This window comes from Ischnura elegans, chromosome 8, assembly GCF_921293095.1.
Source record: "Ischnura elegans chromosome 8, ioIscEleg1.1, whole genome shotgun sequence".
NCBI classification, from domain to species: Eukaryota; Metazoa; Arthropoda; class Insecta; order Odonata; family Coenagrionidae; genus Ischnura; species Ischnura elegans.
Genome location: NC_060253.1, coordinates 75,926,455 through 76,151,246, shown reverse-complemented (window position 1 = coordinate 76,151,246; position 224,792 = coordinate 75,926,455). Strand labels below are relative to the sequence as shown.

Genomic DNA, 224,792 nt, shown 5'->3' with positions numbered 1-224,792 from the left:
TTAGCCTTTATCCCCATTACTTGCGGACATTTATAAGAACAATTTAGAAAAAGATCTTTTTTCATCTAAGAACCCATTATTAAAAAATGTGTGTGCTTGGTATCGCTATGTAGACGATAATTTGTGTATATGGTCAGGTTCTGATAGACAACTCGACACTTTCTTGCTCCTTTTGAACTCTTTAGACAATTGTATAAAATTCACAATGGAAAAAGAAACGAACGAAGACATCAATTTCCTCGACCTAACTATTAAAAAAAATCCGGAAAGTTGAATTTTTCCATTTTCAGGAGGGACTGCTACACGGACCAGGTCATCCGTGCCACATCCAGGCATCATTACTCGCAGAAACTGTCAGCCTTCAATGCAATGCTCCACCGTCTACTGAAAATTCCTATGTCGCCAGTGAATATTCAAAAAGAACTCAACGTCGTTAAACAAATAGCAATCAACAACGGTTATAAAACCGACATGATTGATAAGCTTTATCGGAAAAAATACAATAAATGGCCATGAAATCCATTTACGGAACCCCTACACTCCACTAAGTGACAGTGCAGATAAATAGAGGACATTTCTACACTTGGGAAATTTGCCCCTACGCACCACTAAATCCCTCCCAAAAAATCACATCAGACCTGCCTTCTGTAAGCGGAACATCTTGAGTTCGCAGAGACGTGAAACCTGATGGTAATGTTATTCTGATCCCCATGCATAGGCACTCATGAGAGTGCGTGGGAGTGATGCTGCCATCAGCACCTTCCCGGAAGCCGGAGGCCACGTGTGGAAAAGGCAGCGGGCAGTCGGCGGAAAGTACTCATGTGTAAAGGCCGCAGGCCATGTGTGCGACGCACGGTGTGTGATTGATAATAAATACCTTCACGAAATGAGTTGATTTCATAATTCCTCTGGAGTGCCAACCCAATAGAAACCATGCGCTTACACTTCTATAATAATTATAATCTAAGGAGTTTTTCTCAAAATCCAAAGTCGTCATCCCAGGTCTAGAAAAAAATGATGTTTACAAACTTAAATGCGAGTGTTCTGCAGTGTATATTGGACAAACTGGCCGGAAAATCAGAGAAAGACTAAAAGAGCACGTAGCTTGTTTTAATCATAACCATGCCAACTCCAACTTCGCTAAACATGTGTTAGACATAGGCCCCACCAGCGGTTTTTCCTTGGAAATCCTGCATTGTGAAAATATGTGTGAGATCCAATTGTGTTATTGTTAATGACCTTCTGTATGCTTCCCGTTCCCCGCTCCTCACCCTCTCCCTCTTTCATCAACCCCATACCGTCACACATTAGCGATTTCCCTTTCCCTTCTCCTTTTCCCTCAACCGTCACCCACTCCCACCCCCGCCTATGTTCACAAACATTTTGTACTCGGTTCGTGCCCTATTGTATTCTTCCCTCTCTCCCCTACCTCTCACTCCTTGCCCACCTTTAACTGCATTTAATCAGCTTAGGTGCATCGACCCTACCTACCTCCCCATCCTCTCACATCCCCTTGGCTTTTACAACCAAGGAAAGATCCAACCCTTCCCCCCCCTCCCTCCCAAACTCCCCCTCCTCCCTCCAAACCTCCCCCTACCTCTTGATTCACCCCACTATTTCTGGTTTATATGGTCAGGTATATAAGACGATATTTCATTGTACTCCTCGCCTGAGGATGACGTAGTGCGTCGAAACCGCGGTTGTGATTAAATAAATATATATGTGGAAAAAAGTTCAATTTTCATTCATCATGAGGAGGTCATCACACCCATGCCACGCCATGCTCCTCGTCAGTGGACTGTAAAAACACCAAGACTCTCAAACACCTCAACCTGCTGTCCTGGAATGCGGGCAGCATCAAACCAAAGAAAGGTGAATTCCTTCACATTCTCCATACTTATCAACCAGATGTCGCATTAATACAAGAAACTTGACTCCGACCGCAAGACACGTTCAGCGTACCAAATTATCCCATACGAAGACGCGATCGGAAAGAGGGAAATGGAGGCGGAGTGATGTTGCTGTTTAAAAAACACCTCATCGAAACCCCTTTGAAATCACCACCAACAGAAACGCTAAAACTCATTGGATCGACATTTACTACCGTAAACGGAGACACAAAAGTTTGGAGTGCATACCTGCCCCCAAAAGGACAGGGTATTAAGCAAAAAGACTTGGACGCCTTCCAAACCATCCTCACCTCTATCGGAGTACTGGGCGGAGACCTGAACTCCAAACATATAGCTTGGGGTTGCAAAACCACCAACCCAAAAGGAAGAGACTTGCACCACGCCGAACTTACCTTCCCATTCACAGTTCTACCACCATCCTCCCCTACTCACTACACAGCAAACCCTAATCATACAGCCGTTATCCTTGACCTAGTCCTCACCAAAAATCTTTTTCCATCCCTCCTACCATCGATATTGCCGCAAATAGCATCCGCCCATGTCCCAATAGTACTCAACCTCCCACTTTGTACACCCCCACACTATCCCACCTCCAACAGTCAACTTGAAATAAATCACAGAAGCAGCCAACAAGATCAGACTTCCGGACCCACGCTCCAGTACTACCACTGAAGACGTCGAAAAGCAAGTCTCACTACTCCACGCCAGCCTAAATCACTGCATAAAAGACTCATCATTCACTCCAAAGCCAACTCCGTCCATAGACACAGCACTCCCGCCGTCCATTCTCCCTCTAAGGCCCCTTTCAGACGGGACGGCGTAGCGGACGCTGAACTCCTCATTTCTCTTGTTACAGATAGACCCATTCTAGGGGACAAGAGTCTGGAAGGATATAAATCTACGGCAGAAAGTAGTGCAGCATGTAGAGAAGTATTCCTGGAGCTGAACCCTGGATTCAAGATCATGAATGCCGAAAAAAATGGACAAATATGGTAAGTATAAGTATCCCATTAATATCGAACGCCGCACACGGACCGGTCACCACGTGGGCAGAAGTCTACAAGCCATAAACGAACAACGCAGCCGAACGACTCACTGCTGCAACGCTCGGTTTGGAAACCCAAGCTTAATCCTTGGACTACCTGATACATCGGCATATTTTCGACCGCAACTTCTTTTAGACTTCTCTCTCGGATGACGACCACTGCGCCACTTGGACACACGAATTACGGAACACGGACCAACGCCAGCATTGGCGGCACCGACGGGGAGGCACGCGGGATTACTCCCGCCGAGAATTACCTCAATTCTCTTCCCAGGACAGGACAAGATGTGGTCAGGCACCGCGTCTTCCAGCATAACAGCCGCAGAGAGCCAAAATAGTCCTCCTAAGGACCGCCAACGCCATCTTTCAGCAGGAGACACGCAGTCTTCCTCCGGATGGACCACAGTCACCCCTGGGAGAGGTTTCCTTGCAGCGCAAGGTCCTACGAGCGTTCATAACGGACAAAATTGCCCTCTTCAGGGCCGTCAACTGCAGAATCCATCTGGCAGCAGCCAGGCGTCCTCTGGATGGACAACGGTTCCGGATAAGGACCACAGGTATCGGTCGTCGCCATTCCTTTCCATCAAGGACATGGCAAAGAGGAAGCAGGCGGTGCCGGTCGACACGAGGAATTCCTTTACTCCTCTTGCTGCTGCCACCGCTGACGCTGATGCTATGGAAACGGAGAACTCCGCACCGATTCCGCAGCCGCAAAGGACAGCCAAACGACCGCCTTCACTCCTGGTCTACGCTGTGACCGACCACGCAGCCCTGGTGCGGATGATAAGAGCCACGGTCACGGATCAGAAATTCACCGTGGTCCACACAGCGGACAGCAGCCGCATACAGGTCCGTAACGCGGATGACAATTCAGTGCTTAAACGGAAGCTGGAGGAGCAACAGGCGCAAATCTCCACCTGGAGCGCATCTGGGGACAAGACGCGGTTCTGCGCGATCCGCAAACTCCCAACCGGATACGACGTAGTGCAGCTCAAAGAGGACATGGATGTTCTCGGAATCGACGTAGTCCGGGTGCACCCAGCGATACGCGGCGCATTCTTCTTGGAAGTCATCCGGGAGACACCGGAGTGGACGATCAAGGAGATGAAGAAGCTGAAATGGCTCGGCAATAACAGCGTCAGAGTGGACAAGTACACACATAGAGACCCCCAGATGTGCTACCGGTGCAACCGGTTTGGGCACTCTTCAACGCACTGCACAGCAGCTCCCAGGTGCTTCAAATGCTCGGGGGACCATGAGGGCAGAGACTGTCCGGACAAGGAGAGGAAGCAGACTAAGTACTGCAACTGCGGAGGCAACCACCCTGCCTTCTTCCGGACCTGCCCGGAATACCAGAATGCAAAGGAGCTCAAGGAGAAAAGGAAACCGGCTCTCAAGAAGACGACAACAAAGCCGTCGTTTGAAGATGCACCGGTACTAGGCCGACAGAATGCGTGGGGAACGGGACGCCCTGCAGGACCAATTGCCGGACAGCCTCCGACAATGAGGCCTGCACTTGATGATACCTTTCCCAACTTGCCACCCAGCAGGCCAGTCCAACGGGAGACCGCGGAGGAACTCCGTACATCACTGCGGCAGAAAAAGGCTGCCGCCGCGACTTGGCAGGAGCCGGTCGAAGACGACCTAACTTCTCTTCCCGCAATACTGCAGGCAATATCGGACACTGCAGCCCTGCTGCAGACGCAACTTCAGGCCTTCACGGTTGCCATGAACCATTTCTTATCCCGTAATGGCAGGTAGAAATGGACGGAAGAAAGCGGTCGTCCTCGCCACATGGAACTTCTGTGGCGGCCTTAGGAGGAATGTGCCAGAGCTGACCACCTTCGCCAGGAACAAACATACGGACATTCTATGTCTGCAGGAAACGCACCTTCAACTGAACGCAGCTCTCAGCTTCCCGGGATGGACTATCTACCGCAATGACAGAGACACTAAAGGTGGAGGAACTGCCATCGCGATACTTCCCACAGTATCATCAAGACGCTGCCTGCTTCCAGACCTTGAATCTCTCGAGGCCACTGCGGTGGACGTGGATAACAGTCTCGGAACACTCCGGGAAGTGTCCACATACTTAGCGCCGGGCGCACGCTTTGTACCTTCGGACTTCGAGGCAGTCCTCACGTCAGAACATCCAGTACTGCTGATGGACGATCTCAATGCCGAAATACGAACACTGGCACTCTCGAGTGAGGAACAGCAAAGGGGAGGCACTCTACAACTGGGCCCGCAGAACGTCAGTAAAAACGGCTGGACCACATGCAGCCACTCGGATGAATTGGAATGGAGATGAAGACGTCCTGGACATTGCACTACACTGCAATCTGAAGTGCTCTAACCCTCCAAGCAGCGCCGGCGTTGGACAGCGATCACTACCCGGTTCTGGCATACCTTGGATGCCAGCCCACGACTCTGCCGCCGAAGGAAGGGACTGGAGGAAAGCAGACTGGGACGCCCACCGCCAGGAGCTGACGGATTTACTTCCCATAGAGGAACCACAACTTGACACCGAAGAGGCAGTGGAGGAAATGGCTGGATCCATCACAACTGCCATAGATTCAGCACTACAGAAAGCAGTCCCAACCAAGCAGAATCGGCCGTTCAACTTCCTACACCTGCCGGAGTACATAATCCGGAAAATACACCAGAGGAATAGATTGAGGCGCAAGTTCCAGCATTCCAGAAGTTCGGAAGATGGGCAGCGCTTTCGGCAGATGCGGGCACACGTCCGACAACTTATCCTGGAAAACCGCCTGACTGCTTGGGACAAAAAGGTGGCCAACCTGGACGCAGAGGATGGCACTCTGTGGAAGATGGCAGCTGCACTGCGGAACAGAGATGCAGTGGAAGACTCCCCCATAGAATCCCACTGGCTCCAGACGGTCCTGCCCAAACACCTGTGAACATGGATGTCGACCTTCCAGATGGAGAACTGCCGAGGTTGACACCGGAAGAGCTGAGGTCAGCGCTGAGACGGCTGAAGAAGAAAAAGGCTCCCGGAGAAGACGGCATCCCAAATGAGGCTTTGCTGCAGATGCTAACCTCCTTGGCCTCACCGCTCATCTTCCTCTTCACAGCCTGCATCACACAGAGATATTTTCCGCAGCGATGGAAGCCAGCCAGGATACTCATCATCCCGAAGCCCGGAAACCGAAGGAGGGACATCTCCAACTACCGCCCCATAGCCCTTCTGTCAACGCTGAGGAAACTCCTCGAAAGGATGATGCTGCCATTCATCCTGCGACTCATAGAAGACCGGAACCTGCTTCCACCAGAACAGTACGGCTTCAGAGAACTGCACTCCACCACCCACCAACTCGTCCGGATGGTGGATTTCATCACTTTCGGATTCAACCGGAAATGCTGCGCAGCCGCTGCCTTTTTTGACGTCCAGAAGGCCTTCGATCGCGTCTGACACCAAAGCCTGCCGCTAAAATTGAAGAGATTCGGCTTCCCGCTCTGGCACCGGAGACTTCTGGAATCCTACCTGCAGAAGAGAACCGTCTCGGTCATTTGGGGGAGAGCAGTTTCACCAAAGAGGACCATTGCCGCCGGAGTCCCGCAAGGATTCGTTCTTGGGCCGATCCTGTTCAACGTGTACACCGCTGACATCCCAAGAGACTTCGGGTGGAACACTATCATCACCCTGTTTGCAGACGATGCAGCGGTGGTGGCGAGGTCCTGGAAATCTCACACAGCGGCCTCTTACCTGCAGCGAACGGTGGACAGGCTGATTCCTTGGTACGAGCAGTGGCGGATAACAATCAACGCCAAGTAAACCCAGGCGGTTTTCTTCTCGGCCACTCAGAAGACTCCACTGCCGGGAGAAATCCTGGTGGACATCGAGGAGACGCCCTGGGAGACCACTGCGCTGTACCTTGGGGTTAAAATGGACCGGCACCTGACGTTCAAGCAGCACGCCCTCTACGCAGCCCAACGAGCACGCACCAAACATCTAACAAGGGGAATACACGACCTTTGCATCGCCGATCCAGTTCAATTTTGCGATTCGGTAGTTTATGGGTACAAATGTGATATGCCGAAGCGAGACGACGCACTTCTCGTAAAATTCCGAGAAAAAAGCTATTAAAAATCGTAAAAAATGAAGGTACGCTATATAAACTGTTTTGAACGCCTATGTGAAACAAACCATGCATGTTCAATAATTCATAACCAATTAAGTGTTCCGATTTTCCAAAACATGTTAAAATATGCATGGTTTGCTTCGAAGCTCGCTGGCACGAGACAATTTTTCGTAAATGTAAATGACGTGTGTTTTCCTTCAAAAATTATGGACAGTCGTTGCAGTTGTGGAAAAAACGCCTTTTCTTCTTGTTCGTGGTGCCGCAAATCACTTTGCTTTGCATGTCTTTATGATGAGTTCCATCCTGAAAATTGCAAATTAAGGATTAACTGGAGTGGTGAGGCAGTGTACTGGCCTTCCACATCCATATCTCGGTAAAGAATTAAGGGGCATTCCTAAATTCAATCCCTGCGTGTAATGTGGATTACACTAGTTGTGCAGTACACCGTCCGTCGGATGGGACGTTAAGCCGTGGTCCCCTTGGCGTCTTTCGTTAAGAGCAGGCTAATGCCGACGCCGGGTTTCTATCCACCCTTCATCCTCAGTTCCTAATCCCAAGCTGATCCATTCCTGATTTAAATATTAAAAAAACTCTTTTAAAAATATAATCCACAGTAGTAACGAAGATCTAAAACGAACTTCAAAAATTTAAACAGTAAAATTCTTAAAAATTAACACAAAAAAGTTCCCCAAGAGAGCATCGATGGAAGAGCATATCTTCACCTCCACTGTCGGACACCGTATCCACTGGGCTGCTGCCCACTTGTTTGATATAGGTGTTCAAAACTGTTTATAAAGCGGTTCTTCATTTTTTACTATTTTCAATTGCTTTTTTCTCGGAATTTTACGAGAAGTGCGTCGTCTCGCTTCGGCATATTACATTTGTACCCATAAACTACCGAATCGCAAAATTTGAGCTCGATCGGCGATGCGAAGGTCGTGTATTCCCCTTGTCAGTCTGGAGCCGCTGCTCCGTTCACAACATCTGACGCTGCATACAATGTTGCAGCTCTACAACTTGGCCATCCGGCCAATACTGACTTACGCTGCGCCAGCATGGAGTGGCCGTCTTACATGGGCCTCCGGCAAGCCGATCCGGGTCACCGAGACTGCGGCCCTACGGAACATTCATCAGCTGGGATGGATATACGCCAACGAGATCCTCTACGCCTTAACAGGCATTGAGCCGATACAAGATCATCTGAAGGAAGTCGCCATAGACTACTTCAGAAAGGCTGAGGCTTCATCAATTGCAAACATACAGAAGGCAGCAGAGAAGCCGTCCACCCACGATCGCTACAAAAGACCTTGCTCTTCCACTGGCAGGAAGGAGGATGTGCCACCTTGGAAGAGGATTTGGCGGAGGTGAAGGACCCTCAACGAAAACTGGACGGGAGAACCTCATCCGTTAACACAAAAGCTGAATAACATAACGTTGGGAAGCTGAACGGCCCAGGCAAGCAAGAATGCCTGGCCAAAACACCACCCTGTGCAGACTCACTGCTGCGGCAGCGATTTCGACGCCACTCTCCCGTCGCTAAGAGGGCACCCGGGGGGCCGCAGCTGGCTGGGCTCGTACCTACCACTCGAACCCGGCCACTGCGTTTCTCACCACCGGGTGATGCCTCTTCACTATAGCGGCATCCCAGGTTGTCCCGGCCGCTACCCCAGGCACTAGAGTCTAACTCATTACACGCCTGGGGGACCCGGCCGGGTCCCCTCGTTAGGGAGTTAGTCCCCTATAGCCCCCCTGTCCTCCCTCAACAATACAACAGGCCGCCTTGGAGCCCATGGCGGCCCTAAACAGCAACGAGTCACCAGCCGGTGAGGACTCCGCGGCTCTGCTGCGGGCAATCACCGATTTGAACGCCAGGCTGCCACCTGAAGCCCTTCAGGTCCTTAAGGGGACCTTACGAAACAACGAAGTAGCGGAAAAACAGAAATCCGCCTCATCAGCCATCCCCGTTCCAGCCGCGACACCGGCGGCGCCACCGCCAACCACTCTTACCCCACCAGCTAACCCTGCCAGCCAGAGACAAAAAGCGCAAGCCCCCTGTAAGAGTCTGGACACTAAATTTCAACCTACTTCCTCGCGCAAACGAGGAAAGAACATCACAGTCACCCCCATTTTTTCCAATAGATACGCCCTTCTGGCTCCACCCAAGGAGGACATCGGCCAAAACAAAGACTCCATCAGCAAAACGGCCCAAAAATGGACCAACCCTAATGTAGAACTAGCAAACACCCTAGAACCCAAGCCCCAAAAAGTGAAACCTACACCCAAGGCGCCAAGCCATGCCAATCATGTCCCGGCCCTTAAAAGGACCAATTCTGAGATTGTCAAAGATTGTCCAAGCAAAGAGAATAATGAAAATCTCACTCACGAGGCCCTTGGTCAAGTAGAAACAGAGATGTCCCTTAAAAGGGCCAAAATCACAAAAACACCAGAATCTGACTCTAAGTCAGTGGAAACTACTGACAACCTTACTTCCGACTCCCTAAGGCAAGCCATTCCTTCAAAGGCCCTTAAAAGGACCAATACAATTCCCCAAATCAGCAATCCTATAGAATCGCATACAAATATCTCGCACGCCGAACACTACCAACCCAACCTAACATCAACTATTGCAGATAACTGCACTGAAGCTAGTACATCACAACGAACTCATGACCCAACTAGAAAACGGTCCAACATTCCCCCAATCCACGTTGTCGACACCTCCAAATGGCCAACTCTTCACTCTCAACTACTCAGAAACTGCCACTTCCCTCCAGTTTCTCACGCAACCTCCAAACATGGAGCAATAATTAACTGCTCAACATCTGCCGACTTTTTAGCAAAACTAACAACACTCAAAAACCTCAACATCCCTTATAACACGTATTGCCTTCCTGAAAACAGGCGTAGAGAATTCGCATTGCGCGGAATTTTTGTCTCGGTATCAGACGAGCAAATCCTAGCAGACTTCTAACATCTAGGTTTCCCCGTTATCTCCTGCCACCGTATTTACTTCACCAGACCATCTCCCAGGCAGCGAGAACAAGGAACACTTTCAGTCCCTAAATACCCCACACAGTTCATGTAATAACCGAGAACACCATTGATGCCGCCAAATTTATGGCAACGAGACACCTTGCTGGAGTAAGCATTAAAATTGATATATTTTAAAAAAAACCTGCCATCCCGGTACAATGCCACAGGTGCCAAGCAATAGGGCACACTATAAATCACTGCGGACTCCCCCCCCCCCCCCCCAAGTGTGTCAAATGTGCTGAGGATTATGCATCAATTGATTCTGAGAAACGCCGTGACCTTCCAGCTAAATGCGCCCTTTGCGCAAATGAACACCCGGCCAGCTACCGCGGGTGTGAAAAACACCGAGCGGCGAAAGCTGCCATGGCAGCTCGCCGGCTAGCAAGCCCCAACCAGCAATCAGCTCCCAAACCTCCCCCGCTTACCCGCTCTTTTGCCTCTGCCAACAACGCAGAATTCCCTTCACTAAACCCTTCCGCCACTCCCCAAAACGAAGTCAGTGAACTTCTAACATGTTTCACGGATATAAGCTCTTACCTCCCCTCTCTCCACACAACAGTGGAAAGAAAAATGTTCTTACTCAACCAAATGCTGCTCCTCCAAGCCCAACACCAAATTAACGAACAACTTTAAGTCCAGACTCGGGGCAACTCAAAACACATTACTCACAGACATGGGATTACGATCCAAAAATCCCCATCACATACAAACTGCCTTAACAAATCACTCGTCTATGAGTCTACTTGTCCCCATCTCTACCCTTTCCTTTTTTCTGACTATTAAGTGTATTTGGTATAAATGTAGTTTATTTTTTGTATGCGTGCGAACAGCATTTTTTTAATACCGCGCCAAAGTAAGTGAATCACGACCCGACAGAGCGCGCGAGTGAAACCACTGCCCTTCCCTCCCTTCCCCTCTCACGAGGCGCTTGGAGATTGAGCCACCAGCATCGGAGAGAGACGGTCGAGCATAGAGCCACCCGGCATGCAGAGAGAAAGCACCGGCAGAATCACGAGACGACTACGACTCGCCTTGACTGGAGTGGGTCGAGCATTTGAGCCACTGGACATCGGAGAGAAAGAAAGCACCTTGGCAACTCTCCAGTCAACGGCTTGGAAAATGCAACGAGGAACCATCACGAGCTCATGAGAAGTCCAAGAGATTTCGTGTTCCCGAATAAGGTGCAGTAATAAACCGTGCCCTCACCACTTTCCCCGGTCGAAGCAGCGTCGAGAACGTTTTTCTCTTCTACCTCCCCCTTTTTTCCCCATTTCAAGAAAGCGCTGGAACAATTAGTGAATCTTGAATTTCAAATGGGCAGCAGTGGACTTTTAAACCCTGCGAAAGGATTTAAATGCAGTTCATTTCAAGTTTACTTTTATGTTATGATGTTGATTTTTGGTTTCTTCGTATTTTGTATTTGATCCTTGACAATCCGGTCCTACTAACATTATTTCAAGTGCTACTCCCCATATTTTTGTATGTTAAATTTAATTATTGCGATCTTTGTGAATAAATGCATTTCTTGTGTTCGCAACCCAGGAATACGTGTGGTCTCTTACCCTTAACCTCCCCTTCCAATTATCCCGTACGTTTTGCATTTCCAAAATTACTCGTTTTTTCACGTCGCCACCGCTCTGAGGTGTTTCCTGCTCTATTTTATAACGGACGCAAAATCCGTTCATCACAATATATATATATATATATTATTAGTAATTAATACATATATATATATATATATATGTATTAATTACTTATCCCCTAAATTTGTGTACTCTTAATTAATGAAAATGCTGATAATGAAAAGAAAAAATATATAAATAAAAAGAAAAACAAGGAAAAAAATATAAAAATAATGGAAAAGCAAAAAAAAAAAACAAAATACAAAAAAATATAATTAAAAGGAAAAAAATTATAAATTACCTTATTCAAAGAAATGAATAAAGACAAAAGAAAGAAAAAAGAGAAGAAATTCCATATCCAGCATTAAAATTATAATATAGCTGTTGAATTAATTAATTTGTCAATGTAAAGAAAACCTATGAATATATGGTCCAAAATGTATCAATCCAAATCCTATGTATTCAATCCAAAATAATCTATATGTAAAAATCCTCATTAGTTTTAAGTTTCTGCTCACACAAACAAAACACTACCCACACAACACAGACAATTGCGCACAAAATATAATCATCTGTAATCTGGCTGGTTAGGGTGAAATAATTCACCGGTACAGCGGGAAAGCACCTTCGGCGCATCAATTAATGACAGTGAACACCGCACAGATAATTACAAAGAAAACCCGAGGCTTGCCGATTGGACTGATGAATAAACTCTTGTTGTTAGACGATTGGTATGACATTCTGCAGCATGGAAGTGGAAGGAACTGTTTTTCTACCGAATCCAAGTCATGCAATTACGTGTGCGATATGCCCAACAGCTATCAACCTATCTAGAGCTAATCATTTATTTACATGGAGAAATAGAGAAAAAAAGACTAAAATATGTGTATTCTATTAAGTAAATAATAAGACTAACAATATACGCAAACATAGCCTATATGACTACATGTACATATCAATTGTAAATTACGCCGAGTCACGACATTCCATACCATCGGGGAGCTGCCGCGGACTGCGCGCGCGGCAAAGACATCGATTTTTATTTTGCTTGATTCAAATGGTCGTAGTTGATTTCTTTGGATGGACACTAAAGCGTTTGATGTAGTATAATGTAAATATCTTGAGGTAACACGGTGATCCTTTTCTTATAATCACAAATAAACACAAAATTTCGACGAAAAACACGTCCTCCAATTTGTTTCTTATCGACGATAAATATCACAAGACAGCGAAGAAGTTAGATTGCGTGATATGTAAATTAAACGTGGCACTAAATAAATTATATCTTATATATAATTCACTTGCTGAAAAATTCACTTTCCAACGTCCGTCGAGCACGGTATTCCCCGTGGCCAGCAGAAAGCTCCGAACTGTGCCGCACGTTCGAAAAATTGATCTTAATTTCGGCGTCGCGGGAGGTCACAATTCCCCTTTTGGTATAATTCTCTATAGGTTTTGTTGTATATGTGGTGTAAATATCTCAAGGTAACTCGGTGATCCTTTTTTATAATCCTGCATGAACATAAAAGTGGAGCCTGAGGATAGTCATTTAATCTTTTTTAAAGCAATTGCACCAAGCCTGCTTAACCCCAAGGAAGCGGAAACCGTTTACTTCCAAATCGAGGTGTAGAACATTCAGCAGAGGATACATCAGTCGCGAGCAGTTTCTTCTCCTCTAGCAGGACCAAGTCATTCTCCAGCATCGCTTAATTCTACGCCGTCAAACCAGTCAACTTATTCTGTGAGAGATGTGGTAGTGTTTTGGGATTTGGGATGCAGCGAAAGGTTTCAACATTATCAATATTTTTTGTATTTTGTAAAAATTCTTTGTATTTTGTAAAAATTCTTTGTATTTTGCTTTTCCTTCCTGTTAGATTTCTTGAAATATTTGAAAGTACTGGAAAGAAATTCTGATAAATAATGTTTTGAGAAGTAAACAAAAATTCTAAAGTCGGACTGAATGAAAAAATCATTATGATGTACTCCCCATTTCACATGAAAGTGTTGAGATCTATTACATTTTCTTTCTTTAGTATTGATATTTTATGTTTCCTATGTCTAAAAATAATTTTATGAAAAATAATGCTAGCATAAATACTTTTAAAAAGAAATTAAATAATAATAACCTATCAAATGAGTTACTCATTGGCTAGTTACAGATTTCATATTTGTATCGAGGTTGCCTAAACTAAAGTTAATATATCAGCAGCAAAGATAAACATTTTATAATAATTTAATTTATTAATTTAAAATTCGCACCCATCCAGATAACGACTCAAGAACTAGTGAATAAATGTCGCTGATGGTCGTGCCGATTGCTTGCCGTACTGTTCTATGTATTTTATGGTGCGCCGTGAACGGCGACCGGCGAAAAGTCGTCTCGTCTGAAAGCTGCCTGAATTTCACGGCGCGGTGCCGTGGACGGCGGCCGGCGAAAAGCCGTCTGAAAGACGCCTTATCCAACGCAAAAACAACGCACTCAAACTGTGGCGCCGTACTCAAAATCCGGTCACTCGGAACCTTTATAAAGCATTGAGAAACCGAGACAAGTCAGCCATACTTGCCTACCGTCAACAACTATGGGATGAGAAAATTGCATCTTCATCACACAAAGACCACTCCGTCTGGCAACTCGCAAGATCACTCCGTTGCGGCAAAACACCCCCCCTGTGGACTTTAACGGTACTGAGGCAACCACTGACAACCAAAAGGCCAACATGTTCTTCGAACAGCTGGCGGAGACTTTCCGCGACGCAGGAATCTCTGACGCCGCTGAAGACTGAAGAAACGAATTTAGCCATCACCCTCTGCCATTCCACCCCAATTCCATAATTCCCTTCAGTCTCACCAACAAAGCTTCAAGCCCTAATGCAAGAGATGCCAAAAAAGAAAGCCCCCGGACCAGACAACTTCACCAACCATCTTACAAAGCAGTTTCCTCCGAACTACCTGCTATTCCTACGGCATCTATTTAATACCTGTTTTAAACTGTCTAGCTTTCCAAGAGCATGGAAATCCGCCAAAGTTATCTATATCCCAAAGCCAGGGATATCGCAATTGGACCCAAATAACTACAGACCAATCAGTCTACTTTCAGTCTTCGGCAAACTCCAGGAAAAACAATCCTGAACCGACTACTTCCAGAACTGGAAAAACACCACCTAATCAGAAAAGAGCAGGCAGGGTTCCGACCCAGTCACTCCACAACCCATCAAATCACCAGGCTCGTCCAAACAATTCAGCTCAGCTTTAACATCAACAAATACATCGTAAGTGTCTTCCTGGATCAGTCCAAGGCCTGACCGTGTCTGGCACCAAGGACTCATCCATAAACTCCACTCCACACCTATTTCCGTTTGCTTCATTAAAATCCTTCAGTCCTACCTGTCCGATCGCACCTTCTATTCCTCCGTCAATCTGGCACGATCCCCGTTACACCCAATCACTTCCGGTGTCCCGCAAGGTTCCATCCTTCCCCATTCCTTTTTAACACCTATATCAATGACCTACCTTCTCACCCGAACACCGAAACCTTCCTGTATGCTGACGATCTCGCCAATATTTCAACATCATTCGACCCAGACACGACCGCGGACCGAATCCAGGAGCACCTCGACGATATCTAGGACTGGATGTCAACATGGAAACTTAAATTAAACACTGCCAAAAGCCAAGAAATGCAGTTTGCCAGAAAGACCAAAAAGTCACTTTCAACCCCAATTTACCACGGAAATACCCGAATAAGTCGCAGTAAAACCAGTAAGTTCCTGAGCGTCACACTGGACGAAAACCTCACATGGAGCGCCAATACGACAGCAGCGGTTCAAAAGGCAAAAAAGTGAATCTGCAGCCATTTCTTCCCTCTTAAAGTCCCCACCTGGGACTACATACATAAAAGATTCTACACACGTCCATGATACGGCCACTCCTCACGTATGGTTACCCTGCCTCGGGATCCATAGCAAATACTCACACAAACTCAGTTTTACAAAACAAAACACTAAGGACAATCATGGGCGCCCCCTGGTTCGTCCGCAACACGTACATTCACGAAAACCTAAAAATAAATACAATAACACAATGCCTTAACGATATTGCAAAATCATTCCAACATTCACTCAACAAAACCCAAAACACTACTGACACCGCTTTGGAGCTACACAGAAAACCCACACTTAAAATACTCAAGATCAATAACCGTAATTACACGCCCAAAATAGTAAAACAAAAATATAGCCACATAAAGCAATAAAGCCACACACAAAATAAAAACGCCAAAACGTCGATTACCAGCAACGGCTGAGCATCGAAAACATAACTGATGGCAGTTACCATATTTAGCGTAGCGCATCTAACCACCGCGTCGAGTGGTTGGACATTCACGCACATAACTTGATAGGAGAGGCGGAGTGGCAAATTGGGGCAGGATTTTTCAATTGATAACTGAAGTTGACACTTTATTTTATAATGTGGTGCTAAACACTTTGTGAAGCAAAGTGAAAAACAAAGTTTTTCTCGACATTATGATAGAATACGTGAAAAATAAGGCATTTTAATTGTTTAAATAAAAGTAATAAAAATTTTGCGCTAGACTAAAATTGTTCACTACAATGGATTCTAAAAATGTTCATTTTTATTATGTAATCAATTAAATTTAGGCATTTTAAAACGACGCAACAGTAGCAAAAAAACTTGTCATTTCTTCCAAAAAATGGGAAAAGTTTGAGATAATTTTTCATTAAATTGACCGACGCCTCCTGCTTTAAAAAATTGAGTTATAAGTTAAATTATTTCTGTAATGTGGTCATAGGTCATTCTATAATTTGGAAATATAATAATTTTTTTCCAAATCCAAAAGTGAAAAATTAATTTTTGACACCTTTTTTACGACCCTGTACCACGTACGACGCACCCTGCTTTAAGGGTGCGTCGACAGCTGAGGTCATTTTGCACCACACGATATCTTATGCTAACAAGATATTTTTTAAATTTCTAATCACCCCATGATTTGGAGAAAATTACATATTCATATTTGATTCAAAATGGAAATATAAAAGAGAAAATTTATACAAAGAAAACTAAAACTTTTTGTAGAAGGCCAGTTACTTTCAAACAATTTAGTAGCTACCTAATGGCCGGTTGCAAGAAACTTCCGCTATTGGTTCGATAGCTATGGGTCCCATAAAGTTATGGAACTCATAACCTATTTTGGGTTGCAAGAAACAATCGGTCTCATAACCTTGGCCCCAATAGTTATTTCTTCGAGCATGTAGCTGTTAACCAATCCGATAGATGGGTTACTATCGCAACGATAGCACCGTACACAAATTTGAAGAGCGGATTTTGAAATGTATTAAATATATACGCGGAGAAACCACAGGAACAAGACAGAAGAACATATTGGTGGTAGTGTTCCTAATCAAATCAACTGATTAATAATATGGCATAGCGTGGGAAGAACGTTAATGATTTCGAGAGAAATTTAGTAATTGAACTGGTGGGGGAAAAGAAAGGCATAGCATGGAAGAAGATAATAATTAAGTAAAATAAATAAGACCACAATTGAATATAAAAGGACAGACTTGTTTTTTCTAAAGGAAAAAATCGCTGCTTGGGAGAAAATAACAAGACAGTACAATGCCGTAAGCCAAACAGGATTAAGGACAAGCAGGCAGCTGCATGCCTTATATGATTTTTTGATGAATTTTCAATTGCCTTCGACTTGAAAATGTATGCTATTCTATGCAAAGTTATTCCTCATAACTAATGTTACTGTTCCTCAGAAGATTGAACTATATAAAACTGGAGGAGGAAGTTTTACAGGAAAACTTGATAGTGCTGCAGAGAAAATTATATCAATGTTAACACCCCAATTTAGACCATTGACAAATGCATACGATTCGAATGCAACTTTTTATGGAGAAGGTGATTTTAAAAATTTCCATTTATGATAAAATTGTTTTAGTATAAACATTTACACGATGTGAAATCTAACTTTCCAGATGCACACTGTGTACCAAATAATGCCACTAATTATTATAAACCATAGCACATAACCCACTATTAAAATTTAGAATATTTTCGAGGGTGCAGGGATTTCCCAAGAAACCAACCTTCCAGAGGCTAATGGATGCAACACTTTCGGGATTGAAAGGTCCAAGGTGTCAAGTATATTTAGATGATATCTGTGTTCTTGGTCACAACTTGCACAGCCATATTCAGAATTTAGAAGAAGTTTTTCAAAGATTGAAAAGTGCCGGATTAAAATTAAAACCTCGAAAATGCCATTTTTCCGCACCGAAAAAGAGTATTTGGGGCATATTATTTCAGCCGATGGAATTAGACCGGATCGAAAGAAAGTAAAGGCAATTCAGGATTTACCCTTCCCTAGTGAATTAAAAACTCTTCGTGGGTTTTTGGGTCTTGTGGGGTATTACCGGCGATTCATTGCTAACTTTTCCAAAATTGCTAAACCGTTGACCGAGATGACGCGTAAAGATACCCCTATCACATGGGGTGAGAAACAGAAGCCTTTACCGCATTAAAAGATGATTTGTGTAATTATCCTGTTCTTAGATTCCCCGACTTTAACAAGTCTTTTATTGTGTATACGGATACTTCAGGCGAAGGTTTAGGAGCTATACTGTCTCAAAAAGGTGACGATGGAGAGTATGTAGTAGCTTACGCCAGTCGGCAACTAAATAAAGCTGAGGGTAACTAATTACCCTCAGCTTTTTAAGAGTTTATTTATTAGAGTGCCACCGAAAGAGAATGTTTGGGTATCGTGTGGGCCGTCAAATACTTTAGATGTTATTTATATGGCACGAAATTTACCGTGGTCACTGACCACCAACCACTAAAATGGTTATTTTCCATTAAGGAACCTTCATCCCGCCAAACTCGATGTCACTATTGCTAAGTGAATATGACTTCGATATCATTCACCGGCATGGAAAAAGTCACCAAAATGTAGACTCTCTTTCCCGTGCAATTATGCCAATTATAAACAATGCATATGAACCTGTGTGGGATAGAGAACTTATTAGAGAGGAGCAAGCAAGAGATGACGACTGTCTACGAGCTAAAGATGACAAGGACGTGTGGTTAGATGACGATAATGTGATGTACAAAGTAAAGTCTCAAATCGTATCCCCTAAAGCGATGCGTGCTAGGATAATGTCTGAATTTCATTCTACGCCGTGGGCCGGTCATTTCGGAGTTCGTGGGACATTGTTTTCTCTTAAGCGCAGGTATTGGTGGCCTGGAATGAATTGGGATATTAAAAATCATTGCCAGCAATGTCAGTCTTGTCAGGAAAGAAAAATCCTAAAGACAACATTTGGGCGCCTCTTCAAAAATTTCAGGAGGTGAATGCTCCACTTCAAAGAACTTCAAAGGGCATATTAGGACCATTACCGACGACATACATTGGTTTAAGGTGAAAATGATTGTATTTGGTACAAGAATGGTCAACGGGTCAAACAATTTTATTAATTGTTTAATTAACATACATTTCTACATAGTGACTTATTTCAATGTGTGTTTTCAGATTTGATTATTGCGATGGGTTTAACAGGTTGCTCACACTTACTACCTTTGATTGATTCAATTTTATGTTCTGGGTTGAAGACATGATTCACGTTGTATTAATTTCATGATTTGTTTTTATTGTCTGTCACATTTAATGTTTTATTCCGTGCAATTGTTTGATGACTTATGTCGCTATTCAGTTTTGGGTTCACGGTTTTTATCAAGTTGTTTTGTTGTTTTCTTTAATGCTTTCGTTTTATTGTTTTTTGGGTTGTTAAATGTGTTGTCTCGTGGGAGACAGTACAATTTTGGTAGGAAGGGGAGTAATGTTGTGAACTCTAAGGGGTTGTGTTCTCAGAGTAAGGATGGGGGAGAGTGCGCTTTGGCTACTGCGCATGTAGTCAAGATCCCGCACTTACATCCCACACTTCCCGCACTTCTTCCCACAAGAAGAGTAAGGATTCCCGCACTTCGTCCCACGATCACGTGGTAACCATGTTGACCACAGAATCTGCTACTGCGCAGCCTGAAAGCGCCCTGTACCCCAATCTTTACTCTGAGGTTGTGTTCCCGAGATTGGATGGAGAAGGCTCGGCAGGCCCAGGGTTTGTTGGTGATGGCTTGTTGATGATGGCTGGTTGTAGGGGGGTTGTTGATTTGGTTGAGGGGATTGTTGTGTCGGACGCCATTGCGGAGAGAGTGGTGGAGAGTGGGCTGATTGTGAGATTTTGGAGAGGTGTAAGTGGAGTTTGAGAAATAAAACTGATTTTAAAAACCTTTGCAAGAGTGCATCTCTGGACTGACGAATTGGCAAGGACCCCAAGTTGTGCCCCCTACGTGAAACTCTTTCGTTCCACTTCGCGTGCGCACGACAATTTGGTTCAGCCCTGATGATGAGTGCCGAGACGGTACTTGAAACGTTGGCCGTAATAAAAACATTAACCCGGTGGGAATCCCGAAAAAAGTTTACCCACATCATTCGCCGGGAAAGCATAAAATCATATTTCACATTTCCCAAGAAATTCAAGAGGAAAGTGGCCAAGTTTTGAGCAATGAAAATAGTCAACAAGACCTCCCAGTACCATACACTCACGAGTCGATTCAAAATAAAATAATGCTGATTCACATTCGACTGCAATACCAAACCCTACAACTCAAAAGAAAGTAAAAAAGTAAGACAAATAAAGGAGCAAACACATCAGCCGCAAGCCTGAAATTAATAGGCAACACCATTAAAAAGAGAAAAATCACAAAATCTTCATTTCATAAGGCAGTACATGCCAAAAATGTAAAATTCTGGACACAGAACTGAGGATGAAAGATGAAATATCAAGAAGAACGTCAATAACAATGGAAGATGAGGAAAAATTAAAAGATTTGGAAATCGAAATAAATCGTGTTGAGCTGCAGTGCCACGAAGTTGAACTTGAAAAGAAAATTTTGGAATTGAATAGAATTAAAAGCCAGCATGAATTTTTCGAGCATGAAGTGTTAAGGATTTTGATATATGTAAATATGAATGTGACCCGCCGACTTATTTTTTCTCTTAGAGGAAGCGAGAAAAATTGCGAATTGCGACAGTGTTTTGTCCAAAGTTATTGCTCGTTTTCGATGAAAATGGCGCGTCCCGCGTTCAATCGGTGGAGATACCTCCTCGAATTGGAGGAATATTTTGTAGAAGTTCAACGCCTGAAGGTGCAGAGAAGAATGTTGCGAGATTCCATGAACCCTATTGTGACGGTCACTCCCGTCACGGTCTTGTTCCGGGGGTTGGGCGGCGGCCGCCCTGGGCTCGCGTAATCTTCAAAAGCTTGGTCTTTCTCCTTTCTTTTCCCCTTTCCCACCACCCTTAGCGTTCCAGCCCCCAGGCATGCGTGTGTGTGTGAATGGGTATTCTGGTGATCTTGGGTCGAATGACCAAGTGGTTATATAATGATGTAACGGCCACTTGACCCGGCCGAGTTGTTTTATATAAGTCTTTTTGTGCTATGTCATGTGACCCTCTCCACCCCGCAAGTGGTGAATATAAGGCGGGTGGAAGGGAGTGATAAGTTTCTTCCTTCCTGGGTTCCGCGTTAGCTGGTGGTGAGGTACTGCGGAGTCCGGTGATTGATTTGGTGAAAGTTACCTGATAAGTTGTCAGTTACTTTACGAAGTGTTAGCAATTTGTCTTACGAGTGAGACTTGGACAACCATCGCTGAGCATCGCTGAGCATCGCTGGGAAAGCTGGGCCAGGCAAAGGGCATATTGAGGTGCAAATTGGAGAGCACCAATCCTGCCCAACTTAAGCCTGCAGAGGAGGAGCGAGAAGTTACGAGCGACGAGGCAGTGGGTGTGTATCGGCCACACAAACTTGTGTCGCCCCGCCATATAAACCCCCCCCCCAGAAAACGCCGTATAATCGCCCTCCAAGTATCCCCAATGATTACTTCCCACTGTATAACTGAACAATAAGACAACTTCCCTTTTCTCACCACAATCGCTAAGTAATTCAAAGGACTCCATCGCCTTCAGCAATTCATAATCAATTCAGTGCTCTAATGAACTGTATTTGACTCACATCTGCTTAATATTCACTTACCTTAGAAGGGTAATTGATCCACGATTATTGTAAATTCATTGTTAAATCATTGTGCGTTGCTAAAATTTAATTCATTTATGTTTCACGTACATCATCCGTAATATTGATCACCCATCACATCCCTCACTAGGATTATTCTTGTATTTTTGTGCCAAGGGTTATTTTTTTGGAATTGTAAATTTAACCAGTGCAATATATATATGTGTGAAATTGAACTAAACTCGAGTACGTGTGGTTATTTGGGGCGTCAGCTGGGGAGCTGGGGCTGCGTTGTTCCTGATTACCTCCCCCTTGAATCGTTCCTAACCCACTTCCCGATCTCAAATCCTACGATAAATGAGAAAACGACCTACCAAAAAGGAGGAATTCTTCGGGGTTTGTCAATATAGGGGCGGGTTGTAGGTCGCCGTGGGGACGAAACGTCCCACCCTGTTGCCGAGGACCCTCCACAAGTGTTGTTGGTTCCCCCGCCTTCTCCGCGGCCACCACAGATAGCGGCGAGGTGGAATGGACCGTCACACTATGGAGCTAAGGAAGGTTTTCAGCGCCGGTGTTGCGCTAGTAGGGAAATTGCCCATTACCTCTGCAATGAACTTGCGCCCCACGTTAGAAGACGACGCTCACGGGACGTAACAGTTCACACTCAGGTATCTGCATTGCCATTCATACCCATAAAATATTTTACTGAAATTCAAAATGAAACTAACTTACTGCTTTTGTCTTCTGTTTTTCGCTACATTTTATTATGAGTGTTTGCTGAAATTTTTGTGTTCGAGATTCGTTGTGCATTGCAGTCAACATTGATGCGCCACGCAGGTAAATTTTCTTTCCCGTGTATTTATTTTAAGGTGCTTGTGGCTTTCCGCTTCTTTGCTGAAGGTGGCTATCAGTTGGGTGTTGGTCAGGATTTCTTTCTGTCTGTTAGTCAGAAATAGGGATCACGGTACATCTGGGTTGTGGTGCACCACTTACGCCAGAGGGGGCTTAAGTTCCCAGATAATAACAGAGACAGAGCCAAACTGGAGTTTACGTTTTCATGATTTTCATTAGTGCCCAGTTGAGAGTACTTTGCTAACGCTAGAATTTTAAGTACCAATCTAATTTCATTTAGGTCTCGGCCTGTTGTTGGCTTTCCTGGGGTATTGGGTGTAATTGACTGCACGCATGTGGCAATTGTAACCCCGAATGACCACGAAGAGTCATATAAAAACCACAAAGGGTTCCATTCCTTAAATTTCCAAATGGTAAATATTTTCTCCTATATAGAATGGATTTCAGTCTCATTATTTATATATGTTAATCCCATTCATATTAAAAGATTATTTGGCCATCAATGGAGGATTGCATCCACCAAACTGTGACTAATATCTAATGATTCATCCCACTTCTTCACTCGTTTCAGATTTGTGACAATGACATGCACATCATGGACGTGACAGCATATCCAGGCACGGTCCATGACCAGTTTATATGGTCCTTCAGCAATGCCGGAGCAGTTATGATGACTGCTCACGGCATGCAGAAGGGGGCTTTTTATTTGATTGGTAAATTAATTTAAGTTGTCTCTAGCGAAGTCAAAGTGATGTTGTTCCGTAAACAGAAGTATGTTTTAGTTGTCGAAACTGCCACCGGAGGGCGTAGTTTTATTCCTATATTCAAATTTTTGTGTGTGCGTGCGACAAGTCGTCGTCAATCTCGCAGTCAGTTGTGTGTCGAACTTATAGTGAGAATGCGTGGTGCCTCAGCCGCTCCGGCTGCCTCAGCCGCTCCGGCTACTCCAGCCCCTCCCCCGCCCCCCCCAAGTGTGCTCAAGCTTCGTCAGAACTGCAGACAAGGAGGCTTACTGACTGATAAGTGAAATTTCCCCCATTATTATACTGATAAGTGAAATTTCCCTCATTATTATACTGATAAGGGAAACTTTCCCGATTATTATTCATTATTGTCATGGTATTAATAAAGTTATGAATATATTTTTTTAATGTTTAAAGTGCATTGTCTATTTCTCTGGCCCTTCGGGTTATAGTTGTATGAACATCGTTCTTTTTCATTCCGCGACAGATGTCCAAAAAGATATAATATATTATTCACCTCTGCAGTTCCCTGAAAATTTTCTCTGAGAAACATTTCAAACATTTTTTAATCCTTCATCATTAGGTGATTCAGGCTATGCTTTAGAACCGTGGCAATTAATACCTGTGGTTGATGCCATGGAAGGAACCCCAGAGCATCGATACACCAGAACACAGTGACATGCGAGGAGCGTGACTGAAAGAACTTTTGGAGTGCTTAAGGCACGCTGAAGAAGCTTGAGGAGAGACCGTCGGCTGCAGTATCATCCAGCCCAGGCCTCGAGAATAGTAATGGCATGTGCTATTCTCCACAATATAATGGTTCAATTCAGGTCATAATATCAAAGCAAATGCATAATTGTATCAACTTTGAAATAAAATTAAACCACTGCTTTCTCAATGCCACGTATTTTTCCTCAATGGTATGGGTATGGTTACTTGTTTTTATGTATGCTAATTCCTGTTTTACATTATGTGCTTATTTGCAGAATGCCTGAGCCTGAAGTTGCGGATGATGTTGATGGTGAGGTGCTAAATCACGATGCAGCGGTGGAGGGCGCATGTGTTGTGTGTGCGCTCGCACACGTGTAACGTGTGTGCATGTGTGTTGCGGAAAGGTTGGACGCCATGCAGTATCTGTTAAATCGTCTTACATGTAATGCCATCATAAAATCCATTTAGTTGTTCACCGTTGGACCCCATTAAAATGAATAAATCGCAAGCACCTGAAAAAATTCTCAAAATAATTTTTTAATAATTACAAAAAGGGTGTGCCGTTTCATGCTGCTGAAGAAACGTGGGATAATATTGCAATTCTATTTCTTTGTGAGTGCTCTGGTGAGGATTGTCCAGTATTAGAAGAAGACGAGGATGACGCCGACGACGACGATGATTATATATGATGATGATGATAACAAATTTATTTTTATCTATGCTTGTATAACAGGGCTGGAAAGAAATAGGTCTGAAGCTGGACTCACCCTGCTACATAGGAAAGAAAGACCATAAATTTAAAATTAAAAAACAGAAAACAGACATTTTGAGAAAATCCTTCCTACATAGAGGAATAAAGGATTGGAATGACCTACCTGAAATTATTTTTAAGGTCTTCCCTGCAAATGCGAAAATTTTTAGGAAGAAGTGTGCATCACTCATTGATTAATTACATAGTGGTTTAAAAGGGAGAGTGTGAAATTGGGTCAATGTTCATTTTTTAGTTGTATTTTATTAGAATTAATGTATTTAATGGATTGTTTGTAATTGGTTTACTGGGATAATGTTAAATTCTTAGTTGTATGAGATTAGAATTAGTGTATTATTTTTACCATGGGTATCTATTGTTTCTAAACTTTGTATTAGGTAGAAACGTGGTATGTACACAATTGTTATTCATGTGCATCTAATGCTGCCACCAGGCAATAGCCTACTTGCAGCTATGTACAATAACAATAATATGGAAGAGAAGTAGGGAGTACAACGTTGAAATCGCAAGAAGTCCCTCAACAGTAGAACAGCAGCAGGACATTCCGAAGAATAAGTTTCATATTTGACTATGTATATAAATATTTAGTGTACTTTTGTGTAAATTAACACTTCAGTGTAATTTCAGTTTTTACCTATTCATACCTATGAAAGTAGTTAATAAGCACTGCAACATTATGTGCGGCGGTTTTTTAAGGGTTAAAAAGTTTGAAAATATAATTAGTACATGCCTTAAGCAACAGCATTCTTAAATTAAAAACTGCAACGAATAATCATTTTTTTAGGGTCCATAATTTTTCTAAGTTGACAGACACTCAACAAGGGTTAATTTAGGAGTGTTGATTTTTAAGGGTTGAAATATTCTAAAATTATGTTCCTGAGCATAAAACAATCATTATTCAACTAATCCAAGCTAAATTTTACCCATATAAAAATTTCAAATATAGTGTTTTAACTTTTGGCATTGAGGGGTACTTTCCATCCCGAATAAATAAAAATAGCCTATCGGCATAATTTTGATTTTGAAGTAGGGGGTAATTTAGTCTGATCCCAAATTTTTATGCTAATCGATTCAGTTTTCAAAACTTGCAAAGTTTTGCACATTTTTGAGCTTCACTTCCTGGACTATTAGACCGAATCAGAGATCGACAGAGTAAAATCGAGGTGGTGCGGTCCGCACCCCATGCCGTGCTGCTTTGAACTCATATTATATTCGGATCACGGCGGTCCAGCTTGTTTTGAATGCGCTGCAAGCGTCGCCACGCAAGAGGACCTACTGGATTAATGGTCTCGTGGTCAAAAACGCTCCACCCCCATCCAGCCCGTTCGTAGGGCAGCCCAAGAATACACAGAGGTCCGGAACGCTGTCAATGAATTTCATAATAGTGACACTATATCATTCCAATGTTCAGGAAAGAGAGACTGAAGGGAGACTGAAGAGAGAAAGTACAGGTAGATAGGGTCGCAGCACTTGCACCTATTCGGTATCTCGTTAGTTAGTTTGTTACAGTCCGACCGCCGAGAGTTGTCCGTTGACAGCTAGAAGGGGTAGAGGGCAATGTTGCCAGGTCAGAAAGGGAAACGCCCACCTCACATGTAAACAAAAGGGTTCCTTGAAGAAAGGAGCCGAAAGGGACGACGGGCGTGAAGGGCCAACGGAAGAGTCGCGGTCAGCATTACCTTTTTATCCTTTTCTTTCCTACTACTCAGCCCTCACTGAGAAAAATAGCGATCGCGCAAATATCACGAATTTCCCTCCAACGAACCGGTAATTGAAGTAATTAGAGAAAAATGCAGCTAATTTAAATGCCGGGGTGTAAATGATAACTCTAGGAAAAAAACAATCATAGAAAATACTCCAGTGAACCAAATGCAGTTTCTGATTTGACATTAAATAAAGCAAGTAATTTTCCTTCTATTCGTTTTATCCTATACTTTTAAAACGCAACATAATTGAGAGTAATCCCTTCCTTCGAGAAACAAAAACTTTCTTAGGAATTTTTCTTTGGTTTACTTACTGCGGCGCCAGCAACAGACACATCACACTTGAAGCCCTTCTCAAACCTAAAGACGGCTGCTGCAACGCAGGCAAAATTGTCGTCACGAAGATTAATCGACGCGTAGGACAACCCAGATACGTAGCTGCGCCTACTACTCATCACTCTAAAGGATATACGCCTTCGAGTTCTGTTGGTCTGGACTCGCGCGCATATCTGGAGTGGAAAGTCATTCATAAAGTGTTTATGTGGATGAAAAAAATATATGCGTAGAGAAATTTACTATTGAAATGAAAAATCTATACCTTTTCGTGGGGGAAGATATATCTAAGTCCTCTGAAGAGCGGGATTCATCAGACGTGTTCTCGGAGCTGCTGTCACTACCCCCGTTAAGACTGATGATCAGTTGCTCCACGTTGGTTTCCACAACACATTCGGTCGTGATCGCCTCTTCAATCACTCGAGAAATATTGAGGACCACTTTTTTCCACTTCGAGTCATTCACCTCAGAAATAGCCTCTTGAGTCAATGTCATCACATCTTGAATTTTAAAAGTTTTATTCCGTTTCGCAACGTAGCTTTTCACCTGAGCCCAAATTAACTCTATAGCATGGTAATGACAATGATAGGGGGGATTCTCAGCACTTTATGTCCGCTTTCTTTCGCTATTTCGTCAATTTCATATACAGGGAAACGAGGATGGTAATACTTGCATAATTGTAATAGTTCCATTTTATTCAGTCCTTCAACTACCTGGTTAGCACTTTGCTTTTGCAGCCACTCTATGATGTCCTTCTTTAGCCACTTCCCAGTGGGTGATTTATTTATCCTTATGCTGTGGTAAGGAGCGTTGTCCATCACAATGCAACTTCCCGGTTTTATGTTCGACAACAGCTGGTTGACGAACCAATTTCTGAAGATCTCGTTTGTCATCTCACTATGATAATCCCCAGAGTTTTTACTCGCCTTAAATAGATGAGTGGCGTTCGGCACACAACCTTCAGATGTCCCCGCGGGCAGAAGAATTAATCTGGAGCCCTTACCAACAGGAGCTGGCATCGCTCCCTTCGCGGTTTCATCCGTCCAAATCACAGTCTTCGAATGTCCTGCATTCATCCACGTCTCGTCCAGCCAAACTACGGAATTTAAATCCCCTTTGCTTATTTCTCTTAAAAACTTCCCCCTCCAAGCAACAATGTCTCCTTTTTCCATTAAAATTTTCCTATTGCCGGAAAACTTTTTCCACTTGAAGACAATTTTTCTCAGGACGGTTCGAAGGCTTGTCCGTCCACCATCAAATAGATCTGCTTCTTTCAAGGATATCAACAGTTTCCGAACAGTTGGATATTCCCTTCTCTCGTAGAAACCGTGGATATGTCTACGAACTGCTTCCTAGTCGAAATTGTCAATACTTGTCTTCTGACTTCGCCTGCGTCTTTTCTTTCCGGGTGTTCTTAAAACAGAAGGTTCTATGATTTCACTATTACGGTCACCATATTTTTCTTTCAGGATCCTCGAAACTGATTTGGAACTGATTCCGCATGCTTCAGCTGTTCTATCTATCACCCTTGCTAATGGAATTAGGGGACTGCCATGGAATTTTTCCTTTTCAAATTATTCATAAATACTCGCGATTAATTCCCGTTTGGGAATTCAGTGTCACACCATGACCAAGTTTCTTCCCGCTCATGATGACAGAAGTTGAAATCAATCAGAAATGCTATACTGAACAAAGAAACTCGAAGCCTTCTTTAACCACTTTAATGAAATACTTCCGTTGAAAGCGCTGAGACGTTTTCGTGAAAAGAGTTGGAAAAAGCACAAGTAACTATCCAGAACACCACCACACACAGCAACACCACCACAGCAACACCACCACAGCAACACCACCACAGCAACACCTACAGCACAGTGAACTAGGAACGCACGCAAGAGCAAAGAGACAATCTATGGAAAGTTTTTTTTTGGTGATTCAGGGTAGTAGTAGTAGTAGTAGTAGTAGTAGTATTTGGATTTAGGGTGCGTCGACGGCAAGGTCATTTTGCACCACTACTGTGCTATTTAATTACAAAAGTTATGTATAAAGTAATCTACTGCATCTGATGTCTTCGTTGAAAGTGTACATAATTAGACTTTATTAAAAATGTTTATTTCTCTGAGAAACCGAAATGTACAGATTAAGTTGGTAGGGTGGTCTTCTAAAAGGGTTTTTAGGTCTCCCCCTAGATTATTTCGTCTTCGCGCTTCGCGGTACTTAACACAATCTAGCATGATGTGTCTAATACTTAATGGACATTTACAATCCCCACATTGGGGAGGTTCCTTCTCTTCAGTAAAGAGATACGCATGGGTCAGGGGGCTGTGCCCTATCCTCAATCGTGTAAGTACTACTTCCTCTCTCCGATTACTACGAGCTGAGGAGGGCCACGCTGCTACCATGTCCTTGATGCCACGGAGCTTGTTATTATTTAGAATCCTCCATGACTCCCTCCATTTTCCAAATACCACGTTTCTTAGAGATGCTCGTAAGTCCTCGTGGGGAACCAGCGTTGAGAAAAGAACTTCGTTATTCAGAGCTTCCTTGGCCATAGCGTCTGCTATCTCATTCCCGGCTATCCCCTCATGTCCCGGTACCCACAGAAAATGGATATTCAAACCCTTTCTCTAAAGGGTCAGCAGGAGAGAGTGTATTTCTTGCACGATCGGGTGCACGGGTGAGAAGCCAGAGATGGCTTGTAGCGAGCTCCTGGAGTCAGTGCATATGACAAAGGAGCCGCCGTGGTCACCTAGGGCTTCTAGAGCTGTCCTTATGGCATAAAGCTCCGCCGTGTACACACTGCACATCGGGTGAAGCTTTGCTCTGATGTTCCCGTGGATAGGGGAGAACACTGCACATGCACAAGCAGAGTTATCTTTCGAACCGTCAGTGTAAACGGGGGTAAGGTTGGGGTGATTCCATCGGAACATGGCAAGCAAACGCTGGTACTCCGAGGGAGTTGTGGAAGACTTCGGTCGAGATCGTGAAAGAATATTCACCACCGGAGTGGGAGTGATCCAAGGGGGGTGTTCCGAGAATGAAACAGGATACACTTCGGGTAGCGTGAATTCGCATCCGCGAATAAAATCGTTAAAACGAACGCTTACTGGTCTGGTTGCTTTAGTCCTTCGGTTAAAAACTTTAATAAAACGGGGTTTAAAAAGTAAAATATAACATGGGTGACTCGTCATTGCTAAAATTTTGGAAACGTAGCTACAAAGAAGCCAGGTCCTTCGGTAGCATAGAGGAGGCTCGCCTGCGTCGGTATATATACTGGGAATCGGGCTGGTCCTAAACGCCCCAGTGCATAGTCGCAGACCTGCGTTGTGCACTGAATTAAGTGCTTTCAAATACGTCTCGCGAGCGGACGCATACACGAATGAGCCGTAGTCTAATTTCGACCGCACCAGTGTGCGGTAAAGTAAAATTAAGGTGGTGCGGTCTGCTCCCCAAGATGCGTGGCTTAAAAACTTTAAAATGTTCAAAGACTTCAAACAGTTTACCTTGACAGAATTAATGTGCTCCTTCCAGTTGAGTTTGTGGTCGAGGGTCATCCCCAGAAAACGGACTGATTCCACAAATGGGAGGTTTCTACCACCTAGGTGTAACGTGGGATTTACATGGACGCCCCGAGTGCGAGAAAGGTGAACGCACTTTGTTTTCTCCAAGGAGAAAAGGAAGCCGTTATTTTGGGTCCATTTGTGAAGTTTATTGATGGTGAGTTGCGCCATACGCGATGCATTCACGACCCTAGATGATCTGCAGAAAATCGCGAGATCATCCACAAACAGTGACCCTAACACTGGCTCCTTGATGCAGTGAGCTATGTCGTTGATCGCAATAGCGAACAACGTCACGCTCAGAACGGAGCCTTGGGGAACTCCGTTGTCAAGAGGGTAAAAATTTGACAACAACTGTCCCGTCCTTACTTTAAAAACACGGTTGGTTAAAAAATTTTGTATAAAAATGGGCAAACAGCCTCTAAAACCCCACTCGCGTAATACGCGTAGAATCTTACGTCGCCAGACCCGGTCGTAAGCCTTCTCTAAGTCGAAAAATACACCGACTACGTGTTGGCGGAGAAGGAAGGCTTCTTGGATGAAATTTTCAATTCTAACCAAGTGGTCCATTGTGGAACGGTTCTGTCTGAATCCGCATTGTATCATAGAGAGGAGTTTTCGACGCTCCAGCCACCAAATGAGACGTCGATTTACCATTCGCTCCATTAACTTGCACAGGCAGCTGGTGAGAGAAATCGGCCGGTAAGAATTCGGATCAGCTCGGTCTTTTCCATGTTTTGGGATGGGAACAATGACGGACTCCCGCCAGGACGGAGGAAAATCCCCATTGGCCCAGAGCTGATTAAAAGTTTCAAGGATTTCCAGCAACGCCGATTCCGATAGATTTCGGAGGAAGGCATTGTGGATCTCGTCGGGGCCTGGGGACGTGTCGTGGGAGTCTTGGATGGCAGATTTCAGCTCCCAAATGGTAAATGGCATATTGTAGTCTGCCGTTGTTTTAGGCTCCATAAAGGATATAGGGACGTTCTCGAGCCTTTTCTTGAGGATCGCAAAAGAAGGTTCATAGCATTCGTCGCTGCTCACTTTGGCGAGTAATTGGGCGAATACGTTCCCTATCGCAGCTGGAGAAGTGATAACCTTTCCTTCGACTTCTAGGAAAGATATACCTAGATGCTGGCTGCTACCCGATATGCTCCTCACCTTACGCCATACCTGTGCAAGTGGAGTCCTGTGGTTGACACCGGAGACAAAATTCATCCAAGAAATCCTCTTTGCGTCCTTTATTACCTGACGCGCTTTCGCTCTTAGTCGCCGAAAAGCGGAGAGATTATTTGCTGTAGGATACTTGTTGAAAATTCGGAGAGCTTTCTTACGTTTTTTAATGGCTTCTGCGCAGGTTTCATTCCACCATGGCACAGCATTTCTTGGAAGGATGCTTCGAGATCGTGGTATGCTAATTTCGGCGGCTTGAATGATGCTGGATGTCAAAAGATTTACGTTTGTTACACAGTCGTTGTTTTTATCCCACACGTAGTTAAAATTTGAGTTAAAAAGATGCCAATCAGCTTTCCGGACAATCCAACAGCCTGGTCTAATAAAATCGGGGTTTAAATTTTGCTCCCTTTTGATTAAAAGGGGAAAGTGATCGCTCCCACTAAGATCCTTATGCACAGAGAGTTTGAGTTTATTGACCAAACTAGTCGATACAATACCCAAGTCAATGGAGGAGGAATCGCCGCTATAAGAGTTAAAACGGGTTTTCTCGCCGTTATTGAGCAAAATTAGGTTAAAATCACTAATAAAACTTGATAAAATACGTCCCCTACGGTTGCACTGTTCCGGGTGCTTCCCCATAGACGATCGTGAGCATTGAAATCTCCGAGTAAAATAAAAGGCTGAGGTAGCTGATGAACAAGGGATTCTAGATTAATACGGGTGACAGGTGCACCCTCCGGCAGGTAAACGTTGCACACCGTTATCGCCTCGGGAGCGTGCACCGTCACCGCTACCGCTTGGAACGGTGTGTTAAGATTTATTCGGGAGGTGTAAAGAGCCTCCCGGACAAAAACCGAAACTCCACCATGGGCTCGTTGGCCGCTGGTATCGTCCAATCTAAAAGCGTTAAAATGTTTTAAAAATCCCTTGTCCGTGTCCTTAAAACGTGTTTCCTGCAGACATATACAGGACGGGTTAAAATCTCTGATTAAAATGTCTAGCTCCTCCTTATGCCGATAAAAACCGTTACAGTTCCACTGTATGATAAAAGCCATTAAAAATTGATAAAAATTAAATAAATAAATAGATAAATTAATTTAAAACTGCCAGAGCGAGAGTCAACGCTTAATGCGTCTTCTCTCCTTAGCCTTCGCCCGGATGATTTCTGACTCGGAAATATATTCGTCTTCTTCCATAGACTCTGGTTGGCTACGCGTAGGCGAACCAGATGGACCCGGGGACTGAGATTTTCCACGCCTGCTTTGCGTGGCCACGGTGGGTGTTGTGGTTGGGTTCTTCTTTGAAGAGCCCTGACTAGCATCGTTTTTTTCCGGCGGTGTGCCCTTCTTCGTTGCCGGCTTGGTAGCCTTATCCGGCTTGACTTGCTTTGCATTCTTAATAGTATGTTCTTCCTTATTTTTCTCTTGCGTATCTGTATTGTTATTTTTTTCACTATCTACTACGGCAGCATACGAACGGGAGAACGTAGGCGCGATGAGTGTTCTGTATTTCTTTCGTGCTTCTTGATATGGCAGCTTTTCCACGGTCTTTATCTTTATTATTTTTTTCTCTTCTCTCATCTTGGGGCAATCTCGAGAATAAACCGGATGTGATACCTCGCAATTCACACAGGTTGGTGCAGAGGTGCACGCGTCACCTTCGTGTTTATCTTTGCCACAGCGCGGGCAGGTGGCCTTGCCCTCACATCTGGTAGCGATGTGGCCGAAACGCTGGCATTGAAAACACCGCATGGGGCTAGGAATGAATGGCCTTACGGAAACAGATTCGTATCCCACATAGACCTTGTCAGGAAGTTTGTCACGACAGAAAGTGAGGATGACGGACGTGCTGTTGGTCAGCTCACCGTTTCTCTTTGTCTTTAGACGGCGGCAGTCTATTACACCCTGAGACGCCATCTCACTCTTTATCTCATCTTCAGAGACGTAGAGTAGGTCGTAATGCGAAATGACTCCCCGACATGTATTGAGTGTTTGGTGCACCTGGACCTTAACGGGTATTTCGTTAAATTTTGTCATTTTCAATAACTTTTCGCTTTGTGTTTCGTTGCTGGTTTTAATTAACAGTGATCCATCCCTTAATTTTTTGGCCGATTCTAAGTCACCGGGTATCGCTGCCGACAGAACTCGTCTTATTAGAAAGGGAGATACCTTTGTCAGGGTCTCACCATCATTAGCACATCTCATAACAAGGAATTTCCGACATGCGGTAGACTTACTTTCTCCCCCGCCCACTTCCGGACGGGATCTTTTCGTTGGAGGAAGAAAGTTGTTATCCATGGACTCAAAACAGAAATTCATCCCCTGGGCTCCCCACCCACCACGGAGCCACACATTCGGGACGCCACACCGAGATCCGGTGTGATCGCCAGGGCTACCCGAGGGATATAGGAACCTTTGATAGGGGATCTCTTTTGGGTTAGAACCTCCAGCGCGGGGGCCCTCCGAACCCACGCACCTTCGGCCGCCCTACGGAGACCCCCATATCTCCAGCACTAACCCGTCCTGGCGTACGCTCGGAAGGAACCGCCAAGCTCCCCAGCCGCCAGGAGCCGATTGACCGAGCTGGGCTCTTCTCGGCCGCCCGTTTTTCGGGGAATCCAGGGCCGAAGTGGGGTGTTGAACTCCGGCCCATACCGGGTTTCCCACGCCCAGCTGGGTGCCGGAGAACTCACCCACCAGGATCCCCTTCTCCCCCTTGTACGGGTCTCCACGCACGGCAAACACGTGGGTGAATCTGGACGCCAGATGTTTCGGCTACTCAGCACAGCAGAGTCACATGCTGTCTGGACGCTATCCTAGCGTACGAAGGGTTTTTTGACGAGGTTGTCTCCCCGGTGGGCTCGGGTCCGTGGGGGCGCGACTCCCCAAAGGAAGAGATTACTCTCTTCCCCCCGTGCGGGGTGGTGATTCAGGCTTGTTTCGGTGATTCATTAGCATGTGACAACGTTTCATGACTAGGCGAGGGTGTGAGGTGCGTTTGGGGGACAGCGATTGGCTGCAAACCGTTTTGGCGAAGGGTTCCCCGCCCCTTCTTCTGAGCTGTCAACGGGCAACTCTCGGCGGCCGGACTGTAGTTCGTTTGTTTTTTGGGATGCACCGACAGCACAGGTCATTTTTCAGAACAACCGTCCTTATGTAAAACAAATTTTGAGCGTTTAATGAAAGATTATTAAGGGTGTTAGCATTTAAAATAAAAAATATACTTGCATCTGTTGAAATTAATTTACATTTTGTAAAAAAAAAACGTTTATTTACTTTAAAAAGGAAATTACTCGTCAAAAAAGCTCCAAAGAATCACCGAGGGTGTGATTTAAGGTACCTCTCCCTTTGTGCTAGTGTTAAGGGAATGATATTTATCGCACTCCGTCATTATGTGTGTCACACTCAAATGTGAATCGCATTCTTCACACCAAGGTGGGTTCTTCTCTTCTGTAAAGAGGATGAGTGTGTGGAGGCAGTGTGTCCTATCCTCAGGCGTGTGATTACCACTTCTTCTCTCTGGTTACTCCTGATGGAAGAGGACCATGCTGATACTACCGCTTTTAAAGCCCGGAGCTTACTGTCATCAGTCTCATCCCACGAATATTGCCATTTGTTGGCTATGACCCTTCGAAACATTACCTTAAGGGGGTTGGTCGCGCCGCCTGAATACACCCCTGCAGAGGCTATCTGTTATTGTCTTCATCCAAACAGAAAAACAGACTATACCGCCGATTTTTGATAAAATATTTGAAAAAGGTGAACCTGTGCTTCTGTCTAACGAATATGTTGTACATGGCTTACAATTATATCAATTAAATGTTAAACTTGATCAATATTAGGGTTTTTTGAACAGATATCTTGGCATCCCATGAACCGATTAGGTTTTTTTGTTCGACAAATTCAATCTATTACCCTTTATATACCATAAGAAACTACCATCATGTACTCAGTTACTGACGAAAAGCTACAAATTCAATAATCATGAGGCCATGCACGGCATTTTTCGTTCTACGCTCGATAAGAATCTCGACTAGCCTTTCTCTCCCGTGTCTTTCCCCTCCACTCCCCATTCCACCTTATTCTCTCGCCTCCCAAGACAGAGCGCCCGAAGGCTGGGAGGTGGGGGAAAACCTCTCTCCCCAGGTATCAAGTATCGTCTGCGCCCACTGAACGTCAGCCTTTCACCAGCCTTCGCAAACATTATTAGCTTTGTATTTTGTTTCTCAAGCCAAGGGGGCCGTGTGCAACAGTCGGCGGAATCACTGGAACACTTTTTCAGAGGCGGGTCGCTTTTAGTTTTTCGATGAGAGCTATCGAGGAACAGTGTTCGTGCCCGTGATCTCCAGCGTGTGGGAAGGACGGTAATATGGAGGAATGTAAGAAGCATTACAGAAAAACAAGATATCGTAGAGGATACGTGAAAAAGAAAAGTCTACAATGCGCAGAATCTTACTCGGAGGAAAACATCGAAGCAAGGTACGTATCCAGTGTTATGTGTTCTTCTGATATGTACATTGCGTACGATGAAATGTCAAATCTCAACACGGATTCTAAGCGCGCTGTTTAAACGATTTAATCGGCGAGGCACATATATTTTATATTTTTACATTTGTTACAGAAGAGCTTGAAAAGGAGTTTCAAGCATCGAAAGCAGACTCAACGGGCAAAGAAAATACCGAAAAATAAAGGTAAGGTGAAATAATTTTCTACTTTCTCGTGCCTTGTTTGTGCCATCGCACAGTGGGCGGAAATCGGAAAAAGCCGGACAAAATTACAAAATGGCTTTTTTTGAGTTATAAACTTGAAACTTCGCAGGTATACTAAAAAATGATTGAAATTTATTGATATGTACTTCATTTGACATAGATCCTACCCGTTACTGAGATACAGAGGCTCAAACGTGAGCAAATTTCCATAAAAACGCCCGTCTTCAATTTTCTCTGAAAATCTTCCAAAGTAAGTGAATGGTGAAGTTATGGGTGGATTCTTGCCGAATAAAAAACCACATAATCTGTTAGCATGGTGTTTTTTCTTTAATTTTCCGTAATCTTAAAGAATACAGCCCATAAATTCTTACCGTGCAGTAACAAAATGGCGGATACTGTTTTTCGACGAAGTTTTACATTTAGGTAGAGTTTCAAATAGGTTTTCGGCAAGGTCGCGCAGAGTAACTTATATGAGAGCATTGTTTGAAGATTTCTTGAGGTCTTTATGCAGTTTTCTTTTAAATAAGTTTGCGTCGCCGGAAATAACATTGATTTTTCATTGACCTCAACATGGATGAGCTGTACACAGGTCAGCAGCATGGGGATGCGACGACAGGCAACGGAAAAACCCCGCAGTGAAGATCCAAGACAAAAGTAGCTTTAGAAAAACAGCGATAGATGAAACAGGAATTCTTTGGATACAAAACTGTCCGGAATCGTCCCACCATATGATTTACGGTAGGAACAGAGTTGCAATGAGGTGCGAAGAGAGTTTCCAAAACTCAATACGGGACTGAAGGAAGAGGAATGTGGAGATAATGAATATAACGGCTATGTGAATAAAAGAGTAGGACAATGAGTGCGAATCATGATAAAAAACGAAGGCTTGTATTGATAAAGTATTATAGGAAATGGATATAGTGATAGACATTTCAATAGACTTACTTACTAAAAAGCTACTTGTCATCCAGATGCATGAACACGCCAGGTAGTGGCAGTAGAGGAGAAGAAGTGGAGGAAATGTTCGATAAAATAGAAAGTTTATCAAAGAACAAAAGATATGGATGTGGCCATTTTGCTTTGAGCCATTGGAATAAGTGAGCAGAATTAGTTTTATGTGGCTTCCGAACGATGATAGATTTAGTGATTGTGTGTTATTATTTGAGGAATATGAGATGTGACTAAAGAGAATTAAGAGAGATAATATGGTGAAGATGAACTTTTAAGCTAAAGGTTTGACTATGTAGAAGTTGTAAATAAATGGAGACAGGCAATGAAAGATGTATTTACCGCATCAATGTGAACGGGCACTGGGAAAAAACCAAGGAAGACGCTAGGTATCGGAATGGAAGACGAGAGAAGCAACCGAAGCATGGATTTAGACATGATGGGTAAAATACAAGAAAGAAGGGAATGTAAAAAAATAAAAGAGAGGGAAAAAGATATATTTTAACTAAACAGTGAATTTTGAAGAGAAATTATAAGATCAGGAAATGATGGTATGAGGGAATGTAAAAAATTGAGCGATTATAACGTAGGAAAAGATGACTAACTATTCTATAAATAAAAAAAATAGCCGGAATGGTTACAAATCATCTGAGTATTGTTTAGCACATATAGATAAAAATTAAGAAGGAATTTGTGGGTTATGTGGGTGTGGAGCAGAAAGTTAAATTTCAGTTGGAAAGACGAGAGAGATATTAAGCGATACCACAGGAGTAAAATAGATGACTGATGAAGACAACCAAAACAAGGAAGTAAAGCTGGCTGGATCATGTGGATATCACTGAGATAGAAAACGGAAGAAAAGGACGGTTGATTTAGAATAGGAGACAAGAGTACGTGGGGATGAAGATAATGCACGAGACAGGATTATCAGGAGGGTATCCAATGAAACCTGACCTGCTAAACAGCTAACTATAATAGGTAACATTGTATAATCATCAATTATTGCCTATTTGAACAAATTCAGCAATTACTTAGCAGCATTTTCCGCCAAAAAATGTTACCGTCTCTAAGTTTTATTTTTGTTAAAGGGGAAATTGTGCAGGTAAAGAGGATGCAGGATAATACGGTGACTTACTTCCGTATTGCGATAGTCCTTCTCTTTTTCCTGTAACCCTTATCCTTTCGTTTCGCCATATCTTCAGCTCGCTTTCAGAGACACAACCACTGAAACAGCAGATTTCAACTGACAGACACGACTGCTCTCTTTTACAGGATCCTCACGATAGGTGGAGAAAAGCGAAGAAGCTGAGAAGTCACGGCAGTCGCACCTCAAACACAGGTGGGAGGGCGGGCTAGACAGCTGAGGGGAATGTTCCTCTCCGCTTCTCATGCCCTTACACCCCGCAACTCGGGGAAGGCCAAGCGAATTTCATTCGCTTTTCTTCGACCTCGCCCCCCCTCACCTTAAAACGATAGGTAACCAGATACTCGCTTCGTCTCGGCGCGTCGGCGATACGGGCGGGCGCGAGGTATCACTCCCCATTCCACTTTCTGCGACGTTGCCGTAGTTGGGAGGGCGGTGCGGGGTGAGGGGAAGTAAGAAATTCGAATTGGCCCGAATCACGTCCTTTGTCGCCGTTTTGGGCCTGCAGTACTCCAGGGTAGAGACATTTTAGGCCAAGCGAATTCACATAGAACTGTGGGTCTCAAGGTGGTTGTGGAAGAAAAGTGTAGCCACAGATAGACGGTTTAAAAATTCTTATGTTTTAGCTTGGAGGCAAGTTATAATTGACCAAAGTCCAACTTGATTTTCTCGATCACCTGAGGACATATTACTATTTATGTCCTTCCTTAATGTGTATACACGTCTTCTAAATACAATAAAGAAAACCGCAAGTCTCTATCTCTTCTAGTTGTTCCGCAATTGAGTGGTATGTGAACTCCGGCAGGGGGAAAAAACGATCGGCTTCGGTCGCCCAGAGCGGCTCCCAGCCGTCACTACCATAACGCCTTAAGGTACGTTTTCCAAGGAGCGACTATAGCGATGATCGCCGGGCGATGATCGCTGAGCGATGATCGCGACAGCCTGCATACGTTGTTCTACAATGTAACCATTTTCCAACACGCGACTATTGCGGGAGTCGCTTACTTTGATCGCTGGGCGATTATGGTATCCTGCCCAGAGAGGGGTAGGAATCGCAGTCGCCAGCGATTATTTGCCGGTGAATGAAGTGATATCATGGCGTGCAGCACCACAAAATTGAATTTTTCATCGGAAGAAGACGAAAAGTTGACTGAAAAGGTGAGAGACCATCCAGCACTGTATGATTTGCACCATCCACTATACCGGGACATACGTGTGAAAGACAATATTTGGAAAGAGATCGCAGAATATGTAAGAAGACCAGGTGAGTTCATCACAATCTAAAATTTCCTTGAGTTTGTATCTGCTATTTCTTGAACAGATCTAGTTCGTTAACCATTTTCAGATCATCTTTTCGATTTGTTAGATAATGACTATTCTTTCACCAGATTGCAGAATTTTTTAATTGTTATATTATGCCATTTAACATTTTTTGGATGCTATAATTACGATTGATTCCAGTTGATAATGACCACCAAGTGTAGTTATGAATGAGACTAATGAAGTTCCTTTGCTGCAACTCAGTAAACATATTTGATAACTATTAGCTTAATCCCGTCTCCTGGATGAGATTCTAAGAATTCCCATAGATATACTCCTAATAAGTTACGGACTCTTTTAGTCTATGACCTTGGATTCTTAGCTGCACGGCAAAAAGGGAAAATTTTCTTCGACTGTAGATGTGTAACTGCGCCGGGTTTCTTCTAGCACGAGTGTGGATATAAGCTGTCATTAAATACCTACTACGTAATTCCTAATCGGCAATTGGCTTCACTAATATAATACAATATTTAATTAATTGCTAACTTGGGACTGGTGGATAATAACGTCAGTGGTAAGGGCTTTGTTTCATATCAAGGCAAAGTTTCCAAAGGGTAATTTTGCATAATTTCAGCACCGCTTTCAGTAGGAATCCGATAGCTCCGTGGGCAACACTTTACTTGCATTTCGATGGCATATTATAAATGAGAAATTTGATGATTTGGTAATTCTTTATTCATAATAATACATTCATAATATTTTTTCTCTCCATATGAATAATAGACAATAAGCATTTTGAATTTTTACGAGCAATACATCCACAAATTACAAAATTTCTCTTGCGACCTCAAGTGATTTCATTTTACCTGTATCTAATGCCTTGGCTGACATATTTTAAATGAATCGAAGTAATTTCTCCGAGTGCTTTATGTATGCTTTAAATTTATCAATAATACTACTTAAATCATTTAAAAATAACATTAAAAAGTTGGAGGGAATTAATTTTTGTCCGTTCTGTTCACATGATGGTTTTGCCATCCTACACTGCCCTCTCCAATAAAGTAGTCTGCAGAAGAATCTCTCACAGAAAAACCTTCTTGATTTGCAAAACCTCCAGTGCCAGCCAAACTAATTAGATTTTGACAAGGCAAATCTTTTTCCGGTTCAAAATCACAGTTGGTTTTTCCATGTGATGAAATGAAGTCATCTCTTAGCAGGTTGTGTAAGCAGCAAGAAACGATGATGGCGTCATCAACTCGTGAAGGTAGTAAATGAATGGGAGTGTAAAAAATCCTGAAGGTTTGGGACAACAATCCAAAAGCGTTTTCGGAAACTCGACGAGCACGGCTAAGCCTGTAATTGAAAATAGCTTTTCGCTCGTTAGCTGCTGCATCAGTTCTTGGGTAGGGTCTCATCATATTTGTATGTAATCTGAAGGCTTCATCACCAACTAACACACATGGAAGTACCTTATCAGAATTAGGTAGTTTACGCGGCAAAGGAAGCAGGGACCCAGTAGCAATTTTTTTCCCAATGTCTGACCTATCAAAAATTCCGCTATCACCTTCCTTTCCGTAGGAGCCAACATCAATGTACATGAACTTATAGTTGGCGTCAACCAAAGCCAGCAGAACGATGGAAAAATAGCCCTTATAATTGAAGAAAAGGGAACCAGTCTTACTAGGACAGACAATCCGAATGTGCTTTCCATCTATAGCACCCGCACAATTTGGAAAATTCCATCTTTGGTAGAACTGATCTGTTTTACTTAATACTTCTTCAGGCGATAACGGTGGCAAATACAATGGCATTAGCTTTTCTCTCAGGACGCTCAATGTAGAAGCAACAATCTTGCTTATTTCACCGGCAGATATTCGGAATTTAAACCGTAGAGAATGATAAGACTCTCCAGTCGCCAAAAACCTGCGAAAAGTAGAGTATAATTATACTTTTGTTTTTCAACAATCTTTATTCAATACTTGATAAAATGTTTTCCTTCTTTCAGTGACAGATTGTAAAAAACGATGGAAAAACATTAAAGACACTTATGACAGGAGAAAAAGAGCAAGGTCACCGACAGGCTCAGCGGCTGCTCCCGATATGAAAAGAAAAAAGTGGCAGCTAAAAGAAAAGTTATCTTTCTTACAATCAACGGAGGCCCCCAGAAAGACCATATCCAATGAAAAGGATACGGCTGATGTAGAAATCACATCCGAGAGGGAAGTAAGTGAACCCCAACCTGAATGTGAGCAGATCGAAGGAATATGCGTAAGTGGGGAATCTGGTTCCTCGGTGAACTCGGCAGACAGAGTGAATGTTGGTGGAGCCAATAAAGTGAAAAAAAGTGCTAAGGATAACTTTTTAATGCACCTAAAAGAAAGGGACCATGAACGCAAAACTATCATAGAAAGTTTATTAGCGGAAGAAGAGGATGAAGTGGACTTATTTTTTTAAAGTATTGCTAAAACAGTTAGGAAACTTAGTCCAGATTTCATTACCCAAATAAAATTACAAACTTTAACGCTTGTTTCTAATTTTGAGACCGAAATGAGAAGGCAAGTGGAGCGTCAGCTTCCCAGTCCTTCCTTGTCCACTACCTTTTCCACTCCCTCACCAGCAACTAGTGGATTAACTCCACTTAGTGGGAATTCTCTACCAGCTTCACCAAGTGATTATGGTAGGCATGACATTTATGAAGGAGCAGGTGTGAATTCTTACAGTTTTTAAGGTAGTTGCACTGATTTTAATAACCACTTTATGTATCCAAATCATTTTAGAATAAAGAGATTTCTTGTCAACAACTCCAAAATGTAACATGAATTAATTTCCGACTTACCTCAAAGTGCAAGCTTTTCATCAGGTCTGATTGGATAGGGATGTCTGTTGCAATTTATCTTCCTTATGTCATCCTCTATTAAGCTTAAAATAAAATTAAACTGGGAGGGGTTCAGACGGAAAAATTCGCAAAACTTCTCACCGTCTCCTCGCAAATGGTTTTCGATCAGCATATGTGAGTATCCCTCTTCACTCCTTGTTTAATATATCTGATGCTCAGACTTTCTCTTGGAAATAATGATTTTCTCTGCAATGTCGTCGTCGTCTTCTTCCTCACTCAGTAAAAACGCTAGAATACGCCTCTTTTTATTACTCATGCTCTCACGCACTTGCACAGGTAAAGAGTTTGGAGACTACTGGGTTCTCGCTTCAGAAGAAAATCGCAGTCGCTTTTAAGAAAACGCCAAGGCGGCCGCTAACCAGCGATCATCGTCCAGCGATCATCGTCCAGCGATCATCGTCCAGCGATCATCGGTCAGCAATCATCGGTCAGCGATCATCGCTACAGTCGCTCCTTGGAAAACGTACCTTAAAGGTACGGTTAAAACTAACCTTAATGTCCTCCGCACTCACCATGTCCCATTTTCCCCCACTCCCGCGCCTGGATGTTACCCTCACACCACAGGACCTTCCCCACCCCAACTCCTTCCCATCGAACGCGTCACCACGTGTCCTAGCGGAGAGCCCTCATTGGACGGAGGGCGGGCAGGAAGGGTATATAACGAGGAGCCCGATACCAGGGAATGCACCCGTCTGCAAGTGGAATGGCAGAGCAGACCCCCCATTGACGTCACAGTCACTGACTTAGTGCCGCAAATGACAGAGAGATGGCGTTGGCGGTAGCGCTGTTTTGAAATGAATTTTCAATGTAAAATAATTCAAGGAAGATGTTTTATAAGCGATTAATTGTCATCAAATTAATCGGAAACCCCCTAAATTATTAATAAATCTGTAATTAATGCTAAGAAATGCGTTTAGAGAATATGTCATACCCGATAACGTGATTCATCATCATTTTAAGCTATAACGCAAGAGCTGCGGGAACCGTGCGTTACGAACTGTATTTTTAATCCAAAGTTTGTCGATAAATTTGCTGTGTCAAGCGACGTAACTGGTGTTTGGAGTATTGTGATGTTCGTTTGCTGTTAATACAATACGCTGTGAGTGATCTTTTTCTTTTATCGCCCTGATGAACTACTTTTAAGTTAGCGTACCTTTCGAGTGACCATGCCTGCAAATAAGAGTGTTCGGTCAGCCTCTGCAATAATAATAATTCAGTTGACCACCCAGGGGTACTTTTCCATAGATATCCGGCCAAGAGAGAAAGGTTTGTGTTCCGAAAATTATTTTTGGGTCTATGTTTTTAGTCTTAACGGCCCATCTGGATTCATTGATGAATGCATGAAATTTGGTTAGTGACAGAATTTCCTTCCCTATTAGTAAACTAGAATTTGATTTCATTTATATGTGACAGCGGACATATTTCTTGATACAAACGGCAAAATAATGACTACTGAATTGATATGATGTTTCGTCACCTCTTCTACACCCAGGTCTTCATCTTGGAGAACATTATGTGTAAATCCAGCTCTATCTGCCGTGCCTGTGGATGAACTTAGTCATCGTTGGCTCTTTGTTTGTTCCGCCCACTTCCACCATAATGACTACACCAATGCCCTTAGAAATAGATTAAATGGCAATGCTTTTCCCACCTTGTTACTGCCTCAGCAGGATCTGTAAACTAGCACTAGCAATGATGAAGGCACCTCTGCCCCTCTTGTTAGATCTACACCCACTACCACCTCTCTTCCATGAGACTCCCCTATGGGAAATGTTTCTAATCTATTATTGATTTCTAAACCCACAACTATACCCGATTCTATCCCACCCACTGTAGAACCTTCACTATCCATACCATTACGTTCTTTGACGCCAATCCCTTCTACCTCTAATGATAATTCTTCTCCTAGTCATTCAACTTCAACTGTGATATTAGAAACACCTGCTAGGTCATCATCCTTAAATCAATGTGATCCATCCTGTACCCCTCTGTCAGGTACTCGCAGGACCCCCATGACAAGTGGGTCTAGTTCGCACAAAGGTAAAAGATTTTCTCTTCTTGGGAGTCTAAATTTAACGTCAGTGGTCGATTTCACTCCTCGAAAGAAAACAATGGTTCATGTTATTAGGTTTCAAAGAAAATCAATTTCTAAATTTAAAAAATGCCAAAAGCAATAAGAAAGAAGTACCAAAATATTTTGAAATTCTGTGATGACAGTTTTGTGGAACATGCAGAAAAAAATTTACCTTCATCATTTACCCAGTTTCTTCGTACTCAACTTAGAATTGCTGGAAAGAAACCTAAAGGAAGAAGGTGGACCACTGACGAGAAATTAATGGCTCTTCCTTTGTTTAAGAAAAGCCCAAAGGCTTACACTTTGTTGAGATCTTTTGTTCCCCTACCCAGTAGAAGAACCCTCACTTCGTTATTGCAGCAGATACCATTTTCCACAGGAGTACATGCAGATTTGGTTAGTCATTTATCCATCCATGCATCAGAAATGGCTGAAGAGGATAAGTTTTGTACTTTACTCTTTGATGCAATGAGGTTAAAGCCAAATCTGTTCTTCGACAGCCATCAACATCGCATTGATGGATTTGAAGATTTAGCCACTGGAGAAAAGACCAATAAATTGGCAAAGTATGCTCTTGTTTTTATGGTTAGAGCCCTTTTTGGTAAGTGGAAGCAGCCAGTTGCCTATTACTTTAGCAATAATAGCACCTCTTCCTCCACCATCTGTGCAATAATTAAGGAGATTATTCCTTTACTTCTTTCTGCTGGACTTAAGGTTTTGGCAACTGTTTGCGACATGGGCACAAACAATGTGAAAGTCCCCCAAGTATTGGGTACTAGTTTCCAATCCCCATTCTTTTCCATTGGCAATACCAGAATTTTCACAATTTTCGACCCACCTCATTTGCTAAAATGTTTCAGAACTTTATTTATGAAATATGATGTAGAAATTGGTGTGGATATTGGGGGGAATAAAGTGAAGAAGGTGGCAAAATGGCAACATATATTGGCCACCTATGCTGACCAGGTTCCACCATTTCAAGACCTTAAGCGCCATACCAAGAGACATCTTGATCCCAAACATCGAGACAAGATGAGAGTATACTTGGCAGCACAGGTACTGAGCAATTCAGTAGCTTGTGCTGTCAACCACCGAGTTTCATCAGGTACGTGTTGAGAGTGAAATGTTAATGCGATGACTTTAAATATTCAAATTCTAAGTTCATAGAATTTAAAGGTATGGAGAGGGTCTTATAAATAATGTATTCATTAATACAGGTGTTCTGGGTTCTGATGGTCTGGCCACTGCTACCTCCCTCCTCCTCTGTGATGAACTATTTGACAGCCTGAATGGTACCCTGCATCGACGAGACCGGTGCAAGGTATTGAAAGGACCTGTCACATCATCTTCACCTCATTTCCAGTTCTGGGAGACTGCCATCAAATCTATAGATGGTCTTAAGTTTCTTAATTGTGACAAGAGACCAGCCTCTCAATATGGCTGGTTGGCAACCATTAGGGCTGTGAGAATGCTGTGGAATGTAGTGACCAAGGAGGGCTTTCATCATTTAGAAACGAGAAATCTTAACCAAGATCCATTAGAAAACTTTTTTGGTAAAATTAGGCAAAACTGTGGGCAGAACCACCACCCCAACGTCCCACAATTTGTCAGTGCATTGAAAACAGCCTTGATTGATGGTTTTTCTGCACCATCTACTCGACAGAATTGTGAGCTGGATGAAAGGGATTTTTTTCAGTAACCTTAGGTCCTTCTTAGAAAAAGGTCTTGGGTCTTCTGGCTCTGAAAGAGACAATCCTTCCGATATGTCCACCATTGCTTACTCGAAAGTACAAGACCGTTTCTTTCAGACATCTATGGGGGTTTGAGTTCAAAGCATTGCATATGTCAGCAGCAACATTTGTCAAAGGCTTTTAAAAGATTTAAAATGTAATGATTGTAAATTGACCCTAACATCAGACTGTCTCTCTTCCTGACATATTCTCACATCTTTCAATGTTCCTGCTGACGAGTCAGGTCAGTTCCCATTACCATCTGAGGAAATGGTATCTGCCATGGTTCAGTTAGTTAGTTATTATTGTTTTTAGGGTGCGTCGACATCTTAGGTCATTTTGCACCGCATCATTCCATTCGTAAAGATTCATTTTGGGAGGATCACGTTATAAACCTTAACCTGAAGGTATCTGGATATTTATTTCCTCGGAATATAAAATAACAGGTGAGAAAGGTGTGTGCGTGATTACAAATTGTGTAACGAGGTTAGATTTCATTCAGCAGACCAATAGTTTTCAGAAATTTTATTACCCGACTAAGACGTTCAGGGTCGTCACGAGGCATGTCGTTTAGTCCTCCAACAAGGTTCATCCTGTATCGCAATACCCGATATAGGTCACATTCCGTCAGGATATGTCTCACACTGATTATAGTCACATTCCTCACACTGAGGCGGGATTTTCTCTTCTGTGAATAGATAGGAGTGAGTCATGGCGCAGTGCCCTATCCTCAGTCGTGTGATGACTACCTCCCCTCTCCGAGTATTCCTGAGTTTGTTCCTCGCTTGGGAACACCAGCGTTCTTTCCACTGATTTAGAACGATTCTCTTCCACGCTACCTGGAGATCACCTGCAGGTACTGGCAGTGTATTGGGTTCTATATCGGATAGAGCCTCTTTCGCCGCTCTGTCTGCCTTTTCGTTTCCGCGTATTCCCATATGCCCTGGTATCCACATGAAACTGATTTTCGCACCCCTCATTTGGAGGGAGTGGAGGGCAACATGAATTTCGTTTGCAATGGGATGCGACGGAGAGAAACGGAGTATGGTCTGCAGAGAGCTCATTGAGTCAGTGCAGATGACATAAGGTGTGTCATTTTGATGGATTCCCTGAAGGGCCATCCACAGAGCAATCAATTCAGCCGTGAAAATACCGCACAGAGGGCTGAGCTTCCGCTTGATGACACCGTGGTGATTTTAGACCACGGCACATGCACACGCCGAATCAGTTTTCGACCCGTCCGTGTACACGGGAAATAACTCTGGGTTGAGGGCTAAGAATTCGTTAAAGAGCTGCTTGAACTCGGCGGCCGAGGTGGAACTCTTGAGACGTCTGTGGAGTTGCGCATCGCATAACGGTCTCGTCTTCTCCCATGGAGGTAGTCTAGAAGTAGTAAGCGGGGAATAGTACGGGAACGTTGAACGGACATTCGTCTAAGAAGTTTCTTAGCCGTACGCTTACCCTAGTACCCCAGCTAGGTTATCTCCGAGCTTATGATTCACCCGTGCAGTCCGATATCTTGCACAGTCCGTCAGGATATGTCGCACTGTTAGTGGACAATCGCAATTTAAGCATTGGGGCTGTATTCTCTCTTCGGTGAAGCGGTATGAATATGTTAATAAGCAGTGGCCAATTCTTAAGCGTGCTAAAACCACTTCCTCCCGGCGGACATTTCTGATAGAGGTCTGCCACGCAGTTATTACGGGCTTAATTTCCCGAAGTTTGTTATTTTGAATTTCAAGCCATTGGGTCTTCCAATTTTGTCTTATTATATCCCTCATGGCATTTCCTAAATCTTCCGCTGGCATTAATCGAAAATCGGTATCCGGAGACCTGAGTGCATCTTTGGCTGCAAAATATGCCTTCTCATTTATTCTCGTCTATTTCAATTAGTTCAGCTTTTTTGTCGTCTATTTCAATTAGTTTAGCTTTTTCGCCGTTTATTTCAATTAGGTTAGCTTTCTATCTTGTCTTTCAATTAGTTTAGATTTTTGTACCCAATCATGTCTGATAATTCCTCTGTGGCGCGCAAGAGATTGCCTCATCTGTCAACCTTTGAGAGGGAAGCTCTATTGGAGCTTACCATTAAGTATAGGTCTCTGGTGGAGAACAAGAAGACGGATGCTTGTTCTTCCAAGGAGAAAATGCTATGGTGGCAATTGATTGAAGGGGAGTTTAACTCCTTGCCTGACACCACGTTTAGGTCATGGCAAAATCTTAAAAAATAGTGGGAGAATGTAAAGCATTCTGCCATGAAGGCCAGCAGCCTCAACAAAAGTCACAACCTTGCCACTGGCGGAGGGGGTCCACGGAGAGAAGTCGGTAACGATTTCCTGGAAAAAGTGGACACACTAATGCCACATATAAATTTGAGGCTCGGCAGTGAGTTTGACTCAGATGGCTACGTATCAAAAGGAAAGGGGAATAGCGGTGCGTCGTTCGCCATTCAAGAAGATGCCGATTCAATTAAGTTAACATTTTCAATATACCTACCAGCCATTTATAAATGCATGATATGGAATCCATCTAAGCTTGTAGAATACATATGAACATAAATGAGTACATGAATGTAGCAAGAGAAATTATCCACCAAATCAATAATTGCATACTTAATTTCCATGATTGAATTTGGTTTTAAATAAGCTACCATTTATTAATGGCTGTCAATAGTTCCAATTTGTCATTCCTAAAATTTAGATATTTAAATTCCTGTCACTTGAACATAAATTTAGTAGAATTCGATGGAATAGAATGGAAGTAATAGATCTACGTAAAGAAAAAGTTTCAAATTTCTTAATATGGAACTCCTTCATTATAGGAAGAAATAAGATAAAACTCTTAGTGAATTCCAGGGATTCATTCATGGAACTTGCGAGTATTTCCCTATCTTTAATTCAAATTTCACTTCATTTCCAGCCTCCATTCCAAGTGCCAGCAAACGACGGAAGACAGAGACACCGAGGGAGGCAGTGAAAAAATATATTGGCATTCGGTGCGAGGAGGAGTTGGGCCAAGCTAAAGACCTACACCAATTGAAAATGTCTAATGAGAGGGAGTTCCATAGGAGGAGGATGGAACATATGGAAGAACTCCATGTCCTATCATTGGAGGAGAAGAAACTGCAAATAATGTTATTAAGAAAAAAAGTAGAAAAATAATTACAATAAATGTCATGATTTTTATACTGATTTTCTTTATTTAAATTCATCATAGTGAAGTAGGTACCTAATTAAAATGCCTGGCTATTAATGCACGCCTGGCAGCTGCACATAGAGCGTAGTCAGGTTCACGGTAATCCGGTACATCGTCAATGAAAAGCTGATCCGGATCATTCAAGTCCATGTACCTTGCAGCAATATTATGTAGAACTACAGTTGCAGTGATCATAGTTGTGACTGTTAGTTAGTTATTGTTGTTTTTAGGGTGCGTCGACATCTTAGGTCATTTTGCACCGCATCATTCCATTCGTAAAAATTCATTTTGGGAGGATCACGTCATAAACCTGAACCTAAAGGAATCTGGATATTTATTTCCTCGGAATATAAAATAATAGGTGAGAAAGGTGTGTGCGTGAATATAAATTGTGTAACGAGGTTAGATTTCATTCAGCAGACCAATAGTTTTCAGAAATTTTATTACCCGACTAAGACGTTCAGGGTCGTCACGAAGCATGTCGTTTAGTCCTCCAACAAGGTTCATCCTATATCGCAATACCCGATATATTTCACATTCCGTCAGGATATGTCTCACACTGATTATAGAGCCACATTCCTCACAATGAGGCGGGATTTTCTCTTCTGTGAATAGATAGGAATGAGTCATGGCGCAGTGCCCTATCCTCAGTCGTGTGATGACTACCTCCCCTCTCCGAGTATTCCTGACCAAAGAGGCCCACTCTGACACGTCAGGTTTCACGTTACGGAGTTTGTTCCTCGTTTGGGTACACCAGCGTTCTTTCCACTGATTTAAAACGATTCTCTTCCACGCTACCTGGAGATCACCTGCAGGTACTGTCAGTGTATTGCATTCTATATCGGATAGAGCCTCTTTCGCCGCTCTGTCTGCCTTTTTGTTCCCGCGTATTCCCATATGCCCTGGTATCAACATTAAACTGATTTTCGCACCCCTCATTTGGAGGGAGTGGAGGGCAACATGAATTTCGTTTGCATTGGGATGCGACGGAGAGAAACGGAGTATGGTCTGCAGAGAGCTCATTGAGTCAGTGCAGATGACATAAGGTGTGTCATTTTGATGGATACCCTGAAGGGCCATCCACAGAGCAATCAATTCAGCCGTGACAATACCGCACAGAAGGCTGAGCTTCCGCTTGATGACACCGTGGTGATTTGAGACCACGGCACATACACACGCCGAATCAGTTTTCGACCCGTCCGTGTACACGGGAAATAACTCTGGGTTGAGGGCTAAGAATTTGTTGAAGAGCTGCGTGAACTCGGCGGCCGAGGTGGAACTCTTGAGACGTCTGTGGAGTTGCGTATCGCGTAACGGTCTCGTCTTATCCCATGGAGGTAGTCTAGAAGTAACAGCGGGGAATATTACGGGAACGTTGAACGGACATTCGTCTAAAAAGTTTCTCAGCCGTACGCTTACTGGTGTGGTGGCTTTCCGTCGTCGGTTAAATATTTCTAAAAATCTTGGTTTGAAAATGACATTATGCGCTGGGTGATTTCTCGTCGCTAAAATTTTTGCAGCGTAGTTGCACATTAGAAACTTCCGTCGCGTTTCGAGAGGTGGTTCTCCAGCTTCAGCACACAAACTCAGAATGGGTGACGTCCTGAAGGCCCCAGGTGCCAAGCGCAGGCCAGCATGGTGTACGGTTGATAGTGGTTTCAGGTAGGAGTCACGTCCAGACGAATAGACTATGTACCCGTAATCTAATCTGGAGCGTACTAGTGCTCGATACAATAAAATTATTGAGGAGCGATCCGCTCCCCAAGTCGTTCCAGTTAAAAACCGTAAAATATTTAAAATCTTCAGACATCTCTCCCGTAAGTCTTTTGTGTGTTCACGCCAGTTTAGCCGTCGGTCAAATATCATCCCCAATAAGCGAAATGACTCAACGAAAGGGAACACAGCATTGCCCAGGCGAAGATTTGGTGGGAAATTATTCCCACGCAAACGGTGGAAATGCAGGCACTTAGTTTTCTCCGCAGAGAATCGAAATCCGTTTCGCTTGGACCACACGTTCAGTCTGTTGAAAGTAATTTGCAACTGCCGTCCTGCTGTTGCAACTCTAGACGAACGGCAAAATATCGCCAAGTCGTCTACAAATAGAGATCCCATCACTGGTTCCTGAATACAGTCGACTACGTCGTCAATAGCAATGGCGAAGAGAGTCACGCTTAATACTGAGCCCTGGGGTATGCCATTGTCAAGTGAATAAAATTGTGAGAGATGCCTTCCTGTTCGTACCTTAAAAACTCGGTCGGTTAAAAAGTTTTGAATAAAATTCGGTCAGTTCCCCCTAAAACCCCACGCATGAAGCCTGTCTAAAATTCTCCTCCGCCAGACTGTCATACGCCTTTTCTAGGTCGAAAAAGACTGCTACGACATGCTGTCGAAGGAGGAAGGCTTCCTGAATAATCTTTTCTGCACGGACGAGGTGATCTAATGTGGATCTACCTCGGCGGAAGCCACATTGAATGTTTGAGAGAAGATTTTGCCTTTCCAGCCACCACATGAGTCTCCGATTTATCATTTATGCAGCCATGACTTTACATAGGCAGCTTGTGAGGGAAATGGGTCTGTGATTATTCGGGTCAGCTTTTTCTTTTCCTTGTTTAGGGATAGGTACCACTATTGACTCCCGCCATGACGATAGAAAATCCCTATTAACCCTAAGTTGGTTTAAAGTGAGCAGAACTTCGTCCAATGCCTTTTCCGGAATATTACGGAGGAATGCATTGTGTACCTCGTCCAACCCTGGCGAGGTGTTCCTGGTGTCTTCGATGGCAGAAGTGAGTTCCCACAGGGTGAACGAGTCATTGTACGGAGCATCTGTATCTCCTTCTAAGAAAGAAAGGCGAGAGGCTTCATATTGACGTTTACGGTGGAGAAAGGAGCCGTGAAAGTTATCATCGCCGCTTGTGTTGGCTAAGACCTGCCCAAAAGCTTCCGAAATGGCGGGCCCTGTTGTCAATAAATTGCCGTCAATTTTCAAGTAGGACACGTTGTTAGGCTGTCCCGAAGCTAAAATTGATTTGACCTTGCACCATACCTGCGCATGTGGCGTTTTGTAGTTAACACTTGCAATAAATTCCATCCATGAGATCCTTTTTGCCTCTTTCACCACACGACGAGCTTTGGATCGCAGGCGGCGGAAAGAGGCCAAGTTTGTTGCTGTGCGGTATTTATTAAATATTCGAAGAGCCTTCTTACGAATACTAATAGCTCAGGCACATTCATCGTTCCACCATGGTACCCGTGGTCGTTTTGCCTTACCTCGAGATCGCGGTACACTAACATTTGCAGCTTCTATGATGGCCGATTATTATCGTGCAAGTATTTAAAACATTCTTTAAAATTGTCCCAGTCGGCTTTACGGGGAAGCCAAGTAACCCGTCGATTACAATTATCATTTACACCATGGTCTTTTGTAATTAAAAGCGGGAAGTGATCGCTCCCACATAGGTCGTCGTGCACGGCCATGCTAGTCTTCGTTATAAGACTGCTTGATAAGATACAAAGGTCTATGGAGGAGTACTCACCATTAAAACTGTTAAAACGTGTCTTTTCCTCGCTGTTCACTAAAATAAGGTTAGAATCTATAATAAAATTAGATAAAATTCTTCCTAGCCGGTTTTGCTGGGTCCTTGTGCTACCTCACAAGGCGTCATGCGCGTTAAAATCTCCAAGCAAGATAAAGGGCTTTAAGGTTCTCCAAATTGCATCGCGTGACCGACGCACCCTCCGGTAAGTAAACGTTGCATAACGTTATAGTCTCCGGAGCATGGATTGTCACCGCTACTGCTCGAAATGGAGTGGTCATTTGCAATTGGGAGGTGTAAAGGGTCTCCCGAATAGCAATTACCACTCCACCTTGGGCTCTTTGACCACTAGTGTCGTCGTGTCTAAAGACATTAAAACCCTTTAAAATTCCTTTATCTGTAGCTTTAAAATGCGTCTCTTGGAGACAAACACAACTAGGGTTAAAATCACGAATTAAAATGGTAAGCTCCTCCCTGTACCGGTAAAAACCATTACAGTTCCACTGTATGATAAAAGCCATTAAAATAGGAAATAAGTTAAATAAATGAACAAAAACTGGGTCACTAGGCTAGAGGGAGACTCAACGCTTAAAGCGTCTCTTCTCCTTAGTCTTCGCCCGGTTTATCTCTGACTCCGAGACATCGTCTTCATCCATGGATTCTGGTAGGCTATGTATAGCCTTTCCAGATGGACCGGGGGACTGGGACTTCCCACGCTTGTTTTGCGTGGTCCCGGTGGTGCCTGAGTTGGGGTTCCTCTTCGAAGAATCCAACACGGCGCCATTTTTTTCTGTCAGAATATTCTTTGTTACCGGTTTAGTAGCCTTATCCGGTTTGGCTTGGTTGTTGCTGTTGTCCGGTGCTTTGTTCTCTTTCACGTTCTTTTTGTTTCCTTGGCTTACATTGTTATTATTATTATTAACTGAGGTGTCTACTACTGCAGCGTACGATCTTGAAAATGTAGGTGCCATTAATGTTCTGAATTTTTTGCGGGCTTCAAAATAGGGCAACTTCTCCACAGTCTTGATTTCCATGATTTTCTTCTCTTCCATCATTTTGGGACAATCATGGGCGTACACTGGGTGTGTACCCTCGCAATTGACGCAGGATGGATCTGAGGTGCAGGAATCACCGTCATGTTTATCTTTGCCACAGCGTGAGCAGGTGGCCTTGCCCTGGCATCTTGTAGCGATGTGACCGAAATGCTGGCATTGAAAGCATCGCATAAGACTGGGGATGAATGGTCGGACTGACACAGATTCGTAGCCCACATATACCTTTTCGGGAAGTGTGTCGCGTGAGAATGATAGGATTACAGATGTGCTATTTATCAGCTCGCCGTTCCTTTTAATTTTTAATCGGCGACAGTCTATTACGCCTTGTGGGGCCATCTCCGTCTTAATTTCATCATCGGACACGTAGAGGAGGTCATAGTTGCTGATTACACCCCGGCAAGTGTTAAGGGTGCGGTGCACTTGAACCTTGGCAGGGATATTATTAAATTTCTCTAATGCGAGTAATTTTTCGCTTTTTTCTTCGTTTGTTGTCTGTATTAGAAGCGTTCCGTCTCTTAATTTGTTGGCGGATTTTAGGTCACCAGTCACCGTTGCTGAAAGGAGTCTGCGTATTAAGAAAAGAGACACCTTAGTAAGAGTCTCCCCTTCGTTTACACATTTCATCACAAGAAACCTGCGGCAAGCGGAAGTTATATTTACTCCCCCGCCCGTTTCCAGACGGGATCTTTTGGTCGGAGGAAGATTGATAGTCTCCATGAATGCGTAAAGAAAAATTCATCCCCTGGGCTCCCCACCCACCACGGAGCCACATATTCGGGACGCCACGCCGAGATCCGGTGTGGTCGCCAGGGCTACCCAAGGGATATAGGAACCTTCGATAGGGGTCTATTTTGGGTTAGAACCTCCAGCGCGGGGGACCTCCGAACCCACACGCCTTCGGCCGCCCTACGGAGACCCCCATATCTCCAGCACTAACCCGTCCTGGCGTACGCTCGGAAGGAGCCGCCAAGCTCCCCAGCCGCCAGGAGCCGATTGACCGAGCTGGGCTCTTCTCGGCCGCCCGTTTTGCGGGGAATCCAGGGCCGAAGTGGGGTATTGAACTCCGGCCCATACCGGGTTTCCGACGCCCAGTTGGGTGCCGGAGAACTCACCCACCAGGATCCCTTTCTCCCCCATGTACGGGTCTCCACGCACGGCAAACACGTGGGTGAATCTGGACGCCAGATGTTACGACTACTCAGAGAAGCAGAGTCACATGCTGTCTGGACACTATCCGAGCGAGCGACGGGGTTTTTTAACGAGGTTGTCTCCTCGGTGGGCTCGGGTCCGTGGGGTCGCGGCTTCCCATAGGAAGAGATCACCCTCTTCCCCCCGTGCGGGGTCTTAGCATTAATTGAAGTGAAAATGTAGTAGTCAATGGTGGATTTTCTCAGTAATGCACGACACGTTTCTCTTTGATGCAGAAAAATGGTCGGGATAGCAGAAGGAGAGAGGCGGATGTGGAGTGGGCCTCATTTAATTTAAATCGGAGGCTGAAAGTGGGCTCCAATGGTGATATTTCCCAGCCAGATAATGGTAGTTCCACGGAGGAGCTAAGAGAGAAGATTTTGAAGCTAGAGAGGGAATTGGCAGTGGAGAAGAGGCGTCGGATTTCCGCGGAAAGGCGCTTGAAGGAACAAGCCGCTTTGTCGGAGTAGTAGTAGTAGTGTTTATTTTATAGGGTGCGTCGGCGGCTAAGGCCATTTTGCACCACTCACTGACGCCATTGCGTCTTCCAATTTTGTCTAATCATACCCCTCATGGCATTGATAAAGGGGATTAGGCCCGTTCTGAAATTAACGTGTCAATAATTTACAAGAGTATCATTTATATTTTATTGAAAAGTCGAGTTGAGTGTAGGAATGCTATCAGTCGGGAAATGTTTTCGGGAGTGTCTCCTAGTACCTCAGCTAGGTTGACTCCGAGGTTGTGATTCACCCGTGCAGTACGATATCTTGCACAGTCCGTCAGGATATGTCGCACAGTTAGTGGACAATCGCAATTTAAGCATTGGGGCTGTATTCTCTCTTCGGTGAAGAGGTATGAATGGGTTAATAAGCAGTGACCAATTCTTAAGCGTGTTAAAACCACTTCCTCCCTGCGGACATTTCTTATAGAGGTCTGCCACGCAGTTATTACGGACTTTATTTCCCGAAGTTTGTTATTTTGGATTTCGAGCCATTGCGTCTTCCAATTTTGTCTAATCATACCCCTCATGGCATTCCCTAAATCTTCCGCTGGCATTAACTGAAAATCTGTATCCGGAGACCTGAGCGCATCTTTGGCTGCAGAGTCTGCTTTCTCATTCCCTGGTATGCCCACATGTCCAGGGACCCAAGCGAAGCTTATAGTGGTCCCTTTTTTACTCAGGGATAACAGAGTGCTTTGTATGTCCTGAACAATGGGGTGACAAGGAGAATAAAGAGATATGGATTGGAGAGCACTGTAAGAATCTGTACAGATCATAAATGACGCAACACTGTTTTTAATGGATCGGAGAGCAATCCTAATGGCAGTGAGCTCAGCCGTAAAAATGGAACAGTACGGATGCAATTTTGCCTTAAGGACTCCATGATATGGGGATACCACAGCGCACCCACAGGCGGTATCCGATTTCGAACCGTCAGTGTACACGAACGTAGATTCGGAGTTTTCGGCGCGGAATTCCTTGAAAAGTTGTTGGTATTCTCCCGGCATAGTAGTAGATTTAGAGCAGCGAGTAAGATCAAGTCTCAAAGCTGGCCGGGGAATTAACCACGGCGGCACGTTGCTGTACCCAGTGGGGTACGTGGCGGGCAAGGTAAAATTGCGTTCTGCGATTAGGTTTCTGAAGCGAACACTTAGAGGTTTAGTGGATCTTGTCTTTCGGTTAAAAAGGTCTAAAAGCAGTGGGTGAGAAATAATGTTAAAACAGGGGTGGTTCGGCGCGGATAAAATTTTTGTGGCATAATTGCACATCAACGTCTCTCTGCGATTGACTAGGGGAGGCTCTCCTGCATCGGCGTAAATGCTCAAGACAGGGGAGGTCCTGAAGGCACCGGTTGCTAAACGCAGTCCCGTATTATGAACCGTCGAGAGCGGTTTCATGTAGGTCTCACGGGCGGATGAGTACACAATCGATCCGTAGTCTAGCCTTGAACGTACTAATGCTCGATACAGCATAAGCATTGAGGTACGATCCGCGCCCCATGTCGAATGTGACAGAAACCGTAAAATGTTCAGAACTTTGAAGCATTTGTCTCTTAGAGCTCGGAAATGTTCGCGCCAATTCAGGCGCCGGTCCAATGTCATACCCAGAAATCGGGCGTTCTCAACGTAAGGAAGCTCATTACCATTGAGATATAGGGACGGTGGGGCTTGTACACCCCGTCCTCGGTAAAAGTGAATGCATTTCGTTTTCTCAGTAGAGAAACGGAATCCATTCCTCTGAGACCAAACGGAGAGCTTATTCAGAGTCAGCTGGATCAGCCTAGAGGCATTCGTTAATTTTGATGACCTGCAGAAAATAGCGAGGTCATCAACAAACAAGGAGCCCATAACTGGGGAGCGGATACACTCGCTCACATCGTTTATCGCAATGGCAAATAGGGTCACGCTCAGTACGGACCCCTGGGGTACTCCATTTTCTTGTGGATATAAGGTAGATAGATATTCACCTATTCTAACTTTAAAAACTCGGGCATACAGAAAATTTTTAATGAAAATAGGTAGATTTCCTTTAAACCCCCATTTATCAAGTGTCTTCAGAATTTTGTACCGCCAAACACGGTCATACGCTTTCTCTAAGTCGAAGAACACGCCAATTACGTTTTGCCGCAAGAGAAATGCTTCCTGAATGAAACTGTCAGTCCTGACGAGATGGTCGGAGGTTGACCTACCCCGTCGAAAGCCGCACTGGATATCCGAAAGAAGGTTCCGCCGCTCCAACCACCAAACGAGACGACGGTTGACCATTCTTTCCATCACCTTGCATACGCAGCTGGTGAGAGATATCGGTCTATAGTTGTTTGGGTCCGATCCATCTTTTCCTTGTTTAAGGATGGGTACGACTATTGACTCCCTCCAAGGGTCTGGAAAACTACCCTCTGACCAAATTTGGTTAAGGGATCGCAGCATATGGGGGAGTGCTTCTTTGGGAAGATTTCTTAGAAAAGCGTTATGCACCTTATCTATTCCTGGTGAGCCGTCACGGGATTCGAGGATGGCGGAGGTCAACTCCCACAGAGAAAAGGGGTCGTTGTAAACCTCGCCAGAGTCTCTCGGGTTAAAGGTAAGAGGTATCGTCTCATTCTGCTCTTTCAGTGTTCTAAATGGTTCGTCGTAGCTGCCGTTACGACTCGTCTCCGAGAGTCGACGTCCAAAGCACTCGCTTATTTCGGGAGGTGTCGTCAGAACTCGGTCAGTCTCCTTCAGGGATGAAATTGCAGGGTTGTGGTTAGAGCCAGAGATGCTTTTAATCTTCCTCCAGATGTTGGATATGGGAGTCCTGTGGTTTATAGAACACACAAACTCCTCCCATGAAGCTTTCTTGGCCTCCTTAACCACTTGCCGAGCTTTCGCTCTGAGGCGCCGGAAGGCGGTGAGATTTGTCGCCGTAGGATATTTGCTAAAGATTCGGAGTGCCCTCTTTCGCACCTGTATAGCTTTTGCGCACTCCTCGTTCCACCAAGGAACTGTGGGCCTGTGAGATTTGCATTTAGAACGGGGTACGGTGGAATTTGCGGCTTCTAGAATGTTATCTGTGAGTACTTTTATGTTCCCCACACCATTCACATTGTCGTCATGGTTAAAATAAAAATTTCTTTTAAAAAGAGACCAATTGGCCTTGCGGACAACCCAATTGCTTGGTTGAGTCGGACGGTGGATAAAACCGCCACCTTTAGTAATTAAAATAGGGTAGTGGTCGCTACCGCATAAATCTTTATGTACGGACCACTCAAGCCTACGCATTAGGCCACCTGTCGAAATACTTAAGTCGATACACGAGAAGGTACCGTTGAAGCTGTTGAATCGAGTTTTTTCACCGGTGTTTAGTAAAAACAAGTTAAGGTCATTGATAAAATTTGTGACTATGTGTCCCCTTTGATTGCACTGAGTTCTTGTGCTACCCCATAGGGTGTCGTGTGCGTTGAAGTCACCCATTAAAACATAGGGCCGAGGTAACTGACGAACGAGGGATTCTAAATTAACTCGACTCACAGGTGCACCTTCCGGCAGATATACGTTGCAGAGAGTAATTGCCTCGGGTGCGTGTACTGTCACTGCAATTGCCTGCAGCGGAGTGTCCAATTGCACTCGTGAGGTGTATAGGGCCTCCCGAATAGCAATTGCCACTCCACCCTGGGCTCGCTGACCACTGGTGTCGTCAAGTCTAAAAAATTTAAAACCTTTTAAAACGGTCTTGTCTGTCAGCTTAAAATGCGTCTCTTGCAGGCATATGCAGGCGGGGTTATAGTCTCTAATTAAAACAACCAGCTCCTCCTTGTGCCTATAAAAACCATTCATATTCCATTGTAGAATAAAATTCATGGTTTAAATTGTTAAAATAAATAAATAAATAGGTTAAAATCTGGAAATGTACGTATGTACACAGTGAGCGGAGGATCAACGTTTTAACCGCTGTTTCCTCTGCTTTATCCTGGCCTGGAACACTTCTGTGTCCGAGACACAGAGGTCTTCTTCCATGGCATCATATTGTGCATCTTTAGAGGATGTGGGTGGGGGTGTTTTATCCCGCTTATTCCCAGCATCCTCAGAAGTAGATTTTGGGTTTTTCTTAGGGGAAACCGCCTTAGAATGACTTTTCCTGTCTGTGACTTTATTAATTTGCTTTTCTGTTTTTTTTTGTTCTCGTATGGGCATCTTCGTGCTCTCAATGCGAAAATCATTATAAGTCTGAGTAGAGATGGTACATGTAGTTTTTTTAGTGGTGGTTGCGACTATTTGCGAATACGATTTTGAAAATGTTGGGGCCATCTGTGACCGGTATTTCATTCGTGCCTCGGAATAGGGGATTCTTTCCAGGGTCTTTATTTCCATTATCCTCCTTTCATCTTTCATGACGGGACAATCTCGGGAGTACGATGGATGCGTGCCCTCGCAGTTGACGCAGAAAGGCTCCGATGAACATTTCTCACCGTCATGCTTGTCCTTGCCACAGCGCGGGCAGGTGTTCTTGCCCTCACATCGCGGTGCGATGTGGCCGAATTTTTGGCATTGAAAGCAACGCATCGGGTTGGGAAAGAAAGGTCTCACAGGTACCGATTCATAGCCTAGGTAGACTTTGCTCGGGATTTTATCCAAACCGAACGTGAGGATTACCGAGGTAGTATTAATCACTTCACCGTTACGCTTTGTTGTAAGTCGTCGACAATCAATGACACCCTGGGAAGCCATCTCCTTCTTAATTTCGTCTGGTTCGACATATAGTAGGTCGTAGTGGCTGATCACACCCCTAGATGTATTTAGAGTACGGTGGATCTCGACATTGATTGGTATATCGTGCAACTTATCTACTTTTAACAATTTTTCGGCTTGTACGTTATTGGCTGTTTCGATTAGTAGGGAACCATCTCTTAGTTTCTTTACTGAGTTTGGCTCTCCTGGAATGATGGCTTGAAGTGCTTTTTTAATGAAGAAGGGAGAAACCTTTTTCAAATTTTCGCCGTCCTTGGAGCATTTCAATGACAGAAACCGTTTTGCTCTTTCGAATAACTGTTCTCCTCCGCCCGTGTCCGGGCGGGATCTCTTTGGTGGAGGAAGAATTTCAGACTCCATACTACGTTATATTTCATCCCCTGGGCTCCCCACCCACCACGGAGCCACACATTCGGGACGCCACACCGAGATTCGGTGTGGTCGCCAGGGCTACCCAAGGGACATAGGAACCTTCGAAAGGGGGTCTCTTTCGGGTTAGAACCTCCAGCGCGGGGGCCCTCCGAACCCACACGCCTTCAGCCGCCCTACGGAGACCCCCATATCTCCAGCACTAACCCGTCCTGGCGTACGCTCGGAAGGAGCCGCCAAGCTCCCCAGCCGCCAGGAGCCGATTGACCGAGCTGGGCTCTTCTCGGCCGCCCGTTTTGCGGGGAATCCAGGGCCGAAGTGGGGTGTTGAACTCCGGCCCATACCGGGTATCCGACGCCCAGCTGGGTGCCGGAGAACTCACCCACCAGGATCCCCTTCTCCCCCACGTACGGGTCTCCACGCACGGCAAACACGTGGGTGATTCTGGACGCCAGATCTTACGGCTACTCAGAGCAGCAGAGTCACATGCTGTCTGGACACTATCCGAGCGAGCGACGGGGTTTTTTTACGAGCTTGTCTCCTCGGTGGGCTCGGGTCCGTGTGGGCGCGACTCCCCAAAGGAAGAGATAACTCTCCTCCCCCCGTGCGGGGCCGCTTTGTCGGAGGTGACGAAGAGGTTGGAGTTAGTTAGTTAGTTAGTTAGTTAGTTAGTTAGTTGTTGTTTTTAGGGTGCGTCGACATCTTAGGTCATTTTGCACCGCATCATTCCATTCGTAAAAATTCATTTTGGGAGGATCACGTCATAAACCTGAACCTGAAGGAATCTGGATATTTATTTCCTCGGAATATAAAATAATAGGTGAGAAAGGTGTGTGCATGAATATAAATTGTGTAACGGGGTTAGATTTCATTCAGCAGACCAATAGTGTTCAGAAATTTTATTACCCGACTAAGACGTTCAGGGTCGTCACGAAGCATGTCGTTTAGTCCTCCAACAAGGTTCATCCTATGTCACCGAATTCCCACGTCCGTGTCCTCGAAGGTACCGGGGTGTTTCCTCAATACTTTCAGTTGTGATTGTATCAGTCGTGTAATTAAGATGCCATTTAGGTTACAATTCTTTGAGAACCTTAAAGACGTCCCCTTCACCCTATGCGATGCCACTTCCCCACACCCACTTCTGTTTCTGCTGCTCCACACGCTTACAGACAGAATATTTCAAAAATTCTCATTCAGCGTCAGTTTATTCGACAAGCAGGTACGACACGAGTTAGTCCTCAGCCGCTGAAATGGCCAAGCAGGATTATACCGCCGAGGAAATTGAACGTGAGGTACGAACGCTTTCATTTTATGCGTTCTTTTCATATGCACAATTCCTCTTAACTACGGAATAAGTAATTATTGACGCCTTATTTCAGATACGCGCCGTTCAACTGTACGATTGGGACTCGGATTTCTCCGACTCTGATTGTGTGTCCTCCGACGATTGGCGTTGCTCAACGCCTACTGAATCAGGAAGGGATTTTCCTGACGGCTTCTGGTCCCCTGCCTTACACGAGTCTGCAGACAGCTCTGCTGACACTATAATAGTCAACACGGGCGAAAGCTACAACGGGATAGTGGATATAAGTGCCGACAGTCAAGCAAGTCTCTTGATCTCGTAGCAGCTATTAATTCCCGTTTCCAGCGGCTATTGTACCTGCGAGCTGTGTACTAAGTGCTCTACTAAAATTATGTGCGAAACTTTGAAAAACATTTTCAATCCGAACGTGAAAGAGAGATGCACATACATTGATCTCCCGACCTCTGCATGTGATGAATGTGTTGTGTGTGATTATTGTGTCAACAACGTCTTCCAAAAGACAGTTTTAAATTACCGCGACATTATGCAGTGAGCAAGGATAATTGCTAAGTGACAGTTTTCAAGAATGGGTTTATTAAAATTGCTTTAGATTTTTTTTCTGCTTTAAGAAATGGTAACGGGCAAGAAGAACTTTTTATTTGCATCGCCTCACCGGCGACTGCTGGTTTTACTACCGTCTAGCAATTTGTAGATGAAAGGACTCATGAGTCTGTCTATCATTGTGTCCAGACTTTTTTTGTCAGTGAGATTCTTTATTTTTATCGTATGTATCACATTATGAATGGTGAGGTGTTTCAGACAAGTTAGTCATTATTTACACTTTGAAGAGTATTAATGGTATACCTATATTGTGATGTGTGCAAGCGAATTGATGCTTGTAATGTAACTCTTAAGTCTCCTAATCCCGTCGCAGCTATCAATTCCCGTTTCCAGCGGCTATTGTATCTGCAAGCTGTGTACTAAGTGCTCTAATAAAATTATGTTCGAAACTTTGAAAAAACATTTTCAATCCGAACGTGAAAGAGAGATGCACATACATTGATCTCCCGACCTCTGCATGTGATGAATGTGTTGTGTGTGATAATTGTGTCAACAACGTCTTCCGCGAGATAGTTTTAAATTACCGCGACATTATGTAGTGAGCAAGGATAATTGCTAAGTGACAGTTTTCAAGAATGGGTTTATTTACATTGCTTTAGATTTTTTCTGCTTTACGAAATGGCAACGTGCAAGAAGAACTTTTTATTGGCATCGCTTCACCGGCGACTGCTGGTTTCACTACCATCTAGCAATTTGTAATTGAAAGGACTCATGAGTCTGCAGTACAAAGTAAGCACTCTTTCCTAGTTCGTGAGTTTTCATTGGAGGAACACCTGAAAGATTCATTGTAATTACTTAAGCATACATTTGTGCCTTGTGTTTCCAGAATTTAGCAAATGACGACGTAGATTGGCTTGAGTTCAAAAGGTATCGAATCGTTCTTTCAATATCAACAATTTTAATTGAGGTTATAGCCCGGCGCTATCAGAATTCTTACTAATGCATAATATGTGACCTATCACAGATTCAATTAAATAAAGACTGAGACTTCAGCTAACTTTAAAAGCGTGATGAGGTTTTTCTTTCCTCCTTTTCAACGGAGATCTATATTACGAGACGTACTCTGTCTTTAATTCCACTATCCTCTCGAAAAACTAAACTTTCATTGCCTATTTATTATTGATGAACCTTTTGATATAAAACCTCTAATAGATTAATACCGGAGGAACCTCGATTCTGAAGCACCTGGTTTCTCATACCACAGTGTCCTCACCTACCTGTACCAAATGGTGTTTCCGGTTACCATCCGCGAGGCCCACGTTCGAGACATCTACGAGCCAAAATTTTTTAGCCTCTTAATTAATTCTAATAATGCATGCGGCAACATGGGAAGGCGGTGACGTCGCGGAGCATAAAGGGAAACTGGGCTGCGTGTGGCATTTACCTAATGAGCACCATCAGTGTGACGTAGGGGATGGCAAAGATGACGTAAGGACCGCCAAAAATAAGTGAAAGGATGTCCAAGTGAACTAGTGGACCCAACTGCCCCAATGCCATCGGTCATTCACCTGGGGAGGGGACCCAAACTGTCGGAAGGTCAATGACCCGAGGGAGGGGGAGAGAGGGGAGGGGAAATTGGACCCAACTGCCCCGACTAATAATTATGGGATTACCCAGTACAGTTTAAATACTTAAAAAGCTAAAGACTTCCAACAGAAATCTTACTTCGCTAATACCGAATTCTTTTTTATGTCATTTCTTTAACTCATTATTGTTGTTATTGTCATATATGTTTCTTGTGGTTGAAAAAAATGAAAATACTTTAAACAAAAAAACATATACATAAATTGTTCAAAACCAAAAAAATGATAAAATTGACAAAATATGTACAAAAATATAATAAAATTGAACAAAATGCAAAATTATGCACCAAAAAAATGATATAACTGTGAAAATCAAAGAAAAAATGTTTAAATTGGAATGTTATGTTTTGGGCCAATCAGGGCCACCGGCTTCCGACGCCGTTTAAATTTAGTCTTCTTAATTTTAGAGTGCTTTTGCACGCGCTAACTAGAAGCCTGTCTTTCTAATTCTCCTTCACTAACAATGGAAAGGTTACACTGGTCCCTTTACACTTGTATCGCCATTTTGCCCTGATTACGCACTCTGCGTAAATCATCGCCGCTGAAGAGGTGGTATATATACTCCACCGGCAGCTGGACCATCCGCGGGTATATAAGCCCGTCGATTTTGAGGTGGAGGAGGAGGAGGGAAAGCAGTGTGGAGGAGGAAGGAAGCTGATTGACACCCTCGTCGGTCTTTCTTCCTTTGAGGAGGAAGCCTAAGGGAGCGAAGCCGATTGACATCCTCGTAGGTCATTCTTCCCTGATGGTTTAGACGTTTCGTCCCCTGCCCAAGGGTGCCTTGGGAAAGAAGTCGATTGACATCCTCGTCGGTCATTCTTCCCTATGGGCTTAGACACCCCTACTTCGGTCGGATGCCCCGGACAACGCCGCAGCCGGAAGCCGCCCGCAGAACCAGACGATCGGAGCTGAGACGGAGCACGTGGCCGGTGACCACTGACACCGCCATCCTGCCTGCGGCTCGTGGACCCGCCGCTAACGCCGGAACCCCCGCCAGAGCTGTCGTGGATCCCCGGAGATCCCCAGAGAGTCCGTTCCGGACCGATCCAGGCCAAGCCCCGCGGAAGCAGTAGCCGTGCCGCGGACCTCGCCACCCCCCTTTGTACTCAATCTTGTAGGGGAAAGTACCCAATAAACGCACCCCCGGGTGTTTTAAACTTAACCTCGACTAGTCTTTCCTTCCACCATGATTAAGCGATCCCGTGGGCCGGGGTGGGTCTCCCTCCCACCTCCGGATGTCGCTGAAGCTGCGACATGTTTATTTTCATTCATTTTCAATTTTGGTAGGTAATTTACCAATAAATATAGAAGAATCTATTTCTATAAATACACATTTTCCATCAATCTCCTCCATTGGTACCCCTAGAAGACAACACTCAGCAAAACGGTGTTGTAAGTATCGTGGCAAACCTTCTGCTCTTCTTGGAGTGATACACCTTCATGAGAGCCACACCGCACAGTGGGCGGAAATCGAAATAAGCTAGCCAAAACCCCAATTTTTCACTATTTTTTTTCATCCAAAGTTGCGTAGTGTTGTTCTAGAATGTCTATGCACCCAAATACGTTAACTTTTTAAAATTTATTTATGCTCTTTATACGTGTAATATCCCTCGAAAAGTGATTAAAAAACGCAAAATCCAAATCTACGTTTTTTTTTCAAAAAGGCTCTGTTTGTTGCCCTGGTGTGTAAACAAAACATAAATATTGTTCTATTGTCGAATATAAAATAATAATATATATTTTTTAGATACTATTACGCTATTCATCGTAGAAAACAACACTTTCAGAATGACCATAGTATAATAATTAAAAATTACCTGTTTTTTGTTTAAATTTTAATTAAATCAGAGATAAACTTACTTATCTCCGCGGAGATATTTTCATTAACAGTTACAGTGATGTTTATACTATGTAACGGAATGATAAAATCCTGCGCATACTTGCAACTTTTCCACTTTTGTTGAAAAATGTAAAATAACGCACGGCGCGTAGCGGAGCGGCGTCGCAGCGCTCGGGACAGAGGGTGTTCTGATTGTCTAGTTCTAGGATTGCAATCACACTGGCCGTTTACTTCGCATTTTTCACATATTCCCTTTCATCCTTTTTGGGCTATTCCCAGCTGTGTTTTAATCCTTTCCTAGAAATCCGCAGTGTTCATACTTTGTCCGCGGTTCACCCAGACGGCAATAAATACCCTTATCACTGTCCCTTGCCATCTTTTGTCTACAGCGGCAACTGGTTCCTGCGTGCCAAAGCTTTTAGGGGCACGTGCAAGGAGTATTGGTCATAAAATGCCTTTTCCTAAAATTAATTCCTCAATATTGGTTACAAGTGGAGGAAGACCGTTGACGCCTTTTGAGAGAGCAAGTGACAGGTCCAAAAGAAGAAAAAATGAAGAATGTGAGAAGCAGCACTAAGAAAAAGGAATTATGTGTGGCAAATTCAATGCAGTTACGTGTCACAGAAGATGATGCTGCAGAAAAAACTGCTAAATTAGCAACAAAAATTGCACCAACTAGGGCCAAGAGCATACTTGACAAATGGAGAAGTAAAGAAATAGCCCCAACAGAATTATCGGGGGAAGAGGCTGTTTCCCTTATTGTAACGGGCCATCTGACAAAGACGCAGTATACATTAATTCGTGAAACGGCGAGAAAATATGGCCACAAAATATACCCAAGTTACGAGCAAATCAGTTTGGCAAAAAGTTCACCATATCCTAAGGGATATCTATTTCTGAGGAAAAATGTGAAGTTAACTAGCAGTCTCTATTAAGTCACACAGCCTCTAGGATAATATCTTCACTTATTTTTTTAAAGACTGCCCCAACAACCAATCCTAATATGTAAATGGGGTTTTAACAGAAGTTCTGGCCATTCCCAGTACAAGCAAACATGTGAGAATCCTAAAGTAAGATACGAAAGCTTGTTCGCGACCTCCCTTGTACCACTACACTTGTTAAACACTACATCAGGTAAGCACATTTAGAAATAGTAGTATTAGCACCACGCAACGTTCCCATTCTGAAACGTAAATAATAGTTTTTTGATACAGGTAAATCTTTATGGTCTAATCCTCGCCCATCATCGACCAGATTTTGTAGACCAATAAGAATTCAATGGACCCGAGTAACGAGAGAGGTTTCTGTGGAAGAAGAAAGGTATATAAATGAGCAGATTAAGAATCTTTGACCAATTCAGATCGTCAGTATTTTGGTGACTTTCAAATTATTGCTTCGTGATTGATGGAAAGATATGGCATACAAAGCAAATGATAATAACAAGTTTTTATCAATTATTTACTCTTCAACTCATACCTAAATTCTTTCATTGCTTGGTTTGTTAGGTATGCGATGCATTGGCAGAAACGAGCAGCATGAAACGCTATCTGTTAGCTGCAAATACATTAGGCTGTATTTACTAAATATTGTTGTTCCACGGCCAAAATTTATTTCAACATTTATTCGTGGTTCTATATGCCACCTACTGTGCATTAAGTTTTGATTCACGGTGCGGCAGTTATTAAGGACGCAATTATTCGTATTGGCCAGCTTTCCGAGGAGGCCTTAGAAGCAGATGAAGATATTCGACGATTAAGAGAGCATCACTCACGAAAAATATCCAGACTAGCGACTAATCACGACCTTTTTCGCGGAATACTTCTTACATGCGACCCATATATTTCATCTAATCCAAAATTTGGTAAAAATACAAATAATATTACTGGCCAAGTCAGAAAACTTCTTTTGACGAAGAAATTGATTCAGATGCTGAAGAGAAAGATTTTGGATCAGATCTGGATTTTGACTTTTCATGCGCTAACTTGCTGTTTTTATCGTTAATATTATATTTATTTCATACACAAAAATAAAAACTCAAATATGATAATGCGTTTAATAACTTTAAGCCTCCCCATTCTCTATAAATATAAAAAAGATCATCCTCGAATATTTAAGAGTTTACTAAATTGTTTTCATTAGAAAGTTATTTAACTGCTAATTCGTGTTGCAAATAGAAGACTTATGAAGAAAATATCAAAATATTACACTAATGGAAAAATATTAGGGGTAAATTTCCAAAAATTAGACCAACCCATCGGATGACGCAAAAACGGCCTCTCCGCCATTTTGATTTAGAGCATCTTCTTGTAGAGATAGTCCTAAAAACACTAAAATTTGATTCCTCGGATCAAAAACATCTAGAATCACCACAAATTAGCCAAAAATTCTTCCACAGAGGTTTTGGCCACAATTTTTCGACTTCCGCCCACTGTACGCCGGTTTCCCCATCATACAATATATTTCTTATCTTGGCTAGTCTGCCATTCCTTCAAGTAGAGAAGTGGCCACCAAAAACTGAAGAGAGAAGCAAAGTTGAAACATTCAGGAATACGAGATGCTCAATTCATGCATGGCCACACCCAAGAACCCTACATACACAAAAATTCACCATTCACGCCATTGTTGCTACGAATTTCGACATTCTTTTTTTAAACAGTTGACAATTTTCAACGCTCGCTGTACGCTGAACGGTCGACCACGTTGACGAGATCGCCAAGAACGGTATTGTTTTTCGGGTAATCGCTGTTGTCTCGCAAATGGAAAATATGTTCGCATACGTGAAGTATCTAAAGGACGATATACGATCTATTGTTCATACCTCGAAAATTCTCAATTTCGCTCCGATTTCCACAAAAGATTTCAGCAAGCAGAAAGTATATATGACTTTCTGGAGTGCGAATGAGGAAGAAAGGATAAAGAAGGGACAAACCGGCGAAATCAAGGAGAATTATTATAAATCACAAATCCTTCTAATGGCAGGTAAGTGCAATGTATTACGTTTTGCTCTCTTTGTGAAGGTACACGTATTCCCTGCAATGTGTCATAAACAGCACCCTTAGTTCACTCTCAGCGCTACAAATTAACTGTACCCGCCAAGAAATAAATTCCAATGTATTACAATGTTTCAATATTAATAGTCTATTCCATGAAGTTGAGCGTTAAATATTTTATTGTACTATGGATACAATGGAAGAGCTAAGGAATATAATCGCTGCTAATAAGATTCCAGTGGCGAAATTAAGAAATTTAAGTGATGAAGAGGGTGATTCTGAAGATGAGCAACTGTTAAAAAAAGAAAGGGAACCGCATGGCGCAGGTGAGGAATTGCAGCATGCACGTTAGTGTCCCTATTATTTGTCGCAATAAAAGAAATATTTGGCATCTTCGAAACAATCTTAATCCGCAACCTCATATCATTATAGAACCCATAGCCCATTTGATATCATTCACAATTAAATAACGGCGAAATTATGATCTAAATCCACCAATACAGGCGTTGCAATCACACAGATGATAAGAAATGTGAGCGCCAGCCAGGTAATTGGAAGGAAAGGCAGAGATTTCATTTTTTTCGAGTAATTCATTTATTTTTACAGTTAAATATTAAAATGAAATCCTGATTCCAGAGTCACTAGTTCGTTGCACTGAAAAATGTCTCTGTAGTTCGAAACTATTTCGTGACAAGCCAGATTAAGGCATGTTTTGCACATACTTACACTCGTGGCAATTTGGGATTTCGACTGCATTGAACTCGCTCGTATTTGAAAAATTGTTTTTTTCTTTCGGTATGGTCACTTGAAACAACAGCACGCGCAATATTCTTGGCACAGCTATCACAGATGGTACACTTACAGTAATCACTGGAAAGTGGTTCTGATTGTTCAAATGAGAGCATCAAGACTGTCTTGGATGTCGGCCTCTGTATCATCATCATTCGTCGCAGCGTCGATGATTACGGTTTCCGCCGTGCTGCTGATCTCCGCTGTATTCATTTCAACCGCAAGTACCTCGCGATTCGGTGACCAGAAGCCATCCGGAAACTCTGTTTTGCTGTAACGGGCGTAGAGCATCGAAAGCCGTTCTTGATAGAAGATGGTGGTCATAATCCGAGTAATCATCATCTTCTCAGCTATAAAGGTTGGCAGCTTGAATCTTAAATAAAGGAATTATAAGTAATCAGTGCTGGACTCGTGGAGTTGAAAATCGAATACATTGATTGGTAACAATGACCGTAAGAGCATAAATGACAACGTGATTACCTCTCGTTCAATTTCCTCGGGAGTGAAATTCTCACACTTGTCGTTCATTTCAATAATTGCCAATGCTGATGGTCTTGGATGGGTGCTTTCCGTTCGACGAGCGAGGGTCAGCTGAGATCCGCTCTTGTCACTTCTGCAAGGGCGGGGAAATAAAGACGGGGTAGGTACATTAGTGAGAGAAAGGCAGGGAGCTAAAAGCGTTTTCTAATTACGAGCGCCTTCCTACACTTAAAGGACTATGTGCATACCTCTCGTTCAATTTCCTCAGAAGAATGAATTCTCACACTTGTCGTCCATTTCAATGATTGCCAATGTTGTGGGTCGATGGGTGCTTTCTGTCCGACGGGTGATGGACAATTGAGACCCACTCACAGTCCTTTCATCAATGGTAGGGAAGTAAAAACGGGGTAGGTACATTATTGAGAGAAAGGAAGGGAGGGAGTTGGGAAGCATTGTCTAAATACGGATGCCTTTCTATATTTGTTGATGACCATCTCTTAACAGCTCTGCAGTAACCTTTCAGTCACGGATCGGTAAGGTTTAGCACCGACGTCATGGTGAGAGAAGGGGAGTTGAGAAAAGGGCCTGCTGTGTTTAGCGCCTTACGTCGATGACCCTCCACTATTGCATTGCCGCTTTATCGGAGGTCCAAAGAATTTTCCCACGACGGCATGAACAATTGTGCTTGGGGATGACGTGGGAGTAGACGACCTGATTAATATAATTGAAGATGTGAAGAAAGCTCAGACCGCTTCGATTGCAGACTCAATTGTCCCTAAGGTGTTAAACGTCCCGCCTAATTTTTCAAATGCGGAAAATGAGACTCACCATGTTTTACCTGCTTCGTCAAGCAATGCTTCTCCTTTTCCCAAGCTTGATCGTGGATTTGTGGACTCTTTGATGAAATCGCAAGCAGCAGAAGAGATTAATCAATCCGTGTTTCCGACATCAGATTCTGTCTTACCGGTTGTGGACGATGGATTCCCTACATCGTCAATGCAAAACATCAACTCTACCTCTAGCTCATCAAGCTCTTTAAATACAACTCGTCCACAGCCAGGGTTTGAAAGAGTGAATTTTGACCTACTAGGAAATATTGCTCACTCTAGCGACTTAGATGAATTTCACGGATTGGATGCTTTCCCTCCTTATGTTCTACCTGGATTCGAAGAAACTCCTTTTAATATCGACTCCCAAGCCTTAGTCTTTAGAAAATTCATTCCTTCCCCTTCGCCATGAAACGCCTCCTTTTTTAACTGAAGAATTGTTCTGTGGCGCCACCAGCTCTGATAATTCTCCCCGTTAAGATCAGAGGAGTAGTTCATCTCTCTCAAATGAGTTAAATAGACCCTGTATACAGCCCAGGTCATCAGACGCTCTGACAGCTAACGTGATGAATGAATTGAGCGCGGATTTTTCTTCCGAAGAAAGCGGGCTGGCGGAACCATCTGCAGAACCTCAACGGGGAGCACAAGAGGGTGTGTTCTGTTTTATCGTTATTATTATATTTATTTCATACACAAAAATAAAAACTCAAATATGATAATGCGTTTAATAACTGTAAGCCTCCCCATTCTCTATAAATATAAAAAAGATCATCCTCGAACATTTAAGTTTACTAAATTGTTTTCATTAGAAAGTTATTTAACTGCTAATTCGTGTTCTTTCCAAGACTTTTGTGAATCAAAGAAATCAATTGTTGTCATTTCTAACAGGTACAACCTCTGCTTGGCTAGGGCAATATGTGTGGGGATTTCACGTCATGAAGACAACGCCAAAATTATAAAGCAATGAAGAGGTGGTGGTTTACACACGCAGAGGGCTGAAGAGCTGTGTGAAGTTTCAGGGGTAAATTTAAATAACGGCGGTGGACTGGAGCATCTCAAGTCCTTCCAAGACCAACTTCCGTCTTACAGTTTAACAGTTTTTGGGGACCGTAGGGGAAAAGAAGTGCTCTTCGAAGGACCGTCAACTCCGGCAGAAGAATTGAGTGCAAGGAGACACATCGACTTAATTTATGGAGATATACATTTCAATTATACTGTGTCCCCAAAAGGGGCCTTCAGTTACGATTATTACTGCAGGCCTTGTCGGGTAGGCTTTTCTCATCTCTACGAGCATAAATGCGCATCAGAGTGCTCCAGATGTATGAGATCGCTGCCATGCGATACATGCGAACCAAATGTGAATTGTGAAGTGTGCAACAGAAGCTTTTATGGAGTAAGATGTTTCACGCAACATTTAGAGAGGAGGGGTAGAGGAAAGGCGCCGTGCGACGTCTTAAAATACTGCATGAACAGTCAAAGAGTGTACAGATTGGAACACGCGAAATCAAACCATGCTTGTGACGATATCTATTGCAAGATATGTAAGAGTAGGCATGTGTCTGACAGAAAATGCTACATGTTGCCAAAGGTGAAACAAGACAAGCCTACGACAAAGTTTTTCTTTATTTTTTAAGATATAGAGTGTAGACAGGACACACCTCTCCCTGAAAGAACTGGACAATTTCTCCATACCCCTAACCTTGTCGCACAAAAATGTTGTGGTGAGTGCATAAATGATGCATCTATGCAAGCTTGCACGCAATTCGGAGAAAGGCAGGAGATATTTCGTGACTCGGAACCGGTCCTCCACTATTTAAAATCCGTAGTGGTCATGAGGAATAAGGGTTTTAAGGAGATAATTTGCGTAGCACATTACGCCAAGGGTAATAACAGCCACTTCGTCATAAAAACAATGGTGGAAAAAATGAACTGGCAGCCGGAAATAATTTCTACAGGGGCCAAATTGATATCTTTAGAATTTGAGGGGCTTAAATTCATCGACTCACCCAATTTTCTTACGATGCCTATATCGAAACTTCCGCAGACGCTGGGATTAGATGACTCCTTAGCGAAAGGATACTTCCCGCACCTGTTTAATAAGAATGCCAACAATAGATACGACGGACCTATGCCGCCACCTGCTGACTACGGTGTAGAACAGATGACCAGGAGAGATGCAGAAATATTTCCAAGTTGGCACAAAGATGACGGAAAAAAATTACGTTTTCAAAATGGACGAAGAAATCGAGAAGTATTGCGTGCAACACGCGAATATTCTTCGCATAGCCTGTTCAAAGTTCAGGCAAGATTTTCTCAGCCTAAACGACACGGATCCCTTCAGAGAGGCGTTGACCATTGCCAGCGCTTGTATGTATGTTTTTTCAGAAGAAATACTTGAAAGCTGATGAGATAGCCATTATACCTCCTAGGGGATACAGATGGGCAGACGTTCAATCGCAAAAGGCCATTAAGTGGCTTCTGTCCGAGGAGCGAAGTCGCGGTCAAGTGATTCAGCATGCTGCAAATGGAAAAGAAGTGAGGAGGGAGGGGAAAAAGGTTGACGGGTACTTGCAAACCCCAGATTCGAAGACAATTTTCGAATTTAACGGGTGCTTTTATCATGGCTGCCCAAGCTGTTTTCCAAATAGACACGAACCCGTTCACAAAAACTCTCAAGAAACCGTGCAGTTGAGGTTCGAGACAACTGAGAGAAAATTGAAAATTTTCAGTCAAAGGGGCAACAGTGTAATCCAAAAGTGGGAGTGCGAGTTCGATAGGGAGGTAAAAAAAGAGAGCGAGTTGCAACAGTACTTGAGGGAGCATCCGATATGTGAAAGAAGTTCTCTAAACCCCCGGGACGCTTTCTACGGAGGGCAAACACACGCAATAAAACTTTATCACCGGGCTAATGAGTCGGAGGGGGAAGAAATAAAATGCATCGACATCTGCTCACCATATCCTTATGTAAACAAGTATAAGGCATACCCTCTACGGCTATACGTGGGCGAAGATTGTCCTCGCCTCGAAGAGATTGAAGGATTGGTGTGCTGTGATGTTCCTCCTCCTACCGACCTGTACTTGGCAGTATTGCCAATGAAGGCCAATGGAAAATTATTCTTTCCGCTGTTCCATAAATGTGCGCTAGATGAAAACCAGGGGGCATGCTCTCACACACAAGAAGAAAGAAAGCTAGTGGGGACATGGGTTACCAACGAAGTAAAAAAGGCGGTTTCTCTGGGATCTAATATTAGAGGAAGGTAAAGAAAGAGACTTGAAATTATTTCCCGAGAGAGAGGGTGTATGTCTAGAGAAGAAGCATGTGGAATTCAACGCTGGAAAACGACATCTCCAGAGCTGGACTTCAGCAACGTGCGGTCTTTACACATCCGTATTCCTAGCTTACCGTTAAACGGGGAAAGAAGAAGAGTTTTCCATGAAGAAAGTTTTAAATATATTCAGCGCAGACCACGACTTCAACGATAATCTCATTTTAAATCTCTTTGATAAAATATTCGATAGACGGTGTATGTCTTGCTCTGCGTATAAACCTCTATTGTTCGTGCAAGTCGGGAGGGCCGCGACAGTATCCACACCTTATACGAGCGTCAGCGCGAGGCGACCATCTTTTCCTCCCCTTCCTGCTTCTCCCCTTTCTCTCCGTCTTTACCCCTTCCAGGGGAAAACAGAAAGAGCCCAGCACTGAAAGGACATTCACCAGTCATCCCACAGCCCTGGAAACGCCTAGAGGTTCCTTCTGGATGCTGGGGATAGGTGGGGTGAGATGATCGTCCCATCATCGCGGTTCACGACCGTACTCGCCTAGGCCAACCCATAGCCGTCGGTACACACGTCCGTCCTACGAGCCGTCCATCACGCCGGAGATTGAAGAGGTGGAACAAGCCGTGTGTAAGCCCTTGCTGCCACTGACTCGAAAACCTCAACACCTCGGGATACTTGAATGTGGTTATAAAGTGAATTACAGTGATACAAAGCGAGTGACAATCGTCATTGATTTAAAAACAAGTGCAACCCCTTCATAGCGCTGAGCAAAGTCGGACGCTGCTCTGTCGTGTTGGACTATTTGGGCTGGTGTGGGTTAGGCCATCCACTGCCACACTGAATATAGGTTGTATGCCAGTACCTTTTACTCAGAGTTGACTTCAAAAGGTAGTAGTAGTAGTAGTGTTTATTTTATAGGGTGCGTCGGCGGCTAAGGCCATTTTGCACCACTCACTGACTGGTATTGGTAAAGGGGATTAGGCCCGTTCTGAAATTAACGTGTCAATAATTTACAAGAGGTATCATTTATATTTTATTGAAAAGTCGAGTTGAGTGTAGGAATGCTATCAGTCGGGAAATGTTTTCGGGAGTGTCTCCTAGTACCTCAGCTAGGTTGACTCCGAGGTTGTGATTCACCCGTGCAGTACGATATCTTGCACAGTCCGTCAGGATATGTCGCACTGTTAGTGGACAATCGCAATTTAAGCATTGGGGCTGTATTCTCTCTTCGGTGAAGAGGTATGAATGGGTTAATAAGCAGTGACCAATTCTTAAGCGTGTTAAAACCACTTCCTCCCTGCGGACATTTCTTATAGAGGTCTGCCACGCAGTTATTACGGGCTTAATTTCCCGAAGTTTGTTATTTTGGATTTCGAGCCATTGCGTCTTCCAATTTTGTCTAATCATACCCCTCATGGCATTCCCTAAATCTTCCGCTGGCATTAACTGAAAATCTGTATCCGGAGACCTGAGCGCATCTTTGGCTGCAGAGTCTGCTTTCTCATTCCCTGGTATGCCCACATGTCCAGGGACCCAAGCGAAGCTTATAGTGGTCCCTTTTTTACTCAGGGATAACAGAGTGCTTTGTATGTCCTGAACAATGGGGTGACAAGGAGAATAACGAGATATGGATTGGAGAGCACTGTAGGAATCTGTACAGATCATAAATGACGCAACACTGTTTTTAATGGATCGGAGAGCAATCCTAATGGCAGTGAGCTCAGCCGTAAAAATGGAACAGTACGGATGCAATTTTGCCTTAAGGACTCCATGATATGGGGATACCACAGCGCACCCACAGGCGGTATCCGATTTCGAACCGTCAGTGTATACGAACGTAGATTCGGAGTTTTCGGCGCGGAATTCCTTGAAAAGTTGTTGGTATTCTCCCGGCATAGTAGTAGATTTAGAGCAGCGAGTAAGATCAAGTCTCAAAGCTGGCCGGGGAATTAACCACGGCGGCACGTTGCTGTACCCAGTGGGGTACGTGGCGGGCAAGGTAAAATTGCGTTCTGCGATTAGGTTTCTGAAGCGAACACTTAGAGGTTTAGTGGATCTTGTCTTTCGGTTAAAAAGGTCTAAAAGCAGTGGGTGAGAAATAATGTTAAAACAGGGGTGGTTCGGCGCGGATAAAATTTTTGTGGCATAATTGCACATCAACGTCTCTCTGCGATTGACTAGGGGAGGCTCTCCTGTATCGGCGTAAATGCTCAAGACAGGGGAGGTCCTGAAGGCACCGGTTGCTAAACGCAGTCCCGTATTATGAACCGTCGAGAGCGGTTTCATGTAGGTCTCACGGGCGGATGAGTACACAATCGATCCGTAGTCTAGCCTTGAACGTACTAATGTTCGATACAGCATAAGCATTGAGGTACGATCCGCGCCCCATGTCGAATGTGACAGAAACCGTAAAATGTTCAGAACTTTGAAGCATTTGTCTCTTAGAGCTCGGAAATGTTCGCGCCAATTCAGGCGCCGGTCCAATGTCATACCCAGAAATCGGGCGTTCTCAACGTAAGGAAGCTCATTACCATTGAGATATAGGGACGGTGGGGCTTGTACACCCCGTCCTCGGTAAAAGTGAATGCATTTCGTTTTCTCAGTAGAGAAACGGAATCCATTCCTCTGAGACCAAACGGAGAGCTTATTCAGAGTCAGCTGGATCAGCCTAGAGGCATTCGTTAATTTTGATGACCTGCAGAAAATAGCGAGGTCATCAACAAACAAGGAGCCCATAACTGGGGAGCGGATACACTCGGTCACATCGTTTATCGCAATGGCAAATAGGGTCACGCTCAGTACGGACCCCTGGGGTACTCCATTTTCTTGTGGATATAAGGTAGATAGATATTCACCTATTCTAACTTTAAAAACTCGGGCATACAGAAAATTTTTAATGAAAATAGGTAGATTTCCTTTAAACCCCCATTTATCAAGTGTCTTCAGAATTTTGTACCGCCAAACACGGTCATACGCTTTCTCTAAGTCGAAGAACACGCCAATTACGTTTTGCCGCAAGAGAAATGCTTCCTGAATGAAACTGTCAGTCCTGACGAGATGGTCGGAGGTTGACCTACCCCGTCGAAAGCCGCACTGGATATCCGAAAGAAGGTTCCGCCGCTCCAACCACCAAACGAGACGACGGTTGACCATTCTTTCCATCACCTTGCATATGCAGCTGGTGAGAGATATCGGTCTATAGTTGTTTGGGTCCGATCCATCTTTTCCTTGTTTAAGGATGGGTACGACTATGGACTCCCTCCAAGGGTCTGGAAAACTACCCTCTGACCAAATTTGGTTAAGGGATCGCAGCATATGGGGGAGTGCTTCTTTGGGAAGATTTCTTAGAAAAGCGTTATGCACCTTATCTATTCCTGGTGAGCCGTCACGGGATTCGAGGATGGCGGAGGTCAACTCCCACAGAGAAAAGGGGTCGTTGTAAACCTCGCCAGAGTCTCTCGGGTTAAAGGTAAGAGGTATCGTCTCATTCTGCTCTTTCAGTGTTCTAAATGGTTCGTCGTAGCAGCCGTTACAACTCGTCTCCGCAAGTCGACGTCCGAAGCACTCGCTTATTTCGGGAGGTGTCGTCAGAACTCGGTCAGTCTCCTTCAGGGATGAAATTGCAGGGTTGTGGTTAGAGCCAGAGATGCTTTTAATCTTCCTCCAGATGTTGGATATGGGAGTCCTGTGGTTTATAGAACACACAAACTCTTCCCATGAAGCTTTCTTGGCCTCCTTAACCACTTGCCGAGCTTTCGCTCTGAGGCGCCGGAAGGCGGTGAGATTTGTCGCCGTAGGATATTTGCTAAAGATTCGGAGTGCCCTCTTTCGCACCTGTATAGCTTTTGCGCACTCCTCGTTCCACCAAGGAACTGTGGGCCTGTGAGATTTGCATTTAGAACGGGGTACGGTGGAATTTGCGGCTTCTAGAATGTTATCTGTGAGTACTTTTATGTTCCCCACACCATTCACATTGTCGTCGTGGTTAAAATAAAAATTTCTTTTAAAAAGAGACCAATTGGCCTTGCGGACAACCCAATTGCTTGGTTGAGTCGGACGGTGGATAAAACCGCCACCTTTAGTAATTAGAATAGGGTAGTGGTCGCTACCGCATAAATCTTTATGTACGGACCACTCAAGCCTACGCATTAGGCCACCTGTCGAAATACTTAAGTCGATACACGAGAAGGTACCGTTGAAGCTGTTGAATCGAGTTTTTTCACCGGTGTTTAGTAAAAACAAGTTAAGGTCATTGATAAAATTTGTGACTATGTGTCCCCTTTGATTGCACTGAGTTCTTGTGCTACCCCATAGGGTGTCGTGTGCGTTGAAGTCACCCATTAAAACATAGGGCCGAGGTAACTGACGAACGAGGGATTCTAAATTAACTCGACTCACAGGTGCACCTTCCGGCAGATATACGTTGCAGAGAGTAATTGCCTCGGGTGCGTGTACTGTCACTGCAATTGCCTGCAGCGGAGTGTCCAATTGCACTCGTGAGGTGTATAGGGCCTCCCGAATAGCAATTGCCACTCCACCCTGGGCTCGCTGACCACTGGTGTCGTCAAGTCTAAAATATTTAAAACCTTTTAAAACGGTCTTGTCTGTCAGCTTAAAATGCGTCTCTTGCAGGCATATGCAGACGGGGTTATAGTCTCTAATTAAAACAACCAGCTCCTCCTTGTGCCTATAAAAACCATTCATATTCCATTGTAGAATAAAATACATGGTTTAAATTGTTAAAATAAATAAATAAATAAATAGGTTAAAAACTGGAAATGTACGTATGTACACAATGAGCGGAGGATCAACGTTTTAACCGCTGTTTCCTCTGCTTTATCCTGGCCTGGAACACTTCTGTGTCCGAGACACAGAGGTCTTCTTCCATGGCATCATATTGTGCATCTTTAGAGGATGTGGGTGGGGGTGTTTTATCCCGCTTATTCCCAGCATCCTCAGAAGTAGATTTTGGGTTTTTCTTAGGGGAAGCCGCCTTAGAATGACTTTTCCTGTCTGTGACTTTATTAATTTGCTTTTCTGTTTTTTTTGGTTCTCGTATGGGCATCTTCGTGCTCTCAATGCGAAAATCATTATAAGTCTGAGTAGAGATGGTACATGTAGTTTTTTTAGTGGTGGTTGCCACTATTTGCGAATACGATTTTGAAAATGTTGGGGCCATCTGTGACCGGTATTTCATTCGTGCCTCGGAATAGGGGATTCTTTCCAGGGTCTTTATTTCCATTATCCTCCTTTCATCTTTCATGACGGGACAATCTCGGGAGTACGATGGAAGCGTGCCCTCGCAGTTGACGCAGAAAGGCTCCGATGAACATTTCTCACCGTCATGCTTGTCCTTGCCACAGCGCGGACAGGTGTTCTTGCCCTCACATCGCGGTGCGATGTGGCCGAATTTTTGGCATTGAAAGCAACGCATCGGGTTGGGAAAGAAAGGTCTCACAGGTACCGATTCATAGCCTAGGTAGACTTTGCTCGGGATTTTATCCAAACCGAACGTGAGGATTACCGAGGTAGTATTAATCACTTCACCGTTACGCTTCGTTGTAAGTCGTCGACAATCAATGACACCCTGGGAAGCCATCTCCTTCTTAATTTCGTCTGGTTCGACATATAGTAGGTCGTAGTGGCTGATCACACCCCTAGAAGTATTTAGAGTACGGTGGATCTCGACATTGATTGGTATATCGTGCAACTTTTCTACTTTTAACAATTTTTCGGCTTGTACGTTATTGGCTGTTTCGATTAATAGGGAACCATCTCTAAGTTTCTTTACTGAGTTTGGCTCTCCTGGAATGATGGCTTGAAGTGCTTTTTTAATGAAGAAGGGAGAAACCTTTTTCAAATTTTCGCCGTCCTTGGAGCATTTCAATGACAGAAACCGTTTTGCTCTTTCGAATAACTGTTCTCCTCCGCCCGTGTCCGGGCGGGATCTCTTTGGTGGAGGAAGAATTTCAGACTCCATACTACGTTATATTTCATCCCCTGGGCTCCCCACCCACCACGGAGCCACACATTCGGGACGCCACACCGAGATTCGGTGTGGTCGCCAGGGCTACCCAAGGGACATAGGAACCTTCGAAAGGGGGTCTCTTTCGGGTTAGAACCTCTAGCGCGGGGGCCCTCCGAACCCACACGCCTTCGGCCGCCCTACGGAGACCCCCATATCTCCAGCACTAACCCGTCCTGGCGTACGCTCGGAAGGAGCCGCCAAGCTCCCCAGCCGCCAGGAGCCGATTGACCGAGCTGGGCTCTTCTCGGCCGCCCGTTTTGCGGGGAATCCAGGGCCGAAGTGGGGTGTTGAACTCCGGCCCATACCGGGTTTCCGACGCCCAGCTGGGTGCCGGAGAGCTCACCCACCAGGATCCCCTTCTCCCCCACGTACGGGTCTCCACGCACGGCAAACACGTGGGTGATTCTGGACGCCAGATCTTACGGCTACTCAGAGCAGCAGAGTCACATGCTGTCTGGACACTATCCGAGCGAGCGACGGGGTTTTTTTACGAGCTTGTCTCCTCGGTGGGCTCGGGTCCGTGGGGGCGCGACTCCCCAAAGGAAGAGATAACTCTCCTCCCCCCGTGCGGGGACTTCAAAAGGTGTAATTTCCTTTACCACATCCTTCTTATTCTTATTTATATGTCTCAATGTGAATTTATTATCAATGAAAAATGATAAACTGATAAATTCATATTTTCATAGTGACGCGGTGCCGCATAGCATCCCTATAGGGAATTGTGTTTTAAAATTTAAAAGCATATACGGCATAAAATCCATCATCTTGGAGGACAAGAAAGGCAATAATGAACTAACCAGTGTTTACTTGGCAAAATCCTCTTGCGATGGACTGTTGGCCTATGCTGATTGTGTTAAAATACGATGGGAGGAGCGGAACGTAAGGTCTCCTACACTACGTCCTGTAATTGCATACGTTGATGCTGTTTTCAATTTCGAAGACTTCAGACTCTTCCCTGAGCGATGATCAAAAGCTTCGGGTTGGGCGGGCCGAAACTCCCGATGTGCGGACAAGGGATGAACACATCATCAGGTCCGCTTGTCGCGTGGCCCGTGTGATTTCCCCAGGATCTGAGACTGTGCGCATATTAATGGCGTCAGGAGCGTATGCCGCGGCTAGACTCGGATTTCTTAGGACTGGTGACGCGGGCATCCCAGATGGTGACTGGCTGTTAAGGGACTATGAGGCGGACGATAACGAGCCGGCTGCTCCTGCACAAGGGATCACTATAGACACCATCAAGCAGGCTGCGACTCTGATAATCGCAACCAAGGTTCAGTGGTGGACAACAAACCATCACACTAGCCAGGTCCAGGGGCCCATTCCTGGTTATGTAGGCAAAGTGATCCAGACAATCCCGTCGGTCAGGGACTTGGCTCACGATGTCCAGGGCAGAGTTGTGCACGCAATGGGGCACTGGGCCAGCACCAGGTTCGTGTTGCAGTCCTGCGGCCTACAAGGGGTTGCGGCTACTGCAGCATTGGCACATACCGGACGGACTGCGCTGTCGCCCGGAAAAGATATAGAGCTCCGGATCTCTTCACTCCCTGCTGGAACGCACAGGCATGCAGTTGCCAGGGCCGCTTTCAAGCGTCTGCAGAACAGCAACCTGGTAGCCTATGTCGGGGAGCTTGGGCCATTCCGCGCTCTCCTTGAAAGAGCCAGGCGGATCGACAATAATCCCGTCGCTTACCATGTTGGCGCACGCTATCTTACCGGGCAAGAACCAGCTGCCTTCCAGGACACAGACGCAGAGGACTGCATGGGCCGTCTGGGCAGTTATGTGTTGAACGTCCTGGCTCGGAGTACGCTCGTGAAGTCACCACATTTCGTCAGGGCGAGAGTACAGGGATACCCTGACTACAGCGACGCATTTGAGGCGACTTGTCGTTGGCCCGGGATGGGCCAACGGGTAGGGTAACTGTGAGGTTCGGATCCTCACACCCCCCGTTGTTGGTGCGATCACGAGTAAGTGAGAGAGAGCGGTGTGCACTGCTAGCGACCGGAGCGGAATCCGGCAATACTAGCCACTGGAGCGTAATCCAGATTTTGATACTATTGTCAAAGTGCCAAACCCAAACAGGGTGCCGCAAAATCCACCAGCCCAGCCGCTGCCTCCACGTGGCCCCGGGCGGGCAACGGGCAAAGGCCCGGCTAAAAGCGGCTTAAACAACACTAAAGGGACAGTGGAGCTCGCATCCTCAAGCACGACGACAAGGATGTCGACGAAATCCGAACTAAAAGTCGACAGTCAGGAGATGAATGAGAAAATGCTGCGTCTCAATGAGACCTTTGAGAAGAGCCTAACGGCCTGTTTCACCATTGCTTCTACTGAAAAATTATCGGTACCAAAGAAGACAGATTTAATAGAGGAGTTAACCAGAATGAAGTCCTGCTTCGAAAGCTTAGTTCACGACCATATTAGGAATTTAACACGTATGGAGGAGCATAACGGGAAAACCCAAATAGATGGAATTAAAGATTGTATAAGGGATGAGGTGAAGAGGTCTCTGGAAGCAGTCCAGCTGCAATCACAATCATACGCCAGAGCTGCAAAGTCGATGGCGTATCCTAAAGTAGCTGATGGAAAGAAAATAGTATTGGAAAGTAACAATACTGCAGTAATCATTGCACCAATAGAGGGTGGCAAAATGACAAGTGATGAAACCAAGACAGCGGTAATGAAAGCGGTAGATCCTAAAAAGCTTGGGATCAGAATTAGAAGACTTATAAAAACAAACAACGGAGCAATTAAAATTGAGTCCGACAGCCCGGATTTGGAGAGCAAACTAAAAAGCTGCGAAAAGTTAATAGGAGAATTTAAGGTACAAACCATGCCTAAAAATAAACCTCGCTTGTGCATATTTGGAATTAAAAACACTATGCCTGAGGAATTTATCTTGAATGGAATTAAGACTCAAAACAACTTGCTCAAGGAAGCACATGTCAAACCCCTATTTAAATTCGGAAGGAAAGAAGCTGTCACATGCAATTGGGTAGTAGAAGTTGATCCTCATTCGAGGAACATACTATTGAATAATAAAAGTCTTTATTGATTATGGATCTTTTAATGTAGCAGACCACTTGACACTTAAACGCTGCTACAGGTGCCAAGCGTTTGGACACTTAGCTAAAGATTGTAAAGCAGCAGACAACATTTGTGAGCACTGTTCAGGGAATCATGATACCAGAAAATGCGATAACTTAGGAAACGACCCTATTTGCATAAATTGCAAAAAAGCGAATCTTCCAGACAACCATAAGGCCAGCGATCCCAAATGTGGGACCCATCGAAGACGAAGAAGGAAGTTAATGGAGTCCATCGATTATGACGGCACACCACCACAGAAATGAAAATGTAAGGATTGGGCAAATCAATCTTCACAAATCAAAGATTAGCACATCTGAAATTAAAAAGGTCGTGCTGGATCTTGGATTGGACGTTCTACTGGTCCAAGAACCATACACGTATCTTAACAAAACTGAAAATACATGGAAAATTCCCGGTATTGGAATCAAAACCAGAAGCAGTCCTACATTTGCCCACTCCACCTTTAAAGCAAGCATTATTTGTTTTAATGAAAATTTCGATTTTATTTCGATGGAGAGCTGTGCCGACGGAAACTTCGCTGTTGCGGAAATCAATACAGGTAGCCAAGTATTCACATTAATTTCTGGATACTTTCCACCAACGGATTGCATAAAAAACGGTATCGCTAGACTTTCAAGCATCTTGTCCAAATGCTGTAACAAGAGAGTGATAATTGGCATTGACTCAAATAGCAAAAATGAGATATGGTTTTCAACCTTCACCGATCTAAGAGGGAAGGAGGCAGAGGAATTCATAAATTCAAATAATCTATTTTTGCTAAACGAACCTGGGTTCCCAACCACGTTCAGCTCTAGCATTGGAGAATCGAATATTGACTTAACGCTTTGTACTGCTAACGTAGTTCAAAACATCATAAACTGGGAGGTAAGGGAAGATGTAAGCATAAGCGACCACCGGCTTCTGGCATTCTATGTTACGCATAAGAGGAAACATACTCAAAACGTCAGTAGAAGACGCCTTAACTTTGGAGCAGCGAATTGGCCACTCTTTCAAGAAAACTTTGCCACATGCAGCTGGCGGAACTCAGAAAGAATCCCCTGGCAGCCTACTCGATTAAATATTGATGAACGAGTAGCGCAATTAACTTCAGACTATATGAATGCAACGACTAAGGCAATACCCTTCACCAGACCTAGAAAGAGCGTAGTCAAATGGTGGAATTCAAAACTCCAGCATTTGAAGATGAAATGCAGAAGGTTACGGAAATCTTATCAGAGAAGCAAAAACGACTCCCGTTTGGAAATGAAGAGGATTTACTACGATGCGGTTGGAGCCTATAAGGATGAAATAAAAAAGAGCAAAGAGAGAAGCTGGCGAAATTTTGTGCAAAACAACTTGGAGCAAAACCCATGGGGTTTTGTATACAAACTCTCCAGCCAGAAACTGAGAGTACCGACTACTTATATTTCAACTTTAAACCCGCAAGGAGAAATGGGAAGCCTAAATGCAACCCTGAGTAATATTTTGCAGACCCTCATCCCCAACGATCAAGAGGATAATGAGACAGGAATCCAAAAGGAGATCCGATTAATGGCAGAAGGAGATGGAGAAGCTGCAGAAGTGGAAATAACTGAGACGGACACCGCAAATGCAATATACGGGATAAAGAAAAAGAAGGCACCGGGGATTGACGAGGTCCCTGGCGAACTAATTTTACATTCAGAAACAATAGTAACTCCGCTACTCACAAGAATATTTCAGGATTGCCTCCGCCTAGGTTACTTCCCAAACGGCTGGAAGACAGGACTTCTTTGTACAATAATCAAATCCTCAGGAAGAGACCCTGCAGACCCTAAAACTTACCGTCCCCTTACCCTGCTCCCCGAGTTGGGTAAGGTATTCGAAAGAATTATCAAAGCAAAAATTGAAGAAAATATTTCAGATGAAAACTTATATCATCCGAGTCAATTTGGGTTTAGAAAGGGACTCAGTACGATCCACGCTGCGCGAAAACTCAAATCGGAAATCATGGATTACCAAGGGAAGTATGTGGTTGTAATCTTTGTGGACTTTGCTGCAGCCTTCGATTCAGTATGGTGGCCTAATTGTATACTGCAAATGAAAAACTTAAATATGCCCAAAAATATAATCAGGCTCATGAGGAGCTACTTCTCGAATCGGAAAACAATATTAAGAAGTAAACACGTCGAAGAAGGGAAAGCTGTAACGAAAGGAGCACCGCAAGGATCGATTCTCGGACCATTGATTTGGAATATTACGATGAATGAGGTGCTGAGGATGAATCTACCAGACGGCTGCACCATAACGGCGTACGCTGATGACTTGGCGGTGGCAGTGCCTGCTAACTCAAGAAGAGAACTAGAAAATAAAGCAAATGCATGCTTGGCAACCATAAACGCCTGGAGTTCCAAAGTAAAATTACAGATTTCCACTGCAAAAACTAAATACGTTTGCTTTGGCAACACCCGACTGTCTAGGAATCCAACTATAAAGTTAGAAGGGAAAAACATTCAACGAGTAAGCTCGTTTAAATATTTAGGAATATGGTTTGATGAGCGAATGACTTTTCAGACGCACGTTAATAATATGTCAGCAAAGGTTAAAACCATTTTCTATGCGTTACATAGATTTTGCAAAATTAATTACAACATTAATCACTCACATCTCATAACAATTTATTCTACAGTGGCATTACCTGTTCTAGCCTACGGTTGTGAAATATGGGGTGAAAAGCTAACTCAATCCCGCATTGTAAGGAAGCTTAATGAAGCTCAACGAGCTTGCCTTCTAAGCATTGCCCGAGGATACAGCACTATGAGTGTCGACGCACTAACAGTGATCACTGATATAATTCCGATAGCCCTAGCAGTGGCAAAAAGGAAAGCAAATTCCGAACTAAAACGCTTCGGAGCCACGAAATTCCTAAACACTGACATTAGCATAGAGCAACCTAGGTATGAATTAAAAAGGAGGATAAATCAACTAATAATCACCGAATGGCAGAAGAACTGGGATTCGAGCGAAAAAGGACGGCAAACGTACAAATTCTTCCCCAGCATCATGGAGCGCCAAAAAATGAACATAACAGCATCCAGACAAATAACAGAAATTCTAAGCGGACACGGAAATTTCAAAACGTATCTAAAACGTATAGGTAGAAGCAAGACGGATGAATGCGAGTGTAGCACAGGAGACGATTCTTTCGAACATAGAGTGACTTACTGTCCATTGTACCAGGCTGAAAGAGCTGAACAACGGAAAATCCTCGAAAATTGGCCACCAGAAATGACTGAAATTGGAAAACTTGTACCCAATAATGCAAAAATTATTACTGCGTTTAACCGCAAAATCATTCAAGGAGACGCTGATGATGAAGATGGAGACGAAGACCAATGGTAGGATGAAGGAAGAAGATAAGAAGAAGATAAGAAGAAGACGTCAAAATTGTTAAGCAAGCAAGAAGAGAAGACAGAAGATTCAGAAAATCATGTAAAGCAAAAACAGAAGACGAGCCAGATAGAAGACGCTGAAGATAATGGAAAATAAACGCTTACATTCTTAAGAATGAAAATGTCCAAAAATAATAATTTTGTAACTTAAAAGAAAAAAAAAATATTTTGTTAATTTCTCTCTAACATACTATTTTTCTTTTGATTAAAGCAATTGTAACTTAATTTAATAGGGGGTTAAATGTTAAAGGAACCCCAATTTCTGTAAAAGTCTTACGGAATAAAGGCATAGAAAAGAGGAGAATGGAATAGACTGGAACTCAGACTTGACATCTGATAACATTCCATTCTCCTCTCTTTTTTTTTTTTTGTTTTCAATTCATATCACAGTGAGAGCGATAGCAAGTGTCTTTATACTTAAGTGTTTTCGTCTAGTAGAAATCTTGTTTAAAGGGTGCGTCGACATCTGAGGTCATTTTGCACCACACCATATCGCATGCTAAAAAGTACGTGAAGTTACGCTAAACTTTGTGCAGGAGGCCAGTTACTTTCAAAAAATTAATTACCCGCCTAAGTTGCTCAGGGTCGTCACGGAGCATGTCCTTTAATCCTCCGATAAGGTCCAATCTATTCTATTTTATTACGCCATACCCCGTATAAATCACACACTGTCAAGAAATGTCTTACACTGATAACGGAGTTTCACACAATACACTGAGGCGGGATTTTATTTACCGTGAATAGATAAGAGTGAGTCATGGCGCTGTATCCAATCCTGTCTTGCTATGACAACCTCCTCTCTCCGCGTACCCCTGACAGATGAGGCCCACCTTGACACGTAAGGCTTCACGCTATACAGTTTGTTCCTTTTTTAGAGAGATATTGCTATGAGACATTGCCTCTGCCTGCGTAGGCATTCCTTCTTCCACCCACTCCCGCCCACTTTCCCCCTTTCCTCTTGCACCTCCTTCTTACCTAGAGTCAGCAGCGTACTTTGAACCTAGACGCGCGAGGCACTGACGACATCGGGAGCCAATGAGAGCTTCGGACCACGTCACGAGGGGACGCCGAGTGGCCGAGGTACTGCTGGCGCGCGGCAGTCGCGCGCGAGATGTGATCAAGAGTGAACGCAATAAACGCTATCCACCGTTTGTCTGACTGTCATTGCTCTTGGTTCCCTTCCTTCCTTCAGCCAAATCCGTTGGTCGCCGCCCCTGGCGTTACAACTGGTGTCAGAAGTGGGATTATGTCATCAGGCAAATCCCAATTTGGGTCATCGCGTGGATTAGCAGAATATATCAAACATTTTCGGATGTTTTCTAAAAACAACGCCAGACATGGGTACATCCGGTAAAGGTGATTAATCTGAGGAGAGATTCGGCCAAACCATCCAAGGCCAGGAACTCCTTGTTCTTCGACATCGACGCAATCTATGTTCAAACGGTTGAAATACATTATTCTACCGTTGGGAATCTACACGTTACCCATCCCGTTCAAAAACGATTGGATGGGAGTTGGCACTTCATAATGGCCTTGTGAAACAGCATTTATAAATTGCCGTTCATCGTACAAAATGTGAAAGCCATTGTTCCCTTTCAACTGGAGGATACGCGCGTATGCAAGAACTGAGACGTAGTTTGCATATGCTGAGTAGTGTATCTTTTTGGAAAATCCAGGATTTCTCGCGCGTAAATCTTCAAATGTTGACTCAATCAGTTGAGTCAAACCCTCGCAGCCAGGAAAAAATTCCTGTCGATCGGCAAGGGGTGCCAGCTCTCCCCCTTCGTCCGCAAAGATGGCCTCACGGTACAACGAGTCATTGCGCTCCGCACTCGCTACCTTCGAAAGGTGATGCGGTGAGGGAGGCGCACTATTGCCACCATCCCTTTGGGGTCTAGGCCCCTCCACGTTTGTACGTGGTTGAGGTGCTCTCTGGCCACCTCCACGCCCTTCAGGGCGTGCTTCAGGGTTGGGTCGCTACTCCTGCTGTCTACCCTGGTTTTGTTGGAAGTTCGGTCGCCTGCCACGAGCGCGACCACCGCCACCATAATATCCACGGGGTTGAAAACCTCCATCTCCGTGATTCTGGAACTCTACGTCCATTTGTCCCTGAATCGGCATCCGCCTCCACAGTTTCTCTCGAAACGCAGTTTTTCTAAACTGAGAAAAAGGGTTACAACTGGTGTCACGAAGTGGGATTTTGGCTAAGGGAGTCGAATATCTTCGGGTTATTGACAGTCGGGCACAATGGCCGGTCGCGTGAGTTTGGGTGCGCGAAGTAGACGTGGCCGAAGCGGTGGAATTTTTGGTTGAAAAATTCGAGGCAGGCACTAGTGAGTCCGCGCGGCCAAGTTTTTACCTGCATTCGAATATTGGATCGTTTACGGGACGGGCGGGAGAGGATATTACCGCGTTCCTGGATAAAATCGAGAGGGCCGCCGAATTGAGCAAATAGTCGGACGCGGAGCGGCTCAACATATTGGCGCTTCGCCTAGATGGCGACGCCGCCGAATATTTCAGGAGCCGGGAAGAGTGTCGCGGCGCACGAACGTACGCGGAGCTCAAAAGGGTTCTACTGGAGCGTTACACCTGCAAAAGGAGCGCGCGTTTTTTCCGAGAACAGTTGTCGCTTATTCGGATGGCAATGGGCAATGTCTCAGCAGTATTACAATGGTTATGCTTGTTGAAGATGAGTGGGCATTGTAAATTTACATTGCTGAATGTTATGTTATTGTACATTGAAGTATGTTACGTTCATAATGAGATGCCTATATGAGACTTATGGTTGAATAAGTCCTAGAAACTTATTTTTGATGTTTCCTTATCTTTGCTTTCAGGTGGTACATTGATAATCAAGCTGTGTTAGCCTGCCTTCGTAAAGGCACTGGCCTCTTATTCCAAAATGACTTGTACTGTGAAATGTTTGTATCAATAATACAGGATCAGACACGTAATGTGTCCTGGAGGTTCGTCCCGTCTGCAGCCAATCTCGCCGACCGTCCATCCCGGACCGTACTCCTCTAATATATGCCTAGGCCGGCCATCTTGGCTGCCTCGGTATATATAAGCAGGTTACGGTAAGGGACTCGGTTGAGTTGGACATTGGCTGTGACCGGGACGAGCGCCCAGTCTCTCTCTTTTCTCGGCATCTTTCCTACGCGGAAGATACGAACGTATTCATGGCCTCCAAGGGCAAGGGCAAGAAGACCCTGCGGCAGCAGTCGCCCAGGAGACGCTCGCGATCGCGGTCCCGTTCGCCGGGATCCTCGCCTATTCCGCCCTCATCACCACTCCGAAACCAGGGGCAAGCGTCACCTTCTCTGATAGGATCTTCTCCACAGCCTTCCGACGCTAACGCACTCATGTCCAACTTGATCCGGCTCCTGGAACAACAGACCAGAGCGGGTGCACTGGCCGATCCTTCCACGTCTTTTACGGTGCCGCTCACGCAGGTCGGGCTCCAACCGATCATTACCATGCCGCCTTCTCAGGACCCGCCTCCTCTCCCGGCATCACAGCCTCAGCCTTCCCAGGCTAATTCTTCTGTACTCGGCACCCAGCCGATGCCTCTCGATCAAGCATTTAAGCAGCTTCTCCCGGCCCTTGCGCCCGGAATGCTGGCGACTCCACCGGACCAGGAAGTCCGGAGCTGTTCACTCTTCTATCCAATAACCGTGAGTCTCCCAAGCTGACCCGTCGGGACAGCCATGAAATTCATCTGGTCCTCACTCTTGCCGCAGAATGGCCGTTCCTGTCTCCGGCCATCCGCACGCTCTCCTACAACCGGGCAAGAATCCTTGCCATTGCCGCTACCCACGGATGGCAAACCGCCGCACAGGTCTCAGCCCCAAACTAGGTCCTGCGGCTCCCGGCATCTCTTCCGGGGCCGCAGATAATTCGAGAGGTGATTCGGGAGCGAGCTCCAGCCGCAACAGCCCGGCCGAGTTCCAGATACCAGCCCACCAGCTACCGGGGCCGCAGACCTGCCGCCGCCCGCGGTCCCAACCACCGCCGGCGCAACACGTAGTCACTCACCGCCCTTGCTCCCCCTGCCGGCGCCACCGTCTCCGGGCCCATCGAAATCGCTGGAGGCAGACGCGGATGACGACATCCTCGTCGGTGAGTTACTCCGCTGGCACGTCGCTATGTCGCCTGGATAGCCTATATCCTGAAGCTGCCCTACTTCTTGATCAACCACTGCTACACCCGGCGGACTGACTGGCTTCTCCGCTGCTGGGAGGAGGGCATCTTTCGGAAAGTTCGGAAATGTTCTCCGTATGCAGTTCACTACAGGGCCTACACTGACGCCACCCCTTTCCAGGGTGCAGTCGTCTGCCCTGTGCTGGACTATGAAAGAATCATACCATTCGTGCACCAGCTGCCAATCTATTATGCTGAGGGGGAAGCTGCCTTGCGGGGCGTTTTATTTCGGTTACCATTGTTACCTGAATTTGTGGATCTCACTATGTACATTGATAATCAAGCTGTGTTAGCCTGCCTTCGTAAAGGCACTGGCCTCTTATTCCAAAATGACTTGTACTGTGAAATGTTTGTATCAATAATAAAGGATCAGACACGTAATGTGTCCTGGAGGTTCGTCCCGTCTGCAGCCAATCTCGCCGACCGTCCATCCCGGACCGTACTCCTCTAATATATGCCTAGGCCGGCCATCTTGGCTGCCTCGGTATATATAAGCAGGTTACGGTAAGGGACTCGGTTGAGTTGGACATTGGCTGTGACCGGGACGAGCGCCCAGTCTCTCAAACAAAATGGCATGTTGTAAACATGCCATTGAACTACTGATGTAGTTACATAGGAGGACCGAAGAACCATCTCCGACAGGAGTAGCATGCTACTGACTAAAACCGAGATTAGCTCAGGCTTGGGGATGGAGAAATGTTAAGGGGATCAACATTAGGCAGTCATACTCCCTGTAATTATCAACAGTTGCCTGATGCATCTTTGTTCCTGGAGAGCATCACAGAGGAGTCACAAAAGAGTTGTGTCCTCACTATTACTCAAATGTGTGTCAGAGGAGCCCAGGAGTGAGGCTGAGAAACTTGGCCTCCATTATTTATTGACAAATTCTCGAAAATATTTTGTTATTTTTTAATATGATGCAACTGATTTCCAGTCATTTCCTACTTCTAATATGGATCAAAAGCTCTGTGAAGAAGCCTTCCAATTAACTTCGTCCCAGAATGAGTGTACTTTATGACATGAACTAAGGTATGGGAGAATAGGAGCATCTTTGCTGAGAGTGGTATCATCATGCCAGACGGAGGGATATTTGGTGGACAAGATGCTGAGTGCTGAAAATACATTTGAACCAAAAGCAATGACAAGGGGAAGGCTGTTAGAAGGTGCCGTAGCTGATGTAGCATCAAGACATTTCAGCAGGAGCTTCAGGAAATGTGGTACTTTCCTTATTGCCCCATTTTTGCCGCATCGACAGATAGAATGTGTGATGATTTCATTGTTGAAATTAAATGACCCATGAAGGAAAGCACAGTAAAAAAACTATTTATTTGAGGGTAAAATAGAAATGAAGGTGAAAATGCAAATGCAACATCAAATGCATATGCTGGACATGAGGAGAAGGTTGCTGTGTTACAAGCCCTTCTTTTCAAAGGGACCTAAAATTTACCCACCAATGGGAAGATTATGATGGTGAATTTATTAAACATGTCATGAAAAAGGCAACTTCATTTTGGGAAAAATATCTTTTTCCCAAATTCAAAAAAGTATACTGCTAGCAAACAAGCAAACTAACATGCTTGTAAACCCGTCTCATTTTCTATGAAATTGTCAGTAAGGCCGCCTAAAAAAATAGACACCTGTTGTTAAGAATACCATAGAGCTAAGTTCGTTGTCTTTCACAGACACTGGTATAAAATCTAATACTGAGAAAAACTAAAGTCATATTATAGCCTTATTCACTACCTCGCTATTTTCAGAGGGAGCTGAACTGGTGGATGCAGTGTTATTGCATTCAATGTCCCCATTTTCATTGAATGTCATTTGAACTAATGACTTCCTCTGGCGCTTTGAGATCACACTTCTGCCATTAAGGCTGTGAGCTGACTTTCAGCCTGGCAATCGAATTTACTAAATAGAACACCATCTTTCACTGGCAGTCTACATTTCATCATTTTGCGCTTCATCGAATTGCTTAAGTCATCCTCTTCCTGGAAAACATTTCAAAAATTAAAATTTGGGAAGTAGGTAAACACCTTACTAATGAATCATTTCAATAGATATTAAAAAATAGTCGCAGTTACAGGGTGGGAAGATCGAGAAATTTTCACCAATAAACCTTTTGTTTGGCGGCTGTGTGTTAATCTCTGGTGTACTATTTGGTGTAAGACTAAGTTAGCATCAATTAACTTGGTGATCATTGACTGGAAGAATGAACGCTGATTCTTACCATTTTGTACATTATTTCCCTTCGTATAACTTAAATTTAGCTTTCTTTGCTGTTTATAAATTGTTTTCTACTTATTTTGGAAGATCGTTCCTTACAGATATTTCAAAAGGGTATCCTTACGTCGACTACTTCTCTCCACTTGCTTTTGAAAGATGTAAACAAATCTGGAGATAGTTACATTGTAACAGCAAAACGTGACCAGGGCAGCTTGGAAAATTTATTTTCACAGGTTAGGTCTCGGGGAGGTTTGAACGATCACACCACACCACTCTAAGCCCTTCACGGCCTGGGAATAATTCTCTTAGGGAAGAATGCTGGTGCGGGACAATGTGCCAGTCATACAAGCGAAGGCTGTGAAGAGGACTATTGGGATTTAAAATGGTCACTGGCGGCAGCACTGTGCTTGGTGTCATGGCGTCGAAAAGATGATAGAGGATAGTAAACAAGGCAGTGGCATTCTTTAAAAGTTTAACCGTGCGAACGATTTCGTATCCATTGAGAAAAGCAAACAGTGATTCTGTTGCTGTATTATTTATTTCTATTCTGGTACTCTGCTTCGACCATCACCTTCCATTCGTTATGAATGAAAATAGTAATGGTTCGATGGGAAAGACTCCACGGAGCAACAATGTGCAGTGTCCCTCAATGTGTGAATCGTGCCGGAAATGGCACATCGTTACAAAGTTTTCCACTGGACACCGTGCTTCGTAAGCAGTGGGGAATTATTTTCCGATTTGGCAAAGGGATCCTTAAAAATGCTGTGGCGTGCAGTGAACACTTTTCATCGGAGCCTTTCATGTTGCAGCGTAAGTAGAAAAGTATGATGTTTTTTATGACAATTTGTTAATATCTTTTATGTTTTTCGTTTAATTGAAATTATCACCAACTCTTACAGAACCTAATGTACTAAAAAGGAGGCTGAAAAAGAATGCTTTGCCTAGCAAGATTATACCTCTTCGGTAGTTGGAAGTAACGCCAACACCCGAGAAGGCAGATAATCAAAAAAGGAGACAAGAGCGAGCTGTGAAGAGGAGAAATATAGTTTCTCGTCAGCCGTAAGCATTATGAAATTATGAAGCTTTTTCTACCGTCAACTCGGAGCAATTAATGAAAGACATTTATTTTTTTCAAGGCCGAGTTCCGCATCTCATGATGAGGAATCTATCGGCGAGATGGAAATGGAGCGCGAGATTTCTTCTCAATCCCTTGAAATGGCAGCTGCGGAAGGCCTGTTGGAGCTCGGCAGGGAAACACAAGTTGACTGGGCATGCCAGACCAATTTATTCTCTTTACCTCGCCACAAACGAAACTTTTCATAGATCTTGCGCTCTGACAAAGATGTCAGTACATTGACAGGACTGTCATCAATGGGTATGCTGAAAAGTATCATCGAGGGTGTGGAATTGGTGGCTACATGCAACGGCATCAACCTGCAGGGAACACCTTGTGGCATTAAGGACAAATTAATTTTGTGCCTGACGAAACTGCAGCAAAACATCATTTTCAGCTCTGGCTGTGCTATTTGGTGTTTCTGTCCCCACAGCCGTTGCTCACTTTCATTACGCTCTGCACTTGCTGCATCACACTCTAAAAAGGCATGTAAGGTGGCTGCCGAGGGAAAAATTAGGAGCAATTTGCCAAAGTGTTTCTCCAGTTTCCCTAACACAAGGGTTGTGGTGGACTGTTCGGAAACAAGTGTTGCTGCGCCTTCGTGCCTCAGCTGTCGAATACAAACGTGTTCGCATTACAAAGGTAGACATGCCGTTAAATATATGGTTGGAATATCACCCGATGGTATTATCAGTAACGTAAGTGGTGTTTATGGTGGCAAAGCATCAGACGAGTTAATTTTTTTAGACTCGGGTGTAGCAGGACTCTGCGAGCCTGGAGACTCAGTTATGGCTGACAAAGGTTTTTTCGTTGAAAAAGAGTGCTACGAAATGGGTTTGTCAGTGATTAAACCTCCGTATTTAAGGAAGAAATAACTTACCAAAGAAGAGGGAGATCTCAATTCCCCAATTGCGTGAGCCCGTGTGCATGTCGAAAGGGCTATTCAACGAATGAAAGTATTTAAAATTTTGCAGGGAAATTTGCCCTGGAATATGGTGGGGTGCACTGATAAAATAACGGAGGTAATTTGTGCCATCGTAAATTTATCGAACCCTATAATTGGTAGAAATGAGTTTGAGACCACATAACAGCCGTAATTGTTATTTGTGGCTGGCGAAAGCTTTGGCCAACACTCAAGTTAACCAGGAGGTAAAAAATAGGTTTACTTCTGAAGAAAAGTTGGGGGGATATATGGTGATGACTCATGATTCAGCATTTGCCTGAAAGATGTGAAGGCTCAGGGTGTGATGTGCCAAAAGTTTCAGCAAATGCTCTCAATAACTTGGGTGCCTTGATAGCCAAGAATTAAATTGAAACTCGTCCTTATTAAGGGAAGAGGACCCATGAAGTGGAAAAAAATTCCAACAGAAGTCTCTATTACCATGGGTAATGCACCTGGTGGTCTTGCGCTGCCATCAGAAGACTTCTTCTTAGCACTGGAGAAGTTAGAGAGGATGTTTAATTTAATTACCAATGGAGACTTGCCATCAGGTAGGAGACATATTAAAACAATCACGGAGACTTTGGGCAAGCGTTCAGAACTGGACAAGATTGTAGTTAAAACGTTTGTAAGGCAGAGGGATTTCATTAGAATGAAGTATTTCAATCAAAGAAATGTTTCACAGAAGATAACTAATTTAGTTTGTAAAAAGAAGAAAAAATTCATTAATATACATTAAATACATCAATTTGTTTCAGGGATATATATACCTTAGGCAGATTTTGGGTCAATTTGGAATTAGCTGTGATACCGGATAAAAAGGTAGGAATAGGATTGTTGCAGCGTGCATGGTTGGTGTTAGGCCCGTTTCACATGGACGCGGACCGTCCACACGCGGAGGAAACATCCGCGTGGTCCCTCCGCCCCGCGGATCATCCGCGCGCGTACGGTCTAGAAACAGGTTGATACTTACACATGAACGCGGACGGCTGATGCGAACCAGGTAGATTTGTCAATAGAATTTGAGCAAACCCGGTGACAAGGGTGTGAGAGCGTCTTTTCGCAATGGATTAAGAAGTTGACACTGAGCTATTGATTGGAGAAGTGGAAAAAAGGCCTAACTACCTCTTCTCTCGCATTGCTGCGGGAAGAGGAGGGCCACGCTGCTGTTACGCCCTTGATGCTACGGAGTTTGTTATTATTTAGTCCTCCACGACTCCCTCCACTGTTCCTGTACAGCATTTCTGAGTGAGGATCTTAGGTCCTCGTAGGGAACTAACATGAGTTACGGTGCGCTGGATCATCGGTCATTGAAGTGATGGCGTAAGTTGGCCTTCCATCTTATGGTAATGGCAGTCACAAATGCTACAATCTTGTACAACAAGTGTTTTATTAAGTCGGTTCCAGTGACTCATTTCATTCAGAAAATTTGTTCCGAGTTAGTGACAGAAGATACATCCACCATAGATTAAGGACGAGCGCAAACAGCTCGACTCGCGGAAAAACATTTCATAGAAAAAATTCCGATACCTGAAGGTCTAAAGAAGGTAAAAAAAAAAGGTGCAAGGTTTTCTCTGAAAAAGGACGTAACAGTACTGGAAAAGCAGCTAGGAAATGCACATCCTACCAATGTAGAGCATGTAAAATTGGTCTTTGCGTAGAACCGCGTTTGAGGCTTTTCCACACGAAAAAGTATTTTGCAAACTGATACTGATTGTGCATGAATTTAGAATAATTTGAATTGTATAACTTTATTATACTTATTGTACTTTTGCCATGGTTGTATGATTATTCAATTTCATTGTCTTATTTCATGTTTACAAAACTAGTTGAAGGGCAAAATATGTATTTTTTCCGATTTAAAATATATATAAGCAAAAAATATATTTTTTCGACTTTAAGAAAATTCTAAATATTGCATTTATTAAAAGCATACTGTTTTAATATGCCTATAATAATGCTATCAAAATTAAAGACTGTTTGAAAGCTAAATATATAATCTTTGAATCGATGTTAATAACACTTCTTAACCTTAAAAACTAATTCCATGGCAACGCTATAAAAAGTACTAAAAAACGTTTTCACTGAGGGATAGACCTGGTGAAAACGACCCAGCACCCAAAGAGTTAATCGGGCGATACTGAGAAGGGAAAAGACCCATAGAACATTAAACTGTTTTTTGCAAAACGACACTGTGGCTTAATTCAGAAATCGATTCGAGCCCCATAAAACGATCGAGGAGAGAAAAAACTTGGTTTTATGTAAGTATTGGTCGCCCGCGAAAGAATTTTGAAACGCTGTGTGAGCGATCAAAGCGGAGGAGAACCACGGAATTACTCGACACCAAAACAACCGGAGAGATGACCTATGTGACAAATGCAAGTCTTCGCGCAAGCAAGCAAAGCGATGCAAATCATTTGGTAGATGAGGCAATTCATGGTAGCCTCCGCAGAGCCAGAAACATAACGCAAGCGTGGAATATACATAATTCTGGCACCAAAGCAGTTCTTCTCTACACTGCTAACAAGGCATTAAGCTTACTGATTGAGGCGAAGATAATTAAGCATCAGTATATATCTATTAGGAAAGGGGCAATATCTCACCATTCAGGAAATCTTAGTTCTGCCTAGAAGGAAATTTTCTCCATTCCAGGGCGAGCTAGTTTGGAATTTCTGCAACGCACCCGTGGATACGGGTCTTAGAAAGTTTTCTCTTTACAGCATATAAATTAGACATTAAGAAATGGAGATGCTACGGTGAAAACGAGAAAATCTGTTAGTCAAAGGAAATCAAAAATTCAAAAGTCTTCCGTGAAGTAGTTGTACTAGTGACAGATCATCCGACACGGGGTTTTGGAACATTCAACGATGGAGGAACAGCCCGCACGTTCTTCGACGATGCATCACTTTCGGAATCAATTACAGGATGAAAACCTTATTCGGCGATTTCCCGTGATACCGCGTGCCATATCTAGTTCATATGAAATAAATATAACTGAATTCCATAAATATACGATGGAGACTGCCAAACAATTTGTTTTTTGTACCCGTGGCATCTCATGCCACCATCTATTCATAAAATACAGCTGCATGGATCTGCGCCTATTCCCACTGGAATGTTCTCCGAGGAAGGACCGGAATGCAGAAATAAAGACCGAGTTGAGTGAGAAAAGAGTCAAGCCCTCCGACAAGAGATAGCAGAAGTGGAGCTGGCCAAAATCAAGCTGAGTCATGATCTCCAACTTCATAATATGAAGCGTGGTAGTGACACTCAGACTGGAGTTGGAGATCTTGAGGCTGAAAAGGATACAAAAGGAGCAGGCGCCGGTGCACCGGAAAAAGATGGAAGAACTCCAAATTAAGATGCTGGGCCAGATGCAGGTTTGCCTTCACATATTTTCGTTAGCATTCTTAGTATACCTTCAAAATTGACATTTTGATAATTTCTGCCGTGGTGGATGGTACCTTCCATGACTGTATTAAAAAAAACAGTTTGTGTTTTGTACCCGTGGCATCTCATGCCACCATCTATTCATAAAACACTGCTGCATGGAGCTGTGCCTATTCCCATTGGAATGTGGCGTGTGAAAATTTCGATGTGGGGCAGGGATTCATCCTAAACATCCACCTGGTTTCCTATGCTCTCCACTGCCCTGCGTCATAATTTGGCCATTAGGGGAGGAGTTTCAAAGGATGAATGAGGCATTTGCCCTAAGTCTGGATTCCCAGGCATCGTAGTTACTTAAGATCTTTTTTCTGATTGTTATTAAATTTACCAACAAAATACTGCACTGAACCACTACCATGGGAAACTACTCCTCTACTCCTGAATGCTTAGCCATAGATGTTTGTTTCCCTATAGACATCACTCATCTAAAACCGAAATTCTGACATCTTTAAAATTATGTTCTTCCACAATTACACCTTCAGAACGATATTCACGCAAATGATTTACCTAGTCAGTATGACATTGAAATTTTACTTCACAACCATGTCATGGGATACTATGATTTCTAAGCTGTCTCACAACTTCTCTTGTATCTACTAAAGTTACATCTATTGGAAAACGCACTGACTGGCAAGAGGAGCTGATAGAGTTTCTCTCTGTCCGCAGAAGACTGCCAGCCAAGCTATGGTTGCAGTTGAGCCGCTACTGTCATGCTTGGGCAACACAAATGGATCACTGGGTGTAAGAGCAGAATTCAGTCTTACATGAGCTATGACACAAGTTACTTATACTTTTAACCAATTCAAAACACATCAAACAGCAGTATTTATCAGATCTGCGATAGGTTGTCACCAGAAACTCAAGCAATAAACATGTATGAGCACATCTGTGGTCAACATGGGTGTTTGGCACACCATTAGCCATCCAGCTTGCATTTCACCACAATTCCTACTCTAAAAATGTACCCAACCAATGGGATTCACCCTTTTAGTCGCCTCTTACGACAAGCAGGGAAACTGCGGGAGTATTCTCTATCCCCCTACCCGCAGGGGAACTCGTATATAATATTCAGAAAGAAAATTTCAGGAATTATCCATTAAAAAATTTCTTCCGAATAAATCAACCACCTCCATTTTATACTCAAAACTATTCTCACAATCCAAGAAGAGAACTTTTCTGCTTTCGATATGTACACAGGAGAAAAAGAGAGAGAGAAAGAAGAACAAAGTGGCAGTTATTAATATGAGAAAGAAATGAGGAATAAAATAAACAAAGAAGAAATAAGGAAAAGTATATTGGAGGACAACTCAATGCCAAAATGAAGACCAGGAAAATATTAGGCAAGCACAGAAGATGAACACAAAGAACTGGTCTTTTGGAAGTGGATGAGATGAAGAATTACACTCATCGAGCTGTAGGAGAAATAGAATTGGTGATTAAGGACATAAAGGCATATATATCCAAGAGATGAGGTGGCCTCCTACACTGGATGATAGATGGAAATAAAATGAAGCAAGGAATGCTGACAGAATTACAACTGTTCGCTAAGGTGTAAAGAAATATGCATTAGAAGAGGTGCAATTTTGAATTGGAAGCAGAAATATTCAAACATACTATGATTTTATGTGATCCTCAGCAAAAGACTTGGTTTATGAATGTGTAGTTCCATAGAAAAATATAAGAGGATGAAACCAGTCATCTTGTTGCAAATCAGAGTTGATGGAAGCACAGAAAACATGTGACATGACCAGCAAAAGTTTAATGACAGATTGCTACCTGGGCTGGTTCTAATAAGTAAAGAGTCTAACCTGAATAACTAATGTGGTGAATTATGCTGTTGTGAAGCAGAAATTAAGATGAACCCTACCACAACAAATTGGACAACAGAACTGTGAACGACAAGACGCCTCAGTGGTGACAGTTGTCATGACAATCCAGTCAAGGCAGACACTCCTCCACTCTTCCGGGTGCACAGCAAAACATCACTATCAAACTCTGAGAGTGACAAAAGAAACATAGCAATTGCATTCCTCCTCAGCAAACATTTATGGATAAAAATAATTCATGTGCAATGACCACACTTTACTATTCAAACCACTTGTTTCACATTACCTTCCATCAAGGACACTACCATGACCACTGTGCCCACAATAACACAACTGGATTCCTTACTGAATGAAAAAAATTTAAATTATTTCATCTTCTTTATTTTTACATCACTTTCCAAAAAATATTCACACTGTAATTAACCATAAGCTATTTATTGCGACAAAAGGCTTTCTCGTGGCACTGGGTCACAAAACTGTATTTCACACAGCAACTTCAACACATCAAATAAATTAACCTCCTATATTTTTCTAAATAATTTAACCTTGGCTCATGGATAAATTCATTTCCAATAATGAAATTTGCATGGATATGACTGGGGAAGAATTGAATAAGCCAATGCTTCAGAAAATATATGAGTGAAATACTTATTCTATTAACGAAAAAAGCAGCCCACTTTATGAGCTTCAGGCTCTAGGGTCCAACACAATGGTGAATATGTACATCTTAGAATCCCAAACCAAAAGAAAAGTATTTTTAAAATTAAATATACACATACATATACAAAAATACAGTCAAAAAGATTTCTTTTAAAAATCATAGTCATTAACTTTCATAAACAACAACTCTCACATTATATTCACAAGTGATGTCACATGAAAATAAAGTTCTTTGATTTCTAGTTGTCTCTTGATAGTGATGATATGAAATATAAACAGACTCGAGAGCGGACACTTTGGAACATAATAATTGAAAAACATTTCATTTAGAATGGCATAAAAGTATTATCCACTTTTGGACACTACTAAATATGATTGATTGACAGAAGACGGAAGGAAAGTCTTGGAAAAAAAAGATGCTATCAACAATCATAAATTTCTAAAATATGAACTTAAACAAAACAATTTACAAATAGATACATCACCAATATTTTTAAAATGCAACAGCATTGAACTATCAACTCACCACTACAACTCAACTGAGGAGTAACGATTGGCTTCAGGTAAGAGAAGCACTACACACTCACATGTTCAGTTACTCAAAATTCCATCCTTGGAATAACCATCATCTTCCAATGCACATATGGCTTCATCTGCCACAGGTAAGAGCACTAAAACTCGTTAACATGAAGGACTGCCATTATTGAGGCAAATACTAGTGTCATTTGTACAAAATTAGTCACAGGCACTTCTGGACAAAGGAAGAAAGTTGAACCATTTGGTGTTTTGGAGTAGATATACTCTCTTGAGTCATCTCAAAAAGTGTTACCATGCAGCATCAAAATAAATTACAAAAACTGTGACATGGCACATGATGGACATACATGAAATTCTTAAGAGAAAAAGAATCCATTACTTGCTAAAAAGTAATCGTGAATACTTCTTTACAATCACTTTGAGATCATGCCGAAACTCGGGCATGTAATTATGGGTGGAATAGCTACAAAACTCAACAGCCTCCTTAAAACGTCCCCTAATTACAACATGAGTATATCGCAATACTAGAACACACACTTTGATTGTGGTAACACAGATCCAGATTTGAGCTAGCCATTGCTAAGCATTCTACTGGACAGCAAGAGGAGAAATGCCGACACGTGGGTCAGTGCCAACACCAGGTCCTGCAGTCTCCAAATTCTTTAGCAGCTGCGACAGCCAATGCTTAGTTGATTTATCATCTGTCAAACATCCTGCAAATGTGCTGTCCTTCAGTTGGTCTGGCAGGCATTGCCTCAATGCTTCACGAGCCCTAGTAATAAAAGAATTCCTCTCATTAGAGATAACAAATGGATTGACACCAGAAATAAATACAGGGGAGGATTCTATGTGCATGACATCTAAAATTTTAGCACAAAAAACTAGAGTTGTATCCAGGCTCTTTTCCATATACTATCAAGGTTTATGCATTGAAATTCCAAATTAACTTGAATCCACATTTTCCAACAAATATGAAGATGTTCAGTCGAATTAGAGAGCATAGTGGCCATAAAGCAGAGCGTTGAACTGCTGACTGAGGTTCAAATCCTAGGCAAAGCCTAAAGACACACGAAATAAATATCCTCAAGTGCTAAGTGTCCAAGGGAAATGAACTGGCTCATTTCAGAATATGGGACTAGACAAGCCTGAAGCCAAGTCAAGGCTAAGCTACCAAAATCAACCTACAGGTCAGGGGGCATCCATTAACCCTTTCATGTCCATAACGATTGCAGCCATTTGATTGCAGAACAAAATATGATTTTAGGCTAATATTAATGCGTAGATTCCAAAAACATTAATATGAAAGCGATGTCTCTAATAGTTCCCGAGGTATAGTCTGGGACGAGAAATAATACCAATGCTAGCTCCCTTATGGTGCACAGGGACAGGGGTGCTGACTTATAAATAATATTGGGGGGGCCCAAACCGGGGATTTTATACGGGAATTTTAATAGTAGTGAGTTTTTAGTTTTAAGCATTTTAGAAGAGTCATATGATCAACATTAGAACCCTGATAACTCTTATCTCGATATCTGGACACTCCGGGGAAAATCGATAAGCCTGACACATTTTTTAGCCACACCCATAACCAATTTTTGAGGGGACTAATACTTATTCTACAAGCTAGGTACACATACAGGATACACAAAAGTCCCGTAATAATTGACCTTCTCATTGATTTGTTATAAACTATCAAATTTCCGCTTCGAAAACAGCATTTTTAGTGACCATTCTTAACAATGTGGGAACTACAATATCTAAAGGATATCACAAAAAGAATTTAAAACTAGAAGTCAAAGCTTATTCTTCTATACAACCAATTCTTACAATCATACAACTCATTTAATTTTGAGAGAATTTAAAAAATTTGGAGCATATATGTCTCTTGGACCATAAAGGATTAATTACATAAGGCGTTAGGGGGGGCCAGGGGTCAAATCGATTCTCCAATGCAATGCAAAGAAAAAATGATTAACATACACCAATAAATACATATTTTGAACAATCTCACGTGAGATTAAAGGGAGTGGGAGGAGAAGGTAGAGCCAAATCTCTCGTTATCTCAATAAGAGAGGAGTTAGGGTCCAAAAATTGCCAAAATCACCTCTCGTAATCGATGGATGCCCCCTTAAATCACAGAGTGATTGTGAGAAGTTGAATTTCTTGCTTTAAGTGAGTCATTTTGGAGGGTAAAAATTATCAATTTGTCACTGCATTAGCACAGGTTTGAACTGAGACAGATGATAGGGGATGAGGAAGGAAAAGAGGGGAGAGTGGCCCAGTCTGGGGTAAGCACAAATCTTACCTAGAAAGATAGGATAGGTACAAACTAAGCAAAAAATGTACCGACATGCATTTGCTCAGATTAATTTTGAGTCCCCATTCTTGGCTCCACAAATAAACGTTGTTTAAATCCAATGATAGAATTTCATAGAGTGATCACTAATTTCACAATATAAGACAGCGTTGTCAGCAAATAAACATATTTTACTGCTAATTCGGGAGCAGAGATCATTACTGTATATAATGAACAAAAGTGGACCGATTATGCTTCCTTGTGGAACACCTCATGTCACTTTGACTACATCAGAGCTGATTCCGTCAATAATTATATTTTGTTTACGATCATTTAGAAAGTCATGTATCCCGTTTACCACTGTTTCGTTTAATCCACAGGACTGTAATTTGTAAAAAGTTTATTTTGAGGTACTGTGTCGAAAGCTATCTTAAAATCTGGAAATAATGCATCAACTTGTCTTTTTGATTCCCAAGATTTGAGAACATCTTGAAGAAAGAGCATGAGCTGTGTTTCACGTGATCTACCTTTTCGGAATCCGTTGTTCCGGAATTTCCAAATCCGAATGAATCCGGAATTTGTAGTAACTTGTGAGTCAGCTCAAAATACATTCTGTATTCTGCTTAACTTGTTACTTACATAGACAACTTATTCACATGCTTCACAGTCACAGTTCTCATAACATCAACAACAGATTGTGCAACACACTGGTACAGCGACACCCTAGATAAACCGAGCGGCTATGAGTTAATGCAAAATTGTAATGCAGTGCTGCATTCTGCAGAATAACCACACTTCTCGATGCCTTACATAGGTTTGTCAACTAAAGAACAAGCTCTCAGAAAGCATCTAGCTCGTATGTTGAAGAATTACTGCATATGCACATGATTTAATAGCAAGACCGCTTTCAGACTAAATGATTTATTGCCGCCCACCGTTCACAGCACAGCACACGGCGTTGCAGAGAGAGAGTTGTCTCGTCTGTAAGCCATCTGAATTTCATGTGAATGGCGGTGGGTGAAAAGTCGTTTCGACTGAAAGCAGTCTCAATGTAGCATTGTCCGTATTTCACGCCATTTGCCTTTACGCATCGCCAGGCCGGACTGAAATGGGTGCCGTGCTGTCAATGACATGATTCGACTCGTTTGAAGACATCCACGGAGACCTATGGTAAGTTGAAGGAATGGCACCATACCGTGGAAGGCAGCTGGCGAAAAGCCAGCTCGTTTGAAAGGCTACGGTTATGTTACTATGCTGGCAAGAGCGACAAACCGACGCAAGTGTGTGTGTTAGCGAGCAACTCTCAATTTAAAAAAACGTGGACACCATGCAATCGCAAAGTAATATATGCATTTTTTAAATATTTTTTTCACTTTTTGGTGTTGAATACAATCTAGACCATTTCCACTTTGGGGAGCCAAATTCAAATCCTAGTGACCGTTCCGGGCCTGTTCCAAAGAACCGACATTATGCAATCGGTTCTCAATATTGGTTCTACAAGCCAAGAACTGTGAGAACCAAGAACCGGGTACCGGAACCGACCCATCTCTAGCAGTAATGATAGATAGAGGTTCCACCAAAGGGTAAACAAAAATTCAAATATTTCCACATTTTTTATGGAAGTATATCACTCAAACTACAGTAGAAGCCCAGTTTAATGACTGTTCATAATCCATAGGAAATTACTTGCTAAACTGAGCACTCATTGTATCTGAAGGTGTTGAATTAACCCACCAAAGTCTCAGAATCGTCCATATTTACAGTTTTTCTTTTGTTTCTGCGGTATTTAACGAAGTTAATCATCCAAAGAGTCATTATCAGGCACAATCTACAGTGCAACCTCGATAAAACAAGACCCCACGGTGCTCAAATAAACTCTCGCTACGGCGAGTTGTCGTTTTACCGGAGGTGGAGTAAATAAGAGTCAATAAACCCATAGTCAACACTCATATAGGAATAGGATTGGATTGATTAGCCCGTATACGCTTTAATGCGGTTCTACTGTAGTTGAGTAACAACACATTTAAAGAAATAAATGGCAGATGTACAATTTTATAATATATTAATTACCCAAGTTACGGTGTTTCGGCGATTTTATTACTTTTCTTGCATTTTTTAATGCAGAATAAAACTGTAAAAACAGTGCAACGAGTCTGAATCAATATGTTTGGTATGCGGCGGAAGTTTTTGGATAATTTTGCGAATACATCAGACATGACAGGCAGAAGGGCCTATTCCGGGGTAGGGGGTAAGGTTGCCAGGTAAGAAAGGGAAACGCCCACAATACATGTAAACAGAATGCTCCCGTGAAGAAGGAAACCGTAAGGGACGATGACCTTCAAGGACTCAAAGGAACAACCCTTTGTTTTGGTGGTTCAAAAATCTTCAGTTCTCCAAATCCCTGGGCTGTTTCCATACCTACGATAAAAGCACCTCGTGGGAATGGATTAGTGAAAAAGCATATGCTGTGTCGCAAAATTCGGAGCAAAATATTATTTTTGACACAGGAGTCATGCACTCTCATAGTACATAGCCCTTGAGGGTAACCCACATCTAAATTAAGCCATTTGTTTAAAGAAATTTAAGGGATTGCACAGAAGTGCGTCAAAGTTTTGCTGATGCTTGCTAAGAAGAGGATTTCTACTATCAACAGAGTAACTCGGCTTTTACAAATTTGTTTTATAGTTGATTACTCGGCGGTGCTGAGTCCTCGCTTGCTAAGCTAAGGTTGATTGTTGTTTTACCATCTTGGTAATAATTGTGATTTTACTACATGGCAATAGCTGACAATGTCTTGATCGAACTACATTCCTATGCATATTTGAAATATCAAAATATACATCGCCGGATAGCATACAACGGCAGGTAACGTTTCTCTAGCTTTCCATTAGTGGAAATTCAATGTAAGGGTGCCAATTTAACTATGACAATATTGCACTTTCAACTTCCATACTTATAGCGGAAAAATATGGAGGGGGTTTCAACACAAGTAAGTTCTAACACTTAGCCTATCCTATAATATTATTATAGTGACGAAACCAACCAAGGGGGATGGGGGGGAAATAACTCCCACTGTCATCTTCCTCCCATTTCCTTCCCACTGATAACTGAGCCTAACAAAAGAAGAACCTAAAATGGGAGCTCACAGAGCATACTCAAGGCCGTAAATCACATAAATGCTTGAGCATAATTGGCTTTATGCGTTGTAGATATGACACACATCTTGTATTTTTAGTTTAATAAACAGATAATACAAAACAATAATTAATGCTTGCTCAGTAGTGCATTGCCCTCGAGAAATATCTGCCATAATACCGAGCATTAACTGTGGAAGGAACTTTTTGACCTCACTAAATCCGATTTATTTTACATGTAACACATAGGCCGTCTGCCACTACAAAGACTATCACTCGCTAAAATATGATTCTCGCAAATTGCTGTACTCCATAAACCGCACATCCACTGTATCTTACTCTGCTCAGTTATGCATTTTTATGGACAACGCAACGGATACTTAGGTTTTGTTTTCCACTTAAATGAGTAAACTTTTGAAAGTGGTAGCAAAACCACCATTACAAACTACAACTGCCACAAATCTGTCAATCAAATCTATCAATCCGGGCAAAAATAATCAATTATCTCATCACCAAGGCATTTTTGAGGAAAAATGTAATGTCCTCATAAAAGATGATTCCATTCCCCAACTTTTAGGTAAGAATGTAATTGACAATAAACTGCTTTTCCATGATTCTGGTAATTGATCAACTACATCTCTTTCACATCCAAAAAAAAATCAAAATAAATGAATGCATACAGGAGTTAGTGAAGATCTACGTTTCAACCATTTAAACTTGCGTAAGTGGAAAAAGCTTATCACTCCAAGGTAAATAAGCTAAAAACTACCTGGAAAGAGTCATATACAAGTATTGCAGATCCATTTATGTATTAACACCAAAAAATGAAATCTAACATGACCAGAATTTGAATCCTAGTGTCCTCATTTCTTGTCGACAACGCTACCAGTTGTATTATCAAACCACCTGAGGAAGCAAATTTCAAAAGGACTCTGAATCAAACAAGCTGTTTATTTCTCCAGTTATCATTGCACCACATTCTCGTCCCCTGCCTTAGGCCCCGGGTACGATACGAGCGGCGCCGCTCTGATATCGGTCCTCATTTAGTTGCGTGTAAATCCATTGAGGGTGGGTGCGATATGTTTGAGCGGCGCCGCCCAGTGCCACTCATGGTTCGAAGTCCAGACCGATTTCTTTTCCACTGCCACTCACCGCTCAGTAGATTCATCCTTCAGTGTAGTTGAAAATGTGAGCAGAGAAACATCAAAGTAGTGAAAATACGGCCAAACAAAGGAAGACTGAAGTTAGAAAAGGTGAGAAACCTGAGCGGTTAGAAAATTGCCGCTTGTATTGTAGCCACCCCTGCCGCTCACGTGCCGCTCGTATCGTACCCGAGGCCTTACCCTGTCTTTTCCAAGGCCCATTCATGAAAATTAGAGATGGGTCGAATAGCTTTTTTCTCAAATATGAATATCGAATACGAATAACTAATTTTTTCCCGAAAATTCACTCAAATATTGAATACTGCATTACTGAATACTGAAAATGCATTTTTCCACCAGTTTGAAATACAAACGGCAAAAAAAAATAAAGAATGCTGAACACTTTGCAAGTCATTCTACTTCAATACCTCTCCTGAATTATGTCTGTGCTGTCATCCACGATTACATCAAACTTGCGCACCTGGCGAGAACTGTTATTCTTTTGTTTTTTACTATACACATCTTGAAAGTTATATTCACATATTATAAGCATACAGGCATCCCCCGAGTTACGTATGTCTCGACTTACGTAAATCCGTACTTACGTAAGCGATATCCGTATTTCAAATGATTACGTTAATTTTCGAATGAGAGCGCGAAGAAGTAGATATTCGCTCGTACAACCTATGGTAGAAAAAATATCGAATAGTTATCGAGTTTTTTACGCACTAAAAATAACAATGTGACCCATTTTTGTCATTCCTCGAAGGAATTTTCATCAATTTCTGTAGAAAAATCGCTTATAAATCCCAAGTCAGCAATCAACGTGAAAATTTGCAGTTCTAGCGATGGATTTGGTTGCGCTCATTCCTATACGATACAACTTGTTATACAGCATGCACACCCGAACTGCGACTTTCAACTATTTAAAAATTGTATCCTTAAGTTTGGACATTTCCATCTGTGGAATTAAAAGAAAATGAAGTTCAAGCAGAAATCTTTATGGTGGAAAAGAATTGTTTAGTACCCACGTAACGGCATTGAAATTTTGAGTGTTAGCAATTAACGCCGCGAAAAAGTTAAGAAAAAGTTGACACACGATATTAATTGCGCAATTGTTTACATGTTTCTGGCGGAAAATTTTATTAAGCTGCATTTTCTCTTTCTCTCATTTTGTGTGCAACTGTAAATGAATATTGCGTCATTAAAAGCTTTTCCCCACCAACTTTGTTGCACGTTAATGACGGAGTTGGCTGAATAAAAGCTCACTTTTAATTAGCTTCGTGCTTTGGAAATACTCTTCGATGTTTCCAGCGATGCATATATTCAAATGATGATATTTTCAAGTTTTTTATTGAGATATGAGAGAATGAAAGTATGTTTCCATGCGTGAAAGATTGAGTGTATGTGCGTGTGAATGTATCTAAGAATAAAGTAATTTACTGGTATTTTTTGTGTGTTATTTGCTCGTAATTCTAGACACTCCTACGTGTATTAACTGTGACAGTGAAACCACCAGATTCATCGATCAACGTAATATATAAAAGGCAGAAGATATAATGATTATAGGTAGGTAGACGATGCATTCTTTGGGCCCTTGGATCGCAGTATAACATAATGAATCAAATTTGTATTCAGTTAAGTAATGTAGCGTTGAGATACCGTACTTTCCCGAATCCACGCGATCGGTCAACTCTGGGAATAATATTACGCATTTTGATTGGCAATGCTCGAGATTCAACTCTCAGACTATATTAATGTTTACCAATTTTGTATCTATTAACGTAAGAATACGCGGTAGAGTTAATGAATATCGCAGTGAACTGAATGAAACTTCACCGAGAAATTACCGCGCATTTCTCCGCTGAGAATTTCACCTCGCCGATCGCAATCTCTGAAGCACTAACGCAAAGGTTCGACTTACGTAAATTTCGACTTACGCAGTCTGCCGGAACGCATCTCTTACGTAACTCGGGGGATGCCTGTATATTATAAATTATGCTTCACTGCATTTATTGCAAACCTTAAATGAAATTAAGAATTGACAAATACTTTAAAATTAGAATTTGTAAAACATAAATTTTGCTATGCAACAGGGTGCCGTAAAAGGAAAAGCCAATGTCGCGTACATTTGAAAGTACACATGCATTCATCTTAATGTTGTTCTCGTAGAATCATCAGCATTATACATATGTCTTTATGATTAATTTAGTGATAGGTATTTTTAGAAGTAGTATTAAAGAATTTAACTAACCTAGAGTGGAAACTTTCATGTAAGACCCAACCATAGCCAACGGATTTAATTAGAATCAAGGACAATATGTGCTGTGCATTCGAAATTCAAATAATTGATAAATTTGAGTCATTGAATATTGAATAGTGTAAAAAGCTCATTATTTGAGGTATTTGATTATACTAGGGATGAGTCGATTCCAAATGTCGATTCTCGATTCCACCGATTCTCGGGCACGGAATCGGAATCGAGAATCGATCGCCTAAAGTCGATTCCGATTCCATCGATTCCAGGAAGATAAATGTTTTGAGCATAGACTATAAGTTTGGGGCACAAAGGCTGCCACACATCTAAGCGGCCGCGGTGTCAGCCTTGCCCGCGCGGAGGATACGCCCGTCACGCGGGTGCTGCGACTAACATACCTAAGCGGCCTCGGAAACATGAAAAAGTCGGCAAGAGCGACAAACCGACGAACCCTGAAATGGCGCGTGATCATGAGCAACTCTAAGAGAAAAAAAAATTGGAAACCTCGGGATCGGGAAGCAATGCATGCGCTTTCCGTTCTTTTATTAGCCGCTGGTCACGGCAAATCAAAGTATTGCGATTATGAATCACATTCGGAGAATTCATCTCGACCACCAATTTTAAAGTATAATAGATCGAAATATATATTTTTTAATTTTCGAATGATATTTGAAGTCTGCTGATAATAAAAACGTGCAGAGAGCGAGTTTTCCTGTGAAAAAAGTTTCTTATAAATACGCGCTGAGAGCGGGTTTTTTTGTATACGTAACTTTTTTAGACTAACACGCGTCTGCGTCAATAATAAAAAAATTAGACATATTCGCGTTTGTATAGCCCAGTGTCATCAATGCAACCCTTGAGGAAGTTGATACTTGCTTGGCATAAGCCGCCGCGGCCTCCGGGCGGACTCGACAGGTTGCGTTCGGCCGCCACCGCGCACCCGCCAGGCTGCTCTAGTGTGTATGGACGCAATGAATGCTACATTCTTGTTTAGCCACCGCGGCCAAACGAGAATGTAGCCACCGCGGCTATTGTTATTTTTAGGGATGGTCGGATCGGATACCTCGGATCCAAATATCCGCGGATATTGCCCTTCATCGGATACATCGGATCCAAAGTCGCGGAAGACATCGGATCTGGATCCGAAATTTTAAATAATAGATTCAGTGAATGCAACGCCCCATCAGGGTGGAAAGAGTTCCGATTCTCTCTTCGAATGCGTCGTCGCATGCGATTCTTGTCCTACTCATGAACCATTTTGTTTGAAAGCTCTCGCAGAGGTTGCGAGAAGAATTTCAGCCGTGGCTAGGATTTTCAGCCAGAAAATAAAAAAGGCAAAATACGACTGGCACATAGTGTGACTCTTCCCAAGAGATTGAACAATCATCGGAGGAATTTCAGCGCCGTAGGATAATAACCACGTCAAAAGTAACTACGTCGCAGATTTCAGAAAACCACCTTCGGCCGTCCACCAGCCCGTGCCTCTGTTGTTTTTTTTTGTATCCGAAATCACACGGACCAAAAATCATTGTCTTCTAAGGAAAATATCAAATCACATGAAAACAATTGAAGCGTGTTTCATCCCTAACTCGCCTCACCAACTGACCTTTTTTGGCCTACCTGCTTCAATTCTCTGTTTCTAGACGACAGATGCTAGAAGAGTGACTTTTTGGGCCCGAAGATATCTTGATAGCCTCGACAATTAGATGATATGCACGGGATTTAAAAAAGAATTAGACCAAACGAGACGCATTCCTGACGATATTTCTGTTTATTTTTCAGCTCTAATTGATTGCCACTCAGTTTTCTATCTACAATTCTACAATTACACTTTACTGATTGTCCAAACAGCATAATTTTCAAAGAAACAAGCGCAGCATTAACCCCTCAAACAACTAGAGACGGATTGGAAACGCCAACTACATATATCACGTAGCGTGCCCGGCTTCGCTTTGAAGGCAACGACGTCACTGAAGTAAGATCTGATTTCTTCGTCCGACTCCCTCATTTGATGCCTTGTTGTTTGAAATACGGAGGGAGCGGGCTCCTTCCTCTCCACCTCTCCTTCACGTGCTCCTTCCCAGTGGCGTAGCCATGGGGATGGTCCGGACCTCACCCCCCGAAATATAAAAACACAGTTACAGTGGAACCTCGTTAAAGCGAGTACGGGCTATAGCGACACCCCCGCTATAACGAGAGATAGCCGATGCACCGTCAATTGACCCTATAATAAGCGTGTTAAAAAATTCGTTTTTACGAGACCCTTTCGGCGTTGGCTCTCGCCATAGCGAGGGTTTCACCGCCGGAAAACTTTCATCAAGACTCCTTAACCTCTGTAACTGCTAGCGATCTGTTAAAAATGAAGTTAATGGAGTGCTCAGTCTCAAATTTATGTGGTAAACTGTCGTTCGATAAATATAATGATTGACAAAACAATGCTTTGCATGATTTTTATTCAGTGCGGCGCTTATAAATTGTTTGAATAGTTAGTCGTTATTTGTGTAAGGAAATTTAGTGATGCAAAAAAACATCGCCTTTCATCTGGATTTATGCTTACGTTTATCGGATAGATGTTTATCTGTCGCAGCACCACTCCTGTTCCTGTATATCTGTTCGCAACAGGTATATTGGCTATTATTTGCTCCACATCCGGTAAAGCGACAATTCGCTATAGCGAGTGTTTATTAGTGCACCGTGGGGTGTCGTTATATCGAGGTTGCACTGTATTGTCCTTCACAAAAGAAAACAAATTATTGAAAAATCAGGAATTTACAAAATTTTTCTTTAGCAAATTAAGTTTTTCGATTATAAAAAGTGTTAAAATTAGTTTAAAACCCATTATTTAGCGCCCGGTTTTTTTTTTAAATTTCCCCCCTGGTTTTGAATCCCCCCCGAACGAAATTCCTGGCTACGCCACCCCTCCACCTCTCCTTTACGTGCTTCTGCTGCCCACTTCTTCCTCATGCTAAGCGGTTGAGCACCTCGTCACACATGACGTTAATGCCGTTTTAAATACAGTTAATTGTGTTGCTAATTGCACAGTTGCAATTCAATTTAATGATACGCCGATAAAAATGTATTGCGTGTAAACATTTCCCCTGAGATAAGGAGAACCAATGACCTCACCATACTAAAGCATTTTCGGATGAAACACAAGTCCGTAAGTGATGAGAAAGTAAAATTCGGGGGAAACGTGCATGAGGAAAATTGGAATTCAGTCGATGGCAGGGGGGTACCCAGGAATTTTGTTAAGGGGGGATCCAAAACCAGGGGAAAATTTTTAAACAACAGGGTACAAAGGAGAGGGTTTCAAACTAATTTTAACGCCCTTCATAATAGAAAAACTTCATTTTTCAAAGAGTCATTTTTTTCATTTTTGTAAATTCATGATTTTTAAATATTTTGTTTCCTTTTATGAAGGAAAGTAATTGTGTTTTTTATATTTATATTCCTCTCGCTACGCCACTGGTCAGTGGTTCATCCTAAGATTTTTTCTATTTTCATTTCCAAACCCAAGCGTAACAGTTTAGGCCCTGAGTATGTGAAGATGTTTTTAAAAAACAACTTGAAAGCCCATAAAATAATTTTTAAGTTATAAAAATATTAGAATGTGAATGAAAATCTAAGAAGCATTCCATTGATTGTATGTACCCACAATAAACGAATAATGACTTTGTTTAATGGCAGGAATTTGAAAATGCATTTGGATTCGAAAATATCCGATTCGAAAGATCTCGCTCCAAAAATCCTGGATCTGTCCATCCCTAGTTATTTTATTCCATTCAATTCTTAAATTTTAATGACAGCGATGCTACAGATAAATCAAAATCCCACCAGTTAGAATGTACAAGAATCGATGGAATCGGAATCGAGAATCGGGAATCGATTTGAAGGAATCGAAATTGGAATCGGAATCGAAAAAAAGTGGAATCGACTCATCCCTAGATTATACTATTCAAAGGTAACATCCCTAATAAAAATATTAACATAAGATAAAGAACTTGGAAAAACATTATTTTATTTAAAGGAGCATATTAGATATTACTTACCTAGGATTATCCGAGAGTCGCAAATAACAACGCACAACATGCTTCAGGAGACGTGCAGAGGGTTCCTTTGCCAAGGAAAGCACCATTTTTCCCTTGAAAAGAAATAAGTAGTAATATTACACATGGAGACAAAATATGCTAAAAACAATAAACTTTTTAACCATCTAATTTCCAATAGTACTGCATTGAAAGCTTTTTTTCGAAACGTACAGCATATGGCAAGAATCACATTACAATGAGTGATGGGCAGTGTGCCGTCACTAGGCCTATGATTAACATGTAAAAAATATGGCTGTAGCAAGACCCAGATGACCCTGCACCATTGTTAAACCAACCTTGTTGCCATAAAAAACGGGGTGAGTGAAGCTATGCATTTTGAGAAGGGTGGTTTTAAGCCATGCATTGTCCGCAGTGCACTGTCAACAATCGTAGGCATGACTTGAAGCCCCAATACATTTGACATTTACACAACCACATTAATTTTACAAGAAAAACCGAATGAGATCTCAGCAAGATGGATGAATCTCGACAAAATGGATGCCATGTTTGCTTATAGTGGAGAATAAATAGAAGGGTGTGGCCAACTCTGAGGATGTTTTGACACTTTTCTGTCACAATCCTGAAAACATTCTGCATTGACACACAACTATAGATTAAATATGGATTCATCTCTACACTACAGAGACAAAAGCACACACAAAACAATGGAATTTTGAAGGTAAAATGGCTCCAAAGCATGGTGAAATGGGCAAGCCAGGTTACGGCCCTAATCTTTTCGGATAATTGTGAAGTTATCAACACTGATTACTTGAAAAAGAGAAACACAATTGCAAGATAATTTAATGCATCGTTATTGGACCGATTGTGTTTAATATCAAGGAAAGCATCCTCTTTTGAAACAAAAAATTCCTCTTTCAATAAGACAACATATGGGCATAAATCTGAGCAGTTGCAATGGCCAAAATTACAGGTTTAAAATTCCAATTATGACAAAATTTGCCGTATTCATCAGATTTGTCTACCAGAGACTTTTTCTAATTCCCAACTTATACATATGGCTTGGCCATAAAATGTTACACCTAACGAGGAGTTCATTTCCCAAACAAATGCCTGTTTTGAGGAGATTCCAAAATTTTACTTTTCGGATGGCTTTGTAGTGTTAGGAAAAATGCTTAGAAAAATATATAGAGCTGAAAGGAGACTGTGTTGAAAAAGAAAAAAAAAATCTTACTCAATATAATTTCTATTTCTTCCTGAACGACCCTCGCAATTAGTTCAGACAGTATAATTAAAATCAGATGTTAAACTATGCACCGAAACTTTAACTTAACCTTGCAAGATGTAAATATCTTAAGTTTTGTTTAATTTACGATGCAGAGAGGGATAAATTATAGTAAACCCTGTAAACCCTTAATGAACAATATGTAATCGCAGAGCCCATAATTATGGGTCAGGTTAAAGATGGTATAGTGCAAAATTCGGTGACCATAGGTAAATGCAAATAAAGACTTGGAGGGGTGGCCTTGCCTCCCCCAGCATTGTTTAACTTTTTTTTTTGCACCCTTCTTCATTCCGTAACAATGCTGTACCTTCTCTCATAATACTAATTAAAGGCAGTTGAGGAAATCTAAATGCATTGACAATGATGAAAATTCCACGGAATTAGTCAAATACTCACCAAAATCATGGCAACATGAGAAAATCGGTCATAAGTTTGGCAAATGTAGGAGAGCCCACTGTCATCCAGGAGAATCTTTTGCAGAATAAATGTGGCAACTGTCTTCGACAACTCGGACCCAGATTCCATTATTCGTAGACATAGTGGGATGATTTCGGTGGTCAGCAAAAACGTTATCACCTCCTGTTCATCAGTCTATAAAGAATCAAATGAAAAAATATTTCTTATTCCTTTATATGCAATCATTCATTATTTAACAGAGCTAAAATTTTGGGGCAAGTTCAAAAGAGTACTACTAACTTCAGCTGAGCCATTTCTAAACAACCATACCAAACAATTAGACATCAAATAAATACTTTGAGCTCAATGCAGGATACAAACTATTAGGTATTACAATTTAATAAATGAAAATGTAATGATTTTGTTAGCACAAACAACACTTTTAAGTACCTAGTTGTTCCAGAAGGAGTTTGTTATAAAGATTGCTGAAGATCCCCGAAAAATCACTTGTTTTAACTTGCTGGGCAAAAATGCCAATAGCTTAGGATTGGATTCCCAGCACATGTAATTTTACTCATTGCATACTACTAAATTTCACCATAAGTAACATGACATAACTGCTATTATCAGGTGAATGGACTGAGAAGAAACCTACACCTCACATCTTGGTAGGAAGCCCTAAGAGATGGGTGAGATTATCCAATGTTTTACATGCAACAATAAAATACACTGTTGAGCCACTATCAATCATGGGAGCAACTTGAGGTTTGATTACCTAAAAGAAGAAGGTTACCACATATCATATAAAATGCCAGACTTCTACAAGGAGTTCCGTTTGTGCTATGCCAACAAAATGATACTTACTTTCACCAGAGCACCAATGACACCAAGGCTGGTCAGTCGTAAGTACTCAAAGGGGCGTGTCTTGCTAACAGTATGCAGGAATGGGTAGAGAAAGAGGGGGATATGTGCTTGGAGGAATGCAGATCGAGTTTCTGGGTGAGAGGCAACACACTGCAAGAGGGCCAAAGCGTTGCACACACGATTCGACTGATGGGCAGTGAGCGTGGCCGGGTTCACAGCGGGGTATATGTGGACAATCTCTTGCAGTAGAGCTGCTGTGGTGCCAAAAGAGTGCCAAAGAGTGGGGGCCAGATCTGGAACAACTTCCCGTTTCTTGCTGCAATGTAAAATAAGCCAGATATGATTAAAATTAATTCTTCAGGTTTGACTCTGTGGAAATTTTAAATATTCATGCTTAAAGACATGTGTAAATAGCACTTTAATTTCAATTTTATAGCACTTTCACTTATACAGTTAAAAGTATTTATTTTTTTTCATCATTTTCAGAATGTATCATTAGAAGATGACGCCAAAGTGTGGTGATACACAGTCATTTGACAAAATACAGATTAGTTTAAATAATTATGGGGAAGTAAAATAATAAATTAAGTAGTATGATATATAATTAATTATTAGATATGAGCTTAGTAGTCTGAATATCATTTACACTAGTTGAACATCAACATAGAACAAGTTTCAACACTTTATTCCTTCCACTGGTTGTGTCTGTCAGTCACCACTAGATTGTACTGGCTGAAAAACCTCTCAGCATTATCACTAAAATTTATGAAATCAACATGAGAGCAATTAATTGTTATAGCTTTTAGCTCTAAATCAACCCTCTGACGCCTGCTTCAACAATATTCTATATTCCGTAGTCCTCAGTTGCTCAGTGCAATATCTAGCACCAAGAGTATAAACCTTTATCGCATTTGTTTACTGAGTATACTCAAAAAGATAAATATAAAATAACCAGAATCATGTATTTTAATCAAAAAGAAAATAGCCAAAAAAAATCAAATCAAAAGGTATCAAATACGTACATAATCCAAGCAAACGTTTTAATTATTTGTAGAATTCCCTATAACACAAATACCACAATTAATGAAGTAATTTCAAAATTGATACTAAATAAGTATAGTACCTTTTTCTTCATGTTGTGTGTACTCTTCATTTTTTAACATCATTCTAACATGATGATAGTTTACTCTGCTTAAAATGATGGCATGCAGTTTTCTTCCTAATCCTTCAAAGTCAATCAAGATGGTGATGGTGCATTAGGCAAGTCTTGGTGGAGAATCCTTACTTGCTAATATTGGATGAAATAATTACAGTAGAACCTCAGTTATACGAAGACCTCACTTATGCACCATTTACTTTGGTCCAGTGAATAACCCCATATGAACCCATGTATATCCAACCTCAGTTTACCTTTTCCCTTATGCGACGACCTTTTCTACGAAACATATTTTTCCAGTCCAATGAGATAAAATACCTCATTTTTACGACTTGTCAAAGAACTGCTCTACGAGAAGACTGCGGTATGCATGCAGATTTGAGTCACAAGAGCAGGAGTAGTATGTGCTCATTACATAGATATGTCAATAAATAATAATAAGTTTCAATAAATAGTTTCAAAAGCTAGGAATTAAGACTAGGGGGGTTTTATCCCCCAAAACCCCCCTTGCTGCGCCACTGATGAGCGATGCTGTTTATTATACATTAATTTTAACTATAGCAGATGATCGTCAATCCGGAATAATGAACTACGGAATTTAAATCTCAAACGGAATATTTCCTAGAACTTTTCCAAGGTCATGTTTTCCATCGCCTCAGCGAAATAATTGCCAAATGCGCCGTTAAAAATCCTACCGTACCAAAGTTTTGGCTTCCAAGGTCATCCAAAAAAATTTTATGTATGTACTTGCAGATGTATGTCGACAGAGATTCTACCCGATGGCAAAAACAGCACACGTGGTCTCATTCCTCGGGCTAATCCCAGCTATGCGCGACGAATTGCACCAGAGGAAAGTTATTTACGCGGCGCGCAGACTGACCCAACTTGTAACTTGGTGGGTTTAAATGAAACACAGTTGGACCTTGAATATCCATTAGCTTAACACTGCCTGGTGGCAAGCGTTTACTTTTTTAACAGAACGAGAGTTAGTGAGAATGCCCTCAGAGATAACTCGCATCGTCAGTCGTCACGTAATCGTTTAAGTCAAATTCAACACGTGAAAGCTAAGGCAGTTCCTTTCGACTCAGGAATGGCTTATTATTGTATCGAAGTACAAAAAGTGTCCGGTGTTGTTATCAGACAAGGGAAAGTAAATACCTAATTCCGTGACGACAAATCACGCGGCTTGTGAGTCGAAGTTCCCGGCGCTAAATTCGCGGAAGAATGCCGACAGTGAAGCTATACCCGGTAGATTCAATCTGCTATTGCTGAAATTTCAGGGGAAAATTCCTTTATAGTGCGTAAAAATTACAGAGGGGGGAGTTTTTTCCGGGCTTTTCATCTATTTTTGCTCATTCATCACTGACGGAAGTTGCAGGGTTACCTAAATTGCTAAGTTGAAAGAAGTGATCTAAGCACCGGAAAAATCTTGGTTACGGAATATCCCAGGTGCCAGTGGCGTAATTAGGAATATGCTTTGGGGAGGAGGGGGAAGGTAGTACCTGGAGAGGCGGCTCCCCCCCGGGAGGCAACAGGGATTCCCGGAAAATTGAAAAAAAAAATGTCATGCGAGTAAATATATTTTACATCATTTTGGCACTTAAAATTTAACTTTAAGCAGGTGCAGTTGCTATATATCAAAACTAGACAGTTGTTTTAAATTTCTCTTAGGCTTAATTCACTTTTTCGCAGCATTCATTGCCAACACTCAAAATTTCAATGCCTGATCGAGACTTCAGCAGCTAAAGTTTCCCTTTATAAAGTGAGATCTTTGGGAGGATTATGAAACGAACTTTAAATTAAGTCTCACTTTACCGTAAAGAGAGACTTTGTAAAGTGAGCAATTTCAGTGTCGTCTATGAATCGCACCCTAAGATATTTTGAGAAATGAAGGTTAAGAAAACGTTCAACATTTCTGAGGACTTAAGGGGGGATCTATCCCCTCCATACTAATGCCACAGCCGGGTGCCGTGTGCTCTGTACTACATGGTATAGTACAAAGAAACGTGTTGGAAATAGCCAGGTTGCAACGATAGGCTTAACGTCACAACTGCCGGACAGTGTGCTGCCCTGGAAGTTCCCTCCACACTACTCTCAAGCAGGGATACGGCCATCTCCGAAAAGTTTCTGCCACTGCCAGGACTTAAACCAGGGTCCACAGGGTGTGAAGCCTTCGTGATTCATTAGTGAAATTTTGCTCCCTAATTATGGGGTTAATTTGGATCACTATCCTCGGGTATCTCATTTCTTCAATCTCCTATCTTGGTTTGTCTGTAGGAGGTAAAATGAATTTCCTGGAAACTGCTGTTAATGAGCCAACTTTTTTCGAAAATTGGCTTCTCTGTGAACCTTTAGTATCACCATTCTGAAATTTCTCCAGCATGATAGCCTTGCGGCTTAAGTGCCAGAAATACTAGCAATTCGACCAAGACGCTCAACCGAGGGTAATGTTGTTCAGAAATTCAAAGTTTGTTTCTCTTAAAGTAACACATTGTCTGTGGTGTTGCTTGTGAGTAAATAAGATTATTAGCCTTCAATTTAACGCCTCCAGATGAATAATTACATCCTGGAAACAAACCGGCCCCTATTGAAGAGGATTTCATGCTAAATACCAAGCCTCACATACAAAACGATTTTTGGTTCTCCACTGAAAGTTTCATTAGTGAGGTTCTACTGTTGTTTCCATAATACTCACGATGCACCAACATTTGGTTCGTGGAAAAAGTATCACTACAAGAAGAAAGAAGAAGTTCTTTTATTCATATGTAGAACCTTATAGGTCAGATGTAGGTCACAGAAGCGTTGAATATAAATTCTGAGCTGAAATTGTTTGATAACTTAAATTAATTATTATACATAAATATTATTCATTATGCTTTCATGTGTTTGCATCATTTGTTTGTTAAATTGTGTGACTGTAAACTGGCAAGTATAATGTATGTGAGCAATTTACTACAACCAATTAATTAATTAAATGATGTGTATAGAGCGTTCCACATTAGTTGACAGTATGGGCTCTTATGGAGAATCGTTTCCCATGTTAATCTCCATAAGGCCAGGAGCGCGGTGTTGTCAATAACAACACGAAAATTAATGTTGCGTTATGCACTGATTAAAAATTGAATTCTAATGTAGAAAGAGATGCTGCATTCATTGCTTTTAATAGTTTTTCGATAAAAATTGTAACAAAAGCCGTAAAAAACATTTCCTTCGATTTCCGTCAGAAATGTGTATTTTTTTACTTTGTCTTCTTCTCGCAATTTCTGCCTGACCATTGTCTGTATTGAATTGAATCTTCTGGACAAAATTCTTCACACTATTTTCTCTTTTCAGGTCTTCAGCAATTGTACAAATATTGAGTTAAAATGTTGTTATGCCGACTTAACACCCTTTAGGACAAGAAAAAATTGATTTCTGCGAGGTAAAAAGTAGTCGCCTACTAACTTACGTTTTATACGTCGTAGGTCCCCATATCCTGCATATCAAATTTGGAGAAAACTACAAAGTTATTTTTAGTGAAAAAATCATTAACTTACTTCAATTCTGAAGCGAGTTACAAGGTTTTGATCTTAAGAAAAAATATTACGGTGCCGCTGGGCCGGGCTACTTGCCCGCAGAGGGAAAATTCTCGGGAGGAAAAGGAGTTTTTTGTCAATGCATACTATGAAATATATATCTATTCGTTTGATATCCTGAACAGAGAATGCTCATACGTCGTAACAGCAGTGTTTTTATTTCAATACATTGATACACGAAAGCAAGCAAATTTTAACGGCTTGGAAATAAGACGCAAATTTCGCCTTGGGTGTTTCGGTCCCATCGCAGAAACCAAGAAAAAGAATCTCATAATCTGTGCGAAACACTACCCCATCCAGTGCACGCCTTTTACAAAAGGGGGCTTGGGCTTTTTCTGAGTTCCTTTCATAGGGTACCATAAGACCTGCACCAAAAGCGACCCTAGCCGAAAGGGGCGTGGGAAGAATTTACGAAGACGTTCAGTTTGTCATTGCATTTTTTTGGAGTGAACAAGTGTTGTGTGGTCTGCTGAATTTGAGAATTGTGAAGTGTGTTTTACACTTATCTATGCTGTAACACGCCAAATCAATATGTCCGATACAAAGAAGAGGAGAAAAGGTGAGAAGCTCATAAGCCGCGAAAGACAGTTGGTGCTCAAAGTCTTCTCGTACTTCAGGAAATCTCTCAGCATTAGTGCGGCCTGCCAAGAAACTTCGAGGGCTACTGGGTGCTAGGAGTTCACTATTTACAGAGTGAGAAAGGAAAGCTCCCGTGGTCCATTGGTAACTCCTTCAAAAACTAAAGAAATTAGACAGCCTTACAAAAATTCGAGAGCAGTGATTTTCGACAGTTTGGTGAGATCGGGAATTAGAAGGAAGGTACATGAATCCTTCGTGAAAAATATTCCTCCGACTTTAAATCCATCTTAAACTCGGTAAATATGATAGTATTCTCCCAGATTACAAAAGGACAACACTATATCGTCTTCTTTTGGACATAGGCTTCGTGTACGAACACAGGGGGAAAAGAAGTATCCTAGGATGATATTATTCGTTGGTGGCACAATTAATTATTTAAGGCAACTAAAAAAATATCGTCGCGAACACAGGACGAGTGTATTCACAGGCGAAAGTTGGATTAATGTTGGACAAATAGTGAACATTAGTTTGCGAAACAAACAATTAGAAAATCCGTGTCAAGCTTTTTCTTGCTGGACTAAATACTGGGCTTGGCCCCCACTTCCCGAGGAATTGTACACGCAGGAACGGAAAATGGGTTCATGAAAGGAGCATTGCATGTGTTCTTGTGCAAAAAGAACTCGATGTATGAGCCTGAAGAAGTGGGTGGCTAGTGTTACGAGAGATGGTTTGAGCACTCACTTCTTGCAAAATTACCCGAAGGATCAATTATAGTGGTAGATAATGCCTCTTATTACTCAAGGAAATTGGAATCCTTGCCTACTACAAGGTGGAGGAAAAAGAACATTAAGGAAATTAGCTTTGAAGATGTCAGCTTGAAAAGAGATCTTTAATTTACAATAAACCAAGTACGGGAAAATTTTGAAAAATTAAAGATCGATGATGTCTTATACAACATCGCCTTTCATGTAATACTAGCCAGAGCCAAAAAATATTGCATTATATGGGAGGAATAGAAATTTTTTCTCATTCAGGAGTGGAGAGTTCCTAGTTCCTTATTCTCGTTCATATCAAATATTTTACTTCTACAGTCCCCGATAGGTGATTCTTTTCGCAGTATAAGGCCGCTTTTCATGCCCATTCCAGCATTTTTTAAGGAGAACACTTTTTTCGCATGCCAAAAACATAAGTGCATCAAATTTTTCCTGTATCAGCACTATTCACTGCCTTTACATTGTTACAATGAAGTAAATCTACATATGTACTTGTATTCTACCCTGATATGATAATGATATCTTAACTAACTAGGCTTTGCAGGTTTATTACAGAGAGCATGAAAGTTTCACATATTAATACAGAAATTACGTCATAGATATTTAACATTTTCAAAACCTTTTGTAGCAAAATATTTTAGAAAATTTTATGCAAAAAACATGGTTCAATGAAATATCAAATAGAGACAAAAATCAATATGTTATAAATTTATTTTTTCTCTCCTAACAATCTCAAAGGTAGGAAACACCACCCATTAAAATAAAATTCATGGCTTTTTGCCTGCTTGGATAGAAAAAAAAGGTTGTGTGCCCAAAAAATGTAACCCTTTTGTCATTATTTGATGTTTCATAGTCTAAGGATGCGATTCACAGACAGCACTTTAGGCTAAAGTATATTTTAGCCGGGCATTATCAGTGTGCATGGACCAAAATTATTTTCAAATAGTTTTTTGAAGTCACTCACTAAGTCGTCATTGACGGATGATTTTCTGAGCCAATCTAGAGTTATATCTATGGCTTCTTTGGCAGGTACGGAGGTAAAAAGGTTGGAAACATCAAATGATATGTACCAGTTTTCCATTTGGTGGGGGGGTTATTGTTGAAAGACGTTTTGCTAGCTCAGAGGAATTTTCAATGCTGTGCGTAGGCTTGAAACCTGAGAGGGACCGTATGAGTGTAAAACTATTATCAGTGTGCATGGACCAAAATTATTTTCAATTCAATCACCAGTTTTATAGACAAAACCACGGTCTCTCTATGGGCTCTCCTCTCTCGCCTATCCTGGCTGATATCTTTATGGATAACCTGGAAAGTAAACTGTTCAGCTCTCATCACCCTCTTTTAAAAAACTTGTGCTACTACTTTAGATATGTGGATGACATTATTTGCTTATGGACCGGTAGCAAGAGACAGCTGGCCTCCTTCCTTGGGCTACTCAATTCCCTCCACCGATCCAGCAATTTTACAACTGAACTCGGAGGTGACTCAATCCACTTCCTAGATCTTACGATTTCCCTCAAAGAAGGCAAACATGACTTCTCAATCTACCGGAAAAGTACCTTTACGGATGTACTTATCCCTGCAGACTCAAACCATCCTTACTCCCACAAGATTGCAGGCATTAACTCTATGCTAAACAGACTCCTTTGTATACCAATGACTGCTTCAAGTTTCAACCAGGAACTTGATGTTATTAAATCGATATGTTCTAATAACGGCTATCATGATGACCTCATCCGTAAATTACTGGCAAAAAAAACCCGAATAAGAGTATCGCCCACCCTAACCAGTTTGCTGCCGGTCCCCAAAACAGAACCCAAACGGTGGTGCAAATTACCTTTCCTTGGCCCCCTGTCTTACAGTGTTCACAACCTCATACCCAAAGACAAATACAGAGTGTGTTTTTACTCCCCGACCTCCCTTGGTAAAGTGATTTTTAACTCCAAGGACAAAGTGAATCCTGAAGACAAAAGTGGTGTCTATGCCCTGACATGCGACGAGTGCAACGGTGTGTACGTTGGTCAAACGGGCCGCAAGTTTAAAACTCGTGTCGATGAACACAAAAGAAGTGCTCGTTTGAAAGACTCCATTTCCCACTTTTCTAAACACCTGTCCGAATCCGGCCACAACAGTGATTTTAATATTAAAATTTTACATGTACATGACAAAAGGGTAAAACTGGATATTTTAGAAATCACCAAATGCACTCTTGCACGTAACATCGAAATTTTTAATGATATGACTGTATTCAAATGTTCTAACTTTTTATCTACTGTTTTAAAATCTGACTTCTTCCTTGACAATCCTTTCTCCTCCCCTTCTCATTAACCTCGTTACCACCTGACTTTTATCTGCCTGCCCCCACCCCACCTCCCCAAACTTTTATACTTTTTGTTTTGAACCTCCTATCCAACCAACAATGCTCAATGCTCCTTCTCATTTAGTTCCCCCCCTCCTCCTTCCCTCACACTATTGTTGGATAAATAAGGCTGGATGTTGTATGCTTTTCTCAGTTAGTCTTGATAATGACGTTGTAACGTTGAAACTAGTAGACTGCAAAAATATAAGGTTGTGGAATAGTACTGTGTTTTTATTTAACCATGAATTACCATAAAGTGCCCAACCGGAGCTCACTTTAGGGCTAAAGTGTCCTTTACGGATGAATAAATATGGCCGCACCGGCTGTTGTTAAAGTTGAAATATGAAGATATTTGTGTTACGGAAATGAATAGGAACTAATTTTTTGGTGAGAACGCAGCAGCAAACAGGCGCATTTCAAGAAATAACCAGACACGTAATATGCCTTTTTTCCCTAAAAATATATCGAGTCAGTATTGATGGAGATGACCCATTGCTTAAACTCTGCAGTTGAACTCTACTGGTTGTTATATTACCGAGGAAATTTTTATGATTATGTGATTATTACAGCTCAGTAAGTGGTTGAACAGGTTGGCATCATATACATTGATTTTGAATACAAGCTAATTATTAAGTTCTTAGGTTATTTATGTGATTATTTTCTAGAATTTCCATTCAAGATATCTGAAATGATCGCGAAATTCTGTTAACATTGGCGTCAATGGTCTTCGTAAGCAAAGAATTGATTTTCATGTCTTTTGGCCATCCAAATGCTAGTTTCTCTACGTTTCATTGTATTTTAAGTGTTTTCATTCATATCACGTTTAACATTTTCCTGTTTCCGCCATTTTGAAACTAGAGAGTTTTTGTTTCGTTTTTCAACTATGCATTTGAATGTTTACAATGATGATACAGGATGTCCTCATGAAAGGCAGCAATAAAAAAGTAAAACATACTTCCCTTTACAGTCATATTATCTGCAGCAAAGCAATATTTTCTCGAGGATATAGGATTGTTATGAAATTTTCTTTACACAGCATCACAGACTTCTTTGGAATTTTTTACTACAAAATTTGTGAACGGATGCTCGGGTCAGGTATTCACATATGTCAATGCATCATTTGAAGTTGGCAAAGAGATATTTATTGATATAAATCCATTCTCATATTTAACATGTTTCATTGCATGGCCATTCATTCTTTGGTTTCGATAATATAGGTATTCCTGAGTTTTCATTTCTCTGGTATAAAAAGCCCCTAGGTCAGCATTCCAAGAATTAAAATATTGGTAAGCATAAAAGAATTCAATACACACCCATACCTCCTTCAAGATATGCATCCACAAGAAACAACCACTGATTGGTAACTCTTCAAATTAATTTGTTCAGTTTCAAGTTCACGCGAGAGAATTTCACTATTTCACCCAACTTCAATGAACGTATACCATCAAACTTCGACTACCATGTAGTCCAAACAACCGTATGCAGTTAATCACACAAGATGATCATAAAATGACATGAAAATATCAGCACTTGAATATTTACTTCGCTGGAAACATCGAAGAGCATTACCAATGCACGAAGCTAATTAAAAGTGAGCTTTTATTCAGACAACTCAGTCATTAACGTACAAAAATTTAGTGGGGAAAAGCTTTCAATAATGCAGTATTAATTTAGATTTGCACACAATATGAGAGAACGAGAAAATGCAGCTTAATAAAATCTTATCAAAATACAGCACGGAAACCCAGTCGCCAGAAACATGTAAACAAGTACGCAATTAATATCGTGTCTCAACTTTTTCTTCACTTTTTCGCAGCATTCATTGCCAACACTCAAAATTTCAATGCCTGATTGAGACTTCAGCAGATAAAGTTCCCCTTCATAAAGTGAGATCATTGGGACGATTATGAAACGAACTTTAAATTAAGTCTCACTTTACCGTAAAGAGAGACTTTGTAAAGTGAGCAATTTCAGTGTCGTCTATGAATCGCACCCTAAGATATTTTGAGAAATGAAGGTTAAGAAAATGTTCAACATTTCTGAGGACTTCTCAATTAATTTTTTTTGAAATCCTCATGCATATTTTAATAAACCTGCTAACTTTCATGAGAAATGGATGAAAAATAAGAATATGACAATTTATTTTCCTCAGCAGGTACAAGTGCCTTCAGAGGCCAGTCTTTGTATAGGATCCTTTCTCAAGAGGAGCTCTGGGCTCTTTCCCTTCCATCACTCCAATTCATTTCCATCCATAATTATTTTTGGGACTACTATCTTCTAAATAAGATCTTCTCCAGTTCAGCACTGGGTTCAGAACACACAGCAAACATGAGAAGATTTTATCAATAGTACTTGTTGGGAAAGCCTACACTATTTCACACTTTTCTTGCTTAGTATGCTTAAATGAAGTCAGAAATACATCGTGTTTGGTCTCATTATTTTTAGAATCTCATGCATATTGTTGCTATTCCAATACAGAAAAGGCATAATACCAATGTACCTTTTACCAATAAGCCTTTACGAAAAATTAAAAGAAAAGCCACCTTATGGGCAAGTAGTTTTACCTAAAAATGAATGGTTAGTCTCACATCTAACATGATTAAATTTCTACCTAATTATCACTTGAAAATGGCAAGTAACCATTTTGGCTGCAGCAAATGCATCATGCCATTCCTATACTAAGTAGCATTTACCTTCAAAGCCTAAAAAATTGACTTCTAACATAATAATATCTATCAATGCTAATGCAGCCAAAATGATGAGAATAATATAAAAGGATTGATAGTAACTCAGTGTACCCTATGAATCATCAGCTTAAATTTTAGATTAGAGAAGATTTTTAACACAATACTGTGATAAAATTCTCCACATGGAAATAGGCAAATTTTTCAAGTTCTCCTGACACTGGGCTCTTAAAAATTCCAAGTTTCGCTTATTGATAGAGTATCACACTTCATAGGTAAAACTGAATTGATTATAACTGAACACAAATCGTACCTTACATTTATGTGATTAATCAATCCATCCAATTCCAAAATCCAATCCATCCAAAATCAATTACGGAAGTACTAATTTTTTTAGGATTTCTTTGATTATAGAAGACGCAAGCTTTCCATAAATTACAAGTTACAGAACAGAGAACCAATTTCTATGATAGATTGCATAGGTTGCGGCACAAGACCTTGGATCATTAAAGATAAAAATCACTAGTCTACACCTACAGAAAAAATAATTGGGCTTAAATAAAAATAATTAACTCTCTGTCTTGATGAATAAAAATTAAACTTCCGAATATTTTTCACTTTGAAAAACTGCGAACTGCAAACACACGATACCAAATGAAACAACGATGGCATCTACCTCACTTCCGCAGGTACAATTAACATTTTTTTAATACTTATAACAAGTCTCTTACCAGTTCCGGTGATGAGTCGTCGAAGTAGCAAAAGAAATCACGCTAGGTATACAGCATAATTACGCCAAAAGTTCTATCTTATTATGAAATACACACAGGGAGGAGGGAGATGGTTACGGATTTCCATAGGATTGACCAAGAACCCTAGATGGGATTGACCTTTCACTTTTATCTATTAAAATCTCAGCAACAAAAAAAAACGCATATGAAGTTGTCCGAACAAAGAGAAATCTTATCAATATGGGATTACATAAATGTCTACCTAAAATATTGCATGCAAAAAATTCTCAGTATATAAACACTGTGCGCACAATTTCACATTTCATTTACATCACAGTCACGGTTCCACAATAACACTACCAAATGAAATCTCGGAATACCTACAAATTACTCAAGCACAGCCTAAATAAATTTTGCATCCAATTTATGTCCAACGACTACATCACCTTTGCTATTCCGTCCGAAAGGATGCAAGTACAACCAACGCCGGAAACTCATGGCACATTTTACCTTATTAGGCCAAAATAAATGGATACTTACCCTTTGGTGTCCACGAGCATGCCACGGTTACTGCCAAGCATACGGTCATTATCTCACGAGATAAACACGCAATAGCTCAGCAGCGAGGCAAAATTAAATCAATTTCGAGATAATAATAAAAAGAAGTTGCTGTCCCCAACGATACATCCCGTCACACTCCCTCATGCATGGGTTTATAATATTCTCGAATCATGCATATAAACGTTTTGAACATCATTCAATTACATATCAAATTGAACCAACCTGAGTTCAAGAAGTGCGTTTTCTCGGGTTTCTGGATTAGAAAGCTCGACTATCCATTGATAAATCTTCTCTCTGTCAACGGTTGACTGCAAAGTCGCAGGGCTGGGCTGCGTATTCATGAATCTCTAAAGGATTTAAATTCATTATAATGCGTTAAATGATTTCAAAGCTGGTTTCGCAAGTATAGTGAGGAAAATCAAAATCGAGAATAAGAATAAATATTAACCGTGTTTAAGATAACCATTTCCACGGCCGTCTGTGAATGAACTCAATGTTACATAACTCTCGCTAGAGGCCGCTTCAATACAAGTGATATTATTTTTTTGTAAGTCAAGAAACGCATCGAAAATGAAAGGAAAATAACACTAAACATAAGAAAATTGAAGAAGGAATGTCATCAGTACCTGCTGATTAGATAATCCGTTCATTATTATTGCTCACAACGTAAAATGACCGGAAACACGCAGTATCGTATATATCACAGATGTCCTTAAAACAACATTCATTCAAGTTTTCTGTAGTAATGCACAGTTTTTCTCCTTGTGGAAGCACTTCTATCGTCTAATATTAGAGAGCACATCCAATTTCCCCAATTAAACTTATTAGAACCACATGAAAACAAAGGTAAGTGCCGAGAAAGTGTTATGCACTGTTGAACAACAACAACCGGTAACATTACTCTCAAGTTCCAATCTCTCCCGTCTTTACCTCAGTGGTTGGCGCTGATGTCGAAAAGATGAGGTAAATCATGGCGGGTATTTCGAATTGGATTAATTATATTATAAGTACCATGATTATTAGAATCTGTACAGATCTAGGAAAACTGCAATACACATACAAAATCTTGGCTTTAATTAAATAATTTCTCCATAAAAATTTAGTTGCCTCCCCGCAACAGTAGTGTCTCGCACCAGATTCTGCCAAGCACCAACTCATATGATATGCACGCTATCAATCAGTGACAAGACAATAACCATATTGAGATAAAAGTAAAAACGTGTAGTTTTCCACAATAATTATAATATGTATAATTCTTATACACTCCCGCATGCATTACCGTGTTTGTGGAACTACATGTCAATCCTTTTCTTCCCTAGCTGTCAGTCGGACTTGGTGTAATTTCTTTTTCACCTCCAACTCCTCCCCTGGAAGCTAATTGGTATACACCCTTATGACCATTATATATTTAGTGGGTTTACCACAATCTCTAACATCAGCATCAACATCTGATGTCTACTATCATCTTACCATTTGCAAGGGAATCATGTTGGTGTTGTGTCCAACTACAGGCTGAGCATACACCGTGGGCCCAAGTTGAAATCCTGGCAGTAGCAGAAGTTTTTCAGAGATCACCCAATCCTTGCTTGAGGGTTGTATCATTATTTCCTCCATACATTACAATAGGGTTTTTCTCAGGATTATGTCACGTGGAACACCAAACCCAGATTCCAATAATCATCTATCAATCTGACAAGGGAGGCTCAGGCAATTCCATAAATCACTTTATTTAAAAAAAAGCCTTAACTACTGACTCCAAATTTCTGTCTCTTGATGTAAATGTGTGTGTAAGCCTGCAGGGCATTAACAAGCTACTTAGATCAATAAGGCCTACATAATCTAGAAGACCACCTAACACAATATCATCCTCAAAATAAAATGACATATCTGACAGGAAGCCCAGAAACAGAATCAGCCTAGTAGTCATGCACATTTAGAAGTATCAAGGATAACATTTTCATTACACATTGAACTCTAGGTGACCAACTATTGCATAGAAAAAAGATCCGATGCTTTCCCAGCAGTAACTGGCAGCGACGGCCACTCAGGTGCTTCACCGGGTAATCGCCTCCATTGCCAATCTCTAATTATTTCATGAATATCATGTTCCAAAAACTACAGCTCAAAGGAATGCTCAATGCTCAAAGGAATTTTCATACACAGATTTTTTTTCTTTGAGATGAACATAACTTCCACTGTAGGTTTATCATATGGATCCTCTCAAGAAAAACTGTAGTTGCGACATATTTCATTAACATGGGTATGGGTAACATTATAAGGTGCATTTGTTGGTTTACTCAGCCCTAAATAAAGACTGTTCCACAACAAACTTTCAAGGTAATATCACAACTTATTGCAAAATGATTTCTACATTGTTTACTCGTTAAAAAACTTGTTAACTACCGCCAAAAACTATAAAAATGTGCATAATTTTATTTTCAATTCACAAGTCACTTTCACAATTATTACAATGATCTACCATCACAATGTAGCAACAGTGTCAACAATACGTCTGTGAAATTCATGCAGAGGACACAGTACGAGAAATTAAAAGTCCTACGCAAAAATTTCATTCCATTAAAAAATCCATTACTTTTGGGCTATGTCCACAGTAATTCAGAGTCACCATGAATTAAGAACCATCTTGATTAAACAAAATAAAAATGTGTAGACTGATGACCTATGAAACTCCATGGCAAAATCTAAAACATTCACATTTTGATACTTAAATGCAAGTATTTATTTGTCGGCATTACAACAAGAGGCACAAGTTTTGGTGTAACTCTTTAAGAGACAAGTTACAACAAAACTGATGTTAACCAAAAAAAAACAATATCTGTAAAATTTGCAATGACGCACATTCAATTTCTCATGCACCCAATTCAAACTATCACACCAATCACTTATCTTAATCACTCATGTAAAGAACAAACACAAAGCTTAAGAGCTGGCATTAAAATTTTACAAACATGGTAAAAATGATCTCACTCGGAAAACAAATTCTATCATCTGCCAAGTTCAACCACAGTCATTTACAATAGGTTGATAATCAAACACAATCCTGTCCCTCAGTATCGCATCTGATAGACAGTGAATGAACCCTTGGGTTTCCCACGCATTCTTCGACTTGGTGGTGATGTTCTAAATGCTCCAGGACCACCTCTTACTTCTTGAACACCACCTCTATGGGACAAAGCCCCTCTACCTCTCCCGCCAATGGATTCCCGACCTGAAGAAGCAAGAAAAAAAGTCAGCAAAAGACTGACAGGGCACTAATTTCAAATGGGAAATACCTTTCACAGCAAGCTGACTGAGAACACAACTCACCTGTAGCTTTAAAGTCATAAAAATCATTAAATGAATCGTGCATTTCCAAAATGTTGAAAGTGCAAAATGTAAAACTTTACTAGAAGAAATAGTACATATATTTCATAACGAAAAAAATCATTATTAAGTAGGTGAATAACACATTGAACTATTTTTTAAGTAGGAATTGTACCTGTTATTTAAAAAAATGAAAATTCTATTCACAGTTACCACGTGTTTTAGTATGAAAAGTAATATTTTCTAATTTTGGCATTTACTACGTTTTGTAAATGCACCATTCAAATAAAGAGAAATATGTTCGTGACTCATTAGGAGAATAAACAAAAGTTGTTAATGAATAAACACAACAGTGGCAAGGAGAAGGAATGATAGCATAAAACACACAAGAAAATTGCCCATTTAGGTAACTGGAGACACAATTAGGCAGTCATGAGTCAAATGGTTGGAATGGTAATAGAATACTCCTTCACATACGTGCTTAATCTTTAATACTGTTCTTCTGCCAGAGCAATCACTTCCCTTACCCTTCATCTACTATATTATGTCCTATTCCTGAGATGGGAAAGAGGCAGCCCATGAGCTACATGCACTCTAAAGCAGAGCACTCCTTGGCAAGGCAGAAAAAATTGTCTAGAACACAGATTTACTTGCTATGCACAACTAAAAATTCCTCTTGTAGTTTTCAACGTAGCACCAATCAATACAAAATCGAGATACATAGATATACTCTCTTCCAATTTGATAGGATTTCAATTTTGACTTCACAACCATTCATTTGTAAATGTTTGACTTTCATTAAACAATGAACATATGAAAGAATTCAAAACCAGTGACATTGGTCTCTGTTTCATTTAATTCACATAAATTGATTTAAATCCACGATTTATAAGCTTTTTTTAGAAAAGCAAATTTATGACTAATGATTGCATTCAATTTGGATTCAATTCAATTCATTCACTTTCACAAAATGCGCACAAGCCAGAATAACAGCCTATCTCTGTCTCATCCTATCAACTGGTGAATTGATAGCATGCAACAGTGCCAACTACTAGCTATATTAAGAGGCATTAACTCAAATCCCCACTAAATTAAAGCACTGGTTAAAATAATCTGGAAAACTTATTGGTAGAGATCTGTAAAAATTTGCGAGACGCGATATGGTGAAATAACGCAAAATAACATGATATTACGCAATATCAGTAAATAAAAACGAAATTTCGCCTTTTTTGCGATTTTAGGTGAATTAGCATAAAATCACATCTAATAAGTCATAATCTATTAAAGCCTAAGCCTTCATTGTTTAACGCTGCAGACGTTCATTCAATCTATTTTATCACAATTTCAAGGTCGATGGGCTTGTTTTGTCTCGTGCAAATTGAATTCGCATAATATCGCACACTATAGTGATGTCTCCGCCAGAATTTGCTGTTAAATTAATCACAGCCTTTCTCTTTGCCTGATCCTGAAATTCTCGGAAATGTATAGAATATCGTACTTTCCCTCCTGAAGAATTAGATATTCTGAATCAATAAAAACCTGGAAGAAATTTAACGCGGCCACGAAAGAGCGTAAATATAAGCTCACGTGCCTGGGACACATCAATACCGAGATTGTTATTTTTGGCCATCAATCCATATTCACACCACTTTTGCACTGGCAAATTTATGCACATTTCCCTCCCCTCCTGCTTCACCCTCTACCAAGAACATTTTTACTTTCTGTCTTTGAACATCACATATGAAGGGTTGTGATATACCTATAATGGATATGTTTATTTATTTCATTTTAAAAGATTTGGCAGGCAAACAATGGGAAACAGAAGACAGAAATAATGCAATCATGCAGCATTGAGAGGAAGGTCAAGATAAAGTTTGTTCTCAAAACATAGTCGAATGCAAGGGTAAATCAAATTGCAAACATTAGTCGTACAAATGCAGGAGAATGCAATGTTATTGAAATTGCTTGGAAATTAAATCATACAGACCAAAATTGTCCCCAGTGAAATTCAACTGCTAGGATCCAAAAATACCATTTGTGTGGCTTATGTTCAGAAAGGGATAATGCCATAGCCCCATAGTCTGCAGAACTGCAAGCTGTGATCTAGAGGCAGCCCAATCTGGAGCTAGACTTCTTTGACATTAAACATCAGAGCCCAAAAATAATGTTTTTCTTTGATATCACCCCTAGTAGACGTAGAAGTATTCATTACATATTGGCCTCAAAAACTCCAATACCAGATTTCTTTCTTCCTCTTTTACAAAAAAAAAACTTTCCCTTCAAAGTCTTTCTTCTGTAGAAATGATGGCACAAACCTTACGCCATCTGTCTCAAATTTTAGGAAACTTAAACAATTCAGGGGCAAGAGAAATTGGTAATTACAGATATGTATTGAAGATGATTAGATTCTCAGATCAACAATGTTTAATTAGACATAACAATTACTCCCTAATGATAACGCATACATCAACAAAATAAACCAAACCAAATCATTACGCAATACATATGTCTTGTGCAATGGCTGCCATGCCAAGTACACACACAAAACGAATAGGTATTGAGTGCATTCATCCAAGCTAATGCAGACAGAGCAATTAGGGATTGACCACTAGGAGTTCACTACCTTCAGTGGACACCATTTTCAATCGCAAAATTTTCCTGTGCTCAAGAACTTAGCAGTGATACCTGATTAGTTGCTATGATGTGTTTAGTGCATATCACGTTCAACACCTTGACCTGAAACTGATTTCAAATATGCGTGGAGTTACCTCGTTCCCTAGGCAACAGCATTGTGTTCACCAGAACCTAGCATGAATACATCAGTGCTGCTCGTTTTGCCTACTAAAACTTAGCACCAGCCTGGATGACCAAATGCATTAAGACTAGAGATATGCGAATAGTATCTACGAATACTCAAATACTAGATAGTATTCAATATTTGAGATCTCGAATAATTATGCTAGAAGTACAATCTCAGATACCTCGAATACATTGAATTTTCGTGCCATACACTGTCGCATGCACGTCCTTGGTACTCGACTTGGAAACAACACAGAGGACTCTGGTTGTTGAGTATATACAGTGCCATTTTAGGCAAGTTGACTAACTACATCAAATTTGTGGTTAAAAGTGGTGAATAGATATCGTTCTCCTGCTATTCTGTTGTTCTCTGTAAATGTCTTACTATTTTGTCTATCCATATGTTTTTACAGAGCTGATTTCGTTCACAGTTGAAGAAAGTTTGTGCAAAGGTACGTTCCTGGGCTGTTGTCAAAATTTTAGCAGTAAGAATAATTGTATTTTCATTGTATGTATTGTACATGTAATTCAGTCCTGATGCAAAGTTGAAACTATTTGTAAGCATTACCATTATTTTCTCTATCAGTCAATTCTTGAAGAATAAAAACTTTTGCAACACTTAATACATTTGCATCACTGATTTTAAAAATGCACCTTCTCTTCTAAATGTGGTGTGCTTTCATAAGTACATAGTTAGTAACCTAAGAGTTTCTAAACTCAACTCAGAAGCTTACTGTTGCAATATTTATAGAAAGTCAAATATGAACGCATTTAATTGACCATTAATTAGAAAATAAATTAGACTTTTTCAGTTCGCTAATCAGGATGTAAAATAGCTCAAGTATACTTGAATGGTTGTTTATTTAATTGTCATGTTTTTGGTACTATTGTTGTTGTTGTACAAAATGCAGCAGTAAAATAAATGGTGTTATAAAAAAGATCGGAAATAGAGTGCAAAAAGAAACATTTCCTAAAAGCCATAGATAACAGAAAGCGAACGATATTGTGCGATTTTTACCATTACCAAGAGAAAACGATATGTTCTCTCTTAATTCTACAGTCACTTAAAATGATTGGGATAGTTGGATATCTTTTTCTTATTTACTGTTTGGTATGCTCTCATATGGAGCAAAAAAGCTACAACGAATGGTTAACATGAAAATTACATCAAGTTAAAGGTGCATATGAAAAAAATAAGCGTGAAACATTTATCATTGAAAATGTTACTCCATGTACCTAATTGCAGCAGGATTGTCTCTAGTTGTCTTAGTACAATTTGCGGAGGTAGTTAGGCCGTCTCATGGGTGCCTCCTTGCCATGATAAGTGGAGGTTTTATGAGATAAAGAGGTACGAATCACGGAGGTTTGCCCATAAATTTACATGAAAATTGGACGGGACCGTAGGGGTGGTATGAAGTACTGAGGTTTATGATGTAAAGAAGTTCACTACATATAGGTTTTACTGTATTTCTAAATAAAAACCTGTTTTAGATTATGTTTTTTAACGATTCTTCACTTTAATGTTGTTATTTTTAATTACGGTTTTTAATGATGTTATTGATGCAAATGATTTCATTAAATTTGAAATAAATAGAAGTTGATTTATAAAATGTATATGGTATACAGTAGACTAGTTATTACAAAGTTCGCAGGACCGAAAACTGGAGGTTCGTAATAACGAAGTTTGTACGAATGTTTCTTTTAGGAATCGTTGGAAAAAAGACAGTATAAAATAAATGCGGTTATATTACAAAGAAATATATATAAAAAGGAAAATTTGTTTCAGTTTCTCAACAGAAGAATGCAACACAACGCAATCGAGGGTTGATATTCTTCCAGAATACAGTAAGTCCAATATACCAACTGGATGTGTTCCTAGACTTTGTTCCTAAGTTGATAAACCTACTGGAAAAGGACTAACTGTACGTCCAATTTACGAGTAGGTCACCATGGCACCACAGAAATGAAGCTTATTATCTGATGTTGCATGTAAACTGAATAAAGAACCATAATTGATGCTCTTGGGCACAGTACACGAGAAGAACTTAAACAGGGCGCGATTATTCAAACTTAGTGTATTGAATATCAACCTAAATGCCATACTTATGCGTGGAACTTTATTAAAAACTTCATTTTATAACCGCCGGGGCCGGGACTGAGGTTCATAATTTCGTAAAAATGAAGATTTCGTAATAACGTTTCTTATACTATAGCTTGGATAGGCCTTTTGGTCAGGACCTACAATTTGCTTCGTAATAACGAGAGTCTACTTTATACCTTTTTACATATACATTCATCAAGTGAAATAGACGAATAACATTAAATATGCTTTGTGCAATTCTAGTATTCGAGGTATTCGAAATTTGAGATATTCTAGTATTGTAGAAACAAGTTACAAGAAACTCTTTCATGTTATTGCTTGTTGAAACGTGATCATCTATATGCATGCTGCGTAATAATTCTAACTACATACTGCACTTGTACATATATGCCTCCATGCCTCCTAGACATTTCTTAGTTATTGAAAAGAGTGGTCTTGAAGTAATCATTTAATTTCTAGGTCAAATTTACAAGAGCCACTGAAATGGCAACAAAAGATACATACATACTTCATGCAAGAGTGCTCTCGATTCTGGTACTACGAAACCAACTCAGCAAAGCCAATAAATATTATCAACACCCCTCATGTTTAAATATGTCGGAAGCCATTTCGTTGGTTGGAAATAAAGTCGTTAGCATAATTAGTAAAGCACTAAAATAGATTAGCAGCAAGTTAATAGCAAATAATCTAGGTATGTGAGGAAACAGAAAAAGCACAATACAATACCTCCTAGTCCTAGTCCTCCTACCTCCTCTAAATGAGCTTTCCCCATGGCTGGGCTCACTCCACACGATAGGAACGGGACGAATACTTTCTTGTCTTCGGTTGAAGCCAACGCGAGTGGAGCGGCGTGCCACACCACCACTGCGCCGGGCTGTTTGCTGACCCCGCCAAGTTCCCCTGGCATTGGGCGTATCACTGCCAGATGAAGATGGTGTCACTTCTTGAACACCACCTGGAAAAATTAAATACAATCTATAAAACAAAAGTGACAAATTACTTTGAACAATGAAGCTTCCCTCCCAAAAAGAGCAAATAAGTAACTTTTCTGTGATCCTGTCACCAGTTAAGTTTTAGCCCATGAAAAAAACAATGTCATAAATTACTTTCGAATTATAAAATTATACTTTTTACTCCTATGGATAAAATAAATAATTTCAATGTCAGGATGGTAAAATGATGATTTAAGATAGCTTGAAGATGAGTGCTAAGGAAAACAGAGAAAGCATTAATATACATATGACAGCAGATGAAAATTATGTATTTACTGAGAGGTAATTTGCATTATACAGAAGTGCTTGACAATACACCTGGAGTTATCATAATACTTGACGTCAGTGTGCCTTCGAGAAAATTGTTTTCAGTCAGTCTGAAGATTTTTTTTATAATTAACATTGATTCAACACTAATATCATATGATATTTGAAACTGCAAAATCCAAATCTTCAGTAATTCATGACTATTAATTTTGCCAAAAAAATACTTCGGACTGTACATGCAGTAAATTTTGTCCACTTCAACATTGAATTTTTGCACTATTTTGCCACGTGTCACAGTTTTCCAGTAATTCATGAAAAACTTAATGGAGATGCCCCCATCTCTTCCCTTCACTCATTAGGGGTTTCAACAGGTTGCTCACCAGGCTTAGCCTTACTACATATTTTGGTAAATTTTGTAGCTACATACAAGATTTTCCTCTACAGAACAATCATTGACCAGAATATAGAATTAAGCATTTTCTAAAAAAAACTCACCTTCACTGCCTTCTCCAAGGTCATCATCATGTTCACCACCTGAGGCTTCACGTGACTGATCATCACCTTCTGTAATTGCAAAAGAAAGATACAAATTTTTTAACAGTTAGTATTAGTTGATGACAAGAATTAAAAATCTATGTTACGACTTTTCACACTTTTGCATGATTAATCAATAAGACTTAACTGTACAGAGATATACCAAATCAGTAATGGGTAGGGAACAAGAAGTCCAAATTGCCTTGAAATTTTACAGATACACATTTAAGTGATACCTTCCAAACAGACCCCCCTGAAATGCACATCATCTCAAAGATGATTTTAAAAAATTTACAGGCAAATACATTGAGACCAACTTGAGTAAAGCAATATTAACACTACTCTGTAGCATATTGAAATAATATGAATTTGCACTTTTCCGCAAGAATTTAATGCGTACGATGCGTTTTGGCTCACGGAGCCATCCGCAGGTACTAGACACTGTAAAACATGTTTGAGGAAGGGGTAGGAAACAGGCGTACAGTGGAGAGATTGAAAGAAACATTCAACTTAAGAGATAAGGGGAGAACCAGGGGTGGAAGGATGACTCCAGTCATACCTGTAGAGACAATGGGGAAAGAACCAAGGAAACGGGAAGGCCAAAGGGGTGGAGAAGAGCAGGAAGGGAAATAGAAGGGTAGGAAGGGCCGTGTGTCATTAGAAATGGAGAGGTGGGAGTAAGTATGGAGGCAAGGAAGAGGTGGGGGATAGAAGTCCACAAAACGGTAGCTAAGAAAGAAGTAAGAATTAGCAGATGAACCAGGAAGGGATTGTTGGCAGAAGAACTATTTGGTAGCCCTCAAAATGAGTCATTTATGAAAATAAAGGGCAACCCACAAAAACTAGCCATACATTGCCTAATCAAATTCAAGAATGGCAATCAAACATGGGCATAGCCAGAGAGGCCCTGAGAGAGGGTGGGGGAGCCTGAGCCCCCAGGAAGGCTTACACCCCTACCTTAAAAAAAATTGGCAAATGGAAATATGTACAGTGAAACCTCGATATAACGACACCCCACGGTGCACTAATAAACACTCGCTATAGCGAATTGTCGCTTTACCGGAGGTGGAGCAAATAATAGCCAATATACCTGTTGCAAACAGATATACAGGAACAGGAGTCGTGCGGCGACAGATAAACATCTATCCAATAAACATAAGCATAAATCCAGACGAAAGGCGATGTTTTTTTGCATCACTAAATTTCCTTACTCAAATAACGACTAACTATTCAAACAATTTATAAGCGCCGCACTGAATAAAAATCATGCAAAGCATTGTTTCGTCATCATTATATTTATCGAACGACAGTTTACCACATAAATTTGAGACTGAGCACTCCATTAACTTCATTTCTAACAGATCGCTAGCAATTACAGAGGTTAAGGAGTCTTCATGAAAGTCTTCCGGCGGTAAAACCCTCGCTATGGCGAGAGCCAACACCGAAAGGGTCTCGTAAAAACGAATTCTTTAACACGCTTATTATAGGGTCAATTGACGGTGCATCAGCTATTTCTCGTAATAGCGGGGGTGTCGCTATAGCCCATACTCGCTTTAACGAGGTTCCACTGTACCATATTTCTCCGAATACAGTCCCTCTCCCCTAATTTTGAGGCTTCAGTTTTGGAAAAAGTTATTAAAAATGCATTTGAATATAGTCCCCCCTTTACTTTTACCACAGGCATTTTTGGAAACAAAGGGGGACTATATTCAGACATATACGATATAGGTGGCCACACTGATATTGAAGTTGTGAGCATTTAATTTATTGACAAATAACTATCCCTAAGTTTACTATAGTCCCTCAGAAAATGTGAGTCCTAGTTGAAAAATAAGAGCCTTCTATTTTCCATATTGAAGTAATCCACTTCAGTTTTCTACAGAAATGGCATCACAAATTAAAATTCAAGTTCTGAGAAGATTGGATTTTAAAAATTGCCAAGGACGGAACACCCCAGTTTCTAAAGAGGGTTACTCCTTGGACTCTGCCACAGGGTGGGCAGTCCCATAATGCCCATAGCAAAATTCTCTGGCCACAATCATGCATACACGATAGCTTTCGAGAAATCACCAACCTGAGATCTGTGACTGAGATGGAGGTAGGCCAGATCCAAGCTCTTCTATGCTATCATCCCGTCCAACACCACCTTCCACTTGAATATCACCACTCTCCTCCGCTGGAGCAGCTGTTACCCTTATTGATGGGATGCCTACGTTACTCCCACTCGCACTACTGTTGAGACCACCCTCTTCCCGATTGGTTGAGCTGGGAGCTTCTAACGATGACGATGATGTTGCACCCTCTCCGTCACCAACATGACCTCCCAAAGACATTTGCTGCTCACGTCTCTGCTCTTGTTCCTCCAACTGACTGCTGACGGTCTGGGTCACTTCTGAAGACATTTCAACTGGGGTTGCATCTCCTTAGTAAACAGAGCAGGAGAGATCAGACAAAGATGAAAGCAATGTTGAAAAAATGTTTGTCTATGCATAGGATATAGCAACTTCATTTAAAGAACAGTAAAAACAAGAGAATTTGTACATAGTTTCATACATGAGTGAAAATACCAAGAAAGAGGGTTTTGTTGAGTTGATGAGTGAAAAGAAAGAGTTTTGTTCGACCTTGTAGTGTAAACAAAGGACACTCAATACGTGATACCAGATGATGAATGATGTGCATGAGCAAAAGATTCTATTTACTTGCTGTATACATAAGGTATTTTCTTTCATATGCCCAAAAAGAAGTTTGTAAGTGAGTTTGTCGCATAAATAAGCGCAGATAATGGTTGGTGAGCTAGAATACTGATGTGGCAAAGTGCTATAAGTGAATCTCAGATAAGTATATACATATTAACTGATTCACTTCAATCCCTTTGCCACAACAATATCAAAATCAAAAATCTGTACTTATCTACAAAATTTAAAAAATTGTACTCGTACCCATTAGCTTCTAGGGTCCTCAAATGAAAACTTCAATACCCCTTTGGTCAGGACCATGACTTAATTTCAAAATAACAAAAAGATTCGCAATAAAGCTGTCCGTATAAACGAGAGTCTACTGTAGGTAGGTTTACATTCCTAAAACTAGAAATTGGGTGATATGATTCGGTGCTATGGGGATGGATAGTAAATTTTTTTAATACAGCAAATTTTTTCCTTTGGTCTTAAACTTCAATACATTTTTCAACTATTTCTCAGAAACTTAAGTTATACATAAGTGTAAATGCCTTACATACATATTGATGCCACATTCTTAACAAGAAAGCCAGCCCTAACTGAATTCTGAGTCTAAAAATACCCAAGTAAGATGCACAAAGAAGAAGTTATCGCAATTAGCAGGAAATTGCACATGAGAATAATACCTTGAGGAGAAACTTGTAAAGGAGTGGTAGGCACACTTCGTCCAGTGCCTGACTCCTCTAGTTGGGAGAGATCCATCCTGGTGTCATCAATACCTTCCGATGCAACTTGGGCAAGACCTCCTGCAAGATAAAAATAACCATGCAATATGTTACGTGTGAGCTAATTAGGAAAAATATGTGATAGGCTCAACACTTGATTCCTTGTTCCCAATTACATATATAGCTTGAATACCTTATCTCAAATTTCCGATATCAATAACAACTGGAAAAACAAGCATTCAGTTATCTCCACTATGGACTCAACAATGACCATTTATGACTGTAAATTGTTACATAAATAGACATAATGTTTGGATATTTCAAAGTAGCAATACATATGCTACTAAATGTTTTACTACACTTCAAACAATGACAAACAACAGGCATGAAAGTCCTGGATTAACTGAAATAAGAACTGAGACTACCCACCTGTCCGGGCAGCTGAGGGAGTGACAGACACAGGAGCAACAGCTACTGGCTGCTGGTTGTCTGATGTGGAAGCAAAGGTAAATCTTGCAGTAGGAACTTGGGGTGAACTAACAGCTTCTCCAAACCCATCAGTGCGACGAGGAACAAAGAGGGTTGGTGTACTTGGGACAATACTATCATCTACACTTTCTTCAAAGGACTGAGGGGGCTGGAAAAAAGTATAGTTGGTCGGAATGAATGGCTAATCTTCAATTCAATGAACAAATTTCAAAATATTACCTTCAAAAACAATTTAGTAGCACTTAAATGAATCACATCATGGATGTATTTCATATTTACCAAGTGACAGAATATAAAATGTCATGCAGTAAATCATAATCATAATTAGAACCACCTAGGGTCTAAAATTTTTCAGTAATCCTAACCCTCACGCAAATTAAGACAACAATTTAACATTAGGTCAAATGGAGATGGGGCTGATAGAGAAATCATCAACTATGTACTGTCATGCAAAATAATTCTGAAGAATTGCATTAAATAATTTTCAATAACTCATGCATCACAGGTAAGAATGAGAAATCAGAATCCACCAGACATAATAACATTATGGTGACCAAATCTGACACTATATTTGCATCAACTGGTGAGGTTTTTCCACATTGCTACACAATTTCAAAATTTTAATTTTTTAATAATTTATTTTTTTAATTTTTAATGAACAAAATAAATCAAAGGAAGGGTAAGTGGCTGGGACATTTGATGAGAAGGAATGGAATTTTGAAAGTAGCTTTGGAAGGAACGGTGGAAGGGATCAGAAGAAGGGGAAGGAGAAGGCTGAAGTTTATTGGCAACGTAAAAATTGGAAGATATGGAGAATTCAAGGAGATGGCCGGAGACGGGATGAAATGGAGACTGCATTGGCATGGGGGACCTGCCGGCGGGCAGAACACCTAAAGATGATGATGATGACACAATTTTATGCCCATCAAGGCTACCCGCGAAAGCTACCCAAGGAACCACTTTAATCCTTATGATTTACATGTAAAATAAATTCTTATTGGCGATAATGGCTTGATTCCCCACCTTTACCATTTGTAATTATGATAAGTTGACATCGTGATCACATCTCTGGCATTAAATGTGACTAAAACTACATTTTCCCACCCTTTCTATTCTCTGTTCCTTCATTAATTTGCCAAGTACATATTTAAATGTCATTGTGTCATCCCCTTTTGCCTCTTGCAATTAGGTTCAAAATTATTCTGCCCTTCAGCTAACATCATGACTGGTAAACAAAAGTCCTTAGATCAACTCTAAGAATATCATCACATAGGTAGGACACAATACCAAGAAAATTTCAGCCAATCCTTACCAGCAAAAGCTGTTGCTGCTGGGGGTGGTGGTGGGACCCATGCTGATGTGCCTGCAACCGACCAATTGGATTCAGAGTTCTAGTGCCACAAACTGGGGATGCTGCAGTGGGGGCTATTCTGGGGGTGGCTCCAACTACAGTGACAGCAGGGGAAGACGAAGAGGAAGTAGGCACAGTTGGAGCAGTAGAAGTAGCTGCCAGAACGGTCACTTGGCCACTGGTGCTATGACTAATGGAGGTCCTTGTGTCCCCAGATGATTGGTCAGGCACCTCACCACCTCCAATCCTTTCCCGAGATGATACACCAGGCTCACCTGGTGATTTAGCAATGATAGGTTAAATTCATTGGAAAATGAAAAAAAAATGTCTACCTTAGATATGCACAACACGACAAAAAATTTTACCCCATGATATAAAATTGATTGTTTGAGGCGTAACTTGGTGAAAGCGATTTATAATTAAATTAAAAAGAAGAACTTTGTGCTTTCACATTAATATTATTAGTGATGGGTCGATTCCAAAATTTTATCGATTCCGATCCCGATTCCGATTCTGACATTTCGATTCCGATTCTACCGATACCGATTCCATCGATTCTGATGCCATAGTCTCCAAGAAAAATATCACTTAATTCCAGGCAACAAGAAAACCACTTAAAAAAATATTACTCTGTGAAAGAGTCAGTCAAACAAAAGCATCTTTCATATCATCACTATGTAATTAAAATATAATAGCTAAATTTCAAAACAGAACATACCCGAAAAGTGATGTTACATGATAGGTATTACTTTAGAATATTAGCACTCATGTTTAAATTTAAAATAAAAGATTCTCCTTTAATATTTATCTTTTATTGATAATATCTTATCATTATCAATAATGTCTCACAAATTTAGTCTCCTTTTACAGACTTTAAATTTTTGCTTGCTCAAGAGTGAAGATGCTTTGCTTTTTAGGATAGCCTAGGATATCCTAGGATAAAGCCTGTTACATTTTACATCACATATTTTTCCTGCAGAACTAAATGTCTTTCACTGAACACAGTGGATGGCGGTATGGCAAGAAACCTCTTCGCTAATACTTTCAGCCTTGGGTAGGAGATACAAGTCTTTCAGTATTTCCCAGGGAAGGAATTTGGTGGTGCATCTATGATAAATAAGCTTCCACTTCAGCTTCAACAGTGTTTGCTATGGTGACTTTGGGTACTTTCCAAATGCATCACTGTATCTTGACTATATACCAGTCACAGGCTACCTAGTCTGCATTTTCTCCTTTGGAATATAAAAGGGATTTCCAAGTAGCACTTTTTGATCTCGAGTCGAGTTTAAAATTACTCGCAAGTATCGAGTCGAGTATGATAATTTCTGAACCAGGCAATACAACAATGCTTACTACAATATATTCTACTCCAATTTTCTAAGATGAATGTCTAGCCTAATGTAAGAAGGAAAATATATCGTTGATGGTTATTATATATGTATTATTCCAAAGTCATACATATATTATTATATATATGACTTTGGAATTTTTATTAAAAATTATATCAACGATTTATTTGGACCTTGAATCTTCATGGAATTCAAGTGGACGAAGCGAACAAACTATAGAACTAAACTTTAGTTTTGTAGAGCCAAAATAATTCTATACTTCTCACGCCATTTAAGGAGGAACCTGCGCTTCGAAATACTGCTTTCATTAGTTAGATAAACTCGATAACAACGAGTTAAAATCGCTAAATTAGTCATTCATAAAAATTAAAAGTAATGCTAAATCAATCAAAATAGCTGTACAATGCATGAATTTTACTTAAAATGGAATAATCTAGTGATATGAAGAATGGCTGTTATATTGACTCTTAGGTATCGGAAGAATTTAAATACTTTCTCTGGAAATACAGCAAAGCTTTATAACTACATCATTTGTGATGAATAAAATGAACTTAACTAATGAGACCTTTTGCTCTGTTAATTTCAACCTAATTTGGAAAAATGGTTTATTTATAATTGCTGACCACCAACTTGACAACGCTGCCAACATATCGTAGTTTCACAGCGGTTGAGCACCTTTGTTTGTTTACGTTACCTCGTAGAGTTACGTTGCATTGTGACAATATTACTCGTTTTATTATCCCTTTTACTTAGCCTTAAGTTATTAAATATACCTTTGGGCTGAAGTGATGGCGTCTTTATGCCGATTTAAAGGCAAATTTGTGTCTGAAGGTAAAGGTAAGAGCTTGGATTATTTGAGGAAACGAAATGTGGCCGAAAGTGAATCCATCAAATCCATCGAAGCGATTTCAACGAGTGCATCTGTTGAAGGATACCGAATCGTTTACGTGCATTTTCAATTTCTTAAGAAATTTTTGCAATATTTCCCAACATAAAGTGTCCATCATTGTTTAAATAATCAATGTTTATGTCTTGATTTATGAAGATTAAAGTCCTTGTCGAATGACTGACACAAAGCTCTTTAATGTTTATTTCTTTGTAGATTTTCCATTCAATAGCCTCATCCATACTATTAATAAGGAGTTGATTAGTGAAAATTAGAAACTAATGTGTCAGTTATAACCCAAATGTAATTCGAATCATTAGTATCAGGATAATTAAATAATACTTGTTCCTAGTGCCGAAGTTTCAGTAAATTTGGAAGGCTGGCATTGCAACTTCTACGGACTCACTTATGTCAGCTGCCATCGATTGTTCAGGAATGCATCCTAATTTTTATCCTCCTGCAATGACTTCATGAATAGGTAAATGTATTTACTGTTGTTTTTTCAAATTATGCTAATTGGACCTTTGGAAAACATATCAAAGTAAATTGTTTGGTCAGTGAAAAAGGAAGTACTCTTGTCTATTTTATTTTATACTTTCGAAGAATTACATGGGTGAGTATTTGATTAATTAGTACGTTCGCGAAGTTGTATTTCCAAATACTACATAGTCGGTACCCAACGGCAATATGCTTGTCTCGTGGTATATTCCTTTACCTGTAAACCTTATTCTAGACATTTAATATCAATTAAACTGATGATTAAATACATAATGCGCTAGATTTTCTACTTTACGCTTAGAACTTCTATTAAAATAAGTATTTTCTACAAGTTGAAAACGATGCATATTTTTCTAAATAAACGTGAAAAAATTTGAAGTAGTATTCAGAAGAACAGATAAACTATCGCAAGTCTCATTATATTCTATCATTTTCGCTTTTGAAGCGATACGCCGACAATTTCAAGGGATGTATTGAATTTCGGTCATGATTATTCGCATGTTTAATAAAATGTAGTCGCATATAGGAATTACTTTAACAACCAGCACTGATAAATTTCATACTTCGGTGTATAGCACGTTTCGAGATGAACTGAATATTCGTTTAATGAATACGTATAAAAATGACTCCGAAAAATCCAATTCACTGAATTTATGCAGCGGTCGACAGGTGCAATATCGCTCTTCATAGTTAACCTCCGTATATTTGCAACGTTGCCACTACCTCCGCCGCATAATGGCTGCTCGCTCTGCAGAAAACCGGAAGTATGTTCTTTAAACTTAAATACTGGCGCTAACATACCGGTAACCCCTTCTAAAAAAATACATATATTAAGCATCGATGTCTATTCTATGCTGTGCTAATTTTTCAACGATAAATTTCGGGCCAAATTTGAGATAAAAAATGTTTCACAAGGGAAGGTCATCATTCTCCCATAAAGACAATGTATTTCAAGGTGGAAATCCGTCATTTTCAAATCCATAAATCTTTCTTAAATGGCCGGTGACATAGTAATATTTTTTCACTATTCGATAGAAAAAATAATGAGCAACAACATATGTCAAAATAAGGGGAGGTTTTCGGGCATGTTTGAAATGATGGTTCCTCCTTAATCAGCGTTAAAATCTCTTGCTTTTTTTAAGTTCAAGAAAGAAACTAAACGCTACAAATGAATATCACATCGGACGGATGCAGTAATAAAAAAGGCTAAAAGATGCCTTGTAATATGAAAACTGCCCCTTCCGCACGACTCACCTCGGCGAAGGTGGAAAGGGAAAAAGGGTATCGGTTGTTGCCTTTCACGGAAACAGTTCATTTTTCTCTATCTTATGCATGCTGACTTAAACTCTTCACTTTACTTCAATACCCGAGGCATATTTCTTACGCGTGGGATGGTTCCGAAAAATATCCAATCATTAGTATTTTCACTCGAAGAATGCGCTAAATGGTCTCGTCGATCTATACATAATCCTTTTTAACATCCTCAGTTTAGTCTTTTAAGTCAAGTAAGACGATTATCCATGCTTTACATGACGATTTTCAAGACTAATATTTTAAAAAACATGAAAAATCGGCCTCAGTTACCGAGCCTCAGAGGTCCGCGGCGTGTAGGTCAGCCTTGACGCGCGATTGAAAAATCGCTCTTATTTCCTTCGTCGCAAACTTTTTTCCAAGATTTCTACTTAGTAATCTTTAGAAATCTCTACTTTGTATCGTGGTTCAAATTTTCCGAGTTATATTTTTCGTAAACGAAAGATAATGTCTACTTTATGTCAAATTTCACGTGAAAACGGGTCAGCCATTTTGCGTTGTAAAACCAGACAGATGAGAGCCAAAATCTTCAAAAGTCATTGAAAATATAGGAAAAGCACCAGGTCAAAGGAATATTGCATTTTTTTATTCCATTAAACTCATACCAACGCAAAACCACCAGGATAAATTCAAAGATTTTTTGAGGAAAAACGATATCTCGCGTGGCATTGAAAAATTGGTCATGTTTGGGCCACTGTATCTCACTAAAGGGTCGTATTTACGTAAAACGGCATATAAATCTATATCTGGTAATACTTTATGAGTATTTACGCTAAGTTTCAAGTCTCTATCCCCAAAAAGGTCATTTTGGACTTCATTCCAGCTTTTTCCGATTTCGGACCAGTGCACGCCGGGTGGGAAGACGATCGGCCGCCGCGGCTCCCGTAAAGGTATTCGGCGCCCATGTCGACAACTATAGTGCATTCGGCAAGCTAAAACTACCAGGCCAAGGCATTAGGATGACTTATCGGCTTTAAAAACTGCATTATTACATGAGTTCATGATAGCGCTTCCTGTCGGCAGATCGCTGGACCTACTATAATCGAAAGCTCTATAACCTTAACTACTCGACATTCGTAATGCTACTCGAAACGCTCAAGTCGAGTACCAACTACTCGACTCGACTTGAATTTTCGAGTACTCGCAGATCCCAGGAAGATATGTGTTTTGTTATCACAATTACGAGGCGCGAAAATTCAAATGACTTTTGGAAACGCGGTCGTATATTTTGTGGTTTGAAGTACTACTGGAATCGGAATCGATTTTTCACCTTGGCAAGTACTCGTTTTCGATTCCGGTTCTTGACCGAGAATCGAGGAATCGAAGAATCGAGGAATCGAACCGACCCATCACTAATATTTATTCATGACCATGGTTTCAACGTTAGACGTCATCATTACCTGATGATGACGTCTAACGTTGAAACCATGGTCGTGAATAAATATTAATATGAAAGCACAAAGTTCTTCTTTTTAATTTACCCATGATATAACCCTAATAAAAAAATGCATTGACCTAAAACTGAAGTCAAGTACAGAGACAGTTATACAAACTAGTTTACAAATACAAATGAGCTGAATGTGAAAAAGTGAAGAACATCAAACATGCAATATAAATATTCTGTAATGATCGTTATATCATTACAGATAATTCTTGTAATGGAAAGTAACTGGAAGAGGTAATGCCATTAAATGAATTTTCATTTCCAGGAAAATTAGAATAGACATATGATTAAAATTGTCCTAATGTTGCTTTTTTTGGTGCCTTCTCTGGGAGCATAGCGGGAATTGAATCCACTGGGTTGAATTTCCCTATATGCTGAATGTGTCGAAGGTCGAATTTTCCTAATTCCCATAGTTTTTCAAGAAGACAGATATTCTCTGGGTATTTAATGTTTCCCTTGTTTTCAAAGTTAGTGGAAATCCTGAAATTTACATTATTGCCATCTTTGAGAAGGAAACAATGTTGGACAAGCCAGCAGGACACCTTTCCAAGCACATTGCAAGTGGACAAAAGGTGAAGATATTTCAAAGGGGAAAAATTCATTTGCCTTGACCAGGACTCCAATTGGTGGGAATACTAGGCAACTTCTTGTAAAATGGCTTCATATCCAAGTCAAGGCAAATGAATTTTTCCACTGAGCATATTTCATACTTGAATGGATGACTTTTGGTAACATCGTTCAAAATTTTACACGGCCAATTTATTTCAAGGCACAAGCTGGCTCAGATACCGTATCCTATTTATTAAACAAAGTAAAACCTCCAAGTAACATATTAGATGGGACCGGGAAATTGGTACCTGAGCAAATGGCAAAATGGTGAAAAAATCAAAATATTAGAGTGGGGTACTTGATTTCAAATTAACAGGAAATTTTTGAAACATGCAGATTTGTAACCATTTGCTTCAAGTACTTTTCATCCATTTTTGTAAACTGAATTCATGAATCATGGAAGAGGACATGCTCTTGGGATAAAAATAAACATGAATTTTACATGGAAAGGAGAAGTAAACTTCTGAAAAGACGTCAAGGTAGATAAGAAACAACTTAATTTCAGTGAAGTGCGTGTGGCATTTTACTATTACAGCATACTCCCAATTATCAAGGCCTATGATGGGGAGAGGCTGTACAAATAATCGAAAAACACAAATAATCCAAACTTTCACTTAAATTTCTTGTAATTTTTATCACATACATAAATCAATCAATTTATTATTATCCACGCACATTTTATGCTATTTTAGATTGCTTTCCAGAATTAATAACAGCTTTGTTTTCACGACTGTGACCTTTTTAGCGGTGATAACGTGATTGCACTCGTATTCTTACTGCTCTGTGTAATGCCTAGTTTCCGAACAGCGCGCACCGACTGCGAGATCACAGATTCAGAAATGTTGTTTGCACAAACGCTTCAAAAGCACTAAGCAATCAGGGTTCCCACTCTAACTGCATTATAAAATTCACTGTTTTTTCCAGGTTTTCACTGTCTAAATTGAGTCAAATTCACGGTCTGTTGATAAGCTATTTTAGGAAGAAATATTGATCATATAACAATCACAGGCCACACGTTGACTAAAAATATTGCAAACGCGAAAAACGCCAGTAATGCTTATGCAGCAATGGAAGTGCTCTTATGAAGTCACCTATCGTTAGCAAAATTTAGGGCCGGCTGAAGGTTGTGAGTGGGAAAATGGAGGGTGACAGGGAAGTGAAGAGGTGTCCGATTTCTCGCCAGGATTAATAATCACTTTGGCTAACGGTCTTCCAATCACAGCCTTAAGGTCTGTGTGTCGTCTTGCCACATGGACCAATAAATGCGCTTGGAATATGCCTGAGCAGATAAATGCGTGGACAGTTTTTGCACGTGACAGACCTTGTAATAGGATTGACAAATCGAAATTTTTCTTTTGATCCATCAATCTTAGATCTACAATCAATTTTAAGAGGTTTTTAAGCTTTTATGACGAATTTCACATCTATTTCCAGGTTTTTTCATGGTAGACAGAATTCATGGCTTATTCACGGTTTTAAGGTTTTCACAGTTGAGTGGGAACCCTGGCAATGTAGGAAACTATGAGGGTCATCCAGAAAATAAGTTCCGTTTTGGTGTGTAGATCGCTAGAGGCACTTTTTGACAAATGTGGCTACATTGTACAAAAGAGGGGAATCTTCTGAATAGAATGAGAGGGAGATAGGCTCAGTAGCCTTGAAAACAGAGTCAAAGCAACTCGTTGAAATGGAGTCCTCGACGTCGCGTCCCGCCACCTCGGTGCCTGTTCCGTCTCGAGTTGTTGTGCACGGAGTGATTCAATTTCTTCATGCCCGTGGTTTCAAATCGGTTGAAATTCATTAACAGCTTCTTTCTGTGTATGGAGAGGGTGTAATGAGTGAATCAATGGTGAGGAGATGGGTTCGTGAATTTAAGGCGGGAAGACATTCACTTGAGGATGAAAGTGGAAGAGGCAGACCCTCAGTTGTCACGGACCAACTTGTGGCAAAAGTCGACAGTGCTGTACGCGGAGATCGCCGTTCCACTGTGGACGAATTTCATGAGTGTTTCCCTGAGATCTCACGATCCTTTATTCATGAGATTGTCTCGGATAAACTCGATTTTCGAAAAGTTTGCGCCCGATGGGTTCCGAAAGAGCTGACGCCCGAACACAAGTCACAACGAGTGGCTGCAGCTCGTGAATTTTTGGGCTGCTACAGAATGGAAGGGGATCCTTTTCTCAAGTCCATAGTCACTGGAGATGAAACCTGGGTATCACACTATACCTCAGAGAACAAAAGACAATCCATGCAGTGGAAACACGCCACCTCCCCAAGTGCGAAAAAATTCAAAGTTGTCAAGTCCACCAGGAAGATCATGGCCTCTGTTTTCTGAGACCAAAAACGGATACTCCTGATTGATTTCTTGCCTCAAGGAGAAACAATTAACGCCTCCCGGTATTGTGAGACTCTGAAGAAGCTTCGTCGGGCAATCCAAAACAAGAGAAGAGGAATGCTGACCTCTGGTGTGTGCCTTCTCCACGACAACGCAAGGCCTCACGTCGCTCGATCCACTACGGAACTTTTGGATCAGTTCGGTTGGGATGTTCTGACCCATTCACCTTACAGTCCCGACTTGGCCCCTTCAGACTTTCATCTGTTCACCAAAATGAAGGAGGGATTAGCCGGAGAACGTTTCACAAGTGACGAGGAAGTGAAAGAAGCAGTCACCAACTGGACCAAGGTGGTGGCGGGAAGCTTCTATGAGGAGGGGATTTCAAAGCTGATTTCTCCGTATACGAAGTGTATCGAGGTCTTTGGAGATTATGTGGAAAAATAATGCATATTGTCAAAAACGTTTCCTGCAAGTTTGAATTTTTTTCAATAAAAACTCGATTTAAAAAAGAAAAACGGAACTTATTTTCTGGATGACCCTCGTATACCGTCAGGCACCACACCGCATCTCACACAAGTTGCCCAGAATGCAGATCCGTGATCACTGAGCTCAACCGTGCACAGAGATGCTTGGAAAACAGGAACACGGAACTCCTGTGATAGCAAGTGGCACGCAATCACCCAATCGCCCAGAAATGGTTTTAGGAAACCAGAGCTATGGCAAACTGTCTACGCAAGCAAGTGCCTGGCTATGACTCATGCTTACTCTATCTCTACTTCCACTTCCCTCGCTGCCTTCACTTCTACTATTCCCTTCCCCTTCAGACTGACCTTGACTGGTCATGGCGTAGGGTCATTCTCCCACAATCGCACAAAATCATGTCCATGGATTGCCATAAAATAACCAAAACTGGTAAATCAAAAATAAAGCAGCATATTATTTTATGTACATACCCTTTTACTAATTTTAGTGACAAATTAGCAAAGAAAAAAAAATATATTCCCCAAATTTAAATCATTAGCCCAGATAATCAGGAGTGTACTGTAGCAGGGGCACAGCCAGGAATTAAGACTAGGGGGGGTTTTAGGCACAACTAATACTGGGGTGTCTGGGGGTATAGAATACCTGTCAGGGTAAGCAGGAGGTGCAGGGGCCCTCCCCAGAAAAACTTTAGGATAAATAGTAAGTTTTACGGCTTTCTGAGGGATATTTTACGAATCCTTACACTAGTCTATAATTAATATAGATGCAATTAAGTAAAATAGATTTAACTTAAAAAATTTTCTGAGCTCTGGGGGGTTTTATCCCCCAAAAGCCCCCCACTCGCTGCACCACTGTACTGTAGGTCCCACATTACATAGATAAATCAACCAAAACAGAGGAGTTAAAATAAATAATGTTTGGAACAATCGCACAGCCTTTCTGTGCTCAGTGAAAAGCAGTCGGCACTTCCATTTTACTATAGGAAATTTGCTTGAAATCCAAGGTATGCTTCCCCTTGGACAATTGACAAATTTCCAACAAAGCTTAAAAAATAAGAACATAAGCATATGACCAAAAGAAATAAAACTAAGCAATGAGAAAATTTTAAAAGCTGTGGGTTACCGATAGAAAATATGGAAAATACAAAATACAATCAATACATACCCACAAAGACTACATCGTCTGAGGACATTCCAGCTCCATCACGCCTCTCAGCTTCCTGTTCTTCAGCCATGGTTGACACACCATCCCTACCACCATCGTCAGCTACTTCTCCTTCATAAACTAGCTCCTAGAAAGAAAGAAGTAACCTAATAAGCAACTCCAAGCAAATAAAAGGGGCATTAATATTTCTCTTACAAAAACTGGCAAGGAATTTGAGTCTTGCAGTTATGCACTTCAAAGTTAATTACATATTCATGATTTTAAGACTCACTTTAGCTGGCCCTTGAATGAATGAAAATTTAATGTGAGATGAAATTTTTAGGGCACTAACAGGTCAATAAAGCAGCTACACTGCTTTATTTTTTTGTGGCTTGGAGCAAAGTCAGGATGCAGAGCAAAGAAAAATATTGTGAATTCAAAATTTTATGCTTAAGGTCATAATTCAAAAGGTTAATCTAGATTTGGGAAATCAGCAATCTAAATATCTTTTATTAAGATTCCTCAAAAATACAGTTCTAAATTTCTGCTCCCACTTTCAAGTGATCTCTATTACAACTGTCTCAAAATCTAACCTTTAAGTATATTCTTCTTAACAGTTATTCCAGCAAAAATCCAATTTTGAAGAATAAACTGAACAAAAGAGTGAAAGAATTCACTATCCAAGCAGCCAAACACACTCGTATACATCCAATATCATGCAATTATCAAGCACTCAAAACCAAAAACAAATTAGTAATCACTTCAGTAACACCTCAGTTGCACATACACATACATGAATACATAACAGTTGAACCTTGTCAAGTCTTAAGCCCTGTTTTCCACTCCACCACCCGAGCATGAATGATAAGAGATAATATTTGAGTGAAATAATCTCTCCTCTTCCTAAAGTGATGTTTAAACTGGGAAGTTAAGTTTGGTTCAATTCAACATTTCTGCAGTAGTTCCTTCCAATGTTCCAAGAATCAAAATCACAAGAATTATGCCCACTAAAATATAGTTTCAACTAAAGCCTTTGAGCTAAAATGTCTATTCATATGTGATATGAAAATGTAAGGGATACTACAAAAAGAACTTGAGTGATCACAGGTAGCCTGATATAACTTCTAGGGAGGATCGCGTACTAATCATGGAATACCCTATACAATGAAAAATACTGGTTCCATTGAAATTATAATAGTATAAGTTTTGTTTGCCTCATATTTAAATCGTTGCTTAAAGGTAGGTAGTTACAAGACGTGTATTTAATCAGATTTCCTTCCAAGAAACAAACATAAAACTTGCATAAGGGAAGATATAAGCCTAATTCCTGGTAGCTCACACTAACATATCAAGCACAATTAATGGGTCACAATTATCACTGATTGAAAAGTAAATGTCAACAACAGCATTTAGAAAGGGGATAATAATACAAATTCACCCTGGAAGGCTAATATTTAAGATCTATATTAAAAAGATAACGTATTCATGACAGGATTCATTTTAGCCTGACTAGTTCATATCAGAAAGGGTTAAGTAAAAATCTACATGTTAATATTAATCACATTAGTTCATTAGTAAATTATTTTTGTTGGATTTTACTAACAACATAATCAGTAGCAAAAAGAGTTAAAGGCTGCTTATACACCATGGGTAATTATTTAATGGCTACTGCAGATCCTAAAAAACTTGTTAAGCAAAATAATGCTATACAAAACATTAAAGTTCATAGGAAAAGGTAATGCAAATTAGATTCCAAATATTCGCCCATATCAGAAATATATTTTTAATGCCCCTTTTCAAGGAAAATTTTAATTAAATCAATGTATTAAGAATTAATATGGTGAAAAGTGTCATTGGTTTTTTAAAAAAAAGGCACTTTTTAGATTTATGTTCCTCACAATGCATCTCCATTCACAAGAGATATTATCTTGTACATGATGACGAATATGTAAGTTGGAACACATTATTTATGTGGTACTGAGTAAAAGCACTTTTTGATTTAAAAAATCATTATTCCAATGATACTCTAAAATTGATCTTCTGACATAATGATTAGAGAAAGAAGCTACAATATGAATCCCAAACATAAAAATGAAAAAAGAGAGAATATCCTTTCTGTCACTGACAAACATTAAATAGGAAGTCACATTGTCCACTATGATGTTAAATGAGGCTCTACAGCATATCATTAGATCCCAGATTTTTTAAACTAGTTTCACGTCAGTAATATGTATAGCATAATACATATACATTATTATGAAATCAAATCCAAATGGTTTCCTGCTGGTCTCCAACGCACCTAAACCATACAAGCCTCCACTTTCAAAGGCTTGCAATGATTGCCCAACCCAAAATAATATGCAAAACAAATGGAACATGCCTGCAAAGTAGATAACTGTTGTCTCCAAAATCTTGTAGACTCAAATTTGGATACCAAGAGCCAAATAACAAAAAAAGGATACAGAATGCATCGCTTAAATCAAATATTAAAAAAAATTTCCTTGTTTAATTCTGCCTAGTTAGGCCCATAGTTAGGAACATTTTAATATTTTTTATTAGAGTTGCAGCAAAATATGGACCAATTTTTCAAGATCCATGATAATAACACAAATGGTAACTTCCACACTATTTAATTTAACACTCAACGACCGGCCTAATTTTCCTTGCACAATTACAAAGCATTGCTAGTCATTTATGCCTGAATAACCATTTTTGCAATTTTGACATGGACACTTTACATTGTATTGACAAAGGGCTTAAATTAGATTTTATGGAAAAATTTGAAATTGCCAATAGCCCGGATGGAATTTGTTATGATGTTTTATTTTGCACTGACTCAACTTTGTTAAAGTTAAACTTCCCCATGATGTCAAAGCCCTGACCTTCACTCACGCTCCTCTTGCTGTATGTCTTCTGGTTTCGGCCTCTATTCATTTGTTCACCTTAACTTTCCCCCCTCCCATTCCCCTCACTCCAATTCTATATGCCCCTACCTCCTACCTTGGCCTGGGTATAAATACCAAGAGAGTTGGTTGAATTACCTTGAAAATGACACAAAGTGTTGAAACCATGGTCGGTCATTGAGTGTTAAATTAAATAGTGTGGAAATTACCATTTGTGTTTTTATCATGGACATAGTAATATTCCACAAAATCAAGCCTGAAACTATTTTATACAATTTTTCAAGGGTGCTTTTGAACAAAACAGTGATTTTGATAGTTTATAACCTAGAAACAAGTCATTCAATTGCCCCAAGGTCAAGCACATGCTAGATACACATGTTTCCTGGATATCTTACAAGTTTCAGTGAAATATCTTTAATTAAAAAAATGAGGGATAATCAAATTTATTAAGTGTGAGCATGTCAAAACTGGGGTGCTGGAGCATAGAATAGTGCAAGGAAAATTAGGATGTAACACGGTTGTAAAGGCTGCTCGGGGGCTCTACCGGGTAATCTCCTCATTGGCTGCCGATGTTTCAGCGTACGAGTCCTACTTCATCCTCAGGATTGAATGCCGTGGGTCAGAAGGTATTCGTCTCATCCCGAACATACCCCAAAACATCGGCAGCCAATGAGGAGATTACCCATTGGAGCACCTGAACAGCCCTCACTACCAGCACACGCCGGGAAAGCATCAGCTCTTTTTTCATGAAATAGTTTTTTGCATCCTTTTTCTTTATTAATTTATAAGTAGTCAAAATTGAGCCAGTAAGATTTTGGTGCCGACAGTAGATGTTACTAAAAGCCTACACCACTTTGTGATAGTAATGAAAAGCACTCATGATCTGCACTAAGATTAATGGGGCAAAAGGGAGAAGAGACGAGAGATCACCTGATCCTCCTCCCTGTCATAGCCTCCAAGGTAACCTGCCCCATTATCGCCATCATCATCGTAACCTTGGCTGCCTTCCACCTCATCAATTTCCTATGAAACATCAAAAATTACAATCATGAACCAATAACTCTCAGGATCAACAAAATCATCTCTTATACCACTTAGGGAGGTTTAATGTAACGGTCTTGCATGACCAATAAACAGCTGCAATTAGAAAATGTCAAGGAAAAACTTGAAGGTAAACTTGAGATCATAGTTTGAATTTCACTGAATTAGGGTGGTGTAGCTTTGTGATTACTATTTTCATTATACTGTTCTGAGAGATTCCACAGGAAAGACAATAATGAATTCATGAGCGAGGACCAATTTTAAATTAAGTACATACACTACATACTCTAAACAGTGCCAAGCACTGCAGTAGCACAAGTGCACGCTCGCCACCATGTAGACCAAAATCATTTTCAATCTAAATGGAAAATTCACTAGACATTAACTGCCGCTTCACAGCACTTTTTTTTTCCCCTGCATACATCTCTGATTGAAGTTCATGATGACTCTTTCATTAAGAGAAAGTAAAGAAGGGTGCATTTAGAGAGGAAGATAAACATATCTTCCATCAAATCTCTGGATGGCAAAAAGAGTATTGGCACCAAATTCTCATCCTATATTTCAGGCAAATTTTCACAAAAAAGCACATCTCATGTGCAGGCAAACAGTAATTTCTGCAATGCTTTGCTTCAGCTTCATCCAAATTTTTGTTTTCAACAGGTAGCTAACTCTACCCTCACTCCTATCATTACCTATGTGCTAGCGGAAAACCCAAGGCATTTCGTAATATTCACGTGCTTCTGCCCCTGATTCTTTTCTTCTTCTGCAATTATTTTCAGTCCCATCTTTTAAAATTCTCACCTGCTTCTTCGGAAGGGCTACGGTCCCAAGACACGTAAAAATACCACAAATAAAAATTAAGCCTGACTTTATTAAACCCACACTGTAAACACTCGCTGGTTTGACGTCAACACAAACAGGAAAGTACAAAACCACTCGTAAGAGGTGAAGTTCGGAACTGACACTGTTTCGCCTGGAATACGCAGAACCGACAGCGGAGGGTGAAGCATGACCATATGCAAGGGCGGATCCAGGATATTTTTCTGGGGGTGGGGAGGGAGGGCTTACGAATCTGACAGGCAAACGGTCTTCTCACATTTGAGGTTAAGAACAACAAACAATAATTACTGTACAATATACCGTATAAGCGTGTGTAAGAGGCGCACCCCTATTTTGAGCATCGAAGTTATGAAGAAAAAAAAATGGCGGCATATTTTTATCTTATCGTGCGGTGTTGCAGACGTATGCCTGGAATTTCGACAGTTATCAAAATTTCCTCTTTCAATACTATTTGAAAGAGGACATTTTCATAACTGCGGTGGTAACAGCGGCATAAGAGGGAGTAGAAAGAGTTCCGATCCTCTCTTCGCATACGCCGTTGCTCTATGATGCTTGTTCTACTCACGCACACTTTTGTTCAAAAGCTCTCACAGGAGTATTGCAATAGAATTGCAGCCGTGGAAAATTTTAAGGCAAAACACGACAGGCACATAGCATGAACCTTGCCAAGAGATTGCACAACAATAGGGGCAATCTCAGCGCTGTAGGATAATAACCACGTCGTAGATTTAACGGAACCACACTCGGCCCGCCTTCAGCCAATGCCTCTGCCGTTTTTTTTCCTTTCCGAGACCCCACAGAAAAATATCAAGTTCCAGGAAAACAATGGAAATGTGTTTCATCCCTACCCCATCTCATTAACTGACCTTTTTCGGTCTACCAGGTTAAATTCTCCTAGTTTCTGGAGGCCAAATGCTAGGTGAGTCACCTACTGAGCTCGAAGATATCTCGATGAGCAATTGTATGACAAGCACGAGGTTCTAAAAAGAATGAGACCTAACGCGACTTATATCTGACAGAATTTAAATTTTTTTTAAGCTCTAATTGATTGACACAAAGATTTATAGTTAAAACAAGGCTACTAGTATTCACCATAGTCCAAACAGCACAATTTCGGAAGAAACAAGCGTAGCATAAGCGCATTCAAACAAGACGTGACGGACTGGAAACTTCAGGCAATGCAAACTGCGTATATCACATAGCTGCGCCTTCGCCCCTTCACTATGAAGGCAACGGCGTCACATGCAAGATCGGACGTGTTGTTCCCTTGCTCCTTCGCTCATAGCCTCGTTGTTTCGAAGACGGAGGGATCGCGCTCCTTCCCCTCGACCTCTCCTTCCACGCTCTTCACTTATAAGCATTTCCGATTTCTTCTATCCACCATTTAGTCTTACAATGAACACACTCGTTCGAATTTTTTAAACCACAGGTTTTGACACCATTATAATTTTCAGTTTCAATAACCCTCATATTAGCGTCTGTAGATGATTTTTGAAAAATCAGGTCCTCAGCGTAATGGAAACTGCTCGGATAGACAGATGTTAACTATCAACCAGGTATGTCCTTCAAAACTACGCGTTCCTCTACGTTTGATAAGCGATTACTATATGCAGTTTAAATGCCGTGGGAGGCCCACTCGTGGCAGTAAATTTAGCGCGCCCTCCGGAGCGAAAAACCCCGCGTGATCTTTTCCATGTTCACATCTGGGGTACCGACGTGACGGCGCGATGCTTACAAGAAAAGCAAACAGGAGCATTTTAAAAATACGTCACTAAGGGAGAAACTCCCCTTGTTTTTGACCTAGGGTTTCAGATGACTGACTCACGTGGAAAACTAAGGCCATTCAGTTACCCTTGGACTTGCGACCAGTGAAGGGGAGGGGGGAAGATAAGAAGTTTGTGTATGAGGCACACCCTCACTTTCGGCTGCAATTTCTGGGAAAAAAGGTGCCCCTCTTACACACGCTTATACGGTACTCTCTTTATTTTAACAAGAGTCATAATTATTAAATTAAATGATTGAGGCTCCCAAATAGACAAAAACGAATGTAATGGTAACCATATTAAAAATCTTGCCTATTTTTCAAGCGTCTGGAGGGGGCACTGGGGCACGTGCCCCCCCTAAATCCACCTATGACCTCATGATTGCACCACATAATTTTTCGTTCTAAAGTGAGGCAACTTACACACTCAGTTCCAAGTATCCTAGCACCAGATAAGAAGGTGAATTCAAATGGCTAGTAGGGAGAAACAAAATATATATCCAGAGAAGATATCCTCTTGTCAGTGACTGTGAAAAGGGAAATTTATAGTACAACTCTTAAATTGTAACTTGATATCTGTTTTTGGAAAAAAATGCTGCATCAACTGCTGAGAAGCTCAGCTGCAAGGATATTGAGTTTTGCCAGAATGTTAAGTCTCCGTCGAATTTTGCCAGCCATTTCCTTGCTTAAAATGCTTAAATAATGAGAGAAATAAGTCGTTTTTGGTCTCATTCTTTTTTAATTACGTACACATTGCTAATATTTCAATCCAATAAAAGTGTAATACCAATTGCCAAAAGTCGTTGTTAGACACCTTTTGGGCTAATAGATAACTCAAGCAGCAGTTGAACTTCAGAAACTGGAAACTTAGACGCAGGTAGGCTGAAAATGGTCAGTGTTGGAGAAAGAAGGAAGGGTGAAACACATTTCTATTATTCTCGTGTAACTTGATATCTCCATAATACAAAGCCTGTGCAAGCTGGGGCCTTTTGATTAATTTCGGGAAGGGGGGCCGAGGGCTGATGGGAGGGGGAAAGTGGATTTGGTAAATGTGCATTGTAGATACTATCCCATGGCACTGAGTTTCTCCCTATGGTAGTTCCATCTCTTGGGGAATACTCAAAATATGTTTCTGTCTTTATTAGTAATAGATGACACATTGTAAATACTGTCTCCTTTCGTCAAACAATGGATGCAGGAAAACAATACATCAGGACAGCGATCTTCAAACAATCAATGCGAGAAAACAGTACATAGGGGATCGATAGATGAGAAAAAAAATGACAGTGCCTGAATCGGACTTTATTTGGGACCAAGAACGGCGAACGATGAATGCAGGAACGATAGATCAAGGTTCCACTGTACTGCAGAAAGCTTTTCACCACTCTAGCCTTCCACAGGTCTTCAACGATCTACATTTTTTCTAGCTTACCTCCAGAATATTGTACTCAAGAGAATGCTATCATGCCTTTAAAATAATGAACAGAGTAGCTGCCAAGCCTCCAGATAGTAATGTGGTAGTTTCCTCTTGCCTTCCACATCGTAGTACTACAGCCAATTAAGTTTATGTTACCATATCTGGACTGAAATGAGTGTTGCTGTACAGACCATTGCGGTCCCTACATGCACCCAAATGAAGAATAACTGCTATCCTCTCCCAAAGGGTGATGGGAAGCATAATAGTTGGTGGCCTCCCATCACCAAGTCACAGCATCTTCACAGGCTTCAAGGGTCACTTAGATGACCTATCTTGCTGAGAGCAGACCCATTCCACCCAGAATGCCACCACTTTTTGTACGCAAGTGCTTATTCAATGAGCAAACCCGTTTTTATCGCAACTAACCTCTACATCTAGAGGTCAACCCACCATCCTCAACCCCGTGGATGCACTTGGTGCATGTAAGCTTAGTCACGAGGCTTTTCTTAGGCAGTTTTTATTTATTCATTATTACTCTCCAACCCATTTGCAATCCCAAACCATATTCTTTGGATGATTCTTGCACACACTGTCCTTTAACAATCCTTGCATCAATTCTAGTTCCTTAACCCTTTAAGTGCTATCCTTCTTCCCGGGGTACAGTCAAAAAATGTGGAGGGTATTTTAATAAAATGTAGCAACTAGGAAAAATAAACATTATATAGTTAATATTTTAGATATCTTCAAGCATTTTTTTTAATTAACGAGATTAAATTGGACAATAATCACAACATTTTTTTACGTTTACTGATATGTAAGTTTTTTTTTATGTCCTCAAATTTAACAACAATAATGTAAAAGCCGATATATCGGCACACCGCACTTTTCAGCCGAGCGGTAAAAGCCGATATATTAGCGTGCCCCACTGAAAGGGTTAACAATGGGAAGGCACACTGCTCTCTCCTTTTTTAGCCATAATCATCAGAATAGGAAAAGCAGGGCACAAAAGAGGATTTTAACAATGTTAACTTACCACACCAATGATGAAACAAAACTGCTATCACTACCAGCCACTTGCTTTACCGAAACATGACTAAATAATTAGGTAATTTATGCAGAGTGGACAAAAACTGTGTTGCAAAATATTAACTGTGGATGGCTGATATCAGTAGGAACCAAAATCACTGATGATGTTCACGTCGAAAATGCACCATTTTTAAACAATAGAAACTTTGAGCCAACCAGTCCGATTGGATGCTAGTTTGCCCTGTTGCCTGGATAACTCACGACTTGGAATGCTTTGCCTGCCAGAGATCACAATGTAGTCCAAGCATCTGGCAACAGAGAAAGCTCGTGACCAATCAGAGTGCTTGGCTTATGGTTTCTGTATTTTAAAAATGGTGTGTTTTTGAGTCAAATATCATTAATAATTTTCGGACCTTCTGGCATCAGCTATCCAGGGTTAAAATTTCGTGACAATTTTTCTCCACCCTGAATATTCACACACACATTTACGTGTTTTTTTAGATACGTGATTTTTTAAGAGTTCCATCACTACTGTTGCCTGCAATCCATTGGTTTGAATACCTTTCATTCCTTTGTACGTCATACCCCACCAAATTGGTAAAAGCAATACAAAATTATATGGAAGCTCACATGTAAACAGACCATTTTGCTGTCTGCAACTTTCACAACAAGAATTCCATAGATTTCTATTCTCTTACTGCATGTGGTCGGAAATATTATTAGAATCGACATGTACTATCAACTCTATCGATAGTCGCACCAGTGTTCATCGTTTCTGCACCAAAAATTTGCCGAATTCACTCACAATGTAGCAGGCATTTCAAGTGATCACGGGAATGATTTTTAATTCGAAAGATCATTCTTCATGTGGACCTAAAGCTGTTTCACATGAAGCTAGGCTAAACCGAATATTAAATTCTAATATAAGACCAAATAATAAAGAGCAGGATAATCAATAGTAGACTACTGAAGTAGTCACTTGGGATCATTCAAGGGCAATATCGAACTAACCTCTAGGTTCTCCTCATCCTCTCCCTCCATAGCATCGCCCCTCTGCATTCCTTCTTCCACGATGTCTTCCTCCACTTCCTCCTCCTCCCCCTCCTCAACTTCAGCCACATCATCGTCCTCTTCCCCAAGGCCCTCCTCTGCCTCCTCCTCCACACCCTCCACCTCATCCGAGTCCACGATGATAATCTCATCATCTTCCTCCTCATGCTCAGGACGCTGAGATGAAGTGGCCTCCCTCACCTCAGGCTCCTCCCTGGAGGTCGACGTTCCACTCTCGGCAGGTACCATTCGACTCCGTTTTATCTGTAACATCATGAGGACTATCTTCAGTACGGTATAACTCTTCATACAAAATAATACGGCATGATTGAAAACTTCATTCAATGATACATTACACAGAAAAATCAGAGAAAAAATGAAATATGTATACTGTTGGGGAACTATTTCTTTTGTGTATCCATGCGCTCACTCCAGCCGGCCAAGGAAGTCAGTCAGCTTCGCACAATCATCTCGGGTGAACGTGTGGGACAATTCCCGATCCTTTCAAGATCCATTAGTTTACTTTGTGCTCTTTTTACAAGTGTAATTTCATTAAAAGGATCCTGATACCAAACCAGCACTTTAATACAGTCCACTATAATTCAACACCCAAACATATACCCTTAATGGACTCAACATAGCAAGAAAAACATGGAAGGTAAAATGGCAAAACCAAGAGGTCCTCAAAAGAAATAACTTCAGGTTAGTACTCAAAGGCAGATTATAAAAAAGGCAAGTTTAAATTTCTCTGGGAGAAGCCTTATCAGCCACATAATTTATGTTGAAGAGATATGATTAACCTCAAAATCTTGAACATTCTTGACTATTCCAAAATTATAAAAATTTTCACTGCTCTTTCAAATGAATTTAAACAATTGCATAAAAACAGTGGCCACTCAGCCTGAATTTTCCAGACTGATATATAATTGGTATTTTGGAGGATACTTATCTATACATAATTGTGAATAGTTAACTATTAACCTTAAAACAAGTAAAATTACAACACTAATTTATTTTTAACAAGTATGGAGAACTCTGAAAGAGAGGTAGAGATTAGGATAGCAAACATCAGAATTTGACTATTACATCATTGCGAGGATTTATTTGACATTTTCACCGACGTTACACAACATTCCATTGTATTTAACGTGTAACTTCCGTTTCTGTAACCAAGATTCCTTTGACTCCTTCCTTCATTCCTCCAAGATTCCTTGAACCAAGATTTCTTTTTTCCAACTTAAGACATTTTGTACCAATCAAAGTAATGCTAACACCATAGTAATGTCCCTAAGGTGCTCCTACCTATAAAAAGTCTTATGGGCAACTTAAGGCTTTAGTTGTAAATACTTCTGTACTTTATATCATTAGTACACATTAATGAAGCAATAACTAGTGACTATTCTTTCCGGATATGATTAAATTTCCATATTTACAGGTTTTCAATACAAGTGGCCACCATGAAAATTAGTATAACAAAAAAAATGAGTCAACAATAGGCGAGGAGATCCTCACCTGCTTCCTAGTTCCACCCACCAGGACACTGGGGCCCTCGCTTCCTTCCACTGCGACTTCCCGAGACCGCTTCACTCCATGGACGCTGCCAATGGTGGCAATGCCAGATGGCCCAGGCATTGTTCCCTCCACAACTTGCTGCTGCTGCTGCCGTGGACTCACCATAGCTACCACCTGCGTCTGAGTTCCACTCGAGCCTGATATTATGCCAAGGGGAGGAGTGGGCTGGATACTTTCACTTGGATCGTGGCCCTCCGATACACTGACAGACTCTGAAACCTATGACAGAAAGATTCAAGTCATTGCAGGAAATGGAAGAAAGGATAGGCCGGTTAAGTTCTTTTGTTCTCATTACCACCAGTTCTTGAGTTTAAAAATGTAAAAAGAAGTAAAAGAATCAGAAGTGAAATGATTCACTTGAAACCCAGACTGAAAATTTTCTGTGAGATTAATTTAAAATGAATACTGTAAATCACGTGATGTTATGGAACCACTCCATCATAGAATAAATTATGTATTATTTTATATTTGATGTCCAAGATTTTAAATTAGATGTCCATTGTCAATGGTTGTCTGACGTCACAAAGCGGTTTTGAAGCATTGGTGCAAACCACTTTTCTGAATCTGTGATCTCACAGCCATAGGTGCGTGGTTTCTGGAAACAAGGTCTTACATGGAGCAGTAGGAATACAAGCATAATCACATTATCACCGCTAAAAAGATCCCTGTCAGGAAAAGAAAGCTCTTAATGATTCCAGAAAGTAATCTAAAATGACAGAAAATGTGCGTATATAATAGATTACATAGATTCAAGTACAATTCCCAATATTCCTGGTCGCTGGACACACTGATTATGTAACCTCTTCCTTGAAGCTTTCACAGTACATGATTGATAAAAATAATAAACATTTTCAGGTTTTACTACATGGCTCAGGTTTTGTCCTGACGTTTCACGACTCCTGCTGGTCATTTCATAACCAAGGGGTCGAGAAATGTTGGGACAAAACCTGAAACATTCAATCTTCTCGAAAAAGTTTATTAAGTTTATAATTTTATTAATGTTAGTTTATAATTTTTATCATCTTGTAACCTGTTACACAGTTGTTCTAATTATAACCATTAGCTCTACATAATTTCATAATATTGAGAGCATTTTGCATGAATTGGTATCAACCTTGTGCGAGCCTAAAGCCACACTCCTTACCTGGTTTTTATGTACGACCAACACAGGACGATCCATATCCATTCCACTTGAGTGGTGAGGCATCCCAACACCAACCTGTCCCTCATCATGAGACATGCCCTGCTCATGAGGATCAGAGACCGTAGGGCCAACAGTGCCAACTGTTGCCACTGATGAGGCAGGAGTAGGTTGTACAGTTGCTTGCCTAATGGGTGCAACAGAACCTGATATAGGTACATTCTCTGAAACCACTGCTGCCATGGGTTGAGGCTGCACTATTTGGGGTGATATTGATACTGGTCCTTGACTGAAATTCAATTATTTTATGGGTGAAAAATCAAGCGATCATCTGAATCGGAATTTAACATGCAGCAATGATAGGAAGTGTAAAGGCTGCTATACATGGTGAATGATCATGCTGAATGATCACGTGAACATTTACTGGATAATGCGAGCAAAATAGAATATGTTCTACTTTTCACTGAATGATCATGCGCATGACGGTCCATTTGTGAATTTTTCCATTATACACGGCGAATGATTTTATTCACATGATCATTCAGCATGATCATTCGCAAGATCATTCACCGTGCATGGCGGCCTTTACTCAAGGAAAAAATGATGCAAGCATCACATTCAATACAGAATTCAGCTTACATCCTTTCTTCCATTAAAAATATATAAATCCATGCTTCCATTTCAAGTCATTCTAGATTTATACTTGGCCTGCTGATGACTCTGTTTTATAGCCTTTAATTATTAAAAGCAACATTCAAACTATGATTGAGGATGACATTTGGAACAGGAGCCTTCCAGCAGAACAAGTCAAAACCTCAATTGATTGACTAAACAAAGCAAATGCTGTTAACTTCACAAATAAAATTTTTTAACCATCCATAATTGGGTAAAATTGGTTATTATTTGAATGCTTGGATATTAAAGTAAATAAATATTGGAAAAAAATAATCAATACAAGAGTGACGGTATTATTGTCAGCAGATTAAATAAAAAAATCACTCATTAGTATCTTACAAAATTGCATAAGGAGTACATACATGTGTAACTAGGTACCAAGCACGAAAATATCCATCACCTCTTCATGCATCCCTGTAGCAGAAGCACATGCTCGCAAGATTCAATTCCATGAATTTGACTTTCAAATAAAAATGTTTCATTATTTATCATATTCTACCAGATAAGGAAGGTTCAAATGGAGAAATTTACATATCATACAAGAAAATCCCCCTGCCAATAACCAACAGTAAGAAAAACCACCAGTATGACAATCACTGGCTATCACCTTGAGTTACATCCCTTTCAGAATAAAATCAACTAACAAATCAACATTTTTGGTGGAATTCCAGGATGTGAATTTGATTGTTCTCCAAAGTAAGGGTAAGTGATTAGTTAAAAGAAATGCAGCATGCATTTCAACTTTAAAAGACACACAACTTCCTGCAATTGCTCGGATGCAAAGCACAAGCAGCAAACTTAAGTACAGCAGAGCCTCAATTATCCATCAGTCTGTTAACAAACCACTTTATTACAACTGAGCACCCTATATCCAATTTCCCTAATCTGGGAACATCTGTACTCGGGCAACATTTCCAAGGCATGCTTCATAGGAGACAACTTTTTCTGAATAATTACATTTGTCTTCAAAAGTCGAAATTCTTTCCTACTCTTTGCAAAACTACTCTCTGTTGAATCTAACTAAAATAGGACACATAGTTACTCTCATAACACTCTATTGCCTATTATTTGCACAGCACATTACATCAATTCCTCTCTGCTGATACGTATGTGTCACATCGCAGAGATAGGCACAAATAGATAGAGCAGTAGAAATGGGGAGAGACTGTTTGCCTTGCACTGATCACGGCAGCTTTGACGATATAGATAGCAGACAGCTCATTGAACTATATAAACTATGGCATGTAAGTACATATTACAAAGAGCTTGAAATATATTTTAAATGTTGTATTTACTATGTTTTTCGAAAAATGAGATATAATGTTTAACATTCTCATTAACTTCTATTATACACATTACGAGCTTTCTATTCAATAATCCATTTTGCGATAATACCCAATGGCTTAACCTGACTGTTTTTAACTTTAGAAACAATTACATTATTATTAATCATGAATGATATGTAAATTAAATATTTCCTTTAAACCATCTCACTTTGTTATAACTTATCAAATCCTCTAATAAAAACACCCGACCTCCAAATATACTAGTTACTACCACAGCACTGAAAATCTGACAAAATCCCAAATCCAGCATCACCTAAGTTCCAATAGTGCTAGATGCCAGGTGTTTAACTGTATCTGCCTATTGCTTCCAGAGCCAGTCCTACCTAACACTATCCCATTCCCTTTTTCTTACCCAAACTCTTACCTCCCTCATCCACCTTTCTCCACCTTAAAACAAGTAGTATTTCTAAAAATGGGATCAAAAGATTCAAAGAAACCGAAGTAACTTTCACTTGTAACATTATCATGAATGGATTACCCATATCAACAGACTATTCTTTTATGCTTGCCCTGCTTGAGGGTAGACAATCGAAGCACTACTGTACTTTGATGCAAGTCAAAGAAGCACTAACAGCAAAAACACTACAACCACGACATTCAAATCAATAAGTGTTAAGGTACAAGTACCCAGGGGCCAGGACACACCTGGCATGCGATACAGAGACAGCACTTCCACCTGGACCAGCTTGGGCAGTTGGTAGCACTGCCACAGTTCTAGTTGGGAGGGCCATTGGCCTGATGCTTGCAAACGGTGTGGCACGAGATGGAGCAATCGTCACAGATGGCTGGGTCTACAATGAAATATTCGCTGATCAGTCTTTAAATTAGATGAAGCAACAACTTTTTGCCAGGATTATGAACATCTAGGCACAAGAAAATAAATTTCCCAGGGTAGCCACTAAAATATCAAACAAATTCCCAGACTTTTCCAGACTAATTTCACACTTTCCAGAACTCTTGATGACATATTCATCTCTAGTTATGATAAAAATACTACTATGAGATGGAAAAGATTAACCTCAAAGAAAATTGCACAAAATTATCAGATGAAATGCATTTTAAAAAATTGACTGCCATAGCCAGCAATAGTGAACAAAATCACAATGGTGGTTATCATGTTAACAATGATCAAGCATCATCTGAATGACAATTTGGATATGCTCACACATTGATCTTATACCTCTGTATAAAAGGATGAAGAAAATTAGCCAATGGAATTTTAGAGATAAGATAATTTTTACAGAGTTTATTGTAATTTTCATTCATATTCCATTTTTTTACAGGTTTTCCCGGTGAAAAGCCACGTTTCATAACCACATTGACTTTTATGCCAACAAATACCATTTCCACTTCCACAGAAATTTCCACATCAAATTATTTGAAAAAAAAACTATCCACAAGCCTTACCTGCTGTGATTTGGAAGACACTGATGGTGATCCAGCCATAGGCTTGATATTAGCAGTGGGAGGTGGCTCAAGACCTCCCTTGTCCATTAAACCAGAGCTAGTGGAAGGTTTGGATCCCTGTATACAAGCGATGAAAAGAAGCAGATGAGCAATCTATTTCGCACAACTTTCTAAATGAACAAATTAAGACCAATGGCAAGAAAATAAATATGGGTGTTCTACACAATATTTCATTGAAAGAAGTGGAACTGAAGACATAGGCATCCTCAAAATATACTTGAAGTCACCCATATTATCACAGAAAAAGAAAAACCTATATATTTATCACAGAATGAAAAATTATAAAATAAGTCACAATTATTTGAGCCAAAGCTGAAAAATATGCCTTAGGACTTTATAATTTAATTTATAAAAATTAACCTTAAATTCATTAACCATTCTCATAGATACAAAGAGGATGAATTCTACAGCAAAAATAATTTCCACAACCAACTTATTAGAGGCATTCTGTCATTGGCAGGAAAATATACCTATATGAATTTGAAACTTAAAATTGTACTTGGTTACTCCTGGGAATGAAATTTACAGACGTCCAATTTTTTACAGCCAATATGAGCTCCCATAACAGTATCATTTTATCACATTTACCTGTCTTTCAGACTTGATCTCCAAGGCACGCTGAAGGAGTTCAACTTTCTGTTCCAGCCTCTCTATCTCCCAGGTTAATCTGTTTTTCTCAGCAGTGCGTTCTCTTTGCTCTTCAGATCTTTCCTTCTCCAGCCGTGATATTCTACCCTCATACTGAGAACGCAGAGCAGTAAACCTGGAGCTTCCCTCCTCTAAAATTGCACGAGAGTAAGTCAGAATATCGTTAATGGTTGATGAAGTCTGCACCAATGACACAAGATATCAGTAGTGGTGTGAGAGGGATATAAAATGTTCACACTCCCCAAATTTGCAAGCCAGGCAAAATTTTTCCAGGATCAGATTCTCCCTTATTGGGTGGATCTTAATAAAACTCCTATTTTCACTATTACAGGCATCCCCCGGGTTACATAAGATGCTTTCCGGCAGACTCTATGTATAGTAAAACTTTGATTTTACGCAGTTGGAGGGACCGAAATATGGGCACTGTGTAAAATCAAAGCGTGTAAAATCAAGAGTTGGCATTGAGGAGGAGTATATTTTTCAGGATACCACTTGCTCATTATTTTTAGAACGCTTAGTCATACACTTTTGTAAAGTTCTTATTTAAGCCAGAACCAGAAAAAGTCTCATATGTGAGGTTTTACGGTATAAGTATAGTCATCCAAATTAACCCCATTAACAGGGAGCAAAAATTTGCTAATACATCACAAAAGCTTTACACCCTGTGGGCCTGGGTTCAAGTTCTGGCAATAGCAGAAACTTATCAAAGATGGCCCTATTCCAGCTGTCGGTTACCTCCTTCCAAATAGCATACCATAGATAATACAGAGCACATAGGGCCCAGGATATTCTGAAATCCAGATTTTTCCGGTGTTAAGATCACTTTTTTTAAGTGAGCTATTTAAATAACAGCGCAGCTGCCGTCATGCCGCCAGTGATGAATAAAAAAATGCTTAATAGCCAGCTGTATCATACAGGAGTGAACGCAATCACTTCCATTGCTATAACTGCAAATTTTCACATTAATTGGTGACTTGAGATTTATAAGCGATTTTGCTACAGAAATTAATGAAAATTCCTTCGAGGTCACTTTGTTTTGATTATTACGTAAGAAACTCGATAACTATTCGATATTTTTTCTGCCATTGGGTATACGAGCGAATATCTACTTCTTCGCGCTCGCATTAGAAAATTAACGTAATCACTCGAAACACAGTTATCACTTACGAAAGTACGGATTTACGTAAGCTGAGACATACGTAACTCAGGAGATGCCTGCACTAGTTGCACCATGATTCGATTAACTTCTAAAATCATAAATTGCTTCCCGAAATTATTTAAGTCATCAAATTTACCCATTTCCAGAAGAACAATGAGTGGCCTTCATGCAAGCCAAAATTTCTATCATCAAATAATTCTTCACCAAAAATTGAACCTATACTAATTATAAAATGTTTTCTTTTCCAAAAAAGATCTCAGGCAACAAAATTATTAATTGAAAATAAGTAATGAAAATAACTGAACCAACATAAACTAGTACTTCTCTGCCTTTGGTAAATTCATAGGCTTCTTTCCCAACACTCCTTCCAAATGGACAATTACCTTTGCTGATTTCCATTGTTTCAACTTTGCTGTGCATATCCGTAAGCTCCCTTGACATGGTAGCCTTGGCTTCACTCAGCTGAATAATCTTCATTCGTGCACTTTTCAGCATTTGTTTTGACCGCTCTTCTTTCTCTGAATACGTTGATTTAAGAGCTTCCATCTCCTGACGCATTGAATCCAGCTCCTTCTGCAGATTACTAGTCTGTTAAGAAAGTGAAAAACGATTTTTGATTACAATGCATGTTATTATATGAATTATACTTAATAAAAATGGGTTCGCTTTCATTCTGAAAACTGCAGAAAATATTGAAGCCTTGTGTATAGTGGAAAGGAATGACCCAAAACTACATGTACTGATAAACAATTGCTGTGATTTCATACTCACTATGGGCTGAGTATGAGCTAATAGTTTGAAGCCATAGCAACAGAGAATGAAATACTGAAATGAGAAAAGAGGGGGTTATTTAAAAGTAGGAAAATTATTTTATATGGCAAATTATAGCCTAAATTGGCTCCACTGCTAGAAATTAGCAGTATAAAATAATACTAATACAGTAAAAGCTGGGTTTTAATGAGGGCTCATAATCCACTAAATGTCATTTGTTATATCTGAAGGTGAGAGATGAAGACCTTCAACTTCCATATTAATCACTACTTACTGCTTTTCTTTTGAATCAGTGCTATTTCACAGACAAATAATACATGCGTTTGCGATAACTTGAGTATTTCTATATAATTTAGCAAATGGAATACAGTGGAACCTCGTTAAAGCGAGTACGGGCTATAGCGACACCCCCGCTATTACGAGGGATAGCCGATGCACCGCCAATTGACCCTATAATAAGCGTGTTAAAAAATTCGTTTTTACGAGACCCTATGGTGTTGGCTCTCGCCATAGCGAGGGTTTCACCGCCGGAAGACTTTCATCAAGACTCCTTAACCTCTGTAATTGCTAGCGATCTGTTAGAAATGAAGTTAATGGAGTGCTCAGTCTCAAATTTATGTGGTAAACTGTCGTTCGATAAATATAATGATTGACGAAACAATGCTTTGCATGATTTTTATTCAGTGCGGCGCTTGTAAATTGTTTGAATAGTTAGTCGTTATTTGAGTAAGGAAATTTAGTGATGCAAAAAAACATCGCCTTTCGCCTGGATTTATGCTTACGTTCATCGGATAGATGTTTATCTGTCGCCGCACCACTCCTGTTCCTGTATATCTGTTCGCAACAGGTATATTGGCTATTATTTGCTCCACCTCCGGTGAAGCGACAATTCGCTATAGCGAGTGTTTATTAGTGCACCGTGGGGTGTCGTTATATCGAGGTTGCACTGTATCATGTTACCTCTTTCGGCGACTGTTAAAAAAAAGTGGCTGGTGAAATAAGCATTGTGGACCCGTTTTCAGTGCTATTATTTTTGCCATCACCAGAAAAAGGGTGGCCCCCTTTAATTTCATGTGAACTAGTGAATGTCCTGCTCTGAAGAGCTCTTTGGGTAACAGTTTTTCAGACCGACCTGTTCTGATGCCTCCTTGAGCTGCTCCACGTGCTTCTCATTCAGGTCCTTCACCTTCAGCTCCATCTCTTTCTTGGCCTCATCCTTAAGTCGATCCTTCACCTCTTGAGAAGGCTCCCCGGAAGCACTTGCATCTGCAGCGGCAGCAGCCTCCTCTGACTTCTTCTTTTCATCCTCCATAGTTTTATGAAGCTCTTCATATTTGGTCTTGTAATTTTTGGCAATTTTTCTTATCTGCAATCAATCAGTTACAACATTACCAAGGTGTTCTTTCCCGTGCTCTCTTCTATCTAAATCTAGGCCTAAAATATTTTTCCATACCCAGGAAACTTACCTCTGACATTGAGTGATGGAATTATAATGCAGCACTTTAAAGTATATTACTATTCACTAAAGTATCTACTAAAACATAATGAACATAAAATGTATCTTTATGTGGAAAATTTTATTCCCACCACACATCTTATCACAGCACTTTACTGCGCAAGTCTAAATATGAACAATAAAACACATGGTGCGAAAGAAATTATTTCACACATAACCACCCATATGACTCCACAATAGTTGTGGTCTGCAAGAATATTACTGATCTTTAGCACCTTAAATTACATCAGGTCCAAGTTCTTTTACATGCTGAATGGCTAACTTTAAAACATCTCTACCATTTAAATCAGTTTGATAGCAGACAATGCTCTCATGTAACCATGCTATCCAAACAGGGAAACATAATGGCATTACATTGTGAGCAGATAGAAACATAATTTGATAGAGCTTAATGGTTTGGATCCAATAGAAGCTAATTTTCAATTCACCTGAATTTCCTTGGTACGAGCTTCAGTGAGCAAGGCTTCTTTGGCTCCCAAGTCCTCAGTAATACGGGCTAACTCTTCATCTTTAGCTCCGACACTTGTACGGAGTTCTCTGAGCTCATTGCGGGCCGTAGCTAAGTGGTTGGCTGCAACAGCTGCTGCCTCTTCAAGACGTGTCCTTTCTGCACGAAGCCTCTTGGCTGCTTCCTCCCGTTCCTGGGCCAGTTGCCTCATTGCATTATCCCTCTCAGCCTGAAGAGAATTGAATGACAATTGATCACAAGTAATTCCCGGATGACTTTCCCAGACAATTTTTTTTTAATTTCTGCCAACTTCCAAACATGTATTCCACCAAATATCTTTAGAAGAGATCAACTGTAATTTTGCCCTCTCAAATACAGAAATTAAAACAAATCAAATAAAATAATGATGTAAAAATTCTGACAAACATTAATCCCTTAGGAAGATATTCAAATCTGTTATAAGTTGGCAACTTTAGCCTGATATCACAACTTCCTTGAACAAGGTGTCAAAATGGAGGTATGCTAAAACCAGAAGGGCCTTTGATGGGGTGGTTTGAGTGAATATTGGACAATGGACCAATCACACCTCTATGACATCACAGAAGTCTTCCTAAAAAAATCAACCCACCTGTACACAAAAAGTAAGCATAATAATGTTTGGAACTTGCCTGAGCCCTCTTCAAGTCTTCTGGAGCAACACGATTGGCTCTTTCCTGCAATGTGTTGGCTCTTGCTCTCCAGCGAGCAGCTTCACCTCGCAAAGCTTGATTCTCCATCATGATGTTATCAAGTTTGGCTTGAATATCCCGGTTCTTGGCTTGTAACGGAGATAGTTCCTCCTTCATGGAATCATAGCATGCTTGCAACTCTCTGATCCTCAGCTGCAGGTCATCTCTTTCAGCTCTCAATGCTCTATTGCTATCAGTCAATGCATTTAGGGTCTCCACCTTTTTGGAAAACCAAATAATGTGAATGAAAGATATCAGGAAGAAAAAACTTACAGGGAATTTCAATATTTTTTACGACCCAGAATATGTGGATACCGTATCATTGAAGCATCCACAGATTTCTGAAAAATATCAAAGGGCAAAAGGATGTGGAAAATGGACCATTTGAATTTAACAGCGAAGATTATTTGTAAAGGTTTTTTTGCCATTTTCCCAAACATTCCAGACAGTGAAATTTTCTATTCAGTCTTTCCAAAGGAGACACCACCCTGAGTCAAAAATTTTTAACAAAAAGAAAGGGAGAAGTATTACCTTCCTCAAAAGTTCTCCTTGGCGAGCAGCATTAAGGACAGTTGTTTCCGCACGCTCCCTTTCCTCTGCCAAGTTCTTTCGGGCATCTTCAAGCTGTCTTTCCACTGAAGATAGCTGGGAATGCAACCTCGCATTTTCTGCATTTGCCACATCAAACTTGGTAGATGCAATAGTTCGCTCCTTCCTCAGGTAACGAATCACCATCAGAAGCTGCTCACTAGATTTAGGCTCACCTCCTTCAGTTACAGAGGAGTCTAATGACACATTTGGATCCTTTTAAGAGAGAATAAAGAAAAAATTAGGAACCGCGGTGTTTTTTAAAGCATTTCAAGAATACAATTCTTGTTTTTACATAATGAAGGGTTGGTTCCACTTTTTTGTTGATTCCGACTCTAATTCAGTTGCTTACATAAGATCTAATTTCTCAATGAAGAGTTTCATTTTCATGGCATAATTTTCTAAACCTGTTAACAATATTTATTAAGGTACCATTGAAAATGCCAATAATAATACATTAAGTTACCTCAAAAGTGACTGGATTGATTACATCCCTCTTTTTGATTAATGTAAATTATGCTTTAGAAAAGTTTTCAAATTGGATTTGAACAATTTATTTCACAACAATTCTTGTTGGTTCTGATTCTATTTCCAGTTGTTAGCTCAACGATGGGTATAATGGCGAAGTCTACCATCGGATATGGGAGGAGGGGAGGAGAAGAAAACACTAAATTTAAGAAGTTACAAAAATAAAAGTAACAATAAAGTACCAAAATATCAGGGAAAATTAAGAGAGGCATATCTACAAATAGAAGCCTAGAGAAACTCACTTCTGAAAAAGCAAGGAATTGCCACCAGTTTCTGAGGATTCTAGGAGGGTTAGATGAACCATTTACCCGTGAGAAGGTGATTACCATCTATCATTAACCGAGTAAAAAATCATACATAGAATATTAGGAAAGGAAGATGGTGACTTCATGAGAACCACACTTACCCTACTTTGCTCCTGTTCAGCCAGTAATCGAGTAGTCCGATTCCCAAGTTCTTCTAGTTGGTCATGAAGGAGAGAATTCTGGGCTTCCAAATCCTCCATTCTCTTCTTGGACTCGGCCAATTCAGACATGATCAGCCTTTCCCTCTCTTCCCAACCCTTTTTCCCAACTGACAATGCTTCTGCTAATTCGACCTCTCGAAATCGCATTTGCTCAGAAGATGCACGAATTGCTGTCAGTTCCTCCCGTACTGTTTGAAGAGCCTAAGAAAGAGAAGTAAATATTTATAATGGCATAGTTCCATTAAAAATCATTGAGTTAGTGAGTTAGAGAGGACAATGGCTTTAAGTTCTCCAAAAGAAATGATACAAGAATTAAAATCATACACTGTAAAATACGATGGTTTGAATACATTAGTTTTTTTCAGCTAAAAAAATAAAGCTTACTTCCTCTTCATGAGTGATTTCTGAGTTACTGACATAGCCCACAATCATAATTTCTTTGCAACAACTTGGTTAAGGAAAATGACTAACTACATGTACTCCAATGGAACAACACTTATTTAGGGTAAGTTATATAATCCCCATCACTTTGAGTGCATCTAGTAATGCATCTAGTCTCCTCTCATTTATAGAAAATATTACTGCAATGGCCGCTTTTAAGGAGGCAAACATTTAAATCCAAGACAAACCTGCAGGTCGGTTGAATGAAGAACAACTTGTCTGGCAAACTTGTCTTCTGCCTGTCTAGCCACCTCTGCATGGCTAACAGCATCTTCACGAGCAATGGCTGCTTCCTTCTTCGCAGTTTCAAGTTCAGCCATTGCAGATGTAAGCTCATCTTGTATTCTACATAACTGGACCCTCAATTGACCAACTTCAGATGTCCCCTGATCTCTTGTCTCTGTGATTTCCTTCTCCAAATCAGTAACTCGATCTCTCAGTTCTTTCTCAATGGCAGCTGCTTCTTCACTTCTATAGATAAATAGAATGAAAAACTCAAAACTACGTAAATTTGTGCCAAAAATGGTATGACCTAAACAAAAAATAGGACAGTAACATATGGTCAATAATAGGTCTAACGTATGAAAATGATAAATATGTTCATGTCAAAGAAGTTAACATCACCGCTTGCACACTTTACTCACAAACAGAATGGATTCATTATGAACAATTGGGTTACTTTTACATTTCTTCGACCTAATTAAGAAGAAGAGTGGTCATATAATATTACCGTATGCCATCGCCTTCATAAAAAATTATTTCCAAGCTAGGACACCACTGAGTATTTATTTTTTAATCTGACTTCTTAGCAAAGAATCTTGCAAGCTTCGGCAATTCCAAATTATGTACAAGCACAATATAAAAAAACACAGCCAAAGACCTACTGATAATAAAAATTCCTCCCAAATTTCAATACCAACGGTTAACAACTGATAGTGCCAAGTCATCAGGACTGAAAAATCGGCACTTTGTAACATCCAATTTTGTAATTTCAAGAATGTTTAATGATACTAAATAATCATAAATGATAATGGAAAATTATCCTTCTTCGTATTATTAAGGTTTTACTGTACCTTCTTTCAGCTTCAGCCTTGGTCTTTTCTAGCTCAGCCTTGACTTCTTTCAACTGCAGTTCTGTATCATTGGCAATGTTTGAATATTGGTTAATATACCCCTTGCAAACTGTCATTTGCTGTCTAAGAGATGACAGTTCTTCTTCAAGCTCTTTAGCTCTAAGCTGTGCATCTTTGAGAATTCTCGCCTGGCCTGGTTCTCCAGAAGAGCCTAAAGAAAGACAAAATGAAAAAATTAAGTACCATGTTCAAAATGAAATGTATTCATAAAACCAAAGTGACTCTTATCATTTGACTCTAAGGTAAGAAGCAAATAGACGCCAACCTAAAAATGTGTAAAATGGCAGAATGCAGAGAACTAAATAAGGGCAAGTTTTACATTGTTCTCATAGGGAATAAATCTGGACCTCAAAAACTAAATATTAAATGCAGAAAACATTAAAGTGAAGACCAGAACAAATTTTATGTGACTAATGTAATGATAATGTTATCACCCTAAAAGAAACACCAATTTCATTCCAAATGAGACTATTGATAGAACATATGCTATGTCTCAATGGTTAAGTGAACAATTTGATTCATCAACATGTCTTACAGCAAAGAAAGGGATGCTATAATAACAAAGATATTCCAATGCATACAAGGGTCAGGAAATACATACAGGCAGTCCCCGACTTTCGTACACAATGCATTCCCGAAAACTTGTACGAAAGTCGAACCATTGACTTCCATACTAATTAGGGGTTACGTTCCAAAAGAGCGGAATATACGTACTAAAACCTTTTTTTTCATGGAATTCATTACAATTGGCTTAATTTTAAAAATATGTTATTAAAACTCCTCAAATCATCTAATTTCTTTCGAAAATACGCAGAAAATGCTAAGAAAAGTTTAAATAACAAGAACTCCGTTGGCTATCGAGTGAAACTTCCTCTTGGCGTTAAGTTGACATTCCACTTATTACGTCGACTATGAATAAAAAGACATATCAAGAAGCATAACAAAATGTAGTTGTTGAACTCACACTCTGGATACCTTTTAATTTTTACACCAAAATTCGACATTTGGCAGGTGACATTCGTGATCGCGTATATTTCGCATGTTATTCAAAAAGGCAAAAGACAAACAGAATTCGGGTGATATTTCGTGCAATAACGTTTCTGAAGGTGTATATGAATAAAATAGCACTCAAACGAAAAAACACAATTAGAAAGAAGATCTTACTAGTTTTATTGAAAGCTATTTGCTGATGTCTAGTCAACTTCTTTTGAAAAATATCTTCAATGAAGGCTTTCTTCTTCTCTTGATAAAGGAGCCTATAGCAGGTAGTCTCTCTCCCAAATAAATCACCTAGATTAGAGTCAACTACCAACAATTCCCTTCATTATATACGTTCGTATTGTTCGCATATACTGCCATTTGAAACAATTGAATGTTGGGATGCGCAATAAACATCGCGGGAACTTTAAAAAATTACAGACCAACGTCCGAAAGTCCGAATTTAGCGTACGAAAGTCAAGTAAAAGGTGTCAATTTTGAACGTACGAAAGTACGAGTGTACGAAAGTCGAGGACCGCTTGTATCACCATTACAATTTGACCCAAAAATAAAATGGATTTTGCTGAGTAATTTTTCATTTTATCTCACTTTCCAGACACGGTAACATTCCCTGGGATCCTATTGGCCATAGAGACACAAAAATTTCTGGGGGTTATGTGGGGGGACCCCTTTCTCACAAGCCACTACCTTTACCAACTCATACACTGAACATTTTACTTATATTAACAAAAGTGATAATATCAAGGATATTTACCTATTATAGAAGTCTGAGCACCACGTTCAGTCAGGCCTTTGGTTCCTGCAGTAATTACTTCAATTCTTGCTTTCAACTTCTCCACTTCTGCCTTGGCTGCAACAGCTGTATCGTGCTCTGCCATCTTGTCTTTCTCCGCAGCTTTTCGTGCATCCCTTTCTGATTCCAATGCACCTTTCAAGCTTGCACTTTCTGAAACTGCAGTGCGCACTGCCTCCCGCTCTGCATCTATCTGCTTGCGTAGGAGGTTAATTTCCTTGCGTGCCTCCTCCATCCTGGCCTCAAGTCTGCAACGCCCCTCACCTTCACTACGCTCAAAACTGGCTCGAATCGCTTCCAAGTTGGTCATCAGCAACGTCTGGCCTCTCCTCTCTCTCTCCAGCGACTCCCTCTCCTTAACCAAGCGAGCCTCAGATTCTCTCAGCAGCTGACACTCAGAATATAGGTTTTCAAGTCGTACCTCGGCCCTTGACAATTTTGACTGAGCTTCAAAAGCCATCTGTGAAAGGCAATACATTTAATAGCACATTACTATGCATAATGATATGAAAATATGATTCAATTGCAAACATCTCAAGTAAAAAAAAAAACTTGAAGCACAACCAGAGTAGCTTGGATATCTAAGACAAATTCCCTGACTTTCCCTTACATACTTATTTCAACTTTCCATGATGTTAAAAATACAGCCCAGCAGGGGCGCAGCGAAGAATTAAGGCTAGGGGGGGTTTTAGGCACAAATAATTCTTTGGGGTGTGGGGTTATTGCATACCCACCAGGGTAAACAGGAGTTGCGAGGGCCCTCCTTTAGAAAAATTTTATGAACAATGGTTCAAAATGGCAAGTTTTACAGCCTTCTGATGGATATTTGATTAATCCTTACACTATTCTATTAGTAATACTGATCCAAATAAGAAAAATAAGTTAAACTTAAAAGTTTCTAAGTTTTAACCCCCAAACCCCCCCCCCCTTGCTGCACCACTACTGCAGCCCAGCATTAATTATTATCCTTTCAAATGGAAGGAAAGTCCAACAAGATATTCAAAAGAGACAGATAACCATTCAAGATTCTTTCCACAGCATTTATTTACTTCCGATTGAGTTTCGTGCTTTCTCTGCATCTACTCCAGATAGTTTTTAAGCGGTTAGTAAAGGAAATGGTTGCAAATTGAACATAGAGAATGATATGACAGTGAGTAAAAGTCTGTTGAGTGTTTGGATGGACTGGCTAGGGAAGAGATGTGTGGATAGTTTGATACGTGGTAAATTAAGGCTTTATTGATTGATTGAGGATGACAGCAGTGTAGAGTTGTCTAAACATAGGAGAAGATAGAACAAAAGACCCAGGATGTCAACCGAGTAAACTTCACCCAGGAAAGTCTGGAAGCATCAAATGAAATTCAAGGTTTTCTGAAGTTGTTTCTATTGTAAGGCTATTCCTAGATAAAAAATCCATTTCATCTTGGATCAGTAATAGAGAAACGAGTACGAAAGGCAAGAAATTCTAAAATTTCTGAGAAGGAGGCACCATATTCTAAGATTTTATTTAGGAATGAGAGGATCCAGGATTTTTTTGGACATGGATCTGGATCGGATACTTGATTTCAGTGTTGTTTTTTTAAATATTTTCATATCCAAATGCATTTTCAATGTCCTGCTATGCAACAAAGAAATTATTCAAGTTTCTTCTGGGTCCATACAATCACAGAATGCTATTTAGATTTTCATACACATTTGAATATTTTTACTGATTAAAAATAATTTTTATAAGCTTTCAAGTTATTTTTTTTACACACTTAAATCTTTTAACGCTCATAATAAACTGAGACACTTGCATTTGGTGATGAAAATAAGTTTCAATCTTAAGATAAACCATTGACTGAATTTTAATTCTCCTCACATAGGCTTCCCCTGAATCTTATCACTTTCTCATCACATTATTATCAATCTTTATAACAACATTAACATAACAAGTGACGAATTGTGGGAACAGAACGAGACAATCCCTCAGCGAGAGGAAAAAGGGAAGCAGAAGCACATAAAGGAAAGGTGGAGGGGAAGGAGCACGCTCCCTCCATCTTTCAAGCAATGAGGCTACAAACGAGGGGGTCAAGGACTAACATATCAGATCCTGCTATTTTGTGATGCCTTTGCCTTTAAAGTGAAGCCGGGCAAGCTATGTGATATACACAGCTGGCATTTCCAGGCCGTATCTTCTTGTTTGACGGTGCTGATGCCACGTTCATTTTTATGAAATTCTACAGCATAACTCCTACGAGAGCTTTTAAACAAAATGGTTCATGAGTAGGACAAGCACCGCAGTGCAACAGCACATGCTAAGAGAGGATCAGAACTCTTTCCGCTCCCTATAAAGGGAAGCTGCATTCACTGAAGCATTAATTTAAAATTTCTGATCCAGATCCGATGCCTTCAGAAAATTTGAAACCAAAGTATCCAGTGAAGGGCAATATCTGCAGATATTTGGATCCAAGGTACCCGATCTGACCATCCCTAATTTTATTAGAAGACAGACAATCCCATAACTTGTGTAAATAATGTCATCGAATAGATACATAACTATTATACTTACATCTTTCAAATGTAAAATTGTCTGCTCATGCTTCACAATGGTAGAATTGTAGGCTTGATTTTTCTTTTCTAGAGCATCTATCTGGGTCCTATAGGAAACCGTGTTCTCTTGCAGAATTTTGAATCTCTCATCATTAAATTCAGCCAATGAAGCATATTTACTGTTTTGAGCCCTGAAATGAATAATCACCATGCTAGTGCTATCAAGACATTATCAAAAAAAATGTTTCATAAAATCCATATATTATATATGTACTTATACAATATACACAGATATTATATATTACATAAGTACATACCGTATTTCTCCATATATAGTCCCCCCCTATAATTTTGAGGCTTGAGTTTCAGGAAAATATTTAAAAAATGGTTTTGAATATAGTCCCCCCTTAACTTTTATCATTGGCATTTTTGGAAAAAAGGAGGACTATATTCAGACAAATACGGTATGTATATTTGTCTGAGATATTTCAATAAAATAACTAAATACAAAAAAAGGCTCATGGTGAAGCAGAGCTGCTTTAAAAGAAAGAATTGTAGACAGCATCAATGAATCACACAAAAGAAAATAACCAATATTGCTACTTTTTAAAGGCTACATACTAGTGATGGGCTGTTCGAATAGGCGAATCACCGAATATCTCAAATAATGAGCTTTTTACACTATTCGGTATTCGATGACACAAAGTTATCAATTACAGTGGAACTTGGTTAGTACGTTCCTCCTTAGTACGTTTTCCTCCTTAGTACGGCGATTTCCCTCGGTCCCGGTACCATCCGAACAAAATACAGGTAAAAGAATTTGGTTAGTACGTTTGAAAAAATTGCGCTTTCCTGGTTAGTACGCTCAATTGCTTGCCGTGACGCAACCCGCAATTCGTTCTCTAATGTCTTGTTAAGGGTCGCAAACGTCTGAATTCATGATTTAATTTATTATTATTAGCCATTAACATTCTTCCATTCATTCCACATCTCTTTCTTCTACCGTAATTTATCCAAATGCATTTCTAAATTCTTGTGACGTGATGAAAAATAAAATGCGGCCATTTTTTGGGAATGTCTGACTATGAAAAACTACAGCCAATAAGAAGCCCCAATTTTCCCCACCCCGAGCTCCTCACCTTCTGTTGCCTTTGGAGCTTGGGAGTGCCCACTGCTGCGCACAAAGTTCATGAGTGGGCAATTGTTGCTATTGCACGAGTTATCATGATGAAGAAATGAGTCTTAACGGTATTAGACAATTCCCACATTATCTAAAACAGTACTGCTCCATAAACTCGACGTCGTGCGTATTTACTTGACTACTGTTGCGGGAGCAGACGATCCTCTGGATCTCCACGCGAAGCTTAGCTTAAAAATACTTGATCTCGGAACGAAAGCAGACGACATTAGACAAATTTTGAAAGTAAATTTCAACTGTTTAATATAAAATTTTCTTGTAATTACGTCGTAATCTAATAATCTTGCGTGTCATCAGTTGATATATCGATCGATTTTACAATCGAAATGGTATCATTCCAGAAGCGAATGTCTACGGCTGTTGCCGTAATTTGAAAGTCAATATAATTTTGCCCAATTTTTATGATGTTTAAAAAACCAGTTGACTTACTCCGGGTTGTTGCTATATTCTCCGAGTACGCTGTGAGAAAGAAAAATGACTTGTCTTCGCTTGTCTGAGCTTCACTCGTCCTCGTTCTGTAAATAGATATAGGATAAATCACGGGAGATAGACGCCGTAATCATGAAATCCTCTCCGGGATGTCCATGAAAAATTGCGATTTTTATTCACATGGTATTGTTTTTCATGGTAGCGCTCATTTTCTTGATTTTAAATGTGAAAAGAGTTCAGGAAGGCGATCCTATGAGAACTACTGATAGTAATTGTAATTATGACGACTTTTTCACTGATTGCAACAACTGCTATTATTTACTTTCCTCGTTAGTACGTTTTCCTGGTTAGTACGTTCATTTTTCGTGGTCCCTTCAGAAACGTACTAACCAAGTTCCACTGTATTCGAATTTCGAATACACAGCACATATCATCCGTGATTCTCTTCAAATCCGTAGAAAATGGTTGGGCCTAACAAGAAAGTTTGCAAATTTGGTTGGCTCAATTCTTTAACAATATTTTGACAAAAACTTATCAAGTAAGTGCTAAAATATGTAAAATACTCCACGAGAACAACACTAAGAAGAATGCATGCATAGGTTCAAATGCACGCGAGATTCCCTTCTTTCCTTTCTTGACTCCCTGTGCTTGTCCCTTTTCTGACTCCCTGTTGCATTATTAAATTTACGTTTTACATATTCTAATTTCAAAGTAATGTTCAATTCTCTATTTAAGTTTTGAATAATGCAATAAAGCATTAATAATAATAAAACCTTCAATAGGCATATAATAAAAACAAAAGAACTGCAGATCTCAATGGATGCAAGTTTTACAAAATCGTGGGTGATAGATGCATCAGGATTTAGGAGTTGTATTGAAGTACATTGACTCACAAGGTGTTCAGCATTTTTCTTATCTTTAATTTCATTTGTACTTAAAATTGGTGAAAAAAATGCATATTCAGTATTCAGTGATTGAGTATTCGATATTCGAGTAAGATATTCGGAAAAAAAAATTCCTGATTTTTTTTTTTGGAATTTCGGAAAGTACATATTTGTATTCGTTATTCGAATTCAAGAAAAATGCAATTCGACCCATCTATACTACATACCAAAAACAAAACCTGTTCATGAATACAACCACATTTGCTACTAATAAATTTGGGTCATGTAAATGATTTAATCTTCTTGAACACAGGATAACATAAAACAAACTTTAAAATAATGCAGTAGGCTTGGTGCAAAACACTTGATGATATAACCAATGGCTGACATGTACGTACCTCAACTCAGAGATTTCTTTTTTAAGTGATTCATGTTCATCCGTCATCATTTTGCTGGTAATTTTTGCTTCCTTTGCAAAATTGTCATACTCTTCCTGAAGCTGTTTCAGAGCATTTTTGGACTCAGCCAGTTTTGCCTTAAGCTGTAAGAAAAAAAAATGACAGAGGTAATAAAACTCACGTGAACACTAATTCAGCAATTACAACACGCTAAAAATTTAAAGATTAAATTCATTCCTATACCTCATTCAATTCCTGAGAGCCACGGTCAGAAGCAGCCATGGGACCTAATGGAGTAGATGTGGTCATTCTCGATTGCAGCACTTTCTGCTCAAAGAAGAAAGGCGTAAATTTTACAAAAATATCATGTAACCTTATATTTAAGTACTTAAAAAAATATTATCAGCAAATTCTTTGTTATAACTTTCAGTGGTTAATTCCTCAGGATTTCAAATTTCCGGAGATTCCTTATACTATGGCTTCAAATACTCAGCAGGTCTTATTAAAATTGGTGCTAAGAATTTTCTATGCAAGGATCATTTTTGTGTTTGTTACGCTAGCAGCCTTTGAAATCTTATGAAATGAACTATACAATTCACAATTAAAATCTTAAATGCAAGTTCACAGGTAAAATTTTCATATATCAAAATCATTAAGAAAATTAACCGAGTAACCCCATGATACTAGAACCGAACTCTCACCTTAAAGGGCTGAGGCGTAGAAGGGTGGTCTTTTGAAGGCCCTAAATTATTTTCTGCAGATGTAATGCCATTCTCAGGGGATTCTCCATCACCAGTACCCCTTTCCTCATCCACTGCTCCAACCTGCTGCAGGTATAACACACGATACATATCCCTTTGGCGGCCCAAGGATTCAAGCATCTTCCTACTATTCTCCTCAGATTCTTTCAACTGCTCTAGTTGTCTTGTTGCCCTTTCAAGGCTTTCCTAAAAATGTTAATTATACTTTTAAAATAGTTCCAAAACAAATCACAAGCATGTCACTGAATGGTAATACAGGGTGTCTTGCCTATCAAAGCAGAAAATGCATGTGCAATTCCCTGTTTTCCACGGAAATTTTACAACATTCCAGGTTTATTTTATACGATTACTGCGATGGATAAGAATTTTAAACTTCACCCAAAATTATTTCAATAATTTAAAATAATACATACAGTAGAACCTCACTTATGAAACTTTCAGCGGAGAACCAAAAACAGTTTCATAGGTGAGGTTGGAAATAAAATGGGTTCATATGGGGTTCTACACCGGACCAAAAAAATCTGTGTATAAGTGTGGTCATTGTATAACTGAGGGTCGTATAACAGAGGTTCTACTGTATTATATTTATGTAAGGAACAGGTTAGTTAACCTATTGTATGTAAAATTTAAATTTATTCAATGCAAGCCAAGAAGCTGCTTCAACCTCTCAACTAGATGTTGACGTCACCTGGAATTCTATTCTGTCCTTTTGAATCTTAGGCACTCGAGTCGAGAGTGCAAGACATTTTGATTCTGTAGTATCCTCTGAGATTCAACGTTTAAATGAGGATGTAAAATTCTACTCTACTATTACACTTAATATATGACTAACACATTTTAGGCCAGAAAATGGGAGTTGAACTGGCAAAATTTTATGGAAAATAATTTTTAATTAAAAATTAAGAAATTCCCAGTTGGAGCAAAAATTCATGCATTATTCCAGGGATTAAAAATTCACACATAATTCCACATTTTCCGGATTGTGGACAACCTGTATATAATTCCTAGACCCAATTACACAACCGTCAATGTATTTGTCACCATCCACCTTTTTCCCAATCAGCTTCCAAATTACATTACCACGATTGATAGAATCAGGAAGAAATTAAACATCATGACTGACTTACATTAATAATTCTCATGAGACAAAAAACCACAAAAATAAGAGAATTACATTAGTCATTGAAATATAGTGTGGCCGAGAGAAGTGACAATAATATCAATTATGTAGATCAAGACTATGAATGACCAACAATCATAACAATTTTTCATAATGCCCACTCCAATGACATCAAGAGTATCAACTTAAAAATACAAAATCTGACATACCTTCATCATAGGAATGTTATATTCTGATTTCTTTTGTTCCATCTCCTCATGTTCTTCACTCAGCTGACGCAAAGCACAGAGCAATTCCATATTCTTAGTCTGCAACTCTTCAAAATCCCTGAATGTAACCAGACGCTCTGATATTACCTAAAGAGGATAATTTGAAAATTAAAAATCAAAATAAAAAACAAATGGAACAATTGAAACAGTGCATCAATTAAACATGTACTTTGCTATTTAAGATTACATCAACTAATAAGGTCCTAAGATAAAGGTAAAAAAAAATGGAAATATTTACCAATAAGTAAAAAATTATTAGGACTGTGAAAGCATGGTCTTTTCCATCGAGCAATATCAAGCGAGAATCAAAATGAAAAAATCTTGAATCTTGAAGCAAGATTCAAACTCCAGATTTTCTTTCTCTGAAGTTCTGGTCACTTTATTTCTCTGTGAGAAATTTTTTATCCATCCCAACATTTTGCCATTTATTATTGTCACCGCTAGGGCATACTCAAGTTTCAGTATTTAGAATTTGATGCTAAAAATGTTGAAGGGTATGAAATATATTCACGTGTATCACAATGCATGTGTTCTAAAGAGTCAGCTTAACTTTCAATGTCAAAGGGAATCTCATATTTTTCATCAGATGCGTCACTTAACAACCAAAACCAAGGCAGTGAATTTTTTCTACAACTACAAATTTGAAAGCCTTGGGATAAAGGCAAAAGCAGGATGGCTTTTGAAACTGTTTACATCACTAAACAACCAATGCTATAAAAGAACCTAGAATTTACCAACAGTTATTCACATTTTTAGGAACACATCAGCAAGAATTCCAAAACCAAAGATATTTTCACTTCTACCAATTTTATTCACTTTATTTCACCAGAAATAATATCTCACAAGAGACATTATGTGACACAAACTGTGCTTCAGTCATGTAAGCACACATTTGTGCAATAATAGTACTTTATGCCACTCGATTTGTATGTCTCGAAAATTAGGCCATTATGATAAGTTACGCTGTCAACACATGATCAGACATTAAGAAGAAGGGTATTGTAAGGAAATATCGCACAACTTTTCTGCGCTCTCTGAAAAGCAGTCGGCAATTCCATATTTAATTTAGGGAATCCACTTAATCCAAGACTAACTCCGTCTGGGACATCTTGTAATTCCCACAAGATCATTCACCCTTTTTTAAAGTAATTACACAAAATACATGCACACTTCAAATCATATAACATAAAAACAAAAATCACCCTCCTAATGTTAACTGGGACTAAGGGGAGCTATAGGAATTACTTAGCCCGCTATCTGTGTTTGTATATAAAATCATCCAGAACACCTGATAATCTTTATAAAGTGATTATATGTCACCAGAGTGAAACTTGTAGAATAGTATGAGCTAGAAGACGACTTAGAATTCCAAATTGCCGAACTACAATGTACCAATTGTCAACCTTAAACTCTGCGATAAGAATATGGAATAAAATACCGGACGACATTATTAATTGTAACACTGTTAATGCGATGGTGGTTGGCGTAACATGGTGAAACTCCTTCATGATGCACAAAGGTTAAGAAAACACTTAGCTGTTTCACAAAATAAAATATATTGCGACCGGTTTCGATACAGCGTATCATCATCTGATACGCTGTATCGAAACCGGCCGCAATATATTTTATTTTGTGAAACAGCTAAGTGTTTTCTTAACCTTTGTGCATCGTAACACTGTAAATCAATGAAAAATGAAAATGTACATTTATATACTTGAAAAATACAATTGTAATTGAAATAATGTAATACCATGTATAATTAATTCTGTAAAATTGTATTTTACTTTTTCTTTGTTGTTCACTGCTGAGACTTATTTGTAAAATGTATTATGTTCCATAGAACAAGGTCCTAGGACAATAAATTTATTAATATTATTTCTAGAGGGAGCATTTCACAAAAGAAGCCGAAGGCATAAGTGTGATAGACACCATACCAACAAAACATAAGGAGCAGAACCACACGATCTAGGTATGTTTCCCCATAGAGTATGCATCCCCTATAGTAAAAATTTCAATGAGGCTATTCACTGCAAGGTCAGTCCCACATGTATACCACCTCCCTTCATAATTCTCCATATGAACATTCAAGTGACCTCAAAGAGGTATGAGTATAACCAGAAACTCTTCAATAACTCATGGGTTTCTCAAGGTAACCATCAGAATTTTACTTTAACAAAAAATAAAAATTTTCTTTTACCATGCCATTGTTACCAATGACGAAGAAAACAATTCCATGAATTTGCATCAAGCTAAGCTCATAACTTAAAAAAAAAGAAAAAAAAAGTAACTGTTGAAATGACACACAAGGCTTTAGGTGAATGGTATATAGTGTATGGGTTAAACATAAAAAAGAGTGGTCTACGCAGTTTAAAATGGCCTCAAATCTGTAGCTTCTGGATTAGGTTATGCTCAACCTTCTATAGAAAAAGCACCAGAGTACATAGCAACACTAAATAAGATGTTAACTGAGAACGTGAGAATGATTAGCGTGTCTATTAGAGTATCAACCAAGTTTTGAATGATCATGCGATGGGATGAAATTTTCAACAGAATCAAAGCATTACTCATTATTTTTTCCATTTGAAATACAGGAAAGGAACAAACTTACCTGAGAAGCCGAGGACTCCATGGTGGAGGTGACCATTTGATCATCTCGTGATGGAGCGACAAAGCCACCCCTAGCTTCCTCGACCTCTTTCAGCAAAGTGCAAACCTAAAAATATAAATAATGATATATTAACAATGACAACACATTAAGAAGGATAAATATACAAAACAAAGGTATTAAACAATGACAGCATTACAAAATATTCTATTTACAGAAGTTAAGGGTGGTTATTGGTGAGAAAGAACCACCAAAACTGAATTAAAATAAGACCAATTGAAACATATCTTGAATGTAGCACCAACATTGGTAATATTTGAAGAAAGATATGGAAAAAATATCAAGGGGCTTCTAAATATAAAAAAAGCAAAAGCCACAAATATTAAAGACCAAGTAGTACTGAGAAATAGGCAATAGAATTAATGAAAACTTATATTTTTACATCCGAATTAATAACCCCAAAAAGTAGTGTTCCAGGGAAAAAATTTAGAGTGGAGTATGGGGCAACATCACAGACAGTTATTCCAGCAGGGTCTAGGGAAAATAACTCCATGAATTAAAGATTAGAGCATATGCTTGATGATGTCCTAAAATTTATCTTCATTTTCCTGAGTTTTTGCACTAAGAGTTTCTAATAAAAATATGTATAATATCAAAATTTAGCTTCCAAAAAGCAGGGAGGCAACTACAGTAGACACTTGCCATTACGAACAGCCTTATTACGAAGTTCTTATAATTAAGAAGCAAATCGTTGGTCCCTACGATACAGTCTATCCAAACTATGGTAAAAGAAATGCTATTACGAAATTTTCGTTTTTACAAAATTACAAACAAACAGGCAGTTACAAAGTAAACTTTATAACAAAGTTTCACGTATAAGCAACGGCATTTAGATGGATATACAGAACGCTACGTTATAATCATTTAGCTACGTTTAAGTTCTCCCTGTGTACTGGGCCCAAGAGCATCAATTATGGTTCTTTCTTCAGTCAGAGATACTTCAGTATGCACGCAGCATCATATGATAAGCTTCATGCCTGAATCATGGTGACCCACTCATTACCACTCATACATTGGGCATAAAGTAAGTCCTCTACTTATGAATATAAGATTTAAGAACTTTTAGAGATACTAATATAGGAAAAAGTTCAAGGGAGCCCGAAATTTCAAATTTGGCACCTTTCGAGTAGGCCGATGCGACAAGGTGTGGCGTAAAGGAACTCGCACTTTGGGCATGATCTGAACAAAGTATTACTTAATCTGAGATGAATTCAGGAACTGTTCAGCATTTCACCCGTTCCTCCTTCCCGCGGACAACGATTTTTTTCGGCTCCGGCTGCGTTGCACGCCCAGCTAGATCAGTTCGTCACAAAGAGAGTTTATTCACAATTGTAATGCAGTGTTGCATTCTGCAAGATAAACGAACTTCTCGATGCCTTGCATAGCTTCATGAACTAAAGATTCCTGAAAGATGCGTTCATAGGAACTTTGTAATAACGAGTCTACTGTATTCCCTTTAATCCTCATTATTTTCTTATTGACCCAAATCAATAATGCAGGGGCAAACTCAGGATATTAAATCTTAGGGGAATATTTGTATACCAAATCCCAACACAGGATTACCATAAAATGTCAAATTCATCTCTTAATCTAAAATTTAAGGGAGGGAGATATATGTCCTTCATCATTCTCAATGGGTTTGCTTCTGTATCAACAAAAACTTGCGATGAAACTTTGCTACAGTATTCATGGGAAAAAAACTAGTGTGATGGCAATTAATAGTAGTTAACCAGCAAGAAGAAAGGGTGGCTTTACCTGTCGGCTAAGATCTTTCACTTCAACCTTCAACCTGGCATTCTCCCTGCTATAATGGCCATGTGCTTTGCGTGCCTCCGATGCTTCCTCACGGAGCTGTTGTGCTTCCAAGAGCAACTCATCACAACGGGTCGAAAGGTGATTGATGCTTAAAATAGCACTGTGATAATTTTCTCGTTCCAGTTTCAAATGAGGAGTCCTCTCTTCTAATTCCTATCATAAAAAGAAAAAAAAAACATTTATTCCTTTAACGTCCAAGCTGAGGGAGCACGTAAGGGGTTTTAATCAATAGATAAAAAATTTGCATATTATAAGAAAAGTTATCACAGACATAAGTGCATTAGGAGGTATCCCAAAGAGATCTGGCTCCACCATCATGAATTTTCAAAAGTTGCACCTCTGTCATTTTTTCTAAGCTATCCAAAGCAACCTTTGAGTTGAAGCACCCTCATTATTCTAAACTTAACAGTTTTAATGAAAAACCACTTGAATTAATACTGACAGAAATATAGTTGGTCAATTATCTGTAAGTACTGTCTCTCATTTCGGGAGACACAATGATCTAGGGGGCAATACCAATTACTATAGTTACTGACAAACAAAGACTCTATAGCCATAAGATCCTTACTGTAGGAAAATTCATGGATTATTTAGGAGCATTATGGATGTTTAGGAGCATTAAATGAGTGATTTCAACAAGTGATGATCAATCTAAAAAATTGTGGTAATACAAAAAAATATGCTGGAATTACGATATTGAGAAAGGTTGCAACATCAAAAATGGCAGTTTAGGACTCTAGTGCTTCAGATTAATTAATCCTTTCACAGTACTCTCAGGGAAAAATGCAATAAAATTTAATTATAAAAAATTATTCCACATGAAAACAATACTGATGGCTTAAATGAAAAAAAACCAGGAATATTCTACGAAAATTACATTAAAAAGCAATAAATTGATATAAATAAATAAATAATTGGCTTACCGTAAGGATGGCATTCAAAAATAAATTGAGCTTTTTACTCTGTTGCTTTTCCACAAAAAGTTCTTCAGAAACTGCTACATATTGGCTATATATTTGAGTTAAACTCAATCCTGACTTGATAAGACGACTAGCTGCTGCTGCAGAGGGGCTCAGCATCTCAAGCTGCTCTTCAGTTATTTCTACACAGCAGACAGGATGAAAAGGAAAAGGTGATATTGGAACAACAGTGATATCAAGGTATACTGACAGTATGTTCACTTTACTGCATAAATTATAAACTAGCTTAAAACAATAATTAGCACACAAAAATTATAAGCTCAAAATCCACAGTTTCATTGATAAATATTTGACCCAAAAATATAAACTTATGGGATTCAGTTAAGCTCAGATGATAACTACGCTGACACATATTCTGTAATTCTTTAAATTTATAATTATCATATAAATATTGTTGCACCTCCTTCAATTGAAAAAAAAGTTCCGAAAATATGGCCTCTTGCATCCATTAATGAAAAGGAATGCTAATAATATGACTCTAAATATACTTTGCACGACTAAATGTAAAGGTCTTTACCTCTTTTAGCAGCTTTCAGAAGCTCATTGGCCTCAGCAAGTTCCTTTTTGAGAAGTTCAATGACAGTTTTACTCTCGTTAAGTTTTCCTTCCAAGTCAGATTTTTCTTTATGAGCCTGAGCCTCCAATTCACCATACTTCTTAGAAGACTCACTTAAAAGACCTTTCAGTTCTGTAATTGCCGACATCAGTTCTGTACATTTAGCTTCAGCACTTTCACTAGACTTTTTGTAAAGATCTGCCAATCGCGTCTGGGCACTCAATTCTAATTCAAAAGCTTCTTGCATTTTAATCTCAGAATCTCTACTCTCTTTCAAGCGTTGAGCCAGGTTTTCTGCTTTTGTACTGTGCTCCTTGCATGACTTCCTCAGGGTACCAATTGTTTCCTCAGCAATTTGCAACTGGAAAGTAAGAAAAACCACTCAAGAACCTTACACAGATAGAGACAGTCAGTGAGGCAATGCCAAATTTTAATGCAGAAGAGAGACCAGGGCACATTCACATGTAGGTAGTTTGATATTTTCTCAAAATTTTTCATAACACGAAAGCCCCAACATTCAAAGCATTTCTTTGCCTAGTTGTCCGTGCATTTAATTCTTCCTATTTATATTCAATAGTTGCAAAAAATATTTAAAGTAAGAGTGTAAACTTGCTCTAATTACATTCACATCTTAAAAATATGGGACATGAAATGGATACTAAGTCTATACAACAGAGGTGAACAAAGATAATTTATTACTAAATGGCTAGTTTTTAAGACACCAAACCCTTGTGTAGGTCTAAAAATAAAGTGTGTGTAGGTGAAAATTTCTTCTATTTACAGAATAAAAAAGTACAACAAGGATTACCATCAACCTTATGTGATGCAAGATTATAAAAAATTATTGTTGAAATCTAGGATTTTTAGTGAGTACTTAGAAGAAGTTCAAATTGGTAAATGCTAAATAAGCACACTGTGATACTGGGTAAATGAGCCTTCTGGGAATGCATAAGAGGCCAAGGGCATACCCAGGATCAAAACTACAGGGAGGCAAGCCATGGTCGTTCAAGGTACAACACCTAAGCATGGAAAAGGCGAATAAAACCATTATTTTAAGAAAATTATAGCAGTGCTTAATTAGTGTTTTAAATTATTTGCTTGATGAAAACTCATTTAATCCAGTCCTAATTTTCCTTTAAGACTTTTGCGATTTTTGGTTTTGGGAGGGGGGGAAAGGGAGGGGAGCTGCACCCTCCTGCCCCTCACTGAGTACGCCCATGTGAGAGCCATCTTAATTTTTCTTCCCAATCACAATAACGTGATTATAATTGTTTCAATTACTTTTGCTATGCATAATGATAATGAAGAAATCATTATTTCAAAGGAATTTAAAATTTAGTACACACTAAGTTATGATTAGCTCAGCCTTCCATCAGACGCAATATTGGAATTGCTGAGTTCAAGCGCAATGTCTCTGACAGGCACAGATGTGAAAAAACCTTATTAACTCCTAGCATGGCCCAGTGGTATACCTTTAAAGTTTAAAACACCATTGCTCAGTGTAAACAAACACTTGTTTGCTATGTATATATCCCTTTACATAACATCATATGGCCCCGGACCGATCCAGCAAGGTGCTATTTAAAGTGCTCTTTAGGCCACTAAGTATTATTATATGTAATGCATTTCAGCATGTAAAATCTATAAGATCAGTGTTTTTTATTTTGCAAACTTATTTAGCTAATATTGATTTTTTTGTACTTAATGTGCCACTACTATGCTTAACAATGCTAAATTATCCACCACTGATGTTGGCATTAATGCGAAAAGCAAAAAGCTGCTTAGAGCATGTCAAAACAAACAACTAAAATAAGCGCCAAGGGTCTATGCCACCTAGTAATGCAAAGAAAGGAAAAAAACACGTGCTGCACCTGTAAGATCCATTGCACTCAACAACTTAAACTTAAACTTAAAACTTGGAGAAAGGGTCATTCCTTGTCGAATCAACCAGGCCCTCACATCCACTGACTCAAATTTTCATGAAACTTGTGATGGACATTCATTTTGGTATGAATACAAATTACATAACATTTTAAGCCACAAGCATCGATAGTTTATGAAATAAGAGCAATTGAAATTTGGGAATCACCCCTACAGTGCCGCAACTTGCGATGAATGATATTTTTTCATGCACAACACAATTCCTGTAGAATGAAAAGTGATTTGTTCGGCAGCTGAGAACTCCAAAATGATACAAAACTATCATTGAATATTCCCTACACGAAACAGCTAGATCATCTCTTTCCTCAACATGCCATTTGCTTTCTATGAAGTGAGCATTTTCTGCTTCTAACCAGGATGATGACCTTGCCAGTATGGTGCTGAAACAGTTGGATAAGATCCAGACAGTAAACAGTTTTAAGATCTGGCTTTAAGAGGCTTGCCTTTGGATGCAATCTACCTCAGGATGTGTAAGTTTACTCTACATGCCCCAGAATCACTTGTGTATTGAGATCCTTTAATAAGGAAATAACTACTGCAGGAACATGCATGACTATTTACCTTTTGAGTAGCTTCGCTTAGTTGGGTTTCCAGTGCTATTTGACGAGTAGTGTACTCTCTACGAGCATTTGCCAAATCAGTGGAATGACTGTTAACAGTCTCAGTCAAGTCATGTATGCGACTGGTAAGTATTTTATGTTCTTGCTCCATTCGTTTTTCCCTGAAATGTAGTTAAACAAACATATATGATAGACCATCATTCAATTAGTGAATATCAATTAAAAATGACAAATAGCTAGTTTCACAATAAACAATGGATATGAAATAAAGAATATGATTATTCCTGCACACACCTATGGCACAAGGAATTGTGTCACCATAAAAAGCAAGGCAAAAAGGCCTGTGAATACGGTACATTAACCCATACAAGATAATGTCCAAATGTATGAACACGAGAATGAACATGAAAATGCAGCGTGTAGACACCCAACTTGTGCGAATGCATGAACGAAAAATAGAACCTGATCCAATTTAGTTCATACATTTATACATGTTCCGTTCTAGTCCAAAAAAATCATTCACGCAAAAAAACATAAACTTTTACTCGTTAATTTATCGTGTAAACAGGCCTAAAATGAAAATACTGAACAACATTAGTCCACACACATTGCCACTGGAATCAACCGAAAGAATATGTTACGGACATGAGGAGTCCGTAAAATGAAAACAATCTCTCATTTAACCTCGCCAAGTACTGGCCTTGCTATGGGAACAATGAAAAAAAAATTCAGAATGCAAGTATATCAGCTTTGTACGTACCGATTAAGAAGTTCAACCTCCTTAGCCTCGATCTGATCTGCATGCGCCAGTGCCTCACATTTGGCAGCAGATGCTGCCAGAAGTTGATCAGAGAGGGTCTTATTGTCAACATTGAGGCGCTCTATTTCATTATCACGCCTCTCTAACCGCCTAAGAAGATCTTCTCTCTCCTCACAATAGGCAGTTTGCTTTCTGTTGAGAGACGCATTCTCTGCTTCCAACCTGGCGATTTGATATGGTTCAGATAATATTAAAAATAATGCAATGACATTCGCGTAATAGCCACTATAAAATCACAATCGTTAAGAACTGTCCGAGGCTAACAGTTACGATAGAGATTAGTGTACAACGCCACAATAGAGTATTAAATCTACTAAACCAGTTAGGTGGTATTAAATCTTACATTAACTTGAAAAATTTAATGCAAAAAAGCACAAAAGATGTTAACTAAACAAAAACTACCAACCTCTCTGACACTTCCCGAAGACTTTCCAGTTTACTTTTCACCTCTGACAAGTTGGACTGCAGCTCCTGTATTTTATTTTCGGCAACTTCTGCCTCCTTTTTCGCATCTGCAAGATCCCTATGTGCCTCCGACACGTCATTTTCAAGTTTGGTTACTCTTTCCTCTAAGATGGGTAAGTGGCCCATTCGCACACCGCCCAAATAAAATGTTGCCAAAAATTAATCACCACAATATATTTGTAATTCAATAGAATACGTTTCGATAACTGAAATTCCCCAGAGAAGTAACTGTTTTCACACAATTATGGACCAAAATTTCTATTTAACTTACCGTTTTCACTTTGGCTCGTGTCATGGAATTCTTTGAATCTCTTGAAATTATTGGCTTTGGTAGTAATGTAGTCATCAATTTTCTTGGCGATATCTTCAGGCACACGAGCATACTCGTCTTCAGTTAAAATTAACGGCACTAACATCATGGCATTCCTTATTTTCTACTAATTTTCTCAAAGTCTAACGGCGGGCATTTATGCACTTGCGGCCATGGATGCTAACGACATCTATAAAGATGAATCCAGAGATGCAACGAAAAAACAAAACAACAAATGAGTTCGCTATTCGTGAATGCGCAAGCCACCGGATTTTGTGAATTTGGATGTGGTAGACAAGAGTAACAGGGTGCCATTTAGTTTAATTGCCTTTATAGTGTCAACTTCAATGGTAAATCTTGAATGAGTACTTGCTTTGATCTCTAATGCTTGCATTACATATATCTCTATATTTTATGTTTTATTGTGTGTTTTAGATACAGTCATGAGCATCACCTCAATGCTGTCCACTATTTTTAGAAGCGGTGTTCCATGTCTTCAGAAACAATTAAGTTTATGGAACTTTTGCTCTAAGAAAGCATTTCATGGCATTATTGCTTGTAATTCTGCCATTTTACCTGAAAGGAAATTCTTAGATGCCTTTCTGTTGCCTAGGACTGTATTAGTGCAGCCAGATAGAGGGTTGAAATACAAGGGTGTTGTGAAGAAGAGGTGTAAAGATTGTTACTTTGTTGTTCGTGACGAAAGAATGTATGTGATGTGCAAAACTCACCCGAGGCATAAGCAAGCTGCCCTCCAGAAAAAAGAGAAGTACAAGAGGATCCTCACGCATGCAACTCAAAGTCCAGTAAGACCTTGGTAGGTTAGCGGACGCATAAGTGATCAAAGTATTTAAAGTATGGGGATGGAAATTCCTGGAATAGTGCTGTTATTTTTAAATGAATTCTTTCGGTATAATGACTGGAAATATATAATTTAATGTATGAATTAAGTTATCTATTGATGAAGTTGAAATAACAGTCTTTGGGTTTGTGATGCTGTTTGCCAATTGGAAGAGAGATAGTCTTCGGAGATTGAGCCTCCATCCTATTTGTGATGCTTAAAATAGAATGAGTCATCTCTCCCTTGTATGTATCTAACCCGGTGATAAGTTTTGTTTAGAATCTGTGGATGAATGGAGCTGAGCTGCATCACTCATTGATCGAGGAAAATATTTCACTGAAGACTTCCTTTTCCTTCAGAAAACTGTACTCTGTTGGCCCTAGCAGATTTCTGTAGGTGTATAGATGGTGAGAGAATTCATGACGTCTGGGATCTTCGTACATGCCCCATGGGCATTAAGAGGAAGTTATTCATGATGTAAGGTGTAGACGCCAAGAATCCCCTTTTCTTGTACATCTTGATTTTATGGTAGTATATGTCTCTTAAATTTTCTCTCACCACAAAATTTTTTCTCTTTGCTTTATTTGTTTTGTTCTCAGCTCCTGTTTGAATGAGACCTATACTTCATAGTTGATTGCAATGTGTATTTGAAATTTGTTAGCCAATAAAAAGTGGCTAAAGCCTTGGTAGAAATTATTTCATGAAGAAATGAGCTTATTCTCTTTGAAGGAAGTGAGGCTAAATTTGTTCAACTGTCAATGTGTTACTGCTATGCCCTGTTGAAGAAGACATAGTTGTTGCCAGTAACAACAAATTTGGGAAACTCCACATAATATACATAGATCATGCAAGTGGTCAATGTATTTCAATTATAACCCACCATCTCAGAGCAGACAATCCTTCGATGACTTCCACAACCAGTCAGACCAAGGACACAATTCTGAGGATCATCAGTTGTGCTCTCTGGTTGAATCTCAAGAGAGACAGACTCCGAGAAGGGCATCCAAGGGGGGAAATCGATGAGTTAGGAGTGGAGTGAATTTCATAGGTGGCGAGAAAATGGTAACTCCAGGGAACAGCGTGTTGGCCGATTTGCAGGGGAGGAAGTAGAGGAGACGTGGAGGAAGACGTGTCATTGGCTTCTCCTATCTGATGATGAAGGGTCAGTGGCTCCGACGGCAGTTCCACTGAGGGCCGGGCATGCAGCGACTCTGGTACGGCGGTGACTGGTGAGTCGTGAAGGAGGCGAAGAGGCCAAGGATTTTCTCACTGTGGCTCTGGACCCGGAAAGCGGGGAAAGGCTGAGGATATCCTCGCTGTGACCTTCCTGCTTTAAAGCAGGGAGTGGAAGGGAGACACTGAGAATATGCTCACTGTGATGTGTTCCCTTCAACTCTCTCCTCCATTCTCATTTTCCCTGGCGAGGAGGATCCGTTTTATTCCGTCCTTGGCTGACCCTCAGGCCAATGAGTGCACTCGGCTATGAGCGTGAGACAGTGTACTGGCAACAATTAAAGTTCCCTTGAACAATTAGACTAGCAATGCAGCTTGATACTGGGAGGGGGGAACTATGTCACTAGGAGTGCGTGGTTTGATTAAGAGTTTTTGCCACGCACAATAGGGGCACAACATTGTCTATGCAGTCTGGAACTAATCTGTTACAGTGTCTAGCTGGTTTGTACTACTTAACCTAAGACTTGGGATAACTCAAAGACCAGTCAATCTCTCCAATCTGACTGGTTCAGTTCAGCTGGTATGGAAAAGGGAACAGCCTAAGCAAATAAATTGAGAAGCAAGCTTAAGACTATACCCAGTCAGCCGGACACGACAGATCATTCCAAAGATGGATTGTATAGCATCGTCCTTCAATCTTTTACAATAGCATTCATTTCATAATCAACATGATTTATGGTTTATTTTTAAAAGGAACCATACATTTCTATTGATGTGTGCAGCTGAAAGGTGCAAGAAAAGTCAAAGTAATTCTTACTACAATTCATAGCTCAGAATCGATATATTTCCAGATTATCCTGGTATGAGTGCAAATGAAATGCTTAATTTAATAATTGTCAACCTGATGGTAAGATATTCATTTTACTCACACAAGGCAACTGCATTTCAGCTGTGAACTCTCTTCAGAGTTCCAAGTTAATAAAAACATGTTTGGATATGACCAATGGCAAACCATCAATAACAAATCTCCCGCAACACTCTCATCAGGTAATAATAATACCCTTCCTCTGCCTATTTAAAATGAAATTTAGGATTCGCAATGAGGCTGATGATTTTCTTTGGAAAAAATAAATCCATACATCCAATATAAAATTTATTGTAGTAGGGAAAATGCCTAGTGTCCATCACCATCAATCCTGGAAAATGAGAAATGTAACGTATTATAACAGTTAATTAGTACCTTAAGTCACTTAAAATGTTTCGAAATATTTTCTATCATTTTCAAGAAAAACACTTTATGAACCAATTATTTTTTAGTGAGACTAATACTTTAATGCCATGAAGAACTGCGTGAAATTTAGATTCTACTGTAAGACTAATATTTCGGTCTGATTGTATTGTATTTGACATTACCAGCAAAAGCAAAGATGATGCTGAATTGCAATTACAATGAGAATGTAGAGATGAATAATCTTAAATAATTACTGAATTGAAATTTCCTAGTAGTTCATTAATTGTATTACTCCTGAAGGGAAGATAAACAAGTTCAGTGATTTACTATCGATTGGAAAAAAAATGTTTCATTTACTTACATTAAAATGGTCAGCAAAGCAGAGATGGGTTGATGCTGACAAAGACATCCTCTTTAAATCTCTTCTTTCTGCAAAGAGCTACTTTTTCTGCAAATCCAGTAAACAAAAACTCCATCACTCCCACGAATTGTATTTCAAGTAATTCCTGAAATACAATTTGTGGCATTAATGCAATACATGTTTTGTAAGTTATGCCATCATAAGTTCCTGATGTACACCATGGCTAATGATGGTTTAACAGGTGAAACATAATGCATTGAAATAAAATACAAAAAATTTACAGTTATCCTTTATATCATCATGAAAATTGCAATTTTACCATGCACATTTCCATGCAAATAGCCTTTTGAAAATTAAAATAGTTAATCAACTTGCTGAAAAAGTAATAATTGGTGAAATTTGAATGACATTATAGGGTCATTCCATGTCAGTTCACCCAGGCATGGCACCCACCGACTCGGATTTTAATGAAATTTTTATCAATAGCTACTATCACCTATCTAATGACCCATGTAAAATATTTCCTCTCTCACTCTCATAGTTAGCAAGATATGAGGAGTCAAAGTTTGATATGTTTGCTCAGAAGTGGCGCTAGTGGGAGTCAAATTCCAGAGTGCAGGGCACAGCGTAAAAATTCATAACTCAGAAACCACATAATATATTTGAATGAAATTTTGACCCCTTGTCTATCCAAGTGCATAGCTTCCATAGTAATGTCTTTTATTCCCCTTGCATTGTTATGTTAGCCAAAATGATGTCAACAGTTGTTAATTAATCGATTTTTTTAGCTCAAAAACATTACTTCATATTTTCAGAATTATCACCAAAAGGCAGAGCAGTTAACTCATCCAATTTTTTTTTAAATTGAAGGTTAATATGTGCTCCAATATACTGTGAAATAAAAATGGTGGTGTTTTGACTGCCACTATGAGTATTTCAGGTTTTACTTTTTTTTCTGCCCCCGTGAGAGGGATTTTGGACACGTACTGTAAGACAATAAGTATAAGTGTATCCATACCTTCATGAGGATATATTTGAAATATTGGTCAGTAAATCTAAGACCAAACATGTAGTTTAGTGAATGTGGCTCTTGTTCATACAATTTTTTAAATAACAATACTTGGCTTGTGGCAGCTGAGGGGAAAAAGAGTCCAAATGGCTCAGAAATGTGAAATGATGCTTTTTCCTGGAATTTACCCATTTTTTCAAGTGTTTAGCATAGGGACAAATTGGTATCAACATACATTAGACTCTTACTGTGCATTAAGAGGATAAATGGAAATACTAATTTAAATAAAATTATTTAAATAATACACTTCAATGTGTTTAAGGAATCTCCCGAACATCTCTGGAGGCTCTCTCGGGCAACTAAACGCTTTACATACAATACCACCAATTCCATCACATGGGGATTTTCCATATGGGTGCATAAATTTCACTTTCACATCATGTTCTTCCTCGTGTTTAGAAATCACTAATCCAAAAAACCAGTGGTCATCATAAGCACTTGCAATGTTCAAGTTTGTTAAGATCTGTGAAAAAGTGATTAAATGAGTCCCACTGAACTGGAGTTGTACAAAGTTAGCCTCACTTTCACAGAAGAAGTATGGTCTTCCAAACCCTTGGTGATGGAAGAGCTGGCAGAGCAATTGTATTACTTATAGATATGCAGCAGGTTGTCATCAATATCCACATTCCTTGATGGCAACTGGAGTATTAAATTTCTATTTCACTGGGAGAGATAATGCTGACATTATGTGCCACATTGTTTTCTCCCCTGCCTCACATATGATTGTATTACATGACAAACTTGAGAAGGTAATACAATCCCACCTATTCAGCATCACTTTTCAGTGTTATTCCATCTCCCCAAGGAATAAGAGAATTAAGTGCAACCTCTACATTAGGAAGAATAAAATGTTACAATGTATCACAGTGAGGGCATGATAAATCAAAATAGATTCTAGGGTACCACTTTTAGTCTTCTGCCAAATATTCTTGTGTGAAGATGCTCCATGGGTGTCCAAGTTTATTCTGTGTGTACGATCCGTGTATTTTTACCTGTACATTAATTGTGTGTGCAATGAGTTAGGCGAAGCTGCTCATTGTGAACTTCAACATTAAAAAAGGTTGGTGTCTCCACTATGCTTCAAAATGAGCAAATTTTTTAACTGTGCAGCATCGAAAAGTAACTGCATCTGATTGCCTCAAAAAAACCTACACACCAGTGGTGCAACTGAACAAAATTGAGATCATTAGTATACTTGAAAAACAGCTGTTATCTCTCAGAAGTGGTGTACCTGGGGAAGTCCTATCCAATGTCTGCGAACATTAGAGAATATACTATTTGAAAAAGTATGAAACCTACCAAATATATTGTCTTGATCCTTTTAACAGCAACAAGAAGAAAATATCAAAATCACTGAGAAATGTAAGTCTTGAATTTGCAGAAAAGGCCTGTAAAATCCCAATTCTTCGGAAATTAGTGCCAGGAATGAAAATATGCCAGCCATGTAGGGAGGAAGTACAGAAACACTCCAGGTTTGGAAATGCGCTTTCTGATGTTGAAGCAGTAGATAGTGACAGCAATGATAGTATTTTGAGTTTTGAAACAACAGTATCCCAAGAAAAATCAACTGAGCTACTTAACAGAACGCTGCAAGATAGAGTGGAGTCACCTTTAAAATTTCATGGCATATCATCTCACAGAAGGTCAACCTACGCTAAAAGGAAAGTAGAGTCAGCATGCAGTAATTTTAAAAGGAAAGTTAAAAGAGTTCTTGATAAAGAATTATCTCCAGAAAAGGATGACCCAAAACTGCCAAAAGAACTACTTCAGAAAGTTCATGATATGGATGTGCTCATAGACTTTATCAAACAAAAAGTTGACACATCAAGCACTCATCAAGGAAAGGTACATCTGTTATCATTGGTACCAACTTCATGGAGCAGGAAGAAAGTAATGGAAGAGTTTCATGTGAGTGAGTACACTGCCCGCCAAGCAAGAGAACTTTTCAGAGACAATGGAAAATTGGCTGCACCTGAATTGAGAAAAGGGAAGGCAAATATAAAACATTACAATTAGTTAGGACTTTCTATAAAAGTGAAGAGTACTCCAGAATGATACCTGGAAAGAAAGATTCCATTAGTATCTCCAAAAATGTACATGTTCAGAAGATATTATTACTTGCTAACTTGAAGGAATTGTATTCCACTTTTAAATTTGACTTCCCCAGAATTAAAATTGGCTTTTCTAACTTCTGCAACCTAGGTCCAAAATGGTTTGTGGTAGCAGGTTCTCCTGGAACGCATTCAGTGTGTGTTTGCACAATTCATTAAAATGTCAACTTACTGCTTAATGCCTGTAATATAGAGGAAACAAGCCAGGACCTAATTGGTTATTTAGTGTGCTCTAGAAAAAATAGGGACTGTATACTGTGACATTGCTCTCAGTGTCCTTCACGTGAAAAGTTGAAAAGCTTACTGCTGAAAAAGCTTGAAGAATGTGACCCCGGAGATGAAGTTTCATACAGTCAGTGGGTTTCCCGTGACAGATCTCAACTGGTGAACTTCACTGCGACATTTGATGAGTACTGATTAACTTTAATTGAAAGAGTGGAAAAACTGGTGCCCCATTCATTTATTACAAAGGTACAGGCAAACTACCTTAAGCAAATGAAAGAAAATCTTGGACCCCATGATGCAGTTGTTCTCCTTGACTTCAATGAGAACTACTCATATGTTATCAAAGATGAGGCACAAGGGTATCACTGGACAAGGGATAGTTGTACGGTACACCCTGTTGTGATTTATACTCGAGATCACCTGACTAAACAGCCTATTATTTCCAGTTTATGCATCTTGTCAGATGATTTGGAGCATGATGTAGCTTTTGTTTATGAAACCCAAAGAATAATATTTTGCTTTGTGAAGGAAAATTTTACGTGAGTCAAAAAATTGAGTTACTTTAGTGATGGTTGTGCAGGACGGTACAAGAACTGCAAAACATTTCTCAATCTTAGCAAGCATTACCAGGATTTCTCTTTAATGGCATCATGGACATTCTTTGCTACAAGCCATGTAAAATCCCCATGTGATGGAATTGGTGGTATTGTAAAGCGTTTAGTTGCCCGAGAGAGCCTCCAGAGATGTTCGGGAGATTCCTTAAACACATTGAAGTGTATTATTTAAATAATTTTATTTAAATTAGTATTTCCATTTATCCTCTTAATGCACAGTAAGAGTCTAATGTATGTTGATACCAATTTGTCCCTATGCTAAACACTTGAAAAAATGGGTAAATTCCAGGAAAAAGCATCATTTCACATTTCTGAGCCATTTGGACTCTTTTTCCCCTCAGCTGCCACAAGCCAAGTATTGTTATTTAAAAAATTGTATGAACAAGAGCCACATTCACTAAACTACATGTTTGGTCTTAGATTTACTGACCAATATTTCAAATATATCCTCATGAAGGTATGGATACACTTATACTTATTGTCTTACAGTACGTGTCCAAAATCCCTCTCACGGGGGCAGAAAAAAAAGTAAAACCTGAAATACTCATAGTGGCAGTCAAAACACCACCATTTTTATTTCACAGTATATTGGAGCACATATTAACCTTCAATTTAAAAAAAAATTGGATGAGTTAACTGCTCTGCCTTTTGGTGATAATTCTGAAAATATGAAGTAATGTTTTTGAGCTAAAAAAATCGATTAATTAACAACTGTTGACATCATTTTGGCTAACATAACAATGCAAGGGGAATAAAAGACATTACTATGGAAGCTATGCACTTGGATAGACAAGGGGTCAAAATTTCATTCAAATATATTATGTGGTTTCTGAGTTATGAATTTTTACGCTGTGCCCTGCACTCTGGAATTTGACTCCCACTAGCGCCACTTCTGAGCAAACATATCAAACTTTGACTCCTCATATCTTGCTAACTATGAGAGTGAGAGAGGAAATATTTTACATGGGTCATTAGATAGGTGATAGTAGCTAGTGACAAAAATTTCATTAAAATCCGAGTCGGTGGGTGTCATTTTGAAAATTTCTGGGTGATTTGACGTGGAATGACCCTATACTAGCAGTTTGTATGACATTACCAACCAAATGCACCCAAAATCCATACAGAATTCCAGGACCAGCCATCACCAAGTACCACTTCATTCATAATTTTGTTAGTGGGCCATGTTCATTTCACACTCTCTACCCTGCATGCTAGCCCTTCAGCCATATCATTTGTTGAGAGGTAAATCACGAGGCGATAATTTCCCTCCATATTCCACTGTGAAATAGAAAACTTAAAAATTTTAGAAAATTTTAAACCAGCACTTAAATGTGGTTATATTGAGAGGCATGTTATGATTTCTTACTTTCAGAGTACAATTATGATCCAAGTGGTGACATCTGAGTGGTAGATAAAGGATGGTAATGTAAGCAATTTTAATAGTTTGAAATAAAGTTTGCCTCTAGGTTATCTTTGCTATACACCTTATGCGTACAGGGGTGGTCTGGCCAGGTCAGCTGGTCGGCTATTGCCGAGGGCCCCGAGCTTAGGGGGCCCCCCACAATGCTCTTGTCTATTGTGAAGAGTAAATATACGTAATAAAAAAAGACTCAGATTACTTGAACCAGAGTTTTTTGCAATTATAAAATTCTATGCCACATTAGTTGCTTTATTTACAACATATTCATTGTAAAAAGATTATATTACAAAATAAAAAAATAAAGGTGCCAGAAGTTGAAAGAGAACCTGATGCTTTTTTGAATGGGTTATTCGAAAAGGCTATTTTATAAGCCTTTTATATTTAAGCGCAGTTTCAAGGAAATAATTCACTAAATAGATAGTAGAATCATAAAACGTTACTAAATTTTATTAGCTGTGAAGTTCTCACTTTTCATAGTATTTCTCCTGCGAAATTGCTATTTTTATTAATTTTTAACAAGTTTTTAAGAGCCATATTATTGTCAACATCCATTTCTGGGCATGGAATTTTGTAGAATTTTCCGAGTGAGGAGGGCCCCATCATGAGCCCAGAGGGCCCCCAGACTGCCCCTGAAAGCATTCCTCTTTCTTGAAAGGCAAAGGAAAGCACTATGAAAGCTAGGCAATGAGACCATAACACAAATTCGATAAGAACAGCCCATTCTCAGGAAATCTTAGTCAACAAATACATTGACAAGATCATCAGAATGTAGCTAGCTATATTCAGCGAGGATGAAGCATAGTGCATAGGTCTGGGTTTCCCAGAGGGGACATTTATAGCCAAACCAATATGTGGTCCTTCAATGAAGTCCGGCAAATTACTTTTGATTTTACAATTTTCATTCTTTTTTCTCAAACAATTATTGTTTAAATTTTTTAAAGTTTTCATATGATGTGGCATGTTTTTCTTGACAATTTTCTGTATTTTCCTCGAGGAGATCTACATAGATGCGACAGGGAAGGTAGGTAGAAGACACCATCAACAACAATTTGTTCATGCACTTCAAGACCTCATTTTCTTTTATGGGAAAGAGGACCATGAATGATCCCATATATTGAACATGCTCCGCATCATATCTTTTGCTATCGGTTATTATATTTTGCGGCTCATTAGCAAGGAACTTGTTGGCAAACTCTGAGACTCCAAGAGGGTCAGTTATGATGGTCCCATTCTCTTTTTTTATTGTCTACTTTCCACTTCTGTTTGACGTAGACTTTATTAAATTTATTACTCTTTGCCAAGATATTTTCATCACATTATCAGATTGACTTGTAACTCCACTGTAATATGCTTTTATTGCTTTAATTACAAGATATTTTTTATAACTCTGGTAGTAGCTGATGAAGTATGTGCCCTCCTGGCTACTTCTCCATTTTTCCTTTGTTCCCCAAATGCCTTGATTGCTGCCATTACTTCTTATCACACAGCACTTTGCATTATTACTATATTAAACTGGAACTAATTTTCTTGAAAAGCATTCTCCAAATAAGAGTTTCACATTTCTAATAAAGTACATTTAGTACATTCACTCCCCTTCAATTGTACAAGGTATTCCAAGAAATATCTCAAAATTGACCACAGAATGAATTTATTGTTTAAACACATCCAGTTCCATCCTTAACATTCTGAAGTCTGAATGGAATGCTTGTATGGTGCACAAATAGTTTATTCATAAGTTACGTGTCAAAATGCCATAATATGTACTACGCAACTCTAAGAAAGGATGGATGGCCTAGGAGCCTAACCTTCAGAAAACCTAATGGAAATAGGAGAGGCTGTAATCAGTGGGGTATCCAGGAATTTCGTTTGGGGAAGGAGGTCTACTGGGGAAATTTTTGAAAAACAGGGTATGTACTACGTAAGTAGAGGGTTTTAAACTAATTTTAATATTCTAAAAAACTTCATTTATTAAAGTAATCTTTTGCAAAGTCACAATCTTTCAATATTTTGTATTCTTTTATGAAGGAAAGTAATTGTGTTTTCCTATTTCGGATGGGTTTGGCCCCCTAAACCTCCCCCCTAGCTATGCCACGGGCTGTAATCACTCATAAATATGCTCTAAGCATTAAAGGGCATTTTCTAAAAAATTAATAACTTTTACTCGCTATGTCAGTCATTAAAAAGAGGTGACATATGTATACAGTACCTAATGAGAGGGTTACCATTAAAATGAAGAGAAAAATATGAACATTGGTGGTCACTTTTATTACATAGTGTTTTTATGCAGGTATCCATGCCAAAGCAGTAACACTTCTAACAACTGATATCATCTTTCATTGTCAAAGATATTTATCTTATGAAAATGACAATAATTCTTTAAATAAACATACAATGTTAACATGATCTAAAAGTTTCAATACAAAATATTTACAGGCTTTGTATTATCAATATTACCTTAGGTAAAATCTTTATTATAAAAAGTAATGCAGCCCAGTAATATAACACTCCAAAAGGAAAATATTACATAAACTTCTTATCGTGATCTTGAATACTCAGGTGTGATAGTTAAACCCAAACCCTAAAATACTTTTAAAACTCTCCAGGATGCCAGCACCTAAAGCAATGAATAGTCCCACCTAAGCATAATTTTAGTGTATCACCTAGGATATAGGGATGCGCGAGTACTTGAAATTTCGAGTCGAGTAGTTGGTACTCAACTCAAGTGTTTCGAGTAGTAACGAGTAATAACGAATGCTGAGTCGAGTCATTTCTGTTACAGAGCTATTGAGGCCAATAAGCCAGCAATTCTGTAATTTACTTATGTAATCTTTATTACTATTGTGCAAATGCCTTTACTCAGGGCTCTTCCAAGCCGTTTGATCCACATATTAATTAAATTTTCGACATATTACTAGGGGTTAATTTATTTCGACTGTGCCCCAACCGTTTAAGACACATCATTTCCATTCATTTCCTAATGCTGACACAATTATCATCAACGTTCCTCATTATTTTTTTCTCCTTTCTATATCAGAATAAGCATTCAGAGTAGAATGTGTGATAGGGAATTGGAAAAAAGAGAATATGCTGGGGCATGCATTGTTGTATCGCCTAGTCCAGAAAGTACCAGACTCGACTCGATACTTGCGAGTAGTTTTCAACTCGACTCGAGATCAAAAAGTACAACTCGCATATCCCCACTAGGATAAACTTGAACTTTAAAGGAATTGTACTGCATTAAATCAAATTAAATGCAAAAATGGTAGAACATAAGGGAATTGTTAACAATTTTTTGGTGTCTATAGGATATTGCTATGGGTAGTTAATATTAGTTCTCAGTCTTTCACGTACATCACATGATAAAAAATAAGGGTAAGCTTTAAGTTTACCTTTCCCATTCATTAACAGGATGTTAACCAAACAGATATATCATAACTTAAAATTAGATGCATGCCTTGGTTGGTATTTGAAGCAACTGAATTTTTTTGTGTGAAGCTAGAATCACATAGTAATTCTTCACATGCATGTTCAAGAACAGTAGCAATGACACAAATGGATGTCACATTTTCTGTACCTGAATACACATGTGAAATCCTAAACACCAATCAGAGCAAAGCAGGAAATAGTGATTTTGTTTTTCGGCCTCTTTGCAAAACCACTCCAAACCTTGATTTGGAGTCCAAACATGAACCCAATCATGACTCAAATGATCATGCAATACAGCAAGTGATGGTGTGAGGTATCATTTATGCTATTATCAACATAGTCCAAATTACTCGTGAATTTGGGAGAGAAATAAATGATTGCAGTTTTTATACTTCAGTCAGATGAACAGTTGTGACCAACATTTTAGTTTCTCCACTACCTCAGGCATAAAAAATATGAAAGCTTCTGATTTATTGATCAATTAAGAAATCAAACTGATTATGCAAAGGTAGCAATACTTGGAATGAATTATGAAGAAATCATCACTGAAGAATATTTGATATTCCTCATATTCTTCTTAACCAGTCGAAAATTATCACTTAATATAGACTTAGGAGCAGTAGGAAGTATGAACATATGACAGCCTAATTGAGCAATTCATGTCAAAAGATAAATAGCAGAATAAAGTAAACCTTGACTATTAAATCATGTGCTAAAATTCATCATAAATAATGCAATTTTATACCTTTACACTAAATACTACCCGTCTAAAAATAATAACTGACAAAGTAATACTAATTAACCTATAACAAAAAATATCTAAAGGGCATGAGAAAAGCTATAATGCCATACCATGATAGTTCAGTAGGACACCAAATAGCTCTTATTGTCATGAATTATTATGTAGATGCCAACTCAATACACTCAGGTGCCATACAAAATAACTTAATCATCCCTCCTCTTTAATTTTCTTACATATAAACTTGAATTCAAATTATATAGGTGACCAATTAATAAGTCACAACTTTAAAAAGAAAAGTCACTTATATTGAGGTAAAAGTCAATACTATCAATAAACTCAGCAACTATATAACTGTAAAGTTACTTTTCGACCTATGCATCTACACATTCAAAAGTAAATATGCAATGAAAGGAGGTAAAAAACAATAAAAATTCTAATTTTTTTCTTTCGGCTTCACTGGAAATTATTCCACATTTCCTTTTCTAATGAAATACCAATCATATATTGATTCTAGGTATTGAAATGGGCAAAAAAAAATGCAAAGAAATTCCTCGTAACATAATGTTAAAATTAAAACTCATTAAAAGCATCATTTTTATATAAGCTTTGTTAAAATCCCGAGATAAGAGTCCTGAAAATACTCATGAATCAAAATTAAATCAGCATGTAAGTCCTCGTCCTTCAAACTTCAAATAGTACTTTCTCACATAGTCAGCTATTTTTTCATTTAGACCGAGACGAACAATATCTGCCTCCAGTTGTTCTTTGCCTCCTCTGCCAAATATGTATCCATTGAGACGGGCTGCAACATGAGAGCGGGTCAAAGATTTCTGATCATTTTGCGACAGACCTATTGCTTCTACCAGCCAAGGATGTTGCTGGAGCCGGTACTTCTGATGATAGCTGCAGATGGATATGAAAACAAATACAACATATTAGGAGCACATACATCAGAAGAACTGGGATAATTCACAAGTGGTACAGCCCAGGGTAGAGTTCGGGGGGGTCCGGACACCCCCCAAAATATAAAAACAAAATTATTTTCCTTCATAAAAGAAAACAAAATATTGAAAAAACATGAATTTTCAAAATATTTCTTATACAAACGAAGTTTTTTCAATTATGAAAATTGTTTAAATTAATGCAAAACCCTCTACATACATAGTACCACGTTTTCCAAAAATGTTCAACCCTGGTTTTGGACCATCTCCTCCTTAACCCCTTTGAACGAAATTCCTGGCTACGCCACTTAGTCCAACACAATACTAATGGCCTCTTTTGCTCCTCCTTATTCAATAAAATAAGCTAGCATGCAACTGTATTCAATAGTTTGTAAAACCATTAAGTAATGGATTGAATTTTTGGATTTTCAGACATGTTTAAGGCTCTGGGGACATTTTTGTCCGTTTCTGCATTGAATTTGGTGGGACAATTCAAGCTGTAAGATGCCCTCCAATGAAATGGAGCATCAATTACTCTTAAAAAGCTCCACATCAAATTTGAGAACTACATAGTAGCTCAGTTGGCTCAGTTCTGGAGAGCGGTGATTGATTTATATGTATATAGCTCTGCTTAAAAGCAGAGAAGAATACATATCTCCATTAACTCTTTTGGCACATCAAAGTGGAGCAATTTTGAAAAGGGGCACTCTACTTCAGTTTGATTTTGACTCATATATCACGCCTCCAGAGCATAACAATGAGTAACTAATGGATCCAGATTGTCACAAAATGAAAATGAGAGCTTCAAAAATATATCATAATATTACTTACAGATAAAATCCTAAAACTTGCACAAAGTAAATCCAATTAACATCAAATATACCAGAGAGAGAAAATATTCTGCATTGAGGTACCATAACCTTCTCTACAGTGCTCATTGTGCTCTCACAGTGCATTTTATAGGCATTATACATCACCTATTCCACTAATTGAAATAATACTGTAAGGAATAAAAACACAGTAAAAAGTGGCAGCAAAACAGCCATAATTAAACAATGCATTTTTACCCAAGCAAGTGCATGGCTGGAAAAAATACTAAGATAGAGGCTCGACAATATAAGAGGCAAGGGCATACCCACGACCTAAACTAGGGGGTGGAGAGGGGGCAAGCCATGGTTTCTCAAGTTGTAACATTTAAGCATGGAAAAAGGTGAATGAAACCAACATTGTAAGAAAACTATAACAGCACTTTATTACGTAGTTTTAAAAACTATGTATTTGCTCCAAAAAAAATATTTTAGTTACGTGTCTTATACTAAAATGGATGTCCATTTGGACAATTGTAGGAGTTTACATGATGCAATTTTGATGGTGAATGGGTTAACCCTTTTAGTGCGGCAGGCCGATGTATCCGCTCTTTAAGTACTAGTACATTATTTATTTTGCAATGACTTATTACATGGCTACAACTTATTCCAGTAAATGTACAAATATTTTTTCAAAATTAACCAGTATAACCTCGTCAATTAAAAAAAACGTACATGGCTATGTAATAAAAAAGCTTTGCATTGTTTATTTTTCCTACTTGCTACATTTTATGAAAATCCCCTCCGCATTTCTCACAAGTATCCCAGGTAGAATTGGATTGTACTAACAGGGTTAACGTATCTAACCGCATTAGTGGATGTTTATGTAAACATGTCTTTATAAGAAAAAGAGAGAATACATCAGTCAGTAATGTCAAGGTCAAATGCAATTAGTAATCATTTTAAGGTCATTAAAATGATCATTTGAATGCTGTCGTGATCCAATTATTGAAATTTATTTGTGGCGATTAGGAGGGTCTGGTTGTCAGTCCCAATAAACATATACTAATGCACTTCCAGCAACCGTATGATAATTGATTAACCTTAAAAAAGCACACAAAACATAATTAATTCATACAAACTTAGTGTACAGAACTAGTCCACTCACCCTTCAGCATCATAAAATTCCGATGCTGGTACTATTTGAGTAAGAACTGCCCCTTTGGCCTTTCTTTCTGCAAGTGACTCCTCAGCAAGTTTCTTTTGGTCACCATCATGGTAGTAAATAAAAGATGAATACTAAAAAGGGAGATAATGGATTTTTACTGCTATGCAAATTTAATGACAACGATTAGACAGTCATGGGTGGAATGAATTGTTACTCTTTTGTAAAGTAGGTACCTACTTAGCTAAGTTTAGGTAAAAATACAAATAAATATCTCACCTGGCGAGTCATCCGAATTGACGGGTCATGGTTTTCCCAAAATACACCAAGTAACTCCTTGTAGTCAACTGCTGTAGGGTCATAGTCAACGTCAATGGCTTCGGTGTGGTCTCCTCTAATAACAATAGTTTACGAGGGTTTAGGCGATGAGCCATCACAATTACATTCATGAAATACTTTTGATGCGCTAAAATAAGCATACTCACAAGCTTTTGTAAGAAGGGCCTTTTTTAGTTCCTCCAGTGTAGCCCACCCTCGTTCTAATCACTCCTTTGAAAGACCCAAATAGAACATCGGGCTCCCAGAAGCAGCCCATAGCAAAAGTAGCCTTCTTCGTGTCAACATCAACTTCGTGCATCATGCTGCTCATAACCTACGAAGAGTGGAAAGCGAAAATCAGCATTGCAATTAGTCAACGAGAGAAATCACTGATACCGGTTCATGGCATGACGCATTGTTTTGTAGGATCGACCACGGCAGAACATTTACACCAATACATAAGACACTCGACAATGCTCACATTTCCTATAACGGCACTTCTATTCGCGACAACCCAACTAAACAAACTTCCTCTTTTTAAAGCAGACAAAAGGGAACCTAACATTCTGTACAACAACGAAAATATTACGCAACTAGGCTAATGCGCAGAATCAACATTTACCTAAGGAGTTATACAAGTTCCTTCTCAGCCAAACCTGATCTTGATCGCTAATTATGAAATACGGAAAAGTTAGATTAGTGAGGTCAACAACCTTTATTCCAACCAATGACACCAAATGACACTCAAATGGCTAATTATGCAGATGGAATAATAAAAAATACGGCGGATTGCGATGCTCATTTTCTCATTCCAAACCGCGCAAAACGAATCCCTTGGTTTCTCAGGCCCCAAAAAAATCATGAAGAAAAATTGGTGCTTGAAGAATTTCGTAGTTTTAGGTGGAATATTCGGACATGCATTATTTAAGGAATTCTATTAAAGTACGTAGAGTTTGTAAACCACGTATAGGTGAGTAAATAAAAGGTATGGAAGGAAAGCTTTTAAGTGGCTCGATTATATATAGTCTGGCAGATAAGAATAATAAAATTAGAAATATGGATAATAATGATTTTGTGAATCTATTAATCACGTGATATACAGTTTTAGTAAAAAGTAAGTTATTTTACCTCTGTATTAGTCTCATGCACCAATATGTATTACTTTGATGCATTTCGCGTGAAACCTATAACCAAGAACCCTGTATAAGGACGATTGTCTTCGTGCGCTTCGATCGTCATTTGTCCAAAATTCGTGTCGCAAGTTAATATGGTTCCTAATCCCGCCGATGGCAGCGACGACCAACAATTAGAGGCAGCGTCACAGCCATTTTGCCATTACCTCTTATGGGAGATAAGTGAGCGTCTCTTCTAAAATCGAAGATTACACAGGAAGAAATGGGTTTACGTAATTTTTGGTAGCCAGGATTCTTTTGCGGAAATTCATCTGCGAATGTGAATAATAAACTTCAGAGTGTGAAGATCAGGAGGTTGTTTAAAGACAAAGTAAGTACGCGTGAGTCATTGTCGTCCGCCATTGCGGTTGCATGAAAATTTGAAGTCATTTTGCTCCTAATTTTGTGCGTTAAGTCTCATTATTCTCATTATTTTAATAAATACCGAAATTTAAAAGGGTATTACGATACTTTTGCAGATGGAGTCCGAGCTTGAGAAATGGATGAAGGCTATTCCAAGGAAGGATTGCGCTTTAGCACTTACCGTGTTTGCAAATGTGTTTTTAAATGTGTGACCTACACTTTCGCCCTGAAGACATCACATAATTAATTATTTAGGCGTATAATTATTTTATTTTGTGGTTAGTAGTGACAGCATTGATTTTATTGTGTTGGTGTGTATCTTTTAGCGTGACTTGTTTACATCGATTGCTTTAGTGTTCGCTACGAATCTACGACTTCCGCAGAAGTTTTTATGTTGTAAGATAACATTTCTGTTGCTTGAAATCACATGTGGGACGATTAAAAGGTAATTCGTAGAGAAAAAATGATCGAGTGTTGTGATTGTGAGTTCGTGTGATACAATTCTCTGCTGATTATAATTTCAGTGTTGTAAGAAACGATTGTTGAAGTGTAAATGTTTGCCTTTTGATATTATTCGTATGTTACTTCAACTGCCTTTGCAAGGATAAGACTCTGAATTACTGAATAGACTGGATCAGGGTAAAATTGTGATATATCGCTGCAAGTATGAAGACTTTGCCTTGTTCTACTGCAATGTATGCTGTTTCAAGATGAGTAATTCATTAAATTTCTTTTTGTCTCGAGCAATCATTCTGTTTATTGCCCGTTTATTCCGTTGGAATGCAAGGTACGTATTCGGTGATCTTAAAATGAAGAAAATCTTATAAAGTCGTTTTAGGTGTTTGGTTAGTACCTGTGGTGAAAGAAATAGTATTGCTTGATACAAAATCCGTGCGCACGATATCGGCATCAGTGAGGGCGAGAGTGTTGTATTTTCAATGGGCGATGCTGTCTGTGTACGTGAAAGAATGCCCGCTAAGGTATTTTTAGTGCAATGACGGTAAGAAAGTTTAAGGTTTTGTCGTTTTAATTCTATGTTCTGCCGGTCACAGCAATTATTGAAGTTACGTAGAAAGTGAACTGAATGCATGAAAATTTGTCAACAACAATTGCATTAATGCATCGATCTTGCATAGCATCAGTGAGGGCGAGAGTGTTGTATTTTCAATGGGCGATGCTGTCTGTGTACGTGAAAGAATGCCCGCTAAGGTATTTTTAGTGCAATGACGGTAAGAAAGTTTAAGGTTTTGTCGTTTTAATTCTATGTTCTGCCGGTCACAGCAATTATTGAAGTTACGTAGAAAGTGAACTGAATGCATGAAAATTTGTCAACAACAATTGCATTAATGCATCGATCTTGCATAGCGGAGCAGTTGTTTAAGTATACTTTGATTTCAGAACCATTTACTTATTCAATCGTGGATACCTATGGACCGTGTTTACCTCTTTTTTAATGAGTGATATCGAAGCAATTTGTTTCAATCGTGAAATGAAGGAATAAATATAAATTCGTAATGCATTCATATGACGTAGTGTAATGTGAGTGTAAAATTAGCAATTAGTAAAGTTAATCACTGCTCCCACAGCGTAAATATTATATTTCGAGGGTTAAATCAATCATTTACTGTACAAACCTAAAATGTGAGCGCTTCCATGTCTGTATAGCGTCCGAGATAATGGTTTAAAGTCATCAGCTAGTACCGAAAAATTGTAAACAAATATCCGCCATGTTTCAAATGTGTCGGTAGGCTGCACTATCACCTGAGCTTTTCTCGAAATAGACTGTCAAGATAGATGGCTAACAGACTTGCATGCTGCAAATTTCTTGTATATTCATTCATTTATCGATTTCCTTCCTTGATTATATCGTGCACCTGAGATTCATTGGCGGATTTTCGACCTTTTCAGACAGTTAAAACAGTTTCTTACGGATGGCACCGGTGCGAATATAATTTCACTTCGCTGTACTATCACAGACATCTGGGTTTATTCCATCCCATCCAATAGAGATATGAGTATTATCTAACTCATCCTATCAGAAAAATTGGTAAAACTCATCATTGTTCGCCGTAATTTGGTTAAACAAAATTGAAAAATAACATTGTTTCCCTATTGTAGCGTCTGCTACATGCCTCGAATGCGGTTGGCGACGCCACAGCGGCCAAAGTAGGAACTTGAATTACTTGCGCAGCCATTGATAACATCTTTCAGATAGGACATTACCGTCCTTATGTAGGGTTCTTGCCTATAACACTACTGGATAGAGCAAGCACTTTGCTGGCACTTTTTTCTGATATTCTCAACAAAGTTCCTTAATCACGTCATAATTTTAGCTGTAAAATAATGAATATCAGCGAAAGATAGCTATATATGATATGCATAATTAAATAGATGATGCAGAATGTATATCAAAGAACATTGCATAAGTGTGAGAAGATAATTATACATGAAAATTTGGTGGCTGCATCAAATAAAACCCAGCCTTTTTCAATAACAATGATGTTTTCATTTGTCCTCCAGACCATCACCTAAGGGTCTTGCAGCCCATCTATTGTTTGAAAAGATCATTGATTTGGAGCCACTGATTTATATAAATAAATATATATAAATATTTATGGGATATGTATTACTTATTTTTTTAAATAATTCATTAGAGATTTAAGTAAATGGGTAAAGTCACATGAACACCATTGAATATTGATGTGGACACATCAGTATTCAATTGTGTGAAAAGTACACAGCCATGTAAAGTGTTGGTCATGTGGCGCACCAAGCTAAAGGTGCTTAATACAGTAAATATAAGATACAAAGGGCACAGTAATGGTGAGTAGTGATTGTTTCAGAAAATGGAGCAAAAGCCAGGGATTTGTGCCAATGGAAATAGAGGGGTAGGATGGGAAAGAAGAATGGGGTAAGGGTTTATTGGTTGGGTAGGTCAAGGGGCTCTCCTGATAGTGTTTGAACACTTCAGCAAAAGGTTCTGAACACAAATCGTTAAATGCTTCCTGTACCTACAGTTAGAGAACACTTCATGGACAGCTGAACACCTCATGAACAGCTGGAATACGCCCATAAAATGAATGGCTTATTGGAAACGGCTCATAACACTTCATTTGGGCCAAAATACAGTCCATGAATGGTTCCCCAGCAGTTCATGAACACTTCGGGAACAGATTCTGAACACGTTTCGAGAAACACTTCTGTAACAGTTTGTGAATAATTCCTTTTCATTAGGGTCAACCCCCAAAATGTAATGTGTACCATACAGCTGCATATTACTTACATGCAAGAGATTCAGGGATAGTTAAAATATTATTAGACTATAACAGCCAAATCTGGTGTTTGAAGATATTGAAGAAATCTTTGGTTTGTTTATAGCAAAACTGTTACATGTGGCCCTGTGTACCATTTTTAAAAGCTATTAATGTGAACTTTGAGTTTAAAAAAGGATATTGCAATTGCATTGCATCAATCCAATTTAATTCAGAAGACATATTTAAAAAAGAACACAGCATAACTACACATATCATTCCAAGGGAAGAGAAAAAAATATTTTCTTTGGGGTGTTGATGACACTCCATGCACCTTCTAATGTTATATTTTGCTGCACATCCTCTCCCGGGTTAAAGGACCAAGTTCCACTGACCTGCCATCTCCCAAGGTCACTCTTATTACAACCTCAAACTAGGAGCCTTGAGGGCAGAAAAGGCCTAATGAAGTGAATATAGTCTCACAGAGAGGGGCACTAAAAGGCAGCTTGATGAATAGTTTTAGTTTTAGTACCATGTTGTCTGGATTATTAAATTTTTAACAACTAACATGACTGATGTCAAGATGATTTTGTGATCTTGAATCATCGGTGTGGACTGCTGATCTGGTGATATATATCATGATGCTTTTTATTTACATGCACGAGACTACAAAGCACAAAATATGTGTTAATATGTGTCGATTTTTGAATATAGGCCTACAGTGGCTTCTGGACCATGACCCACTCTCAATCCTCACTGCCTTTTTCTGAAGTGTTTCAAAAGCATGCCCCCACAATCTGAGATCATCAGCCAGTTTCTCTGAAAGGTAACAAAATAGATCGAACAAAAGTATTTTTGGTTTTTGTTAGATCAAAGTAGGTACACGTGAATTCCATGTTAATTTTGCATCAATTGGTCTCCCATGAACTGAGATCATGCATTCACTCGTGTTAGAGCTCTAAATCAGCTCTAAACTAGGTAATTTCAGACTCAAAACATAACTTGGGGGTGAGGTGGATAGATCCCCCCACAGCCTCAGAGATATAAAAAATTACTTAAAACTACTGTCTAGTTTTGACATATAATAACTATATTTGCTTAAAGTTAAAGATCATTTATGTCATGGCAGTGATAAGAGTCACTGAATAATGCCAGATGACTCAAGAAAAGTTTTGAGGTGAGGAGACCAGGAGACCCTGTTACCTTGGGCAGGGGCGCAGCCAGGAATTAAGGCTGGGGGGGGATAATGTGCAACTAATACCGGGGTGTGTGGGGGTATGGAATACCCACTAGGATAAGCGGTAGGTGCGAGATTAATATATTGCGGAATTTTAAGATAAACTGTTCAAAATGGTGAGTTTTACGGCTTTCCGAGGGATATTTTATTTATCCTTACACTATTCTATTGGTAATATCAATCCAATTACGTAAAATGGATTAAACTTAAATATTTCTCTGAGCTCTGAGGGGGGGGGGGGGGTTTAACCCCCAAAAACCCCCCCCCCCCTCGCTACGCCACTGGCCTTAGGGGTTCGCCCCCGCCACCCCATACCCCATTCCCCAAGAGAAAATTCCTAGTTACGCCACTTGGGTAATCGGATTTATAGTAAGAAAGAAAAAAAAGGCCTTTTAGTAGATCAAAGACAAGTTAATTGTGAGAAGGAGGCAGGCGATGAAAGTGCTCCATTTAAACGTACCTTGAAGGGTATATTCTACGTAGAATATACATTTTACAACAATGAATATCAGAAAGTAACCCTGATTTCTCAATTCAAATGAAAATTTTTATTGAAGCACCATGAAAAACGTATAAAAATGCAAGCAAAATTCATGGAATATTTAATACTAGACCAATCGCGGATATACATGGGTGGGCGCGTGCCAGTGGCGTAGCCAAGAATTTCGTTCAAGAGGGGTCCAAAACCAGAGGGGAAAATTTTGGAAAAAATGATTCACTCAGCCAGATAGTCATTTTCAGTTTTATGGTGGACGCATCTGCCGAAACGAGTTTTGAAAAAATGATGGAAGAGTAGCAAATTAAAAGGGCGGGGTACCGAGTGTTTTAAAATACGAGAATCTCGTAATATTCAAGCCACGCCCAATATTGCCAAGGAAGGAACATTTGAAACTCACAACGCAATCACAATAAGAAGTCGGTATGCCCGGGTTGGAGGATTGCGACGCTTGGATGCTCCATCAAAGTTACGTAACTGGGAGGGAGATATTCTGCGTTCATTAAGATGTACATTTTAAGAGACAGCCGATGGCTTAAGCCATTTCAGCCATTAATACTCTGTGAACGGGATGGATTACTTTTACACGCTCATAGAGTTCAAAGTAAAGTTGGACTTATTGTTAATGTTTTTTTCTCCATCATTTTGGAATTATACGACTTTTTGTATTAAAAATTTTACCAAGCAGGACAGCTACGGGTCTTATAACCAATAATCTCTGTCTGCAATGAAGTTTTCTCTTTATGTTCTCTCTGGTGGACACCAGATACTTATTTGGAGTAGCTTATACACATCCGAGTACACTTGGATCGGCTTTTGAAGTTTTTTTGCCTAATTTTAACCAGGAGCGGTTTAAGTGGAGGGGGGCGGGTCGGCCTCGTAATTCCTAGAAAAAATGTAAATATGGGAATTATTAACGTGGCTCTCCATAAGTTTTTACTTTACCAGATCGACAAAGAATGAATAATTTAATGAAAGAATTAATGATAATCGGAGAGCTCTAAAAACCACTTGTCTAAGCAGACGCATTATCTCCCAGAGGTATTGTCACCATTATCAAGGCACCTCGGAAAGTAGTGAAAAACGTTATAAACACCAGAAATGACAGCTTATAATATAAATAATCCGCCCCGATTTGAACGCTATTCTGCCATAACGGAGCTCCTTCTGTTTTGCGGGCAGCTTCATTACAATGAACGTAGAACAATAAAAGACGTCTGTTTGAAAATTGCATTTTCCCGAGGAATAGGCTAAATTGGTTAAATTTCATCAGGGTAAATAGGTTAAATTTCCGTTAAAATCTTCGTAAAACATTGAAAATTATACATAAAAATATATAAACTTATAAAAATCCGAAAATGCAAAAAATTGACGACAGAAAAGAGATGCAATAATTCTGTAATGGTTAAAAGCGAAGGTGCCATTCCTATTTTCAGAGGTGGTCTATCCAAAACTGGTGACTTTACATGGGGATGACACTATAATTACTAATTATTCTTAGCTTCAGACAACTTGCAGTTTCTACTCACATTCATCTTTTTGCACTCATAAAACTATTTTTTTATAATTCAGGAAAGAAAAATACAATTCACTTCATTTTTGTCCAAAATTTAAATTCAGTTACTTTCTGTGTCTTAAGATCTGCGACGATTTAAGAGTGGCCACACTGCCAACGAGATTAGGCGGCTGAAATAACATACTGGTTACATTTGGGGAAGGAGAAAATTTTAAAATTTAATCGCTTCCCGAGAAATATTTAGATGTAACAGGGAAAAACAATATCCCGGATTTGGGGTAGATTCAAGGACCTAAGAATTACCTGAAGAACACTTGTAGAATTTCTCTCGATAACACGTGAAGAATTTTTGGGTGTAGAGCACAAATACTATTGAAAATATTTCAATGAGTGGCTGTCTCAGCTCTCATAAATATGTGGTTGTATTTTTAATCTAACTTCATTGCCTACATGATTTAGAAACCTTTAAATGTAATAGAATAGATTATTAAATTAGACAACAATTTCGAAGAGATGCAGTGGTGGATATGTATGGGAGGGGGGGCGCCAACCCTCTCGGAGCTTCCCGCGTTGCCGAACATTGTAGAACCTCAATTGTAACTTTTTTATATCATAAGATGGCATTGTATTGCATATGTGTATAGTCAGTTTAAATAAACCTTTCTTAAAATTTGCATGTGACTTAATTATTTGTCATTCATTACCACAAAAGTAAAGGTAGCTCTAGATATCTTTTGCTCCTTGAATTATTTCTGTATCAGCTACTGAAGAGATGCAATTGATACTTTAATTCTAATTAAAATCGGGAGAAATCCCTTTT

The 224,792-nt window shown here is 40.2% G+C and overlaps 5 protein-coding genes and 3 long non-coding RNA genes across 16 annotated transcripts; 3 read left to right on the top strand and 5 right to left on the bottom strand.

Annotated features, from left to right (window-relative positions):
- The first annotated feature begins 39,412 nt into the window (after positions 1–39,412).
- Positions 39,413–42,400, top strand: LOC124163659 (transcription factor Adf-1-like). The gene is made up of 2 exons (XM_046540715.1): positions 39,413–39,712; positions 41,714–42,400. The coding sequence occupies exons 1-2, from the start codon at positions 39,544–39,546 to the stop codon at positions 42,160–42,162; spliced, it is 618 nt and encodes a 205-aa protein (XP_046396671.1). The 5' UTR covers positions 39,413–39,543; the 3' UTR covers positions 42,163–42,400.
- Positions 42,401–48,249: 5,849 nt separating this feature from the next.
- LOC124164438 lies at positions 48,250–55,849 on the top strand. The gene is made up of 3 exons (XM_046541763.1): positions 48,250–48,635; positions 49,251–49,554; positions 55,616–55,849. The coding sequence occupies exons 1-3, from the start codon at positions 48,412–48,414 to the stop codon at positions 55,847–55,849; spliced, it is 762 nt and encodes a 253-aa protein (XP_046397719.1). The 5' UTR covers positions 48,250–48,411.
- A 14,083-nt stretch (positions 55,850–69,932) lies between these two features.
- Positions 69,933–74,795, bottom strand: LOC124163703. Its single transcript, XR_006865831.1, has 3 exons — positions 70,832–74,795; positions 70,584–70,716; positions 69,933–70,476 (listed from the first exon to the last, which is right to left on the bottom strand). It is a non-coding gene; the product is annotated as an uncharacterized LOC124163703 (long non-coding RNA).
- Positions 74,796–101,348: 26,553 nt separating this feature from the next.
- LOC124163524 (CCR4-NOT transcription complex subunit 9) lies at positions 101,349–130,932 on the bottom strand. Of its 3 annotated transcripts, none has more exons than XM_046540486.1 (6): positions 130,651–130,932; positions 130,247–130,371; positions 117,607–117,922; positions 116,743–116,937; positions 115,065–115,156; positions 101,349–102,958 (listed from the first exon to the last, which is right to left on the bottom strand). In XM_046540486.1, the coding sequence occupies exons 1-6, from the start codon at positions 130,672–130,674 to the stop codon at positions 102,775–102,777; spliced, it is 936 nt and encodes a 311-aa protein (XP_046396442.1). In that variant the 5' UTR covers positions 130,675–130,932; the 3' UTR covers positions 101,349–102,774. The 3 variants fall into 3 exon arrangements, with proteins under 3 accessions (XP_046396442.1, XP_046396443.1, XP_046396444.1); XM_046540487.1 differs by lacking the exon at positions 130,651–130,932 and adding an exon at positions 130,473–130,579; XM_046540488.1 differs by lacking the exons at positions 130,247–130,371; positions 130,651–130,932 and adding an exon at positions 130,004–130,098.
- A 1,502-nt stretch (positions 130,933–132,434) lies between these two features.
- Positions 132,435–199,683, bottom strand: LOC124163499 (nucleoprotein TPR). 5 transcript variants are annotated; one of them, XM_046540449.1, is made up of 37 exons: positions 199,456–199,683; positions 199,126–199,288; positions 198,660–198,881; positions 197,901–198,060; positions 195,360–195,759; positions 194,786–194,964; positions 193,803–194,015; positions 191,991–192,095; positions 189,323–189,469; positions 187,934–188,179; positions 187,476–187,559; positions 187,233–187,375; positions 184,343–184,514; positions 181,756–182,254; positions 179,943–180,153; positions 179,058–179,340; positions 178,369–178,629; positions 177,378–177,650; positions 176,787–177,065; positions 176,099–176,347; positions 175,287–175,520; positions 173,767–173,971; positions 172,165–172,355; positions 171,517–171,633; positions 170,737–170,900; positions 168,092–168,377; positions 166,888–167,166; positions 165,337–165,639; positions 159,170–159,262; positions 155,358–155,484; positions 145,243–145,556; positions 143,871–144,078; positions 143,403–143,522; positions 142,116–142,463; positions 140,003–140,071; positions 138,997–139,203; positions 132,435–133,253 (listed from the first exon to the last, which is right to left on the bottom strand). In XM_046540449.1, exons 1-37 carry the CDS (start codon positions 199,601–199,603, stop codon positions 133,093–133,095), a joined length of 7,863 nt encoding a protein of 2,620 aa, XP_046396405.1. In that variant the 5' UTR covers positions 199,604–199,683; the 3' UTR covers positions 132,435–133,092. The 5 variants fall into 5 exon arrangements, with proteins under 5 accessions (XP_046396405.1, XP_046396407.1, XP_046396406.1 ...); XM_046540451.1 differs by having other exon boundaries at positions 166,909–167,166; XM_046540450.1 differs by having other exon boundaries at positions 170,755–170,900.
- Positions 199,684–199,739: 56 nt separating this feature from the next.
- On the top strand, positions 199,740–200,245 carry LOC124163502. The gene is made up of 2 exons (XR_006865778.1): positions 199,740–199,844; positions 199,930–200,245. It is a non-coding gene; the product is annotated as an uncharacterized LOC124163502 (long non-coding RNA).
- A 451-nt stretch (positions 200,246–200,696) lies between these two features.
- Positions 200,697–208,779, bottom strand: LOC124163503. Of its 2 annotated transcripts, XR_006865780.1 has the most exons (3): positions 208,216–208,779; positions 203,101–203,245; positions 200,697–202,704 (listed from the first exon to the last, which is right to left on the bottom strand). It is a non-coding gene; the product is annotated as an uncharacterized LOC124163503 (long non-coding RNA). The 2 variants fall into 2 exon arrangements; XR_006865779.1 differs by lacking the exon at positions 208,216–208,779 and having other exon boundaries at positions 203,101–203,508.
- Positions 208,780–210,783: 2,004 nt separating this feature from the next.
- Positions 210,784–216,713, bottom strand: LOC124163500 (peptide methionine sulfoxide reductase). 2 transcript variants are annotated; one of them, XM_046540455.1, is made up of 5 exons: positions 216,560–216,713; positions 216,105–216,271; positions 215,899–216,013; positions 215,623–215,753; positions 210,784–213,610 (listed from the first exon to the last, which is right to left on the bottom strand). In XM_046540455.1, the coding sequence occupies exons 2-5, from the start codon at positions 216,266–216,268 to the stop codon at positions 213,367–213,369; spliced, it is 654 nt and encodes a 217-aa protein (XP_046396411.1). In that variant the 5' UTR covers positions 216,269–216,271; positions 216,560–216,713; the 3' UTR covers positions 210,784–213,366. The 2 variants fall into 2 exon arrangements, with proteins under 2 accessions (XP_046396411.1, XP_046396410.1); XM_046540454.1 differs by lacking the exon at positions 216,560–216,713 and adding an exon at positions 216,419–216,544.
- Between the last annotated feature and the right edge of the window lie 8,079 nt (positions 216,714–224,792).

Bases quoted from the DNA above. Each gene is read 5' to 3' on its own strand.
- LOC124163659 (XM_046540715.1), top strand. From the start codon at position 39,544: ATGGCGTGCAGCACCACAAAATTGAATTTTTCATCGGAAGAAGACGAA. The intron at 39,713-41,713 runs GTGAGTTCATCA...TCCTTCTTTCAG, and splicing joins AGAATATGTAAGAAGACCAG to TGACAGATTGTAAAAAACGA.
- LOC124164438 (XM_046541763.1), top strand. From the start codon at position 48,412: ATGTCTGATAATTCCTCTGTGGCGCGCAAGAGATTGCCTCATCTGTCA. The intron at 48,636-49,250 runs GTGGGAGAATGT...TAAAACTCTTAG, and splicing joins TGGCAAAATCTTAAAAAATA to TGAATTCCAGGGATTCATTC. The intron at 49,555-55,615 runs GTAGAAAAATAA...TCTTTGATGCAG, and splicing joins TAATGTTATTAAGAAAAAAA to AAAAATGGTCGGGATAGCAG.
- LOC124163524 (XM_046540486.1), bottom strand. From the start codon at position 130,674: ATGAACGGATTATCTAATCAGCAG. The intron at 117,923-130,246 runs GTTGGTTCAATT...TTTACATTGCAG, and splicing joins AACGCACTTCTTGAACTCAG to CAAGAAACGGGAAGTTGTTC. The intron at 116,938-117,606 runs GTAAGTATCATT...GATTCTTTATAG, and splicing joins TCATTGGTGCTCTGGTGAAA to ACTGATGAACAGGAGGTGAT.
- LOC124163499 (XM_046540449.1), bottom strand. From the start codon at position 199,603: ATGATGTTAGTGCCGTTAATTTTAACTGAAGACGAGTATGCTCGTGTG. The intron at 199,289-199,455 runs GTAAGTTAAATA...TACCCATCTTAG, and splicing joins CACGAGCCAAAGTGAAAACG to AGGAAAGAGTAACCAAACTT. The intron at 173,972-175,286 runs GTCGGTCTGAAA...CTTTCTTAACAG, and splicing joins TCAAGGAGGCATCAGAACAG to ACTAGTAATCTGCAGAAGGA.
- LOC124163500 (XM_046540454.1), bottom strand. From the start codon at position 216,502: ATGTTAGGTTCCCTTTTGTCTGCTTTAAAAAGAGGAAGTTTGTTTAGT. The intron at 215,754-215,898 runs GTGAGATATTTA...CTCCCTTTTTAG, and splicing joins CAATTCGGATGACTCGCCAG to TATTCATCTTTTATTTACTA. The intron at 213,611-215,622 runs GTGAGTGGACTA...ATCCATCTGCAG, and splicing joins GAATTTTATGATGCTGAAGG to CTATCATCAGAAGTACCGGC.